The sequence below is a fragment of the Castor canadensis genome, chromosome 4 (genome assembly GCF_047511655.1).
Source record: "Castor canadensis chromosome 4, mCasCan1.hap1v2, whole genome shotgun sequence".
In the NCBI taxonomy this organism is placed as follows: domain Eukaryota; kingdom Metazoa; phylum Chordata; class Mammalia; order Rodentia; family Castoridae; genus Castor; species Castor canadensis.
Window position 1 is genome coordinate 15,088,210 of NC_133389.1, and position 288,358 is coordinate 15,376,567.

Genomic DNA, 288,358 nt, shown 5'->3' on the forward strand with positions numbered 1-288,358 from the left:
GCTTCCTAGATATTTAGCTCAAGTTTACTGGGTATGTGTAGTGAATATATGCTTTTATGAGCTGGGAGTGTGCTCTGTGTCTATAGGAAATAATAACACGATCCATTTTTATGTTGCAAACTTCAATATTTGACATAAATTCTGCCAATACTGCCTTTTCTCCTCAGCTCTTGCTTCTAATATTTAATTGTACTGTGGTTACAAGAAGCCAAAGAATCCATTGAGAGTGAAAAATAAGATGTTAAAAAAAGTGGAAAAACACATCCTTTGTGGTTAATATTAATCTTGCAAAGAATTTTATTTCCGCCAGGAAGCCTGCCAAGAGCCAGAGCAAAGGAGACAATAAGAATAAAAGTGACTCACTGTATTAGCAGCTTCAAGAGGTCAGAAGGGGACAGAACTGGCCTTGGTGTTTGGCAAGAAGAGGGGCAAGAGTTTGAGCTGGAGGCTGTACAGAGCTTTACCACATGAGACCTGGAGAGCCAGAGGACAGTCAGGCAGGGTGGTGGGGGCTGGGCCACAGCTAGGAGGGAGGACCTCCGAGACAGACAGACAGACAGACACACACACACACACACACACACACACACACACACACACACGAGGAATTTCCCAGGAGGGCACCTTCACCTTTTTGCAATTAGCTTCCTGCAACCCCATGTAACATTCCAGGTTCCCTTGAGTCAGTCACCGCTCCAAAACCAGACTATTCTTGGTTCACTGCACTTCTGCTCAGGTTGTCCCAGAAGTGACTGCCACAGCCAAGGTGGCCATGGAAATCTGCTCAACTGGAAGACTAGGTCTGTGGTCATTCCCCTGTCACTAAGAAGGCTGAGATTGAAAGACGCTGCCAAAACCAAACAAAACACTCCCCCCACCATCCCATCCCCTTCCCCAGACCTTCCCAAATACAGTCTAGTGGCAGGGGCTCATTCTGAGAAATATGTTGCTCAGTGATTTCATCATTGTGTGTACATACAGTACATACTTATACAGCTACGGTCACTAGGCAATATTACTTAGGAATCACCTTCTATACATGATTCTTTACTGGCAGAAATGTCATACAGTGTACTATTGTAATCATGTCCTGGAATTATTCTAAGCATTTTGTGATGCCTGCATATCCTATTCTCCAACCTTCCAAAAATCACAATAAAGGAAGGAAGTTATTTATGTATCCATGTGACATTTGGTAGTTGTCACTGTTTGTTATTTTAGGGACACTTGAAACAGACAAGACTCTCATGAAGCTTACAGACTTAGGGGGAAGACAGTGAACAAATAAACAAGATCAATTTGGATACTGAGAGAGGCTGTGTGACATGGAAGGGGCACCTTGGTTAGGATGACTACCTTATGAGGAGGTAATATCTGAGCTGACGTCGTAACAGAGAGAGAGCCAGACAGGAGACTGTCTAAGGAGACACATCAGGTGTGGACACACAAACACATGCATTTAAACAGGAAAGAAACTTGACTTGTTCAACAGGAAGGAAGCCAGTGAGACTAGACCAGGGGCTGTCAACCAGGGGTAGCTTTGCCTCCTCCCAGGGGATATTTGGCAATGTCTGGAGACATTTTTGTCATCACAAGTGTGGGAGGATGCTACTAGCAGCTAGCATCCAGGGCTAGAAATGGCTCTACACATCCTTCAAGTCACAGGACAGCCACCTGTCATAGAGGATGATCTGGATCAAAATGTCACCAATGAAGAGGCAGATGGTATGAGTGAGGGAGAGTGGGAGAGTGTAAAAGACTACAGATGGGGAGCTTAGTGGGCCACATAGGACTATGTAAGCCCTAATGGGTTTTCTTTTCTTTTTTTTTTTTTTTTTAAGAATGATAGAAGTCCACTGGGTCATGGTATTTGCAAATTTGATGCATTCTTTTACACATAAAATTATGCTGGCCTAAGGGTGTAGCTCAGTAGTAGAGTATTTGCCTAGCATGCACCCTGGGTTCAATCCCCAGCACTGCAAAAAATAGAGATGATAGACGGAGAGATAGATAGATGATAGAGATAGATAATAGATACAAGATAGATAGATGAGATAGATGATAGAGGATAAATAGAGAGAAATAGATAGATAGATAAATGATAGAGAGACAGAACAATGTTGGAAGCACATAAAGCACAGTGAGAGCCTCTGCGGTATGGATATTAGTAAGGCAAGCTCTCTCCCTCAAGAAGCTTCTTACCAGACGAGAAGAGCCTACTTAGAATCTCAGAATGAGAAAGGAATGGCTAAATAAGGGAGGACCAAAATCCTTAAAGAAGAGGAATATTTTCCTTTTATTACCCTTAAAGAAAACTTCCCAGGGTCATAAATTTGAGACCCTTTCTCAAAAATACACAAAGCAAAAAGGGTGGGGGCGTGGCTCAGGTGGTAGAGCACCTGCCTAGCAAGCTTGAGACCTAGACTTCAACCCCCAGTACTGCCAAAAAAAAAAAAAAAAAAAAAAGAGCAGCTACCCACCTACAAATTGCATCATGTTCAACAGATATTTCCTCCTCCAGTAGTGGACTGGAGGCCTCACCAAGTACACTCCTATCTGTTCAGTGACACCCTAGATCCTCCCCAAGTACTGACCAGTCCCCTGGATGGTCAGTACATCCAGGTACATCTCTGGATGTACCTGAGGCAGTGACACCATAGTTCTGTCATCAGAAATGCCAAAAAAACCCTAACTTTTTCTTTTTCTTTTAAAGCTAAATTTGACCAAATCACATCCATCTAAAGGGAAAAGATCCAAACGATCTAAATGTCTGACTTTCTGGCAAAAGCTCTCCCAAGGTAACACACAGCTAAGCACAATGGAACAGGCTGCCCTAGCCTAAACCTAGGCTCAGGGGACTAACTACTGTGGGTGCCTGTCCTTGGGGCACTGCCCTGGGAAATGGCACTATTCTGACAGACATAAATGACAGCTAGAAAATGACCCAAGGTCAATGTGCTCAAAGTTTTCCTTCACAAACTAAGACCCATGAGCTCTAGTGGCATATCCAAATCCCCACTGGTGGGGTCAAAGTGACAAAGGCTCTCTCTTGACCAAACTGAAGGTGGCCTCTAAGTCTTCTTTCTCACAAGGCCCTGAACTTGGGCTCTGTCCTTGGCCTGCTCTGTCCAATTTTAGCAAGAATTCTTTTGGATCTTTTAGTGAAAAATATCCCACTCTTGTTCCTACCACTTTCAGGTTTGGTCAAATACCTCTCTCCACCCCCAATACCTCACCATCCTGGCTTGCCTTCAGCAAGGGTCAGATTTAGCTAGAATCTCCCTCCCCCTGTTGTTTTCTCTTAGCAATTTTTCATCTTTGTCTGTACCCTGCTTCTTAGCTATGAATTCTCACTTGTCCTTGCTGTATTTGGATTATTGTAGTTTCTGTATCTCCTGGCCTCCGCCAACTCAGGCCTCGTCTCACCTTCTCTGCACCACTGAGCTTCAGTCACATGACCTCTGAGCCCTCCTCTGAGCTTAACTTCTTGAAACGGAACCTTCCATTCTAACTGCTGTAGCCCTGAGCCCCACCCCCCCGCCCCAGAATGCACTGCTGGCACAGCACAATGATGTGAACACTGAGTGAGGGGCTAACAAAATGCTGATTTAACACTATCAGGAGGGTGGGAGAAAAGGGTGTGGGAATATAGTGCTAGAAAAGGGGTAGGGATGAGAGAGAGCAAGATTCTCATTTTTTCCTAGAAGTTAGTAAGTACACTATAAAGGAAAGAAAAATTTGAGAGCTGGCAAGCAAAACCAAGGGGAGTTGTCAAGGAGAGCTGAAAGAGGTCACCCCAAGGATAGGGAGCCCAGGAGGGCAAGGAGGAAGTGCATGTTTCTCTTTAGAGGCCTTGCTCACCTCTAAAGACTTTGAAAATGAGTTACATGTACATCTTGTATATAAGTAAGAGTGAAAAGCGCTAGACAGAGGAGCAAAAAATGGCAGAAGGAAGGAGTAGGTCCATGAGGGAACTGCATGTGTCAGGAGATAGCAGGAGTGTGGAAAAGTGAGCCGGACTTTCAGAGTGAGAACCAGGGAAGTCCTTCATGAACCAGAGTGAGTGGAGGCCCTTGGGGTGGAGGGTGTGGCTGGTAGGAAGTGGTGGGAAAGATAGGTTCAAGTGGTGGCCATGGCATGGTAGTGGTGGTGGTGGTTGGGGGGTGTTGTGGTATGCTGAAGATCTGCATCTTAAAGGTTTTAGGTGGGGATGGAGGCACCATGAAATCTTTAGAAAGATTTTCTGGGCAGTGGGGAGAGTGAAAGTGAAATCAGTGACCAATAAAACCAGCAGCAAATGGGGTCAAGGGACTCCTAGAGGTGTTCAGAGTACAGCTCCTGTAATCCCAAAACTTGGGAGCCTGAGGCAGGAAAATTGTGAGTGCAAGGGCAGTCTGGTGTATGTAGCAAGAGTCTGTTTAAAAAAAAAAAAGAGTTGACAAGACTTGGTGACAGATGACAAGAGGTGGGATGAAGCAGGTGGAGCCTGGTAGGGGTGTGTAGTGGAGCTGGTCCCCAATGGTCTGGCTTTGGTGAGGGGCTTTGGACTCATTGGGCTGGTGGTGCCTGAGGCCACCAGGGAGGGTGGAGATGAGCCTGGGTGCAGCCCCAGCCCCCAGGGCAAGCCCCAAGTGGGAAGCAGAAGCCAAAGGAAGGGTCTAGGGGCCACCACTGTTCAGATCAGTTAGCAGGAGTGACCCTGCTGAACGGGGAGGAGAGACAGCAGTTGGAAGTCATTTCAAGTGTAAAACAGGAGGGATACACCCAAAGAGTTTGAAGAAAGGAATGGTGACTGTGGCGAAGGCCACCAACTGCTGAAATAGGACTCTGGGCCAGCTCTGAGGGTGCCGGGGACTGTGGGGAGATCACAGTGGGGTGACAAGCCCAGAACAAGAACCAGAGGCATGGGTGGAGCTCCCTTAGGAAGGAAGGAGGCCGGAAGACCAAGCCCACATCCAGGAGAGATTTTTATTGTGTTTGGAAATGAGCATAATCTTGCACGTACCAACATGTGGCATGAAGGGCCAGGAAGAGGCAGCAGACAGAACTGTGAGGTCTCCAGGTCCTAAGGAGGGAAGGGCTGGAGGTACGATGAGATTGAGCTCCTCTTCCTGATACAGGAGGCTGGGAAGGAGCAAAGAGTCTGTGGGGAGTCGCAGCTGGAAGTCTGGAGGACAGGCACCATCTCATAGTTTCTGGTGGATGCAAGGAGGGTGGAGGCCACACTGATCTCCAGGACAAGCCCCTGGGATCTTGAGGATGCTTCTGGCTAGGAGCACAGCTGAAGGCAGTGCTTAACACGGCAGTGGTTGTCCCTGGGAACAAGGAGCTTGTGGGGATGGGGTGCAAGTCACACTCATGGTTGGGGGCAGGGGGTGAGGTGGTGGTACATGTTTGGTTCTAGGTCCTTTCCCTCATTCTCTCACCTCAAGAGGCCCAAGTGAAATGTGGCCCATTCTCAGTGTGCAAGATGGCAGGCACTAAGGCTGAGGAAATTTTGAGTTAAGCAGGGGGTTGTCTAGGGTCCTGCAGCAGAAGACAAAGGGCAGGGGTGAGGGATGGAGGAGGGCAGCAAGGGAGCTGCTGCTGTATCCACCTCCCAAAAGATGAAGAGCACAGTGGTGAGCAAAAACAGACCACGTATGCTCAAGAACAGCTGCCAAGTGCTTCCGATGTTTGGTGTACAGAGCAGAACAGCACTGAACCTTCAGTCTTTCTGTCTGTCCCCACGAGCTCTGTGAACGTAGTACTATGTCGCTCTCTCTTGTATCCTGAGCCATGGCACGGCCGTGGTTAAGAACGAGCCATGGCACGGCCACGGTTAAGAACGAGCCATGGCACGGCCACGGTTAAGAACGAGCCATGGCACGGCCGCGGTTAAGAACGAGCCATGGCACGGCCACGGTTAAGAACGAGCCATGGCACGGCCGTGGTTAAGAACGAGCCATGGCACGGCCGTGGTTAAGAACGAGCCATGGCACGGCCGCGGTTAAGAACGAGCCATGGCACGGCTATGGTTAAGAATGAGCCATGGCACGGCTATGGTTAAGAACGAGCCATGGCACGGCTATGGTTAAGAATGAGCCATGGCACGGCTATGGTTAAGAAGAATGAGGCTGTCTGGGCAGCAGGAGAGGAGCAGGGTGGACCCTTAACCCTCTTCCTTCCCTCGAAAGTAGGAAGTCAGTCTTCCCCTTCACAAGGGTGTGAAGACCACCCTGGGGCAGCAAGAACTTCACAGAGAACTGGTTCTCCACACCCACTTGCCATCTTCAGACTGGGTTGAGGCTGAGCCCTTCTTTACCCCCATATTCTCACACCATTGTGCTCTGGGATTACATGTGTCTCTCCAGTAGATTGTCAACTTTAAAACTGTTCCAGTATTCATCTCTAGGGTCCTCTTATGTGCCCTGCCCACCAGCACCTGCTGTGACACTTCTGTAGAGTAGGTGTCCCACTGATTCACACAGGTGCTCAGCAGTTTATGAAGGGGGTCAGAGGCATCTATTGTTGGAGCTCCATCCAGCAGGAAAACCCAAAAAGTAGCTTGAAAGAACCAGGTGAACCGAGTTCGTGTCCACCATGGATGCTCAGACTAGAATGCAAGGGAGAAAGGCAGCCCCTCTGGTCATACCACCAGCCTTCACCATTTCCTATTCTCACCCTTAGAATATGTATGAGCGCAGGGGATAGAGCTTAGCGGTACAGCACTTGACTAGCATGCACAAAGCTTGGGGTTGGATATCCAATGCCAGGAAAAAAACAAGTGTCAGGACTAGACAAAGAGCAAGGACAAAACTCAATGCATTATAATCCAAGAGATTAAAAACAGAACCTCAGAACTGAAAGTCTCACAAAAGTGTTCATGTGAAAATCACATGTAGGTTATGTACAGTGACATTGCAATACACGCCTACAGAATTTTTTAGGGGGTAAAATCCTAATGGACTTACTGGCCAGAGGCAGTGAGCTCCTTGTATTGCATTGCCTGGGAAAGTTTCTTTCTGTGCTGAGGTGTCAGGATGTGACTTTAAATGAGCTACTTATTACTTTAACCTACTGAGATGCTCTAGAGGTAGTTAGTTAAAGGTATGATGGATCATAAGGCAAATAAAAGATGTTAATTTTGTGTGCTTGACTTACTCCTGCTAACAGGGTAATTCCTATTAAAAGGAAATTAGTTTAAGAACCTCCAAATGTAATTGGGGAAGAGATTTTCTTAAAGACTCAGAAAAACAAGTGACTATGGATGAGTTCAAGGAAAGTCAAGATCTGGAGATAGCATAATCTTTGAGAAGAACCATCTCAGTTAAAGTAATGTTTTGACTTTCTTTCAATAGTTTGGACTGCTAATTGGGGGAAAGCCAAGTTTATTGGAATAAGAAGTAGTAATGACCAGAAAGAAATTTCAGCATGAAGCCAACATTAGTCTATGTCCTTAGAAAATGAGAGGAATGACTCCAAGAGGATTTCTAGTCATAAGCAGCTGGAAGAAAATTCTCTAAGTGTTCTGTTTCCCCCTTTACACAGGGTAGAACATTGTGTTCTGATACGGAGTAAAATGAAGGGACTAATGACCCAAAGCCAAATAAATGCAGCACTTGTTTTATGGGTAAATTCAGGGCAGGGGACATGGTAGCTACACTTTGCTACACAGCCCAGAACAGGGAAGGTAGTGTCGGGGACCAATTACTCCTGACAATGTTCAATCTGAGACTTCTAGGAGAGAGGAGTCAATCTGCAAAGGCTCCACTCTGATTTCTGACATTTGTGTGGGCCTAGAGTCCATTCTCATGCTGGATCAGATCTCTCAAGGCCCCTGGAGCTCAGCACAGCCACCACCATACACCCAAGAACCCATGGTGGAGACCAAAGCTGGCTACAGAAGCTTCCTGGACGCTACCAAGTGGACACAGAGAATCGGGTGGTGTGGGTAGACTGGAGCCCCCATCACAGGTGCTTTTTTGAAGGTAGCTTCTGCTGTGACTTACGGATCAGGGCAATAGGTTTGCCAGACTAAGTCTGAACTTTGTTCCAATCTTGGTATTGGGGGAGTGAGGATTAGGAAAAAAAGAAAACACAACAGTTAAGAATCAGCTCATAAAGCGAGAGCACACAAGGGAGGGGTGAGGATAGGTAAGACACCTAAAAAACTAGCTAGCATTTGTTGCCCTTAACGCAGAGAAACTAAAGCAGATACCTTAAAAGCAACTGAGGCCAATAGGAAAAGGGGACCAGGAACTAGAGAAAAGGTTAGATCAAAAAGAATTAACCTAGAAGGTAACACCCACGCACAGGAAATCAATGTGAGTCAATGCCCTGTATAGCTATCCTTATCTCAACCAGCAAAAACCCTTGTTCCTTCCTATTATTGCTTATACTCTCTCTTCAACAAAATTAGAAATAAGGGCAAAATAGTTTCTGCTGGGTATTGGGGGGGGGAGAGGGAGGGGGGCGGAGTGGGTGGTAAGGGAGGGGGTTGGGGCAGGGGGGAGAAATGAACCAAGCCTTGTATGCACATATGAATAATAAAAGAAAAAGGAAAAAAAAAAGAATCAGCTCATAATAGGTTGACAATAATGAAAACAGTTTGCCTAGACTCATTTGCACATAATGTGAGGGAGAAGAACTGAAAGAACTGAAATTAAATGGCTAGAAATGAGAAAAGTCCCTTATCTTTTTCTCCAATAGCTATTTCTGAGAGTTTTCCACTTAAAAAGTTACTTTTGCTGTGCTCTGGCCACCCTCAGTACTTCGTCTATAACAATGACAATTCTTATACCTAAGCTTTACTTAGGAATTATTTCAAATACATTCCTTGATTTGATCCCTGGGGAGGTAGTAGGGCAGATAGCACATCTCCCACACTTTATATAAATCCTGTCTTGTGACATGTGCCAAGGATGAATTCCAAAGACCCTTGGAGAGTGTTCACATTAGGAGCCAGTGTAACTGAATGGAAATTATTCTTTTTCTCCCTATTGAGTGTCAGCAGTGATGATAATAAGTATTATCCTGCAAGACTCGAAGCATATTGCAATTTTTGTTTTGCTTCAGTTTTTAACTCTGAGGAATGGAGAGTTGGGAACTGGATGGGTGTTGGAGGTTAAGACTTCTTATGATTCAGGTTTTACTTCTTAATTGGTTGTTAATTTTCCTTGGAAAACAGTACAGGAATCAGTGGTCAATTACATCACTTCACAAAGCAGAAACTGACACAGGTGCAGTAAGCAGTATGACTTAAAACTATCTCTGCCACAGTTAATAGTGATCTGGATTGCTTTCTACCATGTATCTAGGAAAACAATAAGAAACAAATTGTTTCTTCTGAGGGAGTGGAAGGATAAAAAGTTATTTCCACCCAAAGGCAAAATCACCAGCAGGTGGCACTATAATAAAAGTAATCATCAAGAATAAAGCTTAAGAAATGACAGAGGTCACTATGGGAAGGTGACCAGGAAGTAATGAAGAGGTCTGGTAGAGATGAATCAATTCAGCTTTTAATACACGTGGAAGGAAGCAATGCTAGGAATCTCTCTGTATAGCTATCCTTATCTCAAACTAGCAAAAACGCTGTATCTTTCTGACTATTGCTTATGTCTTCTCTTCAACAAAATGGGAGGACAGGGCAGAACAGGTTCTGCCTGGAAGTGAGGGGGGTGGGGGGGTGCGCAGGCCCAAACAATGTATGCATATATAAATAAATAAATATATTTTTAAAGAGGGGTAAATTCAACTGTGCTATATTATAAGAACTTTTGCAAATACCACAATGTATCCCCAGCACAAAAAAAAAAAAAAAAAAAAAAGAATCCAGATCAGACAGGTTGGGTCTCTGGCCCCATGGGCCCTGAAGCCCCCTCACCAAAGCTAGTACTGGGTGACCAGTGACTGAGGGCAGAAAGCTTCCCGAGAGCACACACAGCTTGTGGCTGATCCAACACCAACAAGTTTCTAGATCCTCAATCGGTACCTTTTATTCTAGTGGGTTGTAAGTCTCACTAGAGCTTCTAAACTTCTGCTCTAACCTCTTTGCCCCGCCATCCCCCCTTAGGGACCATTCCCAATTGTCTGGATTTCCCCACAGGAAGCAGGAAATGTGGCAGGCAGGGAAGCTCTTCTCCCCAATACTCACCCTGTAGACACCATGCCCTCAAAGTTCTTCATGTAGAAAGCACTTTTAATGCTCAAAACTCACATCACAGTTTTATAAGCAGCTCCACACATACTATTAGATGCTATTTTAGAGAACGAAGATGAAAAACCATCAGAAAATAATTAGGAAGGCTCCTAGGCCAAGAGCATGGAGACCTAGTATGTCTGTTCTGATTATTCAATGGAATCATCTTTTCATCCCCATGTCCTATCTACCCCAAGTTCCCACAAGGAAAGTCTTACCTTTCTCTCTCCACAGTGCCTTATATACAGTGTGCAAATGTGGCTTAATGATGGAACGCACAGAGGCAAGCACTGATAGGAGGGGACTGAGAAAAGACCAACTCCCATGTCTCCTGTTCCTTTTCCCCACATCAGCTACAGAAATTGGGAAGTCAGTCTCCCGCAAGAGACCCTGCTGATTCCAGTGACTGCTCTTGGCACATTAGTGGCTAGGGGACCCATCATGGAATCCTGAAGTACTTGCTGGGTCAGTCAATCCCACCACTGGTGATTTACGTCTGTCCCACAGAAGTGACAGGTGAACCCTGCCCAGAGGGGGAACCTAGAGACTTATGCATCTGCTTTGACCCAAGTGAAGTGGGGCAGACTGAGTAAGGCAGGGCTCCTGAGCTGGCTCTGCTTCTAGCCCAAGGCAGATATGGTTGGGAGGCTACCTACTTTGACCTTGGTCCCTCACCAGGCTGAGATGAGCCAATCCTTCTTCCACAGCTTTATTGGCACCCCAAGATCCCTGGTTGCAAGTAGCTCAACACGGAAATGAATTACCAAGACACAGCCAGCCCACTGGACTGTTTGAGGGACAACTCAAGAAATAGTAACTGCTACATCACAGAATTAGCTGTGCTAATACCTAAAGGGAGAAAGGTGAACATGGGAAGTTGGCCCATGTTAGGACAGAGAAGCCAACAGTCTCTTCCACACTTAGCTCACAGAGTGTGGTGGGAGAAGAGGCCCACAGTCTGCAAAGTGCCTGATGAGTCAGGTAGGAATGTGATATTCCCTGAGTGCACCTGCTGTGCCCACATTATTTCTGCTGATGGTAGAGAGTAAACAAACAGGCTCTTCACTTTCACTACTCCAATACAAGGTACACTAATTTGTTTATGTGATCCAGGGGCTCCTGCAGAACTGAAAACAAACTTGGCTTTGTGGGAGAATAGGTTTCTGGGGATCTCCTGTAAGCAATCTCTACCTATTTTCCTTTGAAAGTCTACCAGATACAGTGAGAGTTTAAAAAATAAAAAAAGTGTAACACCAATTATTGACCACAAGGTCAATTTCACTACCTTATTAACTTGCTAAGGTATTTTCCTTAAAAAAAAAAAAAAAAAAAATCCAAGTCTGTAATGTCCATTAACCCAACATTCCATCTATTTGTTCCAAACTCAAGTTGGTGGGATCATGTACAAGGCACATCTGGCTGAGACAAAAGCATATGAGTCCAATACTTGTAAATTTCATATTTATTATAACAAAAATTATGACATGTCCATTTGTGCATTCTGCTTGAATGTAACTCTGGGTATGTAAATGGTGTAAAGGGCACTATACAGTCATGCTGATTGTGGCAGCAGTAAGGAACACAATTAGAAAGTGTCTCAAAAGCCAAGAGGCTGGGCTGGGAGAGGAAGGACAGAGGTTCTGTGGACACCAGTGCAGGCTCTTACTCAGTGGCCTCAGAGCTGCCTTGTCTTATCTAAACAGAAATGCACTGGCCACTGGCCTCCACTGTGAAGGTGAGCTTGGAGTGGGGACTGGGCAGAGGAAGAGAGTCAGTTATTTAGGCTGTGTCCTTATGCTGAGACTACAAAACATTTTAAGCATCACTATGTAACACTGAGCTATACACAATAGAAATTTCTCAATCAACTGTTCTCTCAGAGAAAATTAGTGAGTCCCAGTGACTTAAGTCACCTGACAGAGTAAAGCAACTCCTAGGAGTTAGTCTCCATATTCTACAAATGTCTATTATTTTCAAGACAAAAAAAGTCTCCCCCCCCCAACAAAAGAAATACAGAATTATAATATTATTAAATCATTTAGCAATGGCAAGTTGCCCTGCTTTTCAAACAACAAAAAGCCATCTTAAAAATATTACATTATCATTAACTGTTTCTTTGTAATATATTAAACCGTTTGTTCTTTGTCTTTACAATCTGATATGTTAGGGAAAGAAGTTAACAAATTTAAATCATATTGGTAAAGCATCACTAGAAGAAAAAAGGTAATTAAAAAAAAAAAAAAACAGAAAGAGAACCTACAGATTAGCTGCAGCGACAGGTTGGGGCAGTGTTTGGGAGAAGGTCATGGAGTAAAATCCCTGGTTTAATGTGAGCCTGAGAGACTCTCGTGCTGTCTTTCTGGGTTAGTTTATTGTTCATATACAGTACTCAGACTGGGTCATAGTGGCGTATCATAGAAGTCCGGCAGCTGGTCTATCTGAAACTGCCGCTGCAGTGCTTGCTGCTGTGGCTGTGGCTGTGGCTGTGGTGGCTGCTGCTGCTCCTGGTGCTGTTTCATGATTTCTTTGACCTCCTCTTCCAGCTCTGGGGGTATAATAAACTGATCATCAGGATCTGGCTGAGCTGGGGCAGCAAAATAGCCTCCAGGCTTTCGAAGAGGCGCGTCTGTGGCAACCTCTATCACATTGTGGCTCCTTTCCTGGGGTGCTACAGAGCCATTAGCCCTGCGGCGCCCGATGGTCCCCACAGCAGAGAAGTCTGCTTTCCTGGGCAGACCTTGCTCGTCCTCGTTGGCGCTGATGACTATGCCCTCATCACTAGCCTCAGCAGGTACCTGAAGCAGGTGCTGCTGTCTCTCCTTCTCCTTGGCCCGGCTGCAGTGGATGTCCACTTCTACCTCCACTCGACTGCCATTGCTGAAGACACCCTCAATTGGTTCTTCATCATCACTGTCAAGGCCGTTGTCGGAGAAGGCGCTGGAGAAAGTGGCGCTGGACAGCTGGCGCTGGAAGGAGTTGGACAGACAGACTGGATGGAGCATGCAGCGAGGCTCATTGGGGTAGGCGGGGCTGCTTTCATTTAGGGCTCCTGATGGGGGCTCATCAGAGGCTGTGGACCCCACCTCACTGCTCATCTCGGAGGTGGATAGCTCACTGCTGATCTCTGACGCCATGCCACTGCTGGAAGATGGCACACCCAGCCCATCAGAGGGCCGGTCCTTGGTCACCATGTTGACTGAGGGGGGGAAAGTACCCGGGCTGGGTGGTGGCACACTCCCACCAGCACTGAGCTCACAGCAGCAGAAGCTGTCCTCGGTGACGCTGAGCTGCACCACCACAGCGCTGATGCTGTCGTGACAGCCGTAGCTCTGGGCCAGGGTGCACAGCTTCTTGGTGGCAGCGAGGGCATCAGGCACATTGCGCACAGCCTCCACAGCCTCCTCGATAGACAGGCTGTCCCACAGCCCCTTACTGCCCAGGATAAAGAACTCATCCTGGGGCGTCAGGAGCACAGACTGCACGTGGGGGCGAGGGACCACACTGGGGTGGAGAAAGGTGTAGCCCAGGATGCGCGTGGACTCTGTCACTCCATTCACCTTGCCATCCTGGAAGAACGGTTTCCAAAGAAACAAGTGAATACAGAGTGCCTGAGGCAACTGTGCAGGCTCCTTTGGGTCCTTAGCTATAGGGCCACAGTGAAGTACTGGGCAGCCTACAATGGAAGCACTGCTTACCTCCTGTGGAGTGGTTAATATATATATAGGCCTGGGCAGTAAGGAGCAAGGCGACAAGAGGATTTCAGCCATTCCATTTCCTGGGATTATATTCACAGTAGGTGGCAAAACCTCTCTATCCCCAAGGCAAACCATCCTCTAGCCCACATGGTGTGCATGCTTACTAGCTCCAGCTAAGGGAGGTAAGTCAGCCTGAGAAACACATGAGGCAGAAACATTTCAATCTCCTATTTCTCTCCGCTAACACATCGAGCACCAGTGACAGGATGTCTAAAGGCTCAGGAGAGCGGATAGGCACTGAGAATGCTTAATGGGTAGAGAAAAATCTTATGAGACTAGCTGAATCAGAGTGCTCATGTTTGGAGAGGCAGATGCTAAAGGAGAAGTGCCAACTGATTTACTCAAACTTGACTTTCTGGGGCAAATGGGAAAGCCAAAGTCTCCCAGATTTAGTTCAGATGGGCTCATGACCAGCAGCAGTCAAAGTTCCAGACCATTTGCCAACAAAAAGATTTTTTTTAAACACATGTAGCTGCCAGGTTCTCCATCTTTTAAGTTTGAGGTTCTCTGGCTCATGCCATGCCTCTATGTGCTCTAAGTTTAACACCTCTTTCCACAGAAGGTTCCATGATGACAAATGCAACTGCTGCCATGAGTCTAGAATGAGAAATTGTTTCTCCCAGAGAATACACTGTCCTTTTCAGCCCCACAGCTGACCTTTACTTTGGGTTTGCAAGGTGTGTGCTTGTTCTCAGGGTGCCTTCCCCAACTTTTCACACAACCTCACCATGCCACCCTTACAAAGCAGGTGGCATTCTTAGAAGTAAAATGAGTGAAACAGGTCTTCAAATACACTTTACATTTCCTTAATTGCAGTGACATAACTGGTCCTCCAAGTGTGGAATTTGTCAACAACTACCCTTGCTGTCTGTCCACTTTAGATTTCTCCCCATCAGAACCAATGGTTTTGTGTATTGTTTGTGTTCTGAGGACACATCTCCAGGTAGAAAAGAAACAAAATAACCAAGTAACTCCTCCTTCCCCTTACTGTTGAGCATTCAGCAATGCAGACAAAAGAGAAGAGGAGAGCCACAGAAAACAAGAGAAAAGGGCTGACCTGCAGAAATCCTTAACCTTCCAAGTACGTTGAGCATATAATGTTAAGCACACATTCTGTACAACATCCAACTTTTTGCTCCCTAACACAGTGTTTCCCACCACTTTAATGCTGTTTCTAGAACTGAGAACTAAATTTACACAGACTCATTTCCATGGAATCCCACAGTGTATCTTCAGTCTTTCTATAGCTTTCTTATGGCCTTTACAAAGCTATGGAAGCAATCTTTTACTTGACTGGAATACAAACTTTCACCAGTCTGTCTCGAACTGTATATGGCTCTGTAAGTTTTATCAATAATAGAAGACTAGGAACTACTTGAGGGCAGATGTGGACCTGTAGGAATCACTGCTGTACCCCCCATATCATTTTTTCAGGCAAATGGCAGGCAACTGAAGCTAGGTGTAGCAGAAAAAAATGGCTGGAGTCCATTTCCGAAGTTTCACCTGCAAGGGACTGTGTAGTGTAACCCAGTGTAACCTGGTGTAGACTTACACCAGGGTTTCTCCATAGCAGTATTATTGCCATTTTGAGGCCAGATAAGTATTTGTTGTAAGGACGGTCCCCTGCATTGTAGGATACTCAGTAGTGTCCCCACCCTCTCTTCATGATGTGCCAACAGCACTCTCTGCCTAGTTGTGATGGCCCACAGTATCTCTAGATGTTGCCAAATGTTCTGGGGCGGGGGAGACACACAACGAAAGTGCCCCCAGGTGAGAACTACATTACTCCAATGGAACATTCACTGCATTACTAAATGGAACAGGAGACATGAAACAAAGTAAACAGTTACATTTACTTAGACATTCATAGTTTACAAGTCATACTAGCCTTGTGAAACTGGACAGATACATTACTATTTCCACTTTACAGATGAAAAAACTGAGATTTAGAGAGGTTTAAAGGTCATTCATAGCTGAGATAGAAACTATCAGTATGATTTCAAGAGCAGAGCTGTCAACCACCCAACCACCACCTTTGAAGAATGGTTGTAAGCATCAAATGAGATGATGCCCACGAAGCACTCTGCAGACATGGCAATTAATAAATGTTTTTAATATTCTATGTTATAATATCTATAGAAGTATAATATAGGGAATTCACTATATAACACTATGGATTTGGAATTCTTATTTTAAGACAACTTCAAAAATGTCCTTTGAAGGCAAACGGTCTCTTAACTGGTTTCTTCCATGCCCTGGCTGCTGTTTCCTGGCCATCTGAGGAAAACCCCTCTCCACTCACCTCAGTGACAATGGCCTTGTGCTGCTTAATTCTCTTCATCTCTTCTTCACAGCTTATGACGTAAGATCTGGACAGAGGCAGTGGCTTCCCATTTCGACAGAGAACAGTCTGGCACTTGCCCACATTAGCAGAGGTCAAGGTAAAGGATCCTCCTGGGTCCATAGGGTCATGTTTGATATGACAAAGAACAGCAGCACCTCCAAGTTTCTGCCCAGCAGTTCCAAGTTTCCTGTAATCCAAAGAGAAGCGGGGAGAACTCAAACAACTCATCATATGCCAATTTTGCTAGCTCAAGAAGATGACTGTACCACACGAGACAGGGCCAGGAAGGAAACAGCTGGATTTGACTCTACCTCTGTCATCAAAGCACACTCAACTTAACTGAGGAAGAGTCCTTGGAGTGCAACATCACACTCACCTACACAGAGATGTCTGCTTGCATCTAGGGGAAGCACACTTTTCCATTGAAAGCCACAGTAGCTGGTCTGTAAGAAAGGAGCCTTTGAACTGCTGTGCCCGGCCTGCTGCCCCACGTCAATCATTCTGCCCTAGCAACACACTACAAAGATGGCAAGACATTACTACTTCTTTTTCCATCTACTTCTCCAAACCCACTCTGTTCCCAGGAGAGGAAGATTGAAGGGTCACATGATGTACACATGAGTGTGCATACACAATTTTCAGAATAGCCTGCCTGCCTTCTTCCTTCCAAAGGATGCTTGCTGGCATAAGCCTTAGGAATTGGATTGCTGTTGCTCTTCACCTATACAGCCAAGACTTTCTGAATCAGAACTATCTAGTCTAGAAAATGTACAGAAAAGACATTATGGCAATCAAACAGCAAGTGCTTATGATTTAACCTTTTACTCATGACCATTAATCCATGAACTTGTTGAATATATGCATCACCTACAAATTCTTACGATCAGAAAGAACAAAGAACTCTAATGAGCCCCACTTATGGTTATTCCCCAAGCCCTGCTGTTTCCCAGCCTTCCTATTTTACCAGGGCAAGGCAGACCCCTTGTCAGCTCCTACCAGCTTCTAAGTTAAGCAGCTGGCAACAGCAGCAATGGACATGCGTTAGGAGACCAGGCACAAAGAATATACAGGTCCCCAAGGAATGGAGAGCTCATCACAGTCCTGTAGTACCGTGGTAACAATTATAGAAAATGAGAAGCACACAAAAGATCCTACAGCTGGGACTATAATTTGGGTCTCTAAATTCAAACTTCCAGACACCCATAACCAGATTTGGCTTTAGGTTTTTCCAAGGCAGTTCTACTTTCTTTCAAAGGCACAAAGATTTGTGAAAAGTACAGCTAGTAATCAGAGTTTGGGGTTCTCAGTTTTTAATTCTTATCTAATGCTTGAGCTCAGTAAAAAGTAGGCCTCCTGGGGGTTGTGAAGTGTGTGTGTTTATGTACATGTGTGAGCATGTGACACAGAGTCTCACTGCTTGAGGACAAATATTGGCCACACTACCTATTAGCCTTTTAGGGCACCTCTCTGTACCTCAGCTTCTTATTCAAAAAATAAGAATGGTAACAAGACCTATCTTGCTGGGGAAAATTTGTGACATCTAAGGTATTTAGAATAATGATTGTACACATGAAGAGCCTGCTAAATATTAGCTCCTACCATTGTTCAACTGTAATTGTTGTGCCCACTGGGAATCTGACAGAGGTGAGTCTGGCAGCCAGGACCCTCACCAGATGGCTTGCACTAGGCTCTGTAAGAAAAACCACTCACAGCTCAGACACAACTCTGAAGGCTGTGGAGGATGGCATTCCACAGCAGACCCTGTCTACCCTGGTTACAAAGCCACTTCTTCTGGCAGACTATCGAGGGAGAGGAAAAGCAGGGGAAGAAGCGAGATCATCACTGATGCCAAGAGGACACTCATTACTCTGGGTCCCACAAGAGCAACAGTCTGTAATACAGTATTTATAGACAGGTGATTCCTTTACAATCTATAAGACCCTATGGTGACAAGAGAATGAGCAATTCTTTGAATGAGGGAGTTTTTATAACATTCAGCCTCAAGACTCCAAACATCACTCCACAATTCCTGCAGTGACCAAAACTCTGTTGCCAGTTAAAGTGCCAGGCAGTGGCCTAGGAGTCTAATAGTGATTCTGTCTTGAACACTGAATAAAGAGGAAAACAACTTATAAAGGATGTTTTAATCCCTGGACTAAAACCTGACCACTTCAATTTCAAAAAAGTTTGTATAATCATAAACCAGTGATAGCATTTCTTCAAGGTCAACAAACTGAAAGAAGTAGTCCATTACAAAGAGAAGTTCACATATCACAGATTTAAAGAGCTTGTGAGAGTGTTTGTGATTGGAGAAGGGTAGGTACTATATACAGTGAAAATCTGGAATCAATGTAGCCCTGTTCTCTGAAAAACTAAATTCCTGTCATTGCTGTCACTGAGTCAGCCTCCTCATTCAAAGAAGAGCAAGAAGATGGGTCTGGTAGCCACACCTGCAATACTAGCACTGCAGACTGAGGTAGGAGGACTGTGAGTACAAGGCCAGCCTGGGTTACATAGTGAGATCCTATCCCAAAAAAAAAAAAAAAGCAGGGGAAGTGAATTGGGCTCCAGTGGCTTATGTTTGTAATCTTACCTACTTAGGAGGCTGAGATTGGGAGGATGGCAGTTGGAAGCTGGAGGCCAGCTAGGACAAAAAGATTCACTGGGCTCAGTTGCACATACCTGTCCTTCCAGCTACATGGGAGGCTAAGATTGGGGGAATCATAGTTCCAGGCCAGCAGGGGATGTGTGTGTGTGAGGGGTGAGTTCATAAGACTCCATCCATCTCAATGGAAAAAAGCTGTGAGGCGTGGTGTGTGTCTGTCATCCTAGCTATGGTGGGAAGCCTAAGATAGAAGAACTTGAGATCCAGGCCAGGCTGAGCAAAAAGCAAGACTTTACCTCAAAAATAACCAGATTTTTAAAAAGGGCTGGAGGCATGGCTCAAGCACCAGAGTACCCGTCTAGCAGTTGCAAAGCCCTAAGTTCAAACCTCAATACCACAAAAGGAAGGAAAAAAAAAAAAAAAAAAAAAACCAAAAAAGAAAACCGGATCAGGTGAAGTGGCTCAAGCTATCTAGGAGGTAATGATCAGGAATACTGCAGTTTGAGGCCAGCCCAAGGAAAAAGTTCATGAGACCCCATCTCAACAAATGGCTGGATGTGGTGGTACACACTTGCCATCTAAGCTATATGTGAAAGTACAAATAAGAGGACTGTGGCCCAGACATAAAGTGAGACCCTATCTTAAAAATAAGCAACGTGAAAAGGGCTAGAGGAGTGACTCAAGTAGCAGAGCGCCTGTCTAGCAAGTTTGAGGCCAAGTTTCACCTCCCAGGACCAGACAGGAAGGAAGGAAGGGAAGGAAGAAGGAAGGTAGGGAAGAAGGGAGGGAGGACTTTAAGGGATTTCATGTTTTACCTTTGCATGACTATGAATGTATTGACCATGTATTCTTCTTCATTTTTTGTTTTCTGCAGCTCTTCTGCCAAAATATCACTCATGGTACACTGGAGAAGGTAGGGGACCTCTACGTTCCGGTCTCCATCAAATACACCATATAAGGCCTCTCGGTTGTCACGGAAATTATTCACAGATAGGGCTGCCACACACAACCTGCAAGGCAAGAACACTTTTGTGATATGTCTACTCATCTTTCCTTCTGTGTGCCCTATTCAATGCTATTTTTTTAAGTTTTGCAACAGTTTCTTTTTTCATGACTACAAACAGATTAAGAATAGGTAAACTGAGCCAAGTTAATTTGTGTCAATCAATTTCTAAGTGCAGAGAATTATTAACATATATTATACTTAACATATACCTTTACCTATCTCTCTCTTCTTATTTTATTTTTACTGGAGAATGAGAGACATGAGAAAAAATATAAATTTTTGAATTCATATTTACACATGTATCCAATAAATGGCTATTAAAGAGAATCTGTACATCCAACCAGAATAGAGTGAAAACTAAAACACTGGGGGGGGGGGCGGGAAGAAAACATGAAAAGTATGTAAAAATATATGAAAAGTCTCAAACAACTTTTAAAAGGAATGGGGGGGTGGGAAGAGACACATCAGCATTCGGACACTGGCCAGAACCTGGTGTCTGCCTAGCTTATTCCTGGGAAAAATGCCCAAGTGGCAGAAGAAGGAGCAGCCAGGTGGACAGCAAGGGTCACCTGTGCTGAGATGCAGAGCTGGGAGCTGGGTGGTACCAGGAAGTGCCCTGGAGAGCACTGGAGGAGAGTTGCCCTGAGCCATGGAGCACTGCCAAGTTGGAGCTCAGAATAATAAAACTACTACCAAGTAAGTTAACAGTGTCCCAGAAACAGAAAAGGTGGGCATGGTAGCCCACACCTGCAGCTCCAGCAACTCAGGAGACTGAGACATGAGGATCCCAAGTTCAAGGCCAGCCATGGCTATACAGAAAAGCCCTATCTCTGCAAAACCAAACTAACAAACAAACAAAACACCCAAAGAAAGCAAAAAAGAGACTGGGGGAGAAAAAAAGCCAGGTAGTGGTAAAACATTAAGCAGGCTTGAAAAGAGGAGAGACAGAAAAAACTTAAGAATTTATAGCTGAAATTTCAAATTTGATGAAAATTACAAGAAGCTCAATAAAGAAACATGAAGAGAAAGAAAAACATGAGAGAGAATCCATGATGGCGACTAGGTTATGGAAGCAGAGAGTGTGAACTCTGTGATTCCAAAACCACCCTGAGACATTGGAGCCACACTTGGTGGAAATAAAGCACCAATCAGAATCAGACCTTCGACCACCCTGAACCCCTAGCCTGTGGAAAGCTTCCCCACAACACATTACACTGAGGGCTGCCACCTGCCTCAGCTGTAGCTGCTGGCTCCAACCTGCCTCCAAGACACTTGACAGACCAAACAAGTGAGCACCAGGCATCATGCGGAACTCCCCTAGCCATGCCTGGGGATAAACCTGCACAGCCCCTGGGCAGACTGACCACCCCCCAAAAACAAACAGCGAACTGTAATCTAGCACAACAGCAGAGGGGGCAAGAATGCTGAAAGTGCACCGGAGAAGAGGGAAGAAATAAAGAGCTAATCTCAGCAGAACTATCACTAAACAAACACTGGAAAGGCAGGAAGGCCTAGAGCCCAGGGGTGATTAGCCACTCCCTGAATCAGTACAGGCAGTGATCACAGAGCTCATCAAACAGAAAACCATCATAACACACTGACAGCAGGGGGGCTGACAGAACACTGACCCTGCCCCGAGAAAGCGGGGTGGGGCAAAGAAACAAGCGCCAAGGGTGGAAATCCCAGTAAACAAGCATAGTGAAAAGCCACCTCCAAAGCAGGGCAACTGGTGGACTATAGAGATGATCTCCTGAACCAGAGGGTAGCATGCAAACTTAAACTGCCTCAACTTGCTGGGGGAGAAGGTGACCAAGCAGCTGCAATCAAAGGGTAACACAGCTATCAGCTGGTGGGTGAAATCAGTATCTCTGACCACCCTGCATGATCTGGCAAAGCTACCTCACCTCACAATTTCAATTAAACTGGTGGACAGAAGAACAAAACACTGCTCACAAGCCAGTCACCTGATGAGAGCATGTGAGCTTCTGCTTATATGCCAATACCAGGACTAAATACTGGAGAAGTAATTCCAGAACTTAAACTAAGACCGAAATTCTATTGTTCCTAAACCTGGTGTTTTCTTTGTTTTTTTCTTGTTTGTTTGATTGTTCATTTTTTCCCATTGATTTATTTGGGGTTTTGTTTGTTTGTTTTGTTATTGTGGGTTTTCTATTTTTATTTCTATTCCTATTATCTTTTTTGTTCTTTCTATACTATCTTTACCATCATCATCTTCTCATCTCTACTCTCACCCCTTCGCTCTCCCTCTTTTTCCTGTATAAAATCCATTGCTCCCCTGCTCAATAACTCATTCTGTTCCTTCTGACCCCTCTCTCCCCCAGCCCTCACCTTCCCTTCCCATTCTCCCCCAACATGTCACCAGACTACTCCTCCTTGCTACACACTCATCACCCACTGAACAACCTACTATACCAACTTTACACAATCCCAACCCCCTAACACAAGCACCCTCAAGTACAACAACAGAAATACACCCAAACACACAGAAGGACCACAAAAACCAGCAGCCCCCACAATGCTTCCCCTACTCACCCACTCAACTTCCCACCTCCCCCTTTAGTGTCACCCTATCCAACTCCCCAAATTTCTATAGCTAGCATTACAAACGTTAACCCCCAACTCCCACTGCTTATAGAAATTACCACCAAGGGGTCTTCTACATAACATATAAACTACTGGTCGGGTATTAAACCTGTGAATTAGTTATTACTAAATTATACCCAGACCAAGGGAAGAAATAGCACACCAACCTAGCTGAAAACCCAAGACAGCCACAAAACAAACATTGGTGACTAAAACCACCAACTAGCCCATCAAGAACATAGATGCACAGTACCAAGTGGAGTGAAGGGAAGAAGAAAAAGTGATGGAAACCACTTTTCTCCCAAAAATAATTTAATACAGGATTCACAAGGAAATGAAGAAAACAGATACCCAATTTCAGAATCCAACAAAAGAAAGATAAATGACACCAAGGAACCCAGTGATGCCCACAAAAACACCCTCAAAGAAAAATCCTGCAAGTAATCACTGAGAACTTCATGGAGATGATACTAGACATAGTTTACCAAAATGTACAAGATGCACTCAAGAAATTTCAAGACACCAAAAATAAAGAACACGAGAAGACACAGAAACAAATAAGTGAAATCACAGGAGCCCTAAATAAACACCAAAGTGAAACAGAGAACACTATAAATATAGAGAGAAATGAATTAAAGATGAAAACAGAAAATATTAAAGAGGACGTGACCCATGATATGAAAAACCTCAAAAAAAAGAATCAAACAGAAACACAAAACACAGTGGAAGGCCACTCCAGCAGACTAGACAAAGTGGAAGACACAATCTCAACTCGAAGATAGAATAGAAGTTAAAGGAAAAACTGATGAACTGTTAGTCAACAACTCAAATCCTGTGAAAGGAATATGTAAGACCTCACCGACTCCATCAGAAGACCAAACCTGAGAATCATGGGCATTGAAGGAGGAGAAGAGGTCCAAGCAAAAGGGATTCATAATGTATTCAACAAAATAACGGAAAATGTCCCAAATCTAGAGAAAGTTATGCCCATTCAGGTACAGAAAGCCAGGACACCAAACAGACTTGACCAATCTAGAACTAACCCACGACATATTACCATTAAAACAACAAGCACAGAGAATAGAGAAAGAATATTGAAGCCTGTAAGAGAGAAAAAACAAATAACATATAAAGGTAAACCCACCAAAATCATAGCAGATTTTACAAGAGAAACCTTAAAAGATGAGGTATTCCAGGCACTGAATGAAAATAACTTCAACCCTAGAATACTCTACCCAGCAAAACTATCATTCAAAATAGATGGAACAATAAAATTCTTCCACGATAAGCAGAAACTAAAACAATATATGACCACCAAACCATCACTACAAGAGATACTCCAAGGAATTCTGCACACAGAAAATGAAAGCAAACAAAACCATGAAAGGACAGATGGTATTAAAACACAGGAGAAGAAAAGACAAGGAATCAGAGAGTAACACTGATTCACCTGCACACAAACTCTTAAACAACAAAAACCACTAAATGACAGGCATCACCACATACCTGTCAATATTAACACTGAATGTCAGAAGACTCAACTCCCTCATCAAAAGACACCGTTTGGCAAACTGGATTAAAAAGATCCAACAATTTGTTGTTTACAGGAGACCCATCTCATTGACAAAAACAAACACTGGCTTAGGGTGAAAGGCTGAAAGAAGATTTACCAAGCCAATGGCCCCCCAAATAAGCAGGAGCAGCAACTTATCTCAGACAAAGTAGAGTTCAATCTTACATTGATCAAATGAGATAAAGAAGGACACTACTTACTAATTAAAGGGGAAATACACCAAAAGGAAATGATAATTATCAACCTATGTGCACCAATCTCAGTGTACCCAATTTCATCAAATATACTTTAAAGGACTTAAAACCACATATAGACTCTAATACAATGGTACTGGCAGACTTTAATACCTCCTATCATGAACTGATAGGTCATCCAAACAAAAAAAATCAATAAATAAATTCTAGAATTAAATCACACCACTGATCAAATGGACCTGGCTGATGGCTCCAGAATATTCCATCCACCATCTGCCTCTAGTGTTTTCTGTCAGCTTATCCCATCAGCTCACACATCACCTTGTTCATTCTTCACCCCCACAGCACAGTCAGTTTGCAATTTCAGTGTTAGTTTCCCAACTAGAAATGAAGCATTCTGTCCTATGCACTATCTCCCCGGCACCTGGCATAAAGTCTGGCATGTGTGGAAGTTGGGAAAACACTTACAACGAATATGTGCATGCATGAAAGGAAGAAATACCCCAGGTATCAATCTGTCTGGTCCTAAATCTAGAGCTATTTATCATTGTCCAAATGCTGGCCTAGTTTATGGATCTGTGTTTCTTGTTACAAAGATAATATTCACCAAATTCAAATGGGAAGACTTAGTGAAAATACTGGCATTATTCTGGTCTGCCAGAAAGCAAAAGATTGGGCTAATTCTCACCCTTTATAAGAGGGTTCCTTCTCCACCAACACTGGACTTTTCATTCAACTGTGGAATAAATGTTTTATAAAAGAACTCCACTTTGAAAAATGAAATTATGTCATTTGCAGGAAAATGGATAGAACTGGAGATCATCTTGATGAGAGAGAGAAACCAAGGTGGAAGAGTCAAATACGGCATGTTTTCACTCATGTGGAAGCTACACCTAAAATGATAATGATGCTAATATAATAATGGGACATGAGTGTAAAATGGGAACTGTCTGAGGGGAGTCAGCAGGAGGGGGAAGGAGAAAGGAGAGGGTACTGGGGGATGAAGAGGAACGAAGGATGAGATGTATTGATATGTATATGTGTGAATTACGTATATTATGAAGATAGCATAAAGAAACCCAGCAAATACTGTTTGAAAAAAGGAGGGAAGAAGGGGAGTTAAGAGAATATAACAGAGTGGGTAAACTGCAGAGTACACTGTATGTTCCTATGGAATTAACACAATGAAACTCCTTTGCACTATTAACGTTTGCTAATAAAAATTTATCAAAAAAAAAAAAAAGGATTCCACTTTGGCTACATAAAAACTCCCAACAAGGGAGTGGACATTAGATCAAGGGCCAACACAACAAGGTGACTGGACTTTGATCACAAGATAAAAGTGAGAGCACACAAGGGAGATATGAGGATAGGTAAGACACCTAAAAAGTTAGTTAGCATTTGTTGCCCTCAACACAGAAAAACTAAAGCAGATACCTTAAAAGCAACTGAGGCCAATAGGAGAAGGGGACCAGGAACTAGAGAAAAGGTTAGATCAAGAAGAATTAACCTAGAAGGTAACACTCACACACAGGAAATCAATGTGAGTCAACTCCCTGTACAGCTATCCTTATCTCAACTAGCAAAAACCCTTGTGCCTTCCTATTATTGCTTATACTCTCTCTACAACAAAATTAGAAATAAGGGCAAAATAGTTTCTGCCGGGTATCGAGGGGTGGGGGGAAAAGGAGGGGAGGGTGGGTAGTAAGGGAGGGGATGGGGGCAGGGGGGAGAAATGACTCAAGCATTGTATGCACATATGAATAATAAAAAATAAGTAAATTTAAAAGAAAAAGTTAGCCAGGCTCAGAAGGCCAAAAATTGTATTTTCTTCCTCATATGCAGACTTTAGACCTAAAACAAATGCAGTAATATTATTGGACATGGGTCACATGCTGAGGGGAGAATACATAAAGGAGGAATAGGGAAAGGTAGGAAACCTAAAACTTGAAAGTGTTTGATGTGCCCACTGTAGAGGAGACTAATATAATAACCTTAAAGTGACAGAGGTCAATATGGGAAGGTGACTGGAAAGTAGTGAAGAGGTCAGGTAGAGATGAATCAATTCAGGTTGTATTACACTTGTGCATGGAAGCAATGCTAGGAATCTCTCTGTATAGCTATCCTTATCTCAACTAGCAAAAACACTGTGTCTTTCTTATTATTGCTTGTCTACACTTCAACAATATGGGAGGAGAGGGCAGAACAGGTTCTGCCTGGAAGTGAGGAGGGTGGGCGGGGAGAGGGAGGGAGCAGGGGGGAGAAAAGGCCCAAACAATGTATGCACATATGAATAAATGAATAAAGAAAAACACGAAAAAGAGAAACATGAAAAGGCCCAAACAATGTATGCACATATGAATAAATGAATAAAGAAAAACACGAAAAAGAGAAACATGAAAACCTAACCAAGGTTAGGTTTTCAACATCAAATTGCTAAAGATCATGAAGACAGGTGGGAGGGTGGGGGAGTTGCAAAGCCATGAATGACAGCAGACATTTTTTCACGAGCCACAATACAGAAGACTGGAAAAACAGCTTTGAAGAACTGATTAAAGAACAAACAAAACTAGAACAAAAATTTATCTGGCTTAAAATTTCAGTGGTGATGAAATTAAGAAACACTACTTTAGAAAATAACACACTAAAGTAAAAATATGACAATATATTTTAGATTTATAACAAATATACAAGTATAACATATGACAACAATAGCATAAAGACAGGACAGGAAAAGTAGAAGTATATATTCTTTTTTTTTTTTGGTAGAACTAGGGTTTGAACTCAGGGCTTCTCACTTGCAAAACAGGTGTTCTACTGTTTGAACCACAACTCCAGTCCATTTTGCTCTGGTTACGTTAGAGATGGGGACTTGAGAACTATTTGTCTGGGCCAGCCTTGAACAGCGATCCTCCTGATCTCAAGCCTCCCAAATAGCTAAAATTACAGGTGTGAGCCACTGGCACCCAGCTATTTGTAAGGTTCTTAGGTGTGAAATGATACAATATAACTTAGAGGTAAAGGAGTGATAAAGATTATACTGTAAGCCCTAAGCAAGTAACACACACAGACACACACAAACACACGCACACACACGAATGAAAGAAGATAAAATGGATAATGTAATCATAAAGACTTAACCCAAAAGAATAAGAAAATGTAAATTAAGAATGGATAACCCAAAAAGAAGGTTTAAGCCTAACTGTTTCATTAAACACACAGATTAAACAATAGCCCCAACAGACAGCAAAATCAGGTTGGATAAAACAGCAAGATATGACTATTGGTGCAAAAAGGAAATTCATTTTTATGTGTAAAGAGACAAATAAATTGAAAGAATAAAAAACAGTATATCATGTTAAACAAAAGAAAGTTGGAATGGTGACATTAATATCAAACAAAGTATTTCAGGAAAAACAGTATTACAGGAATAAAGAAAGTCATTAATAATAACAGCTCATCAAGAGACTGTAACATTCTCAATCTTTAGGTCCTTAATAACAGAGCTTTATAGAACTACAAGAAGAAACCAATTAATTATAGTCTATCAGCAGAACAAGAGAGAAAACAAGTAGAGATATTTGACTTTAGCAATATTATCAAAGCTCTGTCTGACACTCTCCCCCAAAAAAGCAACTTTTTCCAAATATACATAGAACTTTAGTCAAGAGAGACTATACTTAAGCCAAAAAACAAGTCTCAGTAAGTTTAAGGGATTCAAGTCAAACAAAGTAGGTTCTTCTGCTTAGAAGAAAATGGTTATATTAAAATTAGAGCGGTCTCAAATCGGTGGCCTAAGCTTCTATCTCATTTAACTAGAAAAAAGAATAAAACAAAGCCAATGGGAGCAGGAAGGCAACCAGAAAAATAAGAAAAGCAGATGAAACAGAAAACAGAAAAATGACAGAGAAAACTCAGTGAAACAAAAAGCTGGTTCTTTGAGAGTATCAATAAATTAATAAGTCTCAAACAAAATTGATAAGGAAAAAACCCAAAAACCCAAATTCCCAAAACATCATGAATGACATAGGGGAAGGACCATCACTATAGATCCTAAAATCATAATGATAGGATACTATAAACAAAACTTGTCCAATAAATCTGAAAACTAGACGAAACAGACAAATTCCTTAAAAGATAAAAATTATCAAGTTCACTTGAGAAGAGATAGTCCTATATTAAAGAAATTATATTTAGCTAAAAACTAAAGAAAATTCCAGGCTCTATGGTTTTACTGGTGAATTCTTCCAAATATTTAAGGAAGGTATAATATCAATGTTAAACAAATTCTTCCAGAAAACTAAAAAAGAGGAAACACTCTCCAACTCATTAAGGCCAGCATTGCCTTGATATCAAAAGCCAAGATACTACAAGAATACTACAGATCATTATCTGTCATCAAATATAACAAATTAGCAGCAAATTTAATTTAGCAGCATATAAAAAGCATAATACATCACAACCTCATGGAATTTATCATAGGGATACAAGGCTGAGTCAACGTTTTAAAACCAATAGATATAACTCACCATATCACAGATTAGAGAAGAAAAATTATATGATCATCATCCCTCTGATGCAGAAAAAAACCTATGACAAACTCTGATACCCATTTATCATGAAAACTCTTTATCAAACTAGGTATAGAATTTACTTGAGAAGGAGTGTCTAAAAATACCTTCAGACAATACTGAACTTAATTGTGAAAGAGTAAGTAGGAGAGTGCAAATGAAAATCACAGCGAGATATTACTACTAATGAGGAAATCTGAAACAGTAAGATGCAATTAACAAATTCTGGTGAGGATGTGGAGATGTTGGACCTTGCAATATTGCTACTGGGAATGCAAAATGGAACAGACACTTTGAAAAAGACTTTGGCAGTTTCTCATAAAAGTAAATATACATTTACCATATGACCCAGCCATTCTCTCCCCTAGCCATTTACCCAAGAGAAATGAAAATATACATTCATACCAAAACCTGTATGCAGCTGTTTATAGCATTCTTATTCATAAATGTTAAAAAATTGAACTAATCTAAATATCCTTCAAATGAGTGGACTAAACAAACCATAATATATCCATGCAGCAATAATATCTACTCAGCTGACATGATTCTCAAGTGCATGATGGAGTGGAAGACATCAGACTGAAAAGCCTATAAACTGTATAATTCCACTTATATGTTATTCTGGAAAAGGCAAAACTAATGGGGAAAAAAAAAAAAAACCAGATTAGGAGTTGCCAGGGACTGGGGGTGGGGAGAAGAGCTGGCAAAATGGATAAATTTGGCGGGCAGGGTATAAAAACAGCTCCACACTTGATTGCGGTGGTGGTGACATGATGATATTTTTTCATCAAAACTCATAAAACTGTACAATAAAAAAGGTGAACTTTACTGAGTATAGACTGTTACTTGTTACTACACATCATTTCATAAAAAGAAAAAAGTTATTAAGTACTTGCTATACTCTGGCTAGATAACTGAGATATAAACTTGAAAATATAATCACTGCCCTTCAGGAGCTGAGGGATAAGTAATAACCATCACCATTAATAATAATAGTAGCTAACATTTGAATGGGGTTTATATGGCACACACTGTTCTAGGTACATCATCACACACATTTACTCATGTGGTCCTCACATCAGCTCTATCAGGATTTCCCTCATTTTACAGGTGAGGAAATTAAACTAAGGAGACAATGACTTGAAAGGCCCATCATCACATGTAGCAGAAGTAGAGATCCCAGATTATAAACCATGAGCTTTGGTTCTTGCCTCAGTACTTTGGAATTCTTTTTCCATTTACTAAGAAGAATTGGTCATTCCAAATTATGTGGCAATTTATGGCAAAGTTGAATTTTAGCTATTCAGAATGGGGTTGTGTGAAATAAACTATTTTTTAAGGGGTGTGTGTTTGTGTGTGTGTGTTAAACACAGTGTGTATCTTAGGATGCCTTTTCTGCTGAAGCTTCCTGTGTGTTTTTCAGTCTGAGGAAGAGCCTAAATTATCCAATTGCAGCTCCTGAAATGACCGGTAGGGAAAAGGGAAAAGGAGGGAGAGAAGAGAATAGACATCTACTGAGATTCAGAAGCAGGGACACCACAGCTCACCCTTCCTTCAAGGTGGCAAGGGGGAAATTCCTAGTTAAAATGACCACTTTATCTACAATTCCCCCAAAATTCAAAGAATAAAAACAAAACAAGAAACACCAAATGTGCTTGAGAAACTTCTGTTGGTAAAGTCAAAAGGTAAGGAAAAAAACCCAGTGGAAATAAAGTGAGGACGGATGGTGGGCTAGGACTTCTGGGGTGCTGTTTATCTTCTATTTCTTGACCAAGGTGGTAGTCTGCAGGTGTGTTCACTTCAGGACAATTCACTTACGCACTTTTATGGACCTATGTTATACTTCAATATAACAAAAGTTAAAAAAAAAGTGGAAGGGAAAGGATGTAGAAAAAAAACATCTTATTGGTGACTTGCTTAAATTCACATAGATAAGTAGATAATAAATTTTAATATCCACAGAAAATTTTAGAACACTTTTAGATTTCACATCAGTGTTCTGGAATTAGAAAGCAGGACTGGGGGGTATGGGTCAAATGGTACAGCACTTGACTAGCAAATGTGAGGCCTTGAGTTCAATCCCCGGAACTGTCCCCCCCAACCTCCCACTACCAAAAAAAAAAGAAAAAGAAAACGCTTTCATATACTGGTACTTGTAAGACATAAGGTCCTTGACAGCATGAGACCAAATCACCCCATAGGGAAAGAAGAAAGCATCAGTGTATCAGATCTAGAACTGGAGCTGATGCTGTTTTCTGTACCAAAGAAAAGCAGTCAGCATGGCACCTTCTAGTTTCCATGCAGGGTTTTTAGCTAGTCAGTGGTTCTCAATCTTGGACATGCTGTGGCATCACCTGGGAGATTTTAAAACATTCTGATTTAATGGGTCTACACTGGAGAATGAAAAAATATATATAAAATGTTTTTGTTTCTTGAAATAGGATCTCACTCTGTAGCTCACGTTGACTTTGAATTTGTGATCCTCCTGCCTCAGCTTCTTTAGTGCTAGGATGACAACTGTGCACCACCACACCTGATTGAGAACTGTTTTTTAAGCTCCTTACTTTACTGGTTCTAATGTGCACCCAGGATTGAATATTAATATCAGCTATTATTGCATCTTCTTCCACTTTCTGTTCTTTCTCAACTCTCATATTTTGTATTTTTATACCCCAGCTAATGAAATTATGATTACTCTAATTTAAATAATTCTTTACTTTCCTAGTATTAGTTATTAGCACCTCTTCATACAGTGTAAGCAAAGTTGAGAAGACTGATCACTTTTCTGAAGAAAATCAACATACTTATCTAAGAGAGGGCATGCTGATAAAAATAGGGAAGAAAAAGAAATTAAGATAGACAACACTTGGTGGTAAGACAAGTAGATGATGTTAAGGAATGGGCATCAAACTCCTGCCAACCTAACTCATATCGTAGAAATAGTTCCACAGTCACCAATGTAAATGATCTCAAATATGGACAATCAAAGCTACTTTTCCCTTAATACTATCCCTGTTTTGTTTGGTAAACAGGCTTCAGAGAAAGATAAAGGGTCTTTTCAAAGGAGCAGGGATGCATTTCAATACTTAGGTCCTTTCTTAACACTGGAGTCTTACATAGCTATAATGTGTCACTTACACTGTAACCTAGCAACATGTCTCACAAAAGGAGAGTATGTGATGCCAAGTAGGGCCTTAGCTGGGTGTTTAAACTCAGTCATGAGGGAGCTAGCTCTGGAGAGTCACACTCAAAAGAAACCTTACATGAGAAAAAGAGTGTGCTATAGTACTAGGTTTTTTCCTCCCCTACGAAAGGAAGGCAGGCAAGGAGGCAGTTTTTGCTCCAAAATCTTATCCAACTCACTTGTTTTTCACCCCTGAAGCTTCAGTGTAACCATGACTCCACACTGCTGGGGCTCCAGATGCATCTCCTGATGAAGGCTGATCAATCTTGAAGCAGCGGATGTTGCTAACAACAGAAAAAGGGAAAAGGAATCATTAAAAGCAAACAGGTATGAATTGCTACCTTCATTTGAGAAATGAAAAATGTCTGCACTCTCAACTTCTCATTTCTTATTGTGTCTGAAATATGTATCAGTAACAAGAACCAGCTATTCTACTCATAGTGAAGACCAAGGGGCATGCATACACAGCATGAAAATTAGTTTTCATGAGCATTTTCAAACAGCTATTAGAGACTGTCATACCCTCCACACTAGATGTCTGCTCTCCCTTCTGGAAATGAAAAGGACAACTCTCAGCCTTGGCTTAAAAAACAAAAGTTACCTATTAGATTGGGTGTATTCTTGTGCCATGAACACCCAAATTACATTGAAACTTGAAAAGACCAAATTATATTGTGGGTAGGTGATGTGAAAAAATTCTGCAATATTCATTTCTGTATCCCATTTCTGCTCATATTGTCCCTTCAAATATTTAGCAAGCATCACTGAGGACTTGCCATTCCCTGAATCTCCCAGTTCTTCCCTCACTAGTATAAGCCATGCATGCTAAGACTTCTAGGATAAAAGAAAATGTACATGTAAAATTAAAAAGTAAATGAGGGCCATGTCAATAAATTACAAGTTAACTACATGTATTTAAACTGTGAGATTTAAGTTCTCATCTCAGCTCTTAAATTGGTTGAACAGGACCCAAAACAGATATACTATGAAAAAAATAAAAGTATACTCTCAAATGGTATTTCTCCCTCCTAAAATAGAGTTTCTTAAAAACCAGCCTACTAGAAAGCATTCAGCACCCCCAAATGGGACATCATAACAGATGTAAAGTTCATCTATAGAAAGACTGGCTACCACATGGTAAAATAAATCCTGGTACTTTTTGCAAATTGCCACTGGGAAAACCCGTATTATTTAAACAGATGAAAAAGCCATGCACCATCTCTTAACAACTTACATACCTAAATACTCTTGTCATGACTCCAAGAATTTAAATTATCTGTTGGATGCATTCATTAACTCCTAAATCTAATAAATACTTAATACTCTTCCTAAGAACTAGTTAAAACTCTAGGATGTAAATCAGTATAATCACTTTGATTATAGAAACAGGTGAAATTTTAAAATATTTAGTTGAAGAAAAGATTCTACCCTTAATTACTAGCAAATATTTGCTCCCCAACCCATCTGAAATAGCTGAAAAAACATTCAAACCATAGATGCTGTCAACATGGAATCCCCAAATCAAATTAATATCTCATTTTAGAGTAGGGCTAAAAATCCTCTTTCCAAAGTTTTCAATATCATCAATAAAAGAAACGCAACAAAAAAGACAGTCTACTATTATTTGCTCTCTATATGAGCTGGTACTAAATTTTAGGGATTCTTAAAAGCCATCTGTTACTACATCTTTGCTACCTTCTTGAATTCTAGGGAAAAGTAAATGCTCATTTCCAAAGACACTGATAATTACAGACTAGAGTGTCACAGAAATAATTCCATTTCCTAGCCTGATCATTATAAGAAAAAATAATCCCACTGTTCTTGCCCCATTCAACAATCCTTTCTAGTGAAGCAGTCATTGCTCCTTCTCTGGCTTAGCTGCACACAGAACAGCCTAGCTGCACACAGAACAGCCAAGCTGCCATCTGAAGAGTGCTGCATGTTGACTCTTGGGCATCTTCAAATGAGGCCGAGAGTTTGGAAGCTCAATCCCACCAGAGTTCTCATATGCACTCACCCTGGCTCCTGGAGAACAAATAAGTCAATCATAAAACCACACGTAATATGTGGACGCTCTCCTGAGTTATTAAGCACCCACGCCCTGCTGGATGTTAAGCAGAAAGTAACATTTTCCATATTATGATTCACTGTCCATTACTATTTCTTAAAAAAATCTCAGAGCACAATACCTTCACAATAGTTTGGCCATCCAAAGATGTACCCATTGTAGGAACTTCGACAAACAGATTTTCATTTATGTATATATAATGGTGGGTCATTTGTTCTGTTTCTCTCTGGTTTGCGTCTTTATTCTAATTGTCTCATGAATATTTTCTCAGGTTTTTTATGTTTATTCTAAATATAATTAGAAATACCTTGCTTTAAACGAATACTATTTGTGGGGTTTTTAAGGCACTACACATTTAACTTAGAGCCTCCTGCCTGCATTTAATACATGCCCTTTTGTTTTTATTTAGTTGTGAGATAGGGTCTCACTAACTTTTACCTGGGCTGGCCTTGAACTTGAGAGCCTCCTGCCTCTATCTCTTGAGTAGCTGGGATTACAGTTGTGCACCACCACGTCTGGCTTCTGATTTTTAAATAAATTTTTCCTGTAGAGAACCTTGTTCTGAGTACACAAATATTTTGAAAAACTTGATAGAGTGGGCAAGTTACTTTTAAGAAATCTATGCCAATGTTTATTCCTCTAGTAGCACCAAGTTGAAATGTTATTTGAATACTTTATTTAGTATTTTCTTGATATACTAATAAGGTTGAACATCTTTTCATGCAACTACCTGTACTTCTTATGTTAAATGTTAATGTCCTTGGCTCATTTTCTGTTTAATGAGAACTTTCCTTACAGATTTTTAAGAGCAATTTCTAGTAAGAGTATCAGGGAAGCAGGAACAGCAGGAGAGGGAACAAAGAGACTGAAATGGAGGTGAATGTGATCAAAGTTCACAAAACAGGTATGAAAATGTCATAATGACTCATTTTGTACACTTAATATATGCTAAGAAAAAAGAATATTAATGCTTTTAACTTTTATGTTTTTGGTGGTCCAAACTGATGAATAAAGTCATGAAAAGTAAAAAAAAAACAAAACAAAACTTTTATGTTTTTGTTAATGTTCTCTTTTATATTTACTCTTGGTAGTTTTTGGAATAGATATTTTAAATAGTCACATGTAATATTTATGTATAAATATGTATAACAAACATCAAAAATGATCTATATGTACTGATTTCTTGAGAACCACCCCTTTTAACCTAAAAAGTCCTTTTTTAGCTTGTGAATACACTCAGGTGATTTTATTTTATAGATTTAACTCTTTAAATCAGCTAGAGTTTATTTTGATACAGCTTTTTTCTAAATAGCTAATTCTACTCTCTGACAAATCTTGACACAATTCTTAAACACAAAAATTTCGTATATTTGTACAAATTCCTCATGAAGATGGAAATACATTTTGCTGAGTCATGTATTCTTGGTCTTGAAAAGTACTTTGAGATCATGCTTGCCATCCTTCTTATCTTACAGGTGATGAGGTCACTGAGGTCTGGTCTGACTGGGGGAATTAGGCCAAGGCTTAATGGATAAAGTCAGAATTGTTAAAACAGTGGCAAGAACATAGGTTCCCATGTCTTCCACAGGACACCATGCTTAGGCAGATGTCTTTAGTTATACACCAAAAACATCTTTAACCACCAAGTACTTAAAACATCAAGAGGCATTAATTAGGCCAATTCTATCCAGGAATCCCATAAGAGCCCTTCGAATTTCAGTTTGCCCTAAACCAAAGATAGTACTAATGGACACTTCACCAACATTCTCTTCTTTACAGTTTTCTTCTAAGATAATGGAAGATGGTTTTCATCAATAAATAGTTCAACACTTTAGAAACAGTAACGTGGGTCAATGTTCAATACTGCTGCTTTCAGAAAGACTGCAATAAAATGAAAATTCAGAAGATTCTGAAGAAAATAAAGACCACTCACAAACCTTAAAGAATACTATTTTAATATTTTGTTACTTATCTTTTCAGGCATGCACACACATTTATTTTGCAAAATTGGGATTGTATGTGTACAAATTTCTTTGTAAATGTTCTTTTCACTTAATGCCATACTAATGCCAGTTAATTAGGGTTATAACTCTACATTGTAATTTTAATATTCAACAGTGGAGTATAATTTAATTCTACTAACAGACATTTAGAATTATGTGATGAACATTCATATAGAACATTTTTTCTTCTGATGTTACCTTAAGCAAATTTCAATCCAAAATTCTTTATTACCACCAAGGATGAAGCATTGTTAATGAACTCCTTCCCAAAACACGAAGAGAACTTCAGCAGGATCTAACTACTCCACATTTCCAGTTTTGTTTAAACATTAGTCTAGATTATAGTTCTAAATTACTAATTTCCACCACATCATCTGTCTCTTTCAAAATCCTTCCTAGTATTTGCATTAGGTGTCACAACTGTGGTTATCGGTACTATTGAAATTTAAGTTTATATCTTGGTTGTTCCTTGCTCTCCCTCTGTCTTCTGTATCCTACTATGTGTATAGGTATAGCTAGTATCAACAGACACTTCACATTTTGTTTCATGTTTTCACCAAGGTGTAAGTCCCACTGCCAGTGAACACTGTTGGGGATACAATGCCTTACAAAATACTTACTTCAGCAGCTCCAGGGTTTTGTGATCGAGGGCAAGGCGAGGGTTTCCAGTCAAGTCTAGCTCTTGTAGTTTGGGAGGCAGGTTTTCTGGTAAAGTGACTTCACTTAGCTCATTACAGCTCAGGTCCACACACTGAATGAACAAGTGGAAACAGGAAAGGGATGATCTGGAGTTCTTCTGTTCCACACTCCTACCTTCTACAGGTTAATGAGTCTGACCATTTATTGTAGGCACACTGGTCAAAATAGGAAAGCAATTCATCTGCTACTTTGCTACATAAATTTGAGACAGATTTTAATAAATAATTTTTCTCTTACTTTCTCTGACTAACAGAGAATCCATGGTCCATCCTTTTCATTAGTTTACCTCTATATTTAAAATAAAGCATTAACTGAAAAATCCTGAGAATATATGTTTTCTTACAGCTTACAAAATCTGTGTCTGTTATGATTATGAGAGCTATAGTTCCAACATTAAAATGAACTTCGTATGGCTTTCTTAAAACCAAACTAAACCAAACAAAAACCCTCTCTAAATGAAGAATAAAAATGGAACACACACTCAAAATGACGTAATACTTCAAAAGAAGCTCACTAAGAAATCAGCAAAAGTCAGATGAGAGGTGAGCCTGCCCACTAAGGAAGGAAAACAAGGGCTAAATCAAGTATGGATCCTGCCCTCAAAGCATTAAAGGAACAGGTGCCAAATCTAACTAAAAAGCAACCACAAAAATGATGATCATGTTGATTAGAACAAAAACTAGGGGCCAGGCAAGGTGGTGTACACCTGTAACCCCAGCTACTCTGAGGGCAAAGATCAGGAGGATGGCACTTAAAGGGCAACCCTGGGCAAAAATCAGTGAGACCCCCATCAGAACAACAAGCTGAGTATGTAGCTGTTCCACCTATATGGGAGAGGACCGTGGAACGAGGCTGGCTCAGGCAAAAAGCGCGAGACCTTCTAAAAAAAAAAAAATAACTAAAAGCAAAAAAGGGTTGGGTGCATGGCTCACATTGGAGAGTATCTGCCTAATCAGTGAAGGCCCTAAATTCAAACCCCAGTAACAAGTGTCACTTGCAGATGGGAATAATACTCTCTCACAACACCCACCTAAGGCTTAAGTGACGTCAACTCTAAAAAAAGAGTTGTGTTTCTGTTCTGAGAGCAGAGAGCCTAAGGGGACAATGCTTACCATGCAAAAGAGAAAGCAAGAGTGACTGGTGAGTGTGTTACATTCGAGAATATGGAACCCACAATTTGATAGAATGGGGTGGAAAGCTTTTAATTATCTGGATTGAGTTAGCAACTTACAATTTTTAAAAAGAGCTTAAAGAGCCTACTAAAAATCTCAAGATGGTTTGGAAGGAGAATTGCATCCAAGAATTTCAGTATCTTAAAAGTAGATAAAATCTTCCTCTTATTTGGAAAAATTCTTAAAGAAGGCTATTTCCTTATTGGGGTTAGTGGTGTTTTTGGAGAGACAAATTCTCAACAGACTTCAAATAATATAATGCTTCCAAACAAAATGTTCAATACCATCATCATATTACCATTTTAAATAATTATATTTTATAATGAGAGCATTAGAATTATATTTTTAAAAGTTTAGAAAACAGAGTTTAGAAAATTTATCCTCAAATCTGTCACCCCAATTCAACCAGTGTTAGCATTCTGAGTTTTTCTCTTCATTACTCATTACTAGCATTTTAAAAATACTTTCAAAATCATAATTGTAGGTACAATTTCATTACATGCCACTTACTCTTTTATCCCTTTATAGCCTCTATTTCCCTATCTTCATTCTCATCTATTATAGTCTGTTTGTGTTATAGTAGCACCAACAGCCTAAAGCACCATTATCTCCAATAACCTCATACTAATTCTAGTAGATATATATTAATTCACTTAACCTAAACATTAATTAAAAGGAAATAGTTATCTCATTTTCCAATTGTAAGTACGGGCTGCATGAACAATTAACAGTACTTTAATGAAAACTATGGAAAACTTTTAAAGCCGATTGGTTAATAATGGTCTGTGCTATCAACATAGTACATATACCAACACAGTAAGACAAGAAGGGTGTAAATACAATCTACTGATGGCGATGGAACATGAGCTAAAGGACCAAGAGGTTAGGGTAACTCAGGATGTAGGGAATAACAAACAATCACAGAGAATGTCTTATGTCATAAGACTCAAGACACTGTAAAGCACTGCTGAATTTTATGAAATTGATAGAAACAATTTTTAACACTGCCCAAAGATTTAAACTTTCAGAGTTCTGCAGATATATAGAGTTCCACGGGGTGAATGTTTATAAAGATGTTGCTGCTGGTTGTGAAACAGATCTTCTTAGATATGATGCTTCTGTACCACCCCCTGCCCAGGCCCATCTGCTCACCAGGCTTCCTTGACTGATTCATTGCATCAGCTCCTATCCATCTAGTTCTAGTACCTTGGTTCTGACTCAAACCACATTTCCTCTGGAGTACTCTAACTGCATCATAATGCTGACTTCAGTCTTGCTTCCCTCCCTCTGATTCACTCCTCATAATACTGTCAGAGTTATTTCTCTAATGCGCTTTACCCCATACAACTACATCCTAGCTTCAGTTTTATAATTGCTCCAACTGCTCTTAAGCCTACTCACTGAAATCCTCAAAAATAAGGCTCTTCAGCCCTTTCACCCCTTGTTTCTTCACATCTGTTTCATCCATGTCAGAGCAACTACAGTTCCTACCCATCTCAGGTTCTCATTTGGTCTGTGCCTTTCCATATGTTACTCTTTGTGCCTGGAACTTGTTCTTTTTTAGCTTTTCATGCTTTTTATCTATTAAAATCCCCTTTTTGGGGGGGGGGTTGGGACTAGGATTTGAACTCAGGGCTTTGTATTTGCAAAGAAGACACTCTACTGCTTGAACAACACCTCCAGTCCATCTCGTTCTGGTTATTTTAAAGATGGAGTCTTTTCAACTATTTGCCAGGGCTGGCCTTGAACATCAATCCTCCTAATCTCAGTCTCCTAATTAAAATAGGATTACAGATGTGAGCCACCAGCACCTGGCTGCCACATATTCCTTTTAAGACTCAACTCAATACCAACTGTACTACACTTCTATTTCAACTAGAAATCCCTTGTTTTAATTATCTGCTTATTTATTTCTTCCACTAGACTTACGACCTTCCAGAGAACAAAGACTGCTTCTTTTCCCCTTATGTCCTAATCAGTGTGTAGGAAAGAGTAGATGCTTTACAAATGTATTCACTCAAAGAATGAACAAAACAAAAACTGTCTAGCACAAAGTAGACAATGACTTTGTTGAATGGACAAATGGGTAAGTGAATGAATCTTGTAAGGTTTTTCAGTAATTAAATCTGCTAGACTGGGAATTAAAATGCAGGTGCTTAGGTTTAAAGTTTAGCCTAGAGTAAACAGCAATGCAATAGAGTTGGTACATTTTAAATGTCATTGTCTAACTCTGTATGAGAGTTCAACTACTTTCACTAATGGCAGAAAAGCAAAGACGTATCCTTTTATATTTCTGCACACTGAGGGCAGTTTGTTCATAAAAATTACAGGAGGCTGACATCTGTTGCCACCCAACCCTATCCACAAATACTACACTACAGGATGAGAGTACCTAATCCAAATGTTTGGGACCATAAGTGTTTCAGATTTTGGGCTTGCACAGATTTTAGACTATTTGTACAGACTTTACTGGTTGAATACCCCTAAACTGAAAATCCAAAATTTGAAATACTCCAAAATGCAAAACTTTTTGAGCATCGTGATGATGCTCAGTTCTATTCTTTTAATAGTCCTCAATACTAACCGATAGTTAAAGCATTCAAAAATATTTGTTAGCTGATCCACTCTAACGGATACCACTAAAAAGCCCCCAAAATATTTGGGTGAAATAACAAAAAAAAAAATGCCAACACATTCTATGTTGTTAATGTACATACCTCTATGCTTAATAAACTACACTTTTCCAGGCCCATTCCAAGACACAGCTAACAAACACAGCTTTGTTATAATCAAAATTCTGGTAAAAATACCCCAAACAGAATTAGTCAACCATCAGAAAAAAATGAGACAATTCACAGTTGAGAAGGAAGTCATGATTTCAGAGGAAAAATTATAGAGATATATATTAGATAAGAGCATGCAAAATTAATCAGTGCCATCTTAAAGAAAAAGGAGCATCATCTGATGCATAGTTTAATTATCACAACAGCTCCATGGAGTATTTATTATATTTCTTTACAAAACATTACTGAAGCCAGGCATGGTGGCACATACCTGTAATCCCAATACTTGGGAGACTGAGGGAGGTGGATTGCAAATTTGAGGCCAGTCTATGCTACATAGCAAAACTCTACCTCAAAAAAACAACAGAAAATGTTACTGAAGAAGTAGACATATCAATTTTTGTATCAGTATTACATTTGAGCCAAATGGCTGCCTATATTGTCCTGAAATATCACCTTAACCTACTGGCTCCTAGAAACTCCGCAAAACCTCGCTTCCTTCTTTCTTCAGATGACACCAAGTCCACCCCTCACTCCAACAGTTCCAAAAATGAGACTCCCAGTCACATTCTGCATTTCCCTGCCCTCGTAAGTAAAAGCTGGCACACATGTTTCCCCATAGATGAGATCCACTAGTTTTGTTCATTTTGAATTCATAAAAAGCAACTAAGTCCAAGTGTGCATTCAAAAGAGCATGTATTAAGCATCTAAAAACTGGCAGGGATAGACAGACATGGGAGGCACAGCCCTCGCCCTTCAGGCCTCCCAGGTTAGTGGAGAAACAAACAGCACAATCTATAGCTCCTATGACCAGTAGTATGGCAGAAGTGCACACAGGTTGGGACAGCCACTAAGACCCCAGAAAGGCCTGCCCAAAAGAAAGGACTCTTGTACAGAATCAAAATTAAAGATAGTCAGGCTGTGAGTACAGGACAGCATCTTGGGAGAGCTAGTAACATGTGTGCCAGGACAGAAAAGTCCCTGTGGCTGGCAGGGTCTGAGACCAGAAAGTAAGGTTGGAGAGGCAGAGGGAGACTGAAGAATGACTGCATGTCTCATGAAAAAATAATATACCACCTCCCTTTCTTAAATAAGAGCCACAATATTGTAGCTTAAGCGTAAAATAAATTTCCACATATGTATGTTACTTCTGACTACATACCTTTTAAACTAGTATATATTCCTGATATTATAAAAGGCTACTGTGTGATGTTTACACATCTACCTAAACCTGTGGAGCCTATGAGAACCTAACTTTGACCACAACACAAAAGGCAAGGTATAATGTTACATTTCTATATAAATTATATTTACATATAATTATTCAGAAATGTATACTAATGCTTAAGCCTCCTCACCTTTCAGGGAGATCTAAAAGAAGACCTTAATCTTGTATAAAAGTCTTCCTTTAAAATTTATATACACTATTCTCCGTGTTTTTCTCAACTAGATTTTAGATTTCAGAAATCATATTTGCAACAATTTGAAATGATAAAGGTAACTATCAGAGTAAATATTTGCTTTAAAGAAAAATTCTCCTGCTATCAAATAGGATTCTATTCCAATACTGAATTTCCTGAAATACAAAAACTCATTTGTAAAATTTGACTAGAATAAAACACATCCTATACTAACTGAGTAATTTCTTTCCATCATTACCTCTTAAAACTGGTTTTATATGCTCTTGGGAGTATACTCAGTGGTACATTACAAAGTTACAGGGCATATACTCAGTGGTACATTACAAAATTACAGGGCACCTAGCACGTGCTTCTATGGGCTTCAGTTTCACTCAAAGACTGTAGAGGAGGAGGGCCATTATTTTTACAATAAAACAAATACATAGTAAAAAGTAAAACAAAAATGAATATGAAATTTCACAATGAAAAGGGGGCTTACAGGTAATTCCAGGCCACTCCCAGATTTCTGGGTGTGTGAGTGCTTCTCCATTTGCTCAGGGTCTGAAGAGCATGGGTGTGACCACTACACAACTACTTCTTTTGAGAACGCAGCCACAGTGCACCTATCTACAGGTGTGTATCCAAACATACACCTTCAATATGCACAAAGAGTTCACAGAGGACCAGTCATCATCTGCTCTATAAAATGTAGGTACTAATTTGCTGGTAAAGGCATGTTTTTGAATTTAGAAAGATTTGAGGAAACTAGAGTTTAAAAAACATAACTAGTCTGAGTACATCAATTTTAGAAGAGCAAGAATATTCAGTCCTAGCTTCCTGCTCATCTGTCCCTAGTAAAGCAGGGAGCAAAGCGCCTCAATGGGCGCCACCTGGTACACACTGCTTGCTCTTCTTTCCTGAGCCTTCATATAGAGATCTGCCTCAAACAGGAACTGACAACAGATTCCCAGTTAGAAAATTTCTTAAATGACTATTACTTGATTCTAGGGCCAGGATGACTGCCCTGGTTTCTGGTTTGGGGTATGCTTTATAGATGCCTCACTGATATTACATCTATTAGGTCAACTACTCCATCCAACTAGCACCTACCTGGCCCCTAACCTGTCTTCATTTCAATTAACCTACTTTCCAAAGAATTCATCCTTTTCTTCTATCCATTCTGACCCAGCCATCTCCCCACATTCTTAGTGTCCTCATGACTGAGGGAATCAATACTCTCTTTTTTACTGCACTTTACAGACAATAACAACACACAGGCTTGCCTAGGTCCAGTCAACTCTGTCCTACATGGTAACTCTGGGATCATGTTTTCCTCTCTGACTGAGAGCTGATCTGTAACCAGAGGGAGGTCCTTTTTTTTTTTCTTTTTTTTCTATTTTTTTCATCTTCTTACAGACACTATCCTCAAAAGTATGACATATTAAAAATACCTTATACTTCATTCATTACCCAGTTAAAAGTAAAATAGATTCTAGAGATAAGCTCACCCAATTTATCTAAGTAGTTTACTAGTACATAACAGACATGAAAATAATCTTCTGAAAAGAATGTACAACATATTAAAGCAAGCTGTTTACCAGGAAATAGTCAAGAAGCCACAGGAACATAAAAATTTGCTATATTTTTATAATGTGCTATCTCACATTATAAATTTATTCACTATCTTTCCACTGCTTAAAACATACTTTATCTGCTTAAAACATACTTCAAAAAGGGTTATAATAAACCACTAATTAAAATTACTCAACTAAAACCCTGTGTCTATAGCATAACTGTATTATCCATGTGGCCACTATGCGGTTCAGTGGAGGGCTCTGAAGGAGGGGAACCAAGTGCCATATCCACAGCCATCTGGGCTTCTGTAGTTGTCAATCACTGGTGGTCCAGGTGTGTGGACTTAATCCCAGAACTAGCCAATCCAAGTCTTACTTAGTGTTGAAGTAGATCATGTTTTTCTTGCTAGCTGACTGAAAATTAATTGGTAACCTGAGGGAGGTTTGTCTTTGTCTATCTTATCTATCTATCTGTCGTGCTAGGAATCAAACCTGCGATCTCACACATGTCAGGCAAGTACCCAACCAGTGAGCTATAATTCCAGACTATTTTAGAACCAGAATGGCATTGTCACCTCTTTCAGAAATACAAGACTGGTGGTAGGGGTTTGGAAGGTTAATTTAAAAATGGTAAGAAAAAAATGAAGATAATAAAAGTATTCACTTTGGATCTATTTGGACTAGCTGGAAAATCCTGAAATACACTTTTTTCTTAACTTATATCACCTCCTTGTCCAAATACAGAAATTGACACTTGATGATCACTTTATCTAGTCTCATTGGAAGTACCAAATTAGGAAAAAAAAAAAAAAAAGCCTGAGCTAAATTTTATCTGAGATTAAAAGCTGTATATAGTCTCTGTTTTAAGGGTACATGAATAATGGCCTATTTTTAAGTGTTTTAAAAACATTTGTAGCATGCATATTTTAGTAGAGAGTTGTTTACCCCTTTAAATAATGACTGTTTTGAAAGTTTTGGTAGCAAAGCTGTGAATGAACACTTTAATGTCTAAAAACATAAGATTGCTTAGAGATAACTAGCTAAATACACCATGATCTTATTCCATTAAATTATTAACTGATAAGATTTTATAACTGCAAGGTTTTAATACCTTATGAGATACTTACAACTGATAATGATTATGCCTTATTTTCAAGAAGAAATACTAATAAAATTTAGGGGTATTAATTCAATAATAGAATTTTAATAGGCTGGAATAATTCATCCTAGAAATAAAATTATTCTGCATTACAAATATACTTTAGGGTTCCTTTTGCAGTGAAGACTTTCATAGACACATTTATCATTTGAGATGTACTTTTTACTAGGAAGTTTCAAAGTTTAAATGTATATAAATACTTAAACTGCAACTTAAAATATGCTCAAATGAAAAAATACTAAAATATCAATTCAGAGCCCTAAAACAAGAAAACTACTACTTTTCAGTAACACATTCTGTCCTGGGCAAAATTTATATGGTTGGTTAATGAAGAATACTTGATTTCTCAAATTCTAACCCCACCTACAACTCCAACAATAAAACCTGTATCTATTGGTAATGAAAGGACTGCATTTAAAAAAGACTGTTCATATATGTAAAATGCTATGATATAATAGCTGGAGGGAAATAAATCAAAGGATAAATGAATGGAAACCATTTGAAAAGCAGTATCAGGTTGGGTGCTGATGGCTCATGCCTGTAATCCTAGCTACTTGGGAGGCTGAGATCTGGAGGATTGTGGTTTGAGGCCAACCTGGCAAATAGTCCATGAGACCCCCATCTCCAAAATAACCAGAGCGAAACAACTGGAAGCATGGCTCAAGCAGTAGAAAACCTGCTTTGTAAGCACAAAGCCCTGAGTTCAAAACCCCAGTGTCACTACCCCCTACCCCCCAAAAGTAGTATCAGGTAAACTTGTTTTTTCTCTTGTCTGTGGTATTTTTTTTTCCCTTTCTTTTATTTTGTCATTTTTACATTTACTTACATGTGTATACATTGATTGGGCCACCTTCCCACTGCTCCTGCCCCCTCCCCACCTCAGGTAAACTTTTAAAAGGAGTTATATAGCAGGGCATAGAGAAAAGAAAACAGGGGAAGGAATTCAACCGAAACAGAAAACACTTGTTCTAGAATTCAGGAATCCAAGAAAAAGACTAGGCAAGGATTAGTTTATACACAGCAAGATTTGTACTTTGTGACAACCTAAAAATTTTAAATGTCTTTTTGTAATTTTTTTCTTTATTGGAGGGGTTAAGGATTAAACCCAGGGCCTCACACATGCTATCTATTTGTATTTTAAACAAGATACTTTGAAACAAAAAATAAAAAGAGAACTAATATATACTTAAGAGTTACATGACATTAAAAGTCTGGTACAGATATTAATCAGCGGGCTGGAAGGGTGGCTCAAATGGTATAGCACCTGCCTAGCAAGGCACAAGGGCCTGAGTTCAAACCCCAGTACAAAAAAATATATAGAAGAAAAGAAAAAGAAATATTGTTTCAGATATTAATCAGCACACAAGGTGCTTATTCTCTTCTCTGCTGGTAAATCATGATACGCAAAGACCAGTGTAACATCCTCCTGAAAAATACACCACAGCACAGCCACCACTGTGTCAAGAAATGGGTAGCTTAGGAAGGAACCCTGTGCTGGAAGCAAAGAGGCATTTGCTTAAGTAATAATTCTCCTAGATTTGGTTGCGTTTCAGCCAAAATAAATGTTCCATATAATCAACATCACAACTGAATAACATGCGGGAGAGGATCTATATTAAGAATTGCTAACATTTAGGGAGTTCTTCCTGTATGCTACTCCTATTTCAGATATTTTACACATATCATTTCGTTTCATCCTTGAAACAGTACAGTAAAAGAAGCATGATTCCTTTCCTCATCTCACATGAGCAAACAGCAGTGAGGTAACTTTCAGCTGGGATGTAGCTCTCAAAGAGCCCTGCCCTTCATCCAAGTTGATAGTGTTCTTAAAGTTCAAAGTAAAACTTTTCATGGCTTAAAGCATACACACATGCACTTAGAAAATGGCTTGTGCATACCTGAACCAAATGTACATAAAATTCAGTGATAAAGTAGCATACATGCTCTTTAAAGTATATGCAAATGTCAACATGATTTCTTGATCTGACATTTAAGGTTTATATCAGAAAGGTCCAGGATAATAAAGAATGGCTAAGGAGGACTATTTTTGTCCCTATTATGAGATTAAAATATGTTCCAAGTCTACAACCAGAGTCATCTTTTAATTAAGCATAAAACTGATGATACTTAGAAATGCTAAGACATAAATGAAAAACTATATTATATATAAAGAAGTTTTTGTTTTGTTTTTGCAAACCCCCTCCAAAAAACAGGAAAACAAACAGGAACACAAAGTTGTGAGCTGGTTTTAGTTAGACTGAACTTGTTTCATTCCGTAAATCAATCCTGAGTTAGGATTAGCACCATCTGCCACCAATGTGCTGGCTTCATTTACACAAATCACTTCACTTTTCAGCACCTCAGTGTCCTCATCTATCAAGTGGGAGTACTATCTATTCTGGGAATTTTACCCAGTTGAAATCAATGTTTGGTGATAGCAATAATGCTGTGTTTACTAGGGAATTATCACTGACTGGCTACCCTGGCAGTGTATGCTAGTGAATTAGGGGCAGCCAGTGGTTCTATTAACTTCCTCAAACTGCATTCACACCTGACTCATTCTTACAGTCCAGTAACTACCCTGAATAAGTGAAAAAAGTATTATTAAACAGGAAAAGAAGCAGTGGAGGCTAGATGAGTATCAATCCAATAATTAGGGACAGAGCCCTGGAATCAATTTTCTGAACAGCTAGAACAGTGTTTTGTTCTTTATCTCTGCTGACCCAACGGTGAGAATGGAGAAAAGACTACTGGGAATCTATTTTCCGTGTAAAATTCAACAAAGGTACAAACATCTTGAATCAGTAAGTTAGGGAAATCAACTCTCTTTACTGACTTGAAGCCTAGAATTCATGGAATTAACCTACATACCTTGATCTCTGGGAGCTGCATAACTTCAGGAAAGACTTCAATGCAATTGGAGTGAGCAACCACGGTGTGCATGCGCCTGCAATTCATGATCGTTGTTGGAATGGCTTTCAGTTTATTGCCACTGATATCAATTTCCTCAAGTTCTTCCAGTTTTGCCATTTTACTGAAAACGAGAAAAGTCCATGGGCGAAGGAGTTAAAAAATAATTATAAGGCAAATTAAACACATATACATGAGACTCAAAAGAGTAATTTATTATGACTTTAAAAACTCACTGGTAATAGTCATTTTGTATAAACATAATTTTCCACCAGATTTTAAGTATCAAAGTATTTTATTTATTTTTTCGGTGGGACTAAAGTTTGAACTTAGGGCTTCATGTTTGCAAAGCAGGTGCTCTATTGCTTGAGCCACATCTCCAGGCCATTCTGCTCTAGTTATTTTGGAGACGGTCTCAAATTATTTGCCCCAGCTGACCTTGCCCTGTGACCCTCCTGATCTCAGCCTACTGAGTAGCTAGGATTATAGGTGTGAGCCACAAGAACCTGGCTTCAAATTTTATTACCTCCTTTCCCATTACTGAACAAAAACTTCAACTCTTAAAACTGGCAACAAGAAGGAAAATGGGGGTTCATTTCCTCCTAAAAATCTGTATGTTAACTAAGTTATTCTGGCAATAATAAGTTTGTTATGTAGCTAAGTCTGAACTCCAGTGGAAATTCTACTTAAATGGGTCAAAAATCAGCATTAATCTAGTATAATTTCTTTAAGACAGCTTTAGGGTGACAGCATGGTCTTTGTATTGCACTGAAAACTCAAAAGGATGCAAACTTGCCTGTCTAGTAAGTGTGAGGTCCTGGGGGGTGGGTGAGGAAGGTACCTATTACAATGTATTTTCCTCCTCAAGTCCCACACCTCAAGTCCCTCTGACACCATTTATGTTTAAAAGGTGGTGGTCAGGAGTCATTCAACTCATCTGGCATTCCAATAGAACCTGAATTCAAACCAAGCTCCAAAGAAATTTTTCTCAGCTCTTGCTTAATACCTATAAAGGTGGAATCTCTTAAACATTAGCTTAATAACATGTTTTAATGTAACTTAAAAACTTTTTTGAAGATGTTTTTATTGTTTAATCACCATCTGTAATCTTTTTTTTATTATGAAATAAGGAATGTATTTTTTTTCAATTCATATGTACATGCAATGTTTGGGTCATTTCTCCCCCCCCCACCCCCTCCCTTACCACGCACCCCGCCCCCTCCCTCTCCCCCCACCCCTCGATACCCGGCAGAAACTATTTTGCCCTTATTTCTAATTTTGTTGTAGAGCAATAATAGGAAGGCACAAGGGTTTTTGCTAGTTGAGTTAAGGATAGCTATACAGGGAGTTGACTCACATTGACTTCCTGTGCGTGTGTGTTACCTTCCAGGCTAATTCTTCTTGATCTAACCTTTTCTCTAGTTCCTGGTCCCCTTCTTCTATTGGCCTCAGTTGCTTTTAAGGTATCTGCTTTAGTTTCTGTGTGTTAAGGGCAACAAATGCTATCTAGTTTTTTTAGGTGTCTTACCTGTCCTCATATCTCCGTTGTGTGCTCTCGCTTTTATCTTGTGATCAAAGTCCAATCACTTTGTTGTGTTTGCCCTTGATCTAATGTCCACATATGAGGGAGAACATACAATTTTTGGTCTTTTGGGCCAGGCTAACCTCACTCAGAATGATGTTCTGCAATTCCATCCATTTACCAGCAAATGATAACATTTCGTTCTTCTTCATGGCTGCATAAAATTCCATTGTGTATAAATACCACATTTTCTTGATCCATTCGTCAGTAGTGGGCATCTTGGCTGTTTCCATAACTTGGCTATTGTGAATAGTGCTGCAATAAACATGGGTGTGCAGGTGCCTCTGGAGTAACCTGTGTCACAGTCTTTTGGGTATATCCCCAAGAGTGGTATTGCTGGATCATATGGTAGATCAATGTTTAGCTTTTTAAGTAGTCTCCAAATTTTTTTTCCAGAGTGGTTGTACTAGTTTACATTCCCACCAGCAGTGTAAGAGGGTTCCTTTTTCCCTGGCATCCTCGCCAACATCTGTTGTTAGTGGTGTTGCTAATGATGGCTATTCTAACAGGGGTGAGGTGGAATCTTAGTGTGGTTTTAATTTGCATTTCCTTTATTGCTAGAGATGGTGAGCATTTTTTCATGTGTTTTTTGGCCATCTGAATTTCTTCTTTTGAGAAAGTTCTGTTTAGTTCACTTGCCCATTTCTTTATTGGTTCATTAGTTTTGGGAGAATTTAGTTTTTTAAGTTCCCTATATATTCTGGTTACCATCTGTAATCTTAACCAATAATTAAAGTAACCAAGTAAGGAAAAATTCTAGAATCAGGATTCATGCACTCTGTCAGTTTTGAAGACAGAGCAAGTCCTCCACCATTTGTAATAACTTGTGTGACAGTATCTACTCACTCGACACCCTACCCCTGGTGATATGGAACTCCAAGGAGTTGTCAACTCAATCTTATAAACTGAGTCACTTAGTTTAGAGTTTTTGATACTTTTTTCTGCTGTTTTCATTTATGGCAATATACTTTAAAATATTTAGAAGGCCAGTCATAGTGGTGTATGCCTATCTCAGCTATTTGAGAGGCAAAGATAGGAGGATTGTGGTCTCAGGCCAAATGAAGGGGGGAGAGGAAGCACTATCTGATAAACAAACTAAATGAAGAAGGACTGGGGGGGGTGGTAAGGCTCAAGTGGTAGAGCATTTGCCTAGCAAACATGAGGCCCTGAGTTCAATCCCCAGTACTGAAAGAAAACTTAGCAAGAAACATTTGCTTATCTTGAAAACAAATGTGACTAAGAAATAAAATACATAAAATATAACTAAATATGTGACTAAGATATAAACAAGAACTAAGTTTTTATCTTATGATATCAAATCCTTTGATATTATAAAAAATATCCAGTAGGTTTTTTATCAGGACATACTAAAAAAAAATTTAGTACACAGACTATGAAGTAATGATCTACGACAGCCTGAGTTCCTAAGAATATTATTTGAATATGATGCCATCATGTTTTGAAAGAAGTATGCAGAAAGCAAGTAGGTAAAAGGGCATGAAATATGATGGAAGGTACAGAAATAAGGCCCAAGAAAAGTTAAAAGAAGTTTCTATTTCTCAACGTAGAAATAAGATGGCCACACAATGACTTAGAATGAGATTTCCTCAGAGCTTGTGTTTATTTCTCATGTAGGGTTTAGATAGGTGCCATCTGAAATAGGAAAAGGAGCCCTTTCAAATATATTGTTATGTGGTTATCATGGTTTTTTTTAAAGGCATTATCTCTGCATTCCATAGTAGGTTTAAGCACACAGAAATTATAGTTTAATCATCAATATCAAACAAGAGGAAAAATAGAAAAATAAGTTACCAAAACCAAAGCAATACCCAAAGTCAACACATATGTGCCTTCCTCCTTCTGCAAGGGCTGAAAAAGACTGGCAGGTAGCCCTGAGGGCAGCAGAGGGAGGTTCATTCTCTATGCAAAGCTGCAGTTACTACCAGGGTATCAGACGGGTTAGTGTTTGCTTCTTTGATGTGTGGGCTCCAAGTACTAACCGTGAGATGTAAAAATGCCAATGAAATGGAAGTAGAGCAAATCCTCATGGCAGGTTCAGCGTGTGTATTCACACAAAGCTAGATTATTATGCCACTGCTCCCCAAAATGAAGACATTTTTAATGAAACAGAATCATCTGAGACCCATGATTTGCAATGTCACAGGCTAGCACTGCTTTTGAATTTTAATTTAACTTAATCTCATTGTAGGACAGAATCTTGGACTTACACATTCACCGCTTTTCCCATCATGAGCATGAATATAAAACACGGTCCTGGTTTACATCCTAATTCTCATACAGCATATTAATTTAAAAAATCAATTTGGTTAAACAGAATAGAAAAATAAGCAACATTGCTTATTTCAAAATCCTAAGAACAGTCTAGTGATTGAGTCTTTGGATAGATTCATGTAAGAAAATCCAATATATTTCTCCCTAGGGGAATGCTTGCTGATTCCAGCTTATATAAAAGACAACTACGAAAAAGGGTGGAACAAGCAACGGGTTTTTAGTATCTGTGAAGTAACATTTCAGCTTTGACCTTCCCCCTTCCATGAATACATGTATCGAAATGCAACTAAGACTATCACTTCACCACTCTATATTACCTTGCTGGAAAACTTTGAAGTCGATTATAGGCCATGTGAAGGATCTTCAGATGGGGGTGTCCTGTTAACAAGGGCACACATTTGTCGGTGAGGTTGTTGTTTGTCAAATACAACTCCTGTAAGATACTGCTGGTCTCTTCAGAAAGTGTGGCTGGAGGAAGTGTTTCCAGTTTGTTTGCAGATGCATTCAGGAATCTCAGGCTACAATGAGGAAATATAATAAAACCCCACTGTAAGCCAGAGCTCCAGTTCAGAACACTCAACAAACTGAGATGCTACCTGATGGATAGAAGGCATATTGGAAGCTAGGTTTAGAAACATGAATGAAAAGGCAACTCCTGGCATATGGATTCCTGACCCACTATGTGTGATGAACAAAATAGCTATCGTAAGTATTAAATACAAAGAGATACAAATCAACTTTTATAGAAGCACAAAGGTAAGAGAAAGAATTATAACTGGTAGAGTGGAAATGAAAGCAGTAGGTAAGGTTAATAATCTATCTTAAGGAAGAGAAAAGTAATTGCTTGTTTTCTTAAATAAAGGGGTTGTTATAGTCACAGACAATTAGTTATTACATTACAATACAAATAAACTACTCAGTCCTTCTTAGGATAATGTCTAAATCACATTTTTTTCATCTATTAACGATGGCATACAGTAATCTTCTTTGTAGTAAATTAATGGAATATTATGTAGCAATGAGGATGAAAAACTACAACTACAGCATCAACAGGATGAATCTCATAAATATTATGCCAAGTGAGAGAAGCCAGACACAACAGGATACACTGCATGATTGCTTTGCTACAAAGTTCAAAGTTAGAGTCCAGGTGGTTGTAACCTCCTGCTTTCATCCAGGAGGAGGTATCTAACATTTCTATTATCCTCTTGGGTCTCAGTTCAGTTACATGACTATGTTCACTTTGAGAAAAATTCATCAGGTGCTACATTTATGTTTTGACTACTTTATTTATATTATATGTCAATATAGTTTATACTAAAACAAACAAGCTAGACAGTACATTTGCTGCCACTGTTCCAGATGATGCAGTGAGTAATGGTAAAATACAAAGAACAGTTGTATATCTAAGATAACTAAAACTGTCAAAAAACTACACAATCCTTCCAGCTACTTGGAAGCACAGGTAAGTGCACAATGTATAACTAGATTGAAGAGAATCCTTGCTGTGATCAAGTTCCAAATCATTCCAAAGGGATGGGAAGGACAACACAGAGACAGACTGTGCTATGGCTCAAGTCAGAGGTGACCCTTCTGCCCTGAAAGATGTCTAGCTGTGCAGCTGCAACAAGTGAGAAAGGAGTGCTCAGCACATGGGCTCAGCAGTGAGAACTAATGGGTCAACTTTACCTGTCCCACATCTATCCTGTTAATGAACTGCACCATTCTCAGTTGAAAATCACCTGGGTTGAAACTTTCAGTATGGATTTGGAACTATTCTGCCACATGTTAAAAAAAAAAAAAAGAATTTTAAAAGGAAAAATATAGAATGCCACGAATGCCAAGTACAGTTATTTTTAATTCTGGATAAAAAGAAAGCTTTATATTAGGAGTCTTCCCTAGAACTGTCATTCCAAGTTCTCAATCTACTAATTTAACACCCCAATTTTACACATACCTCCCACACACTTATATACAGACCCCACCCCACTACTTATCTGAAGAAAAGCAGCTTCCCAAAATAGAATATTTTCCATTAAAGAAACATGTATTCTGTTGACATTTTTTTTTTTTTAAAAAAAAGGAAGTTAGAGACGGGCCAAAGAGACCATAAATAGTCATGGGAAATTACAGTCATGTGTGCTATGGAGAAGAAAATAAAAGGTCATTCATGCAGTTTCTGAAACAGTTATGAACTAGAAAGGAAACCAGTTTCAGCACCACAATTCTTTTAAGTATCTTTACAAGTCTTTTTCTTCAGGTCCCATTTACACTACCTGGCTTAAATATCCTGGTTAAGAATTTCATCAGCGTAGAATCAGAATAAATTAAAATGTAAGAAATACATTTTTATTGCCCTAAAATATCACCCATTTGGGTCAATTGGAAAAACACCTGACCACCTCATTTCATTGACAGCCTCATTAAAATACAATTCCCTAAGAAATATGTAGTCAGACACACGAAAAGAGAGGACAAAGAATAAATTCATTAAAGTTTTGTATATTTTTAGACCAGAAAAGAGAAAATGTTGTTTTGAAAATACTGACAGGTCAATGCTCACCTAGAAAGCTGCCCATGGGACTTAAAAAAACACTTCACATCTGAATGAAGGAAAGAAAATTATTTCAAAAGGATTTTTGAAATTTGCTAATAGTTAAAGAACTGTATACTCTTTCTTTTTTCTTGGGGGAGGGGTATTTGAGGCACTTTAACTGTCAGGAGGCTAGAATAAACTCAAATAAATGAAGAAAATGCATTTTACAAAGAGTTCCATTAACATGTGAGAATGCCCAGTTTGTCAATCATTAAGGACATGAACATTAAAACCACAAAAGGGCACAAAGCAGACAAGTCTCACAAGCTAAGCTGTCAGGGAGGACAAGTGAGCCCTCAGAGAGCTTGTGGGCCACATCCACGGAAGGAAACGCACTCATGCACAACAGTTCCACTCACTGACTGGAAAACCATAGAATGCTCCCTTGCAGCATAATGAGGAAGTGGGAACGCTGTAGCAGTGTCTGCTACATTTATGGCAGTGGCTGCTCAGTGAAACAGCAAATGTCCATCTCCAGGTTGGGGAGAAGGACATTCATGTGGTAGAAGTACCCAGAGTGTGGGCCCATGCGAGATCTACATGACTCTGCAGGCAGAACCTTTCCCCTCCCCTCCAGATTCAGAAACTTCCTGGGCTTCATCTATCCTCATCTGCAATGGCCCGTGTCTTTATACCCAGATGTCGTGGTGGAGACTCAAGAGTCCCTGGAAGGTCTCTAGTGCTGAAGGGAGCTCCATGAAGCATGGGAATGATACAGTGTCTGGTGAGAGGTCAGGGCTAAAAAGCCTTGAGGCCAGGCTATGACTGCAGCAGTCAGGATGTCCTGCTGAGTGCTGTACCCTAGGATGTGGCAGAAGCTGGGCTCTATTGTTGGCAAGACCTCCTAGGAGTTGGGCAGAGGGATGGTGCAGATACTTAAGTCACCCAAGAGTAGACAGGAGCTCTGCCATGGGTGTACCTCTCAGGGTCTCACCTCACAGGCTTGGAGGAGGTCGGTTCAGTCAGGGCTTATGGGCCTCACTGCCCCAGTAGCCACTACACTTGGGCACTTGTTGCTGGAGCTCCAGCACAATATGAACAACACCCACATGAGGTGTTCCTTCAGGGTGAGCCTAGTAGTGAGGGCACTGGAGCCTCACAGTCTGGGTACCCATCCATCTTGAAATGTTTTCCAGTTTGTGAGGGTGATCTTTGGTAACCTTGCTGTACACCTTAGCAAGGGATTCCTGGGGCTTTGTGGAGCCCAGTAAATCACAAGGCTCTTGCCTTCTGGCTCCTGCCCTGTTCTGATGGTCAATTAAGAAGGGGAAAAAAAAATCTCACACCATACTCCTCTAGGAAATGAAACTAAGTTAGTTAAACTACATAGGCTAGGTCCAAGAGAATCATCTGAACTTTATAAAAAGTAACTAAATCATCCTGTTAATGGTCAAACAGCAAACAAGTGGACCAACAATAAGAAGATTCAGTTATAATGGTCTCAGGAAAACTAAATTCATACCCATTCTCTTAAAACATTTTTTTCCCCAACCTCACGATGTTTCAGCAGGAGACAAATTAAATTGATTTAATGGCCTAGGCGTAATTCTTCCACCAGAATGAACAACCACTTTAGATGTATAAAATTTCTCCAGTATGGACAGCAGTTTACTCAAGAAACAGGCTATCTAACCCCATTCCCTACTTTCAATCCTGTTTAAAAAAAAAGGAAGAAAGAAATCTGCATTCTTAAAGCACTGAGTTTGGTCTCAGCTCACTATGATAACTATTGTTAAGATTCTGTAGAAAAAGACTGATGTGCCAAGAGATGTTTCCTCCTTATAACCTTCTCACTACACAATCCTCTTCAAATTAGAGAAAAAATAGTAAAATGGTATCACCATTTTCCTTTCATTTGTAAGGTGCTTTGTAGAAACCACAGCCCTTTCCCATTTCCCATCTCCTTTGATTTTCCCATCATCCCAGAGACATCCTCTCCTATTTCACAGAAGACAGACACTGAAGCTGAGAAAGTCAAACTGCTTGATGATGGTTAAATAACTAGTGGCAGAGCCAGAAATAAATCCTAAATTTCATCAACCTGGTTTCCTTATACATCTCTCCAGAATTCAAATGTTAAAAAACAACAACAAAGAAAATCTTTTCCTGAGAAATTTTCAAAGGTCCCTTTCTCCAAAAAAAGCTGGAGATCACTGGCTGCGGACTGTGAAGAGCATGTGTACACAGCATTTCAAACTGAATTCTTACAGCAAGTTAATCACTAGCATAGTACTGAAAAAAATTTTTCTTAGCAGAAAGTGCTAAAGTCGTAGAGAAAAGACACACAGACACATCTCCTGCCCAAGAGCACTTGGGAAGCTGTCCACAACAGCAGTGAGAAAAATCTACTTCCTGCTTCTAGAGCAACTGCTCTGTTCCTTTGCCTTAGCACACTGTGTCCATCTGGCTCATCTAGGTTGTTTTCTTTTGTCTTGTTTGCTTTTCAGAAATTTCCACACATTCTTCAACTTTACAGCCAGATTCTGTCCCTGTAACCAAGCACTGGATTTGGTGCCATAACAGATTTACCTATTCATAGGAATGAATACCTATTTCTGAAGGACTTGTATGTATTCTATCTAACCAAATGGTCAAGGCTGTTTAAAGTGAACCCTTTTACTTGTAGATTAATTCCCTGCTTTTTGTGCCCAAAATGTTTTAGAAGTATCAAATGATAAAGTCTAAACTTCTTATTATTGCTTGTCTATAACATAGTACTTTTGACAATTTCATTTACTAGTAATTTAGCAGCTGCTTGCAACAATTATTTCTGTGGGGTTTGCCACAGGATATGGAAGGAATACTTCCATGATTCCTTCTACTTGTAGCTTGTCAATTAGAATTACAATGCAAGGAGAATTCCTATTTATTTATTCAATTATTTGCTGATATCAGTATGGACTTAAGAACATGTTTTATTCTGCTGGATATAATTCATTATTCACATTTTGTACTGATTACCCAAATCGTCACTGGGAACACCTTTAAGTTGGCTCATATATATTTTTTGACATACTTTCAGTTCATCTTGAGTTTACTTGTCTCTAGATGTAGAAGCAATTCTGTTTCCAAGGATTCCTGGCTCCTTTTCCAGAGAACAGTACATACAGACTAAGTTCTGTGTGTTAGCTACACTCACTGGTGCTGAGCATCACTGTTGCTAGGCCTCCTCAGCACAAAAAACGAAAACACAATTGGATGTCTAGTGAAACGTAGCCTCCGTTTGACCATTTACTTTTTCAGGGTCTTCCTGGATATTCTCACATTCTTCTTTTTCATATGAACTGTGTAATTCCATTTTAAAAGGCCCAGGGTATTTTTATATGAAGTTTGTGTCACATTTAAACTACTTTAAAGAAAAGTCGATGTCTTAATATTAAGTTGTCCTACCTAAGAACACATAACATCTCATTTGTTCAAATTTACTTTTGTTAATTTCTCAAGTCTTAATGTTTTCTTGATATAGCTGTTGCACATTTCTTCTTAGTTTACTCCTAAGTACTGAATCTTCTTTGATGATATTTTTAAATGGGGCTTTGCTGCCAACATCATACGTCTACTCTTTCTTTCTTTTGATTTACTGAGACAGAGTTATCACCATATATCCAGGCTGGTGTCAAACTCATGATCCTCCTTCCTCAGCCTCACAAGTGCTGTGCACGTGCCACCACATCTGGCTTTACATATCACATTTTATAATGGATATTGTTTGTGTATATAAAGGCTTCTGTGTATTAATTTTATATCCTGCTATTTCATGGAACCATGGTATTTGTTTGAGTTAATTTACCAACAGTTACCTAGGGCTTTCAAGTACACTATCATCTTAGTTGTAAATAGAGATATTTCTTCTTTACCAATTCTCATGCCTCTGATTTTTTTTTTTGTCTAACTGATGGCCAATAACTCCATTATAATATTAAATAACATTGGAAATAGCTGGCATACTGATCTTAGTAGAACCACCATTGAGGTTTCTGCATTGAGAAAGCAGCTTTAGAATTATTATGGTAAGAAAGTATCCCTCAATACCCATTTTTTTCTTTTACGTTAACAGCTTTAATGAGATAATTCATAATTCACATATGGATATACCACATCTATCAGTTGACAGACATGGATTATTTTCATTTTTGTAGTAAGTTAAGTTTAATCGTATGTACTGATATACTGTTGTTTGGTCTCATCTATATATATTATTTTGTATATAACACACATAGATATATATGTATAAATATATACATCTCTCTGTTGTATTGCTGTTTGGTCTCAATTATCACAATAAAATATATATATGCACATATATATATATATTATGTTCATATATATTCATCTCCCTGTGTGTATGTATGTTTGCTGTTTCCCTCTCTATACGATATTCTTTCTTCTTTAATACATTAACTTTTTTGGTTTTTAGGGACGCTTATATTTTTGTCCTAGTGCTTCCTTGCACCTTATTAAATGATCTTCATCCATTGCAGCTTTATGTGATCATTTACTACTTGGGCTTAGGCATTATTTTACTTTAAGATCTTTGGATTTTTGCTAGAAAATTTTCTTGGATTACACTTTTACATATTAGCTATGAACCACTGTTTTGTCTTTGTTCTTCAAGGACTTCTACATAAATGTGAATCTTTTTTGTCTGCACTTCATTTCCATCACTTTACCTCTAACTTTTAAGTTCTTTATCTCATTTTCATTCTTTCATCTAAGTTTCTATACCTTACATCTTCAAGGACACTTGGTCTGATATAAAAATCTCAGGTCATAGTTTGGTCATTTTAAAAAATGCTGCTCCATTATTATCCTGCTCTGTATAGTGTTTTTGGAAAGTCTACACACTTGCTTTTTAAAATTCCTTAATCTTTTTCCTCATAGCCCTGAAGATTTTTATCATCAAAATCTAATAGTATTACCAAAATACTATTTGGTATTTTTTCCCAAGTATCCAACTAATAATCCTTTCCAAATGTACTTTAAGATCTTTGGGTGTTGCTAGAAGAATTTCTTAGGGATTTAAACATTTTCAAATATTAGTTCTGTTCCAATTTTGTCTTTGTTTTTCAAGGACTCATTTACAAATGTTACCCCTTTTTGGTGTGTGCTCCATTTCCACTACTTTATCTCTAACCTTTTTATTTCTTCCTTATCTCATTTTCATTTCTTTTTACTTTCTGCCTTTCTTTAGTGTCCATTATTAAATTCTTATCTGAGTGTATTCTCCTTTGGGCATCTTGTAATGTAGAATTCATTTCTAAGACAGTTGCTGTTCTCTTCCATTTTATAAGTTCAGTTACCTCTCTTTTCATTCCTTCCTGTTTGTCCATTTTTATTCTTAGCATTTGATTTTCTTTAATGTTTCAAATGCTCACTTGAGTATATTTAATTCTGCTTGGAATACTGTCTTCAGTTTTCTTTGGGTTCACAGTAATTTGGGGGAGAATATTCCACAGTGGATGTATGTTGTTTTTTTCATTTTAGGGGTTAATAACACGGTTATGTTCATCTTTTCCCTATTAATTTTCATGGCATCAGGTTCTTTTACAAGATTCTAAACTCAGTGGTGTCACCTGTTGTCAGTATAGCAAAGACAAGATACACTAAGAGATTTCTGTTTAGACTGAGTGGAGAAGGGTTTGTGTGTCCTCTAGTGTTCTCGTTCACTTTTGTCTTACGTGACCTTTAGTTTCCCTCTATTTTACCACCCCAACTGCCAATTTTCCTTCAGTAGCTGTATTTTTCTGCATGCTTCCCCTTCAAATTGCACTTACTTTTACCTATGCTTTAGACAGCAATTGTGGGCCTACCTCAGGCCCTGTTGCCAGCTCCTCTCTTCTCACCCTATCTCATTTTGCCTTTGTTTAACATGTGGCCTCAGAGTTAAAATAAGGGTAGAGTAGAAAGTATGTAAGACTGCTTGTTAGGGTTTGGTACTTATTTTTGTTTTTATTTATACTCCACCTCTGCTGAATTAAGATTGGAACCTGTCACACACTGTGGGTGCTAAAGGAGCAACATTTCTCACAGATGCCCTAGGTTGACTGAGCCTCAGAATTATCTAGGGAGTTTTCATTAGAGCAGATTCTCTTCTTTAACCCTTATCTATTCTTGGTAAGTAGTACGGGTGAGGCCTGAAAATCTATCTAAGAGAATTCTGCCAGCATGAGAATCACTGCTGTGCAAAAGCTCCTGTCCCAATGCATTCTAGTTATTGTCAGGAACAGACGGGGGTCTTCCTCCTCCTCCTCCACTACCACCACCACCACCACCTCCACTATCACCAGTGGAGCCAACTAGCCTTCCATCTGAGAAACATTAGAGAAGTAGTGGCAAATTACCAAAGCAGCCTCTCAGCAGAGGCAGTGCTCTTTGGATAATCAATTTGTGGCCTTTCTTCAGGCTTGGTTCACAGCTGATCTCAGCAGTGCTTGGAATCTCTGGTTAAACCTTTCTGCTTAGCTCTGGTTAACAACACGTGGGGTTTGTCACTAGAACTAACCCTATCAAGATCACATAACCTGTCACTCTCCAATACTCCACCCTTCCCTTTCCCAGGCTGAGGAAAATCTTGGGGGTAGGGGTGGGGTGACACTAATAGAAATTGTCTCCTTGGTATTCTAAACCTCATTAACTGATTCTGTTTTTGAAAAACTGGCTAGCTGATTCTGATTTAGCAATCCTGAGTAGAACCAGTACCTCAAAATGTTTGAGAAATACAACATTATAAAAAGAAGAGATGGGACGTATTTTATATCCAGACTTAAAATTTTTATATTAAAATTCTTCTTTAAAGAAATTATTTTTCATCAGGACCACCTGTGGTCACCATTAGCTTTTAGCATGTTGGGTAGACAATGTGCACTGGAATCATGGGTGAAATCCTGTTAAATATGTTCCCAGGCAACTCTCTAAAGCATAAATGAACACAGGCAAGAGCCAGGAATCTGCATGTTAGATAAACGCCCTATGGGATTGTGAAGACACACTTTAAGAAGCACTGTTTAAGTCCACCACAGCTCTCAAACCAGTGAGCTTCCTAAAACAGCTCTCTTCATTAAAAAACAAAACAAATTTAAAAAATCAACAACAAAAAACCAGCGTGGAAAACTCAGTTCTCCAAAATGCGAGAAATATCTATCTTTGCCAAAGGCACCACTTGTCATGGGCAATTGATCACATTCTTTTAAATTTCCTGTTCCCTACTTTAGTTCCTGTGGTATTTACACATATTCTGAGTCACTAAAACTCATAATGTATAATGTCGCTAATACTCTGGGGATTTTTAATAAATACAAGTAAGTGATTACCATGAACCTCATCTGCACATATATTCCCTCCACTCCTCCCCTGAAGATACTGTATATTGCTCTGACCAAAGATAAAAACAGACTTGGATGCTCAAACAGGGATTTAAAACTTTCCTTTAAAAGCATCCCATTTTGGCTTTTGTTAATCACACCAATTCCATTAGGAGAAGCTGTCTGGCCATCAAATGCACGTGCAGATGCCAGGTGGACAGGGAGTCGGTCACTGCCAAGTTTTCAGGAAGGAACAGAAGGATGGCAGTACTTCTGACAGTGACTCATCTCGTCTGGTGACCCACGGGGGAATTACCAACTCCCTTCCTTGACCATCTGTTGATGACAACTAATTATCTAAGACTCTTACGGGTTTTCATCAAGAAATTTTTCAAGCCAGGTATGGTGGTGGACACCTGTAATCCCAGCATTAGGGAAACAGAAGCAGAAGAATGATGAGTTCATGGCCAGGCTACATAGTGAGACTCTATCTCAAACACTACTTCCCCCCCCAAAAAAGAAAGAAGATGGACAGTAATTCAATTAAAAGAACCCAGTAAGAACCAATTCCTACCCTAAGTGTGATACAAAAACCACAGTCAACTTCTCAGCAAGGTATGGTTCATCAAGTTTTACATTACCTGCAGTTCCAGGCTGCACATATTTCTATTATTTACAACTTAAAAACACTTAATCATGTAAAGTGCACATATGTATGGGGTAGAGTGTGACATTTCAATACATGCATATAGTGTATAATGAGTTGCCAATTTTGAAAACCAAGTCAAAATAAAACTCAAAAATGAATATAGAAAGCAAACTTATAAACTGACATTGCTGATTCAAGCCACAGGATTTTAATGAAATGGGCCTCAAGTTTTCAGAGGAAAATAGATATTTTACTAAAAGTCAGTTAATTTAAAGTAGATTCACTTCTCATATTTGGTTATCAAACACCTTCTAGCTAACAGGAATAGCAGACAAATACACATTATTCTAAAGCAGTATCAAGTAATTAAAATTATAAGACTGATTTCAGTGGGCAAAATTCAGAGCAAATGAGAATGTCCAAGAAAGTCAAAATTTGGTGCTCCCCATATGAACACAATAGAGCTTTTTTTTTTTTTCTGACAGTTCTCTTGAGGCTTCTGAGCCCAAGTTCTACTTACAGCATGAACTATGCCATTTTAATTTAAAAAGACTTGCACTCAGGCCCTTTCCTCAGTTGTATAACTCAACACAGAACTGGTAACAATTTATTATCATAAAAAATATGAAAAGATTTGTATTATGCAGCAAACTAATGGAAGGTGGACAGAAGCAAAGTTTCATAATGCCTTAAGTTATTCACTGAACACAAAGAGAAAATTTATTGCATGTATAATAACAACTTGTTCTTCCTCATACCATGAGCCTAGATAGGCGACACTATTTTCTGTATCTTCTACTCTTTTAAACTACCTTTCATTATTTTTTATTGGGGAGTTATTTCAACTCTGCATTACAATATAGGTTCCCTGAGGGCAGTACCTATGTTTACTCATTTTCAATGATCTACAGCACCCAGCAGGTGACTTAAACTTACTAGGTTAGTATGATGTTTGCTCTGCTGAGCCATAAACTAAAAGAAATCATAACTGAAACCATCTGCAAGAAGCCTGTCCCACAGACTCTTTCCTAAAAAGTAATTTTTAACGTTTAAAATGTCATGTTTTCTGGGCTGACCTGTTCAATCAGTATAAGCTTATTCCTTCTTCAAAACTCAGAAACTATTAATATTCATACATTTTCCTGAATGTAAATTACGTCTAAATAAAAACTATACTATCGATTTTGTAAAAATTATGTAGGTAAAACCTCCACTACTGAGGATGTACAAAGAAGATGATAAGAAGTGTTAATCCTTTAAGTACTTTTAAGTACTTTGGTAGATCTCCTTACAAAATGTTGTTTTTCATAATTTCTATCAAGTGAAATAATTTTAAAATGTAGTTTTAAAGCCAGGTGCTGGTGGCTCATGCCTATAATCCTAGCTACTAAAGAGGCAGAGATCAGGAGGATCATGGTTCAAAAAGCCAGCTCGGGCCAATAAGTTCATGAGACCCTATTTCGAAAAAAAATCTAACACAAAAGGGCTGGTGGAGTGGCTCAAGGTGTAGGCCCTGAGTTTAAGCTCAAGTACTGCAAATAAATAAATAAGTAAAGTTGTTTAAAAAAAGAGCTAATCAATTTTACCCCACTCTCTTCCTTACCCTATCTTAAGTTTTCTCTGAGACTTGAAGGCAGGACTTGTGTATCAGTTGCCATTATGCTTGTGACATGGCTACTGCACTGGCTAGAAAACAGAGGCACTGGGAACTACATCTTGGGAAAGTTTATTTCTGCTTTTTTGATTATTTCCTTTTCTCTCTCAAACTAAAAGTAGGACACTTACTCTCAATTCACCAAGTCTGCTCCAGAACTCTCCTGAGCCAGAAAAGCATTTAGCATGCCCTGTCTTCTCAAGGCCTCCAGAGGCTGGTGATTTTCCCCCATATTCGCCCCTATTTTCCAAAATACATCAATCTAGATAGTTCTAACTGAACTATGGAATTTCTGCCTACAGGCTTTTGGTTGGCACTGTTAGCTTATGTTGTTCATGGTAGCAATGTCCGCTTTCAGTGGCTCACTTCACATATTAATTTGTCCATGTTGCATTACTAGAAATATCCCAGTTCGTATAATCATTCCTTTTTAATATTCAGGTCCATTTAGGTCTCGTAAGCAAAATGAGAAATAAGGTTTAGTGTGATTTGCATGGGGTCATAAAGTCAACAATGAAGGCAGTGGTCCTCAATCCTGGGTGTCATCACAATCTTTATGGAACAACCTAAATTTTCAGCTGTCCGTGTTCAAACACCTATAAACATGACAATATAGTCTTCTCAACTAACTGGTGAGTCTCTTCAGGGATGTGTTTTCATGTCCTCCCTGGCATCAAGGATACTGAATGAGTACTTACTGATTGTCTCTAAGGGATGAAAAGCAGAATTGTCCTTTAAAAATCAAGTTCTCAGAAATGAATAAAGAATTACTATTACCTATTGGGAGTTTCCAGCACTATTCACCTGTTAAGTCACAAAGTTACCAGATTTGGCCAGAATCAGATTTTTTTTTGATAGGGGGGAAAGTATTGGGGATTGAACCAGGGCCTTGCACATGCTAGGCAAGTGCTCTACCACTTGAATTATGCCCCCAATCCTTCTGTTTTTATTTTGTTTTTAATGCAGGATGTTACCAATACCTTTGCCTGGGCAGGCCTCAAATCCGTGATCTTCCTGCCTCAGCCTACCAAGTAGCTAGGACCACAGACATGTACTGCCATGCCTGGTTCAGAAATAGTTTAAAAACCTAAGTGCTTCTATAGATTCAATCAGTGCAGAACTAAAGGAATGAGCAGACTTTCATTATAAAACTGCACCTAAATTTTGCCTAGTTAGCCTTAAGAAAGAAAATACAAGCTCGCAATATAACTTCCAATTCTCTACAGGGGAAGAAATTCAATTCTACGGTATTCATATCTAGAATTTCTGTCTGCTGTGCCTCATCCTTTGATGTGAATGTAAAAACAGGAACAATTTTTTTTATGTCATCTTGGGATATCATCCTTTTATTGAGGTGAATGATACAGTACAGGTCAATAATAATAAGACAATGTTTTCTTACAACTTCACTATTTATTAGTAATTATTCCAGCAGGAATTCACTGCAAATTACATAAGCAAGTGGAGATAATTTTTTTAATGGGGAAAATAGAACAAAAGAATCGGGAAGATGGTCTATATCTTGATCTGGGTAATGGTTATAGGGAAAAGTAGAGATAGATAACTGTAAAAATTCATGGAGCAATATGCTTAAAGAGTTGTACACTTTACTGTAACCTCTTGATAAGAGTTTGTCTTGATAAGATTTTTTTTAAAAGGAAAAAGAGGCAAAGAAAAAATATGGAATCAGAAGTGAACATAATATTTTAAATTCCTTAAGTTTTCTATTTTCATTAAACAAATATTTGTTGATCATATTCCTTTATTCCAGATATGGTATAGCTATTCAGTATAAAACTGTAAGTAAGACTTAGTTAGTAGCTTTGCAGAGTTAATAACCTAACAGTGGAGCGAAACAAACAGGAAATTATAGTATGTGATGAGCACTGTGATAGGTGTGAGCACAGGGACTGGGAAGCCAGGGTATATTGTTAATTAATTCATCTTGGGATTAGGCTGTCCTGAGTTCCTATACTATTATTTCACCCATGTAACGTCACACATGCTGACACATATTTAAAACTTATTTTTAAGGTAGTAATATCCATTTCCTTTCTCTGTACTTCTAGAAGCACAACATTAAACTTCTTAAAATCTTTTTTTTTTTTTTTTTGTGGGGAGAGAGGTTTTGGGGTGTAAACTCAGAGCCCTTACTTGCTACATAGGAAGCCAAGGTTCCCCCAGCTCCTTTTAAAAATCTTCATGATGAGATAACACTAAAAGTAAGATCCTTCATATATTATCTCTAAAGTAATAGTTACTTCCTAAAAATAAATATTAGCAGAAGTCAAAGTGATTCAGGCCACCAGTCTACACCATTACAATACGATGCAGAGGCTTTGAAGCAAACAAGATGTTTGAAAGTAAGTTAAGAACTACTGTTACTTTCTTCAGAGTGTGGCAATGGTGCTAAGCCTGGAGTAGCCTGCACAAGTTTTGCCAAGTAGCATTACAATAATACACGTCTCATCCTTGGCTTTACATCTCCACCCCCACAATACACACTTATGCACAATGTAGCCTACTCTGTCCAGAGAGTAGTGAAACCAGTAAAGAATCTAAAGGGTGTTTGTTCCTGGCTCCATTCCCTGCAAAACAGAGAAGAGGCTGGCAAAACCATTTTCTTCATGAATCTAGGATACACAGATAATCAGAAAGTTCCCACGAAGGTTCTCAGGTCATAGAAGACAAGATGCTAGTGGTGAGTGCTGTGTAGACTCAGACGAATACACCAGACAGACAAGCCGCTTTACCTGTCGGCCTTCATGAGAAGGTTAGGAGGTAGCTCAATAAGCTGGTTGTGTTGCACATCTAAGACCTCCACTGATGTTCTTTCTAGCCTTTCAGGCAGCTTTGCCAACTGGTTGTGTCCTGCCAGCAATTTCCGGAGACTACTATTACAAAATAAGCTGTACAAAAAGGGACAAAAGACAGAAGATAACTTACTTAGAGCTAACTGGGCATAAATACTTAAAAATTATCTCTCTAAAAATCAGACACTGATTCAGAGCAACTATAAATTTATTTCAATACAAACTTGGAGCTGTTTTTATTTTAATAGGTTCTATACTTGAAAAAAAGAGGGCAAGAAAACCTATGAAAACATACTGAGCAAAGATCTATTTAGTGAAAAACAAGTTTCATAGAAGTAGATGGTGAAGACATCAGTCTAATTCTGTTAGATTCACAGACAAGCTTTAAAAGGGTGTATGCTTCTTCAAGGTAGGGCTTGTATTATACATAGCCCAATGATGATGGGCATTTTAGCCACATAAGATCTAAATACATATAGCCAAGCAATTTTTGTATAAAATAAGGATTGTGCTATCCAATCAAACTTGTACAAATGCAACTGAGATATTCTGTACTTTTCTTTAGTTGTATTTTATAGTCATAATGGTTTCTCCCTTTCTTTTCCTCCCTATCTGTACAGTTTGGGGTTCTCTTTGGTTTAATCCTGCACTAAAGGAGACACTCCTGCCTAAAGAGAGAATGCATTTAATCCTGTTTTTTTTGTGAGCCTTAAAGAACTGCATGAAAACTTGGCTGTGTGTCTTCTAGGGGTTATGAGAAGTGTAGCAAATGGTGAACACTTGCTAATCTAATACAAAACCACATTATGACCACTTCAGATTTTACCAACTGTAGAGAATAAAACAGGTACTGAGTTTAAACACAGACATCCAGAGGCTGTAGAAAAGTGTAAGTAATCATTTTCATCACTCATTTTAGAATAAGAATTGATTTCTATTGCTGTCAAAGAATGAGGCTTTCCTCATCCACATAATATATATACATACATATACATAATACACACATATATAAACATACTACACTTTATGTATATGTTGTACATGTTTTGAAAAATGTATCACTATAGAATGGCTTAATCAATTAATATATGCATGCTTCAAATACCTATCATTTTGTGTTCTCAAGAACATAGGGTTTAGGAGGGTAAATGCGGTACAAGTGTTACGTACTCACGTATGGAAATGGAAAAATGAGGCCTGTTGAAGCTATTCCAGAAGTGGGGGAAGGAAGAATGATGGAAGGGGTGAATTCAACCATTATATATTGTAAGAACTTTTGTACATGTCACAGTGTACCCTCAGTACCTCGGTACACAAGAATATGAAAAAAAAAAAGAACATTGGAGAAAAATTAAAAATCAAAATTAAAAAAATATAATATAGTATTTTACAAAGACTTCTTGAACTTATTTGTCCTGTTTAACTGAAATTTTGTGTTCTTTGACACAAACATAACGACTAAATGGCATAATTTTATTCACTTTGAATATCAAAACTAGATTCTTTGCTCACAAAGACTTTAACACCTGCCTCAGCCCTACACCATTAAAGATACCTGACTTTGCAGGTTTAGATATCAATGTGACAGGCCAGATTATGCAGGCCAGTCATGCAGTCATGTCACAGGGCATTCTCTGTAATGGTCTCTCCAACCCAGTAATTCAGCATTTGATTCATTATATACCTACATTCTTTATCTTTAACACATGAGCAACTGGAAGACAGGGGTAAAAAAATCCTATCTTTATTTTTCCAAAAAAAAGGAAGGTTTGATCAATTAAATACTAATTATTAGACTTAGCTCAATTTTTTTGGGTACTATCTAAGCATTAAAATAGTCTTTCTTGGACCAGATGTGTGCTCAAGCAGGAGAGTGTCTGCTCTGTAAGCATGAAGCTGAGTTCAAACCCCAGACCCCCCAAAAAGACAAAAAACTACTCTTTCTTCTTCAACACATTTCTACTTAGAAACAATTCATTTTGTCAAACCTTTCACATACCTTGTTTACATAAATAAAGCATAAATATTAAATCAATTTTAATGAATCAATGTTCTGCCTGAATACTATGTCAACAATAGGGCCCATACAAAGTATAGCAAAACACTACAAAAGAGAAAACAATACACAGTTTTTGCTTCACATTAAAAAAAAAAAAGTACACAGAGAAAAACACTGTTTAAACTCTTCATCAATGTTTGGCATTTGCTTTGAATAAGCATTTGTTTAGAAGCCCCAGACTCTATACTGATGCAGAATCAACATAAAATTAAGAAAACTGGGTAAATATCAGTTTTCAAAGTGAGATTAAGGAAACTGGGTAAATATCAGTTTTCTTGTATTTATGTGTGTGAGGTCTTAGTCAGCAAGGTGCTATTTGTTGGATCAACGGATTAGAAGTAGGAAAAGACAGAAAATAGAAGGAAAGCTAAAGACAAAAAAAATTTCAACAGTTTTTTCCCCCAATTGTAATAGCCTATTTTCATTTTCAGTGCTCCTTTTGTAAAGTGCTGAGCATGAAGACAGACAGACATATATATAAACACACACACCATTAATTCTCTCCACACCCCCCCCAATTAATTCTCTCAATAATAGTGATAGGCTGCACAGGGTCACCTAAATTCTTAATAAAAATAATACTCTAGGGCAGAAAAAACAATTTCAAGTGGATCAAATTCACAGGCATAACCTACGGCTGAGGGACAAAGAAAAATTAACTGGTCTTTCCAAAGACTGAAAATGTAACTTTTCTTTTATGAGAGTTGTATTCTAACAGTGTAATCCAGCAGAAATACAATGTAAACCACACATGCAATTTTAAACTCTCTAGTAGCAAGGTTAAAAAAGCAAAAGTTCTTGTATTTTATTTGATCCACTATCTAAAATATTATTTATAATGTAATTAATATGTATTATGAATATTTGCATATAGTGTAAATTTCATACTTATAGTACTTCACTATCATAACTAGTCATATTTCAGGTATAAAAAGCCACATGACTAAGGGTGAGTGACTACCATATTAGACAGCTCAGCTCTAGCACATTTACCAATATTATCAAGTGTGTATTTCATAATCCTGTTCCTTGAAGAAAACAGAGAAATAGTAATCAGATACCTTTAAAGATCATATGGAAGTAACCTAAAGTAAAAATTTAGCTAAAGTAAAAGTTACTCCAAAACACTGACATATTTTTATCATATTTTCATTGACATTTTTGACTGTATGTTGACGAAAACAACTCGATCACACCAGCCATATTTCAGTAGTCACATGTCGTTACTGGATGTTAGTGGACAGCACAGAAGGAGCATTTAAGTCATCTCAGAAAATTCTACAGGACAGTCCTGGGAGACACTCCTCTTTTGGTTATTAATTACCTGGCTAGTTCAATGAGCCAGTAATATTTTGTGCCCAATTACTCAACTTGAATATATTGTCAGTATCTACAGATACTAGAAATCATCACAAGGCTATTTTGAAAATCTTGACATTTAAATGAAAATTATGAGAAAAATAATAACAAATATTAATAGAAAGAGAATTTTTTGGACACTCTACTCCGAATTTTAAACCAAGAATAAAAGAGAATCTAGTTTTCTAGATTCAATGATCTAACAATCCACCCCTATACATACATACCAAAGTTTTATTATAGGGAAAGCAAAATAATTTATGGATAAGGAAGACATATTAAATCAGCAGAAATGAAATATTCTGAAGGAATTAAGATACTAGAAGTAAACCACTCAAATTGTTTGTTGAATCTTTGAATATTTCTTTTGGTTTAAAATTTTGCATTACCAAATAACCATTGTCTGGCATAGCTCTGAAAAGTTTGCCTTGCTCTATTCTTCACTCCATGAAGATAAGACACAACATGGAGTAAAAGACAAAAGAGTTTTTAAAATACAAACTCTTTCAGGGGTTCATAATAACAAGTTAAACACTAAATCAGGCCAGACACCATGGCCCACACCTGTAATCTTGGCTACTTCAGAGGTGGAGGATCATGGTTTAAGGCCAGCCTGGGCAAAAAGTTAGCAAGATCCCATCTCAACCAATAAAAGCTGGGCGTGTTGACACATCTCTGCCATCCCAGGTAAGCAGGAAGCATAAATAGGAGATAACTGCCCAGGCTGCCCCGGGCATAAATGTGAGACCCCATTTGAAAAAACAACTAAAGCAAAAAGGGATGGGAGCATGGCTCAAGTGGTAGAGCACCTGCTTAGCAAGCATAGGCCCAGAGTTCAAACCCCAATACCAAAAAACAAACAAACAAGATCACAAACTCAGCAGAGTTATGTATGATAATAAATTGAGATTGTCTCACTTATCTGCAATACTCACCGTGCAGGAAGTTCACATATTTGATTGTGGCCAATATCTAAAACCTCTAACTTTCGGCTTTCACATACCCACTCAGGCACATTTTCTAAGCAGTTCCTAAACACAAGGACATAAATTATTATCTAGCTCTCAGATTACTTTCTTAAAAATTCTATAGATTCATATAAGTTTAGAGAAAGGATATCTCTATTTGGAAAAACCAAAACACAAAAACCAAACATGTACACTTCCAGTTAAGTCAAATAATCAAATAAGATGGTTTCATTTTCAAATTGACATTTTTATCATTAACGTTAAAATGCTCCCCAATTCCATTTGATATCATGAAAACACAGCTATGGATAAATAGGAAGGGTGAGAAGTGAAAAGGGACACTGACTCAATTATCTGAAAACATTTACTTGAGCATTAGATGTTAACTACAGTTACTAGCAACAATTGAACAAAACTAGTCATAACTGGTTAGCTTTTTACCTTCTTTTTTAAATATGTGAAGTAACCAAGCATAAAGAATCTAAAATGGTACACATATTATGACTATGATGTTCTTTTTTTTGGTTCTGCTTGGGATTGAACCCAGGGCCTCATACATGCTATGCAAGTGGTCTACCACTGACTCCAATTTTTCATACACAACAATTCTGTGAAAATATGATGTTTGGGATAAGGACTATAAACAGCTGTGATGTTAGGGTAACAGAGTTATGTATGATAATTGGAAAAGCCTGGTACCCAAACTGGTTTTAGGGCTCAGTGGTAGAAAGCTTGCCTAGCATGCACAAGGCCCTAGGTTTGAACCCCAGCACAAGAAAAAAAGAAAACTGGTGCCTAAAATGACACCTTGGTCTTTCTTTGTTTTGTTTTTACTATTGTTGCTCTTGTTTGTTTGGGCAGCACTGGAGTTTAAACTCAGGGCCCGGAACTAGGTAAGCAGGTGCTCTACCACTTGAACCATTGTTCTTCTTGGATGAATCACGGTATATAAATGCATTTTAACTGAAATGAATGAAGCAAGGAAGGAGGAGACATGTGATGGAAGAGATCTTACTAAATGATTAAGACTTACTTTACAGTGTCCTTTGGTATCTAATTCAGGTTTATCTGAAGGTGAGTTCCTTTGTTAGTGGAACATGAATCTATAGATCCTGAATATATATAACATATATCTTTAGGGAATGAGTCCATTAAATTTCATTTTTATTATTTCCCTCTAAAATCTTTTTTTAAAAAATCTGCTTATGCACAGGCTCAGAAAAAAATCACCAAAATAACTCAAGTAGACTCAAGAGTGATCTGAAATTTGTCTGCTTACCTTGAAACATCCATGAAAGACAGATAATTTGGAACTGGGTAAACATCAAGTTGAACAAGTTCTAAGAGGGAGAAGAAACACATAAGAAATTACTATTCAGTAATTTTACAGAGACTCTGTAATATAGAATATCACTATTGTGTTTTATCCTCCATTGTTTGTTTAGTTCAGCAAGTATAATACATCCACTTGTTCAACTTTGAAACTTCAGGAAAGTAAAGACAACTTCTAACTTAATCTTAAGATTAAGGGGTGGAAATAAGTCACCCATTCTACTTTGCTACCTCTTTCCTATTCATTTACTGTGGTTCTCCTCTTATTAAGCATGCTTAACTGTATCTCAAAGCTTGACTAAATGAGTAACATCTTTTTAACAGTCAGGGTTCCTTCCATAAAACCAAACAGATCTTGCAATTGCCTTCCTTACTCTACTGAAATGATAGTCTCTTAAAAGTCACAAATGAGTTCCTTCACTCAAATAGGAAAACACTTCTTCCAAATTTTATGAAATGTGACACCAGTCTCCACCTATAGCTTTGTTCCTTGGACAGAGTAATTCTAAATGCCCTGCTGTGCTAAACACTTGCCAAGTAATTCAGAGATTCAGTCCCTATCTGGTTGTTCACTCTAGCCCCAGCTTACTGTGAGGGGTTCACAGATGGGGTTTTGGTACCAGCTCTCTTCTCTCTTCCAGTTATCTTACTTCCATAGTTTCTACTACCCACCTCTGAGCAGATGAATTACAAATCAACATCTGTAATCCTGGTTGTAGGTTCCCATTAACTCACAGAAAGCCCATTCTAATAACCTGGATAAGTGAAGTCATGGACACTGTCACTTTTCTCCCATAGCTGCTTTCACGTCAGCAATCTGAGAGCATCACTTCCATCACGTCTCCTCTCCTTATAAGAATCTCCCCTGGTTCTCTATGGCTTACTGTACTATGCTCAAATGTTTTACTATCTGACTTCAAACCATGCTTCCCCATAGTTAGTTCTATAAGGTCAAAATTCCCTGTCTTCTCCCAACTGCTGAACAAGCCACATTCAGATTTTTTTCTTCCCATCTTACATGTCCTTGCTATCCAAATCCTATAACCCAACAGTGCTTAGCCAAACTGATTATACTAGAACTGCACCTACTTGAGGTTTGGCTCATTTTTCCAATGAGATGACAGTAAGCACATTTTTCCCAAAATCCCTTACTTCTAACAACCCATGAGTTACACTATGCATAAAGCAGGTGCTTAATAAACATTTGTACAATTGTAGTAATAAATATTTGTTTTCATTCAGTCTACTAATTACAGGGGACTCAAACCTTCACCTTAGTAAATATATGCCTATATGAACTTTTCGTTTTTGGATTCAGCCTGGATTTTCAAACTCTGAGGAAAAGAGCTTATTAAATTATAAAGACTTTGCTTTATGGTATAAAATAATTCAGGTTTATCTTAAGGCAAGTTGCTTTGTTAGTGGAAATGGAACTACAGGTCCTGAACGATCCATAATGGCCTTTCCTCTCACCATTCAGTATTAAATCAAGGTGCCAGACTTAACAGGGAGGACTTATCTCCTCCCTTACTTTAAGCAGAGTAAGAAACAAATGAAGAGTGGGAGTAATTTACCTAAATATTATAGCATGAGAAAAACAAGTTAGGAAGAGTAAAATCTTCCTTCTTGATTCCTTTATTTAAATACCAAACCAGCATTCTTTTATGACTTTTGTCTTGCCAAAATTAGATGCTTATTTTACTAACTAAATGAGGAAAGAAAAATCAGTGAGAGAGAGAGAGATGATGGAACTGGATAAATAGACCAGGTTTGATGTGGTCCATGTTACATACCATTAGAAGAAGCATACAGTGCTTTTAGGAAATAGCCACAAATGTTTAATGTCACCAGTTGATTCCTCTCACAGTGTAGCACTTCAATGTTGTTGAAAATCATAGCATCTAGATCACCAAGTTTATTGTCTCGCAGGTCAAGCTGAGTGACATGATGCAGAAAGTCCACTTCATCTGCTATAAGCTTCCTAATTATGTTCAGTCTCGAGGGGGAAGGACACAAATAGAAACTACAATTAACTTCAGTGCTATAAACAAATTTCCATACCCTAATATGGTAGGGTAATAAGAAAGGATTCAAGTGTCACTGCATTACAGTTTTCCACAATTTCTTTAATCTCAAGCATCTGGCGTTGTTTAACTGGCCAGATTCACTGGTTATTTTTAGCTACAATTCTAAGAGGTCTGAGTCTTCATAATATATTCTGAAACACAATTTAGGTCATGAAGGCTGGTAGAGGAGCAAGCATATTCATTTTCCTTTAATTCACTTCAAGAAGAAAAAAAATCCACATTATTTCCAAAGAACTAGGTTGGAAAGTACTGAAACCATACTGTAAAGAACATGAGAAACAAAACCCACAATAACCTATTATACATATTACAATCACAATGAATATTTAAGAAAGGACAGAGGATGACCGACCCAGTAGATGGGCAGTTACAGACAGAACTAAACAGTTGTTGAGAAAAAAAACACAGAACCTGAGTTGAATAATGAATGGAGCAGAGATGGAGTAAGTATGGGATTCTCAACTGTTGAGGACCAGGCCTGACAACCAAAGCTGTCTCCATTTATGGAACAGTTAAATCAATGAGCAAAGTGAAAACGGGCATCCAGGATTCAGTGAGACGTCATCAAATGAAGGATAGCAATGGGGCTGAACAAGTCTAGGCGGGAGAAGGCACAGGAGAACAAGTCACGAGAGCTACTTCACTGACGGACTGGAGTTGCTATGGATGAGCTGCCAGAAGACAAGTGGTAATGGGGGACAGGGACCAATATGACAAAATAATTTAGCTTCAAGGGGGAGAAAACAGATGAAAATCTCAGTTCTCAGTTTAGTGGTTAGTAACTAACTCCTTTAAAAAGAAACAACATTCTCTACAACAAAATTAGAAATAAGGGCAAAATAGTTTCTGCTGGGTATCGAGGGGGTGGGGGGGAGAAGGAGGGGGCGGACTGGGTGGTAAGGGAGGGGGTGGGGGCAGGGGGGAGAAATGACCCAAGCCTTGTATGCATATATAAATAACAAAAGAAAAAAAAAAAGAAACAACAAAAACTCTCCACTTCTCATTACAAGTGCTGAGATCATATACTTGATTAAAAGAACATTGTTATTGAGGCTGGAGTTTAGGAAAACACTAAAGATTCTCTGCAATGAATTTCTACCCTTAAAAAAATAAAACCACGTATCTGAGTTATTGAGGAGAGTGTAATATCATAAGCCACTGAAACACAAGATGAGTGACAGCAGAGCTAGGATTCACCTAAATGCGAATACAGCATATGGTCTCTTTGAATGCCCCAAGATGATGTTTTTGGCTCCTTTTTTGTTCAAGGTTATAAGATTTTAAAATTGGTCTCAACCCAGCAATTTGTCTATTTCCAAATGTTCATTAGGTTACTAGAATGTATACACTGAATAAAAAAAGGAAAAAAATCTCATTTTGAAGACAACAGACTGCAGAAATTGAAAAAATATTCGAAGTTTCCCCAAAACTAATTATCTTCCTAATGGCATTATCATTTCATTTAAAATAGTACCCCCTACACACAATGTCACTGTATTAATATCAAAATAATAAAAATGTTGGTTTAATGAGGAAGCAAAAGAAAATGTAATGAGAAAAGCAAAGTTTCCATTCCCACTGGTCAGCTCAAATTGTCAACACTTATGATGACTTAATTATCAAAAGCTTTTAGGCTATGATGATGATGACCACAACTTACGGCTTTGTGATGGTGAATAATTGTGTCATTCACAATTAATAAGAGGTGAATAATTGTGTCATTCACAGTTAAATGGATGGAATTATCAATGTTAGATGTATGAATTATCAATGTTAGATGAAGTAAGCCAGGTTCAGAAAGACAAAAGGTTGCATGTTTTCTCTCGTATGTGGAACACAGATCCAAATACAATTACAAGCAGTATCATATATATAGAGTATGTCCAATAGTGGGAGTGTTAGAGGATACTAGGGGAGAAGGGAAAGGAGAAGAGAATGGTAGAGTGGATAATAATGAAATATGTCATTTGTATAAGAACAAGCTAAAACAAAACACACTGAAAGCTGTTGAAAAATAGGGGGAAACGGATAAGGAAGAGTAATAGAGGAGGTTAGATTGATTAATATACTTGCAGGTGAAGTAACAAGGCAAAACCTCTCTGAACAATGAAGACACACTTAAATTATGAAGGACTGTGAAACAAGTTATGTTAAGAGGAGGAAGAGGGTAAATGAAGAAGGTAAAGGAGGGAGAATATGATCCGTGTTCTTTCTATATATATATGAATATGGAACACTGAAACCTGTTGAAATCATTTTAAGAAGGGGGAGAGAGAAGAGTGATAATAATAGGATGAACCTAACTGGGATACATTATATGCATATATGGAAATGTCACAACGAAACACCTATACAACTACTACATACTAATAAAAAGGTTCAAAAAGATGAAGTGTGTTTCAAGGGATTTTATAATTTAGAGAGAATAACAAATGTTTTAAAATATTCATTACAATGGAAGAATGTCTCAAGTGGCAGAGCACCGGAGTAGTAAGCACAAGGCACAGAATTCAATCCCAGGACTGTCAAAAATAAAATAAGATAAAAATTCAATATAAGAACTAGAAGTATGTGATAAGTGGTCTAACAATGTGTGAAACACAAAGAAATGTTCAAAAAGGATGCTACGGAAAAGGAAGCACCTCATCTAAATCTCAAGGATAGATAGAATTTAACATGCAAATGGGAGAGGAAAAGCAGTCAACAGGAAATCGCACTGTGGTGTCTGAATTAAAAAGAACACAGCATGAGTTTCATGCCTGAGTGAGTGCAGGATTAAGTGGAAATAGTAGTAAAAAGGTATATGTCAGTTAATATTTATCAAGGACTATACCTTAGTAAGTGCTAACATTGGAGGCTAAAGGATAAATGAGCAGTGCTCTGCAGTGAAGGATTTATTTTCTAAACTTCTCATTCATCATAGACTGACATACAACCCTGCCAGCGCACAATCAGTATATAGATCACATTGCATGTGACTCACCGTGCAAGTCTAACAGTACCTGCACTGGTTAATTTCCTGCAAGATGAGATGACTCTATCATGAAGCACTTGGATACTGCGGCAAGTTAAGTCACTATGATATGCATCTCAATTTCTATACGTATCTCATAGAAACATGGCAAATAAAAGGCCTGCCAGCCTAAGCTGGAGGGCCACACTTGAGCAGCTCAAAGGTAGAGCCTCATCCTCAAGCGATTCGAGTGCCAGTGGGCTGAAACCAGATAGAAGAGCTTGAATACCCTGACTAGGGGACGGAAAGCCCTGAACAAGAGAGGCTGTACAATGGAAGTAAATGCCTTACCCAGGGGACAACAGCAGCAGTGAGAAAAGAAAAGATGACAGAAACCACTGTGAAGGAAATGACTGAATCTGGTGATAGACCAGAAGTAGAGCCAAAAGTTCTGTGTCTAGATAACCAATGAGGTACTGCTATCAGCAAACACAAGAATCCAGGGGAAAGAACTAGCTGAGTAAAGAAAGAAACTGAGCTTTGTTTCACATGTATTTGGTTAAGTGCGTCAATAGGGGGAAAACAAGGAGAATTTCTCCAGCTGGCAGCTGAAGTGAAATTCGTCCCAAGAAGAGAAAGAAGGGTAAGGGAATATTGGGGAATGATTGGCATCAAGATGAAAGGTGAAAGATGAAGATTGGCAGTACATGCAACCATGGAGACAGAAATTGTAGTTAGAATATCTGAAGAGAAGTTAACTGAAGACAGAGAATTAGGTAACAGCTGCACTTGATAGGGGGGAGAAGGTAATTAATAATACCAAAGAAGTAGTACTATCAGATTCAAAGAACATCAAGGTAAGGAAAAGAATAAAAGAAAAATGATCACTTTTTATCTGGTGAACATTACCATTTGAAGGAAACTTAATCAAATTAGAGAAACTAAGCGAAACTCCCATTAAATAACTCCAGTAGTTTCAATTTAAAATCATCTTGTTACCTGAAGTCAGGTAGCATCATAATCTCGGCTATACCAAAGTTATAAATACCAAAGTTATAACATTAGGTGGCTGAATAAACAAAGGACTTAAATTCTGGAATATGAGGGGTTTCTAAAACAAAGTGACTCAGGTAAATAACACTAACATTTTGGAAAGAAAGTTCAGAAGACAAATTGTTAGTTTCTTATCCTGTCCCACTTCGAAAAGTTCTTAAAGTCAGATAAATTACAAACATTTTTAATCCCCAAATTAAGATTTTTAGATCTGCAAATTGCTAACACTCCCCTAGGTGGGGCAGGCTTGAGTACTTTAGTCTGAGAAAGGTGAAATCAAGCAATCCTTTGTGGGATTGAAATGTATAGGTTCCATAGGCCAAACTACATGAAGGGAGAGCAAACAATGATGCTACTTTATGCTAATGAAACTAGAAGAGTCTGAGTAAGGGCCTTAGGTAAACAACACAGAGGAAAATGGGTAGTGAAGCAAGAAGGACAGACTCACCTTTCATAAACAAGAGTATAAAAATACCAAGAAGGTCAGCTAAGCAGGTTCCACAAGAGGGGAAGAGTCCTCAGTCAACATAGTAATAACAGAACCTAACAACTGCTGGGGGTGCTTGACAATTTAACTCAATTTTCTCCACAATTCTGTGAATTAGGTTAGATTACTAATTGTAATTTACAGATGAGAACACTGGGGTACCGAGATTAAATAACCTGCTCAAGATTAAACATGGCTAGTAAGTGGGCATCAACCTCTGGTTAATGGAGGTATTAATTTGGTTGAAAAAGTATCACATTGGGCAAGTTAGCATCAAGGACTAATATATGTTGCTTTCTAAGAACTCAAATCCATGATAGGTTCTTGTTTTTCCTTAAAAAGAACAATGTTACAAAGTGTCCTCCTGTGTAATGGTTCTCCTAATTGAAATTAAGGAAGCCAAGGAACGAGGGAAAAAATTAGAAAAAGGAGATGTTCAATGATGTCAAATGCCTTGGATAAGCCACAGCTAAGAAGCACTAAGAAAGAAAACCTTCCATCTTCCTTCATTGATACTATTTTCATTCATTTTCAATAGCTCTCTGACTCAATGGTCCTGCCCATTCATGCAAATTAAAACTGGATTCAAATCTGTAAACAAAGTTAAGACGTTCCAGATATACGAGAATTTTTTTAAGAAGTTTCAGGAAAGAACAAATCTTACTACTAATTACTATTCTTCCCTCTAGGCAGAAATTGAACTAGATACTCCTTCAACTAACTAAATCAGTCTGTTTCCTTTGGCTAATCTCACTGGAAGGGATATAACCTACCTCAACTGTTCAAATGGAATATATTGCTCAAAAATAGTTACCTTAGATCCACATGCTTTATGTGAGGCATTCTTCTTAAGGCCTGTACTCTAAGGATTTCCATACGGTTTCCAGACATACAAAGTTTATCCATAGCAGTCAATTTCTCCAGTACCTCTGGAATGTCAGTGAATTCATTGAATGAAAGACCAAGATAACTGAGTTGGGGCATGTTCTCTAACTCAGCAGGAAGGGACTGGAGAAAGTTTCCATCCAACAGAAATGTCTGTAAGCTATTAAATAAAATAAGAATTACACAGAGAAGTGTACATTTTACATCTTTATTAGCAACACATACAAGCTCAATAAATAAAGATCATATTACTTAGAAAATTACTATTTTTTGTGCAAACTGCATAAAGACACGGCCTTGGACAATTAATAGACAAGGAAAAAAAACATCAGAAGTATTTAACCTTTTATTAAAAATGGAAATTATGTCCAACTTTATCAACTTAGGCAAAAATGGGAGCAAAATGAGCTCATTGTAGTGTGAACCAGCCAAAATACCCATCTTTATTATTTCTTAAAATGAGTGTCCATGTCTTAATTCAACATAACTCAGAAAAGGAGAAACTAACCCTTTCCCCCATTATCAGACATATTCATCCACAGGGAACTTCAGTTCAAAACAAGGGTATTTTAATCTTTACAAGCTTCTGAAAATCTAAAGTCTAACAACAAATGAATTCTCAATACAGACCATGCAGTGCCTGATTGTTAGAATTGAGGCCAAGACTTACATGACCAACATAACAAGCTAGCTAATCTGATGTGCTATAACCCAATGCAGCTTCCCTGGGGTTTCTTCTGGACACCCCTGCAGTGGTGTTTAAAGTACGCACTTGTGCATAGCTCCGATGGCTGCTGGGACTGCTCGCAGGGCATTGCAAGACACATTCAACTCTGCCAGGGTTGGAATACTGCAGACTGCTGATGGGAAGTCCCCTAGATGGTTACTGGAAAGGTTAAGACTCTTCAACTTGGTGAACCTATCATAATAAAACAAAAACAGACAGAAAGCGGTAAATGTCATTGATATATAATATCACATAATTTTAGCATAGGTTTGGAGATAGTATAGCCCAGCTCCCTAATTCCACTGAAGTAAAAATGGAGCGCTCAAAGGTTGGAAGCAACAGAGCCAGAATGTACATCTGACCCAAAAATGTAAGCACAGTTACCGAAAGATAAAAGATTTATATGATCTGAAGAGAAACCAGAGTATTGTAAACACATTTAGAAACAAACTTGTTGCTCTAAAATAAGGTTAAGATTTGAGGAGGTGAGTTCTTCTGGTGTAACTTTATTTTTTACTGTATCTCAGTTTGTGCAATTAACATTCAGGTAAATGGTCAGGTAAAAGAGGCCAGAGAACAAGCAGAACTGGGAAGCCAACTCACCTGCTATTTCAGACAAGTCAAAAACTTCTGCTTATCTAAAATAAGAACAAATTACTCACCCAAAAAACTGTATCCTAGATAGCCAGTACTCTGTAGTTCCAAATTTAGGAACTCATCACCATTCCTCCATCTCAATACAGCTTGAAACTGCCACCCACATACCGTTCTTGAAAAGCTCTTCTCATTTCACCTTAGTAACATTCTCCTCACAGGGTCATTTCCTAGCTCTCTCTAGCCTTCTTCTCTTATGTGACCTTCTCTTTGCCTTCTCTTCCCACCCCAGACTGAAGTACTCCTCCCTACAAGTTCTTTGTTAGTTTCATTCTTGCTCTATATCATCTGCTCCTTAGGAAATCTTTTCCCTGCTATGTGAACAACTCTCTCAATCTTATCACATGCTATCTCTGCACCTGAGCCACCCTATCTTTCCAGTCAAAAGCAAACCTACCTAAATCTTCATTCCATTCCAGTACTTCCTCCTCTTCTATTCTTGTTATGGGTTTTTTGGTTTTTTATTTCATTTTCTCAGTTGCCCAAGCAACTAAAGCAATTGCAGAAGCTATCTTTAATTTGTACTTCTGCAATCCCTACTCCAGCTATATGAGGTTAGAAACAAACTGGTTCTTGGTTCTTTCAAAAACTGCCTTAGCCTTAACACCACGCAGTTTGCACCCTGCCTAGAAGAGACATACACAGTATCTAAAGCTATCTGATTCAACTCAATCAACATTTTAAAGGAATTGTCATGTAACTTATTTATTAAAATTTATAAAATGTTAAGCTTTATTCTTAAAATATAAAATTATAATTTACATAGAAAGTTGACAATCATCTATTTGACATGCTGAAAGTGTTAACTTCATTTTCTTTTTAAAATAATAGCTGTTTTCTTGAATGGGTACATATAAACCTAGGTATTTCAAATTAAAAACAAATTAGAAATTATTGCCAAACCTGAATCATAATTAAAATTTTTTTTTCTATTTTGTACTTTGAGTCACTAGACCTTCTTAAAACAACAAAAAGAAGTTTATCCCTTATTCTGATTATCTATGATCTATAAAACACAAGCAAGATCACAGGATCTATTATTCTCAGTCCAGTGTTCTCAAAGCATGCTTGGGAACTACAGAAGAGGCCTCTGAGATCATTTCAGGAAATTCCCAAGGTCAAAACTATTTTTATAACAATACTAAGGTCTCATTTGCCTTTTGCCATTAATTTTCAGTAGAGATTTTTAGACTGCACCTGTGCAGTAATTCTCAGCATCAACTCAATGACAAAACACTACTTACATAAAAGGACTTACATAAAAAGGACAGCCCTCAATTCCAGGGGCCAAAGCATCCCCTACAGAACAGAGATGCGGCTCCCTTTTCCTACGTCTACAAGGTCCAATAAGCTACCACTAGCCCCAGGCAGCTACTGAACATTTGAAACACTTGGAGATGGTCTTCAAGTATAATATGCATACTGGTTGAGTACCTTTTATCCAAAATACTTGGAATCACAAGTATTCCAGATTTGGGAGGTTTTCAGATTTTGGAATATCAGCACAGACTTTACTGATTAAGCATTCCTAAACCAAATTTCCAAAATCCAAAATGCTGCAAAAGTCCAAACCTTTGAGCATCATGTTAACTCTCAAAAAGTTTTGGATTTCACAGCACTTCGGATTTCAGATTTTAAAATTAAGGAGACTCAACCTGTATTAGATTTCCAAGACTTACTACAAAAACAGAAAGTAAATTATCTTAGTATTTTTAAGAAGTGGTAATTCTTATATACTGGATTAAGTTAAATATATTAAAATTAGTTTCACCTGCTTTTAAATTTTTTTCTAACATGGATACCAGAAAGTTAAATTTCTTATGTGGCTCTCTTTATATTTCCATTGAAAAACTGCTTTCTTCATATTAGAGGTAAGTAAGGCCCTGGAATTCTCCACCCAAATGACACCAGTACTGTTTCCAGAGTTTGCACAGGCTTCTTCTCTGGGTCTATCCTCCCAACTATATGAGAACCAACAGACCTGAGGGTGCAAAAGAGCTTGGACAAATGGACTGCAGTGTCCACACCTGTGCAAGGTGGGGAATGGAAATGGAGATGAGAAGAGGTACTAGCTGCTGGCCCTGCTCTGACCACACTGACATATACAGTGCTGAAGCCCAAGGGGTCTGATGACCTAAATTTGAATCTTGCTTCAGGACATTATAAAAGAATACTTGACAAGGCAGCAGCAGAGAACATATTTAACAGTTTGTTAGCCTGACTATAGCTGAAATATTCAAATATATGGTATGCGAGTCTTCATTTATATTAAGCCTGATTTGCAAATTTTAAGAGGCTGATTCTGAATATAAGTATCCTATCCTCAATTTCTTATTCTTTCTCACCATATTCCCCAAACCCACTTGCACAGCCATTCTCCTCAACTCTTCTCAGAGAAGAACACAATGTTCAGCATTTATTATTTTTGAGAACCCAAGTTCTTGATCAGGACTTATCAACCAACATATTAAAACTCACCTGTTTTAGAACACTCTAATGCTTGGCCTTCTTGGTGTTCTACTTTTCTTTTTGTATATAGAAAACAAATTACCAGGATTTTCAGATTAAAAAACACTTTTAGAAAAAAATAGAAGGAAGGTCCATATAGAATTCATGTCCCTCTGGTACTTAAAATGGATAACACGATAACACAGACAACCAGAGGCAAGTTCTGAGAGAGAGGAGATCATAGTGGTGAGTGGATAACCTTTCTTCATTTTACTATCATTTAAAAAGAATGAAGGAGAGCAAGGTGAAAGCACACTATTATGGAAGAAAAGACTAGAAATCTCTATGTCTCCATAACAAAATACAGCATAATACTTTTAGATCTGACATGTCAATAGATAATAAATGGTCATATCAGACCCAGATTCCAAAATATAACGGGCAAGATATTTTAAATAACTTCATTTTAAACTAATATGTCATTCCATCATTGTATCCATTCAGGCTACAGATATTTCCTCATGGCTGTTCAACATAGGTAAGAGGAGGAGAATCAAAGCATCACAGAACTTAAGACGAGTAAGAAATGTTTTAATGATTAACTATAGTGGTTGGTTTAGTAATAATAAGGGAGTCAAATACGATGGTTTGGAAAGTAAAAGGACAAGAAAAAAACTGATTAAACATCTCTTATTATAATATATATAGTCAAGGTCAAAGACAATTAATGTGAATGATGTGGCATGAATGTTCCCCTCCTCAAATTCTTACATTGAAACCTTATCAACATAAGGGCTTCAGCCTCATAAATGGGATTAGTGCTCTTATAAAAGATGTTAAGGGCACTACCTTGTCTCCCACCATGTGAGGCCATAGGGAGAACGTACCATCTTTGAAAAGCAAGCCCTCACTAAACACCTAATCTGTTGGTGCCTTCATCTTAGGCTTCTCGGTCTCTAGAACCATGAACAATAAATTTCTGTTGTTTATAATTACCAACTCTAAGGTATGTTATTGCAGCAGTCTGAACAAAGACAGTGGATACCTTCCTTATTCCTGTGGATCATAAAAAATTGAGACTAAAAGAGGCCTATGAAGTCACTTTCATAGATAAAGAAACCAAGCTGAGAGAAATTGTGTGACTTCTGAATACAACCTTGAATCTATTGCCTTTCAACATCATTACTACTAAAAAGTTTAATATAAGTAGATAACTGTCACTCATTATTTCTTAGCCACAGGTAAAGAAAGCCTCAAAGCAGTATATGGAGAACACTACCTTTTTGCTCTCATTTTCCCCTCTCAACAGTGGCATTTATCAGCAACAGAGGACAATGAATATTTTGAATACTTTGTACATTTACATCCAAACCAATTCCAGCACACCCCAGTGCTCCCAAATGACCCAGTAATCTGAAAAGACTTGCTTTGCTTTCCAGAGTAAACAGTCTGCTTTAGAGAAAACTGTAACTCATGTCCATTTGTCTTACAACAGAGCTCAGAGGAAAAAGATACCAAGTTAACATTTACGCAGAGTCTAATGAAGAATAATCTTAGTCAATCATTAAAATTAAGTCACATGACACAGAATTACAGTACTGCATTTAGCAAATGACGGGGCATTATGGGTGTTCCGACTCTGTTCCAGCTTATTCCAAAGCCCCAAAGCACACTTTTGCTTTTTAATACCGGCATAGAACAGCTCAAGCAACCGCTGCACTGGATAACCTACAAAAACAGAACCTGTAAGCTGCCATTTGTTCACAAGTAAACCCTGAAGTCCCCTTCAACCTAGGTATCTTAAGTTCCATTTAAAAAAAAAAGATGAACGAGTGTTTGCCAGGGATGGGGCCTTGAAGTAACAGAGGTCAAAAGTGGGGACAGGAAAAGATGGGAAGAATGAAACTAGTAATATTACTATTGGTCAAATTATGACAATTCTTTAATTTGTACCTCTTATTTACTGCATAAAACAGAAAAATAGTAACAACAGCATTATATCTAGACAGGGTGTCTAGATAGAGGTGTAAGCTGTTCATGTTATGTTCCTTCCTTTCTCCAACTTCAGAGCTGTACCTCCAAACAGTTATTATACTATTTAGTTTTAATTACAATGCACCAACTTCTCTACATTTATTAAGTTAGATATAAAGGTTTTGAGAACAGGTCAATAACAGTTCTACAAGCTTATTTCATGCTGGCTTCCAACAAACTACTTGAGAACAAATGCTCTTTAGTAAATAAAGTGGAACCATTTTACCCAAGGGGAAAAAAGAAAAAAAGCTAGTGTTCTATAGTACCTAAGTTGAGACAAATAAACAAATACATGCAAACACTGCCAATCCTCACATACTTTGCCCTTCTGGGCTTATTTGTCATAACTATAAGATATACTTAAATTTTCTCCCTTTCTTAAAAGTATTCACTCAATCTATCCATACTCAAAAATGTATGTACAAAGTTCTTTGTACTGAATTATATGGTTATATAAAATGGCTGTATCTAGGTAAGACAGACAGGCATATGCTCATAAAATCAAATAAATAGCATGACAACTATTTGATGATGCAGTACTAGTTTTAGATATATGTAAATATTTAGTAATTTTCCTCCTAAGAACTAAGGAATATATAATACACTTGGAAAACTTGACTGCAAAATAATAGTATGGCAGTAGTAGTTGTGTTGTTTGTTTTGTTTGTGCTGAGGATTGAATCAGGGCTTTGTACAAGCTCTACAACTTATCTACACCCTTGGCCCCAGAAGTACTATTTTAAAATATATTCGAAATGAGTGTCACACATGATACCCAAGGAGAAGAAATAGTTTTTATTTTACTCAATGAGTTGAACAGAGAAAAATCAGTATTATTTTTTTTAATTATTATTCACCATAAGCGAGTAATTCTATGAAATGGATTCCCATTTTACAGTAACAGCCCTATTTCACTTGTGTTGTCTCTGTGGGGAAACACACTATCACACTTTGGAAAGTGCTAGGCTTCAAGGAACTGCCTAAAGGCTGAGTTGTAAACCTAGCTCTGAGCTTAGTCTCCTGCTTTGCATCAATTATGAAAAGCAACATCATCCCTAATGGCTCAGGGTGGTTCTACCTTACTGGAGAGTTGCCAGGCTACTACTGCTGAGAAGATTTGCTATAATTGCTTTAAAGAGAAAGCAATTATATTTTATTACCAAAATAATACATGCTAATTTTAGCAAGCAAAAATACAAACGCATATAAAGAAAAAAGTTGGGCTTGTAGAGTGGCTCAAGCTGTAAGAGCGCCAGCCTCCAAGTGTGAAGCCCTGAGTTCAACACCAATACCATAAAAAACAAACAAAAAAAGAAGTTAACAGTCTCTTCTACTTAAAAATCCTATTTTCCTGAGATAACCAAAGTAAATGGTTTGATACACGTTTGTATTTGGTACACTGATGATTTTATTTTGCAGTATTTATGGGTGCCTAATGCTTTATCCATAAATTCTGAATTCCAAACGTTTCTGAAAATAAAAGATCTTGCATTGACTTGCGTGGTAGTAAAGTTGAGCTGAATTGATAATATATTCATTACTTTTCTCTACAGATATGAAGGGCTGGGGATGTGATTCAAGTGGTAGAGCGCCTGCCTAGCTAGCAAGTAGAATGCCCTAAGGTCACCATAAAGAGAGAGAGAGAAGGAAAGGGATGGGGAAAGGAGGAAAAGGAAAGAGGGAGGGAGGGGGGGGGAGAGAGAGAGAGAGAGAGAGAGAGAGAGAGAGAGAGAGAGATAAGACAAATACACATATGAGATTCTGTCCCAACCCTTCTGAAAGTATTATATAATTTACAGTATATGCATAAGGGCTGTGAACTTATTTCTAAAAGTATAACTTGATGGGTCCAAGAATATATACAATTTAAATTTTAATAAATACTGCAAAACTACAAATCCATAGCTCCAATCAGTCATGTAACAGAGGGCCCATTTCCCCATGTATCTTCACCATCTTTCAGAGTTAGCATCCTGTCAATTATTGTTAATCTCATGGGCAAAACATGTGTTAAGTCATTTCTATTTATATTTCTCAGTGAAGTTGACCTTTTTATAAAACTAGTATTCCTCTGAAACACATCCATATCGTTTGCCCACTTTCCTGCTGGGCTGTATGTCTTTCACTCATCAGCTTGAAGATGCTCCCTGAATACTGTATGCGTATATTATCAAATGCTGCAAACATTCTCCCACGGAACACTTAGTTTTTCTCACTTTGTTAATTAGGGTGTGACTTGCCACACCACACCCTAATTACACTAAAAACACTAGTTTTTAATTTTTATTTGCTCAAATTGGCAATCTTTTTCACTATGGGTTTGTTTTTACTTTGCTTGAAAAGATCCTCTCACACCACCATTTGCATTTCCTTCTAATACTTACAGTTTTTAGTTTGATCTTAATTCTGCCTCACAGTATCTAGCATTTATTGCTTCATAGGTAGAAGTCTATTTTCCTTTTGGCAGCTAATTATATTAGCACTATTTACTATATAAATCATCTTTTTTGATGTTAAATTTCTTAAAATTTACATACTAGGAAAAGGGAGAACAGAAAGTGAAAGCTTAGTGCTATTTAAATAAAACAAACAAGCACTTGGATAAAAACAAATTACGTTTACTTTGTGTTTCTCTTTTATTTTTTCTAAGAGAATGTATAAAACCAAGTGTATGCTGCTGTTCTTCCTAAAGGTCCACTTTGTGGTTTAAGCCAGCAACCTGCTTGATAAGACCACGAGTTTCACAAGAGTAATTTTTCTCTTTTATCTTTGGAAGGACCAATCTTGGAAAGGGGATCAAAGTACTTTTTAAAAGCTTATCAAGCACACTTGCCCTTAAAAAACAAACAAATAAAAGACCATCAATCAGCAACTTCCTTGACCTATTTACCATGTATTCTTCAAATTATGACTCCTAATGTCTTGTGAACTTAGTCCTACAGCCATGTTCTATTATTTTTGTCCCCATTCAGCTATAAAGGCGACCTGCACGTGCTGTAACAATTATGTAAGGAAGCAAAATACTTTCCAAAAGACATCAGAGGCCAGTTCTTCTTGATGCAGAAGGCAAGAAACAAATAACTTTTGCCCCATGTTCTTCTTGGCCTTGTCTGTTATTGCGCAGGCATGACAAACATTTGACTCCTTGGGCCAGCCTCAACATTACTTGGGAACACCTACCCCTCAGAAGGCATGACTCAACTCCTTTGGCTCTCACACTGCTCTCCACACCCCAAACTCTACTGCCCTGTAACTGAACTCTCATCTCTTCTCAGTTTCTTGGTACAACAACACTTTCCTCGTCATTCCTTTACAATTTCGGAAATGAATCCACATGAATGTACATAGGTCCTTCTGTTCCAAGAGGAGAACATGTTCACTAGCCTGCTTTCCAGGGAGCATCTGCCATCTTCTTCTGGGAGACTCAGCAGCACATGAATGCTAACGTGGCACCTGACCAGCTTCTCAACACCTGAGCCAAAATAAACTACCTATCTGAATTCTCATCACCATAAGTGACTTTTGTTATAAGTATGTCACCTCATATGACTAGAAAACAAAAATAAACACACGCACAGTCTGCTTAGATAAAAATTAAAATTTATACCTACAAAAAGATTTGATCAAAATTTGAGCAAAAGAATTGCTATTGCTACAGATGTTAAAAATCAGAATAAGCATACCAGAGCTACAATTCACAAATTCTGGGGGCACAGATGAGTGGTAGAGTGCCTTGAACTTGATCCACAGTATAAAATACCCACACATGTAATGTTTCCAAGCTGACAAAAGAAATAAAGGACATGCAGTGTTGGCAATAATTATAATGAACATATTACTGTACTAGCAAATTAATGTATTCAGTAAAGAAACAAATTTTTATTTTAATTCCTCTTTTAAAAATAATTTTAAAAAGCCAAGTGGCGGTGGCTAATGCCTATAACTCGAGCTACTTCGGAGGCTGAGATAGGGAGGATTGCAGGTCACGGCAAGAAGTTCACAAGACCCCCATCTCAACAGACACAGTGGCATGTATCTGTCATCCCAAACTACATGGGAGACTGAGAATGGACGGATTGTGGTTCCAGGCTAGCCCAGGCAAAAACGTTTGTGAGACCCCATCTCAACGGAAAAAATCTGGGTTTGGAGGCACTGTACCTGTCATCTAAGTGGCAGCAGGAAGCGTAAATTAGGAGGATCACAGTCTAGGCAGCCTGGGCAAAGTGAGACCCTATCTCTAAAATAACCAGAGCAAAAAGGGCTAGAAGCATGGTCAAGTGGCAGAGTCCCTGCCTAGGCAAGCATAAAACACTGAATTTAAACGCCAGTATCACCAAAAAATAATAATAATAGTTATTCAAACAAAGGGGACTTTCTGGTTACTTCCTTGATGTGAAACTCCAGGCTAGGTTAACCCTATAGATACAATGGTGAACAAGCAGATCTCCTATCCATAGAAGAGAGGAAGGGGATGTGGTGGGGCAGGTTGTCCCAAATTTGAGAAGTACATTACACAGAAAATCAATCCAAAACATAAAACAATCATTATACATAAATAGCAGTCATTAGATCTAGAGTAAACCTGCACTAAATTCCTGAAAACAGTGACTTGTAAGCAGCATAAATTTGTCATTTTCTGATTTTTTTATAAACTGGCAACATAAAAATCAAACAAGAAGTATGTTATCATGTTATACTTAAAAATATCTCTCTTATGAGATGTTTTTTTTTCAACCCATGACTACACTTTTTCATTTTGTCATTGAACAGATCTGACCATCATTAGAAAATTTAATTGCCAATACTATTCAGGGGATATTTAATTAATCACACTAGCAGAACAAGTAAAAAGAAATTTCTGAGCAAAGCAGGAAAGAGACCATTATTTTCACTTCTCAAAGCAAAGAAACGAAGATCTACAGTGTGTTTGGATAAAATCCCAGTCGAGTCATATAAGGATACATGAAAATGAGAACCAGAGAGCTGCATATCAAGGATATCACATTACCAAAGGAATGAGAAAGTGAACAGGAGCAAAACCCATAGAGAATAATTATGTCATGAAAATGTGCTTAGCCATGAGAGTTTAAGCTCCCATCACAAACCAACCAAGCATATTTCATATTGAAATGAAAGAAAAACCTAACACCCCAAAATATACAGTACAAGACTGGTGCTAGGACTGAAGCATTCATTCCCTAAACATTTACTGTGTTCTTACTGTGATGTCTAAACCATACAAACATGAAGCAGACATGATTTTTACCCCCAGGAACTTGAAACAGTTTAAGAAAAAAGCAGCTATCACATAAAGTAAAATACAAAAGCTCATTTAAGAAAAGACTATTTCACAGAGAATGCATATTGAAGAGAAAACTTGCTTTAAATGAAAAGGACATGAACAAGAAGCGCTCAATAGGCATACAGTGGCAAGAAGAGAACAGTGTGGTGTGACTTTTTACAAAACGATACCATGCACTGTCAAAAACACAGATTCTGCTGTATCGATGGGGAAAAAAAGAAAAACATTCAGGGCACTGTTACTGGAGGTTCTGACTGAGCAGACCTAGGATGACAAATAGGTTCCTGTGTTTCTAGTAAAACATTCAGGTGTTCCTAGAGCAAGAATTTCATGAATCATATTTTGAGAAACACTGATTTGGAGGGCAAAAACTATAGAGTATACTTGGGAAATACAAAGCAGGCCAAATTATCAAGAAGAAAGAATCCCTATGGTTGTAAAGGTTGCTCAAAGGCTAATCACAGAGCCTCTTGAAATGAAGACACTGGTATTTACCTAGGAAAATTTATCCATCCGTGTATGCATAGATTTGTGTATTGATTTGTGTATCACATAAATAACATCTCCTCTTCCAGTTCCATTCTTGCATGTCCTCTACATACACACACACACATACACAGGGTGAAAGTATTCCCTCTGACAGAAAATTTAAAGTTGGGAAAGTCAATTACTAGGGTATCCGGTGAGTGACATTAAAATTATGTCACTCAGGAGAAACAGAAACTCTCATGGATCTTAAATGCATTAAGTTACATGTGTGTGTTGTCCAAATGAGCTTGAATATTACATAGTATGTGTTTGGCATAAGGAAAAGGCAAGAGGGAGAAAGAAGAACATTATCATTTCAGCAGTGTGTTTTCACACTGGCTACCAAAGACTTATTTCAGAAGTCATCAACAACAATGTGAATCGTGCTTCTGAATCCCAAGTTATGATACTCATCACTGACAACCGCAAAATAAGCATGTTAATCCTCTTACATCACAGTCATCACTATCCCTGAAGAACTACGCAGTTTGAAGTTGAGTACCACTCAGACAGCAAACATCTACAAATATTATGTTTAGCATTAAAACTGCTGGAAGTTAGGTTAAAGCTTACAAAATACAGCAAAGAGCTTAACTAAAACCACAGAAGAATGGAATTGGGCAGAATACAAAAACTCAATTGGAATCAAGCCAAGGCTTTTAAAGACATAAGCTCCCCACCCCCACTCTTTAATTTAAAGTGAGAAAACAAGTTAAAGAACATCTTAAATGATCCAAGAAGTAAATAGGGCAAAGTGTAATTTAATATAGCTTGGTCGATAAATAAAATCTTTTGTTTTCCTTTGAGCTCTTCTTCAAAATGTGCTGTCTGAGGGAAGAAGAAACAGGCCATTATTATCAGAAACGCAGTTGGCATAGGCTGGGGAGAAGACCAAAGGCTATATAATCTCAGCCACCCCAAGCATCATGTAAAGGCTTTCCTGTGATCACACGTGTAAGGAAGGAAAATGGGAATCCTGTGAAATGGAAAGCTTCCCAAGAGGATCAAAATTCCATCTGAAAAGCACAGCTGTGTAAGAAAGGAACTTTCAGTGATGGGAGCAGTTAATTGAAAAAAAGGACATTCCATACATTCTCTGAAATTCCTTAAACATTTGGCAGGCCTCACCAAACCCTCAGTAGTGGAAATTCCTTCCCAGGCTACTCTCCCTGAGCAGCACTTGTGTTAAGTGTTTTCTTCTTTTACGTAGATCTACTATACACTTCTTTAGCAGTGAGCAAGTCATACACTTGCAAGCTAATTTCATACGTGAGAGTATGTTCAAAGAAGCTGAATGTGTCCTAAGTACTGCGCTGTAACTCAGGCAGAAGAGCTATGAACATATTTTAACATGCCACTCCTTTTTCTACTATGCTAACAAATTATCACTATTTCCACTAAAAGGAGTTTCCAGAAATTACTGATAAAACTAAATTTCTCAACCTAAAAATGTTAAAGTTTGGTAAGGATAAGTAATAAATATTTATAACATTCTACCTCTGGAATATCAAGATCCCTTAAAAGACCAGAACAAGAACTAAGGTCATTTGTTTTCCATTCCATGGGGACTAAAAAATGTAAAAATTTGAGTCTTCTAAGAAGAAAGTTTAATTGTAAGTTTCTCATTGCTCATTTCTCTATAACTTTCATTCTATTATACCTATATCCCTGCACACTCACTCAACTTCATTCCATCGCTATTATTCTCCCATTTGAGTAAATCTATCCCTTTGTCTTTCCTCTTCCTTTGAACTAAAATAAATTTCACATTTAATGAGAAATTAAGACTTTCATTCACTCCTTCTTTGACCCAAAGGAAATTTTCACCTCATTTTAAGTGATACCATACTTATTTATACCACAGCTTCTAAGACAGTCTTAGAGAAATTGATCATTTGATATTAGACAATATAATGAGATGTGACTGATCAACAATCATCCCAAATGACCACTGTCACTTTAAAATAGTGACATGAGTGCTACATTCACAGTCCATTACTCAAGACATTTTGGGTACCCTAGTCTGAAAGTTTTATGGTTACATCCTTCTGATTATCCTTGGTGGGAAAACCAACAACTCAATTCAACAAATACTTTTAATTTGAAATATGCTTTTAATTTGAAAAATTTGAAAAATACTTTTAATTTGAAATACTTTTTAATTTAATAGAAACTCCATTTCTATGCTAGGGGAGAAGAGGAAATATAAAAAGTAAGGCAGCTCTTTTCAAGAAATTTTTAATACATGGCAAGTTTAGAAATTTTGCAATATTACAGTATAAACATCAAGTGAGTAAGTATAAAGAAAATTAACAATTCTGAACAGGAAAAGGTCATATGGAATTGGAAATAACCAAAACCCTCAAGAAACAGAGGTGCGTGCAAATATTCTTTGAAGGGCAGGTGGGGTCACTAGACTGCACCTGAGTCTGGCAGGGTCTAAATGGCACTAGGGGAGCACATTCCAGCAAAGGAGGAACAAGAGAATGGGAGGCATTTTTAGAGATTGATGAGTAGACCTACAGACTTTCTCCTTTAGAAAGTCCAATACCATACTGTCTGTTTAAACCCACTGTCTCCTTTTCCAACTATCAATCCTTTGTTACAAATCTCTTTCCACGTTTTCAGAATTACCTCACTGTGCATACCATCTTCTCATCATGCTTTTAATCAAAGAGAAATATAATGATAAATTACCAGTCTCACTTCCTTCTGCAAGTACCTCTTGCAAAGAAGTGGAGTATGATTAACACGTAATGAACGACTAATGACAATTTCCACCACTATCCACCCATGTGTTCATTCATTTATGATATTTTATATATATATATAAATTTCTACCTAGCAATAACAAATACCTTTGAAGGAAACCTGACTCCTGCCCTTTAGAAATCAAAAGCCAAGCAGAGCAAACAGGATAAATAGAGATAACAGTTAAGTAACAAAGGTGATAAAGTCAATTATTTCCTTATGCTATCTATACTGTAAGTAATTAAGACAAAAAAAAATCAAAATGCAATTAAATAGTTCAGAGTTAAGGTGATACAGCTGTTCCCATGATTATAATATCTTTACAAAAAGAAAGCAGGGCGGGGGGGGGGGTCCTTTTAAACTACTGCATAGAATGCTGTGAAACTATGATCCCTCAACAGCAACAAAAAAAAAATTCTTAAGAAGAATGTTAAAACTAAGTCATTGGCCTTTTCGGTATTTGTTTCAGTTGTGTGTGGTAAAAAACTGCATTAATAATTCACACAAGACTTTTCAAGTCATTTAAAATATCAATTTCTAGAGAAATTAAAAGTTAGTGTTCTCCCTATAAAAGAAATTGTACTCCTAAATCTAGTAAAGCCCCGCTAGCAGTGCTAGGTTTGTTTAAGCAGAGGAGAGGGGAGGGGAATGAGGAGAGAGGAGAGGGAGACATATGTATGTATGTATGTATACCTCCATTCCTATGCTAGGGAAGAAGAGGAAATATAAAAATAAGGACGCTCTGTTCCTACTTTCAAGAAATTTTTTAAAAGATGGCAAGTTTAGAAATTTTCCAATATTTATTATGAAAGGGGAGGGGAGGGAGGAGATAGAGGACAGGGAGCAAAATGGACTGAAGGTGTGGCTCAAGCAGTAGTGTCCACGTGGTAAGCATGAAGCTCTGAGTTCAAACCCCAGTCCTACCAGAAAAAAAAGATTCACTTCCCTTATTAATGGATGGAAGTGGTACCAAGCAACCATCAAAAACAAGCAAACATTATAACAATTTCTATTTATATAGTTAATTTATAATTTTATTTCCTACAAAATTAAACAATTCAAGTGTATTTCACTGATCAGTATTTAGTAAATACTGTCTAGTATTTACTACAACACAGGCTTAGCTCTAAACATGGTAGGTAGAAATGTTTAGTACATTTAAGAAGTCTAAGATAAAGACATTTAACTTCAACTTTAGTTATAAACTTTTCAAGTACAATGGGCAAAGCTAAAAGAAATATGCATAAACAAATTATTACTACCAAACTTTGCTTTTGAGTTTATTCTCTATATTGCTCTTTCTAAAACAATGCAGGATATCATGATAAAAGAACTGTCTGAGCCAGGTGCTGGTGGCTCATGCCTATAACCCTAGCTACTCAGGAGGCAGAGATCAGGAGGGTCACAGTTAGAAGCCAACCGAGGCAAACAGTTGGGAAGACCCTATCTCAAAAATACCCAGCACAAAAAAGGTCTGGCAGAGTGGCTCAAGAGGTAGAGTGCCTGTCTAGCAAGTGTCAGCCCCTGAGTTCAAACCCTAGTACCATTAAAAAAAAAAAAGAACTGTCTGATCAACCATCATGAAGGATGGCAGAGAATGTCATACCCAAAATAAGGGTTATTTTGAGCTAAAGAAAAACATCGGGAGCAAAAAGAGTTCTCTGACCTCCTCTTTTCTTCCTGAAAGCAAAAGAAAAAACTCCCATGTGAAAGATGTCTTGTATACCAGAAAAAAGGAATTCTTATCACCAGAGGTGGGGAAAAAAGGCTGAGCAAATTCTGTATAAACACACTTTGTTAAAGTAATTGTTCTCTCTCTTTGGCCTCCTGATCTTTTAGTAACTTTTCCACAATTGCCTCCCTTTGTTCAATCCTGTATATAGGCATTTTACGTTTTGCTACTTCTTTGTGTCTTCATTTTCCTGTGAGTCCTCCATGATCATGTAAAAATATGTGTATTTTCCCCCTGTTAATCTGTATTATGTTACTGACAATTGTCAGGTAAAGACTCTTACAGGGTAAAGGTGAAAGTTTTGCCTCCCTTACACACACTTACGAACTCTAAATCCTTCAGTGATCCTATACTTTAATAAAAATTAAATGATTACAAACTGATAAAAGAGCTAAATGTATCAGTATGGTAAAATGTTTGAACACTAATATAAGTCAGTGTTTTGCTACCATATTAAGAATAGTAAAATTAAGACATGAGAAGAAAAGTTATAATCCTTGAATTTAAAGCAGTAGAAAGTTGCCCTCTTCATTGATTCTACAAAGAAACATTACACTTTATTAAAAAATCATTCTTTATTGCAAATAACAATCCTGTATTAAGACTACCTTGGTCCTCTACATGGAGACATAGTTGACTGTTAAGTGAAGCACTATTAATAAAACAGAAAGATGTAAATAAAACATTATAGTTATTAGTGACATATTGTCAGGAAAGAAACCCTTAAAACTACCCAAAATTACTCTGATCTTTGTCTTTCCTCTATATTTTGAACATTAACTTGCAGAGTTCCGATTCCACTACAGGAAAAATAAGCAGTGGTAGCTCCAAAAATAATGTTTTCCCTCTGAAACTGCTGACCTGAGTGTGTACATCAGCATGCCATCTTTCCAGATTTAGAACGCAAGTGAAAATACCAATTTAAATGTTCTACGAAAATAGTTCATTTGCTTAAAGTGAAAATCTCCAGTTAAAAGGAAAATTAATGGGATATATACTTACCATAAGAAGAAGCCCTATCTATTAATACTGCAAGTTTCTCCCTGAAATTTGTCCTAAAACTAATCTAAAATTTAACTTCTTGAGACTTAGATTAAAAAACTAAATTACCCTCTCTAACATGTTCCCTGTAAAATATACACTAAAGATTAACACACGCAAATAAACAATTAAATATATGGCATATCTCAGAACCACCACACTCAGTATAAGAATATTTAAAAGGTACATTAATGATTTCTGAAGTATAATTATGACTTTCTTAAATATATTACAATTTTAATTCCTGATATTCTATATATATGTATATTCTGTATTATATACTTATTTGAAAATGTGTTCATCAAATTGTGGACAATGAGGATGACAGACAAGTACCTCATAGTAATGTGTGGTGAAAAGGAAATTAACTTAAAGCCTAGTTTTTTTCCTGAAGGACAACACAAAAATGGCTTCACCAGTTTCTCAGACTTCACATACCAAGTCCCCTAAGCCTACCTCCCCCATGCTTAAAGCAACAGAAAGAACAAAATACACACCTTTATTATAGAGAAAAAGTTAAAAACCTTCCACCTTAAACCAAAGTCATGGTTTCAAACCATATACTATGTTATGATACATATTATCACCTTGTGATGTTTTGCTCTTGGAATGTTTTGTCTTTTACGAAGAAACAAATGAAAGAAGCTGAACACATCCATACATTGTGTGACTGACTTATCAAATACAAAAACAGCCAAAACCAAATTGTGGAGTTAGAAGCCAGGACACTGACTATCTTTGGGGTAATAGGAAGGATAGAAGGAGGGTTCCTTCTGTTTCTCAATATGGGTACTAATTGCATGGATATGTACTTTGCGGAAATCTACTGAAGTGTACATTTCTATTTGTAACTATTCTATGTTTTTGTTACACTTCTACAAAAAAAGATTTTCAAAAGGTTATATGAGGTTATTAGCTAGGGTTATTAGGCCCCAGGTCCTTGCCCCAGTTTCAGCAGGAGAGTTTATTCTATGAACCAGAAAATCCCTGGTTCAAAGACATAGGCACAGTAGAAGAAACAAACAAAAAAACCCCAAAAAGCAAACAAACAAAAAAACACTTTTCTCATCTGGGGATATAGCCCACTTGTAGAGAGCCTGCCTAGAATAGACAAGACCCTGAGTTTAATTCCCAGCACCACAAAACAAACAAACAACACCGTTCTGAAAACAGGGAGATTAAGTAAAAATCTACACACTAAACCTTGAGAATGGAGCTCTCTTCTTCACTCAGTTCTCTGAATCTTGGCATGTATCACCAGGCAAAAGACCAAAGGATTCCTTTCAAGTAAAACTGACACACCCCACAGAAAAGATGCACAAAAAGAGCAAATACCTACACTGCTCCAGGAGGGAAGCAATCTCCAAGAAAAAGGTGGAATGCTGGATTTCTGTCAAAAAGCTTACAAATACTAGAGAAGAAAAATATATAAGTGAAAAAAAGAGAGGCTACTATCAAGTCAGTACAAGAAAAGAAATGTATTCACTGCATTTAAGTGACTTATCCATTCTCACAATAATGTAAACAGTAAATACAGATGTGACCAAAAATTGATACCTATAAAATATGGGGAAAGAAGTTTGTACAGAGAATGAGAGTATGAGATAACATAAAAGAGCCAAATTCTTATCCCCTATGATAATAACATATGAGGTCAACATAAAATGTTCAGAGATGAAAAATAAAAACATAGCAGCATAGCCTAATATTTAGGAAGGTGGAAACAAATGGCAGAAAGAGTCTGAAGACTCAAAAGTGACTTCACTCATGAGCAAGACTTGTATGGAGGGATGAGATGGAGCTTCAGGCAAACATTTATTATAAACCTTGTTTATTAAAACTTGTTAAATCTAAGTATGATATTACTTTAGTGGAAAACCTTTATAATACAAAATAAAACAAAACCAAGAAATGTACAAAGTGGTAGAGAAGATTAACATAAGAGGCTGCAGCTGCACGGTGGAGGGAAAATAACAGAAAGATAATGTCTCCAAAGAATTTAATAGTCCGCATAGGTGAGAGCTGCAAAGGGCTGTTACCATGACAGTGCAGGAAAGGATGTGTATAGTAGAAGGTGGGGAATAGAGGAAAAAAGATACAGACACTGAAAAAAGGTATAGATACAGAATCAATAGCTACAGAAAAGCAAGTAGGTGACTCTGAAAGAACTAATAGGCAACACAGGACCTGAATCCTACTAAAAGCAGGTTCATGCCCCCAAATACTTCTCAATCTGGATATTTAATTTATTCCATAAATACTAGCTCTTTGGGAGCAATCATTTCTCTATGTGAAAAGGAACATTTAAATCTGCTTTAGATTTCAATCTTTGGATTATAAAACACTCAAATAGAAAAATACAGGAAGCAATAATGATCATTCAAGTATCTATTATTCACGTTTTTCAAGTATTAACATTTTTGCCATATTTGCCTCTAATTTTTTTTCTTTTAAAGTCATAAACATTACAGAAATACTTGAAGCCTTCTTCAAGCCATTCTCTAATCACAGCACCCTAATTCTGTCTGCAGAAGATAACCTCAATTTGTCATTTAAGATCCCCATAGACCTCATCCCTAAAAAGGAAGTTATTGGTTTGAATGAATTCTAATGCCTCTTTCTATTCTAAGACACCAGGATCCCTCAGTACGATGAAAAGTTCTTGATGTTCTGTAAGAGAAGTGTAAAGATCTTCATTTCTGTGAAATATCAAAAATATTTCAAAATAATTTCAAACCTCCAAATATGGATAATGACATATTCCCTTCAGCCAAAAAAAAAAAAAAAATCATTATTAACTCTACTGCAAAAATATCAGTACAGGGCTAAAAGCATGGCTCAAGTGCTAGAGAACTTGGCTAGTAAGAGCAAGAGCCTGAGTGAAATCCCCAATACCACCAAGGGAAGAAGAAGAAGATAAGAGGGAGGAAGGGAAGAGGAGGAGAAAAAAAGAATACCCTTGATGGCCTGAGTTCAAACTCCAGAAAGTACTTCCAAAACACATGGGGAAGGGAGGGGAGGGGAGGAAGGAAATGCCAATACAAATTTTAACATCAATAAATATTGCTGGTATGAGGCCCTGAGTTCAAACCACAGTACCGTCAAAAAAAAAAGAAAAGAAGAACTGGGCATCAATACGTAGGGTATATAAAAACCTAAGTTCATGAATTCTAATGTAGTTTACTTTCATAGTATCCATCAGCCAGGAACAATATGGAACTGCTTGAGCACAATATCCTTTCTGGAATCCTACTGCCTATATATAATTAGTTCACTGTAGCCCCAAACTGCCCAGTTGTCAATCACTATAAAAATTACCTTCCATTGAAAAAAAAAAAAGGTTTGTAAGGCTAGTTTTACTTGACAATGTCCAAGCTACTCAGAAAGTGGAGATAGGAGTACCACAGTCTGAGGCAAACCCAGGTAAAAGTTAGCTAAGATCTTATCTCAAAAACAAGCCAGGAGTGGTGGTGCCCACCGGCGGTCCCAGCAACTCAGGGGCTGAAGATAAGAGGATCACAGTCCAAAGTTAGCCAGGGCAAGAATGTGAGAGACCCTATCTAAAAACAAACTAAAAAGTGCAAAAGGGCCAGAGGCCTGGCTCAAGCTGTAAAGCACTTGGCTAGAACGTAATAGCAAGACTAGAGTGCAATCCCCAGTACCACCAAAGAGAGGAAAAAAAAAGAAGAAAAGAAAAAGAATGCCCTTGATAGTGCAGGGAAGTTATTTTTATTATTACATCTAACCTTTGAATATGTATCTTTTTAATTTTCTGGGTAATAAAATCATAAGTACACAAAAAGCATTTCTGGAATGTATTAATGTATCATGGTCATCTCATGATGTATGATTATGTGAGTTGTGAACCGAACTAGTCACTATCTTCATGGAATACATTGTAACTTGAAAGAATAACTGACAAACTATTGTTTTCATCCTTTGGTATTTTACAGATATTTTCTCAAAAATGAAGCGAGATGGTTGGCTTCAAGAAAAACAACTGATAGTTTATGTTGCCAATAATAGCCTTCAAGCTTTCAAGTGAAAAATCAAAATTTTGAGCCAGGTACTGGTGGCTCATGCCTGTAATCCTAGCTACTCAGGAGGTAGAGACCAGGAGGATCCTGGTTCAAAGCCAGCCCAGGGAAATTGAGAGATCCTATCTTAAAAAAACCCTCCACAAAAAAGGGCTGGTAGAGTGGCTCAAGGTATAGAAGGTATAGGCCCTTAGTTTAAACCCCCAATACTGCAAAAAAAAAAAAAAAAGATAAAAATTTTGCTAAACTTGTTCTTGCAGTAAGCTTGAGAACTTCCTGGTACTTTTCTTATAATATCAGTGGTAATATTAGCAAATGGGAATTGCTGAAATTGTGCAATGAGATATGTTGACATGTGGAACATCTGTATTATATGACAAATCAGCATTTCCCAAATGATCAATACTTAACACAAGAAAATGATGCATAGGTAAAGATTCACTCAAGGTACATAACAGTCTAGTGAGTCTCCAAGAATTAAAAAAATTCACTAATGGGGTTTGAGATTTCATATTGCATCTAACATTAAAGAAATGACCACCTGTCAAATTTTGGTATAGTATCAAAGAAGAACAGTCACAATTATCTGAAAAGATAATTAAAATACTCTATTTTCCAATTGTATACACAAACTTTGCAACAGGAAGGTATTCAATTATTCTTTCTGGTATTACAAATAACCACATAATCACAATGGTTAATTACCCTAGTGTTGTCTCTAGCCTTATCAATCGCTTAAAATAAGTACCCATTATTTATTTAAAAGTTATATTCTTTGGCAATTATGGTCTCATTTACTTGCAAACAAGTATAACCACGAGGCGCTTAATTTACCACAGAATCAAGTTTGATCAGTGTTCCAAAAAGAGAAAGAAATGAATATGGTAAACTCTTAAACCTGCTTTAGAGACAGGAAAGTACATCCTCTCTCTAGTTACAGAGGGGCAGATTCTACTTACTTTACATGTGTGACTCTGAAGCCTATACAGTAATACACTGATGACACAGTGTTAATGAATTTAAACCTTAGTTCTTAAATTTCAAAGCCAGTGCCTTTGAATGGAAAAAAAGTGACCTGTAAATTTGAAATTTAGGTCTCCTGATGTTTACCACAGGCTGTGTTCTTAGAATGACTGTACAGAAAGAGGAGGCAAAGTACACCTACCCCATATACCCTCAGCCCACGCCCTGTATTGTGAATGAGGACACATGGGCCGGGAAATTTAAAAAAAAAATAAAGAAAGAAATAAAGAATTTAATCTGAAAAAACTCCTGAAGTTAGAAGAAATACACTAAATACTATTAACTTTCCACCAATGTTTTGATAGATAGCTTAAAGAATAAAAGTGGTTTAAAGAAAATTGTTTTTATGTAAATTTATATAGTTAATAAATAATCACAAACAATTAATTTTAAAGGCAGGAACTTTGGGAAACATTTTGGAATGAGAATTGATAATGTTCTCACTAATATACAAAGTTCTATCACCCTTTCCTCTGAAAAAGAAAGTTTAAACACTAAGTTTTTTCAGTCAGAATATTCAACCAGCAGTCAATCCTAAAGGCCCTAGCATTCTAAGGCTCACCTTTGCAGTTCACTGAGTCCCCTGGCAGCTGGAAGGCTGGGGTTTTGCCTTAGAAAGTTTTGTTTTAAATTGAGATGAGTGAGGTCTTGGCTGTAGAAGAGGTTGGCAGGCAGGTGTTCCAGGCTACAACATGAAAGGTCCACTGAGCTTATGCGCTGGGATGCAACCTAGAGGGGATAAAAGTAAATGTAATTTAAATATGATCAATTTATCTTATGATTACTGTCTGTGGACAGAAATAGGTAACTGTATTTGGGAACTCAGGCACACTGTATGAGTAGCACTATTAGTCCAAATATAAACCAATGGAATATTCACTTAGCATAGAACTGAGCCAAGTGCTAGTGTTGTAGAAGCAGGAAACAGTATCACTGCTGGAGAATGCTTACAGTAACCTGGCAAAGGAGGTGTGTTCAAAAGAGCACAGATTATCCCATTAGTTTTCTACACTAGTCTCCTCCAATGTAGGAGACTTTATACTTAAAAAAAAATCCAGGATAAAAGAATTCTGAGCAAATTAATTTAAGAGTTTAGAGGAAATATAGTTAGGAAACAGACATTAACCAAAAGAAAACAGTATCAAGGTCCTATTCATATCTAATAATATCATTTAATTAGATTCTATTAGGTCTACTATAAACTTCTTCAGTTGTCACTCCACAAAGTTTCACAGTAAGATACTTACAAATTCATTATGCTTTGCTTCATTTAAGTGCTCCACATAAAACTTATTTTATAACTTGATGTTTATTCAGATGTTTAACGCCTTCCTGATTAAATGACTCCTATCACAGTCAGGATGCCAGAGCTACAGATCAACATGTATGCTGGAGGCAGAAAATATACTGTATAACCACCTGTATTTCTCAACTTTTTTTCTCCAGTATCCTGGGGAATGCAGTGCCAGTTTGTAACAAAGAACAGTGGCTTCAGCCCAATTCAAGCAGCATGGCTCTTTCTCTCCTTGCAGAGGCCATGAGAAAATCGTTCTAAGCCTTTGGTTGACTCTCTCTCTTTTATCTCTTCCAAAACTTTATGGCAAGAACTTTACTTCTTATCTATGATCAATTCAATGGTTTGGTTTTTTTTTTTTTTTGCTACCAAACCCCAGGCTTCGTTTTCTGAATCACAGAAGGAAACAGAACATGGTCCTGAGGAGTTTGGCTCTTGGCTCGAAGTATACAGATTCACATCCCAGCTCCCCTAGCTAGGAGCTAATAAGGTAAGCAAATCACTGGTCTCTTCTTTGAGCTCTGAGATAGTACCTACCTTCTACCTGCCTGTCACAGAAAAAGCATCTGATAAATGTTGCTATTACTATTATTACAAAATAGAATTGTTCACATTTTATATCCACTGGAATCTAAATATTCTTTATGCTAAAAAGATATTTAGAAGTTTGCATAAAATATATTCTGCTGATGGCATATTTAAGGTTAAAAAAGTTATAGTGAATACATGAAAGCTAAAGGATCCCAGTGTGAGAAGACTTTATGGGACTCATCCCAAATTATCTTAGGAAGTTTTAATGGCATCTCAACAATTTCATATTTCCTTGAATTTTCACCCTTAAGAAAAAGAAAATTCTACATAGAACCAAACAACTCATATAAACCAAAAGATGTGAAAAGAGCCAGATTTCAATGGGCCTGAAAGGTTGGTGCAAAAGCACTAGAGCCACAGAGGATTCCTGCTCATGTTACACATGAACAGGAAATGGAGCTGAAAGTTCTACCAATCAGCGGAACCATTCATTCAGAAATATGTTCTGAGCATCTAATGGTAAGTAAGACCCTGTGTTTCCTCAAGTGCAGTGTAAAACAAGGCAGATACAGTACCTGCCTGAATAAGTACACATCAAGAGGAGAGGGCAATGAAGATATTACATGATAAGAATTACAATAGCAGAAAGAGCAAAGGCACAGGGCATGATCTGAAGATCATAGGAAGAAAGCTTCCCAGAGGCTGTTATGTCCAAGCCCAAACTTAAAGCTCAAAGTAGAAACCTATGTTTTCTATATACTCCAAATTCCTTCTCCACTTTTTTCCTGTAACAACCCAAACGTGACCTTAAGGAGAGTTGTAAAGTACAGTGAACCTCTGGTTACATAGGAAGGCATGGGATCCAGGCTTGAGTAATCCTAGTGCCCTGTTTGCTGAAGCTACAGACTACTGGAAAAGGTGTTGGCATGGGATTCACCTACGTGAATTAAGAGCCTGCTCTGAGATTTATATACTCTGAAGCCAGGACAGAGAACCTGCTGCAGTAAAATGAATGACTAGATCTCCCTGTATCAACCTGAAATTGATTTAAAAAGCAAACTACAGCATGCAATATACAATATAACACCATTTCTGAGAAGATGTTTTTAATACAAACACAACTCCATATATTATGAATGAATAGTGAGATACTCAAAAAGCTATAAAACCATAGACTGGTCATATACCAAATTAATGATAGTGATGGTTTCTAGATAGGCAGAGGGAGAAATGGAAATAGGAAATGGAAGCTAGGATCTTGACTTCATAACTAGTGTTCACTTCCTGTAAGAGGGACAACAGAAGATACAAGGCTGTTATGTCAATATGTTAACAACTGCAGAGGCCAGCATATGCAAATCATATTATCTTTCATATTCTTCTGAGCGTCTATGTGCCTGTATTTAATTTGAAAACAATGTGATCTCAGTAAAAACGAGGAAAAAAATGAAGAGACTAGCTAGCCTTCTGTCTTTCCTTCTACTTCATATTTTACTAAATTGTACACCTGGGATTATTCTCCCTCCTATAAAACATCTCCTTAACCCCTCACAGTGGCCAAATGGTGGCCTCCAAAATACACATCCACATTCTAATCCCTGGAATATATGTGTATATATAGGAGCAAATATTAGCTTATATGCCAAAAGGTATGATTTAGTTAAGGATCTTGAGAAGAGATGCTTATCATGGATCCAGGTAGGCCCTAATTATAGATATATCCTTATAAGAGAGAGGTAGACTGGGGGTGGGGGGAGTAAAGAGGATTGAAGTATATTATACACAGACACACGCAGAGACACACACACACACACACAGTATAATGAAACTCACCACAGCTTGAAAAGGGGGGTCAGGAGGGAAGAAGGTTAAGGGACTATAACAGAGGGGGTGAACTTGTTCAAAGTATATTGTATACATCTATGGAATTATCACAATAAAAACCCTTTGTACTATTAATATATGCTAATAAAAATAGTAAAAATTAATAAATAATTTTTAAAGAAAGAGAGAGAGAGGGATAGAAGAAGAAAACAGGGTAGGACCAAGGAAGCAGCAATTGGAGTGTTGTGGACAGAAGCTAATGAACCACTGGACCCACGAGAAGCTGAAAAAGGCAAAACAAGGATTCTCCCAAAGCATTTGAAGGGAGCAAGGCCCTGCTGACATCTTAATTTTGAACTTCTGGCCTCCAGAACTGTAAGAGAATAAATTTCTGTTCTTTAAACCACCAGAGTTTTGTTAATTTGTAACAGCAATCACAGGAAACTAAAACAATCCTCCTTTAACTTTCTCACAGTACTCTTCCTTTTCATTCATTCATGTTTACTGAATACCCACTATGTGCCAATTACTGTTCCAAGTAAGCACTTAATAGAACTCAGTAAACAAAGATCCCTGCCTCCATTAAACTTATTTCACAAATAAATATATGTTAAAAATTAGCAAGTATATTAGGGGGAAAAAAAAAAAGCACAGGAAAGGTGACCAAGATTGTTGGGAAGGTGGTGGATTATAATTTAAATAGTTTGATAAGGGTAAGCCTTACAGAAAATACCACATTTAGACAAGAGGATGTTAGTGGAAGGAATTTATCTAGGAGAAGAACATTCTAGGCAGAGGAAGTAGCCAGACTAGGAGCCCTAAAAAAAGGAGTGTGCCTGGCAGGTCAGAAAAATGTGAAGACTAGCGTTTGTCTCTCACCTATCTAGTATGTTCTTCTACCTAGACACTACTCTGAAGAAAAGTTCTATTTTAACTAAAACATCACACTAAATACTCCATTTGGACAGCTAAAAGAAAATGATCAAACGTCAAGCTGTGCTTGTTCCTTTCCTTACTCTGGACCACAAACTGTTCTAGCTAGAAGCAGGGGAAGAAGTCACATTAACAAGGCTACAGCCAGTTAAAGAGTGGTCTCATAGAGCCATAGCAGAACTAGGCACATCTAAAATGAGTACATAAATTCAACATGCTGCCACGATACCAGTAAATCAGTGAGCTGCCAAGGTGACCACAAAGGCCATCACAAACCATTCCTCTGCCCAACTCCAGGCCACAGAGTCACAAAAGGAGATCTGACTGCTTTCATCTACACCAACCCAGGCACATCAAGCCTCCACTGAAAGAGAGAAAAACACTTTTTTTTTCTTTTGGTGGTACTGGTATATTTGAACTCAGGTCTTCACGCTTGTGAGGTAGGATCTCTACTGCTTGAGTCATACCTCCAGCCCAGAAAAATCACTCTTGATTCTCAAATGAGGAAACTACCATTTGGGCTATCCAAAGAAACAATGGCTCACCTACATAGCAGCTATTGAAAAGAAGATTCTTCTCAAAATAACACAGACCCACATACATAGCTGGTATTAATAATTAAACCACCTGCATACAACTCAGAGCAAGCAGCCTTTATTGTCTAGTTTGTTCTTTCAAGTAGTCATAAAAATAACAGCCAACATATGAAGTGCTGCCCTTATAAGAGTTACTATTCCAAGAGCTGAAGACTATTATAATCTTCACCATACTCAGTGTTGTGAGAACTTATCTCCATCTCAAAGGTGAAGATTAAACTGAATCAGAGTAAGCACAAAGTCACATGGCTAAAGCAGCAGCAGCAGCAGCAGTAGCACCAGAGTCTGAATGACAAGCTACACTACTAATTCCATCCATCAGGTCAGGGCCAGAACCACAGTTCAGATCCTACCAGAAGGAGAACTCCTCCGAATCACATGAAAAGTTGTAAAATAACCACAGCATAGAAAAGTAATTCCTAGAAGCTCATCCTTAGGAATGAAGGAAAAAAAAAAAAAAAAGGCAGTAATGCACAGTGAATTCCCCTCCAGAGTAGCAGAGGGGACGATCTGTTGATCAAACATGGATTTGATAGAAGGGGGGAAACCTCCCATTCCAATCACACACAGCTTGTCCAACTGGACACTGGCGATGCCCCCTATATACTATAGTGTACAGGCCACTGCCCTTGCCACCTTGAGCAATTACACAGATAAAGTGCAACCAAAGAAAGCCAAGTGTCAATAAATTACCTATGAATTTATATGAATAGATTCAAGTTTTAGATCGGTTCAAGGTGACTATAGCTTAACAAAAATACTAAGGCCAATAATTTAAGAGTTAAAACCAATATACTCTGGGAGATACATTAACACAAGCATGAACCCCAAATACTTGTTCAGATTGTCTTCTTTTACAAATGATTTATAAATATATGGGGGTGGAGAGAAGTTTATCTAGTTCTGAAAATATTTTCCCCAAAGAATATTGTGGGGTAAAAATAAAAAATAATGGTATGAACAATACAATTTTTATATTACCTTAATGGGCTTTCATAATTTTCTAACATACTAATCAGCTTGACACTATTCTAAGTTGCTTCTCTGCCTACCCTTAGGACACTTAGGCCAAAACTTGTTTCCACTTTGAGTCTCAGCGAATTACATTTCTAAACCAGTATAGCTGTTCTATCCCTACGTTATCTCCACCATACTTTCAGAACTATTGCCTTCCCTTGCATTACTAACATCATGCTTAATAGTGCCTTTAGTGGGTAACTGTCTTTCTTAGGCAAGGTTAAGTTCACAGCAACATTCATGTGATATTCTGTACCCTCTATACTTTAGTAAATTTTATTTATCTTTTTATGCAAATAGTAAGCTCAAAGTTAAGCAAAATGACTCTGAAAGTGTTGGTCAAAGCAGCTGAAATGGCACAAATAATTCTGCTTGCATAAAGTAAAAGACTGCTGTGAACTGGCATTACGAGTCACTAATTGCTCCGGCCCAGCCTTCCGTAGCTTGGGAAATTATGCCCCTAGCTAAAAGGACAATCTCTCCAGAGTTCACAAGACTCTGGTAAACAATTCCTAACCTCAGCTAACCTCGTTTTAATTCTTATTTCCCCACACACACCAAAAATGCTTTGGGAAGTCATAAGGGAAGAGTATATAAATAGTTTATTAATCTTTACCAACCCAAGCATTTTAACAACTTTGTTTCAACTTCATCCATATCAACACAAAAGTTTTTAATTCCCATTGCTCCATAACATACAATCATTTCTTTAAAAAAAATTATACAGAAATACCTTAGCTTGGCCCCAGATCTTTTCACAATGATTTCTCATTGCTTGATCCTGTGCTAATTATCATCTTATAAAATCTGTTTAACAACAGATGCAAAACTCTTCCTATAAAATTAATTATAATATATACATTAGTAATGTCCTAATAGTACCACACCAAGCTATAAAATTCTACCTGGAACTTCAATATCTTACATGTCTTTTCTTAAAAAAGTAAAATGACTGGAAAATGTAAGAAATAAAATATGCGTATCTAGCCACAATTCTACATTATTATAAGTAATGAAATGACAAATCACTTAAGACAAACAGGAAAATCCAAAGAGGCTATCAATAATAGACAAAAATTAGAGACGGGATTCGATGAAAGCAAGAGCATAGCCTTCCCTGAAGGCTATGATTTTAAGATGATGGGCCATAAAGGTACCAGCTGAAATTCTATGAAAGGAACCAAAAATAAAAGAATATGGAAACAGCTGCATGCTGAAGAAGAAACAAAACATTTGGGTCACTGTTGAAGTACTAGGCATTAACAATGTAGAAAAAGCAATATAGAGAAATATAGACTAAAAGAGTCTCGTAGGCATTCCTACCTCCCTTTACCAGAGGAGGAGGAGGTGGAAAAGAGAAGCTGGCATTCTCTTGCTATCAGGCTAACCTGAATGAATCAATTGTTCCATATAAATTCACCATTTGCCCTTTGTAAATCAGGCACTGAATTTGGTACTGAGGCAGTACTACACTAGAAATGCAGTCTTTGCTTTCAAAAGATTAGCCCGTTGAGGACACAGACATCTAAACTACAATTCAATAATGTCACGAAGGGTGAAATGAGAACACACACACAACACAGGACACAGACCTCAGAGCTCATGCCAGCAGTACCAGCTATCAACAGCAGTCTCCTTCACGGACAAATGGGCCATGTGCTCACAGGCACTTCTGCTACATGTAGCCTAAACAACAAATGTGGTTCTGGTACCTCACTCTTTTGAGTCAGAACAGGGTCAGTGGAAATGACACAACAGTCTTCCAAAATCACTACACACAGCCCCATTATGCCTCTCAGTAACAACAACAAAAGAGCACAGCTCAGGTGGAGATCAAATCTGAGCTCAGAGTTCCTTCCTCATTTCCTTATTGGCAAAATATATGTAAATAAGCCTTGGCAATGTTACTATCTGAAAATATTTCTAAATGTTACAGCAACATTCCCCCAAAAATGGCATCTTCTTGACAAGGAGGACTAAACCATTAAAAAAAAAAAACCTAAGTTTTGATTTATTTACGTTTTAACTTCTAGTCTCTCTCTGTCAATTGATACAAATATTAGAAATATGGTAATTGTTTTGTATTTAGAATACTGAAAATCGTTTTAAGATCTAAATTTAACATACAAAGTCCAGCATGTTTAATACAGAGTTCACAGATTCTTTTCTAATTATCCCACTATTACCTGCCTTATAAAACTATAAATTAGAACAGAGAAATTTAATCCCTCACAATACTTGGAAAAAATTCAATACTCTGAATTTACAATACTTCGGACAACCCAGATAAGTACATAATAGGAACTAAGCATTTAAGAGTATACATTTTAAAGTTGGTCTAAACCCTCTGATTAAAAGAATTCACTTTCAAAATGTATTATGGCAGATATAGAATTCTGGTTGATCACACATATTAAGTTCCTTATATAGTCATATTTAACAAATTTTCAGCAAATCAGACAACAATATGTTCCTTATCACTGAACCCAATTTAATCTTCCTTGGGTGGACTCAGAGGGCATCGCAGGTTATAAATACATTTTGATTATCATTTAAGGCAACTGATGATAAATGATCAATATACAGTGGCCAACAAGATATCTTATTATGCTTGTGCAAATATTCCAAAAAAGAAAAAAATCCAAATCAATACATTTCTGTTCCCCAGTATTTGAGGTAAAGGTTATTTAACCTAGAATCCTAACTACAGGGTTCTGTCACTTCCAATTCAGTCATTTTATTATTCAAATTCAAAATACTGAACTTGGAAATGTACCAAGTATTAAGATCATAGTAATTATATAATACTTAGAAGTTACTAAATAGGAAAGAGAGTAGAATTATCTTGTGTTATTCCAGATAGCAAAACAAGAATCAGTAAGCCAAAGATATAAGAATAAGGACTTCAGCTAACTTGTAAGAAAAAACTGTCTTATCAGATACTGTAATCATCTGAAACACTACAATTTTTTTGGCAGGGAGGGAGTTAAAGAGTCCACAAGGTCATTTTTAAATCTTAAATTCTAAGGCTGTGAACTTAGTGCAGTTTTATGATGAGTAAAATTCAAGGTGAAAGAATGTTTACAGGGCTAGGTGTGGTAGTTTACACTGTAATCACAGGCTATTTGGGAGGCAGAAACAAAAGGATAGAAGTTCCAGAGCAGCTTAGGCAAAAAAAAAAAGGCAGCAATGCCCTATCTCAAAGAACAAGCCAGGTGGGGTAGAATATACCTGTAATCCCAGTTATGTGGGAGGATGAGATAGGAGGATTTCCAGTCAGAGGCTTGCCCCAGGGAGAAAGTACAAGACATTATTCAAAAAATAACTAGAAGTAAAAAGCACTGAAGATGTAATTCAAGTGGTAGAGCACTTGCCTAGCAAGCAAGTTTGAGACCTTGAGTTCAAGCCCTTGTACTGCCAAAAAAAAAAAAAAAAAAGTAAGTTTACGAAGTTTACGAAGAAAATGTCAAAAAATTGTTACGACACTTATTTCAAAGAACTACAATTAATATCACCTTCTTGGCAAACATCTTACAAGGGCCTTTCCTAATCTGAAAATAACATGTTAGAACTTTAAAATGTAGTTTTAAGTTCCTGGCTTGTAACCTAAAATATGTTTTATTAAAGATAATATTATACAGACAAAATCCACACAAATCTTAAAGTACCAATGACACCAGTGCAGACTGTAAGGGAGACAGTTCCACCAGGAACACTTTCCTATTTGCTAAGTACTGTGACAGGGCCTGGCACAAAGTAAAGGAAGATTCCCTCTTCTCTTCCCCTCCTACCTCCCTGATGGGCAGGGGCAGTAGCAAGGCTAATTCCAATACAGCTGGAACACGGAGGAATACACAATTTTTAAATGGTAATAACCTAAATATACAAATAGGCACTGCTTCCCAAAAAGCTTCTTTTATTATGAGATGGTCAATAAACAATGAACATTGCTATTTCTTTAAAGCTGGACTATAAAACTTTAGAGAAAATAAACTTAACAGTTTTAAACTGAAGTAACTTAGAAATGAAGTAAGTGGAAACCTCTTCTTCAGAAATATATTAACTAGGAATTCAGAAACAATAGTCAGAAGAGGCAAAAACCAGAAGGAACTTGCAATTAGGAATAGGGGTAGATGTAGCACAGTTACAACAGTAAGGAGATCATTTTATTATTTTACTTACTTACTGATAGTTTTATGAATAACAAATTAATTTAAATTCAAAGGAGAATCTCTTTTTTTCCTTTCCTTTTTTTTTTTTTGGATTTTTCCTGTAGAGCAGCTGGGGTTCGAATTCAGGGCCTTATGCTTTCTAAGGAGATGTTCTACCCAGCACTTTGGCTTTTAGTTATTTTTCAGACAGGGCTTCAGTTTTGCCTGGGGTCAGCACTGGATCACAATCCTCCTACCTATGCCTCTTGTGTAACTAGAATTACAGATGTGTTACATGCCTGGCTTGTCTGGTGAGATGGGGTCATACAAACTTTTTGCCTGAGCAGACCTGAAACCGTAACCTCCAGATCTCCACATACTGGGTACCTGGAATTATAGGCATGCACTGCAACAGAGCTCAAAGCAGAATTTCTAAGTTACCTAAATTCCTAATGTTGTATCTTTAATAAGTGAGATTCCTATCTGGGAACTCACAGTCAAATTTCCACGAGAAAATAAAATAGAATTGACCGGAAACAGTCTATACTGGTCAGCACTCCTTTACTTTATCTAACTTCTATTATGTCTGTCTCACATGCTGAGACACCTATGGCATGACTGCATCTTAATACTTTATGCAGTTGTGCCTTTACACATCTTCCCCTCTCTTTGAGATGAACTTTCCCATCTTGTTTTGGGGTAAAGTCCAGGTTATCCACATGGTATACCCAAATTTATCATATACCCTAAGTTTCCAGTCTTTTCCAGTTAGTACAATAGCAATCTTCTCAAGCTAGAGGGTCACAATTTATGAACAAAATCCCAAGTCGCTCAGACCTGTAGTTCTACTTCAGATCCTGCTGAAGGCTTGTGAGGCTTTGTTCAAAAGACCCTTGACTCTTTACCTAAAGAATGTGGATAAGATGTAAAGTGAGAGTTTCCAGAAAAGCCCTGGACATCTCAATAGGATAATTCTGAGAACAAGGCTTCTTTCTGTTACAAGCCCAGTGTAACAATCTCTAAAAGACAAGTGACAGATCAGTCTGACTCCCCTAAAACTACTTTTAAGTTAAGAAGCAAAACGCACACAAAAGATGACTAAGTCATAAGAAAGGGTCCCGTGCAACGTGACTCAGGTGGCAATTCTATTACGCTGGAATGATCTGACTCCAGCAGCCAGTATTCTTTGAGTTAAAAATGGACAGTAAAAGGTTATTTTTAAGCACATGAAACCAAAAGTTCAACTGTGATTCACCATATATCTTATTCCAATTTAAAGTGATGCTTAATTCAGCACGAAATATGGCACTAACCTTCACAACAGTGACTTTCTTTCTCAAGTCAATGGTCTAAAATTAAAATACTATGGCTAACGTTAAGAGTTACACAGAAGAAAGACAGCAATGGTAACAGCCACCTGCAACTGCCAGCATGCAGGCTACTAATCAACAAAGAGGCACACAGACAAAATAAATGCCCCCCTTGAACTAATAACGCAGGGTTGATAACCCTGGGTTGATCTTCCCCACATTATAACCAACTAAAATGGTGTGGTTTGCGGTCTCAGAGGATTTTGGAAGAGATCGTACTGTGTCTTCCTTTCCCTACAGAAGAGAAATAGGACAATGAGGCAGGATGGGGGCACATTCGTGCCTTAGAAATAAATACAGCTTGAACATCCTCAATTTGAAATTCCAAAATCCAATGTGTTCCAAAATCCAAAAATTTCTGAGTGATGCCACAAGTGGAAAATTCCACACCTAATCGTATATAATGGGTCATAGTCAAAAATGCAGAGGCACTAAATATAAAATTACCTCTGGGCTATGCATATAATGTTTATATGAAACATAAATTTTTAGTTTATCTTGGGTCTCATCCCCAAGACATCTCATTATTCTTGTGCAAATATTCCAAAAATGAGAAAAATCCAAATCAACACATTTCTGTTCCCCAGTATTTGAGGTAAAGGTTACTTAACCTAGAATCCTAACTACAGGGTTCTGTCACTTCCAATTCAGTCATTTTATTATTCAAATTCAGAATACTGAACTTGGAAATGTACCAAGTATTAAATTGTTTTCAACTTCACTTAGTTCATCGTACTTGAAAATATTCAATGTGTCTGATAAAAAGTTAAAAAGACTACGCCAGAGGCAGAGATAGAAGGGTCATGGTTCAAGGCCAGCCCAGGCAAAAAAAGCATGAGACCTTATCAGAAAAATAAGCTAAAAAGCAAAAGGAGCCTGAGTCATCGCTCAAGAGACAGAGCACTTTGACAAGGCCCTGACTTCAAACCCCCTACAATCCCCCCACCAAAAAAAAAGTTAAAAGAGCAACTCATAATATGCTTTTTTTCTACAACTACTGTATATTCTTTTTGGTATCACAAATTACCTCTCTTGTCTTTGTAATCTGGACAAATGATATATAACAGTAATCCTAATTGCCTCAAATGGTCACTCATGTCAAGGTGTGCTATACCATGAAGATACACAGAGAGGGGATGTACAGATAAAACACCACTGGCCATGAGTGAATAATTACAGAAGGTGAATCACAGATATGTCAGCGTGAAAATACTCTTATCTCTGCTTCTGAATATTTGGTATATTCCGTAACAAAAAGTTAAAAACAACACTAAATCACAACCAAAACAGTGCATGCAGTACAGCAGTGATCTGAATCCATTTGTAATTTTCCATGAAATAAGTATCAGATTTTTTAAAGTGAAATTAATGTGGTGTCACAGAAATGGCTAAGACTTCTAAATTAAAAATAAGACTAAGGCTGGAGATTCAAATAAAAGACTAACTTTGAAAAAAATTCACAAGATCAATCAACATGTATGAAGCAAAGACCCTCTAAAAAGCAGACCACAAAGATGATCAGCACCTCCATCATGGTACCTTGTACATGTGAGAGTACAACTATCACCCTTAGCTTTCACCCCACTGCCCCTCCAGTCTCTCTGAAAACATGTTGGATCCGTGTACTTATGGTGAGCAAACAGGGCCCTTTTTCACACTGCATACAACAGAATGTTTACTGAATTTTAAAAACATACTGCACATTAATATTTTAGAGATGACTTAAACCCAATATTGTAATCTTCCCAAAGGAGTTCCTCCTCAATATCCACTGCTCACACACACACACACACACACACACACACACACACACACACCCAACAGGAAAACTCTAAGGGGACTGCCTTGCGTATTATTTTGGCAAACAAAATTAAGTGCCAAGATTAAGCTTTAAAAATAGTAAGCCTAATTCAGTAAAACATGTCTAATAAATTTTTATAAATTTTGCAAGAAACAAGTAAACAACACTTCACTTGTAGTTAAAATTTAGAAACATATACTGAAAATAAATAATTTGACTTTTAAATAACCTATTTACTTCATCTTGATTTGAAAATAATTAGAACTTGGATCTTATGTCATATTACTGTCACTGGGGTGGCGATGGTCATTAAAAATCAGGAACTCGGGTTTTTGTTTGTTGATTTCTTTTGCTTTCAGATTCTTCATTTAATGAGGAATTCAAAACAAATCCTCATTTAAACATTGGAATGTAAAGACAATCAATTTTGTGAATGTTTTGTTTCTTAATATGAAGAAAACAAAAAAATGGCTTCCACAGTAACCTTGAGTATGACTAAATTGTGTAACTTCCTAATAACTAATACCAAAAGTAGTTAACAATTAGAAGGGGAAACTAAAAGTATAAAGGCTTGTAGCAGTCAGGTATCCCTACTCTAAAATCCCTATGGACACATATTCCCACACAGACTGAGAGTCTATTTAGCAGCCCCAACCTACTTTCCCTGGGTGCTGGGTTAAAGGAAAAAGTACTATTCATAAGATTATACTCAACTAGAAGTTTTCTTTTTTTCCTATTTTTTCTTTTTTTTTGGTGGTATTGAGGTTTGAATTTGGGGCTTTGTACTTGCTAGGCAGGCACTCTACCACTCTTCCTAAACTAGAAAGCTTAAATAGGAATGTGGCTACATTTTAAACAGGATTCCTAGCCAAATGAGAAGTTCCATCAGTCATTTTTACTATAATACCTAACATCTTTAGTCAACCCCTCCCTGTCTTTTGTGGTAACTGTTTCAATCAAATAGTTTTTGTTGTGCTGTGCTTGACAATATGGTCTTATTTACATCTTTATCTCTTACTTCTAACTTACTTCAAAACAGTCATAAAGCAGCTGACACCTGGTCTAAAATGCATTATTCTGCATTTGGTCTAAAAGATAAAAACAGCTCCATAAAATACATTCTTATAAAATACATCACAAGTACTCCTGAAAGCTGTCATAGTCATGAAAAACAGAAAGACTAAAACTCTGTCACAGAGCAAAGTAGGTATGGGAGAACTAATGACCAAATGCATTATAGCACCATGGATTAGACACTGGAACAGAAAAGTGACTGTGGAACAACTGTGAAATGCAAATGAAGTCTGGAGGTGATGTAATATACTAGTACTGTTAGTTTTTTAGCTTTGACAAATGCATCCTGGTGATGTGTTTAGAAAACTGAATGAGAGGTGTATGAAAACTCTGTTCTTTTTGCAACTTTTCTGCAAATATACACTCATTCCAAGACTATTAAACTAAAAGTTAACTTAAAAATCAGTATCTCTGAATAGCTGGAAATATTCTGAATTTTATTATGAAAAATCAGGGTGTCAGTAACTGATTTACTGCTTTGAACTCATGCAGTCACTAACTATGAATACATATTAAAGCAAAACAAAAAGCACAACCACCTAAGATATAAAAGGATACCGTTTAATACTTACCTCTTTATATCTGCAACCGTAAGAGTAATCTTAAAACAACTAGACAAATGTACTTATCTCCTCTACTATCACATTAATCCCACATGTAAGTCTGAAAGAAAAGTGTTGTCTTCCCCATTTTCACCTGGAGGGATGCTGTTCTGTACAGTCAGAACCTCCACTGCCTATTAAGTTAAGAGAGTCTTCCATGTACAATCAACCAAAACTCACTGCCTCTTCTCTAGAAGAAACAGAAGCTAATGCTCCTAAGTGGCATCACACCACCAGAGAACAGTTTTTACCTGACAGTTCAAATTGGACAGTATTGTAAAAATGACTTTCTACGCATTATATCCTACCTTTCTGTTAACTGTTTTACAAAGTTGTTCTCTTACTCATTCACTTGACAAATAATTATACTGCAAAGCAGTGTGAATCACAATGAACTTAGACAACAAGTTGGAGTCTAAAATCAAAAATATGAAAGCAAATTCTGTTATAATACTCTACCACTCAAGAGAGGTCTAATCATTTCAAAAACACACCCAAAACCTAGGCACTAAGTGCAGCAATCCACCCCCATCACTTCACACATTAATATGAGATGCAAAACATTCTCTCATATAGTACCTAAAAAATCAGCATCTATTTATTTTATTTACAATGTTATTCTGTTGTCTATTATACATACACAAAGGTGCACTATTTAATGGGACAGGATGCTATCATGTAATCAGAAGAATATGAAATGGTCAAAATACAATAAAAAAAATTAAATCACTTAAAAGTCAGAATAAAGGTAAAAGGGAGATGGCTCCGGATTATGCTGCTTATGAGAAAATATAGTCAGAGGAAGAAAGAAATTCGTACCAATTCTCTCTTATGCTGTGGTTTTGGAATTGTTCCTCCCTGGGCTACTCCTGTAAGTGTTCTTAAGCTCCTGTTTTCTTTCTATAACATTAAGATAATCATACCTGGTGACTTACTGCATTTTTCAAAGTATTAACAAAACAGACAAATAAAAAATAATTTTTAAAAAGCTACTTTTCAGCCACAATTAGCTTTCAAAAAACTAAGAAGTTCTAACTCCTTTGTACATGTGGAAAAAACCAAGTCTGTGTAACCATGTTTCGAACTGGGTGATGCAGAAGAGCTTGCAGACTTCTGGTAAGTGTTCTCACCTTAGAGACTTGTCGTAGCCACCGTAAGTACTCTGTGAAGGTATCAAAGCAAATGTAGTAAGTCTGGCTTTGGGGCCCAGAGGAGCTAAATGCCAAACAGTGCTGGTGCTTTTTCACTTCTTCTACCTATAAAAACAAGCAAAGAGATGCAAAACCAAGTAAGACAGCAGAACCACTGATGTATTTCACAAACTACATTATACCTTGGATCAGTGAGCCAACACAGATTTGCATGTTTCCCCATATATGTTCCCCTTATTACTTAAAACAACTAAGTTCCTGCATCTGACCAACCAGTGTGAGTTACAAGGAAATGAAAAAAGGGGAGTTTTATCTTTTCTAGAGTTCCCCACCACAGTGTAAATTTTCTTCTTCCTATTTAAAAGTGGTACAAACTGTCTTTTGCATTTTTCTGTACCCTGACAATAAGACTCTGAGGTTCTTCTTTCCTTTTAGGAAGATTTTTACTTAAGGTACTTAATGTTTTAAAAAGAGGTCTTCACATCTGTTAAATTTAAGTTTTTAAAACTTTAATGTGAAACTGAGATTAAGCTAAAATAAAACCCTCCCACAAAACATTAAAGTCTTTAATAATGCAGTAATATAGTCAAGACTACTCCCAGTAAACTCTTCACAAGGTGGGAAAGTCTAGATGAACAATGAAACATGGTATTACACAAACTCCTATATTGCCTTTACAAAGATGGCTACAAACCACGCCATGCTGAGCATATAAAAAGATTGCAAACAGGTCATTATCATGTAGACTATGTTCTCAAACAAAAATGCAATCAAGTTAGAAATCAATTTAAAATCCATGTGTTTAGGAAATTGGTAACATGTCTAAATGACACACTGTTACTTCTCTAACAATCTCACAGGTTAAAAAAAGAAATAATTTAAAAATTCTTAGAACTAAGTATGAAATAATACATGTCAAAATCTGTGGAATGCAATGAAGGTATACAGATACGCAAGGGAAATTTATGTTTTTTAATACTCACATTGGGAAAGGAAGCAGAATGATCATTTGCTTAACAAGGACTTTAAGAATGTGGAGGAAAAAAAAACAAAACCAAAAACTGAGTAAAACCAAAGCAGAATGAAGGTGATATTTACAAAAAACAAAAATGTGTGAAATGAAAACCAAACACATAACAGAGACCATTAACAAAGCAACATACTGGCTTTCTGAAAAGACCAATAAAATTGATAAATCAAGTATTATCAAGAAAAAAGAGAGATGACACTTATATATAATATTGACGACAAGCAAGGGGAACATGACCACAGGGTCACTAGAGATTAAAAACATATTAACAGTTCTGTGGTAAATTCTTAGAAAAGATGTATTTTTCCACAAAGACTAAATAATAATAGGACTAAATAACCTTATAATCACTTAAAAAATGAGTACTTGAATTTTTTTTCTCAAAAGAATCATATGGTTTTATAGGGTGAGTTTTACCAAATTTTCAAGCAACAGATCATTCTAAACTTTTGTAAACATCATCAAACAACAAGTATAACCAACACCAGATCTGAACAGTAACAAAGGGGAAATTTTTAGGCTACCTCAGTCATGAAACTTATTTTAAACAAAATATTGTATCAGAATTCAGTAAAACACCAGGTGTGGCAGCAAATATCTGTAATCCCAGCTACCTGGGAGGCAGATTTAGGAGGACCATGGTTTGAGGCCAGCATGGGCAAAAAAGTGAGACCATAACAAAAACCAAGCCAGGAATGGTAATACATAGCATAATCCTAGCTAGTCAGGAGGCAGAAGTAGGAGGATCGCAGCCTGAGGCTGAACCCATACCAAAGCACAAAAGTATGAGATTCTATCTGAAAAATAAACAAAAGCAAAAAGGGCAGAGTACATGGTTCAAGTGGTAGAGCACTTGCCTAGCACCCACAAGGCGCTAAGTTCAAACATCGGCACAGCCAAAAAAGCAAAACAAAAAATGCCAAACAAATATAATGCTGAAACAAATACACCAAAACCAAGTTGGTAAGGAAAGATCACTTAACATTACTAGCGCTATAAAGCCAGTGGGCATTGAGGTAGAAAGGAAAAAAATAGAGGGGATGAACCAATTCAGTCTATAATACACATATGTACATGGAAATGTCACAATGAAACACCCTGTATAGCTATCTTAAACAAACAAAAAAATGTCATTTTTTTTTTTTTAACAAAAACAGAACAGGAAGGCAAAATAGGCCCTGTCTGGGAGTAGGTACAAGGTTGGCGATATAAGGAAAGGGTACAGGAGGGTGAACATGGTGGAAAGATTGTATACACTTGTATATAAATGGAAAAATGAGATCTGTTGAAGCTATTCCAGGAATGGGGGAGGGGGATAAAGGAGAATAATGGAGGGGGTGAATTCAACTATGATATATTGTATAAGAACTTTTGTAAATATCACAATGTACCCCCTGTACAACAATAATAAAAATAAATTTTATAAACTAAAGAAGAAAACCATACAATCATCCCCACAGTTGCAGAAAGAGCGGTATCACATTTACCACCAACTCACCCATTCACAATAAAAAGTAAGAACATGAACAATTCACTTCCAGAGTACACCTAGAACATGTCAGGCAATCATCAATGTTAATGAGGAACTCTTGCTCTTTAAGATCATTAAGCTGGGGATGTAGCTCAGTGGTACAGAGCTTATGCCTAGCATGAGCAAGGAAAGCCCTGGGTTCCCGGATTCTAGGCCCCACCATATAAAAAAATAACAATAATAAATAAATCATTGGTAAGTCTTACTGTTTTTATTCAACATTCCACTAGAAAAATAAGACAAAGAATAAGAAAGAAAACTGTCATTATCTGAATATGTAAGATTAGCCACCTGGTAATCTCAAAACAATCTATGGGCATTATACTATAATAAATCAGAAAATTTATCAAGATGACTAGATATGAGATCAACTACATTTCTATGCAGAAAAAAAAAGAACCAATTTTTTTTAATGCAATTTAATCATATTGACAGTCAAATGGTTTCCTGGGAATGGAGAGGAGTGACAAGCGCTGGGGCAGGGGGAATGCAAGGAGGCACAAGGAAACTTTTGAGGTTGAATGATATGTTCACTATCTTGATTGTGGTGATGGTCTGATGGGTACAGACAGCTATCAACGTGTGTACAAATTGTTGGCAAAATGTGTGGTTTAGGGTTGGGGAGTACAACTCAGTGGTAGTGTATGCCTGGCATTCACAAAGCAGAGTGTGAACCCCAGCACACACACACACAAAAAGCACAGTTCACTGCTGTCATTAATACTTCACGAAAGTATTGGTAAAGATGTAGAAACAGAAGAATAGTTGTGCATTAGGTTGAGTGTAGAATGGTACAACCATGTAAAACAGTTGGGTATTATCTTATAAAAGTAAGCATGCATATGCCCTATGACTCAGAAACTGCACTCCCATGCATATATCCAAGAACATGGGTATATGGAATTTGGGGCTGAGCAGCTCTTCATTCTTCAGGACTGTCTAATTGTTTGCATGATCCTCTTTCAATACCAAGAATGCGTCCTGCAGCAAAGACACTGGTACTCACCAAGCATTACCCACTTCTCATTTTCCCAGACCCCTTGCAAAGGTAGAGTCATTAATGAGCTCTGGCAAATAGCAGTTGACAGAAGTGTCATGTGCCAGTGAATGAATGACACTCCAGTTACCTCTGTCCCCTGCCACACGTTAGAAATGTTACTTACAAGAGAACAGAGCCTCTATCAGGCTGAGTCCCTGCACAAGTGTATAAAAAAAGGAACCTCCAACTCTGCCCCCAAATCCAACTCATAGTTGACATATAATGTGAGAAATAACTATTACAAGTCACCAAGATTTTAGGGGGGGGTTTACCATGATATAACTGAAGCTTCTGACATGTTGACTATAATCTTTTAACCATCAGAAACACTCATATAATGTCAAATGTCCCTTAGGCACACTAATTTTGTTGTAAACAACTGCCCTAAATAAAATAGTTGCATACCAGGAGGCATATCACCATAAGATTATATGTCAACAGCACTGTTTATAACAACAAAAACCTGTAAGCAATCCAAATGTCCATCAGCAAGAAAATTATTTTAAAGTTATGGAAATTAAGGAATGTTTACAGAGTAGAACAATACACAGAAATGAAAACCACATAAACAACATGAAATCTTACTATGAAACATAAAATGAGTGAAAAGCCCAATTACCAAAGACCACAGTATTTTTACAGAGTTTTATACAGTTCAAAACCTGACTTTAAAAAAATAAATAAAATTCTGACCACAACTTCTAGGTGAGTGGATACTTCTAGAGTTATGACAGTCAATGAGTCAAATGTAAAAAGAACCCAAATTAAAGAAACACTGGTATTGCTGGCAGAATGGCTCAAGTGGTAGAGTGCCTGCCTAGCAAAAATGAGGGCTTGAGTTCAAACCCCAGTGCAACCAAAATAAATAAACAAACAAAAAGGATAAGAAACACTGGTATCAATACTATTACAGTTCCTAAATCAAGTGGTAGATATTAACAGTTATTCAATTTATTATGCTTTGTCATTTAATAAATATTAAAGCATTAATTAAAATATATTATTTTAAAATCTGTGTTTAATTCTAAAGGACAAATTAAATATAACACTGTACAATGAGTAAAAATGCATCTTTATTAAACAAGTATTTTTCCAACCATGAAATTTTAAGAGAGCTTTATTTAACAAAACCAGTTGTCATTTCAAAATGTAAATTCCCATGCTCTAGAGACACAGCAATTTGATACTGTAGGTTATGACCAACCTATCTCATGTCTTCTTTCTAGAGCTCTTCTACATATAAATTAAAAAAAAAAAAAAAAAGACTTTTCATTTGGAGTAATGACCCAATCATTGTATGCACATATGAATAAAGGAAATTTAAAAAAGACTTCATTTATTCTATTTTTTTTAAACGACAGACTAGAATGAAAAAAAGGAATAGACAAACATTTATGAAAGTTCAGATTACAAAAAGCAAATTGTTTATTTCCTAACTGGGTCAACAGGTTTTAAAGACTCAATTTTTCAATGTACTCAGTTATTTTTAAAGGCATAGTGCAAAACAGGTTTTACAAGGTTTTTTTGTGAGAAAAGGAAGCTATTAACTTTCAATTCACTTAAGAGAAGTCCATCCAACAGCAGGCCTGGGAAACAGGACAAGTCTCCAGCTCTGAATGAAAATGCTAATTATAAACTGGATTTTCTGACCTTATCTGAACATTTCACGTGCTTTCCTGTCTTTGCCTCTCTGAGCGTAATAGTTTTTCTCACCATCTCCTTTCTATGTCAACGGATATTTTTCACCCTTTAAGTTCTACCATTAATTGCTACCTCTTTCATTAGAAAATTCCCCTTTCCCCCACAGAATGCAATCTCCCCTTCCACTAATCTCCCTCAGTACTTTTGTCTTTTCTGTTTCTCTCTTATTGCAGATATTGTTGTGGCCCTCCCTTAGGTCCTCATATGAAATTAGAGTTATTCAAAGGCAGAGATGGTGACTTACTCATCTTGGCAGTGCCAAATACAGTGCCTTCCCCACAGAAGACATTTAATAAATAGCTACATTAAATTTGCCCATACAAACACCCAGAATCATAGAGAAGAGGTAAACTGTAAACCTAACATACCATCAAACATTAAATATGTATTTTGAAAACAATGAACTACGGTGATAATGTTGATGAATGATTTTTCAGTAATCCAGCCAAAGGACAAAATCTTAAGTAATAAATCTCAGTCACTAACTCTTAATGTTCAAACAAAAGCTAAGGTGCAATGATTTCAAAATGAAAAACTGAGATAGATTTAAATGTACCGTTCACTATGATAAAACCTATGTGAAAACAATCAAGTATTAGTCTTCTTAGGACTATAATACACAATAGCAGAGAAGAAAACAACTGACATAAGCTTCTTACAAAGAGAAACTAGTTAACTTATGAACAAAAAATGGGCTTATTATATAGTAGGCGAATAACAAAGACATTTATTATTACACAAACCCAGTCTTAATTTCATCTCTGACCCCTAAAGTTGACCAGGCATCTATCAATTTTAAAAAAGTTAATACTTTAACAAAAGTGGGCTTATTTTTTTCTTGTGTTACATCTTCCATCTTCTGCCTCCTTTCCCCTATCCATTCAGGGGAGAAAAATGGTATAAAGAAAATATTTGTTTCATATACCCCCAATTTCCAATAACCCATTTTCTCAGTCAAGTTTTCCTTCATATTAACAGATTGCATCATTTAAAAATCAAGAAATATTGACATGTAATTATGATGACACTAACCCTACCAGACTTAACAAAGAATTTAACATTTTCCCAAGCAATGTTTCTATTTTTAAAATGAGAGGCATAAAATAGCTAACATGCCCAAAGAAAAGTAGCCAGTAATGTTGGAAATATCTGTTGGGTACATCTGAAATGAGTAACAATTCAGGTTCAGAATGTACAGACGGCCATCGCAATAACTAAAATTGCTAAGCCAACTGGGAAAGTGGGATCACAAACTTCAGCACTCGTAGCTTTATGCTTCTTTATGTTTCTAAGATCAAACTATAGAGTCAGTACACTGTACTGTAAAATATATGCTCAAAATACACCTTAGCTATTAGTTACAAGCTACCTGAACATCCCAAAGATCAGACTTAGGGATCAATACACTACATTAGGAAATATATGCTCAAGTGATCGAAGGAGGTCTACTCATAATGAATTTATCATCTATACTCTAAAATGTTAATGGTGAACTTCTAGTTGATCAATAGGTAAAATGCAGCACATACTAATAAAGCTAAGATCACAAGGGACTTCCATAAACCAAAGGCATTATTTTCCAAAACTCCACAGTTATGTCCACTGGTAGAGCACAACAGGGAGCAAGACCTCAAATGAGTCAAAAACCATACCTCTTATTACAGAAATGGCTCAAAGTACTGATCCTGGGAAACTTTTATTATTTTGTTTGTTTCAAACTTACTTTTCCACCAATTAGTGGCAGAACATGCATCTTTCCGGTCAAGCTGTCTTTCACAGATGATACTATCAGGCAGGTTCCACACAAGATAACCTGGCGTCTTGTCCATCGGTTCACTGGCAGCTGCATTTTGCCTTTGCGAACATTATACATTCCTGAGAGTTGAATCCGTTCAGAGCTACCAGTGCTGTGAGGTTTCCCTAAAACAAACACAAGCAAACATGTTATTCTTTTAAAATGGGTTTTCCCCACTCCTCATCTACATACCAGATAAATTAACTGGACAGGAGAAAATTACAGGAAAACGATCTCATTTATAACTGAGAGACTGTGACAGCTGCAGTGATGGAATTACGGTAAGGACTAACATTACACACATACATTTTCCATTTAAATCCAAGGAAAGACCACTTTAACTCACTGTATCCCAAGTTTTATTTTATCTATACCATTTAAAAAGAAATGAATTCACATTTCTATGGATGGTAAATTTGTATACTGAAGAAGAAAATACTACAGATCAAGATAGGAAAATAACATTCACCATCCAACATTTAATGAACTTAACTGCTATTTTCCTCCTATATGTATTGAATACATATTTACTAAGTAGGAGAGATAAAAACGAAAGATTTTTCTAATAGAAAAATACTCTAGGACCTCAGGATAAGTCATCCATGAAGGATGGACAGGTACTGCAGTGCAGAGAGACAGAGGTAAGCCTGCATAGAGATGGAGAGACCTGAGAAGTCTGATGAGTCTTCAATCTCCAGGTGGAACAAATTCGAGAATCACATTCAGGCAAGTCCTGTAACTTAATAGGGGGACTACTGCTATTACCATAATATAGTGATGAAATTGTACAAACAATAAGAAAGGTATTTCCTCAGTTCTAGATACTGAACATATAAAATCAAAGAATAATTTCTATGCTCAGAAACAAATTAATGAGAGATGTGGTCCGACCGCAGAACTCAAATCAGAAGTGATATATTTACTTAGAAGTTTGGTTACCAAGGACCAGAAGAAATAGACTCAAGAGAAATTACATTTTAGTTAATGTCAAAATATAACAAAAACAACTGCTAATGTCTAATACAGAAGACCAATAGCACCAAAAGAAGACCTTAAAAGGATTCAAAGAGTGCCTGAACCCTCCCCATAGATACATTTAGACAGAGATGTCAGGAAGTAATGAAACCAACAGATATGAATTTTACCTCCTCTTTCTAGCAGTATATCAAAATGCTTTACAAAATACATATTCACATCATAATTGTGCTGGAGCTCAGCCAGAGTTAAGTATAGCAGTGATGCAGCTATTTCAACTAGGTGGCCAGCAAATTACACTGCTAGAGCTTTCACTGGAAAGCTACTATGATGTTGTCTGTCAAGTATTAATCCTCCCACAAATAAGTAAGTAATGTAGGAGACTATTCAAAGACATGAACTGTGAAGGGCTGCCAGTGACAGATCACACATCACTCACATGTCCCATTCTGCACATGCTCACTTAGACTCAGAAAGAAGATGTCTAGCTTCCAGTTTAAGAGCTCCTTTCTACATGACAGACTTTCTTCCTGTAGGGAAAAAGTAAGAGAGAAAACTCAGAGGAAAAATAAAAAGTGTCAACTGGGTATTCAAAATCCAATTTACTTAACTGTAAAATAAACAAAGGATCTGATACACACACGCACACACACACAAAGTGGGCATTTTATTTTAGCCTCATCAGATGGCTGCAAGGACACCTGTTAATCTATCACATATATATGGACCTGTGAATAACTAGAGACTGGATACAAGGCAAATGGGGTATGTAAGGGACTTAGGTACTTTTCTCCATGTGTCCTCTTAGAGAAAGCCCCACAGCAAATCACCACACAGACTGAATTTAGGCCAGAGGGATTTTTAGGCATATGAACACATCAACAGAGACTGGCTTTTTATTCCCTACTCAGAAAAATCTCTAAGAGTTCCAAATAGTACTGGAGCTCAGTGGTAAGATCAGATGGTCCTTGGAAAACCCTAAACACCCCAGTCCGAATCAAATCCCACTAGTTTTTCTCTGAGTGAATTTGAATATACTTCTTGTCTGTTCTTTACCTAGGTGTTCCAGATCAGACACACCCTGAGTGAGTACTTGGCTGTGTACCAGCTGGACTCCAGAGAATATGGGCATGAATGAGGTAATATACACCTGGGCAGTCACCCAGGTGCACCCTCCTATGTGTCAGACTTCCTTACTCTATGACATAGGAATTATTTTAGCTCTTGCTATTAATTCTCAACATTCTCAATTTAGAGGAATTCCAATTGTTCAGTGCTCTAATAAATACTGAAAACACCAAAGAAATCAGTGCCTGCCAGTTTTAAACTGGACCAGTTGTTTTAAATTTTACTTCAAAAAAATAAATTTTACTTTAGAAATGTTACTCTGGTTCTCAGAAAGCAAGACAGTTTTACACGATTCAAGGACAGACAGCAAAAGCAAACATTCCAAGTTGAGGCAGAGACATAACTACAACAGAGACAGATTTTAAAGTATACTTGTGTACTTTCTCTTTTTCTTCCTCACCTGACACATGGCAAATATGGTTACCTATCCTAATTTTTTTAAAAAACAGAACCAGGTCCATGAAGTGGCTGCAGCCAACATGTAGAAAATTATAGCATGATGCTAGGGGATCACACTAGGGCCTCTGGCTCTTGTTTTCTAAAGACTCCTCTCCTACAACAATCTGATGATTCTTGTTTCATGTAGTACAACTGTTCTTGGGAGGATATGAATGTCCACTGTAAGCCAGGCCTATGTTAAATACTGAGATATTAAGGAAATGTTCTCTACACCAAATTCCTTAAAACAGCATTTCTCAACATGTAGTCGAGAGGACCACATTTATCAAAATCACTTAAGATTTCTGTCCAATACAACAACCCTATAGATTTGGAACTACTGGTAGCCAAAGCCTGAGAGCTGTTTTTGGTAACCACCATCAAAGCCTTGCATGTTTTGTGTCCATCAATTTTAAAAAACATCTGTGTCATTCTCCAAAGTCAGATTATCCTCCAACTTAAATATTCCTCACTTTCGTGAACTTGGGATTTCAATTTTGTTCTCCCCCTACTAACTCAGCTACTAACATTCCTGTGTCATGTAAAGTCACCTGAAAAATATGATGAAAGCTATGTATGGATTCTAGGAGGAAAGAACAGAATTAAGCATAAACATACAGTGAGTTCATGTGACCATCCTCAAGAAAAAAAAGATAATGAAATCACTCAATAGCAAGAGTCTATTCCCATTTCCACAAATCATACTCCAGGCATTGTTAGTCTTACTATAAACAGTAATTATTTTATAAAACAATTTTAAAAATTAGTCTTTTGTATTTATTATTTCCAGTTTTTTTCATTCCTTTGTATAAACTCGGTCCATCTGATATTATTTTCCTTCTACTTCAATAATTTTTTAGCATTTTTTCTGGTGCAGGTCTGATAGTGATAAAGTTAGTTGCTTTTGAATATCTAAGAAAGACTTTGTTTCCTTTGTCTTTAAATATTTTCACTGTGCATAAATTTTTTTCTTTCAGAATTCTGAAAATGATCCTCGAATGTCTTCTAGTGTTCAGTTTCCTTCCTTTGGGGGGCAGTTCTGGGATTTGAACTCAGGGCCTTGTACTTGCCAAGTAAGTGCTCTATCATTGTAGCTTTTTTGTTTTAGTTATTTTTCTTAAAAGGGTCTTACTTTTATGCAGTGCCAGCCTGGACTGCAGTACTATTTATATTTTCTGCAGTAGCTGGGGTGACAGACACACACACTACCATGTCCAGATTTTTTGGCTGGATGACATGGGGGTCTCGCCAATTTTTTGCCTGCGCTGGCCTCAAACTGCAGTCTTTCCAATCTCTGTTTCCTGATTAGCTAGGATTACAGATGTGCACCACTGGTATCCAGCTATTGCAGTTCTTTAGGTCTTTGTGCAGAGCATGTTCCCCAACCACCTTGCTCCTTTTAAAGATTTTTCTTCATTGCTGTTCATATGATGTTTAATACTTTTATGTTTCTTGTAATTGAAGTTCGTGGAGTTTCTGAGATTTATGGTCAAAATTGAAAAAACTGTCAGCTACTACTGTTTCAAATATTTTTTCTGATCTCACAAAGCCTCTTGAGGGACTCTAATTGTAACTCACTAAATGTTCTTTTTCTTTCCTCCTATCTTCTCTTCCTCCCCCCTCCCTTCATTACTGATTATATCAGTAACAGTATCTTCAGGTTTGCTAACTTTTCTTTGGCAGGGTTTAACCTACTGTTTAGTCTACCCAATAGTCTTTTCATCTCTACAAGTTCAATTTGGGTATATGTCTACATATATGTATGTAAATATATACATTAACACACACATATATGTATCTTCCATGTCTCTCAACATGCTAATGCTTTATCTTCATGAATATATAGAAATATAAGCTAAAAATGTTCTCAATTCTATCATTTGGTTCATTTCTTTGTCTATGTAATTTCGTTGACCTTTCTCCTTATTGTGAATCTTCAAAACACAGGCAATTTTGTTTGGGTGCCATTTAATATGAATTCTAGCATGATAAGTACTAAATCTATTTGGATTTCTATAAATATTAAAGTTTTGTTCTAGGACAACAGTTACTTGAAAATAGTTTGGTTCTTATTAGGCTTGATTCTAAAATCTGTTATTCAGGCTGAGAACAGCCTTAACTCTAAAGCTAAAATAATATTAGCAAGCAATATCTTATTGAGTACTCTGCTTCATACCCTGTAAGTTATAAGGTTTTCCATTCTGGCTGGAAGAAACATGAACTATTCTCGGCCCTGCATGAGTTTCAAGGTCTAATCTCTCTATTCCTTTTCAGTGTTTTCCCCAGCCTTGCATGTTTTCCTCACATATGTGCAATGACTCATACTCAGCTTAAGGTGCAGTGACCCCCTGCACATTTCCAGAACTCTACCTCTCTAAGCAGCTCTTTTCTCTCCAACACCAAAGCTCTATAAACTCCATCCTCAATGGACTCCTGGCTACTTTAAGTGACAACCACTGAAACTACACAGAACTAAGTACAAATTACTGCCAATTATTGCTGAATATTCCCACAGCCTGCATTTGTTGTAGTTTAAAAATATTTCAACACGTTCTTTTCAGTTCTGTCCTTTAGAAGGTGGGGACTTATTCCACCTTCTCCCTTCCCCCCAACATGTGGAATGCACTTAGTGGCTCACTTCTAGAATATGGTAGAAGCATCGGTGACAGCTTGTGATTGCTGAAAGTAGGTCATAAAAGGCATTAGAGCTTTCTCATCACTCTCTCCCTCTAGGATCACTTCTACAGAAGCCAGCTGCCATGTCAAGAAGCACAACCCTAAGGAAAGACCAACAAGGGAAAGACTAGAAACTTCTTGTCAGTGGCTGGCAAGGAACTGCGGCTTCACTAACTGCATAGGAGTGAGCCATATTAGAAGCCTGAAGGCACTCTCAAACCAGAGAAATGCAGCCCAAGACATCCTGACTGCAACCTCATGAAGACCCTGAGTCTCAGCTAAGCCACTCCTGAGTTCCTAACTCAGACAAACTCTGAGAAAATAAATGTTTAGTGTCTTGACTCACTAAGTTTGAAGGCAGTAACTAATACATAATACATAACAATAATGTTGATTTCACTTAGTTCTATTTACTGAACATAATAAAATTTTACTAACCTACATTTCCCTAAAAGTATTTATAAAATGGGTCTACTTTAACCAGAAATAGTCAAAAACAAGAATAAGAACAGCACATTAAGCTATCTCAACAATTTCCCAAATGTTGAGAGTGAAAGAACTCATGTTAATGGAGCACCAAAAACTAAGAAAGTCTGATTGCTACATGATATTGATGAAAGAATTTACCATGTCCCTAGAGCTGAAAATGGCCTGGAATGAGGAAAAACACTCAATGCTCACCTCACCTTCTCTACCTTTCAAGCCTGAACTTACAAAACTTTACTATAAGTATGTTTCTTATTGTATATAAATCCTTAAATCCTTTTTGACTACTTACAGTGTTAGAATGAATTAAATTACTTGCCAAGGTTCATTTCAAGAGCTAGCAGAGGACTGAAATGACTCCATAAGAGGTCTAGAGAACTAAGCATTAAACTGCATCGGGGAATTTTGTCTCTGAACTGAGAGGCTAAAGCATTTCAGTGAGAAGTGCTGGCAGGAGCTCTGAAACAGATTTAAGACTAGCTGCTCTTTAACTAATGGAAGTGACAACCAGCTGCTAAATACATTGGGGGAAGATTAATTTATGCATCAGATCAAAATGTGTAAAGTCAACTGCCCAGTAAATCAAATCTTGCTTCTTCCTGACAGCTACTCATTTTGATTAGGTTTATCTCCAAAACCTATCTCCAAAACTGCTATAGACCTTATTCTTAACAAATAGAATGCCCTGAACCTTTCTCTAATCCCAAAATTCCTCAGTACTACTAGAGATAATTTCCTTTATAATATTCATTAAGCAGTACCTGAAAAATGAGAGCTATCTTTTATCCCCTTTAAAGAAGCAGTAAACACCAAGGCTAAAAGTAATTAAAAAGGAGGGAAAATCCATCACAGCAAACTGTCACATAAACTATAGCAAAATTAATTATGAACTTTTATAACACGTAAAATCAAAATAATGAAGGTTATTACTGTGACTCTATTTTTGCATAATATACAAACAAAAGATAATAAATCCCCAAAGGAATGCCAGATGGAAACTAGTTAGATATAGCAGAAAGCATCAAACTTCACCATGTACCAAAAATCACCTGGCACATTGCTAATCATACACAGATTACAGGACTCTGCCCCTAGAATTTCCGGGTTGGGAGAGGGGGCTGAGATTTTACTGATGCTGCAGGTCTGTGGACCACAGTTTGAGACCCAACAAATGACAGTACTGGATTGTCACTGTCTTCTTGTCCTGGAGGGCTCATCACTACTTGGTTTATTAACCTCAACCAGAGAAGCAAGTGAACCCAGCTGGAGAGAAGACACGTGAGACAACAAGACAGATGGACTGGAGAGCAGGTGCTGCCTTTTCCACTTCCTCCCTTTGTTTTCCTCTCCCGCACCTTTCTCACAAGGAACTAGCTTTAGTTCTCAGACATCTTTAAAGTTTCCCACATTCCACTACTCTATGCAATGTTGAAAATTATTCTTCAGTTGTCCTTAATACTTGATGCTCAGGTCTCTTCTTAAGGTATGTGTTTAGATATGGTATCTTCTTCAAATGTGGATTTCATTACAATTTTGTATTCACGGAGACTGTAACCTTCCCCACTTCATAAGCTTCTTCAGCCAAATTCCAGGAGCAAAACCAAAGAGTTGATGCGGCCTCCTGCTATTAGCTCAATATCAGGCTATTAAAGCACATTTGAAAAGTTTCTAATCAGCCTCCAATTGTCACTCCATTATCTTCACCATCTGTTTCTTCCCAGAAATGGTAGTCTCACATCCTTGTGCATAACTTTACACAATATCTTAAGAGCATTCTCCTATATTTTCTTTCTTATTTGATGAGCCATATATTCAACGGCTGAAAAAAAAAATCACTGAAACAGTTTCATCAACTTTTTATTGCTGTCATTTAGATTAATACGGATGGTGGACTTGTTCAGGTCCATAGGTAATATTTCTGCCACATTCAACATTCTTAAGTTACCTATAATTTCTATTGTTGAGGTAAAAAAACATCACTTTGGTGGACTTTTTCACCTGACTTCCCAGCTGGCTTTGGTACTACTCCATAAAGAATGTCACAAGTCACCAGAATTAAAGTGTAAAATGCTATGAGTAAGGAGAAAGAGCTCAACTTTACTAAATGAAGCTGTGCAACAAAAGTAGGCCTCAAGACAGGGTTAATTTAAATTTGGGCTTCAGAAAGCTTACAGATTACTGTCTTGCAAAACATTATATCGTAATATATATGATCAGAAGTCATACTGTTCAATTCTAAGTTATGCTCACACAGTGGCAAGAGAGGAATGACTTAGAACACACAACTGGAAACTTAAATCCCACTTCCAAAATAAAACAAAATATATTTAAGTGATTTCTATATGAATGCACCAAACTTACTATGTGCTATTTTGGCACAGACTGGCTAGATATTTAACAATTCTTTTTTACCTTCCTGGACATGGTTGTGACCAACAAAATATGGGCATCAATATTTACACACTTCTAGATCTGCTTGTAACATGTACCATGCTGCATTATGCATACTCTCCTCACAATGACCAGCTGGATGAATTCAAACCAGAAGATTCTGAGGATGCTCTAAGGGGACAGGTAAGCCACAAGAAGCTAGGAGCATAGGTTCCTGAGTCAACTGGAAGAGAGTGCCTGCCTAGAGGTATCAGCAATAAACTGAAAACAAAAGAAACTGTCATATTCCGTAAGCAAACTTCTGTAGACAGCATAATGGCCAAATCTCAAGTAGGAGAATGACACTCAGCAGTAGTGTGAAAAGCAAGTGGGAAGCCCTGAAGGTAGCAAATGACCATCTTTCACTGGAAATTGTTCCTGGGACCCTAACCTATTAATACTCATTGCTTAGGGCACTATAATTGTCACAAACTATGTCACTTAAAACAATAAAAACATTTCTCACAGTTCTGAAGTCTAGAAGTTTAACATCAAGGTGTGATTCACTTGGAGGCTCTCTCCCATACCTCTCTCTTCCCTTCTGGTGGTTCTAAACAATTCCTGACACTCCTCAACTTTTTGTGTTCACATCACCTTTTAATTAGTATGTAGCCTTGTGTATCCTCTCCTCTTATATGGACACTAGTCATTAGTTTCAGGGACTACTCTGATTCAGTATAACCCCATCTTAACTACATCACATTCGGATGTTCTGGGCAGATCCAAATTTTTGAACAATCATCCACCAAATTACCAACCTCTGATCTAAACAAGTCTAATTGGTTTTTGTTTTTAACTCAATAATTAAATATTTATAATACTACCTTTTGTTCAGTATGGCTATAATGCACTTTCAACATAATGCAGTGAAAGTATAATAAAAATTAATCACTAAGTGCCACCTAATATTAAGCAATTCTTGCTAACAAGGGCTCTAAATAGATTGTGAGGCACAATATGGTGTTTTGACTTTTAAATGTTAAAAGAAATGTGACTAGAAATTCAAACTATTAAAGACATATGAAACAACCAGTGGTTTTTTTTTTTTTTTTTTTTTTTCCTGTAAGAGGGTAATAATTTGGCTCCTTGGTCCAATAATGGGTGTATTAGATTGTGCCACTATTAACACTTTGGTTCACTCTAAGATAAACTTTATTATCTTCAAGAGAAACTCTTAGCAATTGAAAAAAACTTAAAACCTACAAAGATCAATCTTGCAAATTACCACAATCTTACATACTTGACAACTTTACATTATTTTTGCTACCCACTCACAAATCAATTAAATCACACAGGCATTCAACTAACCAACACACATGATTTTAAAATGTGATTTTAAAGTGTCACAAACATTAATTAGTTATGGTACACTGAGAAATGCCAGTAACTTTAAATTATTCAAATATATTCAATGTCATCATTCTGAGATTGGTAATTTTATGCATAAAAGTAGAAAAGCCAATCTGAAATCTCCTCTCCCTACCACTTAAAGCAAATGTTATCAGTTCCCCCACCCCAAAACATACTCGAATCTTTTGCCTACAAAGCAAGCATCTCCCAGTTCATTCCCTTGACTCTCAAAATCACTGCAGCAGCTATCCGTACTACTTGTTGCCCATTGACTAGCATCCCCAAAAAGTTATGTTCAAGTCATAACTATGTTATCATGAATATGTTATATCATATACAAATGGGGTCTCTGCAGATGTCTAGGTATGACGAGGTCATGCTATATTAGAACAAGCCCTAATCCAATGGACTGATACCCTAAGAAGAGAGAAATTTGGACACAGATGGAAGGAAAAAGTTCGAGTGAAAACAGAGGTAGAGGAGGCAGGAGGATTTTGAGTTTGATGTCATCCTGGCCTACTTGATGATACTCTATCTTAAAAAGAGGAGGACTCTATCTCAAGAAGAAAGGAGGGAGGAAGGGAAGAAGGAAAAATGGAGACAGAGATTAGAGTGATGCAGTTGCAAACCAAGGAAGACCAAGATTACCACCAACAACCAGAAGCTAGAAAAGACAAGGAAGCAATCTCCCCTAGAGTGTTCCAGGAGATTACTTCTAGCATCCAGGTGTATGAGGGAGGAAAAAATTTTGTTATTTCCAGACACCCATTTTTTTTGTATTTGTTAAGGCTGCACAAAGAAACAGGTTTCAGCTGGGGCCACATTCTCTTCAGAGAGTCTGGGAAAGAATTCACTCATTATCTCTACCAACTTTTGGAAGCTATTAGCATTTCTTGGCTTATAATAGCCACATTATTCCAATCTGCAAAGGATCTTTTCTTCAAGTAAGATTAGGACTCAGAGCTACTGGGGATTAGAAGGCAGGCATAGCTTTGGGAGCCATTGTTAGCTTACACAGTAGCCATAGAATGTGTTTAAATAAGTAAATACATCATTTTTATAGAGACAGAATGGAGGTAAAGGGAGAGGAAAGAGGACTAAAAATCGAGGGAAAGTGAGTAGAGAAGGAAACTATGTATTATGAATCACTGTATTCTCCAGTGATTATCTTCTCTACCAGGTGAGGTGCTACCTATCTTCAAGAGAAAATTCAAATGATGACTCTTTTGTAAAGCCTATCCAATCACCTCCTCCACAAGGACAGAAGTGGTCCCCTTTTCCATATCACCACGTTCATATGTTTATCCTAAGCTCTTCCACTGCTCTCATTTCTCATGACCATGAACAAGTACCTATTTGCAATCAGTGTGACAATTATGGGACTATAGGCAGTGATGGAATCTAAAGATTCATTATCTAGACGTACAGCTTCCCAATTTTGTATCTCTAGCCCACGTCTTCTTCCCTTGAGTGTACTTCTTATATCCAACTCGCCTACTTCTTATATCCAACTCTCTACCAAGTATCTCTACTTGAATGACCCCTACTAGTTTTCTAAAACCAATCCATCTTCAGATAAGGAAACCCCATTCACTGAATGTCTTGGGTCCAAACCCAAGGTACCTTCCTTTATTCCTCTCACACATTCCAGAGCCAATTCAAGCTCTGACCTATCTTTAAAATACATCTAGAACCCAACCATTTACCAATCACTTACCATCATCTATCTACACTGCTATATGTATTATCTTCATCCTCAAGTATTTCTTGTTTGGTCTTCTTTCTTTTGCCATTGGCCCCCCAATGTTTTCTACTCTGAACATGGCACCCAGATACATTTAAAAGATACATGAGATCATGTTCACTCCTCTGCTCAAGTCTTCAGTGACTTCCCAATTTAGAATAAAAGCCAAAGTCTATACAAGCCTAACAGGTTCTACTGATCTGGTCTTCTGACCTACTCTTTTTATCACGTCTCCTCACCTACATCCAGTTGAACATGGCTATTTATCTCAAGGTATATGAATTATTTGTACCCAAAAATTCTGACCCCCATATTGCTGGTTATTTCTGATCAACCTCTCCCCTCAACCACCACCCCTGCTCTTCTTACTCACTAATTTCTCAGGCTAACAAATGCCTAAAAGCTTCCGTTTTGGGTCTGCGTTTTCACATTTAGAATTTAGAACCTTGTCATATTAACAATTATAAGCAGTTTTAAATGGCATCTATATCCTTAGCTATAGGAACTTAATACTAGCAATATTAATTCACTAAATACCGAGTACAAATAAAACTGAAATCACCAGCCTGAGGGACTTGGCCAGTTCAAAGTCAGCCTAGGCTACATAGTAAGATCCTGTCTCAAAAACAAAAAAAAGCACTGGGATGTACCTCAGTGGTAAAGCATTTGCAAGGCTCTAGGTTTGATTCCCACCACTGCAAAAAAAATTTTTTTTAAATTTTAAAATTGAGATCACATAGTAAAATGAGTATGTACATTATATTTCATAAACTTAGATAAAATCTGATAGCTATTAGCCAGGCCTGTAATCCCAGCTACTCAGGAAATGAAGATAGGAGGATCGAAGTTTAAGGCCAGCCTGGGCAAAAGTTGGTGAGACCCTGTATCAAAAACAAGCCAGGGAGGAAGGAGGTGGGGGAGTAAGGAAGGGGGTGGCGGGAGGGGGGGAGGGAGGGAAGAAATGACCCAAACATTGTATGCACATATGAATAAAAGAAAAAAAAAAAAAAAACAAGCCAGGCATAGCGGTACATGCCTATAATCTCAGTTATTCAGGAGGTAGAGTTAGGAGGAGACTAGCCCAAGCAAAAAAGCCTGAGATCCTACTGGAAAACTACAAAAAGAAAAAAAAGCTAAAAGGAGTGGGGAGTGGTACAGTGCTTGCCTAGAAAGCAGAAGACCCTGAGTTTAATTTCCATTACCACCTGGGGGGAGAGGCAGGCAGAGAATGGGACAGGAGGGAACTGCTGGCTAATAAGTTGAGGGGGAAAAAAAAAAAGTAAAAGTCCTGAGTCAACAGAATAGCAAGGGAACGTACACACAAAAGACAAACTGAAAATCTGAAAATGAAATTTATTTTTATAAAAAGCAGATATGCCTTAAAATTACACCAAAAGTAGGGACTGCTGCAGTAACTACATATTTTGGAGCTTCCTCAATTATGGTCAAATTCCTTTTATGGAACCCTTACTAAAAATCATTCAAATCTTTTGCTTAATAGAATTATTTTTTAATTTTAGAATGACTACTGACAGGAATTTGAAACCTGAGGGAAGACTTTTTTTTAGATTTGTTATATTTATAATAATGAAATATTATAAATATTCATTATTTTAATAAATATTTATTTATTATGAATTATTAGAATAATAAAACAATTTCTCTTAAAGTCTATATTTAAATCAGAAAAAACAATTCCTACCCACACCCTCCAAGGTTCAGGTCAAATAGCTCTTGTCTTATATGCCTACCCACTTAATTTCTCCCTTATCTTTCCATAGCACATTACCTAGACTTAATGATTTGTAAAATGCTAAAATTATTAAACTTTCTTTAGAGGGCTTCAGGAACAAGAATCATGTCATTCAACTTTTATATGCTCACTAAACCTAAAAGACAAATATGCAGTAGATATTCGATAAAAGTCTGAACAAAATAGTAGAAGAAGCTAGAGATAAGATAATAAACTACTTCTGGAGGTAAGAAAATCCAATTTATGTATGCTATTTTCTAATGATAAATACATATAAAAGAAACTGCCTTGATTACCTAAAACATAAACATATTATACACTGAAAAGGATAATTTAGCTAATAAACTGTTCACAAAGAATTGTATATTTGCAATCAATTAAATTTATTACATAACTTGTCCCTAACCACACAAATTATTGTAATTTTTAGGAACAAAGAAAAACTGCCTCCTAATTACATACATAAAATTATATATTACTAGCCAAAGACAATTAAGCATAAAAATTTTAGACTGATTATGAATTAAAAACCCCCATTTCTTAAGCTAAACTAAAAAACCCCACTTTCACTTTCCATATTTACCACTGTTAACTGTTACAAAATTCCATTAAAGCACCATTATTAAGTTTTTAAGCATGACTAGCTCTTTTACCCAAGTTTGGGAAAATGACTTGTTTTCACCCACTCAGCTCGTTCATCAGCCTTTACCTGCATCTTCAGTTTTACTTGAGCCATTAAGCTTGCAGGTTAAACTAACTGGAGGGGAAATTTCTCCAACCCTGACACGAGGTCAAAATGTTGCTCATCTCTGAAAGTTGCATGCTGGAGTCACCCTTCCATGCCATGTCATCTTACATAACCAGAATCTGTCTTCACTACACTGGACTCACACACCCTCTCCTCCCACACAGCATAAGTGGGATCCTAGGCTGCATCACTGAATCAAATATTTCTAAATGATCACAGTAATTCATGTGTATTAATGTCTTAATCCTATTGTACTTTATAAACTATGTAAAACAAGAATGTTACCTTATTTATGCTTCTAACCCTGAAATCGTAAGACTTACATACAACAAATGCTCAGTATATGCAAATAAAATCTACTTAAAATTCTAGAGTATCTCCCACTAACTTTATAAACAAAACAGAAAATGTAACTTGGTAGCAAACTAAAACTGCTTATGATTAATAAGGACTCTGCTTCACTCTCTCTTACATTTTGCCAGTAACATGTAATAAAGGAGATGTGAGAAATTTTATTTTTCACATAGTAAAGAAGAAAACTGTTAAGGTTTGAATTTGAAAAGTCCCCAGAAGTTCCTGTGTTGAATGCTTGGCCTCCAATGCAGCAGTGTTTAGAGGTAAGGCCTTTGGGAGGTTATCACATCATGAGGGCATTAACCTCGTGAAGACACTGATCTATGGGGGAAAATCATGCTAGACGGCTATTTGGTGGTGGTAAAAACTTTAGGAGATGGGGCCTAGCTGGAGGAAGTAGGTCACTGGGGGCTTCCTCTGAAGAGAGAATATGAGAATGCATGCGTAAGACTTGGACTAAGGCCATTTCAAAATAGTTTATCTAATTCAGTCAGTCAGTCTCTCTCATATCTCTCATTTTAGTTGGCTGTATGATGTCCTAGAGTCAAAAAATAAACTGTAACTTTGATATTCAGAAGTTTTAATCATCAAAATTATTCCTCTGGAAGAGGACTAATTCCCATGTGCTCAGGCTCCTTTCCCTTCCATGGAATCAAATCTGCCCCTGTGCTCATAGTCGTCTCCTAACCCTTCCAAGGAGTCTTGGGGTCCTCTCTTATTTTCTCCCTGGATTGCTCCACTGTTCTCTTGCTGCTCCCCTTCTCTCTGGGCATACAGTCCTTCTTCCCTAAGCATTGGTGAGTTAACATTTCTTCTTTTCTCTGGGCCTGTCCTCCCATCAACAAATAGAAGAAGGGGTACCCCCACACACTCCCAGCTGTTCACTCTCCCATCCGTCCTTTGACTCTGGATGCTAGCATACACACACTGACCAATGAAGGATGTTAATCAGAAAATGAGAAGAAAACTGACAGGAAAAGGAAGTAAGAGAGGTAAAAAAGAAAGAGGAAGAGCAGAGATGAACTAAAAGTGTAAATGATACCGGACATAAATCACAGCAACACAAAGTAATCACGTTCTGGCACACTAGAAGCAATAATCTCAGTGTGTACTAATGTGAACGACATAAAAGGCAGATGAGAAAAACACAAAGTAGGCGAGAAAATTTGTTAAAATACTGAGGAGATGGAAGGTAAATGCCAAAGAATTGGTAAAAAAGAAGGGAAGCCATGGACATAAGAACAGATGGAAGTGTGAGGAGCACAGGCTGAATAGCCTGACGCCTCAGGTGCAAACCCCAGCTCAGTTCTGGCAGGGCTGGGCTACTTTGGGCAAGTTCCTTTACAACTCCGTAACAATAGAATTTTGTTTACTTTAATGTTTTCATCAATATTTTAACACCTAGAGCAATGTCTTGTGCAGAGTATAAAGTGAATAGTTACTGAATAAATGAATTAATACATTTAATATCTTTGTCAACACAATTTCCTTAGCCATCAACTGAAGATTGTATCAAACCAGAAGGCTGTTGTGAAGATTACATAAGGCACAAATAAAGCACACAGAACAATGTCAGGCATCACAGAATGCATTTAGTGAGCTTTTTATTGAACATGGACAGGTTAATAACTAAAGAAAGTTACACGTCTACAGAGAAGTACTCTGACTATAGTCTGCAATAATAAGCAAAATCAACAGTAGCATAATTTAAAAATAATTTACTCTAAAAGGAATAATGCTGGCAACTTTTTATAAAGTCAGCTGACCCTGGAGACCTGGAACGACATTTTAAAATGATAAACAGTGGCATACTTGGTCAAATAACTGTTCCCAACTCAACTACCTAAGTATAATTACTATTTGACAAGTTCAGTTCATTTATCTAAATCAATGAGTAATTTTGGAAGAGAAATTGTATATTACATTATTCATCTCCTTTGCTTTAAACCAAAACTACCATGTAAAACATGTCACCTTGGCAAGGATACAGTTAAGAACTAATTGCTCTGGAAAATTCTATTAGAAATGAATTCAACTTTAATTCAACTCTCAACTTAATTTGCACAAATACCAAAGAGGGAAATTTCTGGTTAAAATGAAAGCAGACAATAAAAGGATGTCCCAAAATTTGTTTCAGTTGAATTTCTCTCTGTGTATCTTCCTCCAGCAGTGACAAAAGATTTTACTCCCAAAGACTGAGTTAATGTTCACAAAAACTCACTAAGTCATGCGAAGAATGCAGGTAGCTACGGAAGCCAGCTCTGTGTCCAATGCCTTCAAGGTACTATAGAAAACAAAGCACCATATCTCAATCATTACTGAAACATAAGCAGGTGAAAGAAACTCATTTAAAAACCAAAGCAAGTAATTCATACCGAACTAAGTATCCAAAGTGAGAGGTTTATATATATATATATAAATAATAGAAGCCCTTTTCCCAGGGAAATACCCCATTCTTCATGTATCCTCCCCTCCCCTCTCCCTTGAGAATAATTTTAACTGAATATAGCGAAAGACGTTATAGGTCAGAGTTTGCACATGTATATATGCACTATACATGATTATTCTAGAGACAGAAAAAAGTTGAGACCACCACAGTCCACTGTTACCTAATATTAACAACTTTAAAACAAAGGAAGATTGTACTTGCTAAAAGTAATTAAACCACAAATACTATAGAGTTGGCCCAAATAAATTACATTTTATGCAACATAAACTCTAAAACCATTATTTTCTCTGATTATGGCAGCAAAGGGTAAAGAAAGACGCTTTAAAGTTTCAAAATCTATGCTTAATAAACATCACAGGTTACCAAGGGTGGAAATAATATAGGAGCCATGAGTCCATACCAATATGAATGAATGGGATATATGGTGAGGAACAGGATATTTATATACTTTAAAAAATACTCTTCTCAAAATTCTTACTGATACAAAGAGGGAAAAAATGAGTAACTCTACAAAGAAGTCTATGGTAGAAATCACCTTAACCAAGTCATCAAAGTGAACATCATCATTAACGGTGTAAGTCAACACTGTATGACAACAGGATACTTACTTTATGTAGCATGGATTCTATGATATTCCTGTCAAAAGTGCATAACCTGAATTTAGTCACAAGGAAAGTTCAGACCATCCTAACTTGTACGTAAGTCTACAAAATAATTGGCCTATAATCTCCAAAAGTGTCAAATCAAGAATATCAAAAAAAGACAAAGGAATCTTTTCCAAATTAAAGAAGACAATGATCCATACCAAGTACACCCTAGGTACAATTCTGAACTGAATCTTTCTGCTATAAAATTAGCAAGGTACTGGCCAGGCACTGATGGCTCATGCCTGTAATGCAGATCAGGAGGATTTCAGTGCAAAGCCAGTCAAGGCAAACAGAGTGCCTGCCTAGCAAACATGAGCCCCTGAGTTCAAACACCAGTACAAACCGCCCCCCTCCAAAAAAAAAACAACAGAAAAGCTGGTAAAAAGAACTTCTGATTTTAATAATTATAAAATAGTTGTATATCAAGTATTAAGACAGTTTAAGTATTTAGAGATGATGGGAAATAAAATTAGCAACTTATTCTCAAATAAGAAAGTAAGTTTGAAATTGTTTCATTTTTTAAATGGAAAAAAAAAAACCAAAATAAAGGCCACAGCATCTTTCAGCATCAGTTAAGCAACTTAATGTTATTATTCTTAATGAATAAATGCTAAACCTGAAAAAGTTCAAAACATATTACATATCAGAGGCATGATTTTTTACTGTGTTAAATACCTTACTAAGCTGAATGCTATTAAATATGCAACAGATAATAAAATGACAAAATGAGCCCAAAAATAAAATTAGTGCATTATCTTATAATAAAAATTCCAAAGCATCTAAGATGATGGGCAATAGATACTGTCATCTCTCAATTTTGATTCTGAATACTACACTCATCCAAGTAGGTGTAAAGAATATTTATTTTGCAAAACACACACATACATTATCAGAAATAGTTCTGAGCAATCTCTGTGCCCTTCTGACACACGGACCCACAGACTCCCAAAGAACTGGATCACTAACACTAAGAGTCAAGGAGGGGTTAAAACTGCACTGACAGGGATGAGAAATTCTCGTTAATAATCCTAAGAATCAGGAACTCTGTAGACAGCTGGAAGAGAAAAGATTTTGGCAGAAGAGGCAATCAATGGTGGGGGCTGCTATTCTAAACACTGAAGGTTCACATTTCTGGTCTAAAGTTCCTCACCTGCCCGTTTCTTTCCTAGTAAGAACAACTTCCTCAATTGGAATCAAAGAACATTCTGATAGCCCTTGGTGTCTGGACCCTTCTCCACCCTACTCTCTGCCCTGAGAAGCTGCAAAGTATGTAAGAAGCTTCCTATGTTCTCTGGCTTCCCAATATATTTAGCCACTACAGGAAGGTGGGGGGAACTATGTTCAAGGTATCTATTCATGGGACACACTCCCTAGGAGATGGCCACCAAATGGCTGTTGCCCTGGTCTAAATTCTCTCAAGGTGTAAGAGCAAACTCTAAATAAAGACTCTCCTTCCACTGCGCCCATTTGAGTTTGGGGTAATTAACAGGTCCTCCACTGCTAACTCAGGCACTTAGCACTAACATTAAACCTAGCAGTTCTCCTGAACCCTGTATACATTCTCCTCAAATTCTCCTGATTTAAGTAAGCTATCTTATTTTCTGTTGTGACCCTGTTGTATTTATCCATAAAAGGAAAAATGTCTGAGTATTTAAGATATGCTTTCTGTTCATAACTAGTGAAATAAAAAATATTAAAATATTACTCAGTTGTATTTTTAACATACATACAGACAGGGTAAAAGACTTCTGGTTCTTCCGTGTGGCTGCAGATCACACATTGTATTAAATAAATGGTTTAGGCTTTGACTGGAGAGTCAAATGAACAGGGTGAATATGGCTGAAGTACTTTCTATACATGTACGCATATGGAACACTGAAACCTGCTGAAGCCATTCTGAGAAGGAGAGTGGGAGAAGAGGGAGAAAAATGAAGGAGATGAACCAAACTGGGGTACAAGATATGTATATATGGAAATGTCACAACAAAACTCCCTGTATAACTATCATATAGTAATATATGATTAGGTAAAAAAAAAAGGAGACAAATGGTTGCTGGGAGGAAGTACAGCAGGAACTGTGACCATGAGACTACCATTCTATCTAGTTTCCTAATGTAAGGCATGTATCTAGTACGTGAACTGTGAGGAGCGTTCTGGCTTGAAAATTTCCTAAATGTCTATGTCTCTTCTGGATGGCAGACTGAAAAGAATGAATAGAGTTCTGTGCAGGAAACGCCACAACATCTCAAGGGCCTTTATCAGCATACAAAGCAGCCAGCATACTTTAAGTCCTCAAAGTCTCCCTACCAGTTGTGGCTGCTTGTTAGTAAATGAAAGGACACTGACAAACTGAAATGACATACATTAAATAAAATGTTATTTTTAGGTTCCTTTCATTGCATGTTTTATACAATATCCTATTTCCGGTTTTTTTTTTTCCTTTTTCCTCATGGGTGATCGATCATCCAAGACCATTACTGCTTTTCTTTTTTTCCTTAAAATCTTCCTGTCTCTGAACATCATTCACCAGAGAATATTTCAAGGCCAGAGAAGGGAACATGAAATTCAAATAAGTCAGTTTTGCTACTTAATAATCCAACTAAAACATTTTGTCTTAAGGATGTTGACCTTAACTCTAATTGCTTGACTAAGATTTGTCAATTCTCTGAGTGTTGGTTTTTTTTAGTAGTAATATGGCTTTAATAGGTATCAAACACACATACTGAGATTCAGAAACACCTGTTTTCTTACCACGGGGTCCCATTAGGGACCTCCTGGCTCTTATCAGGGGTAACTTAATCAGTGACTAAACTATACACAGTGGCTACCCATGCAGCTCAGCCACAGAGTAAGAAGAGACTGAAGAAACCTCTAAGGAACAAAGCAATGAAAGTTAAGAGGAAAAGATTTGTTTTTGCATATGATTTCTTTTCCTGGAGTTTTCAAAGCAAGTCTATAAATTCTAATGATAATATAAACTATTCAACATAACACTCAGCTGTTTCTGAAATTTCTTCAAAGGGTCTTTCCATTCTTACCAATTTAATGATCTACTTTAACAAAAGTAGGGCAATGAGTCCTGTAGAGATTTCTGTGAGTCAAACAAGGCTATATGAACTACCTCAGAGTTTAAATTGTGCTACATAAAATATACCAGTTTTAGACTAAGAAATACCAAGAAGTAAGGGATGCTGTATTTTTCATTTCCAGATAATAATCTAAGAAAGATGCAGAACAGGAGAAAAAAGGACAAGTGAAGTCATGGAGACCTGGGTTCAAAGCCTTGGGCAAATTAAGTCCCTTTTCGAATAACTTGTAAAATATAATACCAATTTTGGAAGCATGTAGTGAGTAAGGCAGTGATCCTGGGTTCAGTACCCAGGATAACTTGAGAACCTATAAGAAATGCACATTTGTGGGCCTTACCCCAAACTACTGAATAAGAAACACTGGGCTCTGGGACTGGGCCCAAGCTACTGTGTTTTAACAAACCCTTCAGGTAATTCTGATGCATGTGCAAATTTAAGAAGCAATGTTGTAAGAAAGGAATGAAACCGGGTTTACAAAGTCCCTAACTTGGAAAAGAGCATCAAGTACTCTTTCAATAGTACGTAAAATTCTAATTCTTTACTTTTCAATACATGTACTGAGAGTTACAACATAACAGGAAATAATTAGACATAAGCAGTCCTACATGACTTCCCAGTGGTCACAATGAATTATTGTTCAGTCGTCTCCCACTGAGCCATAGTCAAGCTCCTTGTCAGGAAATACTTACCCTGAGATTCCTCATGACATCACCCTACCAAAAGGCTGAAAACTGCACTATCACAGTAGAGAAGGCTGAGATCCTAAAAGATATATATGTATACGTTTTAAAACTGGGGAACCAAATTAATCAAAATCTACCCATAAGCTGAAGAATAATGACAAACTAAGAGAAGATGACAAGCTTTACAGTTAGCTACTTGGTTTATTCTGTCATATCTTCAAGTCTTTGCTCAAACACCAACAATGCCTGCCCTAACCACACAATCTATAATAATACAACGATCTCTCATATTCCCTGGCACTTCCTTACCTTGCCCTGCTTTTTCTGTTTTTCAGAACACCTATCACTTAATATATTAGAATTTACTTATGTGTTATGTTTTCTGTTTATCATCTCTTCCTACCAATAGAATATAAGCTTTATGGGGACAGACAGCTTTGTTTTATTCATCGGTATATTCTGAGCACCTACAACAGTGCTTGGGACAAAATCATTCAATACCTGACCACTGTGGCTTCAACGGAAAATTGTGGAATGGATGGCTGGGTGAGATTTAGATCTAGGCTGTCTGGCTTCAGAATCCATGTTTTTTGAACCACTGTGGTTTACTGCTTCCATTATGAATTGACAGGCTAAAGAAAAACTTTGAACATAGTAAAGGAGAGGAAGGGATTGCACAAACACAGCTTTAACCTTCATCCCTATCCCTGCCAAGGTCCTGGGTCTTTTTGTATTTTGTTATTTTGCCAGATAGTTTGTGAACTTGGCTGAACTTTTCAGATGGAAGTGTTTGAGTGTTTGGACATTTGAAATAGGGAAAATTGAAGGTTATCAGAATAGAGAAATAATGTTCTTCTACAAAATCCATTATTACCAATAAATTTTAGATTTGCCAAGGAATTAATAACAAGCTATAATAACAAGCTTTATAAACTGTGGGATAAAAATAGTAAATAAAATAAACTGTGGGCTCACATAGGAAAGCATTAAAAAAAATTCAGTATATAAGAAGCTCAGTAAACTTTGAAAGTTTGAATGAACAGTGTCATTGTCAAGCAGTAAGGAATTAGGAAGCAATTAACACTGAATAGAAAGATGGCAAGGTAGTATTGTATCTTAAGAACATTACTTTTATAAGATAATTCAGACAAGAGTCGAAGCAGAAATGGTAAGAAGCATGCACTGCAGCCAGCAGGCAACAACCCAGGCAACAGGGTAGTAAGGGTTGAGACTAAAGGACAAAATTGGAAAGAAAGGGGTAGATGGGTCACACTCAAGAGTTTGAGAGTGGGAGGACCAACTGGACACTGGAAGTTGAAAAGTGACTTCAATACGATCTGGAGAATGACAATAGAAGATTTTACATTTGCAAAGATAGATAGTTAGACAGACAGTTGTAACAAATACCTGCATGACTCAAAGCCTAAAATATTTACTATCTATCCCTTTAAATAAAAAAGTTTGCTGGCACTGTCAAAGTAGATTTCAAAATAAGCTGAAACAGATGGAGAATGAAGGGGAAGGGGATGGAGATGGGACATGCTGCACAGTGTTAGGCCCTGGTTCTACTTTACTTCATACTGTGTTGCTTTAAGAGATTTGTTCCCTACCCAATCTACTTAATCCTGAATGTGGATATGTTAGTAAAACTACTGATTACTCACTAAAAACTAATCCTCTTCAGTACTTCAAACCAAACACCAGGGACTACAGAGTCTGCTTTGAACATTTAAATAACAAGCCACAAGCCAGGCGCCAGTGGCTCATCCTAGCTATTCAGGAGGCAGAGATCAGGAGGACTGCAGTTCAAAGCCAGCCCAGGCAAATAGTTTGTGAAACCCAATCTTGAAAAACCCATCACAAAAAAAAAAGGGCTGAAGTGCCTCAAGGTGTAGGCCCTGAGTTCAAACCCCAGTACTGCAAATAAATAAATAGAGTGGTTCATTTAAGTCCTTCATCCTTTTCTGTCAACAATCTACAAACATAACCTAAGTGATTCGTGTAAAAAAAAAAAAACTCCTTAAATTATTAATTGTAAATTAACTCTTAAAAAACATAAACCTTGTAGAATGAAAACAATCACCAAAATCACAGACCAGTAAGCTGACTTGTACTGGGATTTGAACTCAGGGCTTTGAGCTTGCTAGACAGAGGCTCTACCACTTGAGCCACCAGCTCTTTTTGCTTTAGTTACTTTTCAGATGGGGGCTAAGTTTATGCCAAGGATGGCCTGAATGGCATCCCACCTAGCTAAGATGACAGGCGTGCACTACCACATCCAGCTTTTTTTAATTGTCAAGGAACTTTTTTGCCTGGGCTGGTCTCAAACCATGATCCTCCTGTCTCTTCCTACTGAGTACCTAGGATTACAGGCATCCGTCACCATGCCCACCTGGCTTCAGCTAAACTTTTTAAAGAACATTTGCCACAAGTCTTCCAGAGACTTGTGCAAAAATGACTTAATTAAAAATTAAAGAAATGTCAGTTTTGTTAAAGAAATTTAACAAATTCTAACCAAAAAATTAACAAATTTTTCCTGAAAGCAATTTAACTTTCAGGAAAGCAAGTTAGTAAGTTGTAGCAAGGTCAATTATCAACAACAAAGGAGCCCCACCAATATCCAGAAACCACTTGTATAATGCAGGTTTGATGTATAGGACTGGATACGAAGGAAACTAAGTCCCAAATGGTCAGCCAGTGGACCCCAGTTTGAGAAACATTTGTCTAGTCCAACCACAGCAGAAAAAGTAGGGAATGACCAGTGTTGTATGGGAGTTAAGAATAAAAGATTTTGGAGTAGGAAAGCCCTGTGCTTGAATCCTGGCTCTACCTCTCCCTAACAGTATGAACTCAGGCAAGATGTCAGTTTATTCCTCTGTAAAACAAATAAAAACTGCTGACTAAATAACATATATATATATATTTTTGGGGGGGTACTGGGGTTTGAACTCAAGGTCTCACACCTGCTAGGCAGGTGCTCTACCACTTGAGCCATTCTACCAGCCCTAAATAACATATTCGTAGTATCTGACAGAATTGTTGATATACAGCAACTACTCAATGACTGTTAATTAATGTTGTAATATATATCAAGCTCTATACTCAAGTGAACATAGGTTATGGTTATTATGAAAGAGCTGAAGAGCAGGCTGTAGGAGATTAATAGCTGGAGCAGTCAGCATCAGGAGTGGCCAATGCTAAACAATCAGGAGACCAAGTCCTATTACCAGGTGAGGCTAGCCGTTAGCATGAGACAGCAGAAACAAGTAGGCAATCTGATGTGAAGGTGAATCATCAGCAGGTGGTAAAGACCAGCTTTGAAGATTTATTCATTAGGTAGAATCAGGACCAGAGTAATTTTTCAGAGCTGATTTCCCTATGCAAACATCCAGGCGACTTGCAGCTGATCTTCACAAGCACCCCCTTACAACTAAACCCCCTTGAAAAGCCTTACAGGTGTTCTAATACAACTATACTCTCATCATTATTCTGTACCATAAATTTTATTCTTAGCTTCAAGGTACTTTTTTTTGTGTACCATTTACAAACCATCAAATAGAGAGGGAGGACCCCCGCCCCCCCCCCGCCTATTTTCAAAAGAAAAGACAAAAGGGAAATGAATTTTAAAGGAAAATTTTGGGAGGCTGTGGAATTTTTTCTTAAATTTCAATTCAAACTCAAGAGTGTAATAGTAAAAAGGGAAATGGTTGTTTAAGCTTTATTTGAAGAACATCATCGTGACATCCCCCTAGTGAGTGTGTGTGGTCTCTGTGGAAGATCATTGTAACATCCCCTAGTGACTGTGTGTGGTTTCTGTGGGAGAACCATTCACAGAACTAAACGTCCCTATGTAAGTTTCTTCAACAAGGCACTCCTTTGCATGAGGTTTAGCAAATATTTACTGATTGATTGCTGCACTGGGAATTGAGCTATGCCCCTAGGTCTTTTGTTTATTATTTTGTTTTTGAAAGGGGGTCTTGCTAACTTTGTCTAAGATGGCTTCAAACTGGAGTTTCTCCTGTCTTCGCCTCCCTGGTAGCTGAATTACAGGCATGTACCATCATGCTCAGGTGGGAAGGAAGTATTTTGAGAAATCAGAACAGACTAATAAGAAGATGAAGAGTAGAAGAAATAAGAAACAAATAAAAGCAGTTAAAAAAAAGAGTAGCAAAATCAGAATTAATTCTCCCAGGAAAAAGTGATGCCATCCAAAAAAAAAAAATCTAAAATGGCATCAGCAATAAAATTAACTATTTCACTTGGTGTCCCACAGGGCACAAATGTGACAGCAAATTACAGTTTCACTCTGATACTGAAAAATAATCATTAAAGATTCAGTAAGTCATGCCTGAGAAAATACTTCTTTTGCAAGCTGCCTGTAGGCTTAGCAGTTTGAAAGATGGGAAACTCTCCAAGTTTAGAAATAAAGCTTAGTCAGTACCTTACACTCCTTTGGAGTTTAGTTTTCTATTTCTGCAACACTTGCAGGGAAAGGATAGTATGTAGCAGAAAGAGGAGTTTGATTTAATCTCTCTGATTAGAAAAACGTACGTTTAAATTTACAACAAAATCTCCTTTGTGATAGGAATTAAAGTTGATTATATTCAGACTGGAAAAAGAAGTTATTCTTATGATTTCTTTATTCAGAAAGAAAATGCCTCACTCCAGGAAAACATAGTCTGCTCAATAATGAGAAAAGTGGTAATTAGAATTATAAAACAGGAAAAAATGGGTACTAATCCAAATCACCTAAGGTTGCTTTTACTCAAGTCCACTTATTACCCATATGGACTCAATCCTTCAATGGCAGTATCTGCCATTATTAATTAGTCATTTCAATAAAGAGTGCTATTTTCTATGAAGATAAAAGTCTTTAGTAACTTCAGAAGTTCCCTACTCCTCTATTAGAAATCCAGTCACAAAAAAGTTCCAATGAAATGAACCTGTACTATCTTGCTTGCCTAACAGCATTTTGTAATGCTCAACTAATAAATTTGAAATATTTATCTATAGATCATGGCAATAACAGAAAGAACATTCAAAGATGTAGCAAAAGCACTGACATAGTGAGAACAGGAAATTGTATTTTCCTTTGTTAAGAGCAAGGGAGTTAAGAGCAAACATCCCTATGTAGAAGCAAGAAGCGGGAAGCGAAACTGTAAGAGACACGTGGTGGGAAACTTCACTGGGATTAATGGTAATTATTAATATTTTTATATTTTATGAACTACATTCAAGTAAGCATTATGGAGTTAGAATGGTGATTTTATGTGACATATCAAGAAACAGCTTGTGGCTTCACACTGATGTCAGACCAGCAGGCCTGCCTCTGCTTCAGCTCTCCACTCCAAATGCATACATAGGTCTCCTTACCGACTTTTCACTGTAAGTAAAACTAGGTATCTGAACAGTTTGTTTCAAGCAAATCCAGTCATCCCACAAAACTCAAAAGAACTACAAACCAACCGTAATTATTAAGCACTTAAGAGGGCTTGCCTTGACAACTGCCGAAAAGAGCCTCTCAGAGCTCTAGGCCCCAACCCAAGCTCCTGCCAGGTCTCTTGTCAGCTTCTCAACTCAGCACCCCAAAAACAAAACCAGGCTTTTTAGTTTGTTTTTGCTCTAGTTTATTTATTTTTTTCAGATAGCATCTGGTGTTTTTTTCCCAGAGCTGGTCTGGAACCACAATCCTCCTATCTCTGCCTCTCAAGTAGTTGGGATTATAGTTACGTGCAACCACACTCAGCTAATTTTCTTGTATTTATATATGTTTATAAATATATACATATATAAAATTGGCTTCAAGTATAGCCTTGAACTATTTACTTTATCAGTCACAGAACTAAAAGATTACATTCCAAAGCAGCATCAGGAATTTGTGGCATAAAGAAACAAAGCAGGATCAAAACTATGGTACCTATGGACTAGACCTCAGAAGTGCAGGTTTTGTGCTATGTAAGAAGCCCCTGATGAAGAATGGAAGTCAATCCTTACCCTTCCTCATGCTGAGCTTTTCTGCTGAACCTACACCATCATGGCAGAAAGCAACATCAGCATTTCACCTCTACAAAAAATCTTTCTAAAAATAGCCTGGATAAGTCTGGTAAAAATTCACCATTTCACAAAATCTTAGCTTCATTTGGTTCTTCCAAAACAAAGGTATTGTTTTACTCTTACTCAAGAACAATTAAATCTGCATTTTGATTAATAATAGTGTGCACATGCAGGCACACACAGATACACACAGAGTCATCTGAGATTTTTCAAGCAATGATTCTCTCAGTACAACACTATCCATTCATACAGAAATATTCACTGATACAAAAAGTCTTACATATATTCATTAATGTATGGAAAAAGTTTTACAGCATAGTTCAGTTTCCCAAAACACTTTTAGTTCATGTTGCTCTCCCACTTCCTCAGGTTTGTTCATTTGACATGGTAACAGCATGGCTCTCCCTGCCAGGTTCACTGCTTTACACAGAGCCTTCATGCGGCTTCATTTAGCTTTATGAGCTTCTGTGTCACAAAACCAACATCTCCAATGATGGGAAATAAAACAAGTCACCTCAATGGCAAGTTAACAGCTGTTTTTTCACTCTTCCATTATTTACTAACACCAAAATAAAAGAACTGGTCCCCTTCGCAAAACAAAGAAATAAACATAAGAATACAAATAGGTAAGTATGTATGATATAAGAAATTTCTGGATACAATTAAACATACTGACAAGAAGAATGGTATGCAACAGTTCAAATACTCTAAAATAATCATTTTTAAATGCACTGTGATTTTTCTGAAGACTAAGCTAGTATATGAACATATACAGTAATTAATGACCATAAAAGTATAGCAGGGAAATGGTGGCAGTGACCAAAATATTCTGGAACTTTCTACTTGCCTCTATTCCATATACAGCTAAATGGAATTAACCATATTTCAAAAATTGTGAAGCAATCTGCCAAGCCAAAAAATAAAAGACATTCTCTGGAATCCAGAACACTAAAACAAAAGCTATGCCTTATCAAAAGCTTGGTATGGTTATTTTAAACTCAAGATGGATATTTATAAACACGTAAGATGCAACAAGCTTTAATTACAGTGTTGATACAGACAACTAAGGGAATATAGTCACTAGGTTTAAATATTAAAATTGTAAAAATTTTAAAAGTTCTTACTATCCATCTAGTTTTTTGTGGTTCATTTTTGGTTTGGGGTTTTTGGGAGGGGGTTTGGCAGTGCTGGGAAGTGAGCTCAGTGCTCCGACACTTGAACCATGCCCCCCAGCCCTCCATCTAGTCTTAAAAGCACATCTGAATCCCTTAAAAAATGGTGCTCTGTTATAAATAGCATACAAAAGGAAAAGGCTTTTACCTTCTGCCAGAAGGCACAATTCTAACATACAGTGAGAAGGGGAAGGGCTCATTTCATGTTAGACTTGCCTGGGTAATTACTGTGGGATTACAGTTGCACTGCAGGTCCCGTCTCCTCCTGGCTGTCCCTTACAACAGTCATCCTCCCTTCTTCCCACCATCCCAGTTCCTGAATTACTACTTTGGCTTCCTGCACTCCCAGTATCTGGCAGATATAGAAAAATACAAGTGTGCCAAACTACACAACACCTAGGCAGTATATGATAATCAGTTCCCAGAGATATAGCCTAAGATTCTCTGTAGCAACCAATTTGAAGGAAGGAATTTAAAGAAAACAAACATAGAAGGGTGCCTCTGCTAATCTCCAGAAGGCCACAGACTCACAACAGACAGAAAATGCTACTAGTGTCACTTCTTCATTGGCAAACTATTGGAAAAACCAAGTAACAGAACACAGACATGTAATGTTTATGACAGAAGGATACTAAATTAGTACTGTGCCAGTGAGGTCTGATTAAACTAGAAATACTCTCCTCAAAGCAGGCAACTTGACAAAGACTGAAAGAGAAATGTTTTTCTAACCAAGCTTCACTTAGCCAATCACCAGACTAACCACATACCTTCATTCCTTGGGTAAGAGATATCAGCAAAATTCATGGAACTGTAGGGTCCCCCAGTGGTATGCAGGCACATTTCTATTTCTCCTACTACATAGTGGGCTCAGGCATAGTGCTAACTGTAGTTATATTAAGTTTTATGTAGACCAGTAAAATAGGAAGACAAAAGAAATATTTCTATGAGAATTAAATAATACTTTGGAGAAAAATCAATTGATAAAAATATTAAAATAGGCTTGGGGAGAAACTGAAATGGTAGAGGGGGGCTGAATAAAAATCTATATACCATGGTTCTGAAGCAAGAACTAAAATAACAATTCCATTCCTGAATCTGCCACCCTCAGAGCATTAGAACAGAAATTGCTGTTCTTTGCTCCTCCTAGGTTTCTTTTTAAAATGATGATTTATCCCAGCTATACAGGAGGCCTTAGGTAGGAGGATCATGGCCCCAGGCCAGCCCTTCTTAAAAAATAAGTACAGTAAAAAAGGCTGAGGACATGGCTCAAGTGGTAAAGCACCTGCCTAGCAAGTGTGAGGCCCTGAGTTCAAACCCCACTACTGCCAAAATAAAATAATAAAATAAAATGAAGCTTTAGTGGTATCCTACTAGGACAAGGAAAGCATGAAAAATTATCTAAAATATTTTAAGTTCTAGGTAAACAGCTTTTTCAACTTAGCAGACAAAAATGCTAGTACTATCATATTAGTTAAGAAGTTTTACACTAAATAAATAGCATAAGCCATTCAAAGGCAAGAAGGCAAATGTCACTGCTCTTGACAAAACTGGCAGCTTTCAAGCAGAGGCTGCTCAATGGGGAAAAGTCAGAGAAAAATGAATGGAAGGGCCATCTTTTCAGATTAGGATCCTTTCTTCATCTTAATTGCAACAAATGTAGATACTAAAGGGCAATGTTTTTGAACAGTCTTCAAGTGTGAATTTAGGAAGTCAGTGACTTTTTATTCATCTGGTTTGTAAACAGCATTCTTAAAGTACAGGTAATGGTTTTCCTCCTTGATATTGCTCAAGAGAATTAGATACTCAAATGAAAAGATAGGGTGCTGGTGGAAGAAAAGGAGTAGGACAATAGGAAACCTCATGGGACCAGTAACTCTATAAATGAGGAACAGAAAAATTAATAATAACTTACTCAAGATCATACAGTTAGTAAATAATTCAACCACTGAAGTCTGATTCCATGGACTTGGATACAGAATAAAAATAGTATTTACCTTTTAAACAGATGATGAGGAAAGAAGCCACAACTCTCTATATTAAAAAACAAAAAGAATGCTTTCTTATACTATCAGTGTGCCAGATGGAGAGAGACTAGGAGACCACATTGGAGGCCACTGCTATCTAGTTAAGTTTGCTAAGGAATAAGAAACTAATGGTAACCTGAGTTAAATAGGGCCAGGGCGGAAAGTCAAAGAAGGTGACAAAAGACATATTATGAAATAGTAACTTCCCTGTATTTGTCTATAAATTGCTATTACCAGACTGGAGGTGTGGCTCAAGAGGTAGAGCTCCTGCTTTGCAAGCAAAGCCCTGAGTTCAAACCCCAATCCTACCAAAAAGAGTAATAATAGTAATAATATAAATGCTTTTACTAATAAATTGTCACAGTTACTGATTAAGCACTTACTGTGGATCAGCCACTCAACTATGACAGAAAATACTGAAATAAAATTCAGTTCAAGGCCTAAGATACTTAGTACTGAAGATGTGGCACTTACTACTCTTCCTATGTGGTCCATTCCTGCCACACCAAAGGATGTCATGGTTTCCTCATCTCCAAAACAAAACTGCCAGGCAGCATCTTCTTTTCTTACTTGAATCCCAAATCCAGCACGATTCAGTTAAAAAAAAAAAAAAAAAAAGCACACCAAAATCTTGGCAAAACAACCAACTGGCAGTGGACAGCTGATAGAGAAGGCTTTTTGCCTTTGGCATTCAGAAAATCAGTTTTATATTAGGCTCTTTCTGAACATAAAGGAAGCTTCATTTTTTTCATCATTTTTTTCCATGCACATACATCTACAGTACTGCCATTTTCCTTCCCCCAAAGGGATGTTACTAATCTATGAACAGTATTAAAATTTATAGTTGAGTTTGTCAATCTTGCCCAGAGCCATCACACCATGTGGCTATGCACACAAAATCACAGAATGGGAAAAATTAGAAAGCAGCATTATTTTCTCTATTTCAGTGCTACTGCTGCTTCTCTACCAGAGCAACTGCTTCTCCCCCTGTAAACAGTGTTTTCTCTTTCCCTGATTATGCTAAATACATTTGCTAGTTCTAAATAATTAAATGTTGAAGCATTATTATTTATAGTAACAGAACAGAAGAGCACAGTAGGAATCTTAACACTGCTTCAGACTTGGACAAATTCTCCAATTCTCTAATGATGATTATAAAGAGTTTTAAATGGTTCTTTATCTGCTGGCTATGACGTCACCACTGGCAGCAGTTGCCCTGTAATTGTTTTGGGGAGAAGCACCGCACATCTCTGAGCTACTATCACATGCATTCTCAACTCCCTCCCTATCATCAAACACTGTTATTTAGTGAACAATATAAACAATACATTAATTAGAGTCCCTTAAAATTGAGAGTCAAACAGAAAAACATACCAATTATCTGGTTTTCTATGTTTTATAATGTAATTCTGGAGCTATGATTTATTTGCCTTAAAAGTTATAACTAATATGAGTTTTTCAAAGTATCTCTTCCACTACATTTATGTTATATTAATCTTTTCCCACAAACATCTCCCTATATATTTTGATTTGTGACTCATTTTGTCCTGGGAAGATCATGTTTCAATTTCTCAGCCACAGCAAGTACGTCAAAAAAGAAACCATAATCATTAAATTCAAAAGAGTCCCTATAATCTTCTGCTGATTTAAGTGTTAATGAAAGTACATTTGTGCTGTGTTCCAATTCATTCTCTAAAAGTCCAATTAATATTGATTGAAACAATAGGAAAATACAGGTCCTATTCTGTTAATGCATGCAGAAGCCAACTACCATTTTATGAACCAAATGAAGTTTTATTGGTGATAATCCTTTCATTTTGTCAGCACACACAAATTTATGAGTTTAGCAGTATTTGAATTTCCACCATTCATGTAAAACAAGTTGGCTGCATTGAAACTAACCTAAGATTAGGATAAGGCCACAAAGCCTACCAAGAGTTATCATAGTACATCAACTTCATTCTAAGGCAGTAACTAGAAGAAGAATTCTATCCCTGCTTTCTTTTCTAGAACTTCCCTTCAGGGTTCCTATATAATGGACACTTTTGCATCCCTCTTTCTTGAGAGACTATCAGTGGATTGTAGGATGCACTGCTGTCCAATGACAACAGAAATCAGGAGCAATCCTCAAAGTTCTGACAACCAAAAATGTCTCCAAATGTGGCCACATGTCCCTTGTAAGGCAAAATCACCCCGTAAATGAGATCCACTGCTTTGAAGATACTGCACTGCCTGCCTCTCTAGAAAGCCTAGGAAAAGGAAAGTGGATTCAAAGCATGATGAGAACTTCAAAATTCTTCCCATTGTCACAAGTGTTAAAGATGAACAACCTTGAAGACCATAAACCTGGACCTGGAGTGTAGCACTCAGCTCTAGCACAACTGCTTCGGCTCTGACTGACAGACAAGACAGTAGGTCCATCTTTGCTGTGGTGCTAGTTTTTCTCATTCTTAGGCTTAGAGAGATCAGACTAAAATTATAAAAGTATGAGTTTCCTAAAAAACAATCATAAAAATTCTTTTTTTTTTTAAATTTCCATTATGAGAACTATTGTGTCTATACTAGTCATTCATTTCACCTAGCTGAACAATGATTTAGTTTGGCTGATGCAAATTATTGGATTATATTCCAAACATAAACTGGTAGCTGCTGTAAGAGGGAAAAAAATGCACCAAGGAAGGACAAAGGCCAGATATGGTAGTGCACATCTGTAATCCCAGATACTTGGGAGGCAAAGGCAGAAGGATTGCAAGGTTGAGGCCAGCATGGGCAAAGTTATCCAGACCGTATCTCAAAAAGAATTTTTTAAAAAAAGAAGGAGGGCTGGGCGGCATAGTGCAAGTGGTAGTGTGAGGCTCTGGGTTCAATTCTCAATTACAGAAGAAAAAAAAAAGGAAGAAGAAAGGGCAAAAGAAAAGCATTCTCCAGAATGCCTTGATAATGGTGCTATTCACAGATCAGAAAAGACTCATTTCATGAGTGTAGCACAATAGCTTTTTGTTGCAATGACCATTACAATATAGCATTCATCTATAAACTTGGTAGGAACCAAAATCAAAATCTAGTAGCTATAGGTGAGCCACTTAAAAAAAAAAAAAACTTCTGGAACCAAGCACTATTAACTCACCAAGCATTAGCATGAGTGCCACTAATGAGTACCATTTTCATCTTCTGCAAGAATGTTTTATTGGTGCCAAAATCATTTAACAGTTTCATGAATTCTCATCAAAGCTATTTACTTATGAGAGTTGGAATCACCTCAAGCCATAGTTAATTGTTAAAAATATTAAAGTAAATATATTCATTTAACCCCAACACAGATCAAAAAGCAGACCCCTGGAAGTCAAAAAACAAATAGCTTTTTGCTCCAAAAACAGTCAAAAATTACCACTACATTGTTCTTTGCAAAGCCATCTTCAGCAACACTAAAAGCCATTACTCCTCATTACTTTTCCTACCTTCCCGAAATTTATAGAGAAGTTGCATCTTACTCAACTATAGCAATTTAAGCCAGTGAATGGAATATAATCACATGATTAAAATTATCTTCATAATTTCCTCATTCATAAATTCTTTCACATATACAACATTTAGAGTTGATACAAAAGACAGAGGTACATACATCTGAATTCATGTAAACTAAGTTTATATAAGGTTTGTTCGCAATTCATGAAGATACTTTTAAGCAAGAGTATAAATGGCAGGGACAGCTTCATTATTTATAGTCAACCATCCATATCCACAGGCTCTGTAGCCATGGAATCTGCAACTATGGAGATTCAACACAGATCAAAATTATTGTGGGGTAAGGGGGAAGGATTGCCTCTATACCAGGCATGTACATACTACTTGCCATTATTCCCTAAACAACATAGCATAGCAACTATACACATACCATTTACATTATACTAAGTGTTTTGTAAGTATTTAGAGATAACTGAAAGTACATGGGTGGGAGGATGCACACAGATTTTACACAAATACAAAACCATTTTACATAAGGGACTTAGACCTCCCCAGATTCTGGTATGTGTGGTTGGGGGAGGTTCCATGTTCCAATAACCTGCCGATACCAAGGGACAACTATAAACTATCTTTCATAGAAAGTCACATCTTTTTAAGTGTTAATACTATGTGCCAACCTTGAATTATCCTACCATATTTAAATGTCAAAATTCAATGAAGTAAAACTATTACATCTTATTCCATATATATATATAATATATAAATATAAATATAGTTGTATATAAATATGTATATATAAATACAAATATATATATATTTATAACTTCATATAAAAATGTTAGTCTGTATCTGCAACTTGGGTTCTTTCTCCATCTCACTTGGTCCAGAATAAGAGGCTTATCACATGCTTGCAAATGCAAACAAAAATTACAATTAGAAGACAACTGCTCAAACAGGCACACTCATATATATTTGCTGAGAACCTCCAATTGAGCCAGATGAGTCCTGGTACAGTGAAATGGAAATAGGGAACAAACTGTTTAAATATGTAACAAGTTAAACCCCTTTAACATCTGAAAAGCATGAAGTCATAAGTATGACTAAAATATATCAATACAATAGGCCTTAAGACAACAGAAAATTCATGGTCATAACCAAAAAAATTAAAAAAGAATGTATGACAACTCACTGAACCTCAAACACTGCCACCAAGTATAATCTGTGATGGGAATAACTGGCGCTGTCTCCCAGAACAGTTGTTTAGCTGCTCAGTTTCTTAGATGATCTCCATTCCAACCAACAGAATTTTGGCTGAAATTTCCCTAAACACATTCCAAGCTAACTTAAATCTACTGACTACAGGTACTGTTTAAGAGAACATAGTATATCAAAGTCCACTTCATTGGACTGTTTCTAAGGGACTCCAAGAATTAATACTGGAGCTTCAAATGCAAAAGAAACATTTGACATTTAAATCTAATAAAATTAAAATAACACATTTTGAAAAACATGTTGAACTTAAAGCTTAAAATTGCTAATTTTAAGAGCCAGGCATGGTGGTACAAATCCTGAGCTAAACAGGGAGAGAGGCTGTCTCTAAAACAAAGCAAAAAATAATTGTTAATTTTGTGATTAAAAAAAATCCTATCCCGGGTGGGAGGATGGAGTTATTTACATACCTCTAACTATACTAGTTTTCATGTAGAGCCACAAAAGAGGAGCATAAAATCACCTTGAACACAGTAAAGACCAGAGTCAGAGAAACAGGCTACAACAGGTCATCAGATCAGGAAGAGCCTGATGTGGATCCAGGAGCAAAGCTAATGCCCAGGGATAGACAGCCAGGCTAGGCAGGAACAAGACACAGCATTTCCAGACAAGTGAGGAGAAGCAGAAACGGTGGGAACACAGCAGGCACCTAGCTGTCTGTTGCCCATGAGTAGACCAGGAAGCAAGTTAAGTGGCCAAGAAATAAACAGTGCTCTGAGAGTAACACTATCCAAAACTACATGGAAGTTTCTTTCAACTATTCAGACTGACATATAAGCTTTTCTAAAACCACTAATTACTGAGTACCTATGAAGTACTTTATCGAGCTTACCAAATTTAATTGGGTTCTCACAAAATTTCCTATGAGGCAAATATTATCAACAGCATTTTAAGCATAAAGAAAATAAGACTCAGAAAATTTATATAGCTTTCCCAAAACCAAATTGCCAATAAATGATAGAGCTAATCTTCAAGCTAAAGCCTTTTTGATTCCAAAGCCAGGGTTCTCAAACTGACAAGAATAAACTGCCTATCACCTCTAAATGCATGATTTTCCATTTAAGCACATAATCCAAAAGGCTGTAGTTACTGACAACACCTTGTTGTTAAGGATGCTGTTTACATTTAAATTATTATTATGTATCACTCTCATCAGGAGGCTGGAAAGGAGGAATAGGAGGAAATACAACTACCACCAGGTAAACGGGGCAGCGGGACCCAAGAATTGTTGAGATGCATCAGTGTATAACAAGGAGGAACCTAGACTGTTCTGGATGGAAATGCTGACAGCACATGCAAACAAAAACACTTGACAAACTATAGCAGAGGTGCTCAGTGTGGCTCCCAGACCAGCAGCCTAGGAACCTGTGAAAATGCAAGCTCTCAGGCCCTGCACCAGACCTATTAAATCACAAACTGTGTTTTAAAAAAATCCTAGAGGTGATTCTGAACATAATACTCTACAATGTTTCTCAAAAATGATAGATATCTATTCTCAATAAAGAATTATATAAGCTTAAAGTAAAATTGATGTGCTGAAGTAAGACATTCAAGGCAAAATCTACTACAAAAATTCTTAAATAGTTGCCAAACAAGAAAAAAGATCGAATCCTTGAATTAGCATTAAGGTCAAAATTAGTAACCTAAAGACAACCTTTTATTGTTCACTTAAATGATACTGTCCATTTTAAAATCAATACCTCTAATAAATAATATACAGTATTTACCATAACTACTACCAAAAACAAAACAAAACCAAAAAAATGAAGTGAAATAAGAGACCACGTCTGAATTCTTCAGATGTTTTAATGTTCAGTTAACTGAAACAAATTTGACTTTCCACTCTTCCAAAACCTTAATGATATCCAGACAAGTATATATATCATACATACCGCATATCCATAAAGCCCATCAAATTCCCCAAAAGTGCAAAAGTGACTGGTTTATACCCAGAATTACATAATTACACACTGTTAAAAGAAGACAGACATTTGAGATCACTTCATTCAACCCTATTATTTTATAAATTAGGGAACTGAGAGCCAAAAGAATCATGGGGAAAGCTGGCTACTGGCAGAACTACTAGGGAGCCTAGCCTGGGCTTCCTGGCCTCCAGTTCTGGGTGCTCTCAACCCACTACCCTGCCTTGCCATGATTTAACTTGGAAAAAATATATATATATATATACATGAAGTAATGACATTTTAGCAAGTCCCAAACGCCTCTGGAATTAAAATAAACTTTTTTTTTAAAAAGACAATCATTATTCAGCTGCCTTAAAGAACTGAAAGAAGAGAAATCATGACCTGACAAACTGAATACATGACAGAATCTTTTATCTGTGTACCAGCTCTAGCCACAAGAGACAGTATCTGTTTCTACCATAACTGAATTCTGTACTACATAATGAAAAGATAAATCAATTATTGAGCAATTTAAACAGGCAATTGTATGAATTGGTACCTGTTTAGTCACAAGTTGTTTTCGACTAGTCACTTGATTTCAGTGAGGATAATTATCAAGAGACATTCATCTCTCTGAACACTCACAAAGCACCCACCATGCGTTTCCTGTATAGGGGATACAGCAGTAAGTGAACCAGCAGCAAGGCAAAGGCTCTCCTGGATATTACAGACCAATGACAGGAGCAGTGAAGCACAGTATGTAATGGGATAGGCAACTATACAGGAGGGAGACTGATATAGACCTTTCTGAGGAGGTGACAACAATCTGATACGTGACAAAGACATTAGAAGGTCTGGAGGAGAAGGATTAGAGACACAGTTGACTCCAAGTAGAAAGGCCTAAGGCAGGAGTAAACTTGTTCACTCAGAGGCAGAGCGAATGAATCAAGGCTACCAAGAGGAAAAGAAGTAGGCAATAAATTGGTTGAGAACAGGCATGAGCAAGCAGACCTGGTAAGATGTTTGGATTTCATTTCAAGTGCAATAAGAAACCCTTGGAAGGTTATGAATAGGAGTACAACAGGATCTAATTACATATGAATACAACAAAATCATTACAAATACTAAACAGCTTTTAAGTTTTTACCATCAGAAACTATCATTCCCTGTATTAAAGATGTGTAAGCCACAGCTCACTTCATGGGACCACATTTAATTTAAGCTATTTCCAAAGCATAGCATGAGTGAAATAGTAATCACTGTATTAACACTAAATCATCAAGCTACAAACATTAAATCAAAAAACTAAGTTATTTCACATGCTAAATTCCTCTACCTCCTGGATACTTAGCCTGTGTGCTATCTATTCTAGATAGCAATAATAAAAGCTTTATAAGGTGCCTTTAAAAACCCTCCAAAGAACAATTTGAGCAAATGCTTATATATTTCTAAGAATATGTAATCTTGCTTAGAAATCCATATCTCAAAGCAAAACAACAGCAAGGCCCTGAAAGAGCCAACACAGTATACATACGTCAGAGAAAACTCTAAATAATAAATCAGTGATACTCTTAGCATTCTCAATGCCTGTTCCACTTCCAGTTCAACAAAAGCTACTTCCTAATTAAAGAGAAGCCTGTATTTCCTCTACATATAAAATTACATGATTTTTTAAAAACATCCCATCCAAAAAGAATCGGTTGCTAATATGCTCTTAAAGTCAATACTTTTTTAATCTTGAAAGTGCCCCAATTACTCCCTCAAAAAAAAGGTACTAAAATCTCCTACGCCACACTAATCTGTTAGGTGATAGGGAGAATATAAAAGGCACTACATTAAACAATTCGTGATAGGGCTGGCAGAGTGGCTGAAATGGTAGAGTATCTGCCTAGAAAGCTTGAGGCCCTGAGTTCAAACCACAGTACCATAAAAAAAAAAAAGAAAACAAAGAGTTCCAACAATAGTAACAGAATGTGGTAAATACAACAACAGAAGTCATGTCTAAGTCTTCTAAACGCAGGATTATTCCTTCCCAAAGAAAATGAGCTAATTCACTTTCTTTCCTTGTCATATACTGTAACATGGAAATTCCATCAGGGGACATCATCTATACTTAGGCAATTCTTGGGAGATGATATTTATTGAGGATTTTTCAGAAGGGGAGTAACATAAACAGACTCAGTTTTAGAATAGCTTGTAGCATTGTGTGGAAACAGACTGTAGAAGGAAGACACCATGCACAGGACATCAGCAAGAGTTTTCCTAAGTAAATGCAAACAAATGAAAGCTTGAACAAAAACTACAATCTAAAAGAGACGGTTTTTTCTTTTTGTTTGATGGGACTGGGGTTTGAGCCACACATCCAGTCAATTTTGTTCTGGTTATTTTGGAGATGGGGGGGGTCTCACGAACTATTTGCCTGAGATGGCCTAGAGCCACCATCCTCCTGATCTCAGCCTCCTATATAACTAAGAATAGAAGCACGAGCCACAAGGAAAAGAGCCCTTTCTGAATAAGAGATCTCCAGTTTCAGAAAATATATAAAAAGGTAATGTCAAAAACAGATCATATAAATAGGGTATAATGCACCTACCTGGGAGTCAGAGGCAGGTTTGGAGGCTAGTCCAGGCAAAGTTAGCAAGACCCTATCCCAAAAAACAAATTACAAAGGATGTGGAGGGGGAGGGGGAGCTCAAGTAGCAGACCACTTAACTAGCATGAATGAGGTCCTGGGTTCAATCCTCAATACCAATAGATAGATAGATAGATAGATAGATAGGCAGGTAATCAATCATAGGGCAGAATAAAAATGTAGAAGGTAAAACTAGAATCTATAGAAGAAAAATCGGGAGAAAAAGCTTTGTGAACTTGGCGACTTTAAAGCAGGCAAGACAATACTTGACAAACTAGACTTCATAAAAAATTTAACTTGTTTTTCAAAAGACATTAAGAAGCTGAAGGTATGGCTCAAGCAGTAGAGTACCTCAAAGCACAAAGCCTTGAGTTCAAACTCCAGTACCTAACAAGGATTTATAGTCAGCATAAAAACTCTTACAACTCGGTAAAACTCAATGTGAAAAAATAAGCTAAAGATCTACACTCACACATATCACAAATGAAATCATCTTAATGACAAATAAGCACATAAAAATATGCTCAAAATATGAAGCAGGTATGGCTCAAATTTATAGATTATTCTTGTAATCCCAGCACTGAGGAGGCTAAAGCAGGATCAAGGCCAGCCTGGGCTACACAGCCAAACCCTGTCTCAAAAAAAAAAAAAAAAAAAAAAGAATGCTCAGAATCATACCTTTTACATCAATTAGAAGAGAAAATTAAAAAGATTAACATCAAATATTGGGGAGAATGTAGTACAACTGAAATTCTCATACTCTACTAGTGAGGATACAAAATGATACCACCACTTTGGAAAATTTATTCACCAGCTTCTTTTAAAGTTACATAAATATCTACCAGTATACTGCTAAGTAGCCATGAGAAATAAAAATATATTCATAGAAAGGCTTGTTTGTTTTGGCAATTTGAATTTAGAGGCTTTGCACTTGCTAGGCAGGAACTCAACTACTTACGCCATGTCTCCAGCCCTTTTTGCTCTGGTTATTTTGGAGACAGGGTTTTTGCCCAGGCTGGCTTAAACCATGATCCTCCTATATTATGCTTCCCATCATCACTAGGATGGCAGGTATGCGCTATGTTTTTCTGAAGAGACTGGGTCATGTTAACTTTTTTGCCCTAGTCAGCCTAAAACCTCGATCCTCCCAAGTAGTGAGGATTACAGGCATGAGCCACCAGTACCCAGCTTCATGGAAATTTTATACACTAATGTTTATATTATGCATATTAGTCCAAAACAGAAATCACCCAAAAGAATAACTAAACAGTCATATATTCATATAACAGAGAATCAGTCAGCAGTAAGAAAAGGAATGAGCTACTGAACACAACATGGATGAATTTCAAAATCATTATGCTGAGTAAAAGCAATTGAAAAATCATAGAACATATGATGATAAATTTTGAATGTCAGTCTAGCTATGTTTTGGTGCTAAACTATTTGGTCAAACACCAGATGTTGCTATGACAAACTTTTAGAGATGTGATTAACAAATACAACCAGTAGACTTTATAAGCAGACTTCCCTTGATAACATGGGTGGGCCTTATCCAGCCAGTTATAGGCCAAAATAACAAAAACTGAGGGTTTTTTTAGGACAATTAAAAAAAGAATTTTGCTTCAAAGCTCTAACACAGAAATCCTACCTAAATTTCTAGTCTTCCTTATCGATTTTACACAACATCAACTCCTATCTAAGCTTCCAGTCTGCCAGCCTAGCCTACAAACTTCAGACAAGACCACAACAGAGGCTTACATGGGTAATTTTCCGGACGATTGGTTTGCCCTAAAAATTTTGGATTTACCAATCCCCACAAGTGAGCTAATTCCTAAACCCTCCCCTTCCCTTCTCTCTCTCTCTCTCTCTCTCTCTCTCTCTCTATATATATATATATATATATATATATATATTTGAAAATATATTATTTGGCAGAACTGAGTTTTGAGCTCAAGGTTTTCCACTTGCTAAGCAGACACTCGATCACCTGAGCCAAGCTCCCAGCCCTTTTTTTGCTTTTAGTTATTTTTCAGGTAGGGTCTTGTATTTGTGCCTGGTGTCAGCCTCAGATTATGATCTTCCTACCTATGGCCTCCCCACTTAGCTAGGATTACAGGCATGAACACTGTACTTGAAGATAAATCTTTTATAGATAGATGGGTGGGTGGATGGTAGACAGACAGACACACAGACAGACAGGACACAGACACAGCACCTATTACTTCCCTTTCTCTGAAGAATCTTACCTCACACAGCACACTGTATTTACATAAAATTTACATAAATAATTTACGTGAAATTGTAGGAAGTGCAAACAAATCCATGACTAAAAGCATATCACTGGTTCCCTAGGGCCCAAGGTAGAAAAAGGATGAACTGATTCCAAAGTGGCATGAGAGGGTACTGGATGTATGGCTCAAGTGGGAGAGCGCCTGCCTAGGAAGGCCCTGAGAAAAATTCCCAGAGAGATGCAGACAGTCTATATCTATATGATTGTGATGATAGTAAAAATGCCACCACAAATTATATACTTTAAATGGGTACAAGTTTATTGTATAATAAAGCATACCTCAATAAATTGTACCTACAGTGGGCAACTAACTAGGTGAATCATAGTGCCATCAAAGGATATTTTAAAAAAACAGAAGAATACACAATGAAGTAGAGTTAGTTTTACTCATGTTAAGATAAGTTTTACTGAGATGTCCTATGATACGGCCAAAAGACAATGAATGTGAGTCTAGGCCTCCAGCGATAAAATCTAAGTTGAATGCAGCTTTTGGATTTGTTTGCACAGTAGTAGTAAGAATCACTAGGGTTATATTTGATGAAAACAAGATAAGTGAAGGAAAAAATGCCTCGAAGTGTCTCACAGATTCTAATACTGAGTCTTTTGTGCCCTTAGGGAGAATAGCTCTAACAGAGTAGTGGGGCTGAAAATTAGACTGAGTTTCAGAAAGGAAAGGAAATTTTTTAATGTGACAATAGTGATTATGGATTATTTTTTAAAGATGTCACCTATAAAAGGAATAGAAAAAGATGTTGATAAATAGGAATGAGATATAAGATAGGTTTTAATGTTTGCTTTTTGAGTTTTATGAGGAATTATTTTTATTTGCTTTTGTTACTCATTTGATATGACATGTTGTTTGGTTTGTGCATAGAAAAAACATTCACGCTTTTACAGCCAGAGAGAATTAAATAGGTTGGTTGATGGGGAAGGGTAGTTTTCTAAAGGGGAAATTAAGAACACAGGTAGAACTGTTACCTTAAATAGTCATCTCAAAGGATACGGTAAATCCTCAAGCAACTTTCAAATCTACTGCAATTGTGTGCCCATACTTCTTTTAAAAGAAGGAGTGGAAATCATTTTATTAGCTCAGTTGAGGGCAGGGAAGAGTGATCTCTGTCAGTCTTTCACACCCATCACATTTAAACATCAGGACTCTGCAATCCATTTGCAGATGAAAACTGAAAGGCTCAGAGAGGTCAAGTGATGTTTCCAAGGTCACAATTCGGTTGGCAACAGTACTAAGTCATAAAATGATGCTGGTCTGACTCTAATCCTGTTACACTTCCCCATGCCATGCTATGCACCTAACACTATGACGGTCTCATAGACAAGTAGTTTAAGTCAGCTGCAGTGAACAATACATGGGAGGAGGAGGGAAAAAAAAAAATCACAAACTGTGTACACAACCTTGATTGGCCCTCAGCATACCATCAGTGTCCAATGTACTACATTTCAGTTTCTTGTTTGAACGGTTCTCTTTGTTAGAAAATATAGAAAATTGTATTTTCATGACTGTTTTTTCTTAGAGGCCTTCTAACGAACAAAGAGAAAACCTAATTTTTTAAAAACAATATTCACTCTATCTTTCAGTGTTCAATGGGTAAACTGGACTGTTTCATGACTCTAAGTCACATTATGGAATTAAGTGATCTTGTTTTTCCTGTATTTTAAAATATTTTGCTGCATCATAACCCCAGGAATTACTTCATTATCAACAACCAATCAGTCTCACCTATGCTTTAAAAAAAGACTAAAGAAAACAGAAAAATGGTGGAAATATTTTAAAAAGAATGATATAATGAAATAACTAATGTATCATCCTTCAGTTTTTCATTACTCAAAGTATTATATAATCTTTCAAGAAAGTTTTAGACTAAAGACTAACTTTTTTTTTAATTTTTATTTTTTTATTATTCATATGTGCATATAATGCTTGGGTCATTTCTCCCCCTGCCCCCACACCCTCCCTTACCACCCACTCCGTCCCCTCTCTCCCCCTCACCCCCTCGATACCCGACAGAAACTATTTTGCCCTTATCTCTAATTTTGTTGAAGAGAGAGTATAGGCAATAATAGGAAGGAACAAGTGTTCCTGGTTGAGATAAGGATAGCTATATAGGGAGTTGACTCATTAATTTCCTGTGCGTGTGTGTTACCTTCTAGGTTAATTCTTTTTGATCTAACCTTTTCTCTAGTTCCTGGTCCCCTTCTCCTATTGGCCTCAGTTGCTTTTAAGTTCTCTGCTTTAGTTTCTCTGCGTTGAGGGCAACAAATGCTAGCTAATTTTTTAGATAAGACACTAACTTTTTAAGATAAAGTTACTCAGCATTTATTGAGGAGTTGAAATTCCTAATTTTTATTATGAAAATGAAAATGACATAAAGAAAACTGACAAAGGGAAGACAAATCAGAAGATGAATGGAGATAGATAACAGCAATCTAGATTCTAATGATGATGAAACTGATCATACAAGCAAAATCCAGACTATCAATTCTTCAAGTGAAGATATTCTTCGTAGGTTTTCTCACATTCAAGAACTAATGTATGACCAATACATTCCTAAGTACATTCCTAAGTACAGTATGACGTTCTCATCCTTAAGTCATTCACCATAAAACCCATTTTGCAACAAGAATTTGGATTATACCATTTGATAGTGTGGTATGTTGAATTTTGCTTCATATGGTTTGTTGGTGGATCACAAAATGACATATTGAAAATGGGAGGGGAGAACTAAAAGGCAATACATGATATGGAAATTTAAAATATTCATTAGATTGACCATACTAATTAGTTTTTATAAACCAAGGAATAAAAATGTGTTGTAATTGTATATAAATGAAAAAGTGAGACCTGCTGAAACTATTCCAGAAATCGGGAAAATGGGAATAAAGAATGATGGAAGGGGTGATTTCAACTATGATATATTTTAAGGACTTTTTTAAATGTCACAATGTACCTCCAGTACAATAGCAATAAAAATAAATACAATAAATTTTTTAAATGTGTTGTAATTACGGAGCAAAGATGTTTCTCCTTTTCAACAAAACTATGAGTTGTCCAAATTTCAAAAAACATTTGATAAATGCAAGTGCAAGAAGAACCAAAAGTAATGAGTTGTGTAAGATGGGTATGCTTTAAATTCATGACTTAGCAGTTGCTGCAGTTATAATTGCAGTCACAAATCTTCAAAATGTGGAAAATACAGAATAAGAATTTGAGTTTGCTATGCTTAAATTCTTGTATAAAATTTTAATAAAGCTATTTTTCACTATCCCTTTGTTATTCTGTAAATTATCTATAAGCTGAAAAACTACCAACAAATAAACAAATAGAAGTGATTGGTTCTAGGTAGTTAAATGGTAATGGACTATTTTTCCTAGTACATGGAAGGGAAAGCAGCTTTGAGACATTTCTGTGAATGTTTAGAAGATCTATCTTGGAAACACAGAAAATATAAAAAATTTGTTTCACATTTTTGTTGTTTGTCCTCCTTCCCCACAGTCATCACAAATTATTCTACTCACTTCAAAATCAGATAAAATTTTTTTCAGTGTGGTCAGTAATTTTTCCTCTAAAATGATACACTTCAAAACTCCATAAAGTAGCCAGGCAGAAAACAGGATTTATATGGACTCCTCTTTAAGACTGTTGCTACCTCTAGACGTCTCGTTTCAAAATACTGAAAGGTAGAGTCAATATTTACTGACAACAGTCTATTAAGATTCAGATGTATTGCTAACCTACAATTTCTGATCACATTTGACTTTCATGTCTTTCAACTGTATAATCTCTGAAAGTTTCTCTATAAAATGCTAAGTGGCAAATATTAATAACAAAAAACAGAACTGTGAAATAGTTACAGTGTGTGGGGGGGTACTAGTTGGAGGTGGGGAGGGTGAGTGAAGGAGATTAAGGTGAGGGAATATGGTTGATGGACTTCATATACCTACATGAACTAGAACAAAGAAACCTCTTACAATTGCTTTAAGTGGGGCAGGGAGGGATTTTGGGGGGACAGACAATGGGGGCAATGAAACTATCAAAATTGTCACTATAATGCCCTCCTGTATAATGAATATGTTGTAAAAGAAATTTTTTTTAAATGCTAAATGAATGAACACTTACTTTCTAGATGTGAGTTATCTTAAGACCTCAATCTACCATCGTTATTACTAGCAATCATTTTATACATGATGTATTAAATTTCCAAATGTTTATTTCCTATTCAACTCTGAGGGCAGTGATCATCACTAAAAGACTTACTGCTATCACCCCAGTGAACACAGCATATAAACCATTTTTGATGTTTATATACTAACTGTTCCCAATTCTAATGTAAGCCTTTAGAAAGAGGTATAAATTGTTTGCCTTTATCTAACAGAACCCAGTTTCTCAGATTTTAAACCTTTATTAAATTTGCTTTTAATAAGTTTTTTCACCTCCTTTCTCATTAGGTAATCATACAATTCTCATCCTTGCCCATATATACTTGGTTGATACTTTCACTGTGAGTACCTATAGCAGTCTCTTTCCCAGTTTTGTATTTCTAATATAATCACATAATCAAACTTACCAGAATTATATTTAAACATAATTAAATCTGATCTAGGCGAGGTTTACTGATGTCAATTTGGGATAATCAGGGAATTTTTCAGCCTATTTTCTTATTTTTGCATATTCCAGATACGTATGATTGTTAGTCTTTCACTGTATTGTTTCTGCTGTTCACAAAGTAATGTAATTATTAAATTCAGATTCCAGGTAATTATAAAATAGCCTGCTCCAATGCCAATGATACCACTGTTAAGTTGTTTTCATATAAAGTTCACGCTGTACTTCCTGCTTCACAAGTCATATCTGGTTCCGTGTTTGGATCCTCTCCATTTTATTCAATTCCATATTCTCAAGGTGACTACTTACTGCTCTGAGACTTAAGGAATAGGTGACAATATGTTTTCAAGGTATTTTTTGGTTTTGCTTTTTTTAATCATAGCTGCTGAAACTTTTCCTCCAATTCAAGGCTTCTTTACTGTATTACAGTTTTCAAACTTTTTTCAGTTTTCAAACTTTTAATCTTAGACTTCTTTGAATAATTTCTATGATAGAAATTAAGCAAAATGCCAATGAAAATAAATTTATCAAACAGGGTTTCTGGATTTTTGAATTTTTATTAATAGATTTTCATTCCTCTCCTAGAAGCCCTAAAATGATTTACGTTTCACATTAACTCTCTCTTCTACAGTATATGTGGTTGACTAGTGCCAGCCAAATACTGCATATCATCATCTATTAGACCCAACCACTTTGTGGATAAACAGCAGGACTGAAAGGGGCCACTCCATAAATGATTACTTTTTGTGCTGGCTCTACTAAACCAAGCAACAAGGTGGGGGGGGAGGGTTGGAGAGGAAGAGAGGGGAGAGGGAGAGGGAAAGAGGGAGAGAGGAGGAGAGAGCGAATATATAATTTCTCTAATGCAAAAAGCAGTACACTATCTTCTCCCTGTACCTCTACACACATGCCACCACCAGATTCAAACAGCTTTCACCTATTACCTATTCAGAAATGCAATTAAATGTAAGTATTTTCAGAGACAACTCACACCCTTCATTCTAAAACTCTGCAGCAGTAATTCTCATGAGTCATTGTCTCAGATTTCATGCCTATGCCACAGGTAAATCATGCTCCAAATTACTGAATCATTTCATTTAAAGTTCTCAAGGCTTTTATCCATGTGTGGGCTGTATCTTTTTATATACAAAGGAAGGGATCAAATCCAACAGAAAACTGAAAATGATTTTCTTATTTCTAAGAGTAATGAGTGTATTCTTTCAAATTTCTAGGAATTTCTCAAGTGGCATTCGGAATTGTGGTTTTGACTCCCATAGGCCAATGCAACCACAATATTATTTTAACTTTACCGGTTTCTGTTGAAAAATTAATTTTATTAATCTGAGAGTTCTTCATTTCCATATTCTGTGATGTTACAACACAATAGTTTAGATACCCAGTTTATAATTGAAGATGGTTTGGTTTTTTCAAAAACTTTTCATTTTAGCCAGGCATGGTGGTACAGAACTGTAATCCCAGCACTCAGGAGGTTGAGGCAGAAGGATTGAGAGTTCAAGGCCAGCCTGGACTACACAGACTCTGTTTCAAAAAAAAAAAAATTTTTTAAATTATATTCCCACAACTCTTAGAATTGGGGTCAGTAGTTTGATTTTAGAGATGAAGGCTTTTTAAAGGTGCTAAAGTGAAAGAAATTCAATACTTCACACCCCGTACTTTTCACATTCAAATTCAAAAACAGTGAGAGATGAGGAAGCCTGGCAGATAGATATAAAAACATCAGCTTTTTGTTAATAAAACCTAGGTTAGAAAAACTAGCTGAGTCAGTCAAATTGGCTAGTATTTCTTCCCAGAATTTGGTCAAGTCACCTACCTAGTCCTAGGTACAACTCAATAGGCAGAGACCTTCCTGTGGATGCCTGCCCCTCTAAAATATACAGCATGAACAAACAGAGCCAACTACAAGCTCAAAGAGACTGTAATCCTAGCTATTTAGGAGGCAGAGATCAGGGGGATTGTGGCTGGAAGCCAGCCCCAGGAAAATAGTTCATGAGACCCTATCTCAAACATTCCGAATACAAAAAAACAGTGTAGAGTGTTAGAGTCCCTGCCCAGCAAGCATGAAGCCCTAAGTTCAAACCCCAGTACCAAAAAAAAAAAAAAGAAATGATAATATGAACTAGACAGTTCCTGTTTCTTTTTCCAATCTCTAGGACGATGTCAATTCTGCTTCCCTGGTGAAAAGTAAGGGCTCCTAGTGAGGCTGGGAACATCAACACCAATAAATGCCCATCCTATACGAGCAAACACAGCACCAAAGGGCTCTCGAATTGCTCTCCCAAAACCAATTCAGTCCCCATACATTGTTCTCTGACTGAAACTTTCCCTCTTCCCCATCTACTGTCCATTTACCTTATTAATAACTTAAGCTCTAAGTCACTTATCTATTTTGAAAGTACCTGCTTGTTAAAAACTAAATGCTAGACCCTGTAAATCTACTTTAGCAGGCACATGTAAACTTTAATAGACTGCAATATGGTGAGAAATAAACACTGCAGAGCTATTTCCTCATCTTTTACTATTCCCTTGGGTTATTTCAAGATATTGCGACTTTAAGACCCAAGGAAGTTACCAATGACAATGCACACATCAAATGAGTAATGCCGAATTAAGCTAAGTTTTACTCATTTGAAATGTTTTGATGAAAACATCAAATGAATTTTACTCATTTGATCCAATGAAGGTGTCAATGGCAATGTATATATCAAGTAAGTTTAGATTCTGCATAGATACAGGTTTTATTAATAGTTTCTTCCACATCCAAATACATCTACTGGTATATACACTATGATGCCAAGTACTCCTCTTTGAAGACCACTACACTTCATGTAACAGGGAAGTGACAGCAAAACTGAATTTTAAGAAAACTCTGGCAGCAATGAGGAAAGAAAAAAGTAAATGGACCAGGTATCTAAAATGGAATGGTAGCAATGAAAAGGCAAGGCCATGCATTTATTGGCAGAGGTACAATTGACAAAATATGGGAAAAGGATACATTTGAAGTGTGGTTGGGAAAAGGGAAGTAAGAGAGGTAAGAGAATTTTGATGACTTCAAGGTAACAATCCTGAGTGATGTAGAAAATGTAATTAGCAATAACCAGAAAGGAAAATACATAAGATGGCAATTTGAAGGAAGGACATTTAGATGAGAGATCCTTGAGAAATCCTTCCATTCAAAGGACATGTGGAATTTAAACTAATGAATAAGCTGAAAAATGGACACTAACGCTGCTAAAAAAAGAGCAAGGACAGTATCACAGTAGTCGAGAAAAGAAAAGCATTTTTTAAATGAGTAAGATGTCCATTTGTGTCAATAATTAAAAGAGTCAAGGGACAAAGACATCATTGAATGCGGCAAGTAACAAAATATTGAAGCAAAGTTCTACTGAGTGCTTACACACTGTTCCAAGACTTTTCAAGTATAAGCTCACTTAATCCCCCCCAAGAACTTCAGAAGCTTAATATTATTACCTTCCCCATTTTGCTGATATCAAGAAAATTACACTGATAAGTAGGTAGAAGCACTTGAGAACAAATGGGAGACAGAATAGTTTGCCTATAAACCCCGAGAGAGACAGAAGATAGAACAGTATTTGGAGGTGAGAATAATTTTTTGTTTTGTTTTGTTTTTTAAGGTGGAGGTTATCTGAGCATTTAAAAGGGGGATGAAGGAAATAATATTATCTAGATCTACCCAATAGAAAAAAATATAGCTGGTACTACTGGGAAGTCTTATTTACAGAGGACAAGGAGGGGTATTGTTATAATGGCTGGGGTATTCCAAAGGTTCCTGGTTTGATGAACAATATCTAAAATTAGAACACTGCTCCAGGTGCAGCATATACTAGGAAGAACAGGAAGACAGAAAAGAGTGATTTAGCAGCAAAGTAAAAGTGCACCTCAAGGCCGCTGGTTAAGGAACAACTGTCTGGAAGCTTGGGTGAGGGGAAGATTAGGATTTTATCCAATATGCTGGGGGATTACTAGGTGCCACAAAACTGAGTGAGGCCTTCCATTATGGCCTATTGATCTTCTTTGACATCCCCAGTTTAGCCAGTGGGAGTTCATTACACCCTCGAGTCACAAAAGCCCATGATATGAGTGTTCCTAAAAGGATATAGGGCCATTATCTTAATCATTGGGCCAGAATGTGAGCCCTCTGGGGTTTTAGAATGGGATTTTGCAGCCTAAGGCATTTTCTGCTCATGTCTACCTACCTGCCTATACACTAAGAGCATGACATAAAACTGTCAGTCAGTAATACGAAAGGACACATGGTACAGAATAGCAAAGTACTACCAGGCTACAGTACATAGTGCCATGGACTGGCTGACTCTGAAAAGTGGGAAACTAAAAAGGAGGGACTAAGAAAGAATATCTGAGATGGGATCTGAAAGATGTGACAGCTGTACAGCAATCTCAGGCTTTCTTCTGTCCCAAATCATGTGTGGGATGGATGACTACAAAAGGCTGAATGAGACATTTATATGACTTCCTGTGTGACAGATGCACAAACCTGACCACCCAGTGTCCCCTCTACCTGTAGGAAAATCACTTAGTGATGGTTCCCTCTTTTTGGTGGCACCTGCTTCCTCCCAAATTCCAAAGATGGCCAGACAGCACAGTTATAGGTCATTACACCACAAGTGTTTCAGAAGCACACAGTTGTAGAGAAAAGAATGTTCAGAAAGCAGTAGAAGAGACAAGTTACTACAGCAGCTTGAGCTGCACAATTTGGCTACAAGGCAGCCTGGGAGCTCATGCATATCCTGGAAGCAGAGACAACAGTTGAAGAAGAAAAAATGAGGAACTGAGTCACCCTAGGAAATTTTCTTCCAAAAAAATTTAAATGGTTATTAGATGGATTTAGCTGCAAAGTGGTGTTAAAAAATAACTGTGTTTTAGACATCTTATTTTACAATTCAGATATCCAGAGTAAAAACTCTTTCCCACAGACTCCTCTGTCACATCCATTATGGTCAAAATAGAAAAAGGGTCACTATTTTAAAGTGCATTATAAATGTGTAATATAAGTATTTCCTTGGAGCAATTTATATTCTACTATGACTAATCATAAGACTCAAACTCATTAAAGAATTATTCTAATTTTTAAATTTTAAACTGAAAACAAACTTACATGAAAATTGTATCAAGAGAACAGAAATTATTGTAGAACTCTTGTTTTTGTTGTTGTTGTTTTGTTTTTGCTTGTTTTTTAGTTACAAAAAGATTACAGACTGAATGAAAAGACTTAGGTCATAGTTCAGGGTCAGTTGATAATTACATATAGGATCCTGAACAATGATTCCCTCTTTAAGGCTGTTTCTTTACCTGTCAGTGAGTGAATTGAACTACAAGATTCATCAAAACAAGATTTGCAAATTTAGATAATCAATTTTCTATTAAAAAAAACCAGGATTCTATTTAGCTAGACATTGAGGAATACTCACAACATCTATCATTTATTAATTTGAAGTCAATATTGTGTGGCTGGGGATATAGCTCAGAGGTAAAGTGCCTGTTTAGCATGCACAAGGCCCTGGATTTGATCCCTAGCATTCCCACCACCACCACCCCCCCTAGTAATAAGTGAATTACTGCCATTAAGAATAATAAATGCTAGCCTGGCACTGATGGCTCACGCCTGTAATCCTAGCTACTTGGGAGGATGAGATAGGGAGGATGGAAGCTTGAGACCAGTCAGGAAAATACTTCAGGAGAACCTATCTCCAAAATAAGCAGAGCAAATGGACTGCAGGTGTGGCTTTGCAAGCATGAAGACTTAAGTTCAAACCCCAGTCCCAAAAGTAAACAGGAAAATGCTATCACTTACTTACCAAGTAAAAACTATTAGAACTTCATTAGCTTTTAGATCATCTGATTGTTAAAGGAGTCTAGAAGATTTTTGTTAGTGTTTTCTAAATGTTTTAAAATGCTTACAAAAATATATTCAGTACCCCTGCTTCAAATTTATAGAATCCCTATACTTTTCCTTAATATTGATAATCTCATATTGTCAATAAACCATGCTTTTAGTATATTGCTAGAAAATTACACTATTTAACAAACATCATACCTCTTAAAATATTAAAAGATGCTACAATACTTTTAAGTTGTAACTTAAAATTTCTCCATTGCCAGAGAATGAGCAAGCCTTTCCTCATTAAATGTGCTTGTTCTAAAGGGAACACCACAAGTTTCATCAAGTTTTGCTAAGCAGGTCACCAATAACAAGTAAAAAAAAAAAAAAAAAGCTATGTGTAAATCTCATTTAATAGTCACCTTTCCTTTCCCCAAACTCTGGAATTCCTACAAAATTAAATTATGTTATCTACTTCACAGTGTAAAAAAATTAATATTTTGGAAGTGTGGAAGTAGGGGAAGAAAAATAGAGAAAGGTCGTACACTGAGGCCACAATCAATTAGAGGTGGAAATCGGAAGCTTCAAGCAGTAACATAAAATGCGTAAATGGTGAAAATGGCATTCAAAGCCAATTCTATCTGGCTCCAAAAGCCATCCATTTAGGTGGGGGGAGGGGCGGGGGGGAGGAGAAATGACCCAAAAAATGTACCCACATGTGAATAAATGAATAATAAAATAAAAATAAACCATCCATTTCTTTCACCAGTTCAAAAGCCGTAAGCATAACATCAGTAGCAATAAAAAGTAGAAAAAAATTAATGCTATAAAAATGGAGAAGCACTGCAGCATAACTGCTTTTGAAGCATGGATTACAAACTAAAAATGCCTATGGAAGCCAGGCAAGTAACAGCAAATGGAGATTTTCAGTGGAATGGGAGATGTGGTCATCACATGAAGAGGCAGTAACTATGCTTCACTTCAAGCAGGTATGGGAGCCTAATATTGCCAGACTATATATTTCTTTTCAAGAGATACTAGAAGTAATCTCATTATTTTTACACTCCACTGCTCGAGCAATATACATATGTGGACCACTAGAGTCCAGTCTCTGCAACCGTCAAATCCCCAGTATTCTGAAAGTACTACCACCATTTCTATACAAGTCAAAATAGGTAAGCGTACATCCCAGGGGGCAAACAAGGATACGTGTCTGAGAACAGATGGAAAACCATAAAATCAGATGAATCACTGTATCTGAGTAGCCTAAGCTGAAATTAATTATTAGCTAGATCTTTCACTCTTAGTTTTGTGTTTTCAATTTCTCAAAGTTAAAGAAACAAGAGCAAGTGGGAAGAGGGGAGAGAGAGAGTAGGAGAGAGACAGGGAGGAAGGACACAGTAATGATTTTTATGCCCAGACAAAACCTATTTTTAACTGAATCAGTCAAGCCACCAGGTATAGAAACTATGATATCACTAATTCTGAACAAGATTAATTTGGATAATGCAAAATTAGTAATTCTTATTAGTCCTTGATTTTAGCAAACAAAGTATAGCCAAGGGAAAGTATATTATTACAATGACACTTCAAACAAGATCTTGAAATTAAGATAAATATTTCATGTTTAAAGAGATTTTGACAAAAATTATTTTAAGCCAAAGATGCAAATGAAAACCTACCCAGTAGGTAGGAGTATAGCTAACTCTTTAGTACCTCCATGTGTTCTCAATCTGTTGCATTTTCAAGGAAATGTGTTTACAAATGAAATTCAAAATATGTAGCTGCAAACACAACAGACTCTCTGAAAGTAAAAAGTGATCTAAGACTGAAAAGTTTTTATTTACAGGTGAATGACAATTTTTAAAGCATTCGAAGAAAACATTTTCCCAAATTTTTTTACTTACAGCCTCAAGAAAGAAATCTTCCCTATTCTCTTTCTGCAGCAATTTCTTCTCACTAAATAAAATGGCATTTGGTATCATCCACACCACTACAACCACTCAGACCACATCACTTGCTGCCATTATATTTATGGGATTTTTTAAATGTAGTTATAAATTATCTTAAGGACTCTTCTCTCCATCCTCTGTATTTCCCACAAAGCAGACTCACAGATTCAAAGCAGACTCATATGGAAATAAACATTTCCATATGAAATTTTAACTCACAAACATCATAGACGGCTCTATAAACATTATAGAGGAATCAAGACTCAAAATTTTCCCTTTTCTTAGTTTAGAAAGATTTAAATTCAGCAAGAATCTCCATTCTTCACAAGGATTTAACCTTACAAACCTCCCCTCACTGAAATCACCATATGAAAGAAGTTAATTTGCATTTGGTTCATTATCTTTATAAGGGGGAAATTTTCAAAGACATGGAAGGAAGAGATGTTATTTAAAGGAAAAAAAAAAAAAAAACCCGTAAGAAAATAGTTCTCTCTAGTAGCACGGGTTTTCCACATGCAAAATCAGAGTGTGGTCATTAGCAGGAATCTCCTTTTTCTGAAATGTGTTTACTAGGAAAAGCTAAAAAGTTAACAAGGAGATGCCACATCTCTGTCTCAGACCAACTCACTTAATAGTACCTAGAAAGTTAAGATGCCGGAGGCTCTTTATCACAGAAAAAGAACTTTTTTGCTACTGTTCTGTAATTAGGGGTTTTCACTGACTGCCTAGAAACATACTGATGAGTAAAGGGTTTTGCTTTAGCCTTAAAAAAAAAAAAAAATTGATGGTCACCAACCTAAAAGAATAAAAATATAGAAGAAATGTCTAGCTCCATGCTTCCTTTCATTTATGAACCACAGAAAAGGAAGACACAGAATAGCAGCAACTATTCTGAGGAAGAGGAAAAGAAAAAAACGAAAGCTAAAGGAATGCAGTAAGCAGAGAATACTGCTGTACAGCATAAATTGACCTTCATCAAGTTACTTAGACTCTGTTAGATATAAAGTCAGTGATGGTCCATTTTCAAGGCATTTAACCCTAGCTGCTTACTTCAGATCAGCTCACAACAGAGTGAGGGAATGAGGTGCCAGAAAGCGCATATCACATGGAGACCTTCCCACCACAAGGGCAGGTAACCACCTAAAGCCCACCTCTAAAATTTGATTAATCCCAAAAGGCGTATTTTGAACAACCCAATAGGAATTAGGCGATGTCCATGAAAAGAATGCAAACCCCACAGTACTCAGCCAATGAAGAACCGGGGGAGGGACTTGTACACTAGACAATATAATGCTTATTGTAACAACTTCTGTGATCTCTGCTTATCAGGCACCAGATCTTGCAAGCTCACCATTAAAGTCTCACTTTCATTGTACTCCATGTGTCTCTGAGTCCACTCTGAGTTTTGACAGGTGAGTATATTTCTTACAGCCTCCATATGCCCATTTCCTCACCTTGGAAATGTCAGTTTACTGGCCTTGAATGAAGTGTTTCCTTTTGTCTTTCTTTAAAAGGCCATGTTTACAATTATTGGATATCACGAGTATAATTTACTTTGATATGTGTATCCAAAAAGATTGAAGAGAAAGAAAAAAAAGTTACAAGAGAAAGATTTCTAACTCTCTGGGTAACAATAATGAACTTTTCATTGGTATTTTTTCAACCACTTGGAGAAAAAGGCATTTTGCATATACGGAAACTGTTCATGGAGTCCAAGTGTAAGTTGTCTTTTTCCATACTGTAATCTATGAAGTTTTATTTAAATGTGTCCGTAACTTGCAACTTTCCACAGATGAGAACTGAAGGTATTTCTTTCAAACCCCAAATATACAAATAAAAAGGGCCTTGCTCATAAAAACTAGCAAACTAAGGGCCCAGAGCCAAATGGGCAAGATAGAAAAGCTTCTGCATGAAATATTTGCAGGTGATTTGCTTTAACTTGATAAGTAAGTTAAAAGGCCAGTCATACTAAGTGAGGCTGAAAGCTAAAATGCAAAACCAGGAAAGGGCACTGAGGCAGCCCATGGTAAGCAAGCACCAAACCACTGAGGTATTCACAGCCAGCTGAGGACCACAAGCATCCTGCTAAAGAATTTAGATAAGAAAACAAAGCAATAAATGAATATACCCCTAGGAGCACATTGCCAGTTTTAGGGATCAGCACCCTTTCTGGGGACCTCATACAGTAGAATACAGTTCAATCTCCCAAAATTTCAGGAAATTAAAGTGGAGTAGGACGGGAGGGTAAATGGAGAGGGTGAAGAAGGGCAGATATGGTCAATGAATTTTATATATGTATATGAAAATAAAACAATGAAACCTGTTGAGATTGTTTTAAGAAGGGTAGAGGAAGGATCAGGGAAAATGATGGGGGAGGTGAATCTAAGAAACATTGTAAGAACATATGTAATATGTACAGTATGTACAATATTTAAAAAAAAAAAGAAAGAAAGAAAAGAAAAATTAAAATGGAGCCACTCTACAGAAAGGGGGAGAACTATAACCAGTCTGCCCAGCACTAGAGAGATAGTAGGAAGAAATGGGAATATCTTTTCCAAAACTTCAAAGAAAATCCAAGCCTTATTTGAAACACAGCAGGACAAATAAATACATTACTTCTACAGTTCTAACAATAAGAAATGAAATAAAAACTAATTAAATTCACACCCAAGTTTTATTCCACCCAAGCAAGAAGTAAACTACTCAGAAGCACAAGATGCAAAGGTCCATCTCTGGTATACTGCATGAAGATTTCTGTTTGTTTCAGTAGTTCTATAAAGTAATGACAGAATACAATTAATTGAGGCCTTGCTTTTCCAATAATACATAACTTGGCACCTATTACAGTGTTATTTATATATAGTATGTTAACTTTTTAATAAATGATTTTATAGTACATCTGGTGAACTATCTGAAGAAAGGTTTTAAAGTTAAGGCTATCCTCATCCACATAAATCTCCATTTTATGTACCATTGTACACCCATCAAAGAGTAGCATCTCTCATCACCTTTAGAACCAGAAGCCTCAGTCATATATACTCACTAGAGTGAGCATGGCAGATACTGATAGCTCATTCTACACTCCCCCTTCTTAAATCCATTTTTGTTGAAGTATCCACCTCTTCTGCATGCAGTCAACCCTGACCCTATTTCCAACAAGTAGATTCTTATTTCTAAACCAGTCACGGTAGTTGGTTTAAAATGGTTACATGACAATTCTTCCCAATGAAACATGAGGAGTCTAACCATGGGCTTCTGGGAAACATTAAAGAAAAAAAAAAAATCAGTTTCATCCTGCACCCCTCTTTTTCTCTAAACAGTGGTATTTCTGGAACTACTATCTGCAATTGCTGAAGCAGCTTAAAACCAAAGGAAGAATACTTAAGAGCAAAGCTCCAAGTCCTGAAGGGCAGAGATGAAAGAGAACTCATGCCCTTAATGACATTACTGAGTTTCTGACTATACCATACATCTGGATCCAACAGCTTCAGATTCTCAAGGCTATGAAATAAGAAACCTCATTATTTAAGCCTGCTTGATTCAGGCTGTCCATTAATTGTAGAGAAAGGCATCCTAAATGTCCCATCCTCTTAGGTACGAGGCAGAATTACCCTTCCTGGCTCCCTGAGGGCTGGGTGAGGCCATGCCACTTCAACCATGTGGGCTGAAACCTTCCAAAATGCTCTTCTCCCTTTAACAACTAGAAATGTTCCAGACAGTGTTTATTCTATTAGCCTAACTCCCTGGGTAATGATTATATACAACATGAACAGGAAATAAACTATTATATTAAGCTACTAAAAGCATTTGGGAGTTATTAACTAGTGTAGCATAACTTAGTCTTTATTTTAAAAAAATTAAAACAAAACATTAATCTAGGGGTTTTTTTCCAATTAGCACAAACGAATATTGTGTCACAATATTCTCACAAATCATATTTCTATTAGCCCTACCCACACATGAAGGAAGAACAAAAAGAGGTTACTATGGTTAAATTCTAGAACTGCCCCCTGAAGAAAGAATAGTTTCTAAGAAGCCCCCAGCAGTAACTTCCCATCTCAATCAACAAAATTAGTTACAAACTATCTTTCCAGTACAACACAAAGCAGTATTCTATCTCAGTCTGTTTGGGTGCTACAACAAAAATACTATAAAGTGGGTGGTTTATTTATAATCAAAATTTATTTCTGAATAGTTCTAGAGGCTAGACCATCCAAAATCAAGGTACCATCAAATTTGGTATCTGGCAAGGCCCTGCTTACTAGTTCATAAATGGAACCTTCTAACTGTGTCCTCACATAGATGTGGTGAGGGATTCTCTCAAGCCTCTTTTATAAAAGCACTAATCATATTCTGGATTAAGATGAAATGGATGGAGCCCTCCCCAAACAGTCCACCTCCTAATACCATCACCTTGCGATGATTTCAACATATAAACTGGGAGTGGGGGCAGGCACAACACTATCTTCACTTCTCCTCCTCTCTTCCCCATAAAAACAAGATGGAAAGCCATTATTTATAGAGAAGACTGGTATGGTAAGAAGGGAAAGAAAGGACTAGAACGAGCCAATGGACTGACAAAGCATGACAGAATCAGGTTTTGGATGTTCTAGTTAATTACAGAAGTGCTTTTTAAGTTTTACATATTTATAAAGAATGATCATCTAACTAAGAGACAAGAAAGAAAGGAATATAAGATGTCTAAATTTCTGGTATATAAAACAATTTTATGTTATTAACTGTATCAGTCATTTCAAATTGCTGTTATCTGGCTGGCTAACTGAGAAGACAAAAATCTGTCAACTGTTAATTTCAAGAAACCTACTACTATTGTCCTAGAGACACACAGTAGGTATCCTACAAAGACTACAGCAATTTGATGCTTTCTATCACATGGTACAAAAAGTATAACCTCAATCAGTATTTTTCCTCTCTTGATTTACATATGGCATTGGGTACATTACTCATGTCACTACAATACATCAAATTACAAGGGAAAAAACGACTACCATGAACCACTGATACAGTAACTGAGGCAGCCTGCTGTCTGATTATTTCTGTCAGGGAGGCCCTACTGTTGATATCTGTGGGTATGATGTCTGATGTATGCTAAGCTTTCTCAAACAAGGAGGGGGGGACACGAGAGGGAGGAGGGGGAGGGAGAGAGAGAGAGAGGGAAGAGGGAATGAGGGAGGTCAGGAAATTAAAGTATGAAGGCAGTCTCCACATCTCTGAGAGTAACCAAGACTGTAGTCAGGATTTCTGCACACATTCCTGTATACACAAGAGACATGCATTGTTGCTAACCACAGCATTTACACCTAACAACCAGCAGGTCCTATATCCAAGCTATCTGCCAGAGTGACAAGACAGGTGATGGGGAATGCCCATCACACAGGGTAAAAAAGGAATTCCACAACAGAACAGGAACAGCTGACAAGAACTCAGGCATAACTAGAGGCCAGAATCTAAGACAAAGTACAATGCACATATTCTCCCCATTTTGGAGAAGGGAAGAAAGATAAAGCAATTCAGAAGAACATCTGTAGTGTTCAAGACAAGAGGGTGGGAGCACAGGCTACAAGGCTAGTCACATGACTTTAACAAAATGCTTTTATTGCATAGTGTTTACTGGAAATCAGAAATAGGTGAGAAAGACCAAGGAAATAACCAACCCAACTCCAAAAGGGTGGTCTTCAAGAAAAAGCAAAAGTCTCAATCCCAGAGAATCAAAACTTCCCATGATTTCATTCTTTTTCACTCTAAGAAATCTTAAAAATCAGTCAACTTCTTTAAACATGCAGCCAAAAAGTACCAAACTTTAAAGTCATAACCTTAAAGCAACTACATTTTTATTACCCAAATTTGTTGGAGGGTATGCCTATAGCAATCACATCATGCCATACCCTGAGTAAGAAGGGTGAAATTAAAGCAGAGTTGGAAATCGAGGCAGGGCATGCATGCTCCTGTTTAAATGTTTATGCAACAGCAGTAACTGATGGCTTCTAGTCCCACTACTTAGCAGGGCACCTACACGCAGCTACCCTCTTTTTGATATGGTTTGAATAAAAAATGTCCCACACAAGCTCATGTGTTGAAGGCTTGGTCCTTGAGGGTTATACCTTGTCCGCAGTCCCTTCATCTTCCTCCCCTCCTTGCTTTCTGGATGTCATGAGGTGAGCAACTTTGTCTCTCCATGCCCTCCTGCCATGATATTCTTCTGCCTGCCTCAGCACGGCCAGAAACAACAGAGCAGTCAGACCTTGGACTGAAACCTCTGAAACCATGAGCCAAAATAAATCTTTCTTCCTTTTAAATTGTTTCCCTCAGGTATTTGTCACAGTGATGGAACATATGACTAACACAAATCTCCTGATACTGATCAAATTCTTCATAGCAATAAAAACAGAATTCAGACATCAGCCAGAGAACAAGACCCAGATGCCAACAATGTACGCACTGCCTAAGCAGCTTAGGGGTGTTGTTTGGGTTCAATAAATGACAGTTCATGTAATTACTATTATAGAATGAACCCTTAGCTATTTTCTATTTTCAAACTCTCTATGTATGCCATATTTGAAAGTCTTCTAATATGACATATACACACAGTTGATTAATAACCAGGAGAGCCCATTAATTCAATAAAGTATTTATAGAATGTGAGAAGTACCTTAAACAATTGCATTTTAATGTAAAATATAAGTGTGTATTAACTTGTCAATCTTCTGATGTATAAGGCAGGTGTAAACTCATGGTTTTTGCATAAAACACAACTTATTCTCTAAAATGTTTGGTTTCTGTCTTTTTAAAAGTCGGAACCATTCATATGCTGAACAAATGTTGATTGTTCACTACAAGCTAAGCAGGTCTCTGGTTTCTACTCAGACAGAAACCATTGGAGAGTTTAGAGAAGAGTGGCATGACCTGACTTCTGTGTTATCAGGATCATTTTGGTTGGGAGGGTGGAATCAGGAAGGAAATTAAGAGGCCATTATAATAAATCTAGGAGAAAGATAATGGGACAAGATAATTTTTGTTGTGGGAGCTTAGCACATTGTTGGCACTTAGGAGCATCACTGGATGTCATTAGCTACCCCATGGATGCCAACAGCTCCACCACCTATCAGTTGTGTCAACCAGTAGGTTTCCAGGTATTGCCAAATGTCTCTGGGAGATAAAATGGCTGTTGGTTGAGAACTACTGGTCTAGACACTGTGTCTGAAAAAAAAAAAAAGAAAAATCACATTTTACCGTTTTAATTTGAAATTGAAAACTTCAACTCACTGTGATGAAAATTACAACTTCATTAAGAGGAAATTCTAGCATTAATATAAAAACATTCCACTCAAAATGGCAGAAACCATTTTCTTTTTCACTTTTATTTCCCAAGTGTCTAGTATTAAGGAGATCAGTAATAATCTGGACTGAACTGACATCTTTTTACTTTTTCTTTTTTTGGTGGTGCTGGAGGTTGAACTCAGGGTCTTACAGTTGCTAGGCAGGTGTTCTCCTACCTAAGCCATGCTCCAGCCCTTTATGCTCTATCATGCTTATGCTCCACTGGGCCTGAGCCACGACCCTACTCTTTCTGCATAGCTGGAATGACAGACATGCAACATTACGCCCAGCTTTTATTGGTTGAGATGTGGTCTCAAGAACTTTTTGCCTGGGCTGGCCTTGAACCAAAATCCTCCCTATCTCTACCTTCTGAGTAGCTAGGATTACAAGCATAAGTCACCATGCTTGGTGAAATTACAGATATCTTAAAAAAGCAACCATCCCAGGACAGGGAAAAAAATCTGTTGATAATACAACTTCACATTAAAGAGAAAAAAAATTAATTATTACTACTTAATTATCAGTTTAGTTTCACTAAATGTACAGGGTGAATGAAAACAGGTATGTGAACAAAACATCACTCCCATGTATGGGAGCCTCATTTCACTCCAGGCACTGAGGATGCAGAAGTGGGTAAAACTTGCAGAGCTGTCTGGTCATGGTGCTCCCATCCCCGTCACCAGACTGGAAACCTAACAGAAAGCTGTGGTAGTGCAGTGCTCACTCTAATTTAGCACCAAAAGATCCATACTTTATGAGGTGTAATCTAACACACGTGTACTGTCATTTGTACAAAGACATACTCCAGAAGGAAAATACCACACTATGAACAGTTACACAATAGATACATATTAGCTGTGATCATTTCCCACTAGTATTATTCATTAGCAAATATGACCAAATAAAGAAAAGATAATGCAAAACAGAAACAGAGGAAAACTAATTTAAACACTGGGGGTTTACCTGACAAATTATTTTCTCAAGGAATGGAAATAACCTGCTTCTTTTCCATAGCTTATTATAATACCTAGTTTCACTATTATGCTGGAAAACATCTGATGCACCATATATTTCAAGTTTAACTAGAACATATTTATATCAGCTTCCCATATTAGAAAACACTTTACCTGGTTGCCATGGCTTACACCTGTAATCCTAACTATTTGGGAGGTGGCGATTAGGAGGATCACCTTTCAAGGCCAGTCTGGACAAAAAGGTCATAAGACCCCATCTCAACCAATAAAAGCTGGGCTCAGTGGGGTATACCTGTTATCCCAGCTTTGCTGAAAGCATAAACAGGAGGATCATGGTCCAGTCCAGTCCAGGCATAAATCCAAGACGCTATCCCAAAAATAACTAAAAAGCAGAAAGAACTGGGCTTATGGTTCAAGCGGCAGAGAGCCTGCCTAACAATCATGATGCCCTGAGTTCAAAACCCCAGTACAACAAATTTTTTAAAAAGACAATTTACCTAATTACATGCTCAAACACAATAAAATGTTAGAACACACTATCAGTCCCAATGCACCACAAAACAAAAACAAGTATTTTTCACTACTGCTCTCAATGTACACTATTAAATATTCAGTTTTTCATCTTTATTCCATTCTACTGGTTTCCCATGCATCTAGTCAAAGCAGCAATCTTCCTACCATAGCCTTTAAACGGATATTTTTCTGTGCTTATAACTGTTTAAAAATTACTTCACGGTAGATCATGTGTGTTATGATTCAACACACACAACTCATCACTTTCATCTTGTTTTCATTCAATTATTCACTCTTCTACTGAAGATACAGCAAAGATTTAAAGATCTCACTTTGTTTTGTTTTTCTAAGTGCATGGCTAGCTTCCATAGGGTCTACTAAGACAGTAAGAGATTAGACACTCGAAATGATCCCACATACCCCAATTTTTCAAAATAAATAGTAAATATGTAAGAAAAGAAAAATCTAACCTTGACAACCCCAATAACTTCTCCCATTCCACTTGACAGAGTAAAAATGTCACCAATTTGTGAATCGGCGGTCATTTTATCTTCAGGCCTCACTTCTTCCCCTCGTTGATTGCCAGCTTGGGCCACCACCGCTGGAGACTCCTGAGCACGCACTAGCTTCCTCAAGCTCCCTCTTCTATAAAAGCCATGTCTAGCCCAGAGTCTGCGCTTTGCCATCTTTCCCCGGCCTGCCTGGCAATTCAAGCCTGCCATTAAACCTTGCTCTTGGACGTGAGACTTTTCTCATGAGTTTTCTTTGCAAGCGGCACACCACTTTTCAAGATTTTAAGGGACACAAACTCAACGAGATCTAACCTCCCTTGGGTTACAGAACTACCATTAATACCAAGACAACAACCTGACAATTCAAAACTAGTGCACCTACTTATTTACTCTCATGATCCATCTAAACACAAGCCTCTCAAAACAAAACTCAAATTACTCTGGTTCTCCTCATGTGCACATCTACTGAAAACATAAGCAACAATTCTGCACCATTCTAAACTAGACCTAAAATAATATTTATTTTTTAAAACTCTGTGGAAGGAGGAGGAGTGCATTCCTTGGACTCTTATTCTTCCTGTTTGAATTTTGAGATGTTCACCAGAACCTTTACTTCTCCTAACTTCAATGCTTAACCTTAAGAGCTATTCTTTAAAAAAAAAAAAAGTCCTTTAAGAATATTCAGTTGAAGGAAATAAATCCCTTGGAACACATTACCATCTATTCTTCCCACGCCTCATACCCTCATCTGACCTTAAATGCTTTTTTCGGGGTGTTCTGTAAACAGGTCCCAGAAGTAGACACATTTTCTGTCATTTACCAGGAGTTATCAATCCACTGAGTCATTTGATAGCCTTTATAGCTATCTTCCTGAGTTTGCTTTTTGTTAAGGGTTTTGTTTTGTTTTTAAGGGACAGAACAGGAAATGAAGGGGAAAAAAAAGATCCATACAGCATTGCCTCCCCCCATAATTCCCCTCCCCCTCTAACCACCCCAAATGACTGTGAGAACTTCCTGCAGTAAGAACACTATGAATAGGGCCTGGCATGCAGACAGGAAAGATAGTGCAGAACTAGGAACGCTCTGAATAAAGCTTCTATGCAGCCACGAAATTAAGGGGATTCAAGAGGACACAAAGAGCCCGGCTATTTAATGGATTCAGCCTTTTATTTTACAGTATAATTAGGCAGCATACAAATGAAAGCCTTTTCCAAGGAGCTGGACTAGTCTAACAAGGCCAGATGAGTCTCCTCTACATGTTAGCCATTTCCCCCTTGAGTTGATGTTGTTCTTACTCTTAGACAAACATTTCAGGAAGAAGTTGGCTAGCTATAATAATTTAATTCACCCTTCGTAAGAAGTACAAACTATCTTACCTAGAGGTCAAATTCCAAAGCACCTTCAAGTTTTCCTCTTTTAGAGGTTTCTATGTTACAGAAACTTAAAAGCTGCTTTTTATTGAAAAGCACTGATTCTTTACCCAAGTAAAGCCCATGAATTAACTGAAAGCAGAATAAATGCTAAACATCCTGGCCTCCATTTTGTACCTGTGTCCTTTGCTCTGAGCCATTCTCTCCTGCTGGCACTTTGCAGCTATCTTGAAATATAGGAAGGACCAGACAGGAGAGAAGACTGCCTGCCGAGCAGCAATGCTTCTCACTGTAACTGACTCCCACCTGACCAATTCTGAGACAATGTACTACCAGACTGTGACTGCCACCTATGACCACCAGAACACACCTGTGACTGTGACTGTTTAATAATTATGTATACCTGCCTCCTGATTCTTCCTCCTATTTAAACCTAAAGCAATTGTTTGTATGAGGAAGATAGGATGAAATGCATACCTTTCCTCTTTCTGGTCCTGTACCTGGTAATAAACCTGCTTCCTTGGTTCTTCATCCTTACTAGTTGGACATGTTGGCATGTTGGGGCAAGTCGTTGGACATGACATATGAAACCCACGAGTTAAGGCCTGGGGCCTAAAAATCTTCTATAACATCCTTACACAATTTTATTTTAGAGATGGTATTCAGACACTGCAAGACTATCTCCTTCCTCCCATAAACATTCTACATGTTTCACACTTACTTTAAAAAAAAGGTAACACTAAAAAATATTTCCAGACTAAATCTGCCTACTAGGTTTATGTATAAGAAAACCTATCCCATTTCTCAGAGATGTGCAGTTAGTTAATAATCAGTCCAAAAGATTCGGTCAAGATTAATGACATCTGAGCTGCACTGCTCAAAAATCAACACTTTTTGTTCTATTTTGTCTGAATATAAATCTAGGTACCTGAGAAACAGCATTTAAAGTGAACAGATACATAACTTCACAAATTATTCTTCCCCACCCCACTGTACTTTAACTCTCACTTTCTTGCTTTTCATTCTTCAGCTCAGGCCTTCTCAAAAGGCCAAATTATATTTTCATCCATTACTACTAGGTAGGAAGAATTTACACTGTGCTGGACTGGAGGTGTGGCTCAAGTAATAGAGCAGATGCCTTGCAAGCACCCTGAGTTCAAAACACCAGTACCAAAAAAAAAAAAAGAAAAAAAAAAAAAGCCAACTAAATTACAGGAAAGTTAGAAAGTTCTCGAATGCTCAGAAATGAAATACCATACTTATAATCAGGGGTCAAATAATAAGTCACAATGAAAGTTCTAAGATATTTACAACTGTTCTCAAAGTGTAAGAACTTTACCTTACCCAACCTTTCAAAAAAAAGAAAAAAATGGTCAGTACAGTAGCAAAGAAAAGTTCAGGCAGATTTAACACCTACCAAAAAAAAAGAGTATTCAATTTAATGTTTAAGTATGATTCACATAACATAAATAAAATTATTAAAACCTAAGATGAAGTAGTATTTTTAAATAATTATTTCTGAATATCCAAATGCTAGATTTAAAAACATGATCAAGCCAGAAAAGTTTGAAGCTGGCGTGGACTATATGGCAAGTTCCAGGTCAGCCTAGGCAACATAGCAAAACCCTGAATCAATCAATCAATCATCAAATTATATTAGGCACACTTCCTAAATTATTGTCAAGTCTGTGAGCCCTGCTCATGCTGCAGTCCTTCATTTTACACACTTGCAATAAGTCTTGTTAACACAGAACATAAACCAAGTAAAGGAATTCAAACTCCAAACTCCTAGGGCAAGATAGGAAAGCCTAGAATAAGTTCTGCAAACCATTAATAAACTGAAATCTCTTAGTAAGAATCTATCCCACTTCACATGATATTAATGCATGAGCTAAACATTTACATTTCTGTACAAAACTATTCCTTGCATTATATTGATACTACACCATGATTACCGTGCCAATGGAAAAAAAGGAGAGGTACTAACGTCACTGAAATTTCAAACATGCATGTACATGATGATTTTCTCTTCCTATGATTTAACTGCTAGATTGCTGACTGGTTCCTTTCCTCCTTCACTCATTCAAAAAGAATTTGAGTACCTAACCATAAGCCAAGCATTATGCTAAGTACTAAAAATATAAACACCAATTTCCATAGTCTAATAGCGAGGGACATGAGAATAAATCATACAGTGCACTGAACAAGTCCTATGACAGATGCATAAAGTACAGGAGGAACATCAGCTGGCACTATGAAGGACTATAATCTGCATAATCGTCAATCCTTACACAGTAAAAACACCACCTTGAATTCAAACCCCAGTTCCACCAAAAAAAAAAAAAAAAAACCATCTTGAAGAAAAGCCTGCAACAAAAAGTAAGTAAACTATCACGCACAGAACTTAAAAGAGACAGAACACAAAAACAACTTCAGCTGCTGTAAGTGATAGTTCATGATCTCACCAGTACATCAGAACCAGGCAAGAAAACTACATGGGTAAAGCACCCTGGACAGGGTGGGGAAAGCAGTACTCTGAGAGGAGCTGCCTCCACTCACCAGCTACAATGAGAAGCATAGCCCCATCTGCCCAGGGCTTCTGAGTTTTAAAAAATAGAAAGAAGTAATCTTAATTTCTATGGGAAATTTTACAGTGTTTAACAGCAATTAATTTTAAAATATTTCAAACTGTGTTTACCAAACAAAATAAGCTTGTGGGCCACTTATGACCCCCTGACACCAGTTTTTGACTCTTAAGTTCTCCAAAAGAAGATCAACTTAACTTTCTTTACCATGATAGTAAAATGTAAGCTAAACACAAAAATTTTAAAAAGGGCCAGGCAGAGCGGTACACATCTGTAATCCTAGCAACTGAGGTGGAGATCAGGAGGATCATGGTTCAAAGCCAGCCAGACAAGAAGTTAGCCAAACCTTGTTTTCAACCAACAAGCTGAGCATGGTGGTACACTTCCTGTAATCCCAGCTACTCAAGAGGCTTAGGTAGGAGGATCATGTTCTGAGGCCAGTTTCAGGCAAACACGAGAGATGCTATCCAAAAAAAATAACTAAAGCAAAAAAGGGCTGGGGTGTGGCTGAAGTGACAAGAGTGCCTGCCTAGCAAGCACAAGGCCCTGAGTTCAAACCCCAGTATCACACACACACACACAAATTTAGAAGTCACCAAAGTGTAATTCTGTTCAAACTACATGACTATCTCAGAGATGTAGTCACAAAATTGGACAAATAACATAGTTTATGGAACTAGTAAAATAACTGCAAGAGAAAGATGGAGAAGGGGAAGGTGGGAAGGGAAGAACAAAGGAGAGAAGGGAAAACTAAGATTTAAAGAAACTTCAAAGAATAAAAACATCTGGATCACAATTCAAACTAAAAAATTTAAACAGAAAACTTGAACAATGACTAGGTATTTGTTTAAAATTAAAGAGCTTAATTTTTTAACAAAATAGGATTTTTAAGAGTACTTAAGTATGGAGATACTTAACTTTAAAGATATCTATGGAAAAAAATGATTTGGGGTCTGAGATTTGCTTCAAAACAATCAAAAAAAGGGGTTCGAGACAAAGCAAGGCAGGCCATAAGGTGGTAACTGTTGGTTCTGGGCAATGGTTGCACTCATTACATTATGTCACTTACTTCTGTAAATACTACATAATTTAAAAATCCTACCAACTTTTTCTTTTTTTTTTTTTTCATTTTTCTTTTATTATTCATATGTGCATACAAGGCTTGGTTCATTTCTCCCCCCTGCCCCCACCCCCTCCCTTACCACCCACTCCACCCCCTCCCGCTCCCCCCCTCAATACCCAGCAGAAACTATTTTGCCCTTATCTCTAATTTTGTTGTAGAGAGAGTATAAGCAATAATAGGAAGGAACAAGGGGTTTTGCTGGTTGAGATAAGGATAGCTATACAGGGCATTGACTCACATTGATTTCCTGTGTGTGGGTGTTACCTTCTAGGTTAATTCTTTTTGATCTAACCTTTTCTCTAGTTCCTGGTCCCCTTTTCCTATTGGCCTCAGTTGCTTTAAGGTATCTGCTTTAGTTTCTCTGCGTTAAGGGCAACAAATGCTAGCTAGTTTTTTAGGTGTCTTACCTATCCTCACCCCTCCCTTGTGTGCTCTCGCTTTTATCATGTGCTCATAGTCCAATCCCCTTGTTGTGTTTGCCCTTGATCTAATGTCCACATATGAGGGAGAACATACGATTTTTGGTCTTTTGAGCCAGGCTAACCTCACTCAGAATGATGTTCTCCAATTCCATCCATTTACCAGCGAATGATAACATTTCGTTCTTCTTCATGGCTGCATAAAATTCCATTGTGTATAGATACCACATTTTCTTAATCCATTCGTCAGTGCTGGGACATCTTGGCTGTTTCCATAACTTGGCTATTGTGAATAGTGCCGCAATAAACATGGATGTGCAGGTGCCTCTGGAGTAACAGTCTTTTGGGTATATCCCCAAGAGCCTACCAACTTTTTCTAATCTCTTTCTTGTTCACTTCTACTTGATCTCCTCAAAAGTCACAAGAGTCAAAGGATTAAGATGACCAAGAAAGAGAAAAAGCAAAGCTTCAATATTATTTTTTTTTAATCTAACTTGCCCCTTCATATAAAAAGAACTGTGCACAAAGGATCCTGAGACTGCTCTTATTTACGGATAAAAAGTATTAAAAAATCATAAACGGGTATAATTGCATTTGAAGTGTCCCTAAAAGGACATAAAAATTGGAGTGCTATAGTCGAACTAAATTAAAATCAATGTTGTTGATATGCCAAGAGAACACACTGAATTGGTGGAGTTCTGTAAATTTTTCTAATCAAACATGCTTGATGTTCAGTACAGTTTATTACGAGGTGGGGTGAGTTAGGGAAGTTAGAACTCAATGACATATACTAATTTTTCTTTTCTAAGAAAGGAAAAATGAGTGCACTGGAATGGGGTACAATACAATGGTAAAATAGAGCTTCTATGAAATTAATATGAAGTCAATAAAAACACTATGTATTCCTTTATTTTTAGACCATGGCCCCTTGCAATTTGGGAGCATCAGTGATGTCTCAAGTCAATGTAGCTGGATAATCAACGAGGTGGGTAGGAAAAGCTAGAAAGATGAAGAAAGCCATATGTACACAGGGAGGAAAGAAAAGTGGCTATTGTTAGCATACATTGGGTTTAGCAGATATAGGAAAGACAGTTATTTTTATCTTCCCTCTATCCTTCCTGCTGATAAGTTATAAAATAATAGTCAAAGCACCTGCCCTTAAAAAAGGTAAATCTAAATGACATTTGAAAACTCAATTGAATGGTTTCCTACCATTCTTAAAAATCAATTCCAAAATACTAACTGTGGTTTCTAAGGGCCTTATAATTTCCTGATACTCTCAATATTGCTCACTATATTACACTTTCCTTCCTCTAAGTCCTTTAACTTGCTATGCTAACTGCCTCAGGACCTTGTTCCCTCATCTTTCATATTACACCCCAAGCACTATTCAAAACCTTAGCTTATACAACAAGGACTCATTGCATACTATAATTTTCCCTAGTGGTACACATCACAATTATAATTGACTATTTATAAAAATAAGTCTTCATTAAGTTTCTTCTTTACTGTGAAGTCATGAGAGCAGGGGACATATCTATGTGATTAAAGACTGTCATATGGTAGGCGCAAAGTTCAAGAAATTGTCTTAAGAAAGGAGAACTCTCCTTGTACTTACTGTTTTATGAAATCTGTGTCCTTGTGCAATTTGGCTTCATCTTCTGAAAAGGCAGAGGATTTGGCTGACTCATCTTTTCCCTCAACCTTCAAAGCACCTTATGCCACCTTGAGAGCCAAGTATTCTACAACTATTTGAAGTACATTAAGGGGAAAAAGAAGACAATATCTGATATTAAAAAAAAGTTTCTGTTATCACTGATTAGTGACTTTTGAACATAAATAAAAGTCTGTGCCAACAACTACCTGTGCCAAATAAATACAAAGTTCCTGAGTAAATAAACAAGAATAACAAAACTCTTCAGCCATACCACAAGGCTCTATCAGAATTCCAGACCCTGGTGAAATGAGCAACTGACCACCCCCAACACATACACACTATTTGGCAATTTATGTTTGATAACGAAGAGTTAGCAACTATAGTTCTTTCTCAAGTTTCTATCCTAGTCCTTGAAATCTGTATTAAACACTGGGTGCATCACTCAAGTGGTAGAGTGCTTGCTTAGCATGCTTAACACCCTGGGTTCAATCCCCAGCAAAAAAAAAAAAAAGAAATCCTCCTTTAAAAATGTAAATGATTTTTTTAAATTATCAAAAAGGGACTTTAGTAAATTTTTGAGCAATTACATTTTTAAGAACCAAAACAATGCTTATTTTTCATTTGCTTCAGTAACTACAATTTGAAATCTCAGCATCTAGCTTAGTCCTGAAACAGAAATTAAATGCTTACTATAATTAACAAGAGGAAAAATAAGATGTTTAGCATAGTTTCTAACAGTATTTATTATTTATAATCAAATAATTGTTCTCTATGCCACCTATTTTATATTGATCAAATTTAAAATTTACCATGTCTTAAGGCTTACTTTATAAACAGATTTAAATCCTTAAATCACTTGGATAATCTATAAATAAAAATTTCATTCATCAGAACCAGGTTTTACCTCTGAAAAAAATAATTGAAAAGTCATGGAGGAAAAGAAAAAAGTCACAACTATTTCAGAAGAGTTAATCAGTGATTTTACAAACAAAAAGGAAAAAGAATGTAATGGAAGGCACAATCCCAGTTTTGTGATTTACTACTTGTGGCTTCCTCATATACCCTTCAAAGATTAGGAGGAAAGAACCACAAGCTATGCTATCAGAACAAGCCTGCCCAATATAAGTACTGCCAAACCTATAAAACCACATTTGGCAATCTGTTTCTCCACTCTAGTTTATCCCCACTCTCCTTCCAGTGCAATAAGGCCAAGAAATAACTGCCTAATGTAAGTTCAACGTAGGCTGAAATCAGAGTTAAGAAATCTCCACAAATGGGTATATGCTGTGATTTACTGACTGGCTCAAGAAAAAGTATATTACAATAAACAGAGATCCAGTTTTCCTTACCTTCTAACTCACTAAAAAAATTAAAATCAAATGAGGCTCAAACTCTGAATTTTTTTTGGCAGTACTGGGATTTGAACTCAGGGCCTAACGCTTGCCAGGTAGATGCTCTACCACTTGGGTCACAACCCCAGTCCTTTGCTTGTAAGTATTTTTAGAACAGTGCCTTGCATTTATGCCCAAGGCCAGCCTAGACCTACAGCTTCCTATTTATGCTTCTTGCATAGCTGGAATGACAGGTGTCCAGCTACCATGCCCAGCTCTTATTGGCCGAGATGGAGACTCGCAACCTTCTTGGGCTGGCTAGCTTTGAGTCACAATTCACCTTCCAAGTAGCGAGATTAAAGGCGTGAGTCACCATGTCAGCCTCTCTGCACCCTTTCCTCTGGAGGTTAATTCCACAGATGCGCAGAATTATTTCTTCCAGGATTTCCTTTTGTTTACTTTTCCTCTCCATTCACCTACCTGACAACTCTCACTTCTGTCTCCCTCTGTCCTCTCAGAATAGAAACAATGTTCCACCTTTCTTCCTTCAGACCATGTCTCTTCTTCCACTGCATACAGTCAAGCACACAAACTGTATAGTGTTGGATAAATTTTCATTCCAGGAAACTAAATCCCAGATCAATATAAAGAATAACATCAAGACCTGATGATTCCTTGGGCCCCTTCCCAGCAATATTCCTGTGAAAGGTAACCACTATTATAATCTAATGCCAGTAATTAATTTTGCCTGTTGACATTCACCTAAATGTTAGAGTACATCTATCTGTCTCTGAGTTTTTACTCAACATAATCCACCACCACTTGTAAAATAAAGGTACTTATCAGACTTGCTTCCCCACCTACTCTACCCATTCTATCTTGGAATTTCATTCAAACCAAAGGCTACAAACTACCACCTGAATACAGACTATGCCTGAGCTCTTCAGACATGCTAGGTGTCTTTCAGGAACCCCAAATTTTACAGATCCAAATTCTAAGTCATCATTCTCTCACCCCCACCTGAAGAATTCTTAAGAGTTGATTAGAAACTAGAAACTGCCAACTCACCCTGACATACAAAACCCTGTCAGTCTTGTTCACACTATTATCTAGTTCTCAACATGGAGGACATATTCAAATTAGCTCAAAAATGAATAAAAATCCTGAGCTCCTACTCTTTTCCCGCTCCTTCCCCCCAACACAATCATTCACTAAAATTCGACAATTCTATGATCTAAACAGTTCTCCTGTGTCCATGGTTCTTCATTTGTACTAACCCCATAAAGCCCTCCTCATGAAGCTTCTAGGTAGCCTTGGTCCCTGCCAGGAACGTACTTTCCTATTCACTTCTACTCCAGGTCTACTCATCTTAATCTTCAAACTACACCCAACCACAGCACAAGTGATTACTTACCTATTTGGTATGACAACCACATTAGATAAAATAATGCACTCAAAAGTAGTATACTCTGTATACTACAATTATTTCTTTCTCCCCTATTAAGCTGAGCTCCTTGAGGCAAAGGCATCCTTTCCTTGGATCTCCAGCTCCTAACAGAAAGTTTTCACACAAAGAAATTCAATAAATGTTTATTAAGGCAGCCTCCCAAGTCTCTGATAACTTCCTCTCCCATCCATCCTCCAGCTGGTTGCCAGTTAACACTCTAGAATAGAAATCTTATTGTATCACTCCCCACTTTACTGCTTAGCAAGTCAGTCCTTACATAGTATCATAGGGCCCCACCCTTCCTTTCAATCTCATCTCTTACTAATTTTAATGTCTTCACCCAACACTTCACCACTTCAAGCTGCTCAGCATGCCTCAAGGACATGACACCCTTACACTCACTTTAGTACCTGATGTGTACACTTCATGAGATGTCAGTGGCCAGTTCACACAGGGAATCCTTCCCAGGAAGCATTTCCAGAACTTCATGTCCAAAAGTTGGTTTGTCAGCTGTATGGGTTTCCTTGGCACTATTTAAATGCCTCCGTTAAGGCATTTCAAGGTTTATTAAAATTATTAGAATTTATCTAACCCCACTAGATAGGAAAACATTAACATGCAGAAGAAATATATCCTAAGAGCTTCATAAATTTAAAAACTTCACTTGTGTCCCAAGGCTACGGCCAGGACTAGCATTCATTTTATATAGTTTAAAAAAAAAAAGAAAGAAAGAAAGAAAAGCTCTTATAAGAAAACTAAGCAAATAAATAATGTTATATCACCTTCCTGAGAGTTACCATAGATATGGTAACGAGTAGAAAGCAACAAAGCTCCACTGAGAAGCTGAGCCAGTTTTGTTTCCCAGCTAAATGGATGTACGGCTGCAGTCAGTTTAACATGTCTCAAACTCATACCTCAGGAAAATCAGTACTCCAACATTCAATTTGTAAATACCAAGAGAAGACAAACCTTCATCCATTATGTCAAAGCTCCTAACTGCAATACCTTGTCCCCAAGGTTTACTAGGTTAATTAGTAGTGTTTTCCGTGTAATCTTTTGCTTCCTACTTTCACAAAATGATCTACCATCCGCCCATCACCCAAACCACAAACTTGTCATCTTTTAGCTTCTATCATTAAAACAGTCAATTAGCTACTAAATTCCAGGATAATGTCCCTATCAGTCTCTTTTTCTCCCACCCTCTGCTCCTTCCTAGGCCTCACCTGAACCACACTACAATTCCCCTCCTCCAATTCCTAATCTCTCCCCACTCCCAATTTATCCAGCACTAGCATTTCTCAAACTCTAGAATGCAGATAAATCCATGTAGAACCACCAGGTACCAGGGCTCCAGCCTGTAATTCCAGCTACTCAGGACGCAGAGATTGGGAGGAGTTCAAGGCCAGCCCAGGTAAAAGTTAGCAAGACTTCATGTCAAACAACAAGTAGGCATGGTCGTACACACCTGTGATCCCAACTACATGGGAGGCTGTGGGCAGAACTATGGCAGCATGAGGCTGGACCTGGACAAAAATGCCACACCTTATCCAAAACATAACTAAAGTAGGGCTGGAGGTGTAGCTCAAATGGGAAAGCACCTCCTTAGCAAGCATGAGGCCTCAAGCTCAATCCCCAGTACCTCCAAAATTAAAAACAAAAGGAACCAACAAACAAATAAAAAGCCTGGGGATCTTATTAAAATGTTTTGACAATTCAACATCCCTTCATGATGAAAGTACTGAAGAAACCAAGAACAGAAGGAACATACTTAAATATATTAAAGATTGTATACAACAAACCTAGTACCAATATTGTATCAAATGGGGAAAAAAAAGTGTTAACCTCTAAAATCAGGAATGAGACAAGAATGTCTACTCTATTCAATATGGTGCTTGAATTTTTAGAGCAGTAAGACAACAAAAAGAAAAGGGATACAAATAGGGGGAAAAAAAGAATTCAAATTATTCCTATTTGCAGAATATATGATCCTATACTTAGAAGGCCATAAAGACCCCGTCTGAAAACTCTTACAGCTGATAAACACATTCAGCAAAGTAGCAGGATACAAAATCAACAAACAAAAATCAGAATCATGAACACGCTGAGAAAGAAACTAAGAAAACAATCCCATTTACAATAGCTTCAAAAATAAATAGAATACCTAAAAATAAACCTAACCTAGAAGATTTAAGACCACTACAATGAAAAATATGAAACACAGACAAAATTACAGATGAAGACACTAGAAGATGGAAAGACCTCCCATGTTCATGGATTGGCAGAATTAATATTGTGAAAATGGCTATATTATTAAAAGTGATTTAGAGGTTCAATGCAATCCACATCAAAATTCCAATGACATTCTTCACAGAAATAAAAAATCATAAAATTTGTCTAGAAGCACAAAGAACTTGAATAGCCAAAGTAATCCTAAACAAAAAGAGCAATGGTGGAGGTATCACAATAACTGAGTTCAAATTATACTGGAGAGCCATAATAACAAAAACAGTATGGTACTGGCACAAAAAACAGACACACAGAGGAATGGAACAGAACAGAGGACCCAGAAATTCCAGATATAAACATAACCACGTGATTCTAGACAAAGGTGCCAAAAACATACATGAGAAAAAAAGACAATCACCTCAACGAATAGTTCTGGGAAAACTGAATATCTACATGTAGAAGACTTGAACTAGATCACTATCTATTACGTATACAAAAATCTATTCAAAATGGACCAAAGACCTTAATGTAACACCTGAAAATGTGAAACTGCTACAGGCAAAAATAGAGAAAACACTTCAAGATACAGGCATAGTCAGTAACTTTCTAAATAGGACTCCAATAGTTCTGAAAATAGCAACTGACAAATGGGATTACATCAAATTAAAAGGCTTCTGCACAGCAAAGGAAATAATTACCATAGTGAAGGAAAACAGCCTACAGAATGGGAGAAAACCTTTGCTAGCTATTCATCTGATAGGGGATTAATATACAAAATATATAAAGAACTCAAAAAATTAAACTCCAAAAGAACAAATAGGAGAAATGAACCAAGCCTTGTATGCACATATGAATAATAAAAGAAAAATGAAAAAAAAAAACCAAAAGAACAAATAATTTAATCAATAAATAAGCAAATTGAAGTTTTCAAAATTAATACAAGTATGGACAACAGTACATGAAAAAATGCTCAATATTCTCAGCCATCAGGGAAATGAAAGTTGAAACTACACTGAAATTCTACTTCATCCCAGTCAGAATGGCTAGCATGAGGACAAGCTCAACTGCCAGGGAGGGAAGGAGAAGAAAGGAGAAAGGGAGAGGGAGGGCAGAGGGAGGGTGGGAGAGGCAGGGAGGGGGGGAGGGAGGGAGAGGGAGAGGAAGGGAGGAAGGGAGGAAGGAAAGGAAGGAAAGGAAGGAAGGAAAGAAGGAAGGAAGGAAGGAAGGAAGGAAAGAAATGCTGGTTAGGATGTGAAGAGGGTAGGAGGTGAGAGGAGTTAACCCTTATACACTATTGGTAGGAATGTAAATTAGAACAGCCATATGGAAATCAGTATGGTTGTTCCTCAACAAACTGAAAATAGAGCTACCATATGTATGATCCTGCTATACCACTCTAGGGCATATATCCAAAGGAATATAAACCAACATATAATAGAGATACCTGCACGCCCATGTTTATAGAAGTACTACTAATAATAGCCAAGTCATGGAATCAGCCTAGGTAAGCATCAAGAGATGAATGGATAAAGAAAATGTGGTCTAGCAGAACAAAATTATGTCACTTGCAGGAAAATGAACAAAACTAGAGATCGTGTCAAGTGAAGTAAGACAGGCTCAAAGACAAATAGTCCATGTTTTCTTTCATATGCAGAATCTATTTTTTTTATTTTTATTATCATAGTATTGTTGTACTGGGGTTATACTGTGACATTTACAAAAATGCTTACAATGGATCTTAAATTCACCCCCTCCATCATTGCCCTTTATTGCCCCCTCCTCTCATTCATAGAACAGAATAGTTTCAACCCATCTTATTTTTCCATTTTCATACATGAGTACATAATATTTATATCATATTCACCTCAGAATCTAGATTTAAAAAAAGGAAGTTAAAGTAGAAGGGAACTACTTGAGAAGAGGAAGGGGACCAGCAGAAGAGGAAGAATGAGAGAGCAAAAGGGGGTGGTATAAATATGGTCAAAGTACATTATACATGTGTGAAAATGTCTTCATAAAACCCATTATTTTATACAATATACAATAATTTTTTAACTTTTTAAAATTTGGAAGGTAAAGATTTTGTAGCCATAAATAAATATGTATATTAAAGTATCTTAAAGATAAATGAACACTACTACTTCCTTTTATCCATCAGTATTATCTAGAGGTAGATTCCAACTCAGTTAATCTATCAGTTTCTTAGACTGTAAACTGTTTCGTTTCACACATCTAGAGAAGCAAGAAGCAATGACAGCTCCCACTTCTCTATTAGCAGCTACAAGCTGATCACTAACTTCAAGACAATCCCTACTCTCAGAAATGGTCTTTTGTGTAGTCTTCAGAAAGACACTACCCTCTTAAGCAGTTCCAAGATACTCATGTGCATTTGGTAAAAACATTTTGATCCTCTTGGTTTCAGAACAAGGGATCACTGAACTGCTACTTTATAATCACGAGGACCAATACCTCCTCTTCTTTTGATTACATTGCTGTAACATTTCTGTTAATACCACCCTTGAAAATCAGCATGTCATGTATTGATACAGCTCTAATGAGTTAACTAAAGTTTCTGCAAAAATTTCCATAGAAGGCAAATAAAAGCCAATGGTGGTAGAAAATGTATATTGGCAGGTAATGAGCTGGAATGATGGTTAGTCTGAATTAAAAGTATTTTCATTTAAATTAGAAGCATGACTTAGACAGGATACGAAATTTTTATAGCATTTGTCATAATTTTAAAACATAAAAGGCAAAATGAAGCTCTTTTTTTCTAGAACTTTCATCTGTATTACTACATGAGACCATATTTCACAGAGCCATTTACCATCTACCTAAGACAAAAATAATTCACAATCACTCATTAATACTTAAATTGCCATGTGTATAGTATAGGTTTCATAGTTGTTTTTGTTTACACAAACACTTAAGAGTTGTATTTCTTCCTAGTAAATACAAGAAGTTTAAAAAAAAATCTTTTATCTATGAAGCTTCAGACAGTAGATGTTCAAGTTTTGTTTTTGTTTTTAAATAAACCCAGGTTATAACCAATTTGTCATCTTTCAAATCTTACGTGAATGTGGCCAACGCATGACACTAAAGTACCCAGCTTCAGAAGATAAACATAATTTCCCATGTACTTTATGTATCTATAGAAAAATGGAATGTCACAACCTTAGAAAGAGAGCGTGTCTTTCAGTGCACTATAGGCCCACTGCCAGACTTGAGTGCAACCTCCACACCGGCATTTGCATTTTACTTTTGAAAAAGCAATGCTTAACCCAGAACCTAGATACTCACAAACTAATATAACAAACGGAGCCCGAAATTACTCAAACAGACAAAAGTAAGTCTAGCAAAGTACTCGGTAAATTTTAAAGATGACATTTGAATGACTAAACCTAAGCTCAGTTTACTGAACCTTGAACCAAAAATTTACGGTTGCTCCTAAAACAACTCAGGATCTCAGAATTAAAACAAAAATCTGTTCCTTCTGGTCCCTCAAGGTCTCCAGCTTACTGGGAACGCATGCACATAGTAAAATCAGGAGCCTATTTCCTTTCCTGCTCTTCCAATAACCTGTGAATACTGTGTATGGCTCCATTACAACATTTTGCACCTTTTGATTGTAAATGTTACCTTGCTTGTTTCCAAAAACATACCCTGGAATCTATAAGCATTTCAAGGCATCCTACACAGTTCATATTAGTCCCCTTTGAATCTAAAGCACATTTGACACAGTACTCGTAATTACTGCCTAACTAAATGAATGAATGTGTACAGTCTTCCACGTAACTGAGCATCAGCCCAACAACAGTATATCCCATCTTCCCTAATGAGCCCTAATTAACTCTAATTAACATCAGTGGCAATTTGCTATTGCTAAAAATAATAAAACCACATTACATTCATATAACATCTCACAGTTTACAAAGCATTTCCACACATACCATCAAATCTGAACCTCAGAAAATTCTTTCAGACAGATTTTTTTTTAATCACTTTTTCTCCCTTTCTAATAGATGAGACTGAGAGAGGTTAAGGGATTATGTCTCATATCAATAAAGAAGCCCATTATCAAACATAGGTCTCCAATTTCTTAATCATTTCTCTTTCCAGCCCACTAAAAAGTGGCAACATATTACTGTTGTGTCTGGGCACTTTCACTGTCACATCTGATCTTCGCAAGAACTTGTGCAGCAAGAAAGGAATAGGTGTATAGACAAGAAAAGGATGAAGTAGAGCTCTAGGCTCAGGGGCATGTCCAGAATCTTAACTAGTTCAAAGTCTGTGCTTCCAAATGCTGACGTGCCCAAATTCACCACAGAAACTTTTTTTTTATATTAAGCAAGGCAAAGGGAGCACTTATTAGTTAACTAGTTAACTCTGCCATCGGACACCTGGACTTGTATTCTGCCTCCACCTGCTCACTGTACAAATTCAGACAAGTTACCAAAGGGCTCTGGAACTCATTTTGCCTATCTGATACACTGAGAGATAACATTCTCTATCTCAAAGATTGTTATGAAGATTAAATTAGTTAATATTAGTAAGGCACTTAAAACAGTGCTTTGCACACCGTCAATGCTAAATAATAAAATACTACACAATTTCTTGAACATTATATAAGACCTAACTATGCTGAGGCAGTTTAATTCTTCTGTACTTGTTTCTTCAAATTAAAACATATGACCTCTGAGTTGCCACTATAGAAGAGAAATGTTACTTGCAAATAACTAAGTAAAGTTTGGCCACTGCAGTTTTGTTTCATTTAGTATCTTAGAGTGACGAGTCTGGAGATCTTTTTTTTTCTTTTTTTGCAGTACTGGGTTTGAACTCAGGGCCTACACCTTGAGCCATTCCACCAGTCCTTTTTTTTGTGATGGGTTTTTTTGAGATAGGTCTCCTGAGCTATTTGCCCAGGCTGGCTTCAAACCTCAATCCTCCTGATTTGTTGGCTCTGGAGTAACTAGGATTACAGGCATGAGCCACCGGTGCCCACCAATTTTTTTCCTTTAAATGTTTATGTATTCAAATCTAGTATCTCCCCAGCAAAGGTGATTTGGAACCAAACAATATAACTTTAAAAAAACACAGTTCTCCACCAAATAGAATCTTTACAAAGCCATAAAATCCAACAATAGTATATTTGTGTCTTATGGTCAATTAACAACTAAGAATTGGTCACTAATAAAAGGCTGCCTACCAAAGGTGATATATGTTCTAATTTGAATTTTCTATATTTGACATCCATTACTTTACCCTGCCCCCATCCCCATTAAAAACTACTTTATCTTTTCTGGAATTCATGTATTTAATAGCACTAAAACATCACAGGTACCAATAGAACACTGATCCCAGTATCAGAGTGCTCTGCTACCTCAAATCAACACTATTTCAAATTACATCTTTATCATCAAGACTTACCATCAGTTCATGACTCACTACGCATGGAACCTCCTTCCCAGGTCAGTCTAAGAAAACCTCCTTCCTTTTCTAAATTCAAAAGATAAACCACATGTGTATCACAGTAACCTTCAGAGTAGTCCCAGAATCTTTCCAGAAGGGGGAAAAGGGGGCATTTCTTCAGAATAAATAAGATTATTGCGTAACACAAAATAAACTATTCAAAAGTTCACATTTTAAAATGGGAATCATGCTTTTAAAAAATAAATATAGATATAGATATATTCAAGCAGCATTTTGTATTTCAGCTTCACCCCCATGTCATGCTAGCCATTTTGAGATAGTAAAGAACCCACAAGAAAAGAGTATGCTGATAAATTCTTGTGCTGCCATCCTGAAAGTAAAATGGTGACATAGGAAACTAGGAAGTACAAATGCAATGGTAAATCAACTACACAGCCTTCCCTCTTTCCTTATTTTTCTTCAAAAAATTCCAAATAGCTAGCAAACCAGTACTATACTCCATATGCTAGATTTTAATGCCCTGTCTTTCTGGTGAAAGAAAAGGAAGGCAGGCAGGCATGCAGGCAGGCAGGGAAGGAGGGAGGAGAAAAGTGGCATTTTTAAATCACTGAGAAAAGTATACAATTTTCCAGTGAAAGTGCAGTGACAACAACTTAACTTTCCTACTTCCCATCTTATTCAAACAACAGATAGATTAAAATTTTTTACATAAATAATAATAATATAAAATACAAGAACACCTGACTTTTTTAAATCTTGGGATGGGGAGGCCTTTCTAAGCATGACATAGACTCTGAAAACGTTGGTAAAAATGAACACCTAAAGAAAATATTAGTGATTTATTTCTCTAAATAAATTTTCCAAAGAGATAAATAAATCAGTAGGAGGAAAGCCCAAAAAAATTGTTTTAAAAAGTGGGCAAGGTATATGAACTGGCCTTTCATATTAAATTAACAATGTGTGTGTTGGGGGGGGTGTTCAACAAAATTAAGATCAGCAATTTTTTAAGAGATTTTTCTCCCCCCAAGAACTATTTATGCCACCTACACTCTTCATCCATGAATACAACTGCCACATCCTCTCATCTCACACCTTAACACTCAATGGGGAGCATGTGTGGGAATATGTGTGTACAAGACAATGAGTGTACCAGTTTTAGCAGTGTTTACACAAGAGAGTTCCTCATTACTTAAAACTGAATGTCAGCTGTATCCCAACCATACCGCCTCTCTAAGAGACAATCAAGAGCCATTCCTCCTCTACTTCAGCATCTGGAGTACACATTTAATATGCCACATGCAATGTAATTTTACATTTTTGTACTTCTAAACTTTAAATAAAGTTCCTTTCCTCATAATAATAAAGAACAGTAATCTTTGGAGAATTAACTGACTCACTAGGTTAACTTCCACACAAGGGAAGATAAAACTTTTGTTTAAGGTAAATGATCAAATTAAAATGGAAATAAATTAGTATTACAGGAAATCTCTCATACTCATAAAGAATAATTGGAAACTTGTCTCCAGAATTCACAAATCTGTTCTTTTACTAACAGGAGCAGAATATTTCTTAGAGAGAGAAAGACAGACAGACAAGCAGGTACACACTTCAAAGCAGTGGCAGATTTCATGATACAGATTTCCAAACTCAACACACAAAAAAAATCCCAGGGAGCTAAAAAACACATGAAGAAATGCTCACCATCCCTGGCCATAAAGGAAATGCAAATCAAAACCACATGAAGATTCCACCTCACTCCTATTAGCATAGCCATCATCAAGAACACCAACGGCAACAAATGTTGGCAAGGATGTGGGGAATAAAGGAACTAACTCTCATACACTGCTAGTGGGAAGATAAACTAGTACAACCACTATGGAAAACAGTATGAACGCTCCTTAAGAAACTAGAAATAAATCTGCCATATGATCCAGCAATAACACTCCTAGGGATAAACCCGAAGGAATGTGAGTCAGGTTATAACAAAGGCACCTGCACTCCCATGTTTATTGCAGCACTATTTACAACAGCCAAGCTATGGAAACAGCCAAGATGCCCCACTACTGATGAGTGGATTAAGAAAATGTATTTATACACGATGGAATTTTACTCAGCCATGAAGAATGAAATTTTGTCATTCATAGGTAAACGGATGGAACTGGAGAACATGGTCCGAAGTGAAATTAGCCAGGCTCAGGCCAAAAGCCACATGCTCTCCCTCACATGTAGACTGTAGACTGACAACAAATGCAGCAGTATTTGGGTCACACTAAGGTGAGGCCACACACAGGAGGGATAGGGAAAGGGAAGGAGACCAAAAACTGGAATGTGGTTGATGTGCTGCTCACTGTACAGGAATGAATATAGAAGTCTTAAACTGGCTGGGGCCACCAAGAGTACAGAACTAGGGAAAAGCGAAGAGGACTGGTAGAGATGAACCAATTGGGGTTGTAATACACATAAGCATGGAAATAGTAGCAAAAGCAGGCTCTCTGTGTAGCTATCTTTATCTGAAACTAGCAAAATATCATGTTTCTCATTTATATTTTATGTTTTTTCTTCTACAAAATCGGAGGAGGGCAGAACAGGTTGGGGGGGCACAGGGGGGAGGAGGAAGATGGGGGGAGGAGGAAGATGTGGGGGAAGGGGTAGGAGGATGAATATGGTGCAAACAATGTACACACATGTATGTAAATGCAAAAAATTATACCTGTTGAAATTATTCCAGGAATGGGGTGGGGGAGGGAAGGGGGAAGAGAAGTGAAGGGGGGGAATTCAAGTATGATATATTTGATGCATTGTAAGAACCTCTGTAAATGCCACAAGGTACCCCACCCAGCACAATAAAAAAATCCCAAAGATTCTGATTTCATGTCATACAAAGGTAGAAATGTATAGACATACTTCCAGCACTTATCTCTGAAATAAATTGAAATTAGTTGTGAAGTGACTTTTTAATTTTTTTTTTCATTTATTCATATGTGCATACAATGTTTGGGCCATTTCTCCCCCTTACCCTCCCATCCTCTCCTTCTCCCCCCCACCCTCTCGCTTTAATTTAATTTAATTTAATTTTTAAATTAAATTTTACAACGAATACTGAATATTTTTAATCCATATGTCTGAATGGGAATTTTTTCAAAGTCTATTCTTAAATTTTTATCCTGATTAATTTTTTAAAGTCCAGTGATTTCTTTTTCCAACATTTTCATTCTTTAGTTACTTCAATTGCAACTGTACAAACCAACATTAATTTTCTACTATCATTCTTCTTTTCAGCCAACTGTTACAAGTTCTATCATGAATCCGCCGAAGAGTAACACCACTGGTGAAATCTAATTTCCCTCTGTACAACAAACATCCAGCTGCCCCATCACAGGCTCACCCAGTACAATCTGTTACAGCACTGATTAGAGTTAAAGAAACTAGAAAAACCTTTAAAATGTAATAGGGAAGCCACAAAAGAGTAAACACACACTTTTTAAAATTTTTGTTGTGAAAAGCAAGTATCAACAACATCCAAAGATAATAAGTTTGCAAGTTTACAGTGTGAGGCAAAAAGTACATACAGACCATTAAAATTCTGGGTGCTATTCTTAATTCTGAAACTGACAAGATCAATGATCTTGGACCACACTCATAACCACTATGGGTTTACTTTCCTCATCTATGAAAATACAGATGCTGGACTAATCTGTGGGATCTTAAATTCTACAATCTAGTCAAAATAGGGCAAAAGTTTCATTTTCATTTAGTCCTTTTCCTCCTTCTGACTCTAGGCACCAGTAGACAGGCATACAGTGTATCATGAATTAAATAAAACGAGTTAACCAGCAAGTTTTGCACATTTGGATTCCTCTAAAAGTTACTACAGTAAACTATATAAAATAGATTGTGATAGTAACTTACTTTGTAAGTAATAATTTAACTTATAAGGTGTGTTTTCTTGGGCTAGAGACATGTAGAGCAGTACAGCACCTGCCTCATAAGTGTGAAGCCCTGAGTTCGAAACCAGTATTGCCACCAAAAAAAAAAAGATGAATTTCTTTAAATTCATTGTTAGCATTCTGAATTTCACTTTGAGGAGTATGACTAACCAGGACAGGGTAAGCTGTCTTAAATATTCCTTCTCTATAAGACAAGACAGGCGATTTGACAGTTTTAAACATAGGTCTTACAAAACTTAAAACAACTATAACTTTTAAGATCTACCCAAAAAAACAGGCTCTCTAAATGGAGCCTCAGAATGTTAAGAATTGGAAGAGATCCTAGACTTGCTCTACTTCAACCCAATTAATTGTTTGACAGATGAGGACATCACAACCCAGGTTAGGTTAAAATGAATGCCCAGCCAGAGACGGTGGCACACATCTGTAATTCTACCACCTGAAGCTGAGACAGGAGAACCTCAAATTCAAGGCCAGCCTGGGCTACATAGCACTCTGCCTCAAAAAACTGAGGGCTGCAGACGGAGCCCAGTCATGGAATGCTTGCCTAGCATGCACAAGACCCTCAATTCAATTCCCAGCACCACAAAGGAAAAAAGAAAATGCCCCAAATCAAATTAAGTTTACCAACTCTCAGACTGGTTTCTTTAAAGTATGATACCATTTTCTGTCAATCAGACAGATAAATGGACAGAAAATTTTTCCCAAACTTGTTTTTTAAAGAGTTAATTTCACACACACACACACACACACACACACACACACTCTCTCTCTCTCTCTCTCTCTCTCTCTCTCAAATAAACTCAAAAACCACAGCTGTAGCTTCAACACTGAAGTACCAGCCAGACAAGCTCTCCTTAGGAATACATTTCTAATAAAATAGTAAAGGTCAAAAATCGGTTCTGTGTATAAAATTTCAATCTTGGAACGTTTCAGGACTGAACTGAATGTCAATCCAGATAACTATTAAATACCCAATGAAACAAGTAGAGACCATACTTTCTTTTGCTGTATCTAAAAACATGTCTGGAACTTGAAAAGGAAGTCCAAACATTTGAATGTGTTATTAACTGAGGCAGGAACATGAAAAGATCCATTCTTCAACTGCTGTTCACCAGATACATGAGTCAGAAGAAATAGACAACACACACAGTTCTCTTCCTGCTCAAAAAGAATGAGGAAAAAACAAACTTCAAATATCTAAATAGATCTTTCACTGATTGTTGAAACAGTACAACACTAAGTTATTTCAAATTTTACCAAATCTTTAATTGAATGCTTTCGTGTAACTGGAAATGATAATAACTTTAGCCAAGTTTCATTTGGGAAAGTATACGCCAAAATTTCTGGATTTTTTGTTATTGTTGTTTTCTGCTGAAGTGCTGATATTTGAAACTCATCAAATATGTACAACAAACAAATAAAGCATTTTGCACAGTTTTAAATAGAACATCTAGGTTACAAATACAGAGACCAGGAGATGGACACCTCAATAAGACATTGTTTTATTAAGTATGTTTTACAATGTATAGATAATCTCAAATATAAAAATACAACAAAGAAAAAATTATTTCAGCATGAATGTGGCAATATGGGATGACTATGCTTTGTTTCGTTTAACATACTGAAAAGGTATTCCAGGCAAACTCAAAACAAAACCATTCCACCTGTAACATTTAAGTGTAATAACACTTCATTAATCAGTAACTGTTATTATGGATAATAAAAAGTACAGTATCATAAACTCAAAAGAGCTGCCACTTCACAGTTAACTAAATATCCTAACGTTCTGTAATCAAGGTATCATTAAAGTCTGTTTTTTCCCAGGTCCTTGAATTTCAATTTGTCAAAATTTTCTAAACCTAAAATTTTAAATCCAAATACAGCCAGTCATATAGCCTTAGGATTTAAATATACCTAGGATTTAATTTACCTAAAGAATCCACATGGCCAATTTTTAAAATTTTTTTTAACTATACTATTTTTAGAAAACCAAAAGTATTAAAAAAAAAAAAATGGGGGTGGGGGGGTCCCCCTGGAAGCACAGTGACATTAGGCCAGATTCAAAAACCCTTCATTGCTGGTGTTCCACAAAATGTATGTGATTGAAGAGGTGAAGTGGGTCTTAGAAGGTGGGATTTTAAAGAAATTAAAAAAAAAAAAAAAAAAAGTTTTATTTTCCCAGTCTATTTCAGACATTTTGATAACGTCTTTTTTCTTTCTTTTTTAAAATGTCAGGTATCTTCAAAGGAATGGTTTTCTATTGAATGGATCAGGCTCTCTCAACTCACAGAGTACAATTAACCCTTCTCCTGTCCAAACAGACTGACTTTTAGTTAAACTCTGCCATATAACAAAATCATTAAATCTAAGATGTCTCATTTGGCAGATGTCTCATTAAATTCATCTCAAAGTGGAGAAAAAGAGATGCCTTTGGAAGGGTGGAGGGCTGTTAATTCTTAAAAAACTTTGAGAGAAAACTGTCCTCTCCAAGTCCACAGTTCACTCAAGTGAAATAGAAGATATTAATAATTTGTGGCACATCTAAAATCTCCTGCCGTGGGAGAAATGCATCTGTGTATGTGTGTTTAACACATCCCTGGGGACCCAAACAGGATGGAAGGCTAAAGAATCAGAGCACACACCACCAGCTGCTTAACAAAATTCCACAAATTCAACAAATGTTAAACAAAAATGCCAAGTTTTATATAGGATTGGATGTTATACAATGTCAGTGAATGTTGTACTAATAAAAGCTAAATTCAGGATGCTAAGAAGAAAGCAAATGAGAAATAACAAACACATCAATAAAAAATAAAATAAAAAATAATCATCGCCTCAAGATAGTCATTTAAAATAATCATCACCTCAGAGTAACTAATCATTTACAGTAGTTGATATGACGTGTGTGTGTATGTGTGTGTGTGTGTGTGTGTGTGTGCTGCTGGGGCTTGAACCCAGGGTCTCACACATGCTAAGCATATGTCCTGCCACTAAGCTACATCCCCAGCCTGGATCTGACAATCTTACAGCAAGAAAAAAGACAGAACTTTTAACTTGAAACTTTATACAAACTCATTTACACCCATCTCCTCTCTACATCATTTTAATGAGTACAAAGGACAGCTTTTAGGAATAGCTTGATAAAATTCAAGAACTTACTCTCTAATTCTACATGGCATAAATTATAAAAATGGTACAAAAACATACTAATACCAATAAGATGCTATTTATCATAGTACTTTAACATGATGGTGCTTTATCAAGTACAGATAATTCTACTTTAAAATAAAAGGCAAATAAGATCTTAAATAACTGCTATTTTCAGTACTTTAAAAGTCATGCTTTAGGGCTGGCAGAAAGGCTCAATTGGCAGAGCCTGTATAGCAAGTGTTTGGCCAAGTTCAAACCCCCAACCATCAAAAGAAAAAAAAAAAATCAAAAAAGTCATGCTTTAAAGGATGGAATTGTCATCACACCCTCTTCTCAAAAGCCATTCACTTACAAATGAGATGTACTTGAATAAGAGAATGAAGAATCATTAAGTACGCTTTATTTCATCTCACCTCCTAAGTATCACTATTTGTAACCAGAAAATTTAGAATACTTTAGTACTTTCTGTATTGTCCACTTTTTTGCCAGTCTTGGTTCTTTACATTTTAAAAGACAGCTGATAAAAATAGAATCATCCACATTTTACAAGGAATACCACTCAGGACTAGAGGATAATAGCACCTCATTATCAGCAAGCATAACATATTCTCCAAATGCTTTTAACCAAGTGAAAAATTCAAGTGTAAATGAAATTCAGCATTGATTCATGGAAAGTGACATGAATTGCAAAACAGAATATCTAACTCTCTATTCTCAGCTGCCAAAGTCTAAAAAACCACAAGCAAGAGTCAGACCTTTCTGTACATCAGTTTCTGTATCTAAAAAGCAGACTGACATTGACTCCTCCCTAAGAATGTTTTTTGAAAGGACAAATGACATAATTTATGTGAAAGTCCTTTAAGGTTTTTGAAGACAATAAAACCCAGAGTATTACAAATGTTATCAAACCATACTTACTAGAAAAACACATTATGCACTTAACATCCAAAACAAATATAAGAAAATGCAAAATATAAAAAAAATAGTAAATTTAAACCTTTTGTACGTAAAAAGTCTATTCAAGCATACACTGGTGTCACATGTCCAAACCACAGCTCGATACTGCTGTAAGTACAGCAATAAAAACCTGCCAATACTACAGCTTAGTGCTGAACCCCCCCTTCTTGGTTTCTCATGTAGAAAGCTATGCAAGAATTGATCATTCCCACAAAATAAATAAATAAAACCCAAGAGAGAGAAAAGAGAAGAAACATGAGAGGGACAAGGAGACTGTCTACCAAGCAATCCCAAGGAGTCACACAGGAGAAAGTCTTGTTCAAGATTCACTAGTTACAGTGTGTGTATTCTTCATTCTGTCAACACAATTTGAAACAGCCAGACTACTAGATCTAAAAGGAAGTAGAAAACAGTAAAAAAAAAAAAAAATTAAAAATTAATAAAAACAAAACCAGAGTTTAATTCTGTCTTTGCTCCCTGACACACTTCTCAGAGAGTCCAAAACACAAGCTCACTCATGTTTAGAAGAGTCCAAAACTCATGTCAGGCAACCTAAGTTCATGAATTTTTTTCAACCTAAAATTATTCTTTTAGGTAAAGTTTAAAATATCTGACCTTAAGAGTAAATTAAATGTTCATTTACATTTTATCGTATTTTAAAATGGCTAAGAGAATGGTTTATGATAGGTGCAATGACAATTTTCAGACTAAGTTTTCATTAATTCTATAATTAGATAGTACCTTTTATCCAATGCCTTCTACTTCAGTAAAGACTTCCATTTTACTTTACCCAAATAAATATTTAACCAGTCAAAGCAACCATAAATGGCTTTCGAAACCTTTAAAGAACAACCTGAGCCAGGTTATAAATACTGAAATTTAATTGAAAGGTGACCCTCAGGAAAATGAAAGTTCTCTCTCTGACAACAGCTTGTTGAAAAAAAGCTCAGCAGATAAACCACACGGACAGTAGATAATTAACTCAGCTTAAAAACAGAAAAATATTCGAAAGCTCTCAAAGGCAACTTTCTAGCTATTCTTAACTCCATCTACACACAGACAGGCAGCAATAAATGTAAGAATAAGCTGTATGTGAAATAAAATAAATGAGGTATATAAGTTTACAATGACCTCTTAAAGGATGCCATCTAAAACATCATCCTTTTCCTAAAGAAAAAAACTATCAAAATGGAACACTCCTGGAGTACAGAGGTAATTTCTAGGAATCTCTTCAGTCTAGTACAAACCCTCACTATATATGAAGTCCTGACAGCGTCCTGGTAAGTGAGACTACCTTACAGAAAGACCCTTCTGTTCCTCAGTACCTACGCTTGTGAAAATTCAAACAGACTCACCATACCCTAAATTTTGTTCTATAGCAAATGAGTATCAGCACACAAATGTCTGGTATATTAATTTAAGCTAAAAATAAGCTCAAAATTGTTTAAAATGCAAAATAAGCACTCAGACATCTTTGTAACAACCAGGCATCTTCCTTCTATACAGCACCTGTGCTCCGGCTTCACGTTCAAGAATAGGTTGGATAACTGTGTGTGGTATGCTCACTTCATTAGTTATTTTTAGGAGCATACACACAGAGGCATATATATATTTATGCTGTGCACGTGGAAATAAACAGTAAGTTCAGAGGTTCAGGAGGTAACAATTACTGCCTTTCATAAAGAATAAAACATAAAGATTAAAATGACTACGTCGAAAATCTAACATTTACAGAAAAAGGGAAGCCTTGTCATTTTTACATTGAGATGAATTATACAAAAAATGCTTATCAACCACTTAGACTATCTCAGACACTCTTGGAAAGACAATCAAGGAGAATCAAAGATCTAAATTTCATGACTTGACACCCGAAACTTTTCCCATGGAGATTTTCATGAACATATCCAAGAGGGAACAGAACAAGGAAGAGCTCTGTCCATATAAAAGAATGTTCAAATGTTATTCTATATACTTTGTTTTGTATCTACTTCCCTCCATCATGTGGTTATAAGAGAATTTACCCTTCTCATTTTAACAAAACACTCTCCAAGTGTGATTCCCATTTGACACTTTCATAAAATATTATTTTATAAGCTATGTGAGATACAGAAGAAAAAGATATACTTGTCGCTCATTTTTTTTTTTTAAATCACCTGTTTTCTGGGCCAATACTTTCAAAGACCTATCATCCACTTGAGACATTATCTTCAGGTATTGCAGATGCTCTTGTATTATGATTTGGTTTTCTTTATAAGGCAATGATTCGTCAGAAATCTACTTAAGAATTTCAGAGAAACTTCAATAAAACTTAGAGGAACACCTCACAGGGATGATGCCTGTCGTGCATATTTCAATGTGGTTTTAAGTAAAGATTTCTTCATTCAAACTACCTAAACTGCTACTAGGAAACAAGCTGGACCAAAACACCTTAAATTTGAAAGAATAGGAAAGGACTAATGGACTTGGTAGTGTAATGATTTTTTCAACATTACCTACAACCTAAAGCTGGCAAAGATTTCATTCTCCTGATTTAATTCTGCTATGCTGACTTTATTCTAAATAAAGTTTCTTACCACTAAAAAGTTACTCTTTCAAATCAGATGACAAAAAGGAGGCAAACTTGCAAAGCTCAAATACAACAACCAGGACTTACAGTCTCCTGATTTAGAACCGGCCAAGTCTCTAGCCAAAAGAGAAACACTAGTCACCTCTAGTCAAGAGCTTGATCTGGTCCTGAAAGGACTGGGGAGGATTCTAAGTCACATGCAAAGGAACAGCAAGCATTTAAATTCCTAGTATAAACCCTACTGCAGAAGTCCTACTGGAAAGGTCACTTGTGACTACAAAGGCTGGAAGAAAGAAACAGGCAAACTCATCCTTTATGCAAGATTCAGACTTGCAGAGGACCCTGCCATGAAGCGCTGGGGAGAAGCATCACTAAAGCCAGTCTTGCCTGTCGGGGTCTGAGGTGCCTGAGCGGGTGGACGAGCCGGGCAGAGCGGGGCGCGAGGGGACGCGGGTGCCCGCGGTGAGTGCGGGCGGGGGCGTGGGGACGAGGGGCGCCCGGGGAGGGCACGCGGGGCACGGGGGGGTCTTCCTGAAGCCCAGCAAGGCGCGAGGCCTGAGGGCGGCCAGGGAGGCACCTGTGGCCTTCCCGGAGGTGCGGCCACCTGCACCGCGACTTTCCAACCTGAGCCCGAGAGCGAGGCGCGCCGCAGATCCCAGAAAAACGCCCACGGCCCGCGCAGGTGTCCTTACCGGCATAGAAGCGGATGAGGCAGCCGACCTCCGAGTCCATGCCCTCCTCCTGCACCCTCCACAGCGCCCCGAAGCCCAGCTGGAAGAGGTAGTCATTTTGGATCTGCAGCGGCCTCTCGTCCGCCTCCAGGCGCCGGGTGGCCTCCCCGTGCAGCTGCACGTACAGGGTGGGCGGCGGGGGCGCCTTCTCCGCTCTGCCCCCGCTGCTCGCGGGGACCGGCGGGGGGCCGTCGACGGCCCTCGGGGCTTCCTGCTGCGGCGCCGCGGTGGCCATCGGGGACGACGGCCGGGGCTGCGCGGGGCGGCCGGGACGGCGGGGCTGCGCCGGGGCGGCCTCGAGCTCCTCCGACGACGAGGAGCCGCCGCCGCCGCTGCTGTAGGGGTCCAGCCGGTCGGACACGCTCTCGGCGCCGGGGCTCAGGCTGAAGCTCTCGGTGTCGGAGGCCGGGCCCGCGGGCGCGTCGTCCGGACGCCGCTGGCCGCTACCGGGGAACGGCTCTCCGGGGCAGGAGGCCGAGGGCGCGGGGCTGGCGCGGGAGGCGCGGCGCAGCCAGCCGCCGGCGGGCAGGGACAGGGGCAGCGGCAGGTCGGCGGGCGGCGCGCGCGGCGGGCCCCCGACGGCCGCCCGTTCCCCGTCCTGCAGCTCCGGGGGCGCGAGCCGCGAGCCGGCGTCGGGGGGACGCTCAGCGCCAGCTGGGATGGCGGCAGCGACGGCGGCCCCCGGCGCCTGGCCTAGCACCTTCACCACGCCGCCGCCTTTGTGGCCCAGCTGCAGGAGACGGGCGGCCACCTCGCCCGCCGTGGTGTCCAGAGTGCAGAGCACCGGGCGCAGGTACGTGGAGGCCGTGTGGCGGTGGAAGACGTGCACGCAGCCCCGCTGGAGCTCGTGCCTCACCCAGTCCCGGTCCGACGGCTGCAGCTGCAGCATCTGCCGGTGCTTCAGGAGCAGCGTCTTCCGGTCCAGGCTCCGAGTGCACAGCGACGCCGAGGCCGAGAGGCCGGCGGCGCCCGGGGACTGCGAGACGGCCAAGGCCGAGGGCGGCGGCGACGAGGCGGCGGCGGCCGCGGACAAATTCCTCTTCAGCCGCCCTCTCCGTAGCAGAAGCGAGTTGGCGCCGCTGCCGGCCCCAGGCACCGGGGCGGCCCCGCCGGCGATGGGCTGAGGCGCCCCGCGGCGCCGCCTGCGTCCCGTGCCCCCCGCGCGGCCGGGCAGCGGCCCTAGCGGCGCCTCGCAGGGGGCCTCTTCCCGCGCGCCGCCGCCGCCGCCGTTCCCGCTGCTCGCAGTCGCCGGGGTCAGCGCGGGCTCCGTGGAGCTCCGGCTGTCCCCGGCCGCCGCCGCCGCCAGAGCCGCCGCCGCCGCCGCTGCTACGGCGGCCGCCGGAGCTCGGTCCTCCCTGCCGGGGTCGGGGAGTAGCTGCGCCGTGGCCGCGGCGGCGGGCTCCATTGCAGTGGGGCTTCGCGTTCCCCCCCCAGCTCTGGAGGCAGAGGGCGGAGAGGGAGGAGGTGAGGCGAAGGTGGGAGACGACGGCCGCGGCGCGCGGAGAGGGGAGAAGCCAATGGCGTTCGGCGCGGCCGTTCCGGAGGATTAGGTGGCAATCCAGAGCATTCCGTCGGTGTCTCGATGTTCCATCCCGCGCGCCCGCCTGGCAACCACCACCCCCCACCCCCCCACACACCCGCCCCCCCAAACACACACACGCGCGCGCGCCCTCCCCGCCCCGGTCGCGGGGTCCCCGGCGCCAGGCCCCGCCCGCTACTCCCGCCTCACCCCCGCGAGCCAGCCGTGAGGCTGAGCTCATTGAATATTAATCACACGCGGGGAGGCGGGCAGGGGTTGGGGGGAGTGCGCACGGGCCTCATGAATATGCATCGGGAACATGACGACATTCCAGGGAGGAGCGGGGAGGCGGGGCCTCGGGGTAAACAAACGTGGCGCGTGCGTACGAAGGCGGAGCGGGGCCGATCTCCCGGGAGGTTCCAGAGCGGCCTCGAGGAGGGGCCGTGAAAGGGGCGTGCGGTGCACCTTGGGAGTCATAGTTCTCCTACTGAGCGGGCATCCCAGAAGGAAGCATGGCGAACTACAAGCCCCAGCGATCCTCAGGTTCTGTCCCTCTGTACAGCTCTGGCCGTGACCCGTGGGTATTGTGCCCTCTGCTGCTGAACTCTGCGCAGGCGAACGTCTTTCATTAACTTGTGCCTTACCCGCCCGCTCCCGCTTGCCGGGTGACTTCTGTTTCCCTGCTAATTGACGATGAGGGCTTTCAAGGACGCTAAGCGGTCCGCAAGTCTTTGGCCCCCACCACCGCCCATTGCGGGAGATACGGATACCCGCAGCGCTGCCGGAGCTCCGACGTCCGAGCCGGCCCAGCGGGCTTCTCCCACGATCGCTCAATGTCTGGGGGAAATCACAGCCCTGAGCCCGTCCTCTCCTCTCCTGTTAAAAATGGCAAAGGACTCGTTTCCCACAGTCCGGGAAGTTTGAAGTCGCGTAATGACACAGGGGGACAATGGAAGAAGCATACAAGAATGAGTCTCTTTCTGTATGTTTTCTCATAACGTCTTCCCCGTTTTTTTCTTTCAACATTGAGGGGGAAATTTGATCTATTTGTTTTGCTTGTTTATTAATTTATTCATGTACTTATTTTCGAAACAGGGTCTCGCTATGTAGCCCAGACTGGCCTCGACCTCGAAATTCTACCTCCGCCTCCCAAGTGCTGGATTTACAGGCGTTTGCCACCACTCCCGCGGGGAAAAAAATCCTTTCTAATGTTAAAATGTTAAAATCAATGTTTAAAAGAATGTTAAAATCATTTGTCGTGCTCTGAAAAGTTGCCCTTTCTTTTCTTTTTTCTTTCTCTTTTTCTTCTCCTTTTTTTTTCTTTTTGGCACTTGAAATAATATGTAGGATAGTTAGAGCAGTCGTTTGTTATTTAAAATAATTTACTAAACCTTTTTGAATTAGCACCCCTTTGATTGCCTATAAATCTGGGTTTTTCACACTTGAGACTTTTAAATAGTTTTAACTACAGAAGACCCATATTGACCTCAATAAAGTTATTAACCTTGGGGGGAAGAAAGAGCAACTGAAATTTATCGAAAGGAAGGGTGTATTTAGATTTTCCATACAATTTCATTGAAGATAAATGGAGAATTATGCCAGTACAAAAATTAACATTTTTCAAGGCTTCTTGAAAAGTCCTAAAAGTGATTGCCCATGTTTTTCTTTTAAAATCTTACCCCTTGGCTTCACGAAACTAATTTTTATTTCATTTAAGTTAAATCAACAGCAACATTCTTAAAATTAGGGCTATTACAGTTTTTTAAGAGAAATACATATTCAAGTCAATTAAGTTAACAAGTAATTATAGAAATATATTCCAGTGTGTTACAGCAATTGAATAACTCAGACACTGTCCCTGCCTTTACAGAGTGTGTAGATTAGAAAGAAAAACATCCAACAAATGCCACAAGAAGAGAAATACAGAGTGCTGTGGAAATTGACATTAAGAAAAGGGGAACTAACTAGTATACAGTTAGAGAATAGAGACCTGACTTGGAATGAAATGTTCTGTGGTGAAAGAAAATGAGTACTTGTTGAAAGATCAATCTCTTAAAAAAGAAAACAAAGAAATAATGGCACTGAGGATAAACTTCAACTACCCGAATCCATTGTTTCTTTCAGCAAGCCTCTAACAGAAACTGTTAGTTCTAGAAATGGAAAGCATGGCATTTTCTTTTAAGCATCCTTTAATAAGATTAAAAAACAAAGTGCATGCTAAATTTCAGTCCTAACATGGAATTTTTATATTCAGTAGTTCCTTAATTTTTTACAAAACCTCTTAAATTTTAGCTATATTAAAGTATATTTGCTTTCTAGAACTAAATACCTTTTTTTGTTTTTTTGGTCGGAGTGGTGTTTGAAATCAGGACTTTGAGATTGCAAAGCAGGCACTACTACTTGAGTCACACCTCCAGTCCATTTTGCTCTGCTTACTTTGGAGATGGGTGTCTTGTGAACTATTTGCCCAGGCTGGCCTCGAACTTCAGTCTTCCCATCTCATCCTGCCAAGTAGCTAGGATCATAGGCATGAGCCCCCAGTGCCTGGCTTTAGAGCTGTATTTCTTCAGTTTATGTAACAAGCTCTAGGCAAGTTTCTTTTAATCATAAATTCTGTCATCATTGGCCCAGTGTCTAAGAAATTGCAGTATTGAATTAAATCTACCTCTTATTCCTGTCATTAACTTTACACAGTCACCATGGCTCTGCCTTCTTAATCCTCTAGGAATTTTGCTTACTCTTTGAAAGTATTTATAACCAGAATATATCTTCCAAAGGGGAAAAGTTAAAGAAAAGGCATTGCTTAGAAAATTTACTTGCCAGGCCCAGCATGTTGGCTCACAGCTGTAATCCCAGCTACTCAGGAGGCAAAGATTCAAGGATCTTGGTTCAAGGCCAGCCCAAGCAAAAAATTTGTGATACCTCCATCTTCATAAGGCCTGCAACTCAGGAGACATAGGTAGGAAGCACACAGTATGTAAAAAATAACTAAAAAACATAAAAGGGCTGGGGGCATGGCTCAAATGATAGAGCGCGTGCCTAGCAATCATGAGGTCTTGCGTTCAAACCCCAGTACTGCCAAGAGAGAAGAAGGAAGGAAGGAAGGAAGGAAAGAAAGCTAGTGAGTGTGTGTGATTTAAGTAGTCAAAGTATTGGAGTGTGGAGCAATTATAGATTCCTGGGACGTCTGATACTAACATGGGAGCATAAAGAAAAGGAAATTAAATTCCCATCTCAAAAAATAGGGATACAGAATACCTCTTTGCCAATTCTCTGAAAGGCAGCATATCTCACTGTACTCAGAATAATAAAAATCAGAGTGGATGGGGAGAGCAGAAGGGCATATCCACAAGGTGATCCTAATCTGTCATAAGTTACTAAACATGGCAGTGAAAGGAGAGAGAGAAATAAAAAGAGAAATCCTAAACAGTAGACAGTCCTCTTAATGCTAGGCCAACAGAATCTTGCAGTTGCTAAAGGGCAGTGAAGCTTGAACTTAGAGCTTGCTTGTTCATGGAACATCATCCATCTGTGCCAGCCCACACTTCAATTTCTCTGAATAAGAAAAGGGTTTCGATTAAAAAACAAATGTTTCGCAGACACCCATAGACTAGCAGCATCCCCCACTTAGAAAGTAGAGTGCAGAATATACCCATATCCTAAAACCACACAATACCCCACCCTTTAAAAGTGTTCCAAACATACAATCTAATACCCTGTTTCTGACTAGCCACACTTTTCAAAGAATTGCATCTTCAAATGCTAAAAGATAATCCTGAAAGGAACTATCACTTGCAAACACAAACCCTGATACCAACTTGTGAAAATATTTTCACAGCTAGGTTTAGAGAAAGAGAGCAAAATTTTCTATTCATTGCCATAGTTTCCTTTCTGCTGCATGATTTATAACTGACGTGCTGTGTTGCATCTAGGTTAATCCTGCGTGCATCCTCAGATCTAAGATAAAAGAAACCATCTTTGGAATTTTTTCTAACATAAGCAGTTGGAATTTTAATGGAGGCATAAATTGATCACTGGGATAGTTTCAATGGGCTCAGCTGTGTCCAGAAATAAGCTCAGAAAAATGCAATATACAATGCAATACATTTAGTTGGTACATTATGAACAAGGGATCTAATTATAGTTTCACATTTTTATATCCCTTCAGCTACTAGTGGTTTACCGTACCTAAATTGCTCACTGTTTACTCATTCTTTTCTGCTATGAGGGGCCCATTTAGCAAATTACTGCTCTAGTGCACTAAATGGGCCCCAGGTGGCCAAACTGAATTAATATGTTCCCTGTTCACTGGCAGGATGAGACCTTACCATCTCTCTAAATTCTTCCCCCTCTGTCATAAAACTTCCAATTTGAATCAAGAGCTTGGATCGCCACTCTCATCTTACATAGTTCATTTTATAGTTATGGCTTTGGCTTGATAGCTTTTCAGATTTTAGTGCACCTTTTTAATCTCATAATTCTTTATCTTTGGTTTATTTCTCACATCTTGCCTCACAAAATAAACAGAGGTTCTGTATGTCACAACAATAAATTTTTAGACTAGAAACAGAAGCCATGTTAGACCCACCCCCTCCTCCTAAAAATGTAAATCGCCTGGGACATTCATTCAACAAGTATTTGTAGAATTCATTTGTGTAGACACATTAACCCCAGGTAAATGGTACCAAAAAAAATACCTGTCCTGATGCTTGTGTACAGGCATTGTCATTTTTTTTTTAAATCCACCTACTCTCTTCTTTTGTATACATTGTCTTGTTTTGGACAAATAGGGGAGTCTAGATATAAAATTATGTACAAATATAAACATTTCTCCCCAAAATATTTATTATTTTCTTTATGAATGTATTCATCATGCAATTGTTTTTAATGTTCCTATAATATCAATACACTTAAAATACACTAATTTTAAAAATTGAGTTATACCTTGTTGTTTTTTTTTTCCTTTGGCACTCAGAGCCTCATGCTTCCTAAGCAGGTGCTCTACCACTTGAGCCACTCCACCAGCCCTGTTTTGTGATGAGTATTTTTGAGATAGGGTCTCATGAACTATTTGCCTGGGCTGGCTTTGAACCACGATCCTCCTGATCTCTGCCTCCTGAGCAGCTAGGATTACAGGCATGAGCCTCTGGCACCCAGCTATATCCTGCTTTTTAAAAACTCATTTTTGGTTCTAACCTGTCCCAAGCACCTAACACCTGCATCCATCAAGATTCATATCTAACAAGTGTCCTTCCTACATCATCCCAAACCATTTCTTCTGATTCTCCAATCAGAAGATAATTTAGAATTTTCTATTCTAAAAATAGAAAAATGTTCTCTAGAAGATTCCTCATAGCTATTAACTTTACCCCCAGGAAGCAGCAGGTTTTTGCCCCATGGTACAGAGATTATCAGAGATACCATGAATCCCTTGACATCCTGTCCTTTCCCCTCTGACTTCAGCCACGTCCACTGGCCTGGACTCCTCAGTGAATTTGGTTTCTATGGATGCTGTACTCTACACTGAGTGACTCAAAATGACAGAAATGTATTCCTTCATGACTGTGGAGATGAGATGTCCAGAACTAAGATGTTGGCAGGGCCTTTCTGTCTCTGCAGCTCTACAGCAGCATTCCTTCTTGCCTTTGAAGCTTGTGGAGGATACCAGCACTGCTTGACTTGCAGCTACATCACTGCAAACTGCTCTCACTCCTGCCATCACACAGCCTTCTCCCTGTGATTCCGTGTCCAAATTATCCTGTTCTAAGGATACCAGTCGCTGATCAGGGGCCACCCCAGTGCATTGTGACCTCATCTTAATTTGATTATATCTGCAAAGACCTGTGTCTTGAGAGTCTAGGAACATGTAAATTTGGGGGGAACATTTCAACCTAGTACACAGGTTGTTTTGGAGTACTCCTCAAGAGCACAGATCTAAAGTCTAGGTTTAATGACTTTTTATTCATTTAAATACTAATTGATACCTGATGGTGAACAAAACAGTTCCAATTATTACCCTGCAGCACATTTTAAAATATAAATACCACAAGCACCCCATTTTGAAAAAGACACTTTAACACTCACAACAAAGGCAGGAAAGTCAGGTCTCAGCATAACAGGTGGTCCTTTCAAGTTGAATCAAGTTAGCCTATGGGGAACTCTTCAACTTGTCCTTTTTTCTTCTTCTGATGTTACTATAGACCAAGAAAAATGCCGTCCCAGACCAGTATCAGAGCTCAGGTTGGCCTTCAGGAATCACAGCACTCACTAGATTGTCTCCCCCTGCCATTTGACAGAAAGTTACAGCAAATGGAGAGTGTGACTTTTAAGAATTTAACAACTTGCTGGACCTGGTGGCTCACACCTGTAATCCTGCTACTCCAGAAGTGGAGGATTGCAGTTGAAGACCAGCCTGGGCAAAAAGTCAGAGACCACATCTCAACCAACAAAAAGATGGGCGTGGTGGTGCACACCTGTCATCCCAGCTGCAAGGGAAGTGTACATATGAGGATCATAGTCCAGGTCAACCCGGGCATAATAGCAAGATCCTATTCAAAAAATAGAGAAAGCAAAAAGGGTTGGGGCATGGCTCAAGTGGTAGAGCACCTAACTAACAAGTGCTAGGCCCTGAGTTCTAAGCTCAGTGCCAACATAAAAAGAAGAGGAGTCAAGTTACAGCCATCTGTTGCCATAAGTATCAAAACATTGTAAAAAGCGGCCACTGCACCATTGCCACAGCACACGTGTGATCTTGCTGTAGCTCTCCTGTACAAATGAGTTTCTGCTGAAGAGTGCATTAACAAATCAGAATGATAGTGACAAGAGAAGAATGGCATTCTAGTCTCCTACATATACCATAGTCTAAAAACCATGCAGTTGTTTTGGAAAATTTTGTAAGGTTCAAGGTTGGAAATCAGAAATAATAGTTCTATACTAATGGGATAAGTATGACCTTGGGAAGACATTTAACCTCAAGAGGTCTTCATTTACTGATCTATAAAATGAAGGGGTTGAATTGAGCAGTGTCTCTAAAATCTCTTCTGGTTCAAAGAAATTTCTGATTCTGACTTAAAAGCAAAATTGTGTGATTTTGAATATTGGCAAATGTCTTTGTGAGTCACAAAGCAGAGACCTTTACATTTAGATGCTATTAATTTGAAATAAAAAAGACTTTTCAGACTGATTCTTACCATTTAGAATAACAGCAGGTTTATTTGACATTTAAGAAAACTGCTGGGTTTTCAGTTCCTTGAAATAAGAATTTGACATAAATAGGAACCAGTCCATGACAACAAGAACCACAGCTTCTGATCCCAACCTCAAGGATCTTTATCAGTTTTCCCTTTACCGTCATGGATGGGTATAGATCTCATTAGCACAAAATCAAGGTTAGCTCACTGAAGCTAAATCTTCTGCTGCACTGAAGAGACGGGGTGAGGATGTTGAGAGAAGTACTAGCTTCTTCCAAAACCTGGAACCAGCCCAAATGCCCAGCCACTGTGCGATGGTAAAGAAATGGTAGCGTAGTCCCTCCCTGAAATACTCAAATGGCAACAGAACTGAGTAAGTGTTACTGTGCCAAGCAATGTGAATGAACTTAAAAGCATACTGGGTGAAAGAAGCCAGGCAACAGAATAGACAGTCCCTAACTTACGAAGGTACGAGTTAAAATTTTTGACTTTATGGTGTTGTGAAAGTGATATATACATCCAGTAGAAACTGTGCTCGGGATTTTGAGCGTGGCTCTTTTCCCAGGCTAGTGTTAGGCAGTATGATATTCTCTTGAGATACCGAGTGGTGGCAGACAGCCACAGTTCCCCATGGCCACAGGACCACCAGAGTAAACAACCAGCACTCTATGGTGTACTGGGTTGCTAAGCTGCAATGGTCAGTTGTGCTAAGTGCATTTTCAGCTTGGGATATCGTCTGCTCAAAATGGGTTTGTCATCACAAGTCAAGAGGCATATGCGCTTACCATATGACTCTATTTATATCAAGTTCAAGAACAAACCGGACTAATTTGTGTATTTTTAGGGATCCAATTTAGGTGGTAAAACTGAAATGAAAGGGAAAGGAAGTAAAAACATAGGCCAAGTTGGGGAAAGCAAGAGGGTTGTGGCTGGGAAAGAACCCAGAGCTTCAGGGACACTGCCAGTCTTCCATTGCTTGACTTCAATGATTATTGGGGTCTCTGTTTTATATAAATGTGTTCAGCTCTATATTGGTATCTTATACACATTCCACCCTGTGTTCTAGTTCAGAACAAAATATTTTTAAAGGTCAACTATAAGGAAGGCTAGGCATGGTGTACACACCTGTAATTCCAGCTACTCAGGAGGCAGAGATAGGAGGATTGCTGTTCAAGACCAGCCTGGGCAAAAGTTAGCAAGATCCTATTTCAAAACAGAAGCTGGACATAGTGGAATACACCTGTAATCCCAGCTACGCAGGGCAGAGCAGGTCCATCAGCCTGGGCAAAAGTGTGAGACACTATCTGAAAAATACACTCAAGCAAAAAAAGGGGAGAGAGGATGCTAGAAGCATGGTTCAAATTGATAGAGTGCCTACCTAGCAAATGGAAGGCCCTGAGTTCAAACCCCAGTTTGAACAACAGAAAAAAAAATCAACTGTATAGTTTTTTATAATCTGAATTTCTATGTTTTGGTGGGACTAGGGTTTGAACTCAGGGCTTTGTACTTGCAAAGCAGGTGCTCAACACTTGAGCCACACCTCCAGTTCATTTTGTTCTGAGTATTTTGGTAATGGGGGACTGTCTCATGAACTATTTGCCCAGGCTGGCCTTGAACTGCAATCCTCCAGATCTCAGTCTCCCAAGTAGCTAGGATTACAGGCATGAGCCACTAGTGCCTGGCTTTGTCCATTCTTTTTTTTTTTTCTTTTTTGACAGCACTGGGGTTTGAACTTAGGTCCTCACACTTGTTAGGCAAGTGCTCTTACCTCTTGAGCTACTCTGCCAGCCCATCCATTCTTAACAGTTTAAAATTATGCTTCCCACAACTTGCTTAACTAAGTAAGAAGTTTATTCATAATTTAAAACAACTGATAAATTATATATTTAACATAATTTGTGAGAGAACTTTTCTTCATTGTAGAAGGTATACCTTTCAATCTTGGAAGACATAAAGACATGGGATGAAAAAAAACCCGATGACACCATTATTTTCACTTATTTCCTCCCAGATTACACGCATTATAACATAGTAGAAATCGTATTGTTGCTCTAAATCTTCCACTGCTTTTTTTTCTCACTTAAAACTATGCTCTAAAGACTTTAGATGTTATGAACATAACTCTCTATAAGCATAATTTTATCAATTAATTTTTATTTATTATTTTTGGGGTGCCAGGGATCAAACCTAGGGCACACATGCCAGGCAAATGCTCCACTACAGAGCTAAACTCCAGCTCTTAGTTTGAAAATTCCAGATAAAAATGCAAAGTTCATAATTATGCAATCATAATTTATTTATGCACACCTTAAAGAATGACTTAGAAATCAGTCAGGGTCTTCAGTATTCTTTCCTACAGTGTTTATGCTGGTCTATTTGCTACACTCACTCAACATTCCTTATCTTCCCTTCCTGCAAACTACACACAGCAACATTTAACATTTGAACATCAAGCATCAAGCCCTTTTTAGATGCGTTTATGAGGAAGTCAAATGAGGAAACATTTACCAAGTACCTACAATATGCCAGGGTAGGGTGGCTAGATTTAGCAAGTAAAAATACAGGATACCCAGTTTTTGCAGTTTCATTCGTATATGAAAAAAAAATTGTTGTAGAGATTTGGATTTAACCAGGCCTTCTGTGGTCTATCTAGCAACCTATGCCATCCCCAGCCCCCTGCCCCCACTCCGGCCAGGAATGGCAGGTGTATTTTCTAATTTAGTCTCTTTGACCCTTCTGAGAGCTACATATGATTTCCATTTTAAGGAGAACTCAGGAAGATTCAGTAACTTTTCTAAGGTCACACCTCTAGAAAGGGGCAAAGCAAGGGTAGAACCCCAAGCTTTCTGACACAAAAATGGGGGCTCCAAATTTGGTAGCCAGCTTCTGCAGTGCTTGGGTAATAGGGGCTCCACTATCCCGTACAGAAACAGGTGTTTAGGGTTTTCATTTTTTCTTATCATTTCTTTAAAAAAAAAAAAAGACACACAAAACGCAAAACTTGCTCAGGTACTGCAGGGAGGGGGAGTTGGTACCAGTGTGGGGAGAGGTAGTGGGGAAAGGCAGTGGGAAGGTTAATACGGTGCAAAACTGGGTGCACATGTATGTAAATGGAAAAATGATACCTGTTAGAACTATTCCAGGAATGGAGGGGAGCGAAGAAGGAGAGCAGTGGAAGGAGTGAAAGTGATATATCTGATACATTGTAAGAACTGGTATAAATGCCATTATGTACCCCCATCCAACACAATAATAATAATAATAATAATAATAATAATAATAATAAACCTTGCTCATAACTCCCTTGTACTTTTATGTGAAAAGTAAGTACTGGAGAAAAAGAGAGAGAGAGAGAGAGAGAGTACTAGATCCAGGTGACAGTGCCAAGCCACTGAGCATTATTCAAAAATGAGGCTCAGGAAAGGGGACTTCAGCTGGACCCACCCTCTCGTCTTTCACCACACCCTTCAGAAGCCAGAAGATTTGCCAGGTCACTTTCTGATGACAATTATACAACACAATTTTATTTCATTCACTCCTACAAACTCCACGGAATGGCTCTTTTATTTTGTTTGGGTTTTTTTGTTTGTTTGTTTGCCTGTTTTAAGTAAATAAAGAAATAACGCAAAGGGTGAACCTCCCAGAACTAGTTCCTCTGGCACGTGGGAAGGAACTGTGGCCGGTGTCTCCATCCCTGTCCCAGGTCTTTCTGGATAGTGAACGCAGTGGTGCGAGACACAGTGAAGCTGAAACAGGAGAAATAACAAAGTCCTCAAGCCTCCCCTGGAGGTGGCTCTTGTGTGAGCCCAGGCGAGGTCTGTTGTAGGACTGCAGAGGAGGGTACAGACCCCCCACAGAGCCACCCACTGAGGGCCCATCCTCACTGCAGGCTAGCACATCTGGTCAGTGGCTCTGAACCAAAGAGGGTCTGAGCATCCCCCTTCCGCACTGAGAGGAAGCAGGTGTCACACTCACTCACCATAGGCAGCAGCTAGCAGCTTCATTTCCCCTCTTTAAGTCCTGAGACTCCAGATTTGCCCTCTGTCCGCCCCAAAGCTATTCAGGGCCCTGGAACACTCACTAGCAAGCCCAGCCAGCCCACAGACTGACAAGGAGCAGTTCAATCCCACTGTGTCTCAGAGAAGAGAGTAACCAAGGTGGCCTCCCTGTTCCTCTCAGCAAGACAAGCTTCCTCCTGCTGGTAGGTCCCTGGGCTCATCTTGTCTTGCAATACTTACTTTAGAAAACGTGTCCTTTTAAATTAATTCTTCACCCCTTTGAGATGCATGTAAATCTTTGTAAAAGGCTCTTGACAGCATTATAACCAGGATGTTTTCCTGGTTTTTTCTCCAGGATCTGGGAGCCACCTCTTTGAAGTGCATTTGGCAAAGAACATAGCATTCCTATTCCCCAGTTCCCTTGGAAGGTTATGAGCCTACCCGCAGTGGGTATCTTATGGCACAGGCAAAATGACCTCCTAGCATACACATAAGAGAAGTTTGTCTTTTCCTTTTGTTGAAGTCTATTAACACAAATGGCCTAACATTCTCCAGTACCTTTCACTTGTTCACCCTGGTCCATAAAACCCTACTGCTCCTTTCTCCAGCAGAGTTGAGTCCAGACTCAGTTCTGGTCTTTCTTCCGTATTTCAATAGCCTTGAAAAAGGTCTTCCTTGCAGAATTTTTGGTTGGAAGGAAGAATCTTTTTTCTGATTTTCTCATAGCATTTGTACAGCCATATCCATTCATCTATGTATCTATCTGTGTATCTATGTATCTATCTTATCTGTCTATCTGGTGTGGGGGATTGAACCTAAAGCCTTTTGCATGTTACCACTTGAGCTATGCCTCCACCCCTTTATTTTTATTTTGTTTTTGAGATAGGCTCTAGACACTAATTTTGTGTACACCTGCCTCAGACTCAGGATCCTTTTGCCTCCTCCTCCTCCCAAGGTATTGTATTATGATTTGCACCACCATGCCTGGCTAACGGGTTATGATTTTTGCCTATTTGCATCATGCTTATAAATTAGAATCACTTTAGAGAACAATGGGCCATGGACTCAAAGCTGCAAAAGTAGGCACTCATGAGACAGGAGTGGAGAAGAAAGGCTTCCTTCCTGGAAAGCATCTCCGCAGCTTCTCCTAGCATGGAGCCTAGCTTGACTTAAAATGGCCACCTTGAGACACTGTAGTAGATGTGAAGACCAAGACCTATGAGGGGACAGAGCTCACCTTTAGGCTATCTAAAATGCTAGGGGACACCATGCCAAAAAATCAGTTTGAGATGGATCTTAGATGCAAATGAGAAAAATAAAATAAAATAACTTCTAAGGTAACCTTGGAGAAGGCCAAAGTCTTAATACACAAAAAGTTCTCTGACATAAAAAAGGGTAAATGAGATTTTTAAAACATTAAGTTCTCTTTCTTTCTGTCTTTTTTTTTGGTGGACCTGGGGTTTGAACTCAGGGCTTCACAGTTACAAAGGAGGTGCACCTCCGGCCCATTTTGCTCTGGTTATTTTGGAGATGGGGTCTTGCAAACTATTTACCTGGACTGGGCTTGAACCTCAACCCTTCCGATCCCAGCCTCCCAGGTAGCTAGAATTATAGGCATGAGCCATTAGCACTTGGTGTTAAGTACTTACTATCAGAAGATATCTGAAGAGAGCTAGAATGCAAGCCATAGACCACTGGGAGACAAAGGATTTATATTATATTAACAAGATATAAACAACTCCTCCTACAAGTCAATAGGAAAAGACCATCCTCTCAAATATCCAGCACCACAAAAAAAGTTTAAAAAAATTGAAGGGGGAAGAAACAAAAATAAGATATTTTCTGATGAAAATCTTAAAGCCTACTGAAAAAAAAAAGGTAAGAAATAAACTCCAGTTATTGAAAGATATTGGCACATAAATAACTTGCATTAAACTCATACCTAAAGATCAATTACAGATTTTTATCCAGATTAAAAGTTATTTTCTACTCCCTAAAACTTTTTCCCCCTCAGGCTGAACTGCAAACAAATAATAGACTGTGTGACAAAGGCAATATATACCTTACTGTGTTTTCATGACCATCGTTTTACCTGACTCTCCTGACAACTCTAGGAGGTAGATGAAGGACAAACACAATTAGGACATAGACACTTATGATTAAGTGCTCCTACTCACTTTATCTGCAGGTAACCTCTGCAAATAAAGAATTACTGAAAGGCCAGGCACCTGTGGCTCACGCCTGTAATCGTAGCTACTCAGGAGGCAGAGATCAGGAGGATCATGGTTCAAAACCAGCCCAGGAAATAGTTCCCCAAGACCCTATCTCAAAAAAACCTAACACAAAAAAGGCAGGTGGAATGGCTCAAGATGTAGGCCTGAGTTCAAGCCCTGGTACCGCAAAAGAAAAAAAAAATACTGAAAGCAGACATTTGTGCAAATGGTCCATACCAGGATGGAAATATATTGCTACAGAGGCTTAATAACTCCCCAAGTTCAATCAAAGTGATTACAATGTATCTTCAGGGCTAGACTGTTCCTGCAGTCTTGCCAACATTGGAGTGCTGTAACTGTCTGAAGGAAGGATGTGATCATAGAAGACCTATGAAAGCATCTGATAAAGATCCCCAACTCAACCAAGAAGGGAGGGAGCTGGTGGTAAAGGAAGAGTCCTTAAAGATGACACCTGAAGGCTGAGGGTGTGGCTCAAATGGTAAAGTGCTTGTCACAGACCTTGAGTACAATCCCCAGCATGGCGGGGAGGGGAGAATGATACCTGAACCAAGTTCTGGAAGATAGAAATTAGGGGAAGGGTCCCAGAAGGACACAGGCTGGTTTCACTCTATTATTTGTCCAAGTCTGTGACCCTTTCACTCCAATATTTTCCATGATAGATGATCAAGTGCAGAAAACTTCTTGCTTGAGTACAAAATAAAGTTCCAACCCTTTGTGGCTTTTCGTCCAGCAGAAACCATAAAAGGCATTTCAATGCACCTTCACTCATTAGAAGGAAGATTCTCTTTCCAATTTTCTAAGACAAAAGTCCAAGTCAGGTCAGGCGTGGTGGTGTATATCTATAATCTCAACACTCAGGAGGCTGAAGCAGGAAGGTTCCAAGATCAAGGCTAGGCTACATAGCAAGAACCTGTCTCAAGAAACAAACCAAAGTTCAGATCATTCAAGGACAGTACAATAGCCAGCAAATTGGCCAGGTCATTCACATTTGTAAGAAAAATATGGTATCTGTACTAAGTGCCTGATTAATCAGTGGAGAGGCGGGCAGCACAACTGTCCATAGGTACATTCACTTCAGAAAGGGGCTTAACACTATAAAAATGCCAAGGAAAAGTGGAAAAAGACAAAAATCAAAGAAGAAACTGCTGAGAAAAAAATCAGAAAGTCAACTTTTATTGAAAAATGCTAAAACAAGACACTTAAAAATCATACCAATTTCTGGCTAAAGGAAGCAGGCTGCCCAAAAGACCAAAAATCATATGTTCTCCCTCATATGTGGACATTAGATCAAGGGCAAACACAACAAGGGGTTTGGACTTTGAGCACATGATAAAAGCGAGAGCACACAAGGGAGGGGTGAGGATAGGTAAGACACCTAAAAAATTAGCTAGCATTTGTTGCCCTCAACGCAGAGAAACTAAAGCAGATACCTTAAAAGCAACTGAGGCCAATAGGAAAAGGGGACCAGGAACTAGAGAAAAGTTTAGATCAAAAAGAATTAACCTAGAAGGTAACACACATGCATAGGAAATTAATGTGAGTCAACTCCCTGTATTGCTATCCTTATCTCAACCAGCAAAAACCCTTGTTCCTTCCTATTATTGCTTATACTCTCTCTTCAACAAAATTAGAGATAAGGGCAAAATAGTTTCTGCTGGGTATTGAGGTGGGGGGAGAGGAAGGGGGTGGAGTGGGTGGTAAGGGAGGGGGTTGGGGCAGGGGGGAGAAATGACCCAAGCATTGTATGCACATATGAATAATAAAACAATAAAAAAATAAAAAAGGAAGCAGGCTGAAAATACTTATTTAATATGGATCACTCAAGAAAGCCCTAAGATGATAGTGGATTTTTAAAAAACAGAAAAATTGCCGTTGTAGAAACAACTAATAAGTATTCATCAGAGGAAGACTGGGTAAAGAAAATGGATGCACACAAGCATTGGAAGATGGTTCAGCCCTAAATAGAAGGAAATCCTGCCATGTGCAACAAGGAGGAAGGCAGTAATGATTAATGAAAAAAGCCAAACATAGGAAGAAAATTACTGTGTGATCTCACTTATATGTGGAATCTAAAATAGTCAAACTCATAGAAGCAGAGAGTAGAGAAGTTACTCCCAGGGGTTTAGAAAGTAAAGGGAGGTGATGGTCAAAGGAGACAGTTATACAAGATAATAAATTCTGGAGATCAACTATACAGCACAGTACCTATAGCTAACAGGACTGACTGTATTATATGCTTAAATTTTTCTTAGAGGGTATATTTTATGTTTAGTGTTTTTACTACAAAAATAAGCAAACACATAGATACATAATAGGGAGGGAGAACTTTCGGAGATGGTGGATAGGTATGACTTTGTCAGTGGTCATGGTTTCACGTGTAGTAATCCCCAAACTCATTGAGCTTTATACATTAAGTACGTATAGCTCTTTAACTGTCAATTATACCTCAATAAAGTAATTTCTAAACAATAAAATTTTTCAAAAGATAGATGATAGATAGATAGATAGACAAAAAGGAAGAGGCCTGACAGTATCTGAAGGATGAGTGGATACAGAGTTAGCAGGATTGAGACAACTGAACTCTAAGCCAGCAATAGGAAAGCTGAGAAGCAACCTACTTTGCAAGGCAGATCCTCTTGAAGATACAAGGCTGGTGACACAAGGCCCTCTGAATGTGGGAATGAAGATAGGGCTTAGGGCTTGCAAGAATAGACCAACTGATAGAGCGCCTGCCTAGCAAGTGTTGAGACTCTGAGTTCAAACCCCAGTACCACAAAAAAAAAAAAAAGATAGGGCTTAAAAAGAGTATAGCTGCAGATGTATTTGGGAAGCAGTTGTATTGCTGGATCTCAAATGCCTTTCACTGAGCACAAATGAAGTTGAGGTTACCATGCTAAAGACAGGGAGACATGATCTGCTCAATTCCTCCCCCCAGCTCTCAAAGTCGCTGAGTGCAGGTGAACATTGTCAGCCCTCACAGGACACCTGGCCAAAGGATAAGTGGGATTGGAGTCCATCTGTACCCTCCTGCTGCCATGTGCCCTGTTGCAGGCTGTGCCCAGAGGAAAGGGTGCTCCTTATCCTGTCCTCCAGAATGTACTATCATATTGCCGGCCCTGCTCCTGTAGGGGTGCCTCCCTCAGAGGACGTACCCTTTCCTAATTTTTTGAAGGGCAGAGAAGGAAGATGAATTATGGAAAGCATAATGTGATAAGAGACAAAGTAAGCATTTCAGCCCACCTTCAGGGTACACAAATGTACCCTGAATAATCTCATAGTCATTAAATAGTCCTAATCAAAGGGTGGTCTGGTGGTGACAGATGTGGTCTGGTTGATCATCATCTCAGGATTGGTCAGGCAGAGCCTGGGGATAGTTTTGGCTTTTGTCACAAGATGTTTATCCATCTGTCCTGTCATACCTGGAATCCAGTGAACTTCAGAAAATATTGGTTCACAACAAAGGACACAGATGCAAAATGGAAGCAAAGATGGTGAGTTTTTACCCACGCACAGGAAATCAATGTGAGTCAATGCCCTGTATAGCTATCCTTATCTCAACCAGCAAAAACCCTTGTTCCTTCCTATTATTGCTTATACTCTTGCTACAACAAAATTAGAAATAAGGGCAAAATAGTTTCTGCTGGGTATTGGTGGGGGGAGAGGGAGGGGGCGAAGTGGGTGGTAAGGGAGGGGGTGGGGGCAGGGGGAAGAAATGAACCAAGCCTTGTATGCACATATAAATAATAAAAGAAAAAGGAAAAAAAAAAAAAGATGGTGAGTTTTTAATCCTGCTTTCAGTACCCTTTGGACATTTGCAGGCCCAAGTGAAGAGTCGGTGCTTTTTGAAAAGCAGTTTCTAAATATCTTATAATTCTCCCCTCTTGTGTTTGAATAGTTCTCAATCTTAAATTAGTGTGTTGGTTATTCTGGCTTTGTAGGTTTCCTTCAGTAATAAACTAGTACATAAGAAGGAGGCAAGTTAAATAGTTAAAGTATAAGTCAAAAGAGCCAGTTTAAGCCAGGTGCTGGTGGCTCACTCCTATAATCCTAGCTACTCAGGAGGCAGAGATCAGGAGGATGGCGGTTTGAAGCCAGCCTGGGCAAATAGTTCGTGAGACCCTGTCTCAAAAACACTGAACACAAAAAGAGCTGGTGGAGTGGCTCAAGGTTTAGGCCCTGAGTTCAAGCCCCAGTACTGCAAAACAAACAAACAAACAAACAAAAAACCACCACTATAAAGTAGAATACAAGAGGGAACCAAAGTAAGAAGACATACAATTAAATAATTTGTGTATGGGATCTTCTTTTCTTTTAAATAGCTCAATGAATATGGACTTCTAAAATGTGTCTGGAATCATTAGAAATGGCATTGTAATAGAAGGACATTCCAAAAGTAGTGTTTGCCTTCTGTTAGAGGTGCCTGGAAGGGCTGGAGTGTCAGACAACCCTTTCTCCATAGCCTCTTGACTTTAGTTACTTTTGAAAGGGATTATACAAGTGATTTCCCTTTTGTCACTGATTTTTTTTCAGACAAGTTCTCACTATGTAACCCAGGCTGGCCCTGAACTCATGATCAATCTGCTTGAGCTTCCTAAGCACTGATATTATAGGTGTGCACCACCATACCCAGTGTCTTTTCCTAGTTTTTACAAAGACCTAGCTTGAACTTGCAGTGTTCTGCCTAGGACTTTTATAGCCAAATGTATAGTCTTTGTGAAAGATCCTTCTCAGGGGTATTCAACAGTGCACCCCCAACACACATACACAAAAATACCCAACAGCCCAGTCAGGTTACTCTTTGGCAAATCCCACAGCTGAAAAGATGTGAGACTTGTCTTCACCCCAAACCATAGGCAGGCAAGCTGATCACCAAATCTAAGGACAACTTTCATCAAGACAACTGAAACAAGCTGAAAAGAGTCACTTAAAGGAAGCTGACAATTAAAACTTACTCATCAGTGTCCTCAGAAAAGAGGACATGAAATGATGACAAGAGACTATGACAAAGAAACACATCAAGAAAGAACCTTTTGAAATTAAAATAGGGTAGAAGCAATGAAAATTTCAATAGGCAGTTTGAGAGAAAGGCTGAGGAAATTGGGGGAAATAAAGGAGAAAACCAGAGAAGGGTTAATGTCTAAATACCAGGAAACAGAAAGAAATCACAAAAGAATTTTCTAGAATTAAATTTTCAGGTTGTCAGTAGATTAAAATGTCAAGTACTCAAAACAGTAGATTAAAACAATATCAAAAAGGCACATCATCATGAAATTTTATAATATTAATGACAAAGAAAACAAAATCATGAAGCTTCCACAGAGCGGGGGAATAAAACCAAGTTATATTCAAAGTCTAAAGACCCAGAATTTCCCTAGAGTTCTTAAGACCAACAGACAGTGGTGTGTACCCTCACAATCCTGAGGACAATGACTCCAAATACAATAGAATTCGATACTTTGTCAAAAAGTAATTATGGGAGGAAAGAAATGAATAAATAACTGAAAACAAACAAAAATGGGTTATACAAGGTCCCCAACTTTACCTATCATATTCTGTTTCTCGGAATGCTGTTGAGAATTTTCTCCTGAGAAATGAAGGATGATGCCAAGAAATAGGAGGCAGGGGACTGGAAACAGACTTCACCTCAAGAACAGGGAAGATAATCCCCAAGCTGATGGTAAAGAACGAGCCCCCCCAAATGGTAACTGAGCCTAGAGGGATAGAGAAGTTCCAAAGGCTTGTGGCCATATCTCCGCAGATAAATTTTTTTTAAGTGGACAGGACGTTTTGTTGTTGTACATGATTACGGTGATTAAGGAGGGGACAGCACAGTGGGAAGCCCTCGAGAGTGCAGGGCTCGCCACTTGTCCAGGGGACCATGATTAGGGATACATTTGACCCCACAGCCATCAGCTACCATGTCTTCAAATTCACCTGCATTAAACTTGGTAAAGCCCCACTTCTTTGAGATGTGGATCTTCTGGTGGCCAGGGAATTTAAACATCAATCATCCACAGATAAATTGAAAAGAAAAAAAGTCTGGGGTAGAGTGGTTTCCAACACTGTGAGAAAGTGTCTGCTCCTCCAGGGGAGAGTTTGGAGCTTAATTAGCAACAAGTACATAGACAACCAAGTGAAAAACAAAGGCAACTATTAATTTCAGAAAAAACAAAGTTTTAGAAGAAAGAAAATATAGTCATAAAAACACACAGCTGTTTGGAATTACACAGTCAAAATTATTGTTGAAACTGATTTATCCAAATTTGTGACTTAACTGGGAAGGATGAGTGGATGACATAGTGGGAAGATAGAGAATGCCTAAAATAGAAAAAAGCAAGAAGAATCAGTGTGGACAGGTTATATTTTAGATACCAAAATATCTAAAAGAGTTGCCTTTAAGGAGGAAGAAATAGAGGAGGAGAGAAGTGTCAATTTGGGAAATAAAACTCTTCTACTCATTAAATAAAGTAGATGTGTATTGTTGACAAAAAATTTAAATTTAAAATCAGACAGACCATATTTTGTTGGAAGGAGGGAAGAGAAACAAGTTGGTGTGACAATCAAGTTTTATTTGCAGAAGCAAGATACTCAGGTGATCATAAATAGGAAACCATAGCTCTACAAACAAAACAAGGTTTGGAATAGATAATCTGTAATTGTTTAAATTGGAAGAGAATTAGCTCTATAAGAAAAATAGTGTTGAAAAATAGAGAAGAAGGCTTGAAAATGAGTATTTTCTAAGTGCCATATGGGGAATCAGGAAAGAAGGAGAATCCATTAAAAGACAGTCAAGAAATCCAAGGATAATGGAAGTTTCTGTAAGGGGTAAGGATGGAGATCAAGGTCATGGCTGGGGTTGGGGGCCACGGACAAGGAGACCAAGATCAATAGAAAAAACATTGAAAAATTCTACAGAGTATGCTAATTGAAGCATTTAAGTTCACATCCTTTAATGAGCCTTACATTTAAAAAAAGATTAGGGGATTTGGAATGACTGTATTTTTCCAGGACACCACACAATGAATATGACCCTGTTTTCAGTAAATACACAGTTGTCTTTCATGGGACAGTAGCACAAACCCCGCATTGATGAGAAAGTGAGGCTTAGGGCATATTGTCATTACCATCCCTGTACAAAGCTCTGTCCCTGCTCTTTGTCCACACAAAGGACAGCATTGTCTGTTGGAGATGAGCATTTGAACTGAAGTTCGTGGTTTGGCTGGGATCTTCTTTTTGGCTGCCTTTCCCCAGTGATCAGCTGCCTGTCATAGGCTCTGCACTGTTCACACCCCAAACAAGATGGAAACGCAGGAAAACAAACAACGAGAAGCTGCTTTTCCTTGCTGGCAAGTCAAAGGCTGCCTTCAAAATACCAAATGTTATATGAAACTTCATCTTAAGACGAAAGCAAACTTTGCCAAAGACTCCTGATTTCATTGCTGACTCGAATTCAGGGCTGGGCTTCAGGACTTAAAGCATAATTGGTAGCAAATGTTGTCTCATCTCTCCACACACTCCTTTTCTCCTTTTTTTTTTTCCTAGCTTAGATTGCACTACTCACATTCACACCCTCCAAATAAATGCAAGATGTAAAGAACAGTCCAGTTTGTATTTTTTAAAAGTCCATCGCTCTTCACTGATGATTTTCTCATTTTCCTATGAAAGATATTGCTACCTTCCAGACATTTCTATACCAGACATATCAGGGGTACAGATAGTTAGAAGAATAATGGTATTAATTTGGAATTCAAAAAATTCAAGTACATTAACAACATCCCCAAAGAGCCTGGTTGACAAACATCTTTTGTGCCAGTACATTTAGCAATTTCCTCTTCAAGTGCAAACCAAATAAACAGTCATCTGGGGGCAGAGGCAGGCCCTTAATTTCGACGTCAGTAAAGCTCCTGAGCACGGCCGAGGAGTGACCACAGCACTAGTGCGACATGCCTGATCCCCAAACAAATCACAGGAACATCTACAAAGCAGGGAGAGCTGAAATGTCATCCTCAAATGCACATTTTGATGACAGATCAGGGAACCATGGAATTGACAGATTGATCCGAAATTTGCAAATATTGATGATGCTTGAGAAACAGCCCTATGGGTTCAATGAGTGGGGACTGTATTCATACATAGCTTAATCTTACACTTCTTTTGCCCACTAAAGGCTTCTTAAACAAGGAATATAATAACGAGACCAATCCTAAATGATACCTGAACACTCAAAGTCCACTTACAGATCAATAATAGAACTGTTTCAGAAATAGAAGACAGAAGAAACTTTTCTAGAATCTAGCCATTTTGTCTCAGGATCCTCTGAGGGCTTTCGTAAGTGGATAAGTGGATAAGTGGATTATCTTCAACCTGAGCTGCTGCACTTGCTGTACAGGTTGTTTTGGCAGGTGTTCTTGCTAAAGATTCCTTGGTGGTGTTTATGGGATGCAGGCAGTGCTTTGGAAATGGAAGGGAAACAGGAGCCAAGGAATTTGGGCAGTCCTCTAGAAGCTGGAATAGGAGGTTCTGGAGGTTCCCCAGAACCTCCAGAAAAGAATGCAGCTCTGCCAACACCTGGATTTTAGAACTTCTGAACTCCCAAATTGTAGAATTATAAGTTTGGGTTTCACGCCCCTAAATGAGTAGTAGTTTATTGTGACAGCAATAGGAAACAAATGCACAATGTTACCTACGATGTGATCTTGGTTCCCTTTCTCACTCCTGGTGGATCTTTCCCATGATCCATGACCAAGTGAAGGTTCATTATGTGCCCATTATTGCAACTTTAACTTGCCTGCCCCACCAGGAAAATTAAAGAATCAAAGTTGCAAATAGGATGCTCCGATTAGCAGTAAAGCAGATTACAAATGCTAATGTCTCTACCTCAACTTAACAGCAGCTTGCCAACACAGTTCCAAGAATAGAAGTCAGTGTTCTCTAAAACCCTTGAAAATAAAGTAATTTCCAAAAAGTAACTTAAAGCCATGAATACATATCACGGGATGGCATTTTCTTCCTGACCTAGAAATTACTTAGTATTCTCTTCACATGGGGTCTTCCAAAAGGAGAGGGGAGATACAAAAGAGAAAAATTTTGCTGAAAGAAGTTCATAAAGTATTGAGGAATGAAAGGTTAGTTAGCTTAGTGTTTTTTAAAATCCTTCTTTATGACTCCCCCATGGCCCTCACTCAGCTACTGAGGTGTGTGTGTGATAAGAGAAGTTCTGTTGGAAAATTTAATGAGGACGGTCCTAGGGTTCTTATCCAAGTCTCCTGCTTCTGAGTTGAATGTCACATCACTGCTGATTAAAAGGAAAAATAAGCAAACAAGCACATCTCTCCCCAACTGGAAAAGCAGTGGCTAATTGAACTCACCGAGCCCAGGCAAAGCCAGGTATGGTGGTGTACTCCTGTAAACCCAGCTACTCAGGAAGCAGAGATGCAGAGGATTGCAGTTCAAAGCCCGATGAGACTAAAAGTTAGCAAGACCCCATCTCAACCAATAAACCTGGCACAGTAATGTGCCTGTCATCCCAGCTATGTGGGAGGCGAAGATAGGAGGCCAGTCCTAAGGCAACACGTGAGCGCCTACCTGAAAAATAACTAAAACAATTAAAGAAAAAGAAAGAATGATAGAGTGGCTCTAGTTGTAGAGCACCTGCCTAGCAAGCATGAGACCCTGAGTTTAAACCCCAGTACCGCCAAAAAAAAAAAAAAAAAAAAATCTGGGGAATTCAAGAGCTTCCCCCCCACCAGGAGTGTGACGCTGAGGAAGGCACTGACTGCAGCTCCCACATTTGAAAAGCAGTCATTCTCACACCTACTTTAGAGAGATTGTAGGGAGTTGCTGAGATACAGGACATCTTCCATGGACAGAGGGCAAATAACAAACAGCAACTTACTAACATTTGCGATCAGTGCCTGAAAATCCACCAGGAGAAAGAATTCAGTTAGGTTATTGACTTAATCTGCTTCAGCCAAAATACCCTAGCAGGGGTCACACACCTAAGGAGTGCTGGGGAACTCACGTCTAAGAGTGAGTTCCTTTTTGAAAAGAAAAGGGGCACGCAAAGGAATGGAGTTCCCAGAGCAGAAGCAAGCAAAGACCTAAGAAACGTTTCACTTTATCAGTTCATTCCAGCATCACCTCCCACTGTCAGCTGCTGATTCTGGACTGCTTATGGAACCTTCCAGAGCCATACTTCCCTCATCTGTGACTTGCAGATGCTGGTTATTGAGGGGGTTCAAAGGAGACAACATGTGAACATGCTTTATAAAGTACGATGAAGGGTGATGAAGAATTAAGTAATTTTACCTTGGGGTTTGGAAGAATTTTCTTACCTGACATACTGATGTATTCTAAGCCTTCAAAGATTTGCTATATATAAATACATTGATAATTTATTATTATATTATTATAGTAAACATTATAATTTCTTTAGGAATATAAATCAGGTTGCATTCTCATCTTCCTCCTTGGTGGTATGACTTTGAACTCTACTGAAAAGAAAGTTACATTAATTGGGGGTGTGGCTCAAGTGGTAAAGTGCCTGCCTAGCAAACCCCATGGCTCTGAGTTCAAATGCCATTACCAAAAAAGAAAAAAAAATACTGTTACATCAGGGTGAAAAAATGTGAAGGTCATGAGCTGGAGACCTCTAATTAATTACAATAAAGAACTCTAATTAAAGCAAGGTAAGCCTCTAATTAATTCTTGAATTATTAGACATTCCTCTAATAGTGGATGCACATCATTGGGGTGAGGACGGGAAATCAGTAACCAAATCAGTGTAGATGTAGGAATTTACACAATGTGCACAAAAGTTATCTCAGCAGGTAACTCAATCTACTAATGTTTATTTTATGGGAAATAAATGATCCAATTCATACTCATGCGCACATATATTCAGATACGTCAATTTATTTAGGGAGCATATAATTTTAGCATGCATTCGAAAAAGTTGAAAGCTGCTTAAAAAGGAACCAGGAGAACACACGCTGAGGGGAGGATCTGATCCATGATCTTCCATTGTCTCACATCCTGTGACATGAGGCTGAAGAAGCAGGCTGAAGTGGGAACGGCTGGGCGTCTGGTGTACTGCCTTTAAGAACAGCACGACTGCATATCACTAGCACCCTGGCAATAAATGTAACCGGGAAACACAGTGAGGTGGATCGATTTTTATGAGCCTGCTTTGGAGATAGGTTTGCTTGAGAGCAGCAGGAAACCATGCCCCAAATGAATGCTTTCTACACTTCTTTCTCTTAGCTACAACTACTTTGAATAACAATCTCATTTTGAAATCACTGAAGAACTCCCTTTTTTTTTGGTGGTGGTGGTGGTACTGGGATTTGAACTCAGTGCTTCCTGGGCAGGCACTCTACCACTTGAGCCACACCCCAAACCCAAAAAAGTCCATTTTTGAGGAAACCATAATTTCTTTCTACAAACCCACTTCAAAGTCAACCAAAAAAAATCTCTACACACTTCAGCTCTTCTGTGCAAAGACCCAAATGCATTCTGATTGTCTGTGTGGCTGACTGAGGAAGGAGATGAGAACCCAGAGGCGGGCAGTGAGGGCTGTTCAGCCACAGAACAGAACTTCCACTGAGGAGCCCCCCAGCAAAGAGTGTACAAGGGCCTCTACAACCAGGACCACACCACACAGTAGAGGAAAGAATTAATAACCTTATGTTTTTGAGTTTCTAAAATATTCTGAGAAAGGACAAGTGTCCCTTGTTTTGTTTCGCTTGTTTTTCTGGAACTGGAGGATTTGAACTCAGGGTCCCACACATGCTGCTAGACAGGTGCTCTACAACTTGAACCATGCCCCCAGCCCCTTTTGGTCTGGCTGACTTTGAGATAGGTCTCTCATTATCCCCGGGCTGGCCTGGACTGTAATCCTATTTGTGTTTCCTTGCATAGCTAGGATAATGACAGCTGCATGCCATCTTGCCCAGCCATTGGTTGAGATGGGGTCTCTCATACTTTTTGCCTGGCTTGGCCTTGAACCACAATCCTCCTGATCTCTGACTCCCAAGTAGCTGGGATTACAGGTGTGAGCCATCACCCCTGGCCACCCTTGTTTTCTTTAGAAGACAGCTTCCTGATTATGGGATTCTTTTGTATGATGTCATTTTATTGGACTTAGAAAAAACTTATTCTCAGTTTTCATAACACCATTAGAAAAAGTAAAAGTGAGAATAAAGAGAGGTCACTAAACAGTAACACTAGCATCTGATACAACCGCCAATATTGTTAAAAGAAAAAACTAACAGTGTAATACATTTCCTTTTTTAACTATAGCCAGGCAAGTACTTAAAAATAGTGCAAACATGAATAGGACCGCCCCACCAATCTCCCAGTGACATTTATTAGCTCAATGATGTAATGCTTATGTGGTCTCTTTCCCTGGAACAGGTTGCACAGATAAACATTTTCTAATTTCCCCATACAAAGGTAGTCAGACAGACTAGAAAAACACAGTTTCTGGTCTCAAACATGCCATGCAATAAAACTTTGTGCTCCTGTGGATAATGGCTCAGTGCTGGGGGGAATGAACGATAATTAGCACTCAGGGGCTAAAGCAGATCGGCGGGGGTGGGGTGGGGTGGGGTGGGGTGGGGTGGAGGGGAGGCTTGCTTATTAGCTGACAGCCTTGTCCAGGCAGTGGAGGGATGGGGGATGAACTATTTTCTTTTCTGGAAAGTAATCTCTCCTGTTCAATGTGTATTTTGGCTTATGGTGTACTGAATACTTTTTAAAAATGTGTAATGACCCCTGTTTTCAAAGAGGCATTATATACACATGACAGCATACTCAAAAGAGAAGAGAAATCCCACCCTGTTCCCACAGAGAAAGCCACTGTTGTCGGATCCTTCTGTTTCCTTGCAGAAGAGTTTCTGTGTACAGGTCAGCAAGTACATGCTATTCCACACAGGGCCTGGTTTTCTTTCTCTTAGCCTTTAACTTGGACATGGTTCCACATGTGGACACACAAGTGGATTTGGTTTATTTAACATACTATTGAGGAACATCCTAGACAAGTAAAATGGCTTAGTTTTTACCACTTTGAGGGATTTAAAAAACTTTATTGATATATAACTTATGAACCATAAAATTCACCCATTTTGAGTATACCATTAAATACATGGTTTTTAGTAAATTTACTGACTTGTGAAATCATCCCCATTATTTCCATCATTCAATAATTCTCTTCTGCCTATTTGCAGTTAATCCTCATTCTTACTCCCAAATCCAGGTAGTCAGTAATCTACTTTTTGTGTCTATTGGTTTGCTTTTGCTGGAAATTTGATGTAAAAATAAAATAGTGTGTGGTCTTTTCAATGGGCTTCCTTCCACTTAGCATAATGTGGTTAAGATTCATCCATGTCATAATATGTATCAGTACTTTGTTCTTTTTTATGGCTAAATAATATTTCATTGTATGGAGAGACCACGTGTCGTTTAACCATTCACAGATAACAGCCATTTGACGTGTTTCTATTTTGGGGGCATAATGAATAATGCTGCTGTGAACAGGTGTGTATGAGTTTTTGTGTGGACATTTGTTTCCATGTTACCATGGTACGTGGGAAGTGGAATGGCTGAGTCATGTGATAGGTGTGTGTCTACCTTTTTAAAGAATTGCCAAATGGTTTTCCAAGCTCCTGCACCATTTTACATCTTCCCTGGTGATGAATAAAGATTTCTGGGGCCTCAACTTGGCTGCTAGAAGTAGGCTTTGCCTTAAGCGGTGTGCAGGTTGGGATTGAGTCCTCTTCTGGGTTAAATTGTGTCCTTTCCAGAAAGATTTGAGTCCTAACTGCCAGTACCCATGGAGAGGATTTTTTGGGAGTGGTCTTTGCAGGCGATCCAGTTAAGATAAAGTCATTCGAATGGGCTCTTAGCGCCCCCTGTGTCCTTAAAACAACTAAACTAATGAAAACACCCAATCCTGGCAATGCCTGCATCTTAGGCTTCCAGCCTCCATGACTGTGAGACAAATAATTTCTGTTGTTTAATTCAGTTACTGGCCCTTTGTTAGTGAAACGCCACCAAACTAGTAGGATTCTCAACTCTAGCTATAAAATAAGATATGGTACTTAATCAAATCCACTCTTTTCAGAGCAGTGAATAAATTGCATCCTTTAAGGAATAAGTAGGATAAACAATAATGCAACTGTTCTCTAGAGGTCATCCCATTTACTCCTTAACTACAGAGACGACTGATACACGGTCAGTTTTATTATAGGAATGGTCTCTAGCCCTTGAAAGTGTAACTATGACACAAGGGCCTCTGGCTAAAGTCAAGTTACATAAAGACAGGCATTGGTTAGCCCACCTACCAAGGTGGAAAGTCGAAATTTAAGTCATTTGAGTACTTAGGATACTTTTACTGACTTCTACCACAGAACCCCAAACCTCAACTAACACTTGCTTCCCCTTTGCTGTCCATTTATATTAGTAATGACTTGAAAGAAACCTCTTCTTTCTCTTCTAGAAGGCCTGAGAACCCACCCATGCTAGATGTTTGCTCTCCTCCAAATCAGCTGTCTCCCTCTGCATCCTCCTATGTGCCTCAAGAAGACAACCTTGGGGCTGCATTAGCTGGTTCCTCCCTGCTGCCTGTGGCCAGGTTTGCCAGTGGGAGACTTGCTGGTAGGCAGAGGGCAGGGTGAGTTCAAGGTCAGGGCCACCTCTTCAAGGCACCCTCCCTTCAGGCTACCACAGGTTGGCTGTGCCCACCGAAGGCCACAGCTCTGGTCAGCTGCCCTCTCTTCAGGTTTAGTAAACGTTCCTTCCTTTTGCGTCTCTGGGACTTGGCTTCTTAAGGGTATGCAATAGCTTTCTATTGCTACGTAACAAGTGAGCCCAAACTGATGGCTTAAAACAATACACACTTCTGATCTCATGGTGTCTGTGGATCAGGAGTCTGGTCCTGGCTCAGCTGAACTTAAGGTCTTCCAAGGCTGTAACTTGGGCATTCACTACACTGCCAGCTCCATGGAGCTTGGCCTTGTCTTCTAAGCTCATGTGCTAACTGAATTCTATTTCATGTGCACAGAATTCTCTCTCTCGTGCTGATGGGGCTGAGGTACCTTCTTTCTCACTGTCAACTCAGGGCCACTCTCAGCTCTTAGAGGTGGCCCACAGTTGCCTGCTACACGAGGCTCTCACAACATGGCAACTCAATTCCTGAAGGCCAGTGGGAGAACCTCTCACTCCATCTGACTAAGACAGAGTCTTCATAGTGTGACTTGATCACAGGAGTGATGCTGCATTAACAAAATAAAAACAAAAGGACTGGGGGCATAGTTCAAGTGGTAGAGCCTTTGTCTGGAATGTGCAAGGAACTGGGTCCAATCTCCAGCATTGCCAAAAAAAGTGGGGGACAAGAACTTATCTGAAGGTGTGACTCTCTGGAGGTCATCTTAAATCCTGACTACCACAGGACAGCAGACTGCTATTTCCAACCCCTGAATTGTTTTGCCTAAGCCCCACCTATGTATTTGTAGTACATTTTTATTTAGATATATTTGTTATACAGGGGGATTCACAGTGACAATTCCGATTAGATTTATATTGTATGTTAGTTACATTGCCTCCATCGTGCATTAAGTTAAATTGTACCTCAGTAAAATTCTTCACTGATCACCCCATTGGCAGGCTTCGCCCTTCACTGATAGCATACCACTGCAGGTGACCTGCTGTGGTCTTGTCCTCTCCTACGGCTTCTCTGAGCTTGCTCCAGGTGTGGCTGGACTTGAGAGAGCTCGGACCAAACTAAACTGTTCAGCAGCACAAAGCAAACGGCAATGGTTTCCAGAAGAGAGAGCAAGGCTCAGCTTCCAGAAGCTAAGCAGAGAAACCGGGAAACGGATCACTCCAGGGCAAGTTTTGAGTGAAATGCCAGGAGGTAGACAACTCAGTGTAAAAATGGCACTGGTCTTGTTTGCTTCGGGTGGGCATCTTCTCTCTGGGGAAGGACACAGAGAGCCTGCTTTGAAGGTAGTATGAAGGGTGAACAGCAGACCCTGGACATAGAAACATGAAGTCAATATTTCTTTCTACAAATGGTGTCCTTTTGCCTCTCCCTAGTTTTCCCTCCTCCTTCCTCTTTCTCCAGACTAGGGAATAAAACAGGTTTTTTTGTCTCCAATCTCCCTCTCCCTTTCTCTTTGCTTTAGAAAAACGATAAATACATTTTATCTCTTATAATGCAAAATTTCCTCTGATTTGTTATATATTTAACGGTAATTAACACATTCATCTGCTCTGTGTGAATGGACCTAAATTAACAAGGAAGATGCTTTTTCCCAACTGTAACAACTTAAAATCACTATTAACAACTGGTTAAATAGCACAGGTGAAAAAGTAGGTAAAATGATGACTTCTTGGTGAGAGGGTTATTGGTACCTAGAAAATAAAGTCCCTTGCTCCTGGCTGCCTGGGACGTCAGCCAGAAGGAGACCTGTGGCAGTCACTGTCTGTGGGTTAGCAGGCCACATCACCTCTTCTCCATACCACCCTCTCAACTCCTTTCTTTGAGTTTATGTCAGTGTTTGGGTTGAGCAGTTTTAGTTCAGCAGGTCCAGATAACGAAAGGTTCGTTGTCCAGGATGGCTTAAGATTCTGTATGTGGAACTATTCTTATTTGTTTTTTTTTTTCTTTTCTGATTGTAGGCATTGAATCCTGAAATCACTTTTTAAAAGCATCTTTAAAAATGACCGTGTTTTAAGACAGATGACCTCTGACAATCTTTCTCAATCAAAAATTTCATAAAGATCAAATATGACTTTTAAAAAAATGCTTCATACACCATGATTTTACAGAAATTTAACTAATCAGTAGTATAATGTCTGCTATTGAAACATTTCTCATAGTTATTTCTAGTTATTTCTTCCAACTTCATTTTTTGTCAAGCTTTTCCCATACAAGGTAACCACCAAGAAAACAATTTTTAAATTTTATAGAAAAGGAAATGGGGAGAAAATCAGAATGACAGACTGGAAGCCAAATGTGATAATACATGCTTATAATCCCAGCACTTGGGAGGGTGAGGCAGGAAGATTGAGAGTTCAAGGCCAGTTTGGGATACCTAGCAAGATTCTCAGAAAACAATCCACCAACCAAGACAGATTAGAAAAAAAAAGCAGTCAAAGACAAAAGAAGATGGTATTGAAGGACATGAGGAACAAACAAAAAGATATGACATATGGAAAACAAATAACAAAATGGCAGAAGCAAAGTCTCAGTAATATATAATTCATTACATATGTAACATACACTAATTATTGCATATATTAATATAAATATAATGTAACTATAAATAATATAACTTTGTGGTTTGTTTATTTTGTGATAGGGTCTCTCATATGCTGCCCAGACTGGCCTGGAACTCATGGTCCTCATGCCTCAGCTTCCTGGCTACTAGGATTACAGGAATGTGTCACAATGTCCAGCCCTTAAATAATATAACTTTAGAAATAAATGGATTAAACTCACCAATTAAAAAGCAGAGATTGGCAGCGAAACTATTGTGTGATACTATAATGGTAGATATATGTCACTATTCATTTCTCAAACCCACAGAATATGAAACACAAAGAGAGACCCTGAATATGAAACACAAAGAGAGACCCTGAATGTGCAATGCAAGGTGTTAACAGTGGCAAAAACTGTGTGGAGAGGATGGGAGAGGTGGAGTGGATGTACAAGAACAGCGCACTGTCAACTTTTCTAAATACCTAAAACTGCTCTAAAAACAGTCTGTCAATTAAAAAACAGATTCATCTATATACTGTCTATAAGTGACTCACCTTAAATCTAAAGTCACAAATGGTTGAAAGTGAAAAGATGCAATGAAACCAAAGAAGATCTGTGGTGTCTACATTAATTGAAGTAAAAGAGATTTCAAGTCAAAACTTGTTATGACAGACAAAGAAGGTCATTATATACTGATAAAAGGGTTAATTCTTCTAGAAGATACAGCAACTTAAACATATACTTCCTAACAACCAAGTTCCAAAATATATAAGCAAACACTGACAGAATAAAAGAAAGAAATAGACAATTCTATAATAATGTTGAAGGCTTCAATACTCTGCTTTAATAATGGATATAACTTCTAGACAGAAGATCTATAAGGAAGCAGAGAATAATACAGTTAACCAGTTAGACCCAACAGACACACATAGAACATCCCACCAAACCTAGAAGAACACACATTCTTCACAAGTGTACATGGAACAATCTCTAGGATGGGACGTATGCAACATGAAAATAGTGTCAATACATTTCAAAGGTTAAAATGAGTATGGTGGTACATACCTGTAATCCAGATACGTGAGAGGTGGAGATTAGGAGGATTGTAGTTCAAAGCAAGCCTGAACAAAAATTAGTGAGATTCCCCAACTCAACAAACAAGCCAGATGTGGTGGGACACTTGGAGGCATAGGTAGGAGGAACATTCTGGTAGCTTCTTTTTAAGTTAAACACAGAATTTTTGTAAAACCCTGCAATTCTATTCCTAAATATAGATCCAGACAGGTTGAAAAACTACTTCAATACTGTACACAACTGTGCACAGCATCGCTGTTTACAATAACACAAAAAAGGTCATCAACATGTAGATGGATAAATTCTGATATTAATGATATTAATGATCTTAATATCAGAATAGTAATATTATAATAGTAATATTACAATGAAGTATTATTTAGCCATCAAAAAAAATGGCAGCCGATCCTTGCACAATAAGGATGAAACTTGAAAAGCTTATGCTAAGTGAAAGGAACCAGACACAAGTTCCATTTGTATGAAATGTCTACAACAGGTAAATCTATAAGGACACAAAGCAGACTGGTGTTTGCGGGGGCTGCAGGAAGGGGGAATGAGGAACGACTTCTTAATGGGTATGGGTTCTTATTTTGGGGTGATGAAAATGTTGGAACCAGACAGAGGTCGTTCTTGTACAATGCCATCCATGTGTCAAATGCCATCGGTTGTGGGTTTTAAATGGTTAGTTTAATATGTGAATTTCACCTCAATTTAAAAAAATCTGGCAGGAGCTGAAACATAGGTAGAAAAGTTGACTTTGAACCAAAACCAAGGATGGATTTCAGATCATTGTGCAGTCAGGAAGGGGAGGAGTTAAGGGGAGGAGTTTGACAGTGGCTTCAATCTTCTGAACGCAAGAATAAAAAGAGCCCCCTTTATTGAACTATTACCATGTATGAGTACAACTCACAATTTGCATCATTTCCTTGAGCTGTGATTGTATGTTATTGATAAGGAACTGACTTGGAGAGGACAGACCACTCACTGGAGCCTGAAGTCAGCCTGGCCTCCAATCAGACTTTCTGACACCAGCCCTTGATACCTCCACTCCTGAGGCCAGAGAGCTGAACTGAGGGCTGTAGGAAAGCCAGGACAGGTTAGAAGGTGGAAAAGAATCAGAGATGAAGCCAAGGTCAAGGTGAAGTAAGAGGAGTGATGATAAAAGCTGAGGGCCCACCCCATGCCTCAGACTTCCATCTATGTGTTACTGAGTGTCTACAAAGGTAATCACCAGCAGTGGTCAGTCCTCTGAGAGCAGGAGAGGAGAAAGCCATGTCCTGACTTAGGTTACACTTTCACAGAGTTTTGTAGAAGACAGGAGTACAAAGAATCAGGAAGGGCTGGGGGGTGCAATAATCTAGACTGTGGTCTCCAGGAGGTTGACAGCATGGAAGGAACCTGGACGAAGAGAAAAATATGGCCAGAGAAATGATGTTTAAGTTCGTTTTTTGTTTGTTTGTATTTCTTATGTTTAGGTTTATGATTGGTTTTATTTTATTGACATTACCAGAGTTTGAATTCAAGGCTTTGAACTTGTTAGGCAGTTGTTCTATCACTTGAGCTACACCCTCAGCCCTTTCTTTTTTTTTTTTTTTTGTCTTCGTTATTTTTTCAGATAGCGTCTTTGTGCTCTTTTGCCTAGGGCCAACTTCAGGCAGTGATCCTTTTACCTGTGCCTCTTGATTAGCTGGGATTATGGATGAGGAGCCACACTGAAGTCTTGTTAACATTTTGCCCAAGATGTCCTCAAACCATGATCCTCCCAATCTCTGCCTTCCAAGTAGCTGGGATTATAGGTATGTCCCCCATGCCTGGTTCTGATTGGGTTTTAGAAATGGTAGCTCCTGGTGAGGAGAAGGACAGGGCATGGCCACAGGAGTGTGTGGCTGAGACTATGAAGATGTACGAGGCTAGTGCGCTGGACTGAGAGTCCTATTAACACTGAAGGTGTCCTTCAAGGGCAGGACTTTGTGTAGAACCAGGTGTCACAGCCTTCAGTGGCTGTTGGGGATTGGCCAGATTATCAGTACAAGACAGAAATAAGGAGGTTAAAAAGTAGAACAGCTAGATAGTGTAAGTCAAAAAGGAATAGAAAGCTCTGTAAAATGATGGTGGTGTAATGTCACCAAAAATAATGTCTTCCAGACCACCTCCAACACCTGACAAAAGATGTGAACAAAAATTAGGTGACCATTCTTGTGTTACCATGAATTCTCACTCCTGCTGTAACAGAGATGGTAGTATTAATAACAGCACTTTCTCCCATGTACTTTCTCTGCATTATCGCCTGGAACTACATGCAGTAATAATTCTAGTGTCGGCTCCGATTTACAGATAAAGAAAATGAGACATTTTGCTGAGACTAAGTAACATTTCAGCTCATGAGGTGACAGAGCGTGAATTCCAATCTGCTTCAATCTGACTCTAATATTTTTAATGCCTTTATTAAGCATCAGAATCTGGGTTCTTAAACTGGAAAGTGCCCAAGTTGAATAATCCTTAAGTAACCCCTCAGCAGATGGGATGCTGTGTTCCGCTTTATCATTTTAATTCCCTGAGGAAATTTAATTCCGGCTTTCTACAGCACTGCCGTTACTTGCCTACCTTGTTTAATGGAACCTTCTTAAAGCAAGAATTCCTAAATGTCTTTCTGATTTCTTTTCCAGAGCCATAAGCCACTGTGTGCTCTGTTGTACCCAGCTGCTTTCCCAAGAAAAGACACCTTTCTAATCCATGTAACAGAAATGATAAGTGAAATAGTTCCAAGGCTCAGAAAAGTGCCATGAGAATGATTTCTGTAAGAAAATAAGCCAAAATGATTTGAATTCTCTGGTGTTGTGTAGGTAAATGCAGGCTACAAAGCACCGTGAAAGGGGTGATGATTGTGAACGAGGGCCAAGGAAAAGCTAGACACTGTCTTGTTCCCTGTGCTAGGTTGAATAGTGGTCCCCAAAAAGTCCTGACTCTCAACACCTGTGAATGTGACCTTATTTGTAAATAGGATGTAATTGTGTCAGATCTGTAATGAGATCATTCTGGGTTTAGATAGGCTCTAAATCCAACAACTGGTGTGCTTTTAAGAAAAAAGGGACAAATATTTGTGGCAAAGACATAGGAGAGAGCCATGTGAGGATGGAGACAGATCAGAATGATGTGTCTACAAGCCAGAGAACGCCAAGGATTGGAGAAAGGTGTGGAACTGGATTCCCTCTGAGCCTCCAGAAGGAACCAACTCTGTCCGCACCTTGATTTCAAGCTCCTGGCCTCCAGGACTTTGAGAGGAATGAATTTCCATTGTTTCAGGCCACCCAGGTCAAGGTACAGCAGTTCCCCTTAGCTTGGTTCCGTTTTGATTGTCACGATTTCAGCTATGTCATATGCATGATCAACCATGATTCAGAAACATAAAATGGAAAACTGCAGAAATTAGCAATTATAAGTTTTCACTTGCCCCCATTCTGAATAGCATGATGAAACCTCAAGCCATCCCACTCCAACCCTCCCCAGAAGCGAATCATCCTTTTGTCCAGGACAAAATGGGTACCTGCCTGATAGTCACTTGGTAGGTGTCTCAGTTCTCAGATCAAACTTGCAGTACCACAGGGCTGGTACATAGGATTCCACTGGGAACCTCAGAGCATCTACCCCAAGAATAAAGGGGGCTACTATAATTTATTATAGCAATCTAAGATTGCTTCCTTAAACACAGAATCCAACTAGATCCTTAATGCTGAGGGTGAGACATTTGTAGGATTTGTTTTCACAAGAGCAAGGTGCTACAAACAGAGAACAGCTGTAAGAAATCCTGAAATCAATTTCCAAATTCTTAGAGGGAAGGGGGGGTGGGGATGACTGACTTGGCTTAACTTGCTAAGGTCTTTATCTTGCAAAAAATTCTACCATATTTTCATGCAAAATGTTCCTTAATGTCACCATCTGTATTGTCTTTGGTTTTTATATTTGATCAGTTTTATATAAAAAAATGCAAAAGAGACAGAACTTTATTTCCATGAGTTTTTTTTGTATGTCTGTTTGTTAGTGGTGTTTTTGTTTTCTGTTTGTTTTACGGTGCTGGGAATTGAAATCAGGGTCTCGCACATGCGTGGCAGTTATTCTACTGAGCTCTGCAGTCTTTTTATTTAATCAGTAAGAAGGCATTTCCCACTACTAAAACCCAGGAAGTAAGCTTCATATATTTATTAGAAAAAACTCCATCTGTTCGTAAATGCTGTGTATTTTAATATTTCCATTTCATATTCTACTTTTTTGGAGTTTGAACAACAAAAGGGGGTTTGAGAGTAATTTCTCAAGGGCAGGCTAATCCTGTCTTTTTGTATCTTTAGCTATCTCTTGAGCCACAAAGGCCTCTCTTCATCAGTGTTACGTAACTTGATGAAAAATAGTCACAGTAGTATGGAAGTTCAGGCCATGGAGAGAAAAAAAAAAGATTTCCCAACTTAAAATCCTAATTAGAACATTTTGGGAAGAGGAAAAAAGTAGAGTAAATGTTTAGATGTATAAATGCTACGTTTGGAAACCTTAATAAAGTGGGAACATTTTGGGGAAAAGAAACACTATGGTAGGTAGAATAAAGGCCCCCAAAGATGTCCATATCCCAATCCCTGGAACATTTGAATATGTTACCTTATATGGCAAGAGGGGCTTTGCAGGTGTCATCAAGTTCAGGCTTTGGGTGTGGGATTATCCTAAATATCCAAGTGTTCCCCAAATATAATCACCAGAGTCATTAGAAGAGAAAGAGGGGGGCAAGCAAGTTTGAAGAGATGAGGCCGCAAGTAGAGGCTGAGCACTGTGATTGCTGGCTTTGAAAATAAAAGGGGCCATGAGCTAAGGAATGTAGGTGGCTGTAGCAGCTGGAAAAGGCAAGGAGCAGATTCATCCCCAGGTCCTCCAGGAGGAATCAGCAATGTTGACACCTTGAGTTTTAGCCCAGTAACACCCAATTCAGACTCATGACCTCAAGTTCTTTGTTGTTTCAAATTGTCACAAGGGGGAAGAGGGTATTTCGAGGAGAGATTTCCTCAATAGAAGAGGGGAACTGTCTGCTTACTTCTCCAAGTCCACTGAGACCCAGGGTCTTGGACTAATGACAAAAAGAATTTCTAAGTCATCCACAAAGGAGGCACTCAGGGTGGTGGCCAGCAGAGTTTTATTTAGTGGAGGAAGATAGAGCAAGGTGGGAAGAGAACAGGCTAGCACCTTCTGATGGAAGGTGGGAACTGAGTCTCAGTGGGTGGTCTTCAACCCAAAGGTATTTATATCCCCTAACTGGGCTGAGGGTTTCCCTTTCAAATGGTCATCTGGATGTCTGACCACCTAACAACCTTCCAATTATCCTGTTTTTAAATTATCCTGTAGTTAAACTGAGGGCTCCATGAAGCTTCCCCCAGGCAGGAGACAAGACTACTCAGTGATGAGTGATTACTTTGGCTCAGGACATCCATTAGTCTTCACAACTGTTTTAGATGAATGCTCTGAGTAGGCCTTACAATGAAAGAGTCTTGTGCCATGAGCATCTGTTCTTTGTGATCTTTTTTAGGAGTTCTTCCTGGTCACAGAATTACTAAAAACAGGTGCTTTCTACTCTGACTCAATGACTCATCTAGGGACATTGTGTCTCACTTAACATCTAAGAGAGAAGAGGGTGATGGAAAGAATGCAGGGCTGTTCATTTTCAAACAGTTGATTCAGTTCCTTTCTGCTTTAGTGATTTTTCATCCTTAGTTCCTAGTTCTGTCTCAGCTCCTGGACCTGGCTTCTCTTCCTCTTCTTTCTTATTATTGTTAGTTTGATATGTTTTTTAATTTCCCTGTCACCTTACTCCACCTATCCTGCCTCATGGTAATTGCCTACTGCAGCAATAGGAACTAAAATGCACTCTAACCTGCTCTAATGAAAGCACAAAAGAGAAGAGGGCTGTCATTGCAGGAAGGACCCAGCCTTTGACTTATGCAGGCTGTCAGGTTCAGATTCAACTCATCTTCTGGGCGGTGGCCACCAGGCATCTCTGACCTTCATAACATTACACATCCCTCCACCTCCCTCTCTCTGCAAGAGTCCTGAGCAAGCAGGACACCTGCTCCCATGAATTTGTCCCCCCCTCCCCCGCCGGGAAGTCACACAACTGTGACTGATGGTGGTGTTGTAAAGATTAATGGATGTCCTGAGCCAAAGTAATCACTCATCACTGAGTAGTCTTGTCTCCTGCCTGGAGGAAGCTCCATGGAGCTCTCAGTTTAACTAGCTTCTGAGCAAGGAGCAGAGAACTCAAGTAGCAACTCTTTTCCTATGGTTTATTTTAAGCTCAAATTCAGAAATATCGCTTGAGTGGATTTTGCTGATTCAGAGGATAGAAGGTATTACAGTCTCCCAACATTGCAGCTGCCTGGCTCTGGGAGGTGTGTTGACCTCAAGCCCTGGCCTAGCTTCTGGTCAAGTCGTCAAGAAGCTTCTAGAATTTAAGATGGCAGCTTTCTTATCAAATCCTCTGAAAATTACAGGGAGGGATGCTTTGTAGTCAGGAGGCAGTTTGGGTTGTAAGATCTATTTAATGTCTTTCAGGGAAAAGAAAAGAAAATAACTTCTGGGCACAAAAAGAAAAAACAGCTACATAGACATTTTTTACTCTTCCACAATTACAGAATATCCAGGAAATTCAGAGACTAAAAACTCCCCAAACCAACCCACATTTGATCCCCTTAACATAATTTTTAGAATGAGCAAAGGAGATAAATGCATAACTGAATGAATGATTAATATGTAATTATTATAATTAACCAACGAAAACAGGATTGTGCCCAACTCTTATCCTAGATCAAGTTGGCAAGTGTTTTATTCCAATCCTATTTTGAAAGCATGAAAACTCAGAAGGCTTCATTAAAGATGACTGATTGCATTAGCTCAGAGTAGAAGACTCTTCGAATGTCACCCTGGGACAAGGACAGCCTGTAACTACTCAAGGCCTAGAGGTTAACAGCAGTTCCAGGAGCCTAATGACCAGAGGGAACGGAGCAGGATTCTTTGGGGAAATCAGCCTTATTTGGACATGGTGTTCCCTCTGCAAATGGCTCTCAGCTGGCCTCAGCCCTGTGATGTAGTCTTCTTTTTCCTTGCTTAGCATAGGAACCAGGGGTCCCCTGTCCCTTGGATGTGAAATGTCTGCTATGCCAAGAAATCTTTTTGATTAAATAGCGAATTTTATTCCCTTGTACTTTGGAGCCATGGGTTGTGCAAAGCATATGCACAAGCTACGGCCAGCCAATCCCTACCTTTCTAATACTTGGTCCTCCACCTCCATGCCTTGTCCCTTCAGCGGGAGGTGCCACCGTAGCCATCAACCCTCTGCTCCTTGCCTGGGCTCCTGACCACCACAGGCCCTGGAGTGCTGTGGTTACTGTGGTAACAGTCAGTACCACGCTGGCATTTGTGGGCTAGCCTACGCACCTTCTCACCATGACTCACGCTATTGTGGTGGGAAAATAGTTTCTGAGTTTTAACCAACAATTTACAACTTGCATTTGAGCATTTATGTGGTCTTAATAATGCCTCTTCTTGGAATTCCATGGGAATGAATGTGTGTAATGATCAAAATGAACTGGTGAATGAGCTAAGCTTAAGGCTGCAAAGTACATTAAATCTGAAAACCAGCACGTCAGTGCTATCACTAAGCAGAAGAGTTAAGATAGTGGGTAAGTCACATGGGCTTCGCTTTTCTCATCTGTGAAATGGGACTGCAAGGATCAAACTGGACCATGTGGGAATGCTTTAGAAGTCGTAGCATGGTAGATAAATTCAAGTGTTGTTACGGATAGCACATTTGTAGGAGCAAAGACTGTAGGGAGAACTTTGGCCCATTCTATTGTATTTGAGCTACTGATCATTCATTCTTTTTGAACTGTTCTGACTATGTGAACTTGTGCAAGTTACTTAACTGCTCAGTGCCATATTAGCCTCCTGGGGACAATGGTAGTGTAAGAATGATGGTTGTAAGGGCTAAATTTTTAAAATAATTTCAAGTGCTTGGATATACTGAGAGTTATATAAGCGTCAGGTATTGCCCTCATATCCTCCTCTTTCTCCTCTTCCTCCTCATCCTCACTGGCAGATTCGGCAACAGCTCTGGCAGTCCCATCTGGGAAAAGCAACATGGCCCAATGGAAAGAGAACAGCTAGAAAGACAGAGGGACAGAACCTTGTCCTGCAGAGTACAGGGATGTTTCTTCTGGTAATTACACACAGCTGCTTTAATGGTCACTCAGAAGGAAACTTGGTAGCTATTTTAGATGTTTATTTCAGCTTAGATGTTTCTAGATAAAATCGTAAAGTTGATCAATGGTTTTCTCTAGGACTTGCTATTTTCTTTTTCAAGTCCACATGCTGCTGTAGCTCCTAGCCTGAGGATTCTCAGCTGCTGTAAGGGCTGTCCTAGGCTTGCCTCCTCACCTGGCACTTCCACCCTGCAGTTAACTCTGCTCAAGATGGAATTTGCGGCTAGCTTTCTATTCCCTTTCCAAACCCAGAAGATAGCCAGCCATAAAGGAATAAACAGGAAGACATGAGTGGCTGAGGACATGCAAAAAAATTTTGGAAGAAGTGCAGTGTTTGCACAAAGGCATCTAATTTCATTTCAGCTTCTTCCATTCTGCTGTTTACACCTGGAGATGCCTGCCAACCAAAAGCAAATTGAGTCTGCTGTGAATCCTCAAAAGGCTAGGAATTGGAAGCGCCAGACACCTCGGAATCCAGAGAAAGGATACGGGACCAAACACAAGGGGCTTCATTCATGGTCTGTATGAGCAGGAGCTGGACCCCAGACCTTCCCTCTGTCCCACATAAGCAGGGCTGTTGCTCCTGTGCCAGCCAGCAGGTGACAAAAGATTTGCTATCCAAAGTGGGTGAGGGAGGAATGCTGAGATCCAGACGATATGAGGCACAATAGACGGTAAGAACCCAAAGTATCTGGGGAATCAGTAGACTCCCAGAAGTCATACATGACAGGCCACTGTCTCCACCCCACCCCTGAGACACTGCCCTGGCACCCTGCTTATCTGTGCACGGTGGCTGCATTACAGAACTCTAGACTATAATGTGGATGGTGTGCCCTGTGACGTAGGGGTTAGGAAAGGAGTTCGAAAATCTGAAGCTGAAAATGATCACTTGGATGTTGATGGAATAATTTGTGACATCCAGTGCAGGGTCTTGCTGACTCAGCCCCAACAACCCTGAGAAAATGACAGTCCCAGTCTGACAATCTAAAGTCAAAACCAAATTGATGTGTGGGAGAAGTTGATGATGTAAAAACCAGTCTTCAGAGGTTAATGACACAAAACCCCATTTCCAGGAATGAGCACTCCTGAACCCACAGATGCTGATGAAAGCCTGAGGTCTTAGGACCCTCAGGACAGCCATTCATTCTTGGGCCTGCCTTCTCTCCCCCTCCAGAATGTACTTTCACTTCACTTTGCATTGATAGAACTCCTCCTGCTTGTCTCCTCTCTGTCAGTTCTTCAATTTTTTTCTCTGACAATACCAAGAACCTCTGGCCCTCAAACTGGTGATCCTGATCGGGTAACGTCTGGAACAGCTGGAGGCACTGGATGTTCAAGAGAAAGGCCAAGTGTCTCTCCTCCCACTATCCCCCATCATCTAAAGACAAGGCTTACCTGTTGACAAGCCCAGTACCCACGCGCTGAACTACAGGTCAGCAATTTGGTAAACAAAGGTCAGCAGATACTTGAGAACAGCCTCCAATAGGAAGCCTTGTGAGCAAACAAAAGGAAATGAAGTTCAAAGGAAACAAAAGTCTAGTAGGAGTACCTGAATGAAGGAACAGAGAAAATTTAAGGGGGAACACTAGAAAATAAATTGTGTAAATCAGCACTTGACTTTGACTGTGTAGAACCACAAACCCAAATAAGCGTGGTTTGGATAAACACTGATTTTCTTTTTTATCACATAATGGGGAGTTAGCAGAGACAGAATCTCATTGTTGTCAACAGAGACTTGGTTCTTTCTATCTTTGGGCTTGGAGAGCATTAGTTTCGGTCTCGAATGAGAACAAAAATGGTCTCTTCCTGCCTTATCGCTATCCTGGCCATTGCACCTGTGTTTAGGCCAGAAGAAGAGGGGCAAAAATATCCATGCCAACTGTGGCTTCAACTTATGTCTCACTGTACAAAATTGTCACATGACTCCATCTACCAACAAAGGTGGCAGGGGGACTTTAGTTAGGCACACTGGCATTCTGCATAGAGATGAACGGTTAGTAAGAAAGACAGATGACATTTTCCACATGCAGTGAGGGTTCTCAACTACAGGAATAGTTTCCATGGAACTAGACTGACTTCTCAGATTTTAAAGGGCCCACTGAGCACCTAGAACAAAGAGTGAAAACAATCTGCAGCAAGCCTTAACAGAGTAACATTTAAGAACACCAGACTTTTTTTTTTAACTCCAAAAAGCTCTCAGAGAAAACAAGTAGGTCACATACAAGGTACCAGAATTGTATGTATTAATCTCAACAGCAGCATTGAAAGATGTCAGTCCTGAGAGGGGAATTTATTTTCATCCAAGAATCTTGCATCAATCCACTGTAAAGGAAGATTAAAGACACTTCTAGACATGTAGGGTGTTCTCATAAATTTTACCTTCCATACACTCTTGGTGAGGGAAGAAGGTACTGGATAGATAGGGTGGTCAGACTCATTGCCAAGAGAGGCTCAATTCGTAACTGATGTCCTAGTGTCCTTCTCAGTTTCGTGTTTGTCCCGAGCTTTTTATTTCTAAAAGAATATTATTAACAGGTGCACAAAGGGGCTGCAGGGACCTGGTTCTTCTCTTGCTGTCATCTGAAACTAGAAGGAAGTGACTGTCCTAAATTACTCATATCTAAGGGTACCTCATCTTATTACTTCAAGTTTTGCATGGAAGAAGGATCTGGAAAGGACCAGGAGGAAAAAAGAAATGGATTATCACTGATAATTATGTGTTGTCATATAAATTAGTGCTGCCATAAAAGAATCAGGCAGACTTCTAGTCCAGAAAGGCAGGAGAAACGTGGGACGTCCACTGTATTTTATCTGAACTATGTGCAAGAAGAAGAGGCCTCAGCTGGGCCTTTTTGGTAATTCAGGCTGACCTCAAACTCTTGATCCTTCTGCCTCAGCCTCTTGAGTGCTAGGATTACAGACATGTACCACCACACCTGGTTCATTTTGTTGTTAGAGTTCCTTTTTAAAAACACTTGCAGTAAACTTTCATCAACAATAAGCTAAAATTATTATATAAATGCATGTTGCTGAAAATTAAGAACAGAATTTGTGTTATGGAGCTATCAAGGAACGTGTAACTTGGTCAAAAGTGTTGCTGACATTTACCATCTATCATGGGAGCTGGCATTCTCTCACCACCACAGAAAAACCAGGAGGCACAGACCTGCTGCAGGTGTATCAGTATTGCTGTCGGAAGTCAGTATTTAGAAGTTATTTTAAGTAATTATTCCCAAAGACACAATTTGATATGTGCAACTGTCATTTACATCTTAGTCCATGAAGTTGAACTTTTGTTTACATCAAATAACTGTTTTTGTCAGGTGGAGCCTTGGGTTAAGCAGGAGGGTTGTGAATTTGAGGCCAACGTCTTACATAGTGAGAACTGTTTCCAAAAAAATTAAATAAGAGCCCCAAAACAAAACAAAAAAACTGTTCTCCTAGGTTAATTTTGCTTTATTATTTCCAGTTTTCTTGCAAATACAAGAAACGAGGTGATAGTAATTTTGCTGGCTCTATTATCAGCAGCAGAACTTCGCAAGTGGTTAATGATGGTGGCTTGATAATGTCATCAGATGTTTCAAAAAGAAAAGCAGTTCCACCCAATTAGGCTGTTCCCCCTCTCATAACCCATGGAATCAGTGCTAGCAGGTTCATTCTGTCAAAGGTGAAATGTCTGGCATTATTGCTACTTCTGTTGGCAAAAAAGTTTTAAAAGTCACTATCAAACTATTTTTGCAGAGATAATTTAAATATAATTTTTGGCAGAGCAGTGCACTATGGGAAAAACAACACACTCTTAATGCTGTTAAGAAACCAAATGGTGTTGGCACTGATTTCCTGGATCTGACACTGTAGGCACAGGCAGTGAGAGGGAAAACGGGCAAATGGGCCACCTGGACCCAAAAGCTGCAGCTGTGCAAAGGCAGCGACCTCAGAGGGAGAGGCAACCGTAGAGTGGGGAAATGTGTGCGAGCCAGACGTCGCACAGGGAGTCAGCATCCAAAATACACGAGAATGCCATTGACCCAACAGCAAAAATAAACAAAAAGATGCATAAACAAATAACCCAGGTCTAAATTGGACCAAATACTTAACAGACGTTTCACCAAAAAAGACACAGAAATGAACCCAGGTATAGAAAAGGGGCTTAGCATTAGTCATCAGGGAAGTGCAAATCAGAACCAGATGTCACCTCATACCTGTTAGGATGGCCATTATGAGACAGAGAAAGAGAGAGAGAGAGAGAGAGAGAGACAATTTGTCAAGGGAATAGATTTCATGTTATGTGGTTTTTACCACAATTTATAAAAAAGCCAAATGGGGCAGAAATATATTTGGAATTGCTCATGTTACACAAAATTTGCAATTGCATCCAATCAAACTGTGATAGCCTTCAATTGAAATGAGAGTTATAGTTGATATTTGCAAATGTGTGTATATATATACGTGTATATATATAAATATATATCTTGTGTGTGTATATATATTACAATAAAACACACATGTGCACAACTTTATGATGAAGCTGATGTCAAATGAAAACTTCTCCTTCCCAGAATTCCTCATTACATCCTGACCAAACTCTGCCTCAGCTGTACCCGTGCTCTGGGCTTTCGTCCTTATCACCATGGGTAAATTGTCCTGGTTTAGGCTAAGGGTCTCTTAAAGACTTCACTCCTACGATCAATTTTCTCTTCTCTCTTCTGCATTATAAATTTCCCTCTTTCTTTTGGTGTTGCAGAGTGAAGCCACCTCCCCACCCCATGCCAGGTGTGCACTCTGCCACTGAGCTCCACCCACAGCCCTGTTTAATTTTCTTAATTGCACAGATCATCAAAAACCATTGCTACTTCACACATATTATTTTATTTGCTTATTATCTGTGTTATCAAAAAGGATGTACATTCCACAAAATTAGGGTCACCAAATTTAGGAAGTATAATCACACAACACCCAGTTAGATTTGAATTTCAGGTAAGTGAAGAATGATCTTTGGTATAAGGATGCCCTATGCAATACTGGGGACACTTATGCTGAAATGATGGTCGTCGTTTAGCTGAGATTCAAGCTTGACTGAACGGCTTGTGCTTGATGTGGGAAGCCTGGGCCAAGGTAGAAGCCTTGCAGCCCGAATGACACAAATCCCTCACAAATATGATTAAGGAAACAGTGATCAGATGGATGAAACTGGTTTGTGTGATGCTGAATTTAAAAGCCAAGTGCTTCTCTAATGCGAGCCCTTCACAGATTCACTGTAACTCATTAAAGTACCTGGTCTCTTGGTCTCTGATGCCGCAAGTCTGAGGCCAGCTTGACCATGGCATTCCCCAGCGTGGTCACGGTCACAGCTGAGGCTGAGGCCGTTGGGCCCCACTTGAGAACTGCCTGACTGCCTGCTCAGGAGGGAAGGCCAAGGTCAGAGGCCTCTGATTTGCCTATTACACTGGCAACCTTCACTCCAATTCAAACTGAAAGAGGCAGAAAAAGATACTGCAGTGAAGATTCTAGTCCAACAGCAAACAAAAATTGGCTGATTCTTACCCTGGAAGACAGGATCACCTACCCATGGCAGGCTTTCAGCTTTCACAGTTGAATCAGTGTTTTATTTCTTTTTGCAGTACTGGGGCTTGAACTCAGGACCTACACCTTGAGCCACTCCGCCAGCCCTGTTTTGTGATGGGTTTTTTTCGAGATAGGGTCTCGTGAGCTATTTGCCCAGGCTGGCTTTGAACCACAATCTTCATGATCTCTGCCTCCTGAGTACCTAGGATTACAGGCATGAGTCACCAGCACCCGACAAAACCAGCGTCTTGTTTGTTTGGTTTTTTTTTAAAGCACTACCTCCTGGCTGGAGAAGAAATCTCCAGACACACAGAAGGCGTGTGTTAGGAGCAGATACACCTTTCAAGGACGGTCCCATGGGGCCACCAGTGTGGCTCAGTGAGGGCACAAAGCAGGGAGTCACATGACGGCATCTAAAAAGCTGGGCCAAACAGAGCGAAGTCTCAGGAGTCCCTGCTTCTGTTTTCTGAGTTAATTAAATTTATTTCATCAGTTGTTTCAGAGCTAGTTTTCCCTTCAGGATTGGTAACTCATGACAACAGAAAGGACTAAGAGCCAGCTCCGCTGGGAGGCAGCATGAATTGTGTTTCAATACAGCTGATGTTCAGGGGCTCCAGGGACCCCCACATTTCCATAAAATATGATTCGCACTCCTCCTCCTGAGCAACACTCCCCATGGATCTAGGAGATATGTTTTCATCTTCTCATTTTCCCTGGGTCCCATGTGGCCACACTAGCGTCTTTACATTCTGGTAAATTTATGCCTCTTTCATTTTATCTTACCAGTGAAGAGACTAAATTGAGAAGTTAACGCTGCTTCCGTGATGGAATAGGCTTCGATGTCTTTCTCTTTTCTTTTTTTTGGTGGTACTGGGGTTTGAACTTAGGACTTTGCATTTGCTAGGCAGACACTCTACCACTTGAGTCACACTCCTGGCCCATTTTTGCTTTAGTCATTTTTTGGTAGGGTCTCACGTTTTGCCCGAGACCAGTCTCATACTGTAATACTCCTACCTATGTCTTCTGTATAGCTGAGATTACAGACTAACATCAACACATCTGGCTTATTGTTGAGATGGGGTCTCACTAAGGTTTTGCCCTGGCTGGCCTCAAACCGCTATCTTCCTGATCTCAGCCTCCTGACTAGCTGGGGTTATAAGCATGAGCCACTGCCATTCACCCTGCTGTCATTCTATCAATTCTATTGCATGCCTTTGGCCTTCCTTTCTTTTTACTTCCACCTGCGCCGCCCTGGCTCAGGTCCTTGCAGCTTTGCCCCGGCTCGTGTCCTGCGAACAGCTCTTCATTTCAGCACTCAGCATCAATATTGGGGAGAGGTTTTTTGGTTTTTTTTTTTTGTCTTTTCTTTTTTGGTGTTGGGATCAAACCCAGGGCCTCACCCATGCTAGGCAAGCGCTGTACCATCAGCATCAATATTGCGAGTTCAGCGTGTGTTAGATTGTGCCGAGCAAGATGGGGAACGGGGTCACATCTTTCCCTTCTCTGGGAAACATGGATCCTATTGCCTCTTGCCACGAACAACCTGAATTCCGCCATGGAGAAAGGGTCTTAACCTCCCGGGTCATGCCAGGGCACCCTATCCCCTCTTTTTGTTGAAGTCCCATCTCAAACTCAAGGTTTGCCTCACTTCACCCCGGTCACACTGTGTCCTCTCCCTACCCCCCATTGTCCGTGGCTGTCCCCTTTCACACAAAGGCATCCTGACCATCCGTACTTGGTGTTATCGGCAGATAAGCCATTATTGGGTCTGCCTCTGGACCAGAGTGGAATCCTGGGCTTCCTGTGGCTTTCACCATATGCTATTCCTCCAGGAGTAATTCCTCTGGGGTTCATGTGTCGCTAAAGGATGAAAACAGGTACAACGGCACAGTGACTCCCCCTTCACAAAGGAGATCGGCTCTGCGAGGCCTCACTGGGACATTGTGTCTTTGTGAGATCACTCTGGAGGGTGTGTGCACCCATGGATATGGCAGAGGTCAGTCACTCCACGAGGCAGTAAACACACGTGTGGGCCCGCGTCCGGCATAGCCCAGCCCAGCACACCATTGTACAGCGATGTTCTCAGGCAGTAGAAGGAGTATACAGTAAAATAATGATAAAAGGCGTAGTACAATAAATACAAAAATCAATAGTACAGTCCCTTAGTGACATCACCGAGCATGCACTGGGCACAGTCGGGCTGTGCTCCTATACGACAGGCAGCGCAGAGGGTTTGCTCACACCCCATTGCCAATGGCTACACAGACAACCTCACAAAAATATTGATCAGGATCGGTTTCGGAGTACTTGACAACGCAGCTGAACTGCAGTCTCAGACTCCTTACCTATAGGGTAGGGAGGGAGTTTGTACACCACACTGAGGTCAGATGCCCCTGTGACAAATAAGCAAGGGATCCCCCCCGGCCAATCTACCCTGATAGCACTTTGCGAGGGCCGCACCCCGTATCTGGAGCAAGAATGTTCCATTCATGCCCACTTGTGAGCTGCCCAACCCAGACACAAGTTATGCAGTCTATGACAGTGTCAACTGTTCCCAAGCAACTTGGGAATGCTGTAAGGTTATTTTTTTCCTTACAGCTGGTTGACTTTTCTGGACATATAAATATGTCTCCATTGTAATTGTCCCAGTTTTAAACACTGGAAATGGAGACACTTGGGAAAGGGAGGGAGTGAATGCTGAGAGTTCATCTCAACTCACACAAGGGGAAAAACCAGGGAGGCTCAGCTGTGGCCACCTGTTAGTCCTCTCACTGTGATTGTTCCACCTCAAGCATTTTCTTCAAAAATTCCATTTGGCTCAAAAAGTTCGTGGGTATTTCAGTGACAGGGAACAATCTACATTTTACAAATCTCCTGGTGACTCAGGAGATGGAGATCAGGAGGATTGAGGTCCAGGCTACCCGGGCATAAGGAAGACCCTATTTCAAAAATGACCAACACAAAAAGGTCTAGGGGAGAGGCTCAAGTGGTACAGCACCTGCCTAGTAAGCATGAGGACCTGAGTTCAAACTCCAGTACCACCAAAAAAAAAAAAACCCATCTCTGCAGGGGAGGAAAAGAGCAACATGGCGCTCCTATTACTCCTCTTTGTCTGTATCATCTCACCATTGTCCACCTCCTTCCTTCCCCCAAACTAGGGGCTTGGAGGAGCAGCCTGTGGTGGCCTCAAACTTGTGAACTTCTTGCCTCAGCCTCCCAAGTGCTGGGATTACAGTCTTGCATTACCACACCAGCCTGAAGACTTTTATTTATTTATTGACAGTATGAGGGTTTGAACTCAGGGTCTTGCACTTGCTAGGCAGGTGCTTAGCACTTGAACCACTTGAACCACACCCCCAGCCATTTTTTTCTTTAATTTATCTTTTAGGTAGAGTCTCACATTTTGCCCAGGGCCAGCCTCAGATAGATATCCTCCTACCTCCACCTCCCATGTAGCTGGACTGTTTTCAAGATGGGATCTCACTAACTTCTTTTCCTGGGCTGGTCTTGAACTGAGATCCTCCCATCTCTCTGCCTCCCATGTAGCTGTGATGCACCACCATATCCAGCATGAAAACTTTCATAGATTAAAAACAGTAGTAGGGTTCAAGGTATAAATCTGTATTGGTATTAATATCATCACCAACATTTCCAAAATAGCAAGAAAAACAGAAATTCCAGGGCTGAAAACCTTGCTGATGGAGATGTCAATTTAAGAACAAAGTTGAACAGGATTTTGGAAGGTTGGTCATAAGCATAGCAAGTTGAATTCAAAGGTGTTGAGTTTTAGGTTAGTCCAGAAAAGCTGACACTTTGGTTTCCTGAGAACCCATTCAAAATTTTAGAAAAATTGGTAAATATCATCTTCCTGAAGCAGTTTTTCTCCCTTAAGATAAAGATGTGGTTAAGACCGTATGACACTTCGGCTGAAGTATGTTAACACACGGTTAGACAGACTTTAAGACGGTGACAGAGGATCCATCAGGAGGTAAAGTCGCTGAATGTTTATAGCCTGAGCTTGCTATGGACACTTTAGAGGAGTGAATAAGAAAAAAACAACGACAACTGTCATTTCCATTTACAAAGGTAAATTTTTCCCATAAGGGAGGATACGACGCTGAGGTAACGCGGTGTTGAAATTGCTTGACGTTTAATGGAGGCTAGGGGAGGGCTTACAGTGCCGACACCTTAATGAATCAATGGTCATTATTGTTTCAAATCCCCATTTGCCAACTCTGAGATATTAAAATAGGGACACAGGGAACATTACAAACTGTCATTTGATTATTTAATGTGATTTCTGAGGCACCAGGAAAGTGTCTTTGAGCAATAAACTCTGTCACGTGATTACTGTTCCCTAAAAGTGCCATTTAGGGGCATAATTCCTTTGCTTTCAGACACGGATGTCGTTTAAAATGTTAGAAGTAACTGTTGCGCTGGGGACAGTCACTTACACTTAGCATGATGTGCCTTCAGGTTTTGTGTCAAGAGGGATTCTGTTTGAATAAGATGTAAACTAGGAGGCAGAGCCCTCCAGTGACAGGGTGGGAAATCCCAGGTGAACCTCTGGCTCATGCCCCAGTTTGGTCTGGAATCAGGACTGCAGAAAATACCAAGAACAAACCTTGAAAAATGGGGAAACTGAAAACTTTCTACAAAATGTGATACAGCAATATGTTATTGGTCGACACGATTACGTAAGTAGGGGAGAAAGAAGACAGATGTAGAAGGAAGAAGTTACCCTAATACAGAACTGGAACCATCCAGAGTAAACCAGGTCTGAGAGAGAGAGTTCATAGCGACATCCCAGCGCCAAAAGCAGCACAACGTGGGCGGGGCTGTTTGGTGGGAACTCAGTCTCTCCATGAGGTCAGGGCATGGGGTTGAAGGCAAGGCTACACTTCCTGTGGACTACATCCCTGAGGTCAGACTCGCTTTTCTGTAACACAGCTTGAAACTGAACACTCAGATTCTTAGTCACACCATTCCCCTCAGATGTGATGACCCAGGTAGAATATACTCAGCCAGGTAAGCTGTGGCTTTGTCCACCCCTGCCCGAGGTGGCTTTCCTTGAGAAAGAACCTGTTCCAAAACTTGTAATTTGCACAGCTCTCAGTTACAACAGCCTGAGGACTAGCTCTTAGACTTCAGACTTGTAAATCAGCCCAAACTCCCTCAAGTTCCTCCTTGAAAGGGTCCTGATCGTGTGAAGAACAGCCAATCCACCCCTCGGGCCTGCTTCCTCCTGCTAGGCCATGTAGAAAGGAAGCAGAACAGGGGACTTTCCTCGTGCATTAGTCTCCTCTGAAAGGTAATCAGAGGGAAGGCCTTTCCTTCTATTATCCTGCTGATCAATTTTCTGGGGGACTGCCTCTGAATACAGATGTTGTCAAAAGAAGCCAAGAGCCCAATATAAACAAGAATTCTCAAGTAGTACTGTTCAGCTTACCTCATTCCTGTGGCTAGCACAGCTAAGGTACTAGAGGGCAGGGAACCCTCACAGCCTGTGGTTGAATTTGCGTTCACAACTGAGTATCTTCTACCTGCTGAATACCCAAATAGGCCAGGAGGCAAGACACTTTAAATTCTGTCTAAATGGGATTGTACACTGTGCAGTCCTTTGCTCCAGCTCTCGGTTGTAAGAATTCATCGTGCTAATTTAAATTGCTACATAGCTTTCCTTTATAGAAATATATCATCATTTATGTGCTGTGCTGCTGGGATGAGCATTTGGGATGCTGCCTGTTGGAAGCATGCATTACTTTCCTGTTGCTGCTATAGCAAATTAGCACAAATCTAATGGCTTAAAATAACACGGATTTGTTATCTTACAGTTCAGAAGGCCAGAAGTCTAGAACAGGTCTGCTGGGCTGTTAGACTTTTGTGGAGAACCCATTTCCCTGCCTTCAGAGGCCACAGATGCCCTGGGATCCGGATCCCTTTTTGCATCTGCAATGCCAGTAGCACGGTATCTTTTCTCCCTCTATAACTCTGCTTTCATCCTAATTTCTACCTTGGCCTTCTGTGTCCTTCTTATTCGGGTCCTTGTGACACTGGGACACCTGGTTATCCAGAATTGTTCAATTTCAACCTCCTAAACTTTACCATACCCACAAAGACCACTCTGCTACATAAGGTGACATATTCCTGGTTGAGATAACGCCCCTTGGAGGGCATTTAGCCTACCACAAAGCTTTAGGAAAAAGCTAATTATTCGCCATGTCTTTGGGGGCACGCGCCCCTTGTTTCTTGAGTGGAATTACAAAGCACAGGGTGCACGTATGTTCAGCTTTACTACATCCTGCAAAAGGAGTTTTCCAAAGTGTCCCTCAGTCACATTGCTGCCGACACTGCAGGGGAGTTCCAGGCAACCTGGGAAGGTATAGAAGTAGCTCATTGTGGTTTTAAGGTGGACATCTTTGATGAATACTGACGCTGAGTGTATACTTATCCTCTCTGGTGAACCGTCAGGTTTTGTTTGTCTGTTACTCATTTTTCCATTGTGTTGTCTTTTCCCTTATTGATTTCAGAAGTTCGTTATATATTCAGGATCCACGACTTTTGTCATTTATACGTGCCACTTAAATAACTCCCCCTACCTTCTGGTTTGTCATTTTACTCTTTTAATGTTATCTTTTGAGACATAGAAGTTCTTGGCTTTAATGCAGTATAATCCCTGCATTAGTTTCAAGAAAAATTAAAAATATTTTTATTTCAAGAAAAAGACTTTCAAGAGAAATTAAAAATATTTTGAGCTGAATTAAAATGCAAGCACAACATATCAAAATTCATGGAGTTAGGCCAAAGCAGTGCTTAAAGGAAAATTTATACCACTGAATATCCATACTGGAAAAGAAGTAGCCAGGTATGGTGGCACACATTTGGAGTCCCAGTCCCTGAGAGATCTAGATAGGAAGACTGCAAGTTTGAGGCCAGCCTGGGCTCCATAGCAAGTTACAGGTCAACATGGGCTACATAGCAAGACCCTAGCTCAAACAACAACAACCACGAAAACAAACAAAACAAAACAAAATAAATAAAAAGAAAGGAAAAAGTCAATGAGGGGAAAAGATCTGAGATCACTAATCTAAGCATCTATCTTAGGAACTAAAATAAGAATAAGTGAAACCAAAAGCTAGCAGAAGAATAAAAATTATAAAGAACAAATGTCAGTGAAGTAGAAAGCAATCCAAATCATAAAAGCAAAAGCTGATTCACTGAAAAGATCAATAAAACTAAAAATCTCAATCTCAACATTTTGCTGGTTTCATAAAACATGTTGAGAAGTGTTTATTTTTTTCTATTCTTTGGAAGAAATGAACTGCTAGAACAATCTGCCAGCAAAGCTATCTGAGGTTTTTTTTTTTTTTTTGTGGTTCTTTTGTTTTTGTCATAGCATTTTTAATTGGTGGATTTATTTTTTCTTTATTAATTATAAGTATATTTGGATTTTACACTTCTTTTATCAGGGTCAGGCATGGTGGTATACCTCTGTAATCCCAGCTACTCAGGAAGCAGAGATAAGGATCACAGTCTGCAGCAGCCTAGGTAAAAGCATGAGACCTTACCTGACAAACTAAAGCAAGAAGCATGGGGTGGGTTTGCTAGAGGTGTAGAGCACTTGCTAGCAAGACATTTCTTTTGTTAGTTTTTGCAAGGCATGGCTTTTAAAGCAACTAATCTACTTCACTAAAAAATTGAATTTACAGGCACAAAATGTTTCATGATATCCTTATTGTTTATTTAAATGGAAGTTGGATAGTGATGAACTTTTTAATTTCTTCTTTATGTTAATTTGTCTTGTCTTTTTTGGTTTTTTTCAGTTACAGATTTATTTTGTTTTCCACTAATTTCTAATTCTTTTTTCTCAATTTCCCTCTTTTTAGAGTTAGATTTGATTTTCTGATTATTTTTAAAATTTCTGGATGGATTCTTAGATCATGATTTTTAGTCTTTTTTTCCCCCTTTCCTAATGTTTGCATGTTAAAGCAGTAAACTTCCTTCTAAGCTCGGCTTTAACTGCATCCCACAAGTTTTGAAACACAGAAATTTAATTGTGGCTTAATTCAAACCATTTTCTAATTTCTATTGTGATTTCTTCTTTGACCTGGGGCCATTGTAAGTGTAATGTATAATTTTCAAACATATAGGGGTTTTGTTTTGCTTCACAGTGGTTGGAGAAAATACTTTAATCTTGATGTTTTTACATTTTGCTCAGCTTCCTAGCTATTTTCAGAAATAAGTTTGATAGAAAGTAACCTATTCAGCTATTGCCAGAAGCATAACCATCACCAGTGGATTGTGACACCACCACAAACCATAGATCACCTGTATCACATTAGAAAAAAAGAAGCCATAGTTACTTTCATGGTCAGAGAATCTCCAATGCCCACCTTCTGTTACTAACCCACCATTTATTACAGTTACTATTGCTCTCAAGTCCCCGCTGACAGACACCACATTTTCTACCTAAACATATTCCCCGGTACCTGTCTTGATCCCCTCGTGCTTCAGTCGTCTTCTCCCCCTTGTTGACAAGTGGCCAGTACCCACTGTGATTATTCTTGGCCTCTGATCACTTTTTCTGAAATGTCTACCCTTTGATTATTTTGTCTACTGTGTAAGAAAATGAGGACTTAAGCATTAAAGTAAAAAGGAGGTCATCTGTCTGTCATTATCACTGCCTCAGACATCAGCAGTGACACAGGTCATATTTTTGGAAATTCAGCTGGCGTGAGAAACAGGGGCTTCATCTCCCTGGTAGAGGTGGGGTGGGGGCAGGGACCTGAGGATTCACAATGACTTGTTGGGGACATTACCAAAGGGACTGTCAGCTCTATCAGGGAGTGTATCACATGGCCCGGACGGCCCGTGACACTTTCAAATTCCCATTCCACTTCCAAAATCTCAAAACTTGTGCACAAGTCTAGAAACATATTGCTTTGATGTAATGTAAAAACTAAACATTTGCTGTGTGTCACAGGTGCTACTGCAAGCCTCTGAGAAAGGTAGCACTCTGAACTGCAGCTAGAAGTCATTGTGATATTCCTATCCATGGGTTCCACGGTGCTGCTCAGACCTGAGTGGATCCTGGGGAGACGGCAGTGCTGTCATTACTAGATTCCCCAGGGCAAAACAAAGACAGAGACAGAAAACTTCTGATGAGAGTGGAGTGGGTAAAATGTCTCCAGTGTGATGGATTTCTTGCTTTCTTCTCAGATTTATTTGGAGAGTAATGACTACCATCTTGGCTAAAATCTATTCTAACTGTCAAGCTCATCAAGAAAAGACCATCCCACCAAGTCCCTGTGTCACCTATTCCAGGATTCAGTCCCTCTACTCCAGCCTAAAGCAATTTCCTCTCCATCTTTCCTCAGTGGAGATGGATACCAGCTGGTCCCTAATGCTGTAAAATAGCCACCAAGCTATTGGACACCACCAATTCTGACCTGTTCCTAGGCCTTCTCCCTGTGGTAATCACTGTCCTTTAACCTTTCTTCACTGGCCCTGAGTGTCAACCTGACCCTAACTAATCTTGAATCTTCTCTGGACAGAATGAATATGGTGCTGAGTACAACCATGAGACAAAGCAAGGAGACATTTCACCAGAATTGTGTCCGCTGCTGGAACAGGGCCTTGACTTTGGAAGAAGGAAGAAAGCCCAGCTCCTGCTGGTGAGTTGCCTGCCAAGTAAGGCCAACATGATGATGTCATACCCCGGGGAGCAAAGAGAATATTCCAGGGTTTGAAACCAGCTCCCCAGCCAGATGAAGCCAACACAGCCCCAGAGCCTCGCCAGCCAAACCAGTTGTAAACAAACCGAAGCAAATATGAATGTGCCATTTTGTTCAATGAGATTTTAAGTCCTGGGAACGCCAAGAATATGGTATACATCTTTAGGGTCCACGAAATACTTCTTGTGATGTGTCACACGTCACAAGCAGTAAGTAAACATACCAACTTGTAACCAGAGGACATCTCCCCAGCTTCTTTTCCTTATGTGAATTTGCAGCGACCTATCAGCCAGAGAGGAGATGATTTTCCTAAGTTCTTCCCTTGGTTTCTAACTTCAGCTAAGGTCTTTGAGGGGCCTCCCTTGCCTATGGAGCTATGAGCCAAATGAGAAAGAAAGCAAGAAAGATGGCAGTGGAGGCTACCAATATCACTGGGCTACACTGACACTGAAGATGTAACTTACACCCGTGAGCAGATAAACCTCCCAATTCTGAACCCCCTTCCCAGCAGCTTGGACCACAGTAGCCTCCCTCCCCAGCCAGCCCACACTCCAACTCACGCACCCTCTCTTCTTTGGTAGGGTAGCTCCAAAGAGGAGAACAGAGGAGGCCAATGGTACTAGCTTGTTCACTTAAATTTCTTGTCATCCAAATCATTTGATCTTCTCTGAGCAGGAGGAAAGGGAAGTCAGCACGTTACATAAAGAGAGTCCCCTCCCCGAGAGAACCATGGCATTAGTGAATAATTGTACCTCAAATATGACCTTTGTGCTCTCCTCCTTACTGCAAACCAGTCCTCACCAGTCCACATGTAACTGCCCTTAGCAAAACTCATCCTTCACAGGCGCGATAGCGTGTGCGCCCGGGTGCGCATGTGTATGAGTGGGCATGAATTTGCACATATGTGCATGAATGTATGCTTGTTTATGTACATTCAAGTGCATATGTATATGATTTTACGGTATGTGCATTGTGTGAATATGTGTATGGATTTGTCTGTGATATAAGTGTGTGTACATGTACATATGTGTGAGTCATGAATTTATGTGTGCGATGGTCCATGAAAGAGTGTAGGGGCGAGTGTACATATGTGTGCACACATGTGCTTGATCATATGTGCCCTCAGTACAAGTATGTGTCAAGCTTTGGAACCAGGCTTTGGATACTTATTTGGACATTTCAACAAACATTCCTGGGTACCTGTAATTGCCAGTGATGGTGGCAACCACAAAGGGGAGTATTACATTTCTCTGGACTCAAAAGGCTTCTAAGCTAGCAGGAAAGAAGCAACCATGTGCAGTGCGAGACCAAAGATGCTAAATGCCATACCAGCACAAAGAAGATAATTGTTCTGATCTGTAGGATGGCAGGAATATAAGAGGTGACAGAAGAGAAGTTCAGGCAAAGGAATTACATGAGCTCTAAGTAGAGTCAGAAATATATAGGGCGTGTTAAGCAATGGGTCATTGGTCATGCCAGGCACAGAATTTAGTGAGAGTTGCAACACTGGGTCAGATCAGGGATAAGATTAGCCTTTCTTCACCATATTTCAGGGTACATGGTGGTGAATGATGGGCACGGCTTAGTAAGCATCATTGCCTTACTAAGAAACATGACCCTCTCAAGGAAGCTAAGAATGGAGACGGGGAAGGATCAGAATGGGGTTGTGAGTTTCAGGTTAAGAGGCTATGCCATTGGGCTGGGTAAGACAGAAGGAGGGCCAGAGCCAGGTGACAGAGAGAGGGCAAGCAGGGACATATTGTGTAGATACACTCAGCGGTTTTCTATGAGAGTGACGTTTTCCAGATCTCATCACTGGTTGTGTAATGGTGTCACCCTCAGAGGATGGAATTCCTCCTTGTGAGGATGATGGGTGAGGAAAATGAGCCTTATCCTAAAGTACTAGTCTGTCCTGATAACCTCTCAGAGTGACACTCTAGTAACCCTAAGGCCCACAGAGATGCTGACTTTTGGGAACTATGACTTCTCTCTGCTATCCATCAAAGAATGGGTGTTTCTCTTGTCACCATGCCTCCTTTTCCCAAGAACACTATTCGCTTTTGGAGGAAGCCAATTTCTCTTCCATCTGGAACCTTTTGTCTCTAATGAGTCTATAGTTCTGACTCAAGAAAAGTCGCAGTGCAAGTCTTCAGTGGGGGCTTTGAAGTGGCAGTGTTTTTAGAACGAAGGAGAGATTGCTCTTACTAGCAAGTTGCATTCAAGACAGGAAAGTGGGCATGATTAGTGTCAGATGACCTGATAGTGATGAAGAGACGCAAAACCACATCGGTCATGTCAAGGCACACTTGTGAGTCCAGGGAACAGTCAAGTTCCTGGAGAAGAAAGAGCAAGGGTGACGTGAGTCACACATGGGGCTCTCCTGAGAGATCCAGGATGCAGAGGTAGAAGACTCAATGTGTCCAACCAATCCGGAAGGTGTTGGGCTGCAGAGTCCAGAAGAACCAGGGGCTAAGGGCAGGACGAAGTTAGGAAGACAAATACAGTGGCAACTGAAGCAGACTCCAAGAATGGAGAGTGGTTAGACAGAAATAAGTCAGGACCCAGGCAGCTAAAAACCAAGACTGGCTGGTTTCCCAAGGAACTGAAAGAGACTTTAAAAAATCAAATGTCAAATTATGCAAAGACTCATGGGTGGGGGCTGTCTGTGGCTGTAAGGGATGTGGTACAATCTCAGAAGGAGCTGCAGGCACTGGGGTCCCTTAAGCCCAGAGGAAAGAGAGTAGCTACTGGAAGACAGAATGCAGATCTGATGCCTTCATTAGTATGTAAGCAGTAGATGATTGATTGATCGCTTACTTAAATCTTTTAATTCTACCTTGGAATGGCTTTGATTTTCTGTTTTTTCCCCTCTTTTTTCCCTTTCCTCTGGCAACTGCTCCCGCCTCAGTAAATGGGAGCTGTTGCTATTTCAGCATCATTGCTGAGAAGGGTATCAGAGCATCTTTGTGTTCCTTAGATGTTTAGCATCATTTCTGGTAAAATTACCTTTTGGTCCAAACAAAAAAGCAGATAACTCACTTTATCTATGAGGTCTTTATCTTGTTCACAAACCAAAATTCTCATCCATTCCAATTTTCATGGCAATTCAAAGAAATTGCTAGAAAAAAAGTGGACTTTGGAAAGACATATTAAGCCTGCACTTTGCTCCTTGCTACACACATGTGCCCTGGAAACCGTGCAATTTCTGATTCTGTTCTGTGGTGATTACAGAAGCAGAGTGACTACTGGGCACTCTGAGCTTTTCCCTGCTTTTAAGGAGGTGGCTGGTTTCTACTTCTGTTTTTAGAACCTTCAAGAATGATCTCCAGAAGCGAAGGGTCCAAGAAGATATTCAGAATCTCAGAATTTGAGAGGACATTGGTGTTATCTAAACCCTTCCCCTGTCAGATTAGTAGTAGACTGAGGCTGGAAGAAGTGTGGCTGGCTGAGGTCCGTTAGCTGAGTGGAATGTTAGTGCTTTGAGCTGAGCATCCTGAGCTCTGCTATGTCACACCTCCTCAAAAGAGATACTTGCAGTGGCTCCAGATACAGAAAGGAATGCAAAGGAAGGCAGGCGGGTGATTAGAGTACAACAAAAAGCAATCAAAATGAGAGGTGCAAACTAAGGAAAAATCTTAAACAAAAAGCTGCAGATGGTATTTGCTCCCTGGACCAGGTGATCACTGTGCTAAACATATTTACACATCCACAAGACAAAGCACTCTCCAACTGTCTGAACACACGCTTCTCAAAGGCCTCATTAGATTCTTTTTCCCTCTGCAAAAATGACAAGCCGTTTGAATCCTTTTCTAAGCACCCAATGTTATGAAAATGCAGGTACATAAGTTTAGCTTTCATCTCGCTCTGTTTTTATCCCCAGAACAAAGAAAAATTATAAGCATTGTGCTGAGAGGGGAGGTGGAAGCACCGCCCCCACCTCCGGTTTTTCCGTTGCTAGGGTGTAAGACCACGTGGGCCATAAAACTCTCTCCCATCTGGCTGGTGTTTGAAACTTCTCTGGGACCCAGTTTTTACAGTTGAGCAATTAATTTTCTCTAACACTTGGGAGCTGTTGAAATAAAGGAGATTTCAGAGAAAGTTCATGACCTTTTTTGCCTTTGTGTGTTTTACTGAGAACTGACTCCCAGTGTTTACTGGGGGAAAAAAAATCTATTAAAATCTCTTGGGTGACTACTTCAACAGGCTGATTTCATTTTGAAACTAATCATTCATGCTTTTGAGAGGGCAATGATAAGTGATGTCATCTCAAATATTAATATTACTGGATAGCAAGGTTTTTACTGAGATTCAGAATTTTATGACAGTATTTCAATAATTCCATTATGTCACATCTGTAACATTTGAAGTCTGGTAAAATGGAGAGAAAAGCAACATTGTTTGATATAGTAGAATAAATATAAAGTCTCTATGATTTATTTAACCAAAAAATCACTTGGAATTATAGACAAAAGTAAAAAGAGTAAAAAATTTGTTGCTCTAATAAAAGACACAAATGACCAAGCTGGTAAACAGCATATATATAGATCTATATTCTGTTTATATACATCTATATATACATACACCATGTTTATGAATGGGTCAACTGAGCACAGAATAGATATTGTCACTAAATTACTCTAAGTCAATGTAATTTTCACCAAATCTGAAGGTGACTTTTAAATTAGGAAAATTAATTGTCAAATTTATGAAGAAGAGTAAAAGTGCACAAAAAGCCAAGGGAATTCTGAGAAAGAAAAGCAAAACATACCTCAATCAGTTAGTCACTCATATTGCAAAGCACAAATTGGGGGAGGGGTGTAGCTTGGTGGTACAGCACTTGTCTAGCATGGGCAAGACCCAGGTTCATCCATGGCACCCCCAAAACAAACATAAACATAAGAAGAGATAACAGACTAATGGAGAAAAAAGAAAATTCACAACCAGAAGCTCATGTATGTGGAGAATTAGTCTTTGATACAGTTGGCATCACGAATTAGAAGAAAAAGATTATTTGATAGTAGATATTGGAAAATGTGGCTCATGCCATGAAAATAGATTTGACTAAAAATTGGAAATTTTATTTTAATAATATTATATAATAATAGGTAATGGCAATATATCCTATGATAAATGTAAGTTTTTATATTGCCATACATTAAGTATTTAAGGATTTGAATGACTTATTTAAATAAATTAAAAATCACAATATAAAGAAAGAAACGATAAATATGTTTAAAAGTACAAAATACTAAAAATAAACACAGTTTGGAATGGTGCAGTCGATGGGGGAAACCCACATTCTGCTTTTGTAGCTTCCCCCATCATGAGGCAGTGTCTTGGTTGCAGACCTTGAGTTCGGGCTTGGCTCTGGTGCACTGGGCACTAGCAAGGGTAGAGAAGCAGAGGCTTGTGAAATGCACATACACCAGCTATGCCCTTTCCTCTGAGTCACCATGGGGAGTGTCCTAGTGAGCCTCCTGGAGGATGGGAGGCCCAGCCATCCCAGCTGAGTTCCCTACCAGGTGTGTGAGGCCAGCCAAGACGTCCAGCCTCAGCCAATCAGGCCTCATCCAGAAGAAGCACCAACCACTAAACCACAGCAAGGAGTCAACACTGGCATAAACCCCATGATTGGAATGGTGTGCCATATAGCAAGAGCTAGGGCCATAGACAGTACAAATCTCAAAGGAGAAATAGATGTAACAACATCAAAAGAATGCTTACCACTGCATGGGGTGGCTCACGCCTGTAATCCTAGCTATTCAGGAGGCAGAGATCAGGAGGATCGAAGTTCAAGGCCAGCCCATACCTATCTTGGTGACACCCCAGAGAGTGGGGTCTGTCAGTGTGTTTGTAGAAACATTAATTGCCAATTAAACAGTTGGAAACAGTTAGCCTTTTAGTGAGAGAGTGGTAAGGAGAAGGTGGCGTATGTGTAGGATGAGAAAACCAGGCTCTTGTCGGAAGTAGACAGTACGATGCACTTATGGCAACATGGCTAGCTCTCAAAGACCTTATGCCTAAAAAAATAGGTGGAACGAGATGTATAGCCCAGCACCAGTTGTGAAAGTAAAGTGTGTACATGTGACAGTGAGTGGGGAGACGCACATTGAAACCCATGATGGTGCTCATGAGAGGAGAATAACATGGGGAATGAACTATAATTAAACAAAATCGAACAAATAGCTTTATAACTGTACCTACTTTTTATGGCTCTGTGAGTCTTACTGATCAAGATATGATTTGGAAAGCCAAGTAGAAAAAAATATACACAGGAAGAGTGTCCTTTATAGAAATAGAACGCAAAATGCAGAGTGAGCCCACCAGTTTTGGCAACGTGTAGCTGGTGCCACTAGCATCGCTGTTACCTGTAACTCGAAATGGAGGCCCCCCCGGGGAAAAGAGAGTAAGACAAAGGGCACATTTCCTCTCCACACAGGAAGAGTTCATGGGGGATGGGGAGAAACCCCAGGCTTGTTGCTTAAATCATGTATTAGAAGCTAATGTCTCTCTTTGCTGGCTCCCAGTGTATTCTGTTCTCTGGCTTACATATAAAGTCAGTATCTGTACTAGGCCTCATAGTTTCTACCACTGTTTTTTTCCAGTATGGGACTTGAACTCAGAGCCTTTACCTTGAACCACTCCATCAGCCCTTTTTTGTGATGGAGTTTTTCAAGATAGCAGCTTGCAAACTATTCTTCTCAGGCTGGCTTCAAACAGTCATCCTCCTGATCTCTGCTTCCTGAGTAGTTAGGATCACAGGGTGAGCCACCGGTGCCCAGCTTTTCTATCATTCTTGAGCATAACTTATTTCACCTAGTTTACATCCAGCAGTAAAACCAAAACCACACACACACACATATAGATATGTATGTAGGTATTCTTACTTGAAAATGACATTCACTATATCACTGGTTAAGTTTTTCCTAGCCATTTGGGTTTGTGACCCTGTAGAGTAACCCGTGATGAGATGATAGTTGTGTGTGGTGGGCTTGGGTGGGGACAGTGTCAGGGTTAGGCTGGGGTATAGGGCTAAGCACTTGTGCAGACAGAATCCAAGAACTCTTAGAGGGGGCTGATCAGAAAGAGATCAGCCAAAGAGTTAATGCCATTGGCCTCTGATGTGGGGTTGGTGGCCTGGGATGAGTGATAAGCAACACCACCACCAGAAAACAGTGGAAAGAGATGCTCTGATTTGGTGGTGCACAATTTCCAACCAACTGAACTGTTCATAGGAAACAAATCCCCTACAGCAAGAACCTACCACCAAGCCCACCACCTAACACTTTTAACCAGATGGCTCAGCTTGAATCCCCTGAATGTAAGACAATTCCGTAAAGGAAAATCGACTGATTCTTAAAATTAGAACTAACTCAATTAGCTCAGATTTTTTTTTAAAGTTTGCTTTGGTTTTTACTTTAATCACTGAATAAGGTCCTTAATGTGAGAACCCTATGATTGCATAAAGCAGGATGCCAGGTTAAACATTACTGGAGTCCTAGGGACATTTCAAGGCAATGAGTGGGGAGAGAAGTCAGGTCCCTCAGTCTATTGGAGTAGTAGAATACAAGGAAATTTAAAATTCCTTGTTTAAAATTTCCAACATTGCTACATTGCTGTTATTAAATTGAGCAACAAATAACCTTTCTTCCTTCTTTTTTGGAAAGTACTGGGTTTGAATGCAGGGTCTCACCCTTGCTAGGCAGGTGCTCTACCACTTGAGCCACACCTTCAGCCCACTAAAGAACCTTTTCTAAATGTAAGCATTCCTTAGGGAAAAACAAACAACATACTCATGTTTCCTCTACATCAAGCTTTGGAGACTGGTTTCCCAGGAGACCATGATCAGGCTGCTTTTCTCCCAGTCATGGTAAGGTTTAACTACAGGCATACAAACACAAGAAAAATGATCTGCTCAGTAATAGATGGGTAGATGGAAACAGGATCCTGGGGTTGGGGGGAACTTGGAGACGTGTTTTGTTCATCCTCTCAGTTCTTGAGCCACACCTAAACTCTTAAAGCCTTCAGGAATTTATTGTGTTGAAGATCTCCAAGGACAATGCTTAATTTGTCTTAGAAATTCATTCTAGTGTCTAAGAATACTTACTGTCCGGAAATTCGGCTTTGTGAGTAAATTCAGGCTCCTCTCACACCCATTTCCTCTGGCTGTGATCTCGGGGTGGTGATGGTGGGGGGAGATGGAACACAGCTAAACACACATTGGAGTACACCCAGTGAACACACGTGAAGGTCACCAGCAAAATAGCTGCTGCCCATCTGCCTTAGCTTCTCTGCTCTGCATTAAGTGATCCCAGCCCATTTCCTCTCCCCATGGCTTTCATTCTCTGAACTTAGGCCTACCTGTGCCTCATCTTTGATTAGTAGTCCAGTAAAAGGTTGATTACCACTGGTCTAGGGTGACCACTTTTCTAGGGACTTCCTAGCCAGGATGATAGGATGCGGGGCTTTCAATGGTAAAGCCAGGAAAGTCCCAAGTAAACTGAGATGATTTGGCCTCACTGGCTGTCTGAAGAATAGATGCTTCCACTGGAGGAATGACCTCCAGGGCTAAAAGGGGCATCTCAGTGAGTGACATGTCACTAATCTGGAAAAAAGGAGACCAGTCTCAAAGACCATGCTTGACATTCTGTTCTCAGCACAGACCTGCATCTGGAGGAGACAAACAGAATATCTGTCCTACCTTACATATCATGGTGATCCCCAATGCTGTCACTCAAGTGAGTAGACACAGCTGAGGAGATGACACCTGTGGCTAGAAAAAGGAATCAGAAGCAAAATGGGAACAGATAGGAAGTCTGTGAGGGGGAGAAGAAACCGCACAAAAAGGGGAGAGTGTCACACACACAAAAAAGAGAAAATGGCCTGACAGGTTGATAAAAAGGGAACAGGAAAAATTGGCTAAGGAGCAAAAAATACAAGAATGATGAACATGAGAAACAGGGAGATGCCTAAGGAGGTGAGAGAAGTAGAGGAGATGAAGCCACCTTCTGCCCTGGAGCATCAGGCAGAATCACTGCCCTACCCACCCTCTTGGTATTTCTGTACAGCCTTTAGCAGAATAGTTACTGGACTCTGGGATTTCTTGGACCAGAAAAAAAAATGAATTAACCTAAAGCTGCATAATGCTTAAAGTGCTTTCTACCGCAATCACTATTTCCAGACGCAAAGGACATTGTACATCCTCAGAGTCAATGGCATTGCTTCCCAAGAAACCAGCAACAGGACATCCCTGTGCACGAGTAACGTTGTCCGTCCTTCTCCCACTTTGCTGAGTGCTGTGTTGAACATGGTTTGTACCCTCCAACTCATGCTGAAATTCACTGTGGCAATGTTAAAAAGTAGGGTCTTTAATTGCTAAATAAGGCATTAAATGGTATTAATGCCTTCTTGAGGGAGTGTGTCCTTGTTTTCCAAGGACTGGATTAGTTACCTAGAGAGCTGGTTGTTATAAAGCAAGGCTATTCCTCGTGTTTTGCCTTTTCTACACACTCCCACACTTGTCTTGTTGACTTTCTCCACGTTATGAAGCAGCCTGAGGCCCTCACAAGCTACAGGATTTAAGTGTTTACCCTGCTTTGCTTCAGTCTTGCTTTGATCCAATCCTTCCTTGCTGTCCTGCTCCTTCCTTTTGTATGTTGGAAATATAAAACTTCCTTTTTAATCTTCCAGGAGTTCACAGTTGTTTGCCTTGAGTCTCAGAGGACACTGTAAATTTGAGCAATGATAGCACGCTTAAGACTGTGGGGACTCTTGGAGATGGACTAAATGCATCCTACATTATGAGGTGACCATGAACCTTTTAGGCCCAGAGGAGAAATGTTATAGGTTGAAGGTGTTAAATACTTGGTCCCCAGCTGGTGGAACTGTTTTGGGAGACCGTGGAAACTTTGGGAAGTGGGGCTTAGCTGGAAGAAGTAGGTCACTGGAGGAGGGTCTTTGAGAATTTCAATCCCTGGCCTCTTCCTGTCTCCCTCACTCTACTTCCTGTCTGCCATGAGATAAATGGCCTCCTCCTTCAATGCTTCCACCATCCTGGTACTCTGTCCAAGTACCCATGGACTGAACCCTCTGAAACTGTGAGCTAAAATCTTCCCTCCTTTCAGTTGCTTCTGTCAGCTATTTGGTCATGGTAATAATAAAAGTAACTAATAGAAAATCAAGGAATGATGAAAACTTTGTCATAGACTGGTGCCAGGTCTTACCCTAGCATTTGAGAAGCACTGCTTTAGTGAATCTAAGAGTTCAGTTGCATGTTTCTGTAGGAAAAATGAGAAAAAGTTAACACTTACGGGATGCTGAGCATGCAGCTGTGCTCAGCCATCACCTCATGAAATCACCTCACTAAGCCCAGTTCTACTTGGAACCTCCTGTTCCAAATACAGCCCAAAAATTTTAGAAACTTGCCCATGGTCAAGTGGGACAGCCAAGTCTCTTGGCTCTAGCACTATTGTTTTAAGTCACTATGCAGCATGTCACAAACTTGCTACTTGATGGGTGGTAGGGACAGTCCTCTAGATTTTCTGGACAATTTAGAAAGATGTTCATAAGCTCTATAGCAGTTTTGGTGATACAAGAGGCCCTCTGGGACTATCTTTTCTGAAGCAGAAATACTTAGGAGAGTCAAACTCGGTGGTTGCTGTCTCCTCTGTCCTGGTCCTCTGCCAAGTTTACTCCTTGGTCTGACACTCTTACCCTGGCTTGTCCTCAGCTCCTCCTTTTTTACCCAGGGTGGAGGCCTGTTCTCTCAGCTGCTATTCATATCTGTATTTGTTCAGAGGCTTCCTTCCTGGCTCCCTTTCACTTCAAGATCTTCCCTTTCCAGCAGCTCTGGCCTTGATGTCTAACCCCGACCATAACTCAAAATCAGAACCACAGAAAGATAATGTCAGGTAGAAATTTCTTACTGATTTTTCTTTACTGAAGGCTTGGTTCCCATAGGAGCAATGCTCAGGTGAGAGCTGAGGGGATTAAGTGACAAGTACACAAAACTAGGCTTTCTTCTTCTTTGAGCCAAGGTCTTAACAGTGTCTTAGTATTTTATCTATTTGCCACTTGCTGATTTTATTTTATTAGCAAACTAATAATAAAGGGAGCTTCCACTGTGGCTCTTTTATAAGCTTGAGAGACAGAGTCTGTACTCATGCAACACGCTGCAATGGAAGCCTGGGCGTGGGAGTCCTGACCAGAAGGGGGTTAAAATGATGCCCCAGCGTCGTTCCAGACAGAGTTATCCTGCTTTATAAAATCTCAAGTGCAGAATCTTCCACAGTCAGCTGTTTTAGCTCAACCCAATGTTTAATAAACCTATGGTCAAGTAATTTTTCATCCTTCAACACAAAAGAAGTTTTAACCTCAAGAAAACAGAAGACCCCATCGTCCATGTTTCTTTTTAGTGTAAACCTCTTGTTGGAAGAGGTTCTGATCTTTTCTCATTTTCCAATCCTTAGAAATGGGTCTTTCCATTCTCTTTTGAACAGTCCTAGACTTGGAAGGAATATCAGATATATTCAGTTTAATAGTTGTCAGGTCTGGCATTTCAAAATCACCTGAGAATCAGTGTAACATCCAGTCAGCGTCTTTGTGTGTGGGCCTCTGTGTGACTTTTAACAACCCAGGTGAATTCGAGGCTGACATTGACCCAACACTCTTGATCCAGTCTAGCTCCTTCTCTACTTCCTTGACACAGGCAGATGGAACAGGTCTAACAAGAGTCACTCCTCACATCCCAAGAAAACCTTTCCCATGGTCAGAGCCCTGTGCATGTAAGAATATCTTTCCCTGAACTGAGTCAGACTTTTCCCCCTTGAAGTTTCTGTCAGTTACTCAAGGCATGGCTTCTGCTACCTGAGTAGTTCTCTTTTTTTTCATTAACTTTTCCAATACCAGTAATATACAAATTACAATTTCAGGACAAAATAGAGAACAAATCGTCCCTTTCCCTAGCAAGTGATCACATGCATAGTAAAAATACACATCCAATTGTCAAAAAGCTCTGCATCAGCAAATCAATAATAATAATAAAAACAAATTATCAAAAGATCTAGCTCAAAAACAAATAAGAAGAAAAAAAGATCTAGCTCAATAGGTCTCAAACTTTAGTGTGAATCAGAACTACCCAGAGGCTGTCTTAAAACCCAGATTGCAGGGCCAAACCTGCAGAGCATTTGATTAGGGAGGACTGGGCAGGTCTGGGAATTTAGTTTTGTAATTAGCACCCAGGCGATTGGCCTGGGCTCCACAGATCACACTTTGAGAACCACAGGGCTAATTAATGCATGCTAAGGGTAGCACTTAATCTGTGGAATGAGAACTACTGTGTAACAGTCAGCTGGGGAAGCTTTAAAAAATACACACTTTTTTCTAAGGCTTAAGAATCTGGAATGGCAACATTGGAGAATCCCTTAGTAAAATTTACTAAAATTTGAGACTACAGTTTTGCTACATTAAAGATTTAAAGGGATTTGGATAGCTATGTGTTCTCAAAGCAAGATGCCCAAAGCAGCAACCTCAGCATCACCTGGGGACCTTGTTAGAAAAATGCAAATACAATCATATTTTCACAGCCTGTAAGCCATTCTGATGCACACCGAAGTTTGGGACCCTCTGGCACAGGCTAAGCTCATCCCTCCCTGTTCCTTCCTATCCTGCCTCGTTCTTGCTGTGTTTTTTTCTTTTTCTTTTTGACTAGAGAACATGTTTATTTTTTGGCATTTCCTAAACTTCAAGGAGTTGACATGGCAGGTGGAGAAGAGGGTCTGAAAAAGAGAGTTCTGTTTTTGAAGGAACCTTATGTGCTATTTTGTTTTTTTTTAAATGTTTTAAAATTGCAATCATATATAAACATAAACCTTACCATTTTTAACCTGTTCAAGTGTACAGTTTGTGGCGTTGAGAACATTCACATCATTGTGTAACCGTCACCCTCACCCAACATCTTCCCAAACTGAAACTGTCCATCAAACAATAGCTCCCCATTCAGCTCAGGACATTAAGTGCTTTTGCATTGTCCACTAACATCCAGAAATCTCATCTTGCAGATCTGAAACTCTGTACCCAGCAAGCCACTCCTCTTTTCCTCTCCCTCCCAACCCCTGGTAACCTCCATTCTATTTTTTTGTCTATAAAATTGATTACTATAGGTACCTCATGTCAGTGAAACCATGTTGTCCTTTTGTGACTGGCATATTTCACTTATCATAGTGTCACTTTTAAAAGTAGGAGAAGCTGATTATCTCAGCTTTGAGCCCTTCCTGCTGTCCTACAGTCAAGTCTTCTCCTGCTGAGACCTAACACCGTCCTCATCCTGATGCACTGTGTTTCCCAATCCTGATAGCCAGTTGGGATTCTAGCATGTACAGACAGCCTCCTGGTGGACACTCTGGAATGTCTAAGTCCATATTCCCCTTCTCCAGCC

General features: G+C 38.7%; 1 protein-coding gene, 1 long non-coding RNA gene and 1 pseudogene across 2 annotated transcripts; 2 read left to right on the forward strand and 1 right to left on the reverse strand.

Moving 5' to 3' along the window:
• Nucleotides 1–11,624: 11,624 nt before the first annotated feature.
• Phlpp1 (PH domain and leucine rich repeat protein phosphatase 1) lies at nt 11,625–219,684 on the reverse strand. The gene is made up of 17 exons (XM_074069675.1): nt 218,020–219,684; nt 125,500–125,696; nt 118,455–118,580; nt 102,694–102,860; nt 80,627–80,773; nt 79,784–80,014; nt 74,183–74,385; nt 72,337–72,397; nt 71,025–71,120; nt 66,612–66,767; nt 51,976–52,176; nt 47,746–47,908; nt 36,708–36,838; nt 32,196–32,300; nt 19,700–19,894; nt 16,238–16,466; nt 11,625–13,746 (listed from the first exon to the last, which is right to left on the reverse strand). The coding sequence occupies exons 1-17, from the start codon at nt 219,461–219,463 to the stop codon at nt 12,580–12,582; spliced, it is 5,019 nt and encodes a 1,672-aa protein (XP_073925776.1). The 5' UTR covers nt 219,464–219,684; the 3' UTR covers nt 11,625–12,579.
• LOC141422957 (small nucleolar RNA SNORA51) lies at nt 102,202–102,321 on the forward strand (annotated as a pseudogene).
• Nucleotides 219,685–219,692: 8 nt separating the features above from the next.
• On the forward strand, nt 219,693–220,847 carry LOC141422452 (uncharacterized). The gene is made up of 2 exons (XR_012447007.1): nt 219,693–220,559; nt 220,673–220,847. It is a non-coding gene; the product is annotated as an uncharacterized lncRNA (long non-coding RNA).
• The last annotated feature ends 67,511 nt before the right edge of the window (nt 220,848–288,358 follow it).

Excerpts from the sequence above, each read along its gene's own strand:
- Phlpp1 (XM_074069675.1), bottom strand. The coding sequence starts at position 219,463 with ATGGAGCCCGCCGCCGCGGCCACGGCGCAGCTACTCCCCGACCCCGGC. Across the intron at positions 80,774-102,693 it reads GGACTCAGTGAACTGCAAAG|GTTCACCAAGTTGAAGAGTC; the intron begins GTGAGCCTTAGA and ends TTATTATGATAG. Across the intron at positions 32,301-36,707 it reads AAAACCCTGGAGCTGCTGAA|CAACATCCGCTGCTTCAAGA; the intron begins GTAAGTATTTTG and ends TTCTGTTGTTAG.